Source organism: Podarcis raffonei, chromosome 2 (genome assembly GCF_027172205.1).
Source record: "Podarcis raffonei isolate rPodRaf1 chromosome 2, rPodRaf1.pri, whole genome shotgun sequence".
NCBI classification, from domain to species: domain Eukaryota; kingdom Metazoa; phylum Chordata; class Lepidosauria; order Squamata; family Lacertidae; genus Podarcis; species Podarcis raffonei.
The window spans coordinates 22917189-23195757 of record NC_070603.1 but is presented as its reverse complement, the minus strand read 5'-3'; the positions used below and the strand labels follow the sequence as shown (position 1 = coordinate 23195757).

At 43.5% G+C, this 278569-nt stretch overlaps 3 protein-coding genes, 2 long non-coding RNA genes and 2 other non-coding genes across 14 annotated transcripts; 3 read left to right on the top strand and 4 right to left on the bottom strand.

Annotated features, from left to right (window-relative positions):
• The first annotated feature begins 16680 nt into the window (after window positions 1–16680).
• Window positions 16681–62796, top strand: PECAM1 (platelet and endothelial cell adhesion molecule 1). 4 transcript variants are annotated; one of them, XM_053375309.1, is made up of 17 exons: window positions 16681–16961; window positions 17073–17099; window positions 22890–23183; window positions 28557–28856; window positions 29063–29338; window positions 31598–31849; window positions 34426–34707; window positions 35154–35435; window positions 36770–36877; window positions 37529–37556; window positions 39333–39406; window positions 42205–42264; window positions 42409–42477; window positions 44770–44826; window positions 51513–51566; window positions 54796–54818; window positions 60290–62796. In XM_053375309.1, exons 1-17 carry the CDS (start codon window positions 16928–16930, stop codon window positions 60317–60319), a joined length of 2250 nt encoding a protein of 749 aa, XP_053231284.1. In that variant the 5' UTR covers window positions 16681–16927; the 3' UTR covers window positions 60320–62796. The 4 variants fall into 4 exon arrangements, with proteins under 4 accessions (XP_053231284.1, XP_053231286.1, XP_053231287.1 ...); XM_053375311.1 differs by lacking the exon at window positions 42409–42477; XM_053375310.1 differs by lacking the exon at window positions 51513–51566 and having other exon boundaries at window positions 16682–16961.
• A 35149-nt stretch (window positions 62797–97945) lies between these two features.
• TEX2 (testis expressed 2) lies at window positions 97946–198537 on the top strand. Of its 5 annotated transcripts, none has more exons than XM_053375301.1 (12): window positions 97946–98052; window positions 158962–160571; window positions 168959–169159; window positions 171333–171672; window positions 174417–174664; window positions 176259–176405; window positions 177871–177970; window positions 184899–185031; window positions 188827–188952; window positions 194945–195154; window positions 197194–197314; window positions 198352–198537. In XM_053375301.1, exons 2-12 carry the CDS (start codon window positions 158988–158990, stop codon window positions 198472–198474), a joined length of 3333 nt encoding a protein of 1110 aa, XP_053231276.1. In that variant the 5' UTR covers window positions 97946–98052; window positions 158962–158987; the 3' UTR covers window positions 198475–198537. The 5 variants fall into 5 exon arrangements, with proteins under 5 accessions (XP_053231276.1, XP_053231277.1, XP_053231278.1 ...); XM_053375302.1 differs by lacking the exon at window positions 97946–98052 and adding an exon at window positions 98139–98232; XM_053375303.1 differs by lacking the exon at window positions 97946–98052 and adding an exon at window positions 98628–98849.
• A 5310-nt stretch (window positions 198538–203847) lies between these two features.
• Window positions 203848–206033, bottom strand: LOC128407232 (uncharacterized). Its single transcript, XR_008328742.1, has 2 exons — window positions 205341–206033; window positions 203848–204132 (listed from the first exon to the last, which is right to left on the bottom strand). It is a non-coding gene; the product is annotated as an uncharacterized LOC128407232 (long non-coding RNA).
• Window positions 203850–203987, bottom strand: LOC128409692 (small nucleolar RNA SNORA50). The gene has a single exon (XR_008329303.1). It is a non-coding gene; the product is annotated as a small nucleolar RNA SNORA50 (small nucleolar RNA).
• Window positions 204646–204710, bottom strand: LOC128409691 (small nucleolar RNA SNORD104). Its single transcript, XR_008329302.1, has one exon. It is a non-coding gene; the product is annotated as a small nucleolar RNA SNORD104 (small nucleolar RNA).
• Window positions 206034–209563: 3530 nt separating the features above from the next.
• ERN1 (endoplasmic reticulum to nucleus signaling 1) lies at window positions 209564–272388 on the top strand. Its single transcript, XM_053375294.1, has 22 exons — window positions 209564–210005; window positions 231789–231909; window positions 241015–241048; window positions 244444–244522; window positions 248395–248467; window positions 249465–249587; window positions 251455–251556; window positions 251666–251927; window positions 253354–253432; window positions 254570–254726; window positions 255673–255791; window positions 256983–257174; window positions 258941–259202; window positions 261104–261194; window positions 263261–263450; window positions 264044–264143; window positions 265063–265262; window positions 265724–265871; window positions 266098–266225; window positions 266635–266758; window positions 267392–267459; window positions 270450–272388. The coding sequence occupies exons 1-22, from the start codon at window positions 209916–209918 to the stop codon at window positions 270654–270656; spliced, it is 2949 nt and encodes a 982-aa protein (XP_053231269.1). The 5' UTR covers window positions 209564–209915; the 3' UTR covers window positions 270657–272388.
• On the bottom strand, window positions 267279–270672 carry LOC128407221 (uncharacterized). Its single transcript, XR_008328740.1, has 2 exons — window positions 270564–270672; window positions 267279–267438 (listed from the first exon to the last, which is right to left on the bottom strand). It is a non-coding gene; the product is annotated as an uncharacterized LOC128407221 (long non-coding RNA).
• Window positions 272389–278569: the final 6181 nt, after the last annotated feature.

Sequence of the window (278569 nt, the reverse complement as noted above, 5' to 3'; positions counted from 1 at the left end):
CTGTTGTGCAGGCATTGGCAAACTCTGGCCCTCCAGATGTTTGGGACTACAATTCCTACCATCCCTGACCACTGGTCCTGTTAGCTAGGGATGATGGGAATTGTAGTCCCGAACATTTGGAGGGCTGGAGTTTGCCTATGCCTGCTGTTGTGGAAGCCCCTCTCGTCCCAAGTAAGACTGGTGCCCACTTACTTGAGTTTATGACACCAGCCAAAGGTGCTAAGGACTTATGTATTTGTACAGTGGTACCTCGGGTTAAGTACTTAATTTGTTTCCGAGGGCCATTCTTAACCTGAAACTGTTCTTAACCTGAAGCACCACTTTAGCTAATGGGGCCTCCCGCTGCTGTCATGCCGCCGGAGCACGATTTCTGTTCTTATCCTGAAGCAAAGGTCTTAACCTGATGGACTATTTCTGGGTTAGCTGAGTCTGTAACCTGAAGCGTATGTAACCTGAAGCATCTGTAACCCAAAGTACCACTGTATAGGCCATTGGGTGAAAAGAATTTATTTATATCATTAGAGGAGCACAGCCACTGCTGAACCACAGCCAGCCCATTTCAGTCAGCCACACAATCAAGAGTGAAGGAGAAACTGCCTTTGCTCATTAGCAGTGAAAGGCTATGAAAGGAAAGGGTCTGACCAGCTGCACTGAACTGCCCACTAGATGGTGCCATTATGCAATGCAGTGGATTTAAAATGACCAGTTTAGCACACACAAAAGGATAAGCAGGTAATTTTGTGTTCTTTCGGCATTGCTATTTCTGGCGGATATTTTCGTCTCTTCAGAGAGGTGTGTTCTTAAAGGCACTTGGTTGGGCACAGTATGGACAGCGTGCAGAGCTATATGAACCTTTTGGTGTTATTCAGCAAGGCTCTTCTTAGTTCTTAAGGCAAGCTGATAAAACATCAGCCTCTAGTACCCTCTAGTAATACATACAATGATATATATTGACAACCAACCAGGGTGGAATCTACGCACACATAAAAAACGCTGTGAAAATGCTTTTTTAAAAAATGTTTTGAAAAATATATCGAATTTGCCAAAGCTCAGCATCGCCATCTAGTGTCACATTTGGAACAATGCACTTTACAACACACTTAAAACATTTTATTTGCAGCTGTATAGCTGAGTCCAGGGTGCGGACTTGAAACACTTCCAGCAAGCCTTTTAAGTAGAGCACTTTGCTAGTTTGCAATTTTAAAATACGTTTTTAGTATTTTATATCCTGTTGTTTACGGCCCTGAACTCCTTTGGAAGGAAGAGTGGGATATATTTTAAAAGCATCAGCAGCTATTCCAGCCCATTGGTTTCCACTGGGGAGTTAAGCGTAGACATAGTCCTCTATCTTAGAAACCAATGGGACTTTGAAGTGCTTTAACTTTGGCTGGATTCCACCTGAAATATTTCAGACAAGTTATTTAGGTAGTGAATGGCAAGTGGGGGATACTAACGTAGATAAATTAATTATATTCAAATTCAGATGCCCTGAATCTAAGCATTTTATAGCTATATTGTGGAACCTGGGGGTGGTGTATTTGGTGATTTGGAAGTGAGAAATGTGTCCTTTTGCCTTTCCTTGCTCCTGCAACATCCCTGTATACTGCAAGGTTTTTAAAAATCTTCCAAATCCTCAAAATATAAAACTTTTAGGGGCTTGAACAAGCTAGTTTCCTCTTCTCTTTCCTACCCCATCAACCCCATTCTTCTTTTTTGCCCCTCAACATTCTCCACAGACATGAATAAGCTTAGCAGGTACTTAGGTTGTTCCTCCATGTCTTGTGCATACCTCCTGAGTTCCCTAGAAACCACTATCTCGTGTTTTTTTTATGGCTCCATTTAATTTCCAATCTGACAAGCACTCCAACAGCCAAGTTCGTAATTAAAAGGAATGATGATTCATATACAATCCTAGCCATTACGTCTTGACCTTCAGCATCTTAAGTTTCCTCACATCACGAAATTGGTCTTGGTTCAGTCCAAACGAAAACAATCATCTGACAAGACAGTGAATGGATGAGCAATAGGCTTCATGATTCCCTTTCCCCTTGACCGCAGGTCATGGGATTGGTAATAGGAAGAAGTATACTGTACATTGTCATGACACCGAGTTTTGTAGTGATGCAGTTGATAACGTATTTTATATAGACCCTTTTCACCAGTAAATGTAATTAACAACCACCAGATGGCATAAAAGGTGTCTGGTTTTTTTTCCTTTCCTTTCAGCACCATTACATACTGGGTTATTTCCTCAGACCACCTCTGTACATATTTATACCATATGTCTACTTCAAAACCCTATAGATTGTGCCACATTTGGGCAATGGATAGTTTCACTGCAGCAAGCAAAAATATCAGGAGATGTATTGTCTCAACAGACTTATTAGGCCCCATTGTACTTCCTAGTCTTAACTGACTTATGGTCAAGCTTTTTAAATGCATTAACCCAATCATAGAAGCCTGTTAGAGCCATGGACAAGGTAAGCCTGTAAAGTAACAGAAAGATTAAAAATTTTTGGGAAATGATATACAATGAATTGAAGAAAATGTTCCATTTAACATTTGTTTAAAAACCCGAGGCATTTTTGTTGGGGATTGTAGGGAAGACCTGCCAAAAAAGCCAAAAAACATCTTTGTGTATGCGACAACGGCCGAGAGAGTTCTGGTAGCACAAGGATGGAAGACTGAAGAAACCCCAGCTAAAGAATCATGGCAAGAAAAATTGACGGACTATGCAGAACTGGCAAAACTGACATATAAGCTACGGGACAAGGATAACTGTGACTTTAAGGATGAATGGGAACCCTTTACAAAGTATCTGAAGATGCAACAAAGTGAACTGGACTCCTTGGCAGGTTTTGAATAAACATTCACAAACTTTTTATTGATAATAATCAACTAAATAGTTTGAGGATCTATACAACTTTGTAACATGCAGAAAACAGCAGTCTCAGAGAAACCAAAGACTGGAACTGAGGAAAGTCGGGGGGTGGGGGTGGGTGGGTTTTGTGGGGTGGGGAGGGAGGAAAAATGGGGGGGAAAACAAGGATGATATGTTTTTGGATAATATGTCTTGTTTTAATTTTGAATTAATAAACTTTAAAAAAAATTAAAGTAAAAGAAAGGAAGGAAGGAAGACTACTCCAGGAGAGAGGAATAATTATTTTATGGCCATCACTGAGACATTTGATGAGCTATTTAAAACCTAAAATAGTGGCATGTTTCTAGCCAGCATGTTTATGAAGGAAAATTTCTATTATTGTGTGCATTTCTATTTATATTATTCTGGGTGTTTTTCTTCATTGTGTGGTTTTGCCAAGCAAGTGGCAGGTTATTCACTGCCCTTCCCCAGCTATTTAAAAGCTCTTGATTTAATTTCTTGATTTGAAGATTATGACTTTGAGCCCCAAGATTCTTGTTTAAGGAACTTCACTGTTGTTGTTGTTGTTTATTGATGGAAACAAGAATACAACAAAAGCGATGATAATACAAAAGGTTTCGGATCTTTGCCAGGACAATATGGTATACCAATTAATGTCCACTGCTAAAACACACACAAAAAATAGATCTTCCCTTATGTTTCTGCACCCATGAAGGAAACTAAATAAGCAACAGCACATTGAACACCAATGTTGATTATGTTGATGTTGACTGATGTTTTATTATTTCAATTTATTAGTCACCGAATGCACCACACCTCTGGGCAATGTAAATAATACAACAGCTATCAGGTAACAATAAAATAATATTCCCCAGCCCACACAGAGAGAAGGAGCTGTAAGCATGATTATCACAATCCCTCAAAAGCCTGGGAAAAGAGATTTGTCCGAACCTATCGCTGAAAGGATGTTAATGTTGGCAGCAGTCAGGCTTCACTGGGGAGAGCATTCCATTGCTGCAGTGCTGGAGTGGTGAAGGTCAAAACTGAAAAGGTCCTCTTCATTGTTGCCACCCTCCAAACCACTCTCAGAGGGGGCACCTGGAGAATGGCCTCTGATTGATTGATTGATTGATTGATTATTGTATACCTCTTAATATATATTAATATATCTCTAAGCGGAGTACAGAAAACGGAAGTGACAACAGGCAACTTTTAAAAAAATTACAAAAATACACAGCTACATAAAACATGCTACATTGTTATATACAAATACAGTGGTACCTCAGGTTACTTACACTTCAGGTTACATATGCTTCAGGTTACAGACTCTGCTAACCCAGAAATAATACCTCGGGTTAAGAACTTTGCTTCAGGATGAGAACAGAAATCGTGCTCCAGCGGCGCGGCAGCAGCAGGAGGCCCCATTAGCTAAAGTGGTGCTTCAGGTTAAGAACAGTTTCAGGTTAAGAATGGACCTCCGGAACGAATTAAGTACTTAACCCGAGGTACCACTGTATATAAAAATCAGTATCAATTCATGTTGCTTCTTACACTCCCTTCCTCTCAGCCTCTGTGTTCTCACCCAGGGTCCAAACAAACTCTCTGTGTCAATTATTTTTATTGATTTTCCATAATTTTTAACAAATTGTCACCAAATCAATACAAATTCTATACAAATTTAAAAGCTGACTTCCCCCCCACCCCCTGGATGTCCCTTCTATTTTCCTCTCCCCTTTGCTGCTCCCAGTAAAATAACTTTTCCAAGTATCATTTCAAAATACATTCATCCCTTCTCCCTACACATCAGCTGTTCAATTACCAATTTCTGTCATGGCTTTTATACATTGTTACAACCTGTCCTGAAAACAGTCGAGCCGAGTAAATCGTCTTTTATCTATCTATAGTAGTCATTCATCAATTTTGAAACATTTCCTTCTGATACCTCTTGAGTAACACTTTGCCTGAGAAAAACAGATCTTGATTCCTCCCAGAGAACATACAGCCATACCTTGGTTCTCAAAAGCCTTGGTACGCGTACGTTTTGGCTCCTGAACACCGAAAACCTGGAAGTGAGTGTTCCGGTTTTCAAATGTTCTTTGGAAGCCGAACTTCTGACACACCTTCCATGGCTTCCGATTAAGTGCAGGACGCTCCTGCAGCCAATCAGAAGCCGCGCCTTGGTTTTTGAATGTTTTCTTTTTTTTTTTAAAATAAATTTTTATTAATTTTCCAACACATATTAAATGACAATACAAAACAATACAAAAACAAACAAACATATAAACACGTATAATTTCTTAACCTTCTTTTCCTTAAACCTTCTTTCAACGACTTCCCCATACCTCCTTTTTCTGCATCCTTGTTTTAAATCTTTCCAGCAACCCCTAATTTTATTTATTTATGACACTTCCTTTAAATCCTTTTTCCCATATCCAATTGTTTATCGCTGCAATTCTATTTTGCATTACTCAAAACATTTTAGCACTCATTAATTTTACAACAGTTCTTAAGGTAAACTTTAAATTTCTTCCAATCTTCTTCCACCGTCTCTTTCCCTTGGTCTCGGATTCTGCCGGTCATCTCAGCCAGTCCCATGTAGTCGATCACCTTCGTCTGCCATTCTTCCAGTGTGGGTAGTTCTTGTGTCTTCCAGTACTTTGCTAAAAGTACTCTTGCTGCTGTTGTCGCATACATAAAAAACATCCTATCTTTCTTTGACACCAATTGGCCTACCATACCCAAGAGAAAGGCCTCTGGTTTCTTCACAAAAGTGCATTTAAGCACTTTTTTCATTTCATTATAAATCCTTTCCCAGAAAGCCTTAATCTTTGGGCATGTCCACCAAAGGTGATAAAAAGTACCTTCAGTTTCATTACATTTCCAGCATTTGTTATTGGGCAAATGGTAAATTTTTGCAAGCTTGACTGGGGTCATGTACCACCTATAAATCATTTTCATAATATTCTCTCTTAAGGCATTACATGCCGTAAACTTTATACCGGTGGTCCATAACTGTTCCCAGTCAGCAAACATAATGTCATGTCCAAAGTCCTGTGCCCATTTAATCATAGCTGATTTAACCAACTCATCCTGTGTGTTCCATTTCAACAGCAAGTTATACATTCTTGACAGATTCTTAGTACTGGGTTCCAAAAGCTCTGTTTCTAATTTCGACCTTTCCACCTGGAAGCCAATTTTCCTGTCCTGTTTAAAAACTTCATTTATCTGGTAATAATGAAGCCAGTCTCTTACTTTGGACTTCAATTTCTCATAACTCTGCAATTTAACTATTCCCTCCTCATACTCTATAATTTCCCAATATTTCGGCCATTTAGATTCCATGTTTAATTTTTTCACTTCCTTAGCTTCCATCGGTGACAACCACCTGGGTGTTTTGTTTTCCAACAAATCTTTATATCTAATCCATACATTATATAGGGCTTTTCTAACAATATGGTTTTTGAAACCTTGATGGATCTTGACCTTGTCATACCATATATATGCATGCCAGCCAAATCTATTATTGAACCCTTCCAAGTCCAAAATATCTGTATTTTCGAGAAGCAGCCAGTTTTTCAGCCAGCAAAAAGCCGCTGATTCATAGTACAATTTTAAGTCCGGCAGGGCAAACCCCCCTCTTTCTTTTGCGTCAGTTAGTATCTTAAATTTTATTCTGGGCTTTTTGCCCTGCCAGACAAATCTAGATATATCTTTTTGCCACCTCTTGAAACAATCCATTTTGTCCACAATCTGCAATGTTTGAAACAAAAATAACATTCTCGGCAAGACATTCATCTTAATAACAGCAATTCGGCCTAACAAGGAAAGTCTCAAACTTGACCATATTTCTAAATCTTTTTTCACTTCTGCCCAACATTTCTCATAGTTATCTTTAAATAGATTCACATTCTTAGATGTCAAATTTATCCCCAGGTATTTCACCTTCTTTGCTATCAATAAACCAGTATCATTCTGGAATTTCTCTCTTTCTGCACTTGTTAAATTTTTGTCCAATACTTTCATTTTCTGTTTATTCAGCTTAAAGCCTGCTACTTGACCAAATACTTGTATTAACTCTAAAACTCTTCTCGTACTAGTGTCTGGCTCTTGTAAAGTTAAAACTAGGTCATCTGCAAATGCTCTCAGTTTGTACTGTTTAGCTCCGACCTGAATCCCTTTAACCAGCTGGTCCCCTCTAATCATGTTTAATAAAACCTCCAGGACCGATATAAAAAGCAGTGGGGATATTGGGCATCCCTGTCGTGTCCCTTTTTCAATAGCAAATTCTTCTGTAACCACATTATTTACAATCAGTTTTGCTTTTTGTTCGGAGTAAATAGCACCTATACCATTCTCAAAACCTTGGCCTACCCCCATCCCTTGGAGATTCTTTTTCATAAAACGGTTTTTGAATGTTTTCAGAAGTCGAACAGACTTCCGGAACAGATTAAGTTCGAGAACCAAGGTACGACTGTACACACATTAGGGACAAGCAAACTTTCAGCTCACCCATAAGTCACACATGAAAAGAGTTCCTGGAAATCATGGACATCACCCTAGTCTCTCATTCTTAACTTGCTTTTTATGGACACAACCAAGGTGGATGGTACTTCCTCAGGCTGCCCACATTTATGTCCCATTCAGCTGCACTCTGCACCCCCAGTTCCAGGTACAGCAGGTTTCCCATGGGGTCCAAAGGATCAGAAAAGCCTTCCCCCTCCCTCCACTCTCAGCTCTTTCTTCACCCTCTGTCCTCTCCTTCTCCTCCAGCTGCTTTGGTCTGATTCAGAGGGATAATGGCTGCAAGATCTAGGTATGGTCTGGTTCAACTTGGAAGAGGCTTATCGGGTGAGGCATTAGATTGTGGAGTCCTGAGCCAGGTAATATTTTGTAGGTTAAAATCAGTGCTTTCAACTGAATGCAGAAATGTATAGGCAGCTAGTACAACTGTGTCAAACCACTTTGCTTAGAAGTCTGGCTTCCACATTCTGTATGAGCTGCAGTTTCTGAGTCATCTTCAGAGGCAGCCCCACACATAGCACATTGCAGTAATCCAGTCTAGAGGTTACTAGAGCATAGATTACTGGAGCCAGGTCATTCCTGTCTAGATAAGAGCATAGCTGGGCTACCAGCCTCAGCTAGTAGAAGGCACCAGAGTGCCTCTGTGACCACTGTGCCTTCAGTAGCAGTAGAGAACCCTCAAGCGTGATCCAGCCAAAACCAAGCATTTTCAAAGCATTTTCAAAGACCAATGATTTAGGGATAGTACTGTATCTAAGTTTGTGTTGTCAGTTTGTGCTATTATTGTTGTTGTGGGCTTTTTTGTACAGTGGTACCTCGGGTTACATATGCTTCGGGTTACATATGCTTCAGGTTACAGACTCCGCTAACCCAGAAATAGTACCTCGGGTTAAGAACTTTGCTTCAGGATGAGAACAGAAATCGGGCTCCGGCAGCGTGGTGGCAGCAGGAGGCCCCATTAGCTAAAGTGGTGCTTCAGGTTAAGAACAGTTTCAGGTTAAGAACAGACCTCTGGAACGAATTAAGTACTTGACCCGAGGTACCACTGTATGTTTATAAGATCAGTAAATCATCTTAGCCTTGGCGCATTGCAATAGTTCTTACTTACTTAGTGCAATAATTCTACTTTATTTCAGTTACTTATATCTCATTGAAATTGTTTTAAAAACCCACAACAAACAATATCAAAATAGAAAAGGTCATCAGGATCCTTCTCACAGGGAAGTTGGTGGTAGAATAGCCCTGTGGTGGGGGAGAAGATAGTGAAGGTCTGTGTTTCTCAACTAGACACCCCCAAAGGAGTGTATGAAGCTATTTGGGGGGAGGGGTGTTTTCAAAAACACTATAAGTACAAAATTAAAAGTCACAAAATTTCAATCCACTTGGAAATTAAAAAAAAAAAAGAATTAGGAGAGCTAGGTTTGAAGGGCTGTGGGATATTTATGTTAGCTAAAAGTGGATGTGGGTTTAAAAAGGTTAAGAAACATTTGTTCTGGTGGAGGAAAATAAGGCGGACTGCCTCCCTCCCTCTCTCTCTCACCTGAAGTCCATCCCACAAGAGAGTTAATGGTATATCACTTGGGGAGAGGGGTGGAAAAGTCCAGCCTCATAAGGTCCTGAGGTCTTTCTTCACCTTTCTCTTTCCTGGAAACCTCTTTGTATCGAACACCAATCTGAGCAGAAAATATAGAATCATCTGTTCACATCTGATCTAAAGTTTTGATTAAGGATTACGGAAAAGGAGCTTGTCAAGTAGGGATTTTGTCTATGTGCTGGGTTTTACAGCTATATATTGTGACATTGCTGCTGTTAATTTGTAGCATAGGTTTCAATGTATTTTATGGTTATGTATTTCTCTCTTTTTTGCTGTAAACCACTCTCTGAGTGTGTCTGTACAAGAGCAGAATATAAGTGAATTGCTACAATTCCCTACTGCTAATACTATTCTGCCCAAGCTTTTGATAACTGGTAAAGACCTCGGGGTTGGTTGTGTGATACACACAAAGATGTACATTAAAGTTCTGACACAGCAGGGATTGTTTTACTTTGGGAAATGTTGATTTGAGAGGGGGATTTGAAGTAGGGCAGGGGTCAGCACCCGGTGGCGCAGCAGCAGCGGGAGGCCCCATTGGCTAAAGTGGTGCTTCAGGTTAAGAACAGTTTCAGGTTAAGAACGGACCTCCGGAACGAATTAAGTACTTAACCCGAGGTACCACTGTACATGTCTTTTTAGTTTGGTGTTTGTACTGATTGGAAAAAAGTGAATAATAATAAAAAAAGACCAATGATTTAAAACATGGTGATAAAGACATGCTTGAAACATTCTAGGTAAAACTGGACTTAAAAGTGCTGCATCACATCCTTTGGCTGCATCACAGTCACACAGACTGATCTAAATGACAATGTTGCTGTGCGATGAAGTCCCTGCTGCTGTTCCAGTCACAACATCCAACTAACAATGGCCCTGTAGTTGGTAGAAGGGCTGCATACAGAACCCGTATGATGCAGGCTTCCAAAGAGAAAGATTAAACTCCTGCTGTGGCACCAGGTTTTCCACACCCAAAGAACACTGGGCAGTTTGTACGCAGCATATTTGTACCAGGTCCGGAGTTAGCAAAGGAATAAGCATGCTGGAAGGCAGCCACGTAGATAAGGAAGAACGGACACTGCTACAGCAAGTTCACAGGAGATAAGCATTGTGACCTGGCCCAGTGGGAAACAGGAGCTATTGACTTCACTCTCATACTTTGGAAGATCCAAGTGTGGCCTCTGCAAGACTGAATGTATGTCGCTGATAATGAAGGAAAAGGCTATCATTATCTGCTAGCCACAGTGGCAATATTTTATCTCCAATGTCAGAGGCAGTGTGCCTCTGAATACGAGTTGCTATACAAGATCAGGAGTGCAGAGAGTCCTGTTGCATTTACGTTCTGCTTTCAGACTTCCCATAGATATCTGGTTGGTTACAGGGAGAACAAGATGCTGGACTAGATGAGCTTCCTCTTATTGTGGTCCTTAGAATGATTTTAGATGGGAAAAGTAGACACAAGAGGAGTAAAACTCGAGACTCTTACTTTACAGAACGAAACTTCAACCACAGTCAGAGGATCAGAGACAAGGGAGACCTTTGTTATTTCAAGGGATATGGGTAATGCATGCAGGGCTGGATTTAGGTTTGATGAGGCCCTAAGCTACTGAAGGTAATGGGGCCCTTCATATGTCCAGCTGTCTTTTGTTAACAACAAATTGTCACTGTTTTTTTGTGTTGAATATATGCTATGTGGTAATTTATGGACCTAATAGGTATCTAAAGCCATTTGCACACGCAGAATGTAGGCACCCTATATATAGAAATTAGCAAACCAGTGATATTTTAGGGAGCAGGCTAGCAGGCAGGTCACATTACTTACATCATAGGAGCCTACACAACACAAAATACTGTTGCTGTATGTAGGCTTTATTTTATTTTATTTTTATCTTATATTTTGGAAATGTACATCCAGTTTTTCCCCCTTTACATTTTTTGGGGACCCCCAAGAGAGTGGGGACCTAAGCTATAGCTTGTTTAGCTTATACGTAAATCCAGCACTGAATGCATGCCCCATTAGTCCACCTCACGCATAGGACCATTCTAGCTATGGTATTGCATGTGCCATGAGCCTTCCTCATGAGTAAAAGGGCAATTAGTGAACAGGGAATAGTTAGGCTAATCCATGTAAGTTAAGTAAAATATTGGACAGTGAGACAAATGTATTTGGCAGAAACAAGTGGACAGAGGCAGGAATGGAAATCATTTTCTAACATCCCTAGTGATGAACCACCTGTAGTTGTGGATCGAGGGCCCGACCCCCGCTAAGTGAAATAAATACACAAGGACACGTGATATAAGGTTAATGGGCAAGGAAAGGCCACAACTTTATTGATTACAGCAGTGAAAAGGTATTGGCTTAGGCATTGGATGACTATAGGAGGTGGGTTTATTCAACAGTAGGTGGAGCCTGTTGATGCTAATCCAACTATAGGCTCACCCCCTGATGTCACCGAGGGTCATGCCATGGCCTCCCGCCAAGCAGGCATCGGACGGAATACACGACCGCCAGATTCCTTTAACGGAATAACCCACGGTAGATAGCATAGGCGATGGCCACACCTAGCCCTTGACACACATGAATCCAATGCCTAACCTACCCACCAATACCACAAAAGTTGTGACGATTGCTACGAGGTAGGCGAAAAAACCAAAAAGCCTAATGCCAAATGGAAAAATTCCTACCAGGCCCCCCAGACAACCGGGGCGACCAACCTAAGGTCCATAGCAAGGCCAAAAACCTAGACCCTGAGCTAAATGGGAGTGGAGGGTGGGTGACTCGCTGAGGGACGACGACGAATGAGGAGGAGGCGGAGCTGGTGCCACAGCATTAAGCTGCTACACACGCCCCCCGGAGGCACCTGGTTGGCTGCCTCCGGTGGGCGTGGGCACCAGCCAGGTAAGGAGGGGAGGGGGCTAAGGCCCCCTACCAGGGGCGGAGCTCGGTCTCCCGCCCACAACCACTCCCCTCTCTTCCAGGGAGGAGAGTCTTTACTAGGCAAAGTGAGTCCTCTGTTACTCTTTATTATAAGTGCAAAACAGTTTATGAAGGAGAAAAACCTTGAGCTCAGTTACTTTACCAGCCCAGGGATAACAAAGGTAAAAAGCAAGGATGCTGAAGTTTTGTTGCTCTTCTTCACCTTTAGTCTCTTACAGCTCTGCCCCGTAGAAACAGGTTCCGGAGACAAGTGATCCTGTACAGGAGGCTAAGAAGCTGGTTTGCATTGCAGTGGGGTTGCTGAGCAGGGCAAAGTCAAAGGAAGCAAGCTTTGCCAACATCCTTTCAGCTGGTTCCACAACATCATCATTCTCCCTCCCTCCCTGGCTGGAACTCTGGGCGCTCAACTCTTCATGGGGTGCCTCTAAAGGCAGCTTATTGTGAATTTCCATTTGTGGAAGTTGTACAGGATCAACAAAATGTCATCCTTATCGAAAACACCATCCGATCTCCCTCCCACCCCTTTGATCCAATATTTACCATTTCAGTGTTGTGAGGACAATGTCAGGTGGAAGTGACCATGATCTCCAGCCATGGTCTGGAGCAGACATGTTAAAGGTGACAGATCAGGAATCCTTGTTAACAGCACAACTCTCCCTGCCGGATCTCATTCAGGCTTCCAGCTGATGATTCGTACTCGATTGTTTTCACACAGCAGGTTAGCGGCTTTGGGGAAACTGGCATTCCTCAACCTGTATTGTTTTTAAATACTTTTCATTCTTGTGCTTGTTACCAGTGGGGAAAAGTTACTGATTTTTGTTCTTCATGCTTGAAGTGAAGTGTCATTGCAAGAGGTAATTGTGTGCTCCCTGTATGTATTTCCCTTTCTTTCTGGTGTCTGCAACATTAAGATCAGTTCCAGATTTTCCCACTCTTTTTTGCCTGGACTAAAAAAAAAAGTGGGAATTTTACAGATTAAAATCTACACCTATTCTGTGTTAATCAATATTTGTTATATAGAAGGATTAGTTTAGTTTTCTTATTTGAGCAATTTTAAAATAGTTCAGAACTTCATACAGAATTGGCATTTTATTTACTACATTTATACCCCACCTCCAAAGAACTCAAAATACAGTAGTATGAAAACTACTTTATATATAAAGTAAATTAATACAGTGGTACCTCAGGTTAAGAACTTAATTTGTTCCGGAAGTCCGTTCTTAACCTGAAACTGTTCTTAACCTGAAGCACCACTTTAGCTAATGGGGCCTCCCACTGCCGCTGCACTGCCGGAGCACAATTTCTGTTCTCATCCTGAAGCAAAGTTCTTAACCCGAGGCACTATTTTTGGGTTAGCGGAGTCTGTAACCTGAAGCGTCTCTAACCCGAGGTACCACTGTATATAATACAGTAAATTAATATAGTAAATTATATATAAATTCAATAAATATAATCATAATAATAACAACAATAACATACTATTTCCCCATTTTATTGTCACAACAACCCTGTGAAGTAGACTAAGCTGAGAGATAGTGACTGGCCCCAGATCACTCAGTGAGATATATAGCTAAGTGGAAATTTGGATGGACACTAGTTAAACACTCTAAGCCAGGGGAAGCCCATCTAGTGCCCTCCATATTTTGTTGAACTATTTTAGCTATGGGCTTATCCACACTTACCTATTCCCCTGCTTTTCCAGGCACAGGCCCACACTTGTGTGTCTGAGTGCCCCCTTGTTTTGCTCTCAAGTGGATTGCCATTTGCTCTGAATGAGCTTTAAAGAGCAGGTTTTCGTGGGGAAAGCTCCGGGGTGGGGGAAGGGTGTTCAGACACAGAGCTTTAAAGCATGAACTGTGCTTGGAAAGCGTGGAGGGAAAGGTAAGTGTGCATAAGCCCTATGCCAGTTGTGGATAATGGGATTTGGAGTCCAGCAGCCTCTGGAAAGCACCATGTTGGCTACCCCTGCTCTAACCACTGTATGGCGCTGTCTCCCTCTGTCCCTGAGTGGGGGTGGTCTGTGTCTGCTCCTTTACTTCTGCCTCACTGTGTAGAGGTAGAAAGGCATGTGGCCAATGTTTCAAAGCTGTGTGATAAGTATATTTAAAGAAAATCAGGATAAGGAACAAACATCATGCTAACAAGCCTCCAAAAGTTGCTTCCTGGTCGTTTATTGCTATGGCTACTGTGTTATTTTTTTATTGTAAAATTGTGACTAGGGTACTTTGCTAGACCTTGTTACCCATAATATTTCCTTCCTGCTTCCTGTTGCAAAATGCCATAGAAATGTGTGTAACAGAAAGACTCTAGCACAGATTACACCTGAACTTATGGATTTGGGAAGAACACTTCCCACTCAGCACAAGAGAAACAAAGGACGCTTTATGTAAACACGGAAGGCTATGAGAACAAAGGCCATGCTTTGTGAGACTTCCTTGATTTATACTGCCAAGGGCTAATGTACATTACAGCTTAAAACTATATTGATTTTTAAACTCTTAATGAGGTGCCTTTTGAGTTTGTAGCCCATTCTTTTCTCTTTCTCCAAAGTTTACTTATTAACCACCTTCTCTTGAACCAAGGGGCAGGAGTATTTTTGTAGGGTGGGTCGAACGGGATTTCATGAGTTGTATGCATTTAGGCATTTGTATTTTTATCCTAACCTAACCACTGTGAATATATATATACAAAAATGAAACACACATGCCACCACCAGGTTCTTCTGCAAAAGCAATTCTATGTCTATAATTCTGACTTGCTGTGACATGGGAGCCCGGAATTCTTGGTTAGTTTCCTCCAAGTGAACCATGAGCGGTAAGTCAAGAATGTAGCTAGGCTTCCACTTGTGGTTTGTTTGGAGAGAAATGAAGTATGAGCCTGAGTTCACTTCTCAGAAAATAAGTTAGAGTCAGGCTTGGTTTTCCCCTGACCCAGCACAATCAGGAGGAGAGAGGAACCAAACACTTACATATGTTTATTTAAAGCTGGGTGCAAACTAGGTTCAAATACTGTTTTGCACTTCCCCAGGTGGTAAGATGTTCCAGGGTAGTGTTGTAAACAAAAATTGCCCTTTTCCCTTATGGGGTATCCAAGAGCCCATATAGAGTCCTTACATAGGTTCCCTATCGGTAGGAGAGAATAACAGAGGCCAACCAGAGAATATTGAGAAGCAAAGCAGCTAGTAAGCTTGATCTTTATTGATTTGTTGCAACAGGGTGCTCCCCTCACTCGCAGGAGAGGAGGAGGAACCCAGAAAAATGGCACGCAAGGCCTTATAAAGACTTTTGAAATTGTCACCCTGTAGATCAAGACCACCCCCAGAAACATCATACATACATCACAGAAGGGGTGTAACCTAAGACCACCCCTCAGATACATCATACCTACATCACAGAAAAGGCGGTCTTAAAACAGAAATTTGAATGTTGTTTTTCTCCTGTCATTGTTCATCTTCTGTCTGGCAGGTTACTTGATTGGATTGCCTAGGTAGCCTGGCCAGTCTTTTGTAATGATAAATACTTAGTTCCTGGGCCAGGTCACAGGCTCACACCCTATTCATATCTTAAATGTGCCCTTAAGACAGGATTTGTGAGGAAAGAGACAATGGGAGGTTTCCCACTTTGACCTTGCAGAGAAAACATTTGCTCAGTTTAGGAATCAAAATGCTTCCAGGTCAGTCTTCCTGTGCTGATCTATGTACGTGCTTGGTTGGTACACTTATGAACATTACCATATATCTAAGACCTCAAAATTCCTATCACAGTAGCACTATTTCGGTTTGCTTTGCTTTTGAGAGCACAGGAGACCAATGTTGCTTTTAAAAATATTGATTTCTTTCCCATCCCACCCGTTCCGTAGTTTTAAGGATTTATCCCACTGACCCATAAAATAGAACACATATCTCTTATGTGTGATCTCTTATTTTTACCTCCTCTTCCTCTTTTGTCTTTTTGTGTGTCTTAGTTTCATTCAAATAGGGTAGATTTTGGAGACATGTCATGAATTTGAAGAGGCTGTATATAAACTTTGCACGCAGACGTTGCAAATGGTTGTGAAGTAACCGGGGAGTGATAGTACACAAACTCCGATTAGCAGAGCCTGTGGAAAAATTGACTTCAGCTAAAACAAACATGTCTTGATCCAGGCCATATGCTGGGTGTGGGAGAGAGTGTGGAGGGAAACAAAAGATACTGGGGTTTCCACTTGCTAAGCTTAACATTTTTGAAATCCTATGTACTCTTCTCTTAGTCTAGGACATAGCAAATTGCTGGTGCTCCTTTCAATTTGTACGCATTCACACTAAAAAACAACAACACATTGCACATCTTCATGATTTAATTTCAAAAAGTTAGAGCAAAGACTATCCTTAGCATCACTGCTGAAAGCATTATTGGTTATTGCTCCCTATAAAGTTCCACCCCGTTTCATGTAACAACTGGCTTCAAAAACAGCATATATAGCTGAGCTATATGTAACTTCTAAGAAAACTTTATACAATACTGTATATATAACATGAGTATCCAGTGTATTATTCCTTGGGAAATGAAATGAAATAAAAAGAACATTGCTAACTTTAAACAGTTGAAGAGTGATTGTAAACTAATGAACAGAGTCACCGGAAAAATGTCACTGGTACTTCTTGTTTTCCATATACCTTAAGAAACTGAACAAAGCAAATGCGTTCACTGACTCCCTCAGGAAAAGGCCTGTCATTTCCTGAGCAGTAATCTGCCTGTTTGCAGCAGAGAGATCCTCATTGTTTGCCACTTCCAGTTTCCAGTAATGTGAATGATTACTTGACCAGTATCTAGCCAGTTGGTGTTAGGGTCCTGGAAAACATAGCTGCTCACTTCTACAGTGAAACTGCACTGCCAGACCTTTTACTTTCAGAAAATAAACTGAAAGTTCTTCATAACTGAAGGTCCTTGAAGGAGGGAGCTATCAGAACTCATGACAATTTCTTCATTTTGGAGTCTCATGTCTACTTTCCGATGACGAGATGTATTGTGTTTTGCTGCTAATCTTCTTGCACTGTAAGTTAAGGGCTAAGCATCTCAATTTTTTGTAAAAAAAAAGCAAAAAAGCAAAACAAAACCCTTACTTTTATACTTTTTTTTTTTACAATGTTCCTTTTGCTTTTCCAGGCTGCACGCTGAAAGCTCAAAGTAATGGTAAGTCTCCAACTTTTAAAATTGTATGTTTTTGCAGTCTAAAGACTTATAGGGTTATTGGGGTTAAGCAGAGAAACATTGGTTGCTCTAGATTTGTATGTATGTAACAGAATAACTTTGTTCCGGTGGAAGTTCAAATGAGTTCTATGAATTTTAAGACAGGACGCATAGAATTATATATGCTTCTTTCTAGTTTATGGGTATGTGATATCTGCTGATTGAGGTCACATGTGATAATCCAAAATGGTCGATGTAATTATCAGCCTGAATCGTAATACTTCATTGAAGGGGAACTTTAGCCATATACATAAGGCTGGCCAAAGATAGATTCCTACTTCAGCCTAAGGACAAAATGCTGTGCCCTCCACCTCACATACATAAATTGTTAGTAGCAGAAGCTGAATCTTACCTCAATGTTGGTGCTGCAACAGCATTCTCCAAACCTGCAACCACAAACTAAATAAGGGGTACCATTTTGTTATAGTTCAAAAAACTCCCTGCTGTGTTCTCTCTTTAACCTGTTCCCCATAAATCATCTCTCTCTCTGCTGTATCATATTCTTATCTTTTACCTCCTCTCTTTGAACTCTCCCCATCCTTCTCTCCCCAGTGCACATTCAAACTTTCTTTATCTAGTGCACATCAGCACAGGTCTGCACCCCATCTTTCAGCTACTCCCCTTTTCTCTTTTTCACCACCTGAAGGACTTTCCAAGCCATGTGCCAGTTCCCCTTTACTTTTTTTGTCCTCTGTACCCACCCCACCAGTACTCCTTGCTGAGTTCAGAAGGAGTAACTCAAAAACGTGAATACTCCCAACAGTTCACATACTGGTGCCGGTTGGCTGTTTGCAGCAGGTTGCAAATGATGCCACCAGTGGCCAACCACACCGTAAATCCAAAGAGAAGGTGAGCAATGCAGATGATGCAACGCAGCAATTCTTTCCTTCCTCCTCCATGTTTGATTGGCCTTGGAGAGCCCTATAGGGTAGCCATTTTCACCTCATCACAATAAAAAGAGGAAACAGGTCACCCAAAGAAGAGGCAAAAGGAGGACGCAGATTTACATAAAATATGCATAGAATCATTTGTATAAATGCAATAGATTTAGACATTTAAATAGGATTTCAGCCCTTCTCACCATAGTTGGGAAGACTGTGACCAGGTGAGCTTTGTGCCTACTCATTTTGCTGTTCAGGTGCTAAAACGTATGGTCACCTGCAAGGAAGTGAAAAGAATCGCAAGTCATTTAGAATTCCACCAGCAGGCCGCTGGAAGTCAGGAAAGATGGGCCTATGGGATGTGGGCCTGATTTAAGGCATTGCCTACAATGGCACCATCAACATTATGTCTTGTTCCAAAGGTTATCACAACGACACGCAAAATAACAGAGAACCATGCTAGTTATTAAAATACAAGCATACACAATAAAACAGCAGCTCCTAGCCTATTCAGTTTACCATCAATTCAGTGGGTCCTCTTTCAGTTTTATCACAGTACATTGAAGTTAAACCTTGTAAGTGTTTAGGCTGCTAACAATGACAATAAATATATTTCAAAGGGAGTAAGACCGACACGGACACTGCATTATTTTGGCACCAGATTAAGATGCTTTTATTTGCCCAGGCTTTAAAAATGTACCATATAGCCTTAGCTGCTTAGATCAGTTGTTGTTGTTGTTTCTATGGTTTTATTGTGGTGTTTTGATTTTTTTAAATGTTGTATTGATATTAGGGGTTTTTTTTTGTTCACCAGCTTGCAGTTGGTGTGCAAAAGGTGCAGTTTAGACATTTTTCAATTTATGAAAGAGGCAATGAGAGACATCCTTGGGGTATAATGTTCTGCACTCCCTCCAATGAGGACTTTAGGTGTAAAAATGTGTAAAATAAACCATAGTTCTTAAAGACGCTAACCTCTGCTGTGCCTCAGTTTTCCCAGAGCAAACAACCGTGAGTGAGCTCCTGGAACTCCTTGAATTTTGCTTCTACTTGGCAAATTCTACTAATTTTTTCAATTTAGATACAGTATTCAAAATAAATGACAGCAGCCGTTGATAACTTTTGCCCCCTGAAATGAAGACTGAAATGACATGTAACAGCAGCCAACCTGTTCATTTAAACTTGGCCAGGCTCAATGACATAGAAAGATGGAGGATTCGGGTTTTTAGAGAAGAGCTAAATCATCGTTGTGCCTACTGCTGATTTTGATGGAACTGTAACCCGCTTCCCCTACACACACATACCAAAGCACTTTTTTTCTCAGCTGGGTTCGCTGCCTGGATGAGAGCCTAGTTGGAAATGTAACAATTGGGAAACGCTTTGGGGAAGTAAACCAGAGTTTTATCACACATCCCACCTACCTACCCTTTTTGCTCTAAAATGTAGGTTCGCCCACCCCCGATTTATACTGTTACAAAAGTTGTGCATTGCTCAGTCAGCAGAGCATGAGACTCTTAATCTCAGGGTTGTGGTTTTGAGCCCTGTGTTGGGCCAAAAAGATCCCTGCATTGCAGGGGGTTGAACAAGGTGATCCTTGTGGTCCCTTCCAACTCTACAATTCTACACTCCCAATCTCTGCCGAGTAGTAGCAAAATTCTCAACCACCCTCTTCACTAGGTCTTCCTTTCCTCAACTATGGGCAAAACTAGGCTTTATTTCACCCGGATCAAAGACCCAGTTTGGCACCCCTACACCCATTTGCGTACACACACACACACACACACACACACACAGAGGGGCTTGGAGCCTCAATGTTACCCTTCTGGAGGCTTCATCTGGGGCAAAAATCCCAGATACGGTACCCCCTCCCCAATAACTACAGCACTGCCTCAACTACTTATCTTCTCTGCTCCTGTTTTACTCAGACTTTTGCCTTGCAATTAGCCTTCCCTAAGGTGGCTTCAGCATACAGCACTGCCTACTCCAGCACTGCCTTCCTTTATCCATTTTGTGTCCACTTCTAATCTTCCTTACATTCCTGGAGTACTTCCTCCTTAGCTTCCAAGCCCTCAGCCTATCCATATTTCCTCACCGTTCCTAGGCCCTATATGTGTTTTAAATAGCTTTTTAAATTGTTTTATCCCTTCTTGTTTGATGACAGGCCGGGCTCCTTTGGGAGGAAGGGTGGCATATAAATTTAATAGAAAAAATAAATACGAGTTTTGAGTTCCAGGCAAACTAACAACTTTCCCTTAAAGAAGTCAAAACCAAACATTATACAACTTAGTTCATAGAATAAATGACATTATAATAGCTCAGCGAATTGCTTCCAGCGGTTTCATCTCAAAAGTCAGCAGCACTTTACATTATACAGTGCTGTGAGTTTGCAAGGAGTTTGCTATGTGCATTAGTGTGAAGGCTCTGAGACAAAGGACTCTGAGGCAGAGCCTTAATTTTGTAGATAAGGGAAGCAAGCTATCATCAGGCTGATCACAACCCCAGAGAGGAAATGTATCGTTTTGTGGACCTGCTGCAGCTACTAGATAATCTGTTGATTAAGAATGAAATTTTATACCAGTTTTAGGCTGCAATCCTAAATACCCTTACTATGAAATAATTCCCACTGAACATAGTGAGACTTACGGCACAATTTATGTGCATCTACTATGGAGTATCTTAGCTCACCCAACCCTGTTTTACAAAGTTCAGTTGCTGATCACTCCTGCATGGCAGTTTATTGTGAACTCAGTGCTGCTCGTGGTTTCACATTTTGTGCAGCATCCACAAAACATCATTCTCATTAAAATGCTTTCCCATATTATTTACAATTTCCATGGAAAATCTGATAACTAAAAGGGCTTTGGAGAAATGGTGAATCTGTAATAAATAAATTTCTTTGATCAATAAATTGTGAAAAGGTAGCGAACCTGAGCAGCACCAAAGCTGGGAAAAACTCTCCCCCCCAAACCTGCTACCCATTTTTGGAAGGTGAGGCCTTTCATGTATTGGGAGAGAAAGCAAAATAGTGTCAGGAAGCACTGGGATACAGGAATCCACATGACTGTTGCGAAAATCAGATGCAGGATCAGCAGTGTTCAGGATCAGGAGTCCATTTGTTTCCATTGTGCACTGGTGTAGATTTGTGCTTTATTTGTTAAATTATCACTGATATGCCAAAATGGCTTCCAACTGCAAACTCAATGAAACATAATGAAAATGCAATAAATCAATATTTTTAATATTAAAATTAAAAAAGGAAATACACAATAACAGTTCCATTGGGTGCTAAAACGCCGTTAACTAAAATATAAAATAAAGCAAAAATTTAAAAAGCATGACAATGAAAACAAAACAGGTTTTTTTAAAAAAACAAACAGTTAAAACAATAACATCAAAAATTCAGTTACGGGAATGCTTGAACTAGGGTATTTTCAGGAGCCGGCAGACTGCCAACACTGATGGGGTGTCTTCTTGTGTTTTTAATAAGTACTGCAAAATGTGCTCTCACTGAAAGGAAAGGAAACCCTGCAGTGCTTCTCCTAAACTTTCACCATTATCTTCTTCATCATCAAGGCTACTCTATAAGTCAGTGATATTTATTATTGTCAAAAAGACTAACAATCTTATGACTTTTTGCAGACATCTGAAGGCAGCCCAGTTTTGGATTTTGAAACATGTTTTCTGTTTGGATGTGTTCCTTTATACTTTGTACTTTATACTTTATACCAGGCATAGGCAAACTTGGCCCTCCAGATGTTTTGCGACTACAATTCCCATCATCCCTGACCACTGGTCATGTTAGCTAGGGATCATGGGAGTTGTAGTCCCAAAACTTCTGGAGGGCCAAGTTTGCCTATGCCTGCTTTATACTGACTGGAGCAACCCAGTCAGATGGGTGGGGTACAATATTGTTATTGTTATTGTTATTGTTATTGTTATTACTTAACTCCTTATCCTGCTTTCTGCTCCTGCATAGAGGGTATGTGAACCAACCAATCGCATGCTGCTGCCCCAGCTAGCTGGGGAAAGTTTGTTTCTCCTTTAGTCACCATGGACTCCATAAAGATAGCGAAGTAACTTGGCACCTGGGGCAGCCTGAGGGGGGGGGGAGGGAGCTTTTGACACCTATAATTCTCCAGTTCCACCCACTGCTTCTGTTGGGATGGAAGAAGGTGTCGTACTTTTGACTGGATGAGGAAAGCACCCCCTCTAAAACATCTGTCTGGTGACTCTTTACTTGGGAGTACTGTGTCCCATGGGACGCAGGTGGCGCTGTGGGTTAAACCACAGAGCCTAGAACTTGCCGATCAGAAGGTTGGTGGTTCGAATCCCCGCGACGGGGTGAGCTCCTGTTGCTCGGTCCCTGCTCCTGCCAACCTAGCAGTTCGAAAGCATGTCAAAATGCAAGTAGATAAATAGGTACCGCTCCGGCGGGAAGGTAAACGCCGTTTCCGTGCGCGGCTCTGGTTCACCAGAAGCGGCTTAGTCATGCTGGCCACATGACCCAGAAGCTGTACACCGGCTCCCTCGGCCAATAAAGCGAGATGAGCGCCGCAACCCCAGAGTCGGTCATGACTGGACCTAATGGTCAGGGGTCCCTTTACTATGTCCCATTGTGGACGGAACCACAGTTTAGAAGGAGGAGAGTCACAAGTATGGTGAGGCGCGTGAAGGTTGCACCCAGTGCTCTTCTCACTCAGCGTGGACCCACTGAAGTTAATGGACCCAAATTTGTCACAAGACTAATTGTATTTACAAGAGCCCTACCAACAGGCACCATCTCTAAGAGGCATTCTTCCTCCTCCTCTCTGCCAGCGGATTATAAATTGTCACTAACATTTCTCCTCCTTTCCAGTGTTCACCATCAATAGTGTGACACTCCGTGCTGCTCCATCTGTGGAAGTGAATAATGGAGAGTCGGTCACCCTCAACTGCTCCGCAGACATCAGCAAGAGCGAACAATTCCAGATGAATTATACTTTTTCATTTTTCAAGTATGGACTGCCTCTGGTCAATAGTTCATCAGAGCAAGAGTGGGCAGATTATACAATCCCAACGGCTAGATTTTCTGATTCTGGAGAGTATAGCTGTGCGTTGGATGTGGAGGGGAAAAAACGGCTCAGTGGTACTGTGGCTGTTCAAGTACATGGTGAGTGCTTCGTATTCACCCCCCCTATGTTTTCTCTAATATGACTGTATGCTAAAATAGCACCATTGCTTATATCAGAAGTAGCTGATCTGTGGTCCTGGACAATCAAACCCAGCCAGAATGATCAATGGCCAGGAATGATGGGAGCTGTAGTTCTACTAGTTCTAGAGGACCACATGTTGGCCAAACCTGGTTAATGCATATGAAATATTGACCACTACATTCTCAATCTACCTTTGTGTACCGTATTTTTCGTTCTATAGGGCGCACCGGCCCATAGGACGCACCTCGTTTTTTTGGGGGGGGGAAATGAATAAAAAAAATTTAATCCGCCCCCCAGCCGCGGCTGCCGCCCCAAGCCTTGCGCACACCTGCCCAAAGCACGGGGCGCCCTCCGGAGGGCTCCGCATGCTTCGGGGTGCAGGCTGCCGCCCCAAGTCTTGCGCGCCCGGCGGGAGCTCCCGCCGGGCGCGCAAGGCTTGCAGACACTCGCCGGAAGCACGGAGAGCCCTCGGGGGGCTCCCCGTGCTTCGGGTGACAGGCTGCCGCCCCAAGCCTCGCGCGCCTGTCGGGACCTCCCGCCGGGCGCGCAAGGCTTGCAGACACTCGCCCGAAGCACGGAGAGGCCTCCGGAGGCCTCCCCGTGCTTCGGGCGACAGGCTGCCGCCCCAAGCCTCGCGCGCCCGTCGGGACCTCCCGCCGGGCGCGCAAGGCTTGCAGACACTCGCCCGAAGCACGGAGAGCCCTCGGGGGGCTCCCCGTGCTTCGGGCGACAGGCTGCCGCCCCAAGCCTCGCGCGCCTGTCGGGACCTCCCGCCCGGCGCGCAAGGCTTGCAGCCTGTCGCCCCAAGCATGGAGAGGCCTCCGGAGGCCTCCCCGTGCTTCGGGTGACAGGCTGCCGCCCCAAGCCTCGCGCGCCCGTCGGGACCTCCCACCGGGCGCGCTAGGCTTGCAGCCTGTCGCCCCAAGCACGGAGAGCCCTCGGGGGGGGCTCCCCGTGCTTCGGGCGACAGGCTGCCGCCCCAAGCCTCGCGCGCCCGTCGGGACCTCCCGCCGGGCGCGCAAGGCTTGCAGACACTCGCCCGAAGCACGGAGAGCCCTCGGGGGGCTCCCCGTGCTTCGGGTGACAGGCTGCCGCCCCAAGCCTCGCGCGCCCGTCGGGACCTCCCGCCGGGCGCGCAAGGCTTGCAGACACTCGCCCGAAGCACGGGGAGCCTTCTGGAGGGCTCCCCGTGCTTCGGGTGACAGGCTGCCGCCCCAAGCCTCGCGCGCCCGTCGGGACCTCCCGCCGGGCGCGCAAGGCTTGCAGACACTCGCCCGAAGCACGGAGAGCCCTCAGGGGGGGGTCCCTGTGCTTCGGGTGACAGGCTGCCGCCCCAAGCCTCGCGCACCCGTCGGGACCTCCCGCCGGACGCGCAAGGCTTGCAGCCTGTCGCCCCAAGCACGGAGAGCCCTCGGGGGGCTCCCCGTGCTTCGGGTGACAGGCTGCCGCCCCAAGCCTCGCGCGCCCGTCGGGACCTCCCGCCGGGCGCGCAAGGTTTGCAGCCTGTCGCCCGAAGCACGGAGAGCCCTCGGGGGGCTCCCTGTGCTTCGGGCGACAGGCTGCCGCCCCAAGCCTCACGCGCTCGGCGGGACCTCCCGCCGGCACGCAAGGCTTGCGGACACTTGCCGGGGCTGCAGGCTGCTGCCCGCAAGCCTTGTGAGCCCGCGGGAACTCCCGCCGGGCTTGCAAGGCTTGCAGATAGCTTCCTGAAGCCTGGAGAGCGAGAGGGGTCGGTGTGCACCGATGCCTCTCGCTCTCCAGGCTTCAGCGAAAGCCTGCATTCGCACCATAGGACGCACACACATTTCCCCTTCATTTTTGGAGGGGAAAAAGTGCGTCCTATGGTGCGAAAAATACGGTAATTGTTTCCTCTACCACTGATACTCTTTCCTTTGACTTCTCTGTTGGTGTCCCTCCCAATTATCTCCTTGGTCCTCTACTCTTTTTCTGTTTAGTTTCATTATATCGTCTCTTAGCATTAATATCATTTTTACTCAGCTGACCTTCAGCTCCCCCACCCCTGCTTCTTCTGTTATTTTCTCTCAGTTTCTCACCATCGTTTCTTCACGTCTTCCTGCAGTTTCTTCCTGGATGTCCTGTCACTGCTTAAAATTCAGTTTATAACTGGGTTTCACACCCCCTAACTTCTACCTTGCTCTCAATCTCTCTGCTCTCTCAACAACTTTGCTATTTCCCCCTTTCCTCCCTTCTTTGCTTTTTTGTTTTTGTTTACACATATGGCCCTCCAGATGTTGTAGGACTACAACTCCCATCCTCCTTGACCATTGGCCATGCTGGCTAGAGCTGATGGGAGTTGAAGTTCCACAGTATATGGAGGAGCACACTGGTTCCCCACTCCTAATTTAAAGTATTTATTATTTGCCTTTCAGTTTTAAGTTTTCCCCCCATCAAGGGACCTTCCAACAATAAAAGCATAATCAGTACAGTGGTACCTCAGGTTAAGAACTTAATTTGTTGTGGAGGTCTGTTCTTAACCTGAAACTGCTCTTAACCTGAGGTACCACTTTAGCTAATGGGGCCTCTCGCCGCCGCCGCATAATTTCTGTTCTCATCCTGAAGCAAAGTTCTTAACCTGAGGTACTATTTCTGGGTTAGTGAAGTCTGTAAGCTGAAGCGTATGTAACCCGAAGCGTATGTAACCCGAGGTACCACTGTAATTACAAATAAAATCACAACAAAGAAAAGTCAATACCACTGAATACAGTGGTACCTCGGGTTACATACGCTTCAGGTTACAGACTCCACTAACCCAGAAATAGTGCTTCAGGTTAAGAACTTTGCTTCAGGATGAGAGCAGAAATCGTGCTCCAGCGGCGCGGCGGCAGCAGGAGGCCCCATTAGCTAAAGTGGTGCTTTCAGGTTAAGAACAGTTTCAGGTTAAGAACAGACCTCCGGAACGAATTAAGTACTTAACCTGAGGTACCACTGTACCATCAATAAAACAATAATAGCAGCAGCTATAAATAAGTAGAGATTATGTCACTCATTAAAAGGTTGGGAAAATAAAAAATGATTCAGTGCCTAAAACCTAGTCATCCAAGGCTGGCCTACCTATGAGTCACAGTGAGGTGGCAGGATCCACAGGGGCAACATATGATGTTAATCTTTATTCTCTGTCTTGTTCCTGATGTAGATCTTTACTCACCCCTTCTTCCCTGGCAGGGAGCGGGGTGGAATTTTGTGGTTTGCCCAAGGTGCCAAAATGGTTTGAATTGGCCCTGTAGGCAGCAAATGAGCATCTCTGGCATCACCTTACCCCATATATGACCACCCGACCACTTTGATCTGTGGAACTGGCACTGTTACATGTGCCACATAATGCTCATTCCACACTTTTAATAAACCAGTATTTGGATGTGGCAGCACTTACACTTTGGAACTCCCTACCTATTTAAACCAGTCACATGCCTTCACTACTCTTTCTCTTTCCTGCTTAAAATATTTTTGTTTGGCCAAGTGGTAAACCTATCCAGACATTTCAATTTAGATGCGTCTAAATCTGTTTTTAGCTTATTAATTAGTTTGGCATGTTTTTGAATGCCTGTTTTTAACTGTCTTTAATCAACAATTTTAATGTATTACTTTTTTTGTAAACTGCTTTGAGGTTTTATTCCAATCAAGCAGTATATTAATTTTGCTAGAAAAAGTTAAAGACCTGGGACATCACAGAAAAGGCTCTGTCTCCAGTCATTATCTGCCATCCTTCTTCAATTTACAAATATGATCCAGGGAAAAAATGTTTACCTTCTGACTGTGTCTTCCCAGATGCACTAATAAGTTTCTATTTTCAGTTTATGTCTACATAAACTCACCTTTTTAGAGGCCTATTCAGATAAGGGGAAGCAACATCTGATCAGGCCCCTATATTGTATCCAGTGTTTTTGTCTCTTTGTCGATTTCACCAGATTTATAGCATAACAGTACTGCTGAGCAACCCCTTTACGAGACAGGCTTGCTTGCTCTCTCCCTTATTATATGTCATGCTTAAATTCTACTCAGTACATGCTGTGTTATCTTTACTTAGATTAATATGAAAAATGGAAAAGAAAAGAGAAACTTGTCTAGTCCTACAACTCACTGGATAGTCTTGTGTTTTCTGCTGTAAAGGGGGAAAGTAGGGCTTGAAAGGTAGAATTCATTTGCAAGTGGATCCCAAAAGGCTGAGTTACAGGAGGGTTCTGTTTCAAACTGATCAGGAGGCACTGTTTTAAACATGTAGGCAAACCCTTTGCTTGGGATTACCTGTGTGGTTTTTTTTTTATAATGATATTTATTAAAGTTTTAAAAAGTTTTTTAAAGATACAACAAAGACGAAAAAGAAAAACAACAACAAAAATATATAAAAAAACAAAGACAATCAAACAACAAATGAAAAAAAGTACACAAAAATGCAATAAACCTTATTAACTTAACTTCATTTGCTTGTTTCTTTTGACCTCCTCCCGCCTCCTTTTTTTGTATTCTGCTTCAATTAATTATTTCAGCAAATCCTTTCCATCTTTCCCCAATTTTTAACCATTAATTTGTCTTAACATACCGTAGTGTAATTTTACTTTCCCTCATTTCCTTCAACAATCTATTTGACTTAAGTCCTTTATGATATTTATACAAAAGTCACATAGTTTCTTTCCAGACTCCTTCTAGACTTCCTCAATTTTGCTATGTTTTTGTAAGTAATCTTTAAATTTCTTCCAATCTTCTTCCACCAACTCTTCTCCCTGGTCCCGGATTCTGCCCGTCATTTCAGCCATTTCCATCAGGTCCATCACCTTCATCTGCCATTCTGGATTACCTGTGTGTTTTGATTACAAAACATCCATGTTGCCCACTCCAAGATTTTTTGTAGGCTTTTCTGAAAAAAAAAAATCTCCCCCAGCTGCTCTTTGTACTGAGAGTTCTGTTTTTTGGTGAGAAACTGGGATGGGGAGAGCTCTAGATCCATGTGCCTGCACCTGCTCAGTGGCGGAGTTTCATGCTCCGGCACCGGGGGGGGGGCGAAGACCAGGTGGGGGCAGTGCTGGTGCGCATCCCGGGGGTGTGACGTGCAGTCCGTAGGGGCGGGATGTGCATCCTGGGGGTGAGGCGTGGGGGGGGCAGCCGTGATGACACCCTGCTGAGATCGTGCTGCCGGTGGCGGTGCACTCCCCCCCACGTGCCTCTTCCTCCACCAGTGCACCTGCTTTCTCTGTAAAAGATAAAGAAAAAAGGCACCAGCAATCCCATCCAAGGGGCATTTAAAGTAACAGCTAGCTTCCACCTCAGATAAGCATGTTTTAATTAACATCTCATGTTTGTTTTTGTTTCAAAAGGAATAAGGAAGCCCATTCTGACTGCCGAGAAAACAGAGGTGATGGAAGGCGAAACGGTGTCTTTAAGCTGTAAAGCACCAGAAGAAAAGGCCCCATTTTCTTTGAAATTTTATAAAAACCACCAGCGTGATCCTGAACAGCAGTGGGAGAGGCATGCATTTGCAGAAAACTTTGCCATACTGAAATATCAAATTAATGCGGGGGACACCATTTTGTTTTTTGAATGCGAGGTCCATAAGACTTTGGGGGCTCGATCTGAGAAATCAGAGCGCAGTGACAAAAGAATTGTAACTGTCATTGGTAAGTTGGTCAATTTTTAACCTTTATTGTCATCCCTAAATATTTAAATAATTACTCCTGCATGTGTAAAAGGATTTCTAGTCAAAAGCAGGTGTAGGAATGAATGGCAAACTACCAAAAGTAAATCTTATACCATCTGTGCACATGTTGTTTTATTTAGGCTTGGTTTAAATATATATATTGGTTCCGCCCCCCTTCTGTTGCAGAACCGTTTTCCGTTCCCACCTTAACCGTCCACCCACCACAGAACATTACAGAAGGAGATCACCTGCGTGTAGACTGTACAACCATCGCACGTCACCAGGATCGAATCAAAATTGAGATGATAATCCAGAAGAACAAAACCATTCTTAACAGCACGAAGTCTGGTCCGTCTGTGCAGTACTCTAAAGTAGCCACAATGGAAGACAATGGCAATTATATGTGTAAAGTGGAACTTGGGAGCGTGTCCAAAATCAGCACAGTAAATGTTGTGGTGGCAGGTAAGAGCTTTCTCTCACTTGTGCGAATTCACACATATGGAATGCTTTTATTTGTACTAGGTCTGGACTTGTATGAGTATCCAGGGTTGGAATAGCTAAAGATCTAGATTTATAACCAGAAAGATGAAAGTTCTGGTCGCAGTTGCTTTGGATTAAGGTGATTGAGAGAGGGGCAGCAGTATAGGGGAATACCGTATTGGCCTGAATATAAGCCTCACTCCCCCCCCCCAAATTCTGACTGTGAAAAGTTAAAGTGCAGCTTAAATTCATGACCTTACCAAAATTGGCTTTTATGATATCGCTGCTGAAACAGACATACAGTAAAATGGAACGGGTGTGAGTGCCTTTGGAATTTTAAGGGAGCAGCTTATATTCAGGTATTTTCTTTTTTCTTTTCCCCCCTTGAATTTTAAAGGCGCGACTTATATTCGGGTGCGGCTTATATTTGGGCCAATATCGTAGGTGCATCGCCCTCCCCCACCCCACCTCTATTTGCACACTCCAAATTGTTGTACCTTCCTTGTGGCTTCCCTCCTGTGGTATTTCGATTGCAATTGGGGGAAAGAGTAGTAGCCAATCGCACAGTTCCATGTACTTGTGTGTAATGTGTAATCTGGCCTTCAGGCAAGCTGCAGCCATGTGCAGGCAATGTGGTTTAACCCAAAGGTTATGTATAATCTCCACTAATAAATCAGTTCTGTTTATCCAGCTGAAGTCTGAAGACTTTCCCCCCCAAGGGTTTAGCAGACAACGCAACTTGTTTAGGGACTATTTCAAATAAAGCAATAGACCCAAGAGTGCTTTTTAGAAATCTCACATAAGTTGCAGGCACCTACGAGTAATTGCAATGTAGTCAGGCCTGCTTCTAATTTGATTCAGGCCTTGCCATGCTGCAAGGGGAGAATTTCATTCACGTTTAATGTCTGATGTGCTATTACTGTTCAATTATAGCTGCTGATTTATTTGTGTGCTTTAGAGCAAGGGTCAGCAAACTTTTTCAGCAGGGTCCATTGTCCCTCAGACCTTGTGGGGGGCTGGACTATATTTTTTGGGGGGGGAAATGAACAAATTCCTATGCCCCACAAATAACCCAGAGATGCATTTTAAATAAAAGCACACCTTCTACTCATGTAAAAACACCAGGCAAGCCCCACAAATAACCCAGAGATGCATTTTAAATAAAAGGGCACATTCTACTCATGTAAAAACACGCTGATTCTCGGACAGTCATTGGGCTGGATTTAGAAGGTATTTGGGCCGGATCCGGCCCCCGGGCCTTAGTTTGCCAACCCATGCTTTAGAGTTTTAGAAACGACTGTGTTTTGCAAGGATACATTATGGACTTGGTGCCTTTGTGTGGAGACAAAAAGATGTAAACGGTGAACTGAAAAACTAACAAACTAAAACCCAAACTTTTACAGTCATCTAAACAAATGAGTAGGTGAATGAACAGGTCCATTTGTAATAAAAGAGCAAAAATTAATGATCTTGACTCCACACAGCACGGCATGGCACCTCCTGAAAATTAGAAATGGAAGGGGCAGGGAAAGCTGTGAAGTGAATGTTCATACTGTGCATGATTTGTGACATTACTGAGCTGTGTGACATTAAACAGCATTTTTTGTATAACTTGTTGAAACACTTGTCAATTAGTGATGCCTTGCAATATAACATGACACTTTCATACAAGCAAGATCAGTCTGAGTTTATACCATGTGTATTCAATACTCAGAGGGTACTTTTATCTTATGGGACGTGGGTGGCGCTGTGGGTTAAACCACAGAGCCTAGGACTTGCCGATCAGAAGGTCGGCGGTTTGAATCCCCGCGACGGGGTGAGCTCCCATTGCTCAGTCCCTGCTCCTGTCGGGAAGGTAAATGGCGTTTCCGTGCGCTGCTCTGGTTCTTCAGAAGCGGCTTAGTCATGCTGGCCACATGACCCGGAAGCTGTACGCCGGCTCCCTCGGCCAATAAAGCGAGATGAGCGCCGCAACCCCAGAGTCGGTCATGACTGGACCTAATGGTCAGGGGTCCCTTTACCTTTTTACTTTTATCTTAACACATGTAAGGAATTCTAGACCTTGAACTGGAAATCTCATGGTCTGAGGCTCGGCTTGGCTTTTTTTAGGTGCCTGGGACTATATAGACCTCTGAGGTCCCCCATCAATATCGAACGATTGCCTGTTTGTTATATTATAAATGGATCACGTAGGAAGGCACTAGATAGATAACTTGTTTGTTCCCCACATATCTTTTGCAGAACTGTTTTCCAAGCCGATTCTAGTTCATAATCAAACAAGATGGGATGAAAACAGTTTGTTACAAATTGAATGTCGAGTTAACAGCTCACTGCCAATACATTTCTCAGTCATAAAAGACAACAGAGTAGTGGCAAGCAGAGATGTCTATACTGTTACCAAGGTCCGTGTAAGCGACACTGGAGTCTATGTTTGTCGAGCTGAGATAAATGGGATTGCCAAGGAGAGTGCCCCTGCGCGGCTACATGTTTATGGTAAGTTGATTGAGAAATATGAAAGTCTTTCATCTGATGAAGCGATATTGTAGAATTATTTGCAGAATGGCGGCTTTCCTGGATATGCTCACTAATGTGGATAGGTGATGGCCCCAGCAAAAGGGCGATCAGTAGCCCCACTCAGACAAGAAGGCAAGGTAAAGTAGTGTCAGCAACATGGAGAGGGGCCTAAGTATGGGTTTCAAGGAGCACAGCTAGTGATCCTGCAGCTAGGACAGGCCACACAAGTCGTCTCAGTCTCAGCAATGCCCTGGATAGATAGATAAAACTTTATTTGCATTAGCCAATGGCCATAGCAACAGTAAAACATTACAATATACGCAGAAAGGGAAATTTGATATAAGAGCACAATTTAAAGTCCTGAATCAGCAGTCAGTTTGTGGCCCTTATTCTGATTGCCCCTGCTATGAACCTAGCAACCTTTGCTGTTATCTGCTCATTTTGATCTGATAGAAGAAAGGACATCGTGGCGGTGGTTGAGCACCCTGGGACGGTTAGTACGAGTGGGGTGATGATCTCGTTCCTCAGGTCTTTGTAAAAAGTGCAAGGCAGGAGGACTTGTGCCACTGTTTCGATGCTACCATCTCCACAGGGGCAAAGACGTTTCTCAGGTGGGATCTTTCGGAATCGACCCTCAAGTACCGCAGATGGCAAAACACCCAGTCTTGCAAGTGTAAAAGCACGTCTGTATTTTGGGATAATAAGTTTGTGCAGATATGGGGCCAGAGAATCAAAATGGAAAGGTGGAAAATGAACATACCAAGGACAGAATTTCCTTATACAGTGGTACCTTGGGTTAAGTACTTAATTCGTTCCGGAGGTCCGTTCTTAACCTGGAACTGTTCCTAACCTGAAGCACCACTTTAGCTAATGGGGCCTCCTGCTGCTGCCGTGCCGCCGGAGCACGATTTCTGTTCTCATCCTGAAGTAAAGTTCTTAACCTGAGGTAATATTTCTGGGTTAGCGGAGTCTGTAACCTGAAGCGTATGTAACCAGAAGCGTATGTAACCCGAGGTACCACTGTAGTGGCCAGGTTGTTCTGATGCTCGATATCTTTTAGACGTTCACCAATTAGACTGTTTGCTTTAGTAGGGCCCATAGTGACTAGGTGTTGTGGGGATAGGCCACAAGAGTGAAGTTTTTGATAGACTGTTTTAATCCAATGCCCGGATCATTACAGCCTGGGCTAGGTGTTCAGGTACTCCAGGCGCCACCTCTTGAATACTGCATCCGGCCCCATGCAAGACTGGTGCTTTCTCTGCAGCTGTTAGCTGCTTCTAGGCCCTGGGGTTTCAAGCTGTGGGGCTCTCTCTGTGGACCAATCATCAGCATGCGGTGGCAGAGGTGCCTTCTCAGGATTTCAGAGGAGATGTGGGCTGTGGAGGCTGCGTGTCCACGTTTTTACAGTGCTCTTCAGTCAAATAGGCTCCCACAGCAACTCACAAAGATCAATAAGAATTAGGCTTACAGTCTGAAAAAGGAAAAGAGGGGTTGTTAATGGTACAGGAACACAACTCCCCTTTACTGCTCACAGGTGGGTTAAGATTAGTTTCTTTCAATGAACTGTGTATGGCTTGAGAGTGAACACCAAAACCCACTGCAACCTACATTCCTGTTGAGGGCAAGCCATGCTAGAAACAGCACAAAGACCTGAGATCCCTTGGGTTTCTTCTGACATCAGCAGCTCTTATCACAGGGGGCATTAAGCCTGCATCAGTCCTAATAATACTGTGCTGATAATCACCTCTACAAATGAGAGGTGGAAGAGTAGTGTGCTTTATCAGGGTTTAGCCTTGGGAGTTGTTTTCAAAAAAACGAGCCATATTTCCTGTATCATCAGATGTCAAGGAAATAAGCAACTATCCTATTTTTAAAAGACATCTGAAAGCAGCCCTGTTTAGGGAAGTTTTAAATATTTAATGCTGTATTGTTTTTAATACTCGATTGGGAGCCGCCTGGAGTGGCTGGGGAAACTCAGCCAGATGGGCGGGGTATAAATAATAAATTATTATTATTATTATTATTATTATTATTATTATTATTAGCATATTCATACCTTGTTTTGCGACCGGGATCTGTTCTGAAGCCCCAGCCGCTAGCTGAAAAGGACACAGGGCAAAGTGCCGTGTCTGCGCATGCGCATGGAGCGGTTTGCACTTCTGCGCATGTGCGAGCAGCAATCCCGGAAGTAACCCATTCCGGTACTTCTGGGTTTGCTGCAGACCTTTGCCTTAATGGACGCTAGACGAGGCGGACGTTCACAGAGGTATTACTGTAGATTGGCCTGTGAGGTTCTCCCTCTTGAAGGCATTTTAGAGAGGGAATGTTCCTGAAAACATGCACTGTGCATTTCCCTTGGCCTCTAAGGTGCTACTAGACATTTTTTTTTATTTATATCTGTATTTCGACTGCTCTCTGTGTGATTAGAGTTCTTCAAGTGCACAGAGCATTGTTTCCTGGCAGCTTTGTTCGTTTCTCATTGCTCACCTTATGAAATTAAACAGGATTATTCATCTAGCCGCTTATGCACCTATTTCATTTAATTCTTTTTCCAGCTCCTGTTTCCAAACCTAGACTTTCCCCACCGACTTCCCAAGTAGCAGTATTGGGGAAGTTATTCACTGTAAACTGTTATTCCAGCAATGGAACTCTGCCCATAACATATACTTTATACAGAGGAGGCATATATGTTAACAAGACAGAAGTAAAAGTAAATGAACCGGCAAAGTTTTCGGTCAAAGCAACCAATGCACATGTTCCAGAAGACTACAGTTGTGAAGCTAAAAACGGCCATTCCGTTCCACAACGAAGCACTCGGGTAAACATTACAGTGATAGGTAAGTGTCTGGTGCTTTTTTAAAAGGGGCACTTTGTTTTAGAATGTTAAATGCTTTAACTCTTCTAAGCAATACACTTTACTATACATCATTTCATATCTGTAATAATTTTGGTATATACACTTTGATACAACTTTTTAATACATTCAGAAACACTTATCTGACTGTTCATTGTTGCTTTATTTTTATTTTTAATTTTGTGTAATTGTTGGAAAGATGTAACTCAGTGCAACTATGTTAAACAATGACTTCTTTGAACTCAAAAACAAGGAAACAAAAGTACTAAATAACTAGGTTGTATTGGCAGGGGTTCCTCCCATGCTAGTTAGAAATGAATTCTATGTATAATTACTCTTAACTTAACCTACTTCCAGCATTTATAATTTGCCATCTAGCCAGCACTTCTCCACTGCTGTTCAGCCTTTTCTCTGTACTTTAATCCACAGCTCCAGTTGGTAGCATAAGTTTGGGGAGACCTTCACATGGAGATGTGGAAGATGGCAAAGAGCTCGCAATCTCCTGCTCTGTTGGTTCAGGATCTTATCCTATTGAGTTCACCTTCTTTAGAGAAAACCACCCCAAACCTTTGTATAAAGTAACAGAGAAGACAAAACGCATTGCTGTTTGGTACCGAGATAGCCTTACAAGCCAAGATGGAGGGAAGTACTTTTGCAGAGCTGACAACCAAGCAAAATCACCTGTAGAGAGCAACATGATGACTGTCAATGGTACGTTCTGTTCATGGATTGATTGATTGATTGATTTGGACATATGGTGCCATAGCATTCGAATTGATGAAATTCTTTAAATAGCACCTTGGGTATTAATGCATTTTGATACAAATGCTACCCATATTTCAGGAGGCTCCAGATAGGTGTATTCCAAGGTAGCCCAGTTTGGACAGTTACTGTTGGTCACTGGTCTCCAGAATTGTATAAGGTAAAGGTAAAGGGACCCCTGACCATTAGGTCCAGTCGTGACCGACTCTGGGGTTGCGGCACTCATCTTGCTTTATTGGCTGAGGGAGCCGGCGTAAAGCTTCCGGGTCATGTGGCCAGCATGACTAAGCTGCTTCTGGCGAACCAGAGCAGCGCACGGAAACGCCGTTTACCTTCCCGCCAGAGCAGTACCTATTGATCTACTTGCACTTTGACGTGCTTTCGAACTGCTAGGTGGGCAGGAGCAGGGACCGAGCAACGGGAGCTCACCCCGTCGCGGGGATTCGAACCGCTGACCTTCTGATCGGCAAGTCCTAGACTCTGTGGTTTAACCCACAGCGCCACCCGCATCCCCAGAATTGTGTACATGACAGTAAATATGTGTGGTGACAGAATGTCTTGGGCCCCAAATCCTCCTTCATTTGTATTTGCATTTTCTGTAAGGATATTCTTGGGATAAAGGGGAAAGAGAAGAGTGGCCAGAAGCAAGGAGGATGAGGCTCACGAACCTCTTCAAGGCACACCTGCAGTGTAAACTTTAAAGGGGTTTTAGCAGATGTTTCCTCGTTCTAGGAAACCCTGGAAATGTCGTTCGGCAAGGGTACCTTGGGGTTTCTAGTGGTGAATTGTCAGTGCCCTCGTGTCATGTCAGTGGAATATTGCTTCTTCCTGATGTTAGAATGAGGGAAGTCAAATAGGGGGGTTTGACAACATTACTACTCCCTACATCAGTGTTGCTTAAGTTCCAGGTGGCCTGTTCATTGAGTATTCATCCTGATTTGTTTTCAGGGAGGTTGGACGGATTTGTGTCAAGCAAATATTTATCCCACATTTTCCAGTGCACCTTCCTGTCCCTTTCCTTACTGAAAAAGTCTGATTGGGGGAGTGGGAAAGTGACAGGATGAATGCTCAGTAAACAGGTCACCTGGATCTTAAGCAACCTGAGAACAGGAATGATTTTGGGGGTGGCAATATTTGTACACATTTTTCATAATGATGTGGAAATCACCCCTGAGCATCAGAAGAGATTTGTTGCTTCTTGTGAAGGATTGGTGTTGTTGCGGGTGATGGGGGTGATACCGTACCATGCCTGACACATGATTTGCTTTTCCCTTAATTTTTAGTTGTTCTGGCTTCATGGAAGAAATGGCTCATTGTGGTAATCATCATTTTGATTTTCCTTGCTGTTGCCATTGCGGCTTCCTGGTGGTATGTTCGGAAGAGGGCAAAGGGTAAGATACTTTCTTTAGCATTCAGATGTGTGGTGAATAGAACAGATGCTTTTCTTTCTATACCCAGGGCGGCTATAGACTAGATGCTGCCCTCCAAATGTGTTGAACTACAACTGCTGCTGTCCCTGACTTTTTACCCTGCTTGCTGGGGCTGATGGGAGTTATAGTCCAACACTAAGTGCTATTCTGTTGAAAGTAACAATATTCTGGTCAAAACTGTGGGTTTGGTCTTTTTGATTGCTATAGTGTGACAGCGAAGTTCATGAAAGTGGTACTTAATGCTCATTACAATAACTCGATGATTCCTTTTTTTTTTTAGTTTAATCATTTTTTAGTTTAATCATTTGCGATAGCTGACAAATAAAATTCAATGTTGCCCGTCCCTGTGTACCACTGTACACATTCATACTGTACACATAACTTTGTGGGTTAGTAACCAGGGGTTGTTATTAACAACCAAATACCAATGCTCATTGTTGGACATAAGGCAGTGCTGGGTGAGCTACGAACTGTTTGTATTAAGAATTCTTCATCCATCAGTGCAGCAACAACGTATGTGCTAACATGGTTTGCTTGTTCATTTATTTATGCAATTGACTTTCTATACATGTGGTATATGTTAGTAACTTGCTGTTATTTTCCCTTATGAAGCTAAAGGCAATCCTTTGGAGTTGACTAGGTAGGTTGGCTTTCTTACCGTGCTAATAGTGAGTTATTTCTAATAAATGTGGCGATGATGTGTCCCTGATGCTGTCCTGTGCATAGGCATGTTCAGGCATTCACCTGAACATTCAAATGCTGAAAGGGTGGACAGGAGCAGGAGTTCACATGCAAACACTGCCCCAACATACTTGCGCACAACCCACCCACCCCAGCCCCCAGTCTTCCTCAGACTGCATGGGGTTCTTCTCATACCTACTTGAACGCAAGAAGACTCCTCTATGTTATCAAAAGCCCTGCTTTATCAGAGTCAGCAATAGTAGGAGGTGTTCTATTCATATGCACGAAAATGCCAGCAAAAGCCCTTTGCAGACATCCCCCATACGACAGGAGGAAGACTGGGGGCTGGCAGGGTGGGTGGAATGCAAGGAGCACACGGATGTTGGGGATAAGGTTTGTATATTCACCCCTGCCCCGTCCACAGATGTGTCATTTGCCTGTGCAAATCTTTTGTGGTGGAAATGGTAACCATAATCCAAGCAGATACAGTGGTACCTCGGGTTACATACGCTTCAGGTTACATATGCTTCAGGTTACAGACTCCGCTAACCCAGAAATAGTACCTCAGGTTAAGAACTTTGCTTCAGGATGAGAACAGAAATTGTGCTCCGGCGGCACAACAGCAGCGGGAGGTCCCATTAGCTAAAGTGGTGCTTCAGGTTAGGAACAGTTTCCAGTTAAGAACAGACCTCCGGAACGAATTAAGTACTTAACCCGAGGTACCACTGTATAGGAGTTTGTGTTGAGAATGTCAGAAGAGTAAAGAAAACAGAAGATTATGCCACCGAGGTGCTATCCTCTCCCTGCAGTCATTTTACTGTCTTTCTGCTAGTGTGGTTTTAAGTGTTAAAATACTAAAGCAAACAAATGAGATAAAATATAAAGTTGGCCTGGCGGGGTGGGGGCCGCAATCTAACTGTAGCAGGGAAGCATTATGCCTCAACAACCCAGGCAAACAAATTAGTTTGTTTCCAAATAATTATGTTGCTTTTGGATTATTCATATTGTCGTGAGCCACTTTAAAGGCAAAGCAGGACACCCCCCCAAATGGCACATAAAAATAATATAAATAGTAGTTTATAAGAATAATTCGGCTTTTTATCGTCCTTCAGATCTGAGGCTCTTCTGGTATCACATTTCCAATGAAAAATGGCCTTCCTGGGGCCAAGGCAACCTAGATTGTAATTGCCAGGGACTTGTTATAAGGGTAAAGGTAAAGGTAAAGGACCCCTGACAGTTAAGTCCGGGTCATGTGGCCAGCATGACTAAGCCGCTTCTGGCGAAACCAGAGCAGCGCATGAAAACGCTGTTTACCTTCCCACCTGAGCAGTACCTATTTATCTACTTGCACTTTTTGGCGTGCTTTCGAACTGCTAGGTTGGCAGGAGCTGGGACTGTGCAATGGGAGCTCACCCCATCACAGGGATTCAAACTGCCGACCTTCTGATCAGCAAGCCCAAGAGGCTCAGTGGTTTAGACCACAGCGCCACCTGCGTCCCACTGTGATAAGGGTGCTTACCATCAAAAGGCACATCCCATGATGCCTTTGCACATCTATGAAACAGCTTAGTGTCTTAGAAGCATTTGTGGAAATCCGTGATTCTTTAGATTGCATGTCCCCAGAATTATATCCCTGAGATCAAGGGGAAGACTGAGCTTTATTAAAAGATAACCTTCTGTTGTTAAAATACCAGTGCTTTATATTCTGTTCTTTGTTCTGTTTTTCTTTTCTCAGTTCTATAGCAGCAACCAATTCAGTGGGTGAGAAGCTGACACCACGACAGAATAATGAAGGGGAATTCTATTTCGGTAGCTTATGGCTAATGACCTTATTGATAGTGTCTGCTTCAGACTCCTTTTCCCTTTCTCTCTCCTAGTCTTAGAACCTCCACCTTGAAATCATGCCATTATTCAAACCTGGCCCAAACGAAAGATTCTTATTTATATACCCAAAAGGGTTGACTGTATTTTGCTTTTCAGATGCACTTGGCTTTGATAGATACAGTTACATAGGGACATGGGCCACATATTTTGTTATTATTAATTATATTTATATCCCATCTTTTCCTCCAAGGAGCTCATGGTGGCATACATGGTTCTTCAGTTTTTTGTGTGCTTACAACAACCCTGTGAGGTTACCTCCACATGTGGTGGGAATGCCCTAAAATCCAACCCTTCTGGACAACAGTCCTACAAGAGATATGCAAAATAACTAAACAGGTATTAGAACTCACCCCAGAACTGGCCCTACTGAACCTCTTCCATCATAATGACCACTCACATTATATACGTTTTATAACCCACTTACTCTCAGCAGCCAGAAAGAAGCCTCATAGTCAGACACTGGAGACACGAGTCAGGAGTAAACATGGACCGATGGTATCAAATTGTATGGGAAACGGCCTTAATAGAAAAGCTAACAAATAAACTGAAACTGACATGGGGACAAATAGAAGAGGACGCCTTCACCCCAGCATGGCTCCCCTTTATCACATACACAGCCCAACAAGACAACAAGAATCCACTGACAGCATGCAAATCAATCTGGGTTACCTGACTAAACAAGCCCTCTCCATCCTCACAAATGCAAACAATCCCCACTGCAGCCAAGCACAGACAACCAACCACACCCTGTCCCCCCAATACCTCTCACTACCAAGGAAATGTAATAAATGAATAGAAAGAACCTAACACATACACTATGCAAAAGAATATAATCCTCTCCCCCCTTTTCTTGCCCAACCTTATACTGCACTCAACACTAATGTCTCACAACAAATGTAACTGACTTGTAAGAAATTGTTTAAATTGTTATTAAGGAAATGATTATTTTTCTCCTTCCAATAAAGCAGAAAAGTTGTCCAAATATAAACAGTTAACTTATTAAACCTCACAATAATTTCATAATTACCTTTCTATGTATTTCCAATAGTTTAACCAAATTGGTAATTTTTGAAATAACTGTAAAAACTACTCTGAAAATTTTTTATTCCAAAAACGAAACCTTCATCTGGTTGTAAATATTAAGGTTATACCAGCAAGAATGAGTCTTTCTGTAAAAAAAAATATGATTTAAATCAAGTCTTACTGACTAGTGTTTTAAATTGTGATTTAAATCAAATCCACCCTGGCTACAAGCATCCTCTGCACCTTTCAAAGGATGTGGGTGAAGTAGGAGAGTCTTGGGAGGGGGCTTCCCTTATCCCTTTACCTGCAACTGTAGAACCTGCTATGCCACCCCGGCCCTCAAGGACGGATGGGGGAGAAAATAAATTCAGTCTGAATTAAAAGGTGGACCTACTCAATCTGCACTTTCTAAAACAATCTGCAAATACAGCTAGCCTTCATAATTTGCATTTTCTGAATTTTGTAAAGAATACAAAAATGCATTTGATTAGCAGTAACTAGGATTACACTGGTTTCAGATGTCGAAGTAAACCACATTTATTGCTAACCAGGAAAGGGAGGGATTCAGGTAGGTAGCCGTGTTGGTCTGACGCAGTCGGCGGGGGGAGCTTATAAGCTAATACCAGAACAAACCTAGTTGGTCTATAAGGTGCTACTGGACAATTTTTTATTTTTTTAAATTTTTATTCAGGAAAGGGAGGACCAAACACACCTGAGGAGGGTGTGAGCCTGCTAGACAATCTCAGGTGGACTGTGTATTGTGTGTACTGGACTGCTAAGTATGATGTTCAGACACAGGAAATTAAGCACAACACTCTTATATCAGTTGGCTTGGCTTGGCATGATCCTAAAATGGAGTCTTTACCTGTTAAAATGAGACCCAGTAATGTCAAATTGATCAAACCTTAGCTGTCATAGTCAATCTAAGCAAAGTTCATCATACAGATGTGTAGTCAAAAGCACAGAAGAGTTGTCACCAGGTAATCAGCATACCGTCCAACATTTCTCCGATGAAAATAGGGACGTCCCGTTGCATAATGATAATTTTACTATTTATACCCCACACATCTTACTGGGTTGCCTTAGCACTCTGGGCAGTTTCCAACATATATAAAAACATCATAATACATTAAACATTTTAAAAAATCTTCCCCATATAGGATTGACTTCAGACACCTCGGGCGTTGGGTAACTCCATACCCTCCAACATTTCTCCAATGAAAATAGGAACATCCTAAGGAAAAGTGGGACATTCCGGGATCAAATCAGAAACTGGGACAGCTTCTCTGAATCAGGGACGTCCCTGGAAAAGAGGGGCACTTGGAGGGTCTGAATTAGTTCAAGCTGGTCAAAGGAGCTTAAAGAGAAGCAGAAAAGAAGGGACAAACAAATAAAAAATCCACGAGAGCCTCTCAAAGAGCAGGGCATAGGAAAAAGGAATAACCATCAGTGGAGCAGGCTGCAGAGTATAGCTCAAGAATCAAGTGAGGGACCTGACTGTGAGTATTTATAGCATGCAAGGATAAGGAAGATTCAAGGATGGGGCACATTGTGGAGGGCAAAACCCCAGATTTAAGACTTTCTATACGTGATTTGTGACGATACAAATATTGTGCTTAAAAGGGAGTTGTAGCTGTTTTTAAAACTGCTGCTAATTAGTTTTTCTGCTCATCTCTTGTTTTGTTTTTTTAACATTTTAGGGTCAGGTTATAATGAAGATGGTGAAAAAAATAATTTAAAATCAAACGAGGATGGTCAAGGTAATTTCTGGGATTTTATTTTTGAGTGTATTTCTAACTTTTCAAGAGAGTATAGTTCATTGAGGCCCTCAGCAAGTTCATTGAGGCCCTCAGCAAGTTCAGAGTACAATACAAAGAAACATCTTCTTGCTATTTTTGGGGCAGGACCTGATCTTGAGAATTCCGAGGTGGAATATACTGTCGTGGAAGTGTCGGCTGCTGATGCTTACAGAGGTAACTAAATAGCTGACTTTGTGCCATTACATATAGCAGGAAGAGCAATGGGCTTACCACTGAGTGGTGTCAATTGTAATTTCCCAATTCATTTTAGAAGGAGCAGGATTATATCTTAAAACCGTTGTTCCACACTACTAGTAAACAGGAAGAAATAAAGCTTCCGCTTCAAGGATCAGCAGGTGTTTCTTCATAAACAGGACACTGCAGCCACCTGCATATAGTCAGAAATCCAGAAAGGACATCAGAACCATGCAGTTCTGCTCGCAGCCCTTGACATATCACCTGCATCCCCTATAGATGAATCCACACCATCCTAATTGCAGAGAGCAGGCGTGCATAAGGTGCATCCTTCCCCAAGGTTGACTGCAGGCAATTGGTATTTTAGAAAAAAAGAATGGGTTAGGGAAGTGAGCTAACTCACATACTATAACCAGAGTCCAAAAATTCCACAGGAAAAGGGGAAAACAAGGGAAGACATGGTAGCTTTATTATGCATTCCCAGATAATCTTAACAGTTGGGTTCCTTTTTTTCTGAATGGCTGCCCTTATTCTTCAGTGTTTGATTCCAGCACAACTCATTGTGATCCATTCTGCAGTCACAGAGATAAGATCACTGTCAATCCACTTTCACAGTAACAATAATATGTTGAGTATGTGTCCTTGTGTTGTGTATGGAAGTGTCGGCAAAAAGGAGCAGCCATTGCAATGTTGCTCTCCCCGCAAAATGGCATGCCAGCACTTTTCCTTTTTCAATAATATGAGCATGAATATGCCATTCCCAGGCTGAGTGTAGCAGGTAAATTGATTTATAGGCTTATCATCTGCATGGAGCCATATAAATAGCAGCTGACCTTACATGTATGGCATTAAGAAATAGTCTAACCGATGATAGTCTTTGTGCCACAATATAATCATTACATGGACCATTGATTAGTTTTACTTGGTAACATTAGCCTGTGTCTGGTCTGGTGTCAAACTAACTTTTTATCCCAATGGACAAAGCAGCATGCTTGGTCTGTGGGATTTGTTCCTGGGAGTGAAAGCCCCTAGATGGCCAGCTCAGTGTCAATATCTTGAACCGAAGCAGGACTTGGCAGGGGATGAATTGTCTGAATCAAGGATGTTGCTTGTTAGAAGACCTCTTTGGCAAACCACCAGGAGGAAGAAATAGGAAAAGGCAGAGGCACAGATCCTGCATTGCTTTGACCCAGACAGTCAAAAACCACTAGCATTGCTGCCAGTCTTAAACATTTTGGCAGAGATATGCTGGTAAATGTAAAAAACAACCAAACCAAATTTAGAACAACTGGACAGAAGTGTATGGTTAATAGTATGTTTTAAAAACAAACATGCACACTTCTTGAAATGGTTGGTATTAAAAGTTCAGCAATACTGTGCTACTTCATAGCATATCCTCCAACATTTCTCTGGTGAAAACAGGGATGCCCTATTCTATTATTATTATTATTATTATTATTATTATTATTATTATTATTATTATTATTACCCCACCGATCTGACTGGGTTGCCCCAACCATGCTGGGCAGCTTCCAACATATATAAAAACCATAACAAAACATTAAACATTTAAAAACTTCCCTATACAGGGCTGCCTTCAGATGTCTTCTAAAGGTTGTAGAGTTACTTATTTCCTTGGCTCAGCGGTCAAATAGGTTTGTGGCCAGCAGCTCAGCTAGGCAAGTTATTTTCCACAGAGCACAGTGATCCGATTTACGGAAGTGACACATATTTTGTCAGCTATAAGACCCGCCTCTTCACACACTTCCTCCCACTAAGGGCTGCCTTGTTGACTTCGTTGCACCTGAAGGGGCTGGAGGGGTGCTGCTGCAGCACTAGCCTCCTGACAATGAAATTGCTGCTACTTAACTGCAACTGGGGTGGGCAGGCTGCTGTGCTTTCATTGATCCAACTTTGCCTCTGCCCCTGCCCTGTCCCGGGTAAGTGGCAGTGATGCTGCTGTCAGGAGGCTGGCTCTGCAGCCTTGCTTTGTTGTTTATGGTTGCTTTTGTGTTGTACCATAAGCAGGATTGGCTAAATAATTGGAAAATTACTGAGGTACGTCTTGCTCATTTTTGTGTATCAGAATGCAAAATTGCACCTGGGTTATGGATAAACATTGCATCTATTTATAGTGCACTTTCAGGTCTGGACAGATAGTAAAGGCCATTTTCCTAATTGGTAGTCATGTGCTTCCTTCTTTTGAGATGACAGGGTAGTTTTAAAACACGCAACGCAAAGTAACTGATTCTATATTGATACCTTTCCCAGCTCCTGTTGTACAGAAGCCTGAAACGGTTTATACTGAAATCAGAAAAGCTACTAATGGTAAGTAAGCCAGGGGAAAAGATCAAACACATAAATAATACAGAACCCATGTGGCATTTTTATATGTAAATACTGTTTCTTTGAGGAAGAAAGCATTTATGACGAGTTCATTTGGAAACTTACAAAAGAGCTACTAACAGAACAATCCAAGCCCACCTTATGCTGGTCTGGGGAGCGTGTGTGCTGGAACAAGCAGAGGTATCCTTCTGTTCAACTTGGCCAACTGGGTTCTGCCAATCTTCCCCTCCTGCCAACCAAACTATTGTGGAAATGTGGAGAACTGAATTCAAGATTGGACAATGAAAAATCGATGCAATCAAAAACGGGCCGATTTTGCCTGCTCCCTAACATGGACACTACTCTTCATTTGCATAGGTCACTCTAGGATTCATTCTTGTTCATACTAGACTGCAACAAAAAGGAACCCATAGTTGCCTTTGACTGGACTTAACCGGCCAGGGGTCCTTTACCTTTACCTTTTACCTTACAGATGAATACGCCAGTTTAAACATTTAGGGTAGTGCGTGTGAAGAAATGTTACTGAGCACGGCATTCTTCCAAGGCTGCCAAGAACTACATACCCTCCAACATTTCTCCGATGAAAATAGCGATGTCCCCATTCCATAATGATAATTTCACTATGTATACACCACAGAACTTATTGGGTTGCCCTAGCGCTCTGGACAGCTTCCAAAATATATTAAAAACATATTTAAACATTAAAAAAACCGCTTCCCTATATAGGATTGCCTTCAGACGGCTTGGGGGTTGGATAACTCCATATCCTCCAACATTTCTCCAATGAAAATAAAGTGGTACCTCGGGTTAAGTACTTAATTCATTCTGGAGGTCCGTTCTTAACCTGAAACTGTTCTTAACCTGAAGCACCACTTTAGCTAATGAGGCCTCCTGCTGCTGCCACGCTGCCGGAGCACGATTTCTGTTCTTATCCTGAAGCAAAGTTCTTAACCCGAGGTACTATTTCTGGGTTAGCGGAGTCTGTAACCTGAAGTGTATGTAACCTGAAGTGTATGTAACCCGAGGTACCACTGTAGCGACATCCTAAGGAAAAGTGGGACATTCCGGGATTAAATTAGAAACCAGGACAGCTTCTCTAAATCAGGGGTGTCATTGTAAAATAGGAACATTTGGAGAGTCTGGAACTGTCCTCCAGTTTTTTAGGGGCCTAACCTTGCAAACATATCCCCCAACTTCTTGAAGTGTAATATCCAGCTCTATACTAATAAGATAATTGCAAGATTTAAATCAGCTTGCACTAGAGATCTGCCTCTCAAGAAAATGAATGCTTCTTTGCTTTGTACCCTATTAGACGGCAAAGTGAGAATTGGTATAACTTCCACAATAAATCTCCTTTGGGGAAGCTTATAGTTTTAAAACTTTATAGTAAACAAAAACTTACTATCATTATTTAGTTTATCTGCTCAAATGGGTTTGAGAAGGGCATATGTTACTTAAAATCCTTTTAATCAATACTTTGTTGTAGAGCCAGGAAGTCCAGTGAAATGAGATTTGATTAAAAGTGGGAGCTGGATTAGGCTGACGATAAGCAAGCACCCCCTTAATCTTGCATTCCACCTTCTCTCCTACATATACCCAGCTACAGCTTTAGTTATTTTTGGAAATGTAATAGCAGTGTATTGTTCTAATTGCGCCTGCTTTTCCTGACTGATACACAGGAAAAGTGTTTCAAACAGATAAGCAGGGCATCACACAACAGCAAAGCCATTTTGGAGGCTTACTGCATTACTTACTGAAACAGAACCATGTTGACTTTGTGTATGGAGATGATTATTGATAGCATTTATATAAAGAAGCACACACCCAGATGAGGCATGGCTCATAAAGAAGGCAGGGTGTTAAAAATGGGGGTGACTAAATTTCCTGGCTTTGGAGACACATTTAAAGCTCTTCCAAACTGGGAGCCTTGCAAAAGAACTCTTGTTTAACATTCTGCCACTCTTTAGAGTCTAGCCAATGAAGAATCCAAAGCAGAACTATGCAGATAGGATAAGGTGTTGATTCTTATTTATTTTATTACAGTACACCCCTACTTTCTTCTGTCATGGAACCCAAGATGGTTCCCAGAAAGCTTCTCATCTAGTATAACTTCAGCAAGGCGGTCGCCTCGTGTGCTTTTGCATCAAACTTATTGGAACAATATGAGCAAAAAGCAAGTTTATTTCCCATCTGTATGCCTCTAGAAGTATAACTCATGAATTTCCTATGGGACAAACTAAATAGCTCTGCTTTGGAGACAGTGTTGCAGTATATGCGTTGAGGGGGCCAAAATCTGAATGATCCAGCCATCAGCCGTGGGGAAGAGTATGTCTCCTTTTCCTTTCTGAAGGCACCTCCCAGAGCAGGGGTCCCGCGGAGCCCCCTCTGTGGGTCGGATAGCAAGCATGCGTGAGCAGCCCCTCACGCAATTTCCGGAGTCTGCACATGCCCAGATGCAAATTCTGGCGTCCACACATGCACAGATGCAATTTCCGGCGCTGCGGAAGCGGGTCCCTGTGCTGCGCCACAGCGGTTAGCGGTGTGGCGTGGGGACTCGCCGAATGGGCGGCTCGGTTCTGGGGCAGCTCATGGGGCGGTTAAACAGCCTCTGCGGGCTGCTTCTGGCCCATGGGCTGCAGGTTGCTGACGCCTGTCCCAGAGCATACTTCCCATCCCCTTAGCAGCAAAAGTCACTTGCCAGGTAGTGTACAGCTGATTTTCTAGCTTACTGGCAGGTAGGTCAGTGTTGCTTACAGGGAGGGAAATGGGGAGAGGTATTGTGTCAGAGAAGTCATTGTTGTTTAGTCGTTTAGTCGTGTCCGACTCTTCGTGACCCCATGGACCAGAGCATGCCAGGCACTCCTGTCTTCCACTGCCTCCCGCAGTTTGGTCAGACTCATGTTTGTAGCTTCGATAACACTGTCCAACCATCTCATCCTCTGTCGTCCCCTTCTCCTTGTGCCCTCCATCTTTCCCAACATCAGGGTCTTTTCCAGGGAGTCTTCTCTTCTCATGAGGTGGCCAAAGTATTGGAGCCTCAGCTTCAGGATCTGTCCTTCCAGTGAGCACTCAGGGCTAATTTCCTTAAGAATGGATGCATTTGATCTTCTTGCAGTCCATGGGACTCTCAAGAGTCTCCTCCAGCACCATAATTCAAAAGCATCAGAGAAGTCAGCATGGTGCAAATGCACCAGTGGAACCAATTCTATTGATGTGTTTGCACCACACCAGTTTCCTCCCCGCCTTGACCTTTTCTTCTTGGTAAGTAACAGCGACCCACTTGCCAGGAAGTTAGCTCCACTCCGCCTGGAGGGATGCTGACTCACGTTCCAATAGGAAAAAGTGATTCATACCTGTGAACTCTCCTTCTTTCCTCCTTTCCTTCCCTTCTCTCTGATGTCACCAGATTTGTCAGACGTGTGGTGGGCTCTTTTCTAAGAAGGTGTCTGGAATGTTGCCTGCCAAGAGACAATATGTTGGAGTAGGGATTCCATTGGCCATTTGTAGTTGGAGTCTCTTCCAGCAAGCATTTTCAAGGTGCAGGGATGTTCTAATGCACTTGTAGCCTAATGCTGCTTTTGGCTCTTTGTTTTATTTGGCCATTTTCACCCAGGAACCGTGTAGTAGTGTCACTTAAATAATAATAATAATAATAATAATAATAATAATAATAATAATAATAATATATTTATACCCCGCCCATCTGGCTGAGTTTCCCCAGCCACTCTGGGCGGCTCCCAATCAAGTGTTAAAAACAATACAGCATTAAATATTAAAAACTTCCCTGAACAGGGCTGCCTTCAGATGTCTTTTAAAGATAGGATAGCTGCTTATTTCCTTCACATCTGAAGGGAGGGTATTCCACAGAGCAGGCGCCACTACCAAGAGGCCCTCTGTCTGGTTAACCTTACTTCTCGCAATGAGGGAACCGCCAGAAGGCCCTCGGCGCTGGATCTCAGTGTCCGGGCTGAACGATGGCGGTGGAGACGCTCCTTCAGGTATACAGGACCGAGGCCGTTTAGCAATGTTGCAGCAATGTTACATCAGGGCCTAGGCTCCTTGGTGGTAGAGTTGAATGGTGGTTTGCTGCAGACCGCCAGAACTCCTCTAAGTGTCGCCACTGCTACTTCTTCTACTGCCTGAGTGCTGGATAGCTGCGGTGAGCATCTGTGTCCCTTGCGCCTTAAAATACTTGGGCGCAACATGTCATCACTGATCTGCAGTAACACTCCATGGCGTCTGGCCACATTGTGGGAAGTTGCAGTGGCCTGCTGAAGCCGCCTGGTACACAGAGAAGCAATTGCGGCACTTCATGTCCCTGCCTCATACTTCCAGGCGTTGCAGATGCTGCTCTATGCGCTGCCACGGGCGGAGGAAGGGGGTGCGGTGAGTGCGGTTTATCCCGGGTGTCATCCCTGAGGGGGGAGACATCGTTGCCCCACCCCCTGGGACGCTAGCCCCGCCCCCGTGGACAGCTAGCCCCTCCCCCAGGTGCACAGCATGTGCGCCGCTCCAGGTGCTGGAGCAGCTAGCTCTGGCTCTGTGTGCTGCTACTTCCTGGTCTGTTGATCCCACTGTTGCCACCTCTGTTTAGCACTGCAGGCCTGCGCAGCACCATGTAACCCCGGTGTTATGTACTGAGTTGAATAGTATCCAAAAGGCAGCAGTCTGATTGGTCCTAGAACAATAGGATTCAGAATGCAGCAGTCTGATTGGTCCACAGAAGCCACCCAATCCAGCTCCAGGTGGAAGTGAAACCGCAACCTGATTGGCCTACAGGAGAATCCCGGAATTAGCCAATCACGTGGGGCCCATAGTGTAAATAATGTATATAAAGCAGACATTCTGGGGGCACTTCCATTCCTCCTCACCACTATGAGCTGAATAAAGAGCATGAAATCCACTCTCGACTCCGAGTATATTTCACGCGCCCAAGGCCATTGGAGGAGCACTGAAAGAACTTTCCCCATAGGCTCTTCAAAACCAGCTGTGATGGGAAGAGGTCCTAAATGAGGGCCAATTCACAACTCCAGCTGCCCACTATTACACCCGGGACTAAACTTTTTACATCCATTGGTGTACATTGCTTCCCCTTGATCATGGAGCCAGCACTCCAGGATTTTCACATGGCTGCTGTGCACCAGCAGACTTATAAGATCCTGTGAATGCCGTTTTTAAGGAGGACTGTCCCCATTAAGTTCTCTCCTCCCTTGAAGCCGTTTCAAATTAATGCATCTAAAATGTGGGAATCAGACCTTGCAGAAATCCGTTCTTCTTTTTCCTTATAACCTGGGATAAGGAAAACCTGATCAACAAGCTTCTGCATGGGTACTTGCACTGGAAAAATGAGTCAGTTGCTGGGAGGCGGTTTCAGTGTCCAGACAGGAAACGCTCACAGGGTCCCATTGCCACCCACAATATGCTGCGGAAAAACAAATGTTCTCAAGCGGAGAGAGGCCTGAGAAATCCTTGCTGTCTTTCTCACTTTGGAATAAGGCCCTAGAAGTGGCTTTGTGCCTCAGGAAACCTGTTTTACCAGTTTCCTGCTTCAAGACTCCAGACATTACCCCTCCAAAGCGCCCTCTTGTTGGAACTGAGATGTTTCCCAACAGGAGGCCACAGTAAAGTATGTGCCATTGAAAGAGCCTCTAAACTTCTCATATGCTAATCGAAAGATTATCCCATCTGTGAGTATACACTTGCAAAATAGTTGGATCATTTTACCGTTCTTTTCATTGGGTGTCCTTCACCTAAGTCAGGGCTCAGCAACCTAAGGTCCATGGGCCACAAGCGGCCCCTGGGGGTCGTTTAACTGGCCCCTGAGCTGCCCTCGAACCAAGCCGCCCACTCGGTGTGTCCCCGCACGCTGCGTTAAACCAGTGTGGCACGGCGACTCCCTTCCGCAGCACCGAAAATTGTGTCTACGCAGACGCGTGAAATCGCAGGCACGTGTGTGATCTGGCCCACGAAGGGATCTCCACTGGAGTGAACCAGCCCAGGCGAGGTAAACCTTGCCGAACTCAGTGTAGAATGAATATTGGAATGAATGGCCCTAACTTAGTCATTTGCTGTTGTTGTTGTTTTGTTGTTTAGTCGTTTAGTCGTGTCCGACTCTTCGTGACTCCATGGGCCAGAGCACGCCAGGCACTTCTGTCTTCCACTGCCTCCCACAGTTTGGTCAGACTCATGTTTGTAGCTTCGAGAACACTGTCCAACCATCTCGTCCTCTGTCGTCCCCTTCTCCTTGGGGGTCTTTTCCAGGGAGTCTTCTCTTCTCATGAGGTGGCCAAAGTATTGGAGCCTCAGCTTCAGGATCTGTCCTTCCAGTGAGCACTCAGGGCTGATTTCCTTCAGAATGGAGAGGTTTGATCTTCTTGCAGTCCATGGGACTCTCAAGAGTCTCCTCCAGCACCATTAGGTTCATTAATTTCAACAAGGCTGTTCTGAGTAATGTTTAGTTAAATACCACCCATTGTAATGCTAAACTGTATAGCATGGATTTGCGGTTGTGCAATTGAATGTCATTCTCTCCCCCCCTGCATGCCCCCTAAGTCTATTCTAGGGGAGGGCAGATTTGGAGATGGGGTGGAATTCCATTGCACAAGCGTAAAGCTTTCTACTGGTGGAAAGAGGGCTCATCCACACTTACTTTTGTTCTGCATTTCTAGGCACAGGTTCGGGCTTTCAAGGTCCGTGTCCGACAGGAAAGCACGGGGCAAAAGGTAAGTGTGGATTAGCCCTTAGTGGAATACCACCCACCATTGTATTCAACACAGTTTTGTTGTCTAGGCCTTTCTCTTAAAGCGGAGGGAAAGCTGGTAATGATAACAGTGAATAAATTGTTGGAAACACAATACAGTGGTACCTCGGGTTACAGACGCTTCAGGTTACAGACGCTTTAGGTTACAGACTCCGCTAACCCAGAAATATTACCTCGGGTTAAGAACTTTACCTCAGGATGAGAACAGAAATTGTGCTCCGGCAGTGCGGTGGCAGTGGGAGGCCCTATTAGCTAAAGTGGTGCTTCAGGTTAAGAACAGTTTCAGGTTAAGAATGGACCTACAGAACGAATTAAGTTCTTAACCGGAGGTACCACTATATTCAGAATGGAACGTATGAGTGTTTTCATGCATTCCAGTTTGTTATTGGTATGAGCTTTCGTGTGCATGCTCACTTCTTCAGATATGTGCATGCACACGAAAGCTCATACCAATAACAAACTTAGTTGGTCTCTAAGGTGCTACTGGAAGGAATTTTTTAATTTTGTTTTGACTACGGCAGACCAAGATGGCTACCTACCTGTATCTGTACATAGTATGTGAGCAATGCATATCTCATTTTTCAAAGTTGGGACTCATTGACTTGTAGAGGGTGCAATGAAACCTGGCAACCATGTCCTTTGCTTTTGTTTTAGGCCAGATTTTGGGGGCTAAACAATCATTTAATTGCATCACTTTATTAAAGTCAAAGGATATCTGCACCAAAGGATTTGTTGCAGATAACGACACACTTCTAAAAACCTCTATGAGACATACTTGTAGACCTACTCGTAAAACATTGCTGGCCACCTAGACTTTTGATTTAGGGTGACAAAGACATGGGATATCCGTTGGTTTCCCCCGGTTTCCACACCCACCCAGCCACAGTATAATTAACAAACATCCCTTCATTTGAAGCTTTCGAAATACACAAAATTTATAATTTCCTCTTTCCTGGTAGTACAATGCTTAGCATGCCACATGTGACTTTAATAAATTGTTTCGGATTTGTTTATTTCAAATGGCTCTTTGATCTAACTGTTGGTTCTGAACTGCATCTACTTCAACAATCCCGAATGTTGTGCCTACGTTATCATGACCTGTCAGTATGAATTAAGGAGTTGAGTCAACTACTCCATCTCCCCCCCCCCGCCCCGCACATCTCCCCCCTTCACATTGCAAGACCAACCCTGTATTTTGGTGGGCAGAGCGTAGAATGGGAACTGGAATCAGTGCCAACTCCTGACTGTTTGGAAGCTACTTCAGCACAATATAGAGGGAGAGCATTTAATTAGCACTGAAACTGTGTGCAAGGGCAAGGCTGCCATACGTCCAAGATTACTGGGATTTCAAAGGCAGAATTTCCAAAAGGTGGCGTTTGTTTAAAGAAAACTCAACAACTTTGGGGGTGTCCTGGTTTTTACTTTTTGAAATATGGCAACCCTGTGGGTCAGCTGAGAATTTCTTATTTTATTCTACACACAGAAAGAGAAATGAGCATAATATGAATGTAGCTCTTTAGTAAAAACCTACGTTAGCTTTGTATCATTTCCCCCCATTTACAATTACAGTGGTACCTCAGGTTAAGAACTTAATTCGTTCTGGAGGTCTGTTCTTACCTGAAACTGTTCTTAACCTGAGGTACCACTTTAGCTAATGGGGTCTCCCGCTGCCGCGCGATTTCTGTTCTCATCCTGAAGCAAAGTTCTTAATCCAAGGTACTATTTCTGGGGTAGCGGACTCTGTAACCTGAAGCGTCTGTAACCCAAGGTACCACTGTATAATTTTTGAACGGAGTTTACTGACTTCCTCTTCTTGCTTAACATAATTAGTTTTCTGCTTCATTGTAAAAACCTCTAAGCAGTTTACATGGAACGGAATACACTTTCAAATTATTGATAAATGTTATCAAGGTAAGATGAACACAAAACAGGGAATCAGGATAAATGAACAAAGATATCACACCGTAACACCTCCCCTCAACGAACATTGGGAGCTGTAGTTTGATGAGAACAGTGTGGCGCCATCAGCAAACCTCACTGTTTCACTGCTCACCCCTAAGTCTAGGTCATTTATAAGGAAATACAAAAGGGCAGGTCCTAATACTGATCTTTGTTAGGACTCCACTTCCTCCATTCCTTTATTGGGAGAACTGTCATTTCATTCCTACTTTCTGCTTCCTGTTCTTTAACCATCTACAGATCCATAAAAGGACCCGCCCTCATATCCTGTGACAGCTAAGCTTACTTAGGAGTCTGATGCAGAATTTTATTGCAGATTTTTTGAGATTCCAAGTACTGTACACAGTGCTGAGTGGATCACCTCTCTATGCTTGTTGACAATCTCAAAAGAACTAAAAAGTTTAGTGAATATGGATGTATCCTTGCAGAAATCTTGCTCTTCTATAAGCTTTTATAATGCTTTCCACCCAGGAACAGGTGTGGGAGGTGTCTGGTTCTATCTAAAGATACATTTTCTGTAATAAAAACAACAACAAAATACGTTTAAAAATATAATGCTTTCCCTCAGTTTTCCTAGAAATAGACATTACACTATCTGGCCTGTGATTTTCCAGTTCCTCTTTGGATCCCTTTTAAAAAACTGGTGTCATATTGGCCACTTTCCAGTCCTTGGGTGTGGAAGCTGTACTATGGGACAAATTACATATTTTTGTTAGAGGACCAGCAGTTTGATGTTTGAACACACCATGGTTACCAACAAAGGAATGGCACGGAATTGGCAAAGCAATTAAAATGTTAGTTTTTGTTTCGACTTCAAAATTAAAATCAACCACTTTGACAGTAAAAGCTTTTTAAAAAGGAGATTCTGATTCAACAGCAGGAATAACCTGCTGGCAGTAAGAGCTGTTTGGCAGTGGAACAGATTTCCATGAGAGGTGGTAGACTTTCCTTCCTTGGAGGTTTGTAAGCAGATGTTGGAAGGCCACCTGTCATGTATGATCTAGCTGAGATTCCTGCATTGAAGCGGGTTGGACTAGATGACCCTGGAGCTCCCTTCCAACTCTATAATTCTATGATTCCATGATATGTTTATTGCAAATGTAACTGTGAAAGCTAGAAAGCACTCAGATAAAAATGGATTCTAGACCTCTTGTTTGTACCTTGATGTGTACGTTTGCACTGTTTTGTTAATTCTCTTACCAGTTCCTAAACTAGATTTTTTTAATTTTCAGATGCTGGAGGAAACAGACATTCAGTAAGTATGCATTTTATTTCAGCCATAAGAACTTGGGAAATAAGAACTTGATTGTCAAAGCAGAAGCCTAGATTTCTGTTTTAATAAATGCTTTCTGTATTTTGTTCATTCTTACAATGTATCCTTACAGTGTATACACTGAGCTGGAAAACCTAATATGAATAATAAGCAACTAGAGGGAGATTCTGTAAATTATAGTTATTTTTAATGTTCAAAAGAATTTAATAATCGCTTTTTTATTTCCTTTTTTATTTTATATCTTCACCTTTTCCCAGTGTAGCCCAGAGTATAAATTAAAACAGATACAACTAAAAACACACAAATATGTAACCCACCCATTAGCTTCATCCATTAACCCTGATTGTCTTTGGAGAAACAGGTAGAGGAGGTAGGATGAAAATAAATAAATGCAAATTGCCGGTATGGTGGGTCTGATCTGGTTTGGAATCACACTGCAGGGGGATAAAATCTTTCCTATCCTCCACATTAGTGTCTTGATACAGATTCTTCCTCAAAAACACACATACAAATCAATTCTGGCAATTGTGTAAAGAAACAAACCCTACACGTAAGGGCACTGATATGTATAGCTAGCATATTGATTAGCTTGGTACAGAAGCATTAATATTGTTATTATTATTATTTATTAAGTTTGTTCACATGCCTTCAACAAGACTGAATCAGGGAGTTCTTGCTGCTCCCTGAGAACAGCAACTTATAGATCTGGAATGGGGTTATTGGGTTGTTGTTTTTATTTTGATTATATATTTTGTGGTTTTATATTTTGATTTTGTTCTGTGAACCACCCTGAGACCTCTGGGTATAGGGCGGCATATAAATTCAATAAATAATAATAATAATAACTAGAAGAGAAAATGCCTCTGGCACATCATAACAGCTTGCATACACAACGTATATAAGATATGCTTATTTATATGATATGCTTATTTTACAACAAATACGGCTTTCTTTTCTAACAACACAGAACACAGATGAACCAGTTGCCATGTGGGTAGTCAGAACCAGATTGCATATATATTTTAAAGACTTGTTTAGTGATCTCTTACAGTGGTACTTGTGCTTTCCTTAGGTTAGAAGCATGGCAATCACAACATCAGAAGCAATATGATTGAGGGGGATCTTTTTACTTCCCCCTATCTCACCTGGTGCATGATCACTGTTTATAGAAACAAGCCAGGGGGAAATTGAGCACATGGTGCTGCCCAGACCAGGACTTCCTCATTGTGTGCCTCTGCATGTGGAATACTGCTTTTGGCTTGTGTTATGTACTGAGTTGAATAGGATCCAAAAGGCAGCAGTCTGATTGGTCCTAGAACAATAGGATTCAGAATGCAGCAGTCTGATTGGTCCACAGGAGCCACCCAATCCAGCTCCAGGTGGAAGTGAATCCGCAACCTGATTGGCCTACAGGTGAATCCCGGAATTAGCCAATCACGTGGGGCCCATTGTGTAAATAATGTACCGTATTTTTCGCTCTATAACACGCACCCGACCATAACACGCATGTAGTTTTTAGAGAAGGAAAATCCGTAGGCATGCCACCCGTAGGCATTTCCTCCATAACACGCACAGACATTTCCCCTTACTTTCTAGGAGGAAAAAAGTGAGTGTTATGGTGCAAAAAATACGGTATATAAAGCAGACATTCTGGGGGAAATTCCATTCCTCCTCACCACTATGAGCTGAATAAAGAGCATGATATCCACACTCGACTCCGAGTATATTTCAGCTTGCCTTTATGAATGCTCAAAGAGTGATATTTAGCAGTGGGATGCTGTGAGCATCTGTTTGAGTAGCAAACCAACAGCAGTAAGCTTTGGGTGTGGTCAGAAGACGGCACTGGATTCACAAGGAAGTCTCCAAACCAAACTTCACAGATGTAGGAAGTCACGTCCTTTGCCTGGTTGCACTTTCACACGTGACCATAAGCACACGTGAGTCATAGCACATTCAGGATATTCAAATGCCCCATAATGATGTGAGTAGGTCCTGACTCTGAATCACAATAGCATCAGTTGCATCACTCAGTGACACAAAATGTGTGCGTACACACACACGCAAAACATTCTTGTTAATAGGTGTTCTTAACAGGCATCCGAGTCCACGTGAGATTAGGAAGAAACTCTTTGTATTCTTTATATCTGACTGTGATAGGACTGAAGGTCACAGAGTCTGTTAGAATATAAACAGACCTATTTTAACAGAGGAACAGTAGTTACCTCATCCCTGTTAATTTCAGATTAGCATTTAATATCTCTGTTGCCTTAGACTTGCATTGTTCCTTGTTAAAGTGCTTCCAGGCGGGTATTTGTGGGGTGGGATCAGTGCTCCTCATGCGTGCAAGTTTTTTGCAGGGTCCACACAATGTTGTTAAATGCATTTTCTTCCATTTAATTCACTTTCGACTGAAGCACTCTGACTCTAAAGCAGCATATTTTTGGTCAAAATCAATAGGTGGAAGAATAAACAAGAGTGACTGATGGTTACTATCTAAATGGCTTTGTAGGAGAATATATTTAATAGTTTGCCCCGATCACTCCTTCTTTAAAATAAGAATTTGTCCAAGGCATTGACCTCTAAAACTTTTACAACATGAGCAACAAAAACTCACCAAAACAATTCTGCCTTTGTACTGGCTTCTTATAGCCTCTTAGGCATATTCAAAGATTCTGTTTTAATTATAAGACCTTAAACAGATCAGATAGATAGATAGATAGATAGAGAGTGTATGTAAGGACAACATCCTATATATCTATTGTCATCATCACCATAAGAATGTGGTGCCATTTTAGTCCAAAAGAGCTGAACTTGTTTGGTAAGGTGATTTGGGGATGAGAGGGGCACAGATTTCCCCAAAATGACAAAAGTGTCAACCAAATTTTGGAAGGCCAGTTGAATCTAGCTAGATTTACATCTGTGTCACCACGCTTTGGGCTGGGCTGAAAAATGCTTTTTGTTTCAATGGGCAAGTTAAACAGACCCTTAAGCTCTCTCATGTTGAAGACAATACACATTTAAAGCACACGACTTTCCCCAAAGAATATTAAGAGACTATAGCTTTTTAAAGGGGTGCTGGGAATTGTAGCTCTGTGAGGATGAAATTACAGTTCCTAGGATTCTTTGGAAGAAGTCATGTGCTTGAAATATATGTTGAAGGGCTGTAGTCATAAACACCACCAACATAGTTTTATAGTACACCAGTCAGAGCTGGGTTTTTGTTTGTCTGTTTTTTGCACTTTTCAAATTGTATCAAACTGCTTTGAATTTAAATTGGATCAATTCTTTCTTATGTTTTAATCTCAAAGAACCACCTCTAATTAAGCTCTAAGAATCGCTGCTTTGAACTTTTAAAGCTGCAGGGATATATGGAATTACTTTAATATATGCCCCTGCATCCCATAATAACCTCATGGATCTTCTTCTAATTGTTCTAATTCAGAATTATAGATGTCATACATTGCATGTGATGCATGGGACTTGTTTGCAGATGCTTCTACAGTGCTCCTTGCCCCTTAATGAATTCTGTCTCAAGCTAGTTTTGAAAGTATCATGGGCAAATTTTGAATTACTCAGAAAGGAACTGGGTGGGGGTTTCCTTCCTGGAATCAGAGCTGGCAATCTTTCTGTGTTATTTAATAGCTGCCACCAGTTTCTGAAAACATATGAAAAGGAAATATCTTAACAATGAGCAACCACTTCTTCAAATACTAATTTGGTATTGTGCTTGATTTGCTTCAGCAATGCAGCTTGACTTTATCAACGTTTTTCCCCTCCATTACTTTGTCTCGTTGGTTTGCTTTATTTGGTCTAAAGCAAAATACAGCCAGAACATACTTTCAGTGTTAAATTACTATAGATTTAAAGGGTGCCATGTTGGAAGATGATATCTACTATCTACCTCTTTGAACAGCTGTCCATTTGGGACACCTTCTGCTGCCATTGTGGTCAAATGAACCAAGCCGCTCTGGGAAAATTCTGAATTGCAGCAAAGATGCTTTTCAAATAACTCAGCTACTCTAAGAAGGGGGTGTGAGTGTTTTCATCAGTACCTAAGAAGAAACTATGGGACGCGGGTGGCGCTGTGGGTTAAACCACAGAGCCTAGGACTTGCCGATCAGAAGGCCGGCAGTTCGAATCCCCGCAACGGGGTGAGCTCCTGTTGCTCAGTCCCTGCTCCTGCCAACCTAGCAGTTCAAAAGCACATCAAAGCGCAAGTAGATAAATAGGTACCGCTCCAGCGGGAAGGTAAACGGCGTTTCCATGCGCTGCTCTGGTTCGCCAGAAGCGGCTTAGTCATGTTGGCCACATGACCCGGAAGCTGTAAGCCGGCTCCCTCGGCCAATAAAGCGAGATGAGCACCGCAACCCCAGAGTCGGTCACGACTGGACCTAATGGTCAGGGGTCCCTTTACCTTTAAGAAGAAATTACTTATGATGCAACAACAAATTATTGTGCTGAAGGCATCCATTTTAAATTCCAGGGAAAACATTACACTGTTGTTGTGGAGACACAAAGAGAGACATAGTTAAAAACCACATAAAGACAACAGAGTGGAAACTATAGGTACACTTTGGTTTGTCTTTTGTGTGGAAAGGAGCAGTCCATTTTGTTCAGATAACCTTACTTTCAAGTACATCTGTATTTACATGTCCATTGGTACCTGTTGGCTGGGCAGAAAAGCCACCCCAAATGCCTTGAGGGGAAATGGTCTGACCAATTCATGTTGCTCACCATTGCAGATGTGCAGTAATTATGCAGTAGGGAAGGAAAAACACATGCTTGAAAAAACTCTCTTCTTTGTCAAAAGTCTTTAGAACATATTCCAGGCTCTAATTCAGGGGTGGGGAACCTGTAACCCTCCACATATTGTTAGATTCCAACTCCCTTCAGCCCCAGCCAATAATCATCACCATCATTTTTAATTTGTATACCGCCTTTCTATCTTACAATACTCAAGGCGGTTTACAAGCAGAAGAAACAAAAAATGTACATCTTATAGCAATCTAATGCAATACAAAAATGTGATAATAAAACATAACTTTAAAATAGGCAGCCTACATCAAAATAGTAACATTTAGCAATCAATTAGAATAGTATAAAATAATAATAACACATAAAAGTTAAACAGAAATCCACTCAACAGTTATAATAATATCTAAACTATAATCAATAAAACAACGGCAAGCCACAGTACATAAAACAATACAATACACATTGAGAAGCAGAAGGTAGAGCAAGACAGGTGGAAGGTGGCCTTTCCTGATGGAGTCTCTCCCCTCCCGGATGTGCATAATGCCAATGTGCATTGCATAACTTTTCAAAATTGATTTTGCATGTTTTTAATTTTTAGCAATCTATTTATTGGATCCAGAGGAGTGTCCTATTTTGATGTGATATTTGATCAACATGTTGGATTTGTGCTTACTGTGTTTTCTTCCCATTGTTTGCAGCGAATAGAAAGTTCTCCCGATGAGACTTAGAAAAGCAGGCAACAGACACCTGCGAAAATGAGGAGGAGGACGATCTACTAGTTCCCAACATTCTGCAGCATTTAGGTGCTCTCAGAAGTCACATTTCGCTTGAGCTGTTGGTAACCCCCGTGGGGCAAACCTAGCACCATCTATACAGTGTTATTGCTGTTCTGCCACTGCTACTGCTTCGCATAGGGCTCACCCACACTTCCACTTGCCCCGCTGCTTCCTCCAAGGAAACCTGCTTTTTTTTACAAACCTCAGTAGGGCTTTCCACAGATTGACATTTGCTTCAGTTTAGTGGTAAAGAGTGGCTTTTTTCTGGGGAAGGCAGCAGGGCAAACGGAAAACCACTTGGACCTGTGCTTTGCAGCCATCGGACAAGCATGAGGATGTGGGTGAGCCCAGAGCGATATACCCTCTCCCAACGTTTGAGCTGTATTTTTGTTTAATGCCATTCTAATCAACAGATTTGTGTGTCCATATGGAGACTGTTTGCCCACCTCTCTTGTTTTCAGTCCTCCAAACCCTTATGGAGAGATGCTATGCCTGCCAAAATGTGAAGCTACATCTGGTCACTTCCCTATGATCCCCGAAGACAGTGCAAGCCACTCTGGCAATTGATTTGTGGCCATAAATGCTGCTGGTATCAAAACATCAGAGTGGGCTTCCCCCGCCCCCCCGGACAGAGGGGTGTCTTACAAACATGACACTCTTTCACACACAGGAAAAATATCCAGTGTGTTTAGTAGCATCGACATTTCATGTCCTGTTTGCATCATCCATGGAATGCCTTGGTGCTCTGTGGCTAGGGTGGGTGGGTAGAAAATGATTATTAAACACCCATTGTCTGCCCCCAGCGTTCACTTTCTGAAGGTGTACAATAAATAAGTCCTTAAAGGATTTGCCTTTTATATATATACAGAAGTGCTACTATTATAGCTGTCTGACATAGCAGGTTTTTGCTTTTGAGACTCAACCTCATCTGCAGACCTGGGCATGTCACAGTAGAACCAAATAACTATATTTTAAGTTGAATATCTGTGCAAAGTTTCTGACTTTCCTAAAGGAGTAATGCCAGTGCAACTGTAAGCTCCAGTTGTTCTTTGTCAAACAACTTCTTACATCGAGGGTTCTTTCATATGCTGCTTAATAGTTCACTGCATAAATTACTCTTCTTCCCATGAGTCAGATGACAGAAAGCAGAGATCACTGATACATTATAGGACTGTGAAGACGTCATATTACTGTGACATCATATTACTGGGCAGAGCAGGAGCACACTTGCTGTATCCACCCTCTGTGACATTCAGCACACGGTCTAAAAGAGTCTCCACATGTACAAACTGCACTTGCATATTCCTGCTTGCACAAAGGGTACACACAGACAGTTTGTACATGCTTAGCTTTTTCAGAAGTTACGTTGAACATAGCTTGGAAGCGGGGGCATGATCTCATTTCCCCCTCGCTAGCACATTACATCTACCCAAAGGGTTACATCTGCATAGTCCACTCTTTAGATCCTTGGTTGGGATTTGAAACAGACCTTGATTTTACATTTGCAGTGTTTTGCCATTCCATCCTCTCTTGAATATATCTCTAGAAATCTGGAAATTAGAAATGATTCCTGGGTATGGGAGGGGAAGCCACGATTCAATAATTCTAGTTCAAAATGTCCCTCTCCTTCATTTGTGATAAATTTTAAAAGACACTAAGCTGATGAAAATGTTGTACTTATATGTGGCACATCTTTTATAATAGGGATTTCATTTAAAACATGTAGCGTGGATTGGCTCAGGACAAGAGTAAGGATTTCATTTTAAAGTGATTGCTATAAAAAGCTGCAATGCTGCCCAATAAGTACTGTAGTCTCACTTTTTATTGGACTTACTCCCAAGGCAGTAATCCTAAGGCAGCCTTTATGCTGGTGCAAGCTTCCATTGATTTTAGCAAAGCTTCTTCTGTCTGTCTACTGTGATATTTGTGCTGCTCATAAAAGCAGGACGTAGACTCCAGCAGAAAGTGATGTGTAAATGCTCAAGCACATATAACACCAGTCAATAATTTATTAATGTATTTAGCCACAAAAACCATGAAGCTACATATAACAAAGAAGTGAAGAACACTAATATCAATGAAACATGGCTTAAGTCATGTTCCTTGTGTTAAATGATCTATAGGCAGATGTTGGGACTAATCTTGTTACCTCTGTGGATTGGTATCCGTTTTTCAAGCAAGGTTTATTACGAACCACAAAAAAAGAGTGAGCCACGCAGGTTCTTGCCAATGCGATATATTTTAATTAATCTCCTTTCAGTTGCTGCATTGCACTTTTGAAGACTTGCCTTTTTAAAAGTTTAGCAGTGACAGGCTCTTTGCAACACTTGGCAAATGCGTTTAGGAGAACCTTGGCCGTGCTTCCCCATTCAAATGTTATTACACTGAATTTGATGAGGTATTTAATTAAAGAATTGACTCAAATGTAATTTGTGGCGGAATCTTTTCTTATTACATTTGTCACACGTGTGTGAGAATATACAAGTGCGGACGTTAGATGGGCATTGAAAGCTTCAGTGATGCCGTTAGCTAATTTTAGACTCTGAACTTCATGGTTTTGGAAACAGTCTGTGTGACTTTTCTTGGATGCAGCCTCTCTGTAGCCAGGCGTGACATTCTGGCAATAATTCTGTGTCTGGCAGCCCATGTTTGTTATCAGAAGTGTTTGGCCCAACCCATCCAGCTGAGTCAAGTTATGATGGGAAAAAGCTACGGCTTATGCCATTCCCACGATTGTCCTAGTGCTAGCACTTGTGTATGTGTACCACTGAGTGAGGGCTAAAGTCTGTGCAAAACCCTGTGCAAAGGGCCAAGAAGCCCATCCCTTGTGCTAGCTGAAGGCACTTCAAAGTGGTGATAAAAACATCCATGGAAGAGGGCGACGAGGTAAGCACATGAGGTGTACACACTGAAAATGAAAACACAACATAGGGTCCACTGGCATTCTTGTTTCAGTGGATACCAGCCCTTTTGTTAGAAGCTGGAATTGGAATGCGCACCATTTTGGGTACAGCTGTCCAAGGTTTGGGAGGGTTGGAGGTTTAAAGAATATCTAACACCTTATGCCAGAAGGACTGTTTTGGTTCTCTTTGCAGCAGCTTCTTACTTTGTCTAACCATGTCTTTGCATCCACCCACCTACCCTTGCCTGCTTTGCAGGGCATGGGGAGAAGACCAGCAATCTGCTTCTCTGTGATGATGACCAGCTGTCAGTTGTGCTGTCAGGGTAGGACTTTGGGGCAAGACCCAATTCAGCAGAATGCAGCAGGGTTGGCTTCCTCCGTGTTGAAGTAAGTGAAATAGCACATATTAAGTAGCCCTCTCCACTCCAGTAAGACCATCAAGCTCCAAGTGTAGCACTGTGGAAATTGGCCTGTGTAGAATAGGACACATTCCTATACAAATGCTCCATACAAGAGTTCCTCTGAACCTTAACAGAGCCGCCTTTAGCATCGTAGGACTCAGCTATACAGCTGCAAATATAACATTTTAAGTGCATTATACAAATGTGACACTAGATGGCGCCAGTGAGCTAATGGCAAATTCCACATATATTTTAAAACATTTAAAAAATATACAGTGGTACCTCGGGTTAAGTACTTAATTCGTTCCGGAGGCCTGTTCTTAACCTGAAACTGTTCTTAACCTGAAGCACCACTTTAGCTAATGGGGCCTCCTGCTGTCGCCGTGCCGCCGGAGCACAATTTCTGTTCTCATACTGAAGCAAAGGTCTTAACCCAAGGTACTATTTCTGGGTTAACGGAGTCTGTAACCTGAAGTGTATGTAACCTGAGGTACCACTGTATATGGGTAGAGTCAGCCTTAGTTACTATTCTCTCTGTACTCTCTCTCTCTCTCTCTCTCTCTCTCTCTATATATATATATGTTCCAATAGCTTTACAGCCCATATTCTTCGGGCCATGCTAGGTCTTGATTTCTTACTACAGTATTATTCATAATAAACAAATTTTTGGAACATTTTAAAGCACAAACCTCCTCTTCTTGGAAGTCTAAGTCTCAGTGAGTTCAACGAGGACTTAATTATTCAAGGGCTACTGGAAAGCACCATACAGAATGCAAAGTCAGGGTAGGAATAGCTTATAATGCAAGCATCTCCTATTGAAATGTCCTTTTCTACATAAGTATTTAAGGTGCAGTATCCTGCATTGTTTTCACCTGTTTTCATCCTAGCTTGTAGCTACTGCAGATATATATATATATCTCAGTTTCTGTTCCCTTTTACAGATAGATAAGGAAAAAGGTGGTGGAATAAGTGTTTTCTTTTTTAAAAAAGATATTCTGATCTGAGTTGGAGCTGTCAGTACTCCTCTTCATGTGTTGCAAATGTGTACATGTAAAACATATTTGAAGCATTGGACACATTCTACCCCTCCAAAGAATCCTGTAAATTGTAGTTTCTCCTCACAGAACCAGAATTCCCAGCACCCTTAAACTACAGTTCCCAGGATTCTTGGGGGCAAAAAATGTGCTTTAAATGTATGGTGTGTACACAGCCTTAGAAACAACCTTCGCCAGCCTCCCTCATGGAACTGCAGGTCTCTGAAGAGAATCAATTGATTAAGCCAACTTAAGTCTGTGGCACAGCTAAGATCAAGCAAAGTGAATGCATTTTCATACCTACATTTGTAGGTACAAGTATACCTACAGAAGTAGTTTGCAAAGTCCACCCTTGTAGAAGGGGGCTGGAGTATTCAAGAGGTCAATGTCCTTTTATTCAGACAAAAGGTTTTGGAAGCCAAGAATGTCCATCTGGCAGCTAAGCGTAAGACTTTGGAAAGATCTTTGTGTCGACTCAGTTCAAATCTGGGCTTGGTTTCAACAAGATGCAAACAATGAGCCATTAAAACTCTGGATGTTTAGTTCTCTGTGTATCTGCTGTCTCGCCAAGGCTGGATCAACAGCCATAAAACAAAATGTGGTTGACCTTTGACGAGACCATTAGCAAGGCTTCACCACTGAAATTAATTGGGTTCATTTGAAAGATGTTTGAGGGGACAGTAGTTCTCAAGAAAAGCAATCTCATAAGGTAGGAATACTCCCTTGAGTGTAATGTACTGTTTCTGTTTGCCTGGTAATATCCTAAAGTGAGATGAAATTGGGCGACCCTTATCATTGAAGACTGTTGCCTTTTACGAAAATACGAGCTAAGGAAATCTTTCCAGATTGAAGGCAACTTCTTTTAGAGCCCCCTTTTGGAAGGGGTATAGACTCTTTTCCATCAACATTCAGTAAGAAAGGGTTTTCCAGAGGAAAAAAACTAACAGGGGCTGCCTAATTTACTTCCTGTTGTCTGCATGTAACATTGCAGAGAGAAAAAAAGCGCAGAAAGCACAGAAAAAACATTAAGTGTATGAATCCAGCATGTCACACTCATTTGCATGTTGGATAGAATTGCACTTCATGTTTTATTGTAACTGTTGGACTAAATTATTGAACGGAAGGGTGCCTGGCCTCCCTGTCAGCTACCTATCCTCAGTAAGAGCGCTGATGCTGGTTCATCTTGAACCAAAGTGACTCTGGAGAGAAGGGGTCACAGATCTGGACAGGGAGAGGGGAAGCTTTCTCTTTGTGAAGGCAAGAGGGCATTGAAAAGCTGGTCTCCCGCTGAATGCTTCAGTTACGGGATTGCTAAACTTTGCCGGCTGGATCACCACAGACTAAAACACTATTGCTGAAGTGAAATCCACCTAGGAGAGGAAGCAAGAGCTGCTCTAGACCTATCTTAGAAATTCCTATTGGCTTGAAGTTGCAGAGCCACAGAAGCCTCTGCTGGCTCATTCTGGAGTTCCCTCTTGCAATGCTCACCAGTTGCTGTTGTGCGCAACACATCATATGGGGACTTCCGGCGAGGAAAAATGGTGGGCGCCACAGCAGTGAGCAGCGAGCAGCTCCTGAAGCCAGCCAGAGCCAACTGCGCTACCAGGCTGGCTCCGGGCTGCTGACTGCCACTGCCGCCGCCACTGCCGAATGGGAACCAGGGACGTCCGGCGGTACAGATCTGCCACCTTCCCCCTTTGTTTTGACTGATCGGGGGAGGTTCAGGAGTTGCTGGTGGCCGATGCCCAGTTTTTTAAAAACTGCGCATTTATGTTTCACAGGGTGCGAAAGAAGGGCTTTGCACCTCGCCATCCCCACTACTGACTCCCTGTTGCTAAAGGTAAAGGTAAAAAAAAAGTGTCCCCGGATTCATTGAAAAAAATCTGGTAACCGTAGGCAAGCAGCCTTTCATTCTTCTCTGGTAGCTTCTCTGCTTTTGTGGCAAGGGAAAGAGCCCATTTGCAGAGAGAAATTTCTGAGGAGATGGGAAAGGCTACAGTCCATGACCGCAATTCTAATCTCACTCACCCGGGAGTAAGTCCCATTGAATTCAGCAGGGCTTACAGAGCTCCTTTAGAGGGGACATAGTTAGCACTGCACTACAAGTATTCTTTATTCACCAGTGCACATTTACAGGGTAGGCAGTAGGGGTGAAGGGAGGAGGATTCCGGCTAAGAAAGGGAGCAGGAAACAGTAACACGTCTTGGTGTGATTGCCTTGAGACACGATACTTCTGCAGCACTGCAATGGCAAATCACACCAGGTGTGATGCATCATTGATGAATGATGCACCAATGCATCATTGATGAAACTCGCTAACGAGAAGATTTGGAAAGCTCGCATGAAAAGGTTTGTGTCTGAATTCACCCTAAAAGTGTGATCCTGTGCATGTCTACTCAGATAAAAAGACCATTGAGACTCCTTGGTAAGTGGGGATAGGACTGCAGCCTGAGAAACTGGTCCAAAGTCAGTGCAGAAAACCTGGCTGACTTCCGTGAAATCATAGGTCAGGAACTTACTGAGCTCTTTGGGACACATTAAGCCATGTTCCAAGTTTTCCTGGTATATCTTGGCACAGCAGCACAGCTGGCTTGCTTCAAGTCTTTCCACTTGAAAAAGAATCAGTGATAGCCTATCACAACAGAAGTTCAGAGAACACTTCTCTTTCCTCAGTTACCAGTGGGCTTTCCCTCAATTATAACTCTGTGGAGACTCTCATAGTATTGCAATTTCATTCCTCATCTTGGTATTAAGTTTGCATATTGAACATTCTACCCCCTTAAAAAAACCCATTGCTATCAATCACCCAAAAAACCACAGGATGATCAGATACCATAGAACAGAGGACCCTTTCACCTTCAATAACTATGTAGAAGATGGGATGTTATTCCATCCCTGCAGCAACATGACATGGCAAACTATATCTGCCAAGGGTCCATCTTCAATGTAATTATTAAAGGCACAGAAACCCTGTACTGTGGTGCAGGGGTATCCAACATTATGCTCCAGGCAGCATGAACAACTGTGAAGGATGACGGGAGTTGTAGTCCAACAATATCTGGAGGGCATTGCGTTGGCTTCCCCTGCTCTGGTGAATACAGTCTCCCCCCCCCAAAAAAAAACAACCTTCAGCAACCTGCCTTGGACTCTGCAAGTAGGCACAGCTTCTTGAAATCCTGACTCGGCACAAAACGATGTGGTGGTGGGGTCGTATCTTTGTTCTCATTTCAGACAGCCAGTCATCTTTAAGGGTTACACAGATCACTGCACTGCAGTTCAAAGCATGCACATGGGCGCAAACACACCCACCAATCTGTTGGATTACTTGATCTGACCCTAATTTCTTATGCACCATCTTTACTCTATTTGGAACAAGAGGAACCTATTCATTTGACTTACCAGCACCTGATTTCCAGTTGCCAAAGAGATAAAAGATGTGCCTGGCAGTGTGCTTTCGTGCTCTAGGAACACTGATGCATGGTGTGCTATTTCTTGATGCGCTGCAGGTGCCCGGAAGGAAGAGCCGCAGGTACTGCAGCAAGAAAGTACCAGAATGACAAACTCTTTATCACTTGCAATAGCTCACATTTCCGCATCAACAAATTTCCTCTTTGTTTGCTGATTTCATTTTCTCTTGGAGCAAGCACTCTTCTGCGCTACCTCTCTGCTGTCTGTTTTATGCTGCTGCTGCAGCAGGAGGAAATAAACAGAAGGAAATGCAACTTTGCTTGTTTGCTGGAATCTTGAATTCCTGAGGCATGAAATATGTTGTTGTGATATTAATAATCTGGTTCATTTAACACAGCATTTCTTGGCACAGAAGTGGAGACAAGAGATGGCATTGTTAGGCATCACTTCTTGCGGGCGGCGCCTTGATGCATAGTGTCCTCAAGCAAGAGGAGACAGGTGGCTGGTTACTTAGCAACCCACCAATATTCTTCTCTGTTTTCCCCCCTCTTCAGCCTTCCCAGAGTGGGCCCCATGCTTGAGTAGTTTGCTATGATTCTGCAACAACTATGACAGTGAGACACTTCCTGTTTTTATTGGCTGCCTAGAATTGTAGGGTGTCTGCCTAAACTGCCTAAACACCTCTACTCATAATTGGAAGGTGATGATCTCCCCTTCCTTCTCATGTTTTGTCACATTGCAAATGGCTGTTCTTCACCTGGCAGTTCTTGTTTTGGCGTGTACTATATTTCAGAGGAAGCTAGAAGAACAAGCATTGTTCTTGGATTCTCCTAATTAGCAACTTGTGGACAGACCTGCAGGTCTCTTGGTTGTGGCAGGTGTGCAGATGCAACTCAGTCTCCCAATGCACAACCCTTTTGCTGACCATTCCGTTTCTGCAGGGGATGGGAGACCAGGTTTGCTTTCTCCATTTTTAGTTTAGGAACATAGAAAGAAAGATGCTCTGTATTGAGCCAAAGCATTGGTCCAGCCAGCTCAGGACTGTCTACACCATGGGTAGGCAAACTAAGGCCCGGGGGCCAGATCCGGCCTAATCACCTTCTAAATCCAGCCCGTGAACGGTCCTGGAATCAGCGTGTTTTTACATGAGTAGAAAGTGTCCTTTTATTTACCAGTAAAATGCATCTCTGGGTTATTTGTGGGGCCTGCCTGGTGTTTTTACATGAGTAGAATGTATGCTTTTATTTAAAATGCATATCTGGGTTATTTGTGGGGCATAGGAATTCATTCCCCCCCCCAAAAAAAGATAGTCTGGCCCCCCACAAGGTCTGAGGGATAGTGGACCGGCCCCCTGCTGACAAAGTTTGCTGACCCGTGGTCTACACTGACTAGAAGTGGCTCTCCTGGGTTTTTGATTGGCGTCTCTCACAGCCCCAACTGGATATGTTGGGAATTGAACCTGGGAACTTCTGCTGAGCTACCACCCTTCCCCGACCACTCTGTTTTTAAGGTTTCTACAGGAATGATGGATAACAGCTGACCCGTGCACCACAACAAACTTGATATGCACCATGCCAAAAATAAAAAAGGAATAACCCAACAAACTTGACATGCACTATGCAAAAAAAAAACAAAAAACTCTTTTGCTAGAGTAGCCCAAAGTTCTCTAGAGATAATCATCATCATCATTTATTATTTGTACCCCGCCCATCTGGCTGGGGTTTCCCAGCCACTCTGGGCAGCTTCCAACAAAGACCCAAAATACACTAAAATGTCACACATTAAAAACTTCCCTGAACAAGGCTGCCTTCAGAAGTCTTCTGAATGTCAGGTAGTTGTTTATCTCTTTGACATCTGATGGGAGGACGTTCCACAGGGTGGGCGCCACCACCAAGAAGGCCCTCTGCCTGGTTCCCTGTAACTTGGCTTCTTGTAGCGAGGGAACCACCAGAAGGCCCTTGGTGCTGGACCTCAGTGTCTGAGCAGAACGATGGGGGTGGAGCCGCTCCTTCAGGTATACTGAGACGAGGCCATTTAGGGCTTTAAAGGTCAACACCAACACTTGGAATTGTGCTCGGAAACGTACTGAAGAGAAGAATATTAACTTTCAGTCATTACATTAGAATTACCTCCTCTGAAAATTACCTCCTCTGGCCAAATTTCCGCAGTCTGCTTGTTCGTTCTCTGGTCTGAAAGGAAATATCATCATTTAGTTAGGAGGTGGGAAGCTCCTACCATTTGAGTGCTATGCCACTTCTGACCCCTGGTGGCAAAAATATTTTCATGGGCCATTTGTTAAACATTTCGGCACCGAACTGAAAGCTCTAATTTATCCACCCCTTGCTGAGTATAGATGACAGACTTTGACTATAATTGCGAGACCTAATCATCCTCGTCATGTCATGTTCTTTGAAACACTTCTATATTTGGTTTCAAAGAGGTAGCTATCAGAGAAACACTAATGTCTGATCTAGCAACTTCTGGTTGGATGGTCAAGAAAAATGAAAGGGACGCAGACCTCACTCTTTAATTATTTCTTGCTTCTCTTTAGATGTTGAACCGAGATTGGCAGTACTTGTTCCTATAAAAGAAAGACAAGAACAGTGTTAAGACATTCAATAACTTCTCTGGATTGCATGAGTAACATATTATTAAGGTAGCCTGTCCTGCTTACTTTTTATTTTTTGCCTCATAATTATTTGCTGATTTTGTTGTCTATGAGAAACATGAACATGAGCTATCATCAGTGTTGCTATGCATTCCTTTCTCCTGAAGCAATGAGAAATTTCTGGGTTTAGGTTTGTAAAGAGGTGTGCCAATCTGAACTTCTTCTATGGTTTATTTCTGTAGATTGTGGCATGAGTAAATGTTGACAAACATAAGGTAAAGGATCTCAGTCAAAGGCAACTATGGGGTTGCCGCGCTCATCTCGCTTTCAGGCCAAGGGAGCCAGCGTTTGTCTGCAGACAGCTTTCCTGGTCATGTGGCCAGCATGACTAAACCGATTCTGACACATAGGAACACCGTGACGAGTGCCAGAGTGCATGGAAACGCCATTTACCTTCCCAACACTGTGGTACCTTCCCAACACTGTGGTACCTTCCCAACACTGTGGTACCCATTTACCTTCCCAACACTGTGGTACTTGCGCTGGTATGCTTTCAAACTGCTAGGTTGGCAGAAGCTGGGACAAAGCAATGTTTTTAAATAATATTTATTAAGATTTTCAGAGATACAGAAAGAAAAAGAATAGAATACATTCAAAGCCTTCTTTTCAAACACCCTCTTTCCGGGACTCCCTCCTTCCCCCACCCCTACCATATTCCCCTATCATATTGTTGGCTCCACAAGTTCTCAGTTCTAATTAAAACTTAATTTATTTAAACCATTATTCAAATTTAAATTTAAAATTATTCAGTCCTCACCAGTACCCTTAATAAAAGACAAGAGTTCTCTCCCCAGGGCCCACCCCCTTTCCATTCCACAATTTCCCCCTTTTTTTTAGTGATAAAGACACCTCACACAATAAAGAAATAAGAAACAAGAAATAAAAAGTATAGTAAATGAAAAAAAGCCAATTCAAAAAATAGTTGATAAGCCTTTGGATTCTAGTTCTCCCCCCCCCCGTCCCCGGTTTAATTTCCCCCTGACCACTAATCCATATTGTCTGCCTGGAATTCTTAAAGTCCATAAATCACATTTTCCCCCCGATTCCTTGCTGGCTTTTTTCTTTTTATAATTATTTTTAAAGTTATTTTTAAACCATTTAATTTCCAATCTTTAATAAAGCTCCCCCCATTGTTCTTTCCAAGTTGTAGTCCAGTTTCCTCTTGTTCCGCTGCCAAAACGTTCTAATTCAGAAGTTTAGTAGGTCTGCAGGGATTATTGTTATTCAGGAACAAAAACATACGTTCAGTCCCTTCCTTTCTTCAATAGAAAATTCTATTGTTTAGCTAAACACCCTGTAGACACAATATTGTTTCCGTTTCGCAGCTTTCCCAGAAGATAACCAGTCCTGTAGAATTCCAATGGTATTTTTCCACTTACGACCTTCTTTGTAATGTCCCGAAACTCCTCTAGGGGGATTGTTGTAACTTTGTTTTCTCTAGTCCAAAAGTCCGATTGTTATCCATGTTTTCGCCATTTTATATCCAAGTTTTGACAAATTGTAACAAATTGTATCAAAATTAACCAGCAAAGTCCTCATAATCAAGTCCTCTTTAAATTTCGGACTTTGACAGCTACTTTGACAGCTGTCAAAATCTCCTTCGCTTTTCGCCAGGCTCTCTCCTCAATCACCCCGGTTCCCAGGGGGGGGGTTACGTTTTCCTTCTCCCTCAATTCTTCCTCCAGCACAGTTCTTGTAGTTTCCCATCGTGGAATTCTTAGTTCTTATCAGCAATTCAATTCTTTTTGGACCTTGGTTTCCCAGTCCTTGTTTTGGAAGGTTTACAGTAGGGAGGGGGACTGACTTCCTTTTTGGATCCCCCCCCCGCTCGTATCAAATCCGAAAAAAAAATTCTTTTTTTCTCCTTTTAAACCCGGTTTCCAAATTACTCACGGGTTGTTGTTACAAATCCGAATTCTCAATGGAAGAAGTCAGCGCTCTCCGCCGGATGGCATGCGGCTTCGCTCGGCAGGGATAGCAGAGGACTCAAAGCACCACGCTTCTCCCCGGCACCCGATCCGTAGCCTTTAAAAAGGCTCCTTCACGAGTCGGGAGGGCGCTAGCAGTGCCAGCCGAGTCTCCATGTCCACGGCCTCCGTGGCCGTGGTTTTTAAGGGTCCCCGCGTCGCCGATGCGGTAGGACCCAGCCCCTGCCGAGCAGGCTCCCTCCGGAGCTCGGAGGGAGTCCGCCATTCGGCGATGGCGCCAACCCGGAAGTCAGAAGCTGGGACAAAGCAATGGAAGCTCATCCCACCACGTGGATTTGAACCACCGACCTTCCGATTGGCAAGTCCAAGAGGCTCTGTGGTTTAGACCACAGCGCCACAAATCGTACAATCTTTATCTTGAACATGTTGTAGAAGGCTACCTGGGCTCCTAATACTTTATGTAAATGATCACCACAGTAATCTAGTGTTACCAGCAAAATTTAATTAACGTCTCATGTAAAGATAATGCGTTCCTCAAACATAATACTGCAATGAACCTAGGCCCCAGGACAACCAGTTGTTATTTCTCACTAGTGGGAACATTCTTTCAGTTATAACTGAGCAGAGTAAACAAAGTGGGAAATAGGAACTTTTAGGGAAAAAACAATGAAACAAAGCTATATGGGTGTTACAGCAAATCACTTATCCCAAAGACTCCCTCTCCTCTCCTTTCCATAACCTAACATTGGTTCAAAGTGGATTTCCAATGGTTGGTTAATTCTCACAACCTCCAACACAGACCTTTTTTTCACTCTATGCTCTCAAGGACCAGCCTGGCACTATGGGCTTCTCCACATTTCCACTTCTCCTGTACCTAGAAAGCACAAGTCCAGGCAGTTTTCTGCTTGTCGCATGTTTTGCTTGCAGTTTCCCCTGAGAAGCAAACTCTTTGCCACCGACTCGGAACAAACTGTGTAGTGACCTCATCAACAATGTGCCTCCCTCTTCCCCCAAAGTATCAGTTATGGGAGGGCAAGGCCTGGAAATGATGCCTTTGAGAAACACGTGATGTTTTACCTTTCTATGCGTGGTATCTGATTATGGGCTTTGTCTCCCCTGGGTTTACTAAGAGGATGCTTGAGTCCAAGATTTCTGGGTTATCCTGGGGGAAAGCAGAAGTCCGGATGAGCCCTTAAACTTTACATGCTAAGCCAATTAATGGGAATCGGGGCTATACTGTAGACCCTGTCAATAGCCCCAAACCAGAGAAAGACACTTGAACTTGAGTCCCATTAATTTCAAATGAAACAGAATGGTCTATACTTAGCCAGCCAGCCCTAGTATTTTTATTTTATTTTTTGGTAGATTTGCTTTGTTTAAATCCAATTTTCATGTGGTGCTAGAGCTTGGGGCACTTCCAGATGAAAATATGTTGCTGTAAATCAGAAGCAATTCCTTTGAAATAGAACCCCAAGCAGGCTATGTATATACCAGCTCCTGAATAGGTTTTCACCTCTCCCCGGTTTGCGGAAATGAAACCAGAAGCAAAAGCGACAACCCCAGCCTGCCACAAATCCTGATTTGTATAATTGGTGAACAAATATACGTTACAAAGCTAATGATGGGTTTTTTTGCTTTTGTTTTTTTAAAAGATCTCATTTGCCTGACAGCATTAATAAATGGATGCAATGTAGGATACTCACTATTCAAACTTGTTTAAAGTAAGAACTTTTAGATGTCTCTGGATTGTGCCTCTATTCTTCCATACTACGCTCCAAAAAACAATACTCCAACAGGCTATTGTTGGTACAATAAATAGGCAGTGATTGCATCCACTGAGAGTTGGTGCCTATGCAAAAGTGACATTCTCTTATCTGTTAATTAGTCTGCATAATCCAAGAGTGATGCAATGCTTGCAGTGTAAGCATGAATAATAGTTTAATCTCTCTCGCACAGAGCATTTACTGGCAATTTTGCATACCAAGTGATTGGGTTTTTTTCAGCAGTCCCTGTATTGTCTACATACTAATTCCCCTTTGGGGTAAAGATCCACAGCTCCACTTTCATAATTGAAATCAACGATATGATGCAAGAGAGAGGGCAATGCTATGAAACACGAAAGCATAAAGCGCTACTTATATACCATTAATGCCAACTGTTCTCATGGTGGGCAAGAAAGGAAACCTTATTTTGAGCCTTTAACCTCCCGCACCCCCAATTGTCAGGGACTGCAGGACTTAGGCCAGGAACCTTGCATACCCTCCAACATTTCTGTGATGAAAATAGGGACGTCAATAATAATAATAATAATAATAATAATAATAATAATAATAATAATATCCAACCCATCTGACTGGGTTGCCGCAGCCACTCTGGGAGTCTTCCAACATACCGTATTTTTTGCTCTATAAGACTCACTTTTTCCTTCCTAAAAAGTAAGGGGAAATATGTGTGCGCCCTATGGAACGAATGCAGGCTGCGCAGCTATCCCAGAAGCCAGAACAGCAAGAGAGATTGCTGCTTTCACTGCACAGCGATCCCTCTTGCTGTTCTGGCTTCTGAGATTCAGAATATTTTTTTTCTTGTTTTCCTCCTCCAAAAACTAGGTGCGTCTTGTGGTCTGGTGTGTCTTATAGAGCGAAAAATACGGTATATAAAAACATAATGAAACATTAAACATTTAAAAACTTCCCTATTCACAGCTGCCTTCAGATGGCTCAGGAGTCTAATGCCATAGCCTCTAACATTTCTCCAATGAAAATAGGGAGATCCTAAGGAAAAGTGGGACATTCCATGATCAAATCAGAAACCGGGACAGCTTCTGTAAATCCGGGACTGTTTCTGGAAAATAGGGACACTTGGAGGGTTTGAACTTGTTGTGCCAACTAGGCTGTGGGCTCAGGTCTCAGAGTCCACTTCAGATGTAGATGGAAATAATGGCCTCTGCAATTGGCAACTCTGTGAAGCATGTGTATGGGCCAGGCCTGATATAAATACTATGAGCAAGCAGACCTTTTGCTTTCCCCCTACTCAACAGAGCCAGAACCTCCTCCATCTAACCAGTAATGTCAGACACCCTGAGACCCCTGGAGACCCTCCTAGCCTCGTTTCAGGTATTGTCCTGACACTAGCTTCCCTTTGAATGATATTGGTTATCAGAAGGCTCTCAGTCACGTCTCTGGGAACTTTAGGGAATGCTGTTTGGCTCACAACCTGCTAAGCTGGTTGTGTGCAGGCTGGTTCTGTGAAAACACATCCTCTCTGTCTCTTTCTCTCTCTCTCTTTCCAGGATACGTACATGGTTGTGATAGCTACAGCTGGAATCCTGACATCCCAGGTGGTTGTTCAGTTTGCGTCCATGATTAGACCAGGGTTGCTTGGGAGATCATGTCTTTCGGAGCTCAGTTGGTTAGAGTGTGGTGCTGATAACGCCAACGTTCGATAGCAGGTACGATGCCTGTATAATAATAATAATAATAATAATTATAATTATAATTATAATTATACCCCACCCATCTGGCTGCCTCCCAACAGAATATTAAAAACACGATAAAACATCAAACATTAAAAACTTCCCTGAAGGGCTGCCTTCAGATGTCTTCTAAAAGTCAGATAGTTGTTTATTTCCTTGACATCTGATGGAAGGGTGTTCCACAGGGCAGGGGCCACTACGGAGAAGGCCCTCTGCCTGGTTCCCTGTAACCTCACTTCTTGCATTGAGGTAACTGCCAGAAGGCCGTTGGAGCTGGACCTGAGTGTTTGGGCTTAACGATGGGGGTGGAGGGCCTCCTTCAGGAATACTGGGACGAGGCCATTTAGGGCTTTAAAGGTCAGCACCAACACTTCAGATTGTGCTTGGAAATGTACTGGGAGCCAATGTAGGTCTTTCAGGACCTGGTTATATGGTCTCGGCGGCCACTCCCAGTCACCAGTCTAGCTACCGCTGCATATTCCTGCGTTGAAGGGACTACAGTGGTACCTCTGGTTAAGAACTTAATTCATTCTGGAGGTCCGTTCTTAACCTGAAACTGTTCTTAACCTGAGGTACCACTTTAGCTAATGGGGCCTCCCACTGCCGCTGCACTGCTGGAGCACAATTTCTGTTCTCATCCCTGAAGCAAAGTTCTTAACCTGAGGTACTATTTCTGGGTTAGCGGAGTCTGTAACCTGAAGCGTCTGTAACCCGAGGTACCACTCTATGATTCTATTATTAAGACCTTAGAAAGAATGCAAGGCTCCCTCTTTCTCACAAAATATGTTTTTTGGTGCAATCAATAGTTTCAGAAGACAATAGCTCTTTCCTGATGTGTAGCGATAATGCCCATGCAAAAAAATTGTGTGGAGCAGGATTGTATTACTGTCCCAACTCCACGTTCATTATTCATCAATGAAGAGAGGCTATTCCTGTACCAGCTGTATTCTGGAACCCTGGAGAATGCAGGGAACAGGAGACATCATACCGCTCTAGCCGTTCATTTGGTTCCCAGATGTTTGAAAAGGGCTTAGATGCATCATTGGATGCCACCTTTCCATTGTATACCAGGTTCAAGGTGACTCACATCAAAAGGTTTACACAAGTCCCCAACAGTTACGGGACTTAGCCAAGTTTAAATTGTCATAAACAACAAGTTAATGAAAGCAGCTCATATGAATGTACATACCATAGAATCAAAACAATTCACTGATAAATCATAATAAAGTCTAACAATAAAAATACAAAAATCCAGAGGACAGCAAAAATAACACTACTGCAAAACTAAATCTTGACCTAAACTACATCACAGAATGTGATGAGCTTTCTTAAATTCTTAACTGGTCTCCAGTGGGACATATCAGAGTTAGAAATTAGAAACTGAAAAATAGGAAAGATTTTTCTGCTAAAACTGTCTTTCCAGGTTGATGCTTACTCCCACTTTCATGTTATGGTCTAATTTATATAATCGTACACAGCTGTCTGTTGGGTTTAGCAAAGGAGACTTGATTAACTGTCCCCTGCAAAGGGAAGGGTATAATTTATTCTTCTTAATTATATGTTTCCTGTATTATGGTATTTTTTCAACTCTGCATCATTAACACATAATTTTGGTCTTTATGCAATTGCTGCCTTTTTATACTGTACAGTACACAGCCCACACGTTCACGTCTGATGCTTATTATGTATGACATTCTAATCGGCACCCTGGTTCTACACGACAAAGGCCTTTGGTACTTCCACCCCATCACATCCAAATATGGTTCCATTCTGCAGAGACACACTTGAAGTGCAGCCCTAGGCATGTTTACTCAGAAGTGCCATGGTTGTCGTGAGCTCCACAGTGCTGTCGGGATCAGGCTCGATTTGGCAGGCTCTAGCACACTTAGGAGGGACGCGGGCGGCGCTGTGGGTTACACCACAGAGCCTAGGGCTTGCCGATCAGAAGGTCGGCAGTTCATTTTTTTTTTATAAAATTTTTTATTGGTTTTTCCACATATAATATAAAACAGTACAAAAGACAAACACAAACAAACAAACATATAAACATGTATAATTTCATAGATTTTTTCATGTACCCAATTTCAGCGACTTCCCCATGCCCCCCTTTTCTGCATCTCTATTTTAAACTTTTTTTCCAGCAACCCCTGATCCAAATTATTATTAATTCCTTTCTTTAACCTCTTTCTTTCCTCTTATCCAATCATTTAACACTGCAAATCTGTTATGCTTTACCCATGACATTTTAACACTCAGTAATTTTGCAAATATTTTTAAGATAAAGTTTGAATTTCTTCCAATCTTCTTCCGCCGTCTCTTTCCCTTGGTCACGGATTCTGCTCGTCATCTCTGCTAGTCCCATGTAATCGATCACTTTCGTCTGCCACTCTTCCAGTGTGGGTAGTTCTTGTGTCTTCCAATACTTTGCTAGTAAAACTCTCGCTGCTGTTGTAGCATACATAAAAAACATCCTATCTTTCTTTGACACCAATTGGCCCACCATGCCCAGGAGAAAAGCCTCTGGTTTTTTGTGAAAGGTACACTTAAGCACCTTCTTAATTTCATTATAGATCATTTCCCAGAAGGCCTTAATCCTTGGGCACGTCCACCAAAGGTGATAGAAAGTACCTTCAGTTTCATTACATTTCCAACATTTATTATTGGGCAAATGGTAAATTTTTGCAAGCTTGACTGGGGTCATGTACCACCTATAAATCATTTTCATAATATTCTCTCTTAAGGCATTACATGCCGTAAATTTTATTCCGGTGGTCCATAACTGTTCCCAGTCAGCAAACATAATGTCATGACCAATGTCCTGTGCCCATTTAATCATAGCTGATTTAACCATCTCATCCTGTGTATTCCATTTCAGCAGTAAGTTGTACATTTTAGACAAATTATTCGTATTGGGTTCTAACAATTCTGTTTCTAGCTTTGACTTCTCCACCTGGAAGCCTATTTTCCTGTCCTGTTTTAAAACTTCATTTATCTGGTAATAATGTAGCCAATCTCTTACTTTAAATTTCAGTTTCTCATAACTCTGTAATTTCACATTTCCACCTTCATGTTCTACAATTTCCCAATATTTTGGCCATTTAGATTCCATATTAAGTTTTTTAACTTCCTTAGCCTCCATTGGTGACAGCCACCTAGGGGTTTTATTTTCCAGCAGATCTTTATAACGAATCCAAACATTATATAATGCTTTCCTAACAATATGATTTTTGAAACTTTTGTGGATTTTTACCTTGTCATACCAGATATATCCATGCCAACCAAATCTATTATTGAACCCTTCTAGGTCCAAAATGTCTGTGTTCTCAAGAAGTAGCCAATCTTTCAACCAGCAAAAAGCTGCTGCTTCGTAGTAAAGTTTTAGGTCCGGCAGGGCAAACCCCCCTCTTTCTTTTGCATCAGTTAATATCTTAAATTTTATTCTGGGCTTTTTGCCCTGCCAGACAAATTTCGATATATCTTTCTGCCACTTCTTGAAACAGTCCATTCTGTCCACAATCTGCAATGTTTGAAACAAAAACAGCATTCTTGGCAAAACATTCATCTTAATAACAGCAATTCAGCCTAACAAGGAAAGTCTCAAATTTGACCATATTTCCAAATCTTTCTTAATTTCTGTCCAGCATTTCTCATAATTGTCTTTAAATAGATTCACATTCTTAGTTGTTAAGTTAACCCCTAGATATTTCACCTTATTTGCTACCATTAATCCAGTTTCACTCTGAAACTTCTCTCTTTCCTCCACTGTTAGATTCTTTCCCAATACCTTTGTTTTTTGTTTATTTAACTTAAAACCTGCCACTCGACCAAAGGCTTGTATTGTCTCCAAAACTTTTTTTGTACTAGTGTCTGGCTCTTGCAAAGTTAAAACTAGGTCATCTGCGAACGCTTTCAACTTGTATTGTTTAGCTCCGACCTGAATCCCTTTAACCAGCTGGTCACCTCTAATCATATTTAGTAAAACCTCCAGAACAGTTATAAAAAGTAGTGGGGATATTGGGCACCCCTGTCGTGTCCCTTTTTCAATAGCAATTTGTTCAGTAACCACGTTATTTACAATTAGTTTTGCTTTTTGTTCAGAATAAATTGCACCTATACCATTCTCAAAACCTATACCATTCTCAAAAGGTCGGCAGTTCAAATCCCTGTGACGGGGTGAGCTCCCATTGCTCGGTCCCTGCTCCTGCCAACCTAGCAGTTTGAAAGCACGTCAAAGTGCAAGTAGATAAATAGGTACCACTCTGGCGGGAAGGTAAACGGCGTTTCCATGCGCTGCTCTGGTTCGCCAGAAGCGGCTTAGTCATGCTGGCCACATGACCCGGAAGCTGTACGCCGGCTCCCTTGGCCAATAAAGCGAGATGTACCTAATTGTCAGGGTCCCTTTACTTTACCTTTTTAACGCACTTAGGAGGAGGAAGAAACAGAGGGGGTTGAGTGGTGGTAAACTGAGTTGAAGGAGAGGGGCTCTTCCCTTTTCACGCCAACTTCCATCTCTTGGAAAGAGGAAGAAAGGGATGTCAGCACCACCACCACCCAACTTTCATGTAGTGTAGATAGACTCAGTAGAGGTTCAGGACAGCTCGAAGCAAGCAAGTGGGGAAGCAGAACCAGACATGGCAACAACAGAACAGGAGTCCAAACAAGAAGGTGCGATCTTGTTGCTTAGAATCAGGTGACACCTTTGCAGACTCACTCCACGGGAGCCACGGCAACAGACTCCCGTGTGGCTTACTCCCATTGTAAGCATGCATAGGAGTATAGCCTTGGGGCTGTCGTATTTCAAAGTAGGGAGTTCTGGCTCTCCAGATGTTGGACTACAAATCCCTTCATCTGTCACCATTGGCCATGCTGGCTGGGGGCTTATGGGAGATGGAGTCCAACAACATCTGGAGGGCCACAGCTTTCCCCTTCCTGATGTAAGGATTGCCATTGCATTTTTTTTACCTGTTCTTTTCAGGGCATCTTCTTGCGTACCTTATTAGTTTTAGTAAATCTTTTCGGCAGTCATATTCAGATCTACAGCATTAACTCTGTTAAATCTTTCTCCGAGTCTCGGGTCCAAACGAGAAATCGTGTAGGCTTTTTTCCCCCCTCCTCAAAATTTTCCAACCAGTTTTTCTACCTGCAGATAGAAAAGGTGTAGATAATGGGCTCGATTCCCCTACCTGTGGAAAATCAGTTTGTGGGGGGATTTTGAGAGGAGCAATAGTCAGAGGCAAAATGAGTACATAGTTCCTCCTTATATTATTATTATTATTATTATTATTATTATTATTATTATTACTACTACTACTACTACTGCTACAATTATTATTCCATGCTTTACCCTAAGGCCCCAGGGTGGATTACAACCACCATCCCTCAGCTCGCTTAAAATATGAATAATAAAGAGAACAGTGCTGTAGCTATTGGGAGGGTAGCTAGCATTTTTGCCCTGGGTTCAGAGGGGTGCCACTGTGTGTGTATGCATGCGTGCAAATGTGTGTGTGTGTGTGTGTGTGTGTGTGTGCGCGCGCCTGGGTGAAATAAAGCCTGGTTTCGCCCGTGCAGGATAATATCACACCCATCTGCCATGTGAAATCTAGTTTTGCATGACCATAAAACCAATAGATTTCACCTCAACTGGTGATGGGAGAGGATGGAACAAGAAGGAAATTATTGCTTTTATTACATTTCTATCCTGCCCTTCTTCCCAAAGAAAGCAAACACCAAAGCAGTAAAACAATGTGATTAAAAATGAAACAAAAAAACAACTTACCTAAAAACACGTAAAACAGTCACATACCCTCACAGCTTAATAATGCCAAAGTTGTAGCTAGCTAGCTACAAGCAGGTAAAGCGTGGCACCAGGACTCGGGTTTATTGGGCAAAGCCAAAAAGAAAATAATACACAACCACCAAATCACCCCCCTGCACTGGACTCAGTTCATAGATAAGGCTGCTCTGAAACTGATATCAAACAATCTTCCACATGGGGGCCTTGTTCTACAACGAAAACCATGCAGCTCTCCTGTACACTTGCCACTTGTGTGCATTGAGGCACCATCTCCTAAATCAGTCATGTCCAAAGTCCGTTCTGGGGGCCTAATTTGGCCCGCCGGTCAGTTTAATCCAGCCCCTGTGGCAGTTTATTTCCTGGGGGGGGGGTAAAAAAAAGCTCAACAACTGTCATTTAGGCACCCCTGTCCTAAATGCTCCACTACACATAAGATGAAATCATGTCATGTGAGGCAAATGATGCTCTGTTAGGCACCCAGGTGTATTTTCCTTGCTTTTCTAGCTATAGAAGCAGCAGCAGCAACAGCAATTCTCCCATAGTTTCCTTCAGGTGATCTATAACACAGCTGAGAAGGCTTTCAAAGAAACATAGAGGAAGCAGTGCGATGTTCATATGACTTCACAATGCAAGAGCGCAGCAGTCTCCTGCATTTGTCGTTCGTAGAAGCTCCCATTTGCTTCTGTGTATCCATTAAAGACGTGCGTCGGTTTAAAAGTCAGGGCCTACAAGGGGCTCTCAGCAAAGCCTTCTTTGTTTGTGGGCTGCACATCTTACCTGGTGGCAACAGTGGGTGGCTTCAAGCTGCCGTTCGTTGTTTCCCACAATGTCCCAGAACAACACTATGTTAAGCACTCCAGAGCACTGTGGAAAGGGGAAGGGGAGATCAATGTGCAAATCTTTCTCTTTCCTATAGTTCATGCAAAAGTTGCTGAACATATTTTATAAATACTGTATTTTTTGCTCCATAAGACAAACCCGACCATAAGAAGCACCTAGTTTTTAGAAGAGGAAAACAAGAAAAAAAAATTCTGAACGAAACAGTGGATGTATGATTTTTGTGGTTCATGCTGTGGCCACAGACATGATAAGTGATTTGACGGTGAGTTTGGGGTAGCCCAATGCGAAAATCCTGAGGATCCATGTGGAGCCGTGTTTTGTAACCACGTTTTTGTGCTATTGCGGCCCCACAAAACAGTGGATGCATGTGTTTTTTGGTCCAGGCTGTAGCCATGGACATGCTCTGTGATCTGATGGTGAATTTGGGGTGACCCAATGCAAAAAACCTGAGGATCCATGTGCTTTTACCTCCCCCCACCCAGGCAGCCTCCTTTATTGCTAGCGTCCCTTATCTCCCTCCTGATCGCTTGCCGATCAGCTGCTCAGCGGCTTCGTTTCAACACCCCCCTTCCCTCTTTCTAAAAATAAAAAGCACGATCTGCTTTTTGCCCCTGGCCAATTCAGCTCCAGGGACCACGCATTCGCTCCATAACACGCACAGACATTTCCCCTTACTTTTTAGGAGGAAAAAAGTGTGGCTTATGGAGTGAAAAATACAGCATATTAAAATAAATTATAAACAAATCTATAAATTATGAACATCGCAAAGAGCACTCCTCATAAAACACGCCCACAGAGGTATGTCTGGCTTCTTCACTATAAAGTTTTCAGTGAATGCTGAAAAGACACCTCTTTATCCTGGCCTTTGACTCCTGAGGTGTGTGTTTTCAGGGCCCCACCCTATTATTGTGACTGTACTGTTTTAATTGTTTTTAATTATGAATTTTAAATAGTTGTAACCCGCCCTGTGACTTGCTGGTGAAGGACGGGTGATGATGATCATCATCATCATCATTCTTGAAAAGAAATACTTGCAAGCTGCCACACGGCTCTGTGAAGCAGAGCTTTCAACATGCACATCAAAGGGGTGCTATTTAAATGACCTTTATGTAAGTGCTGGGAAGTCCATTTCTCTCCTCTGTAATTATCTGCAACCTTTACAAGATCAGCTTGGGTGCTGTCGTACATTTCCTAACACACGGGCACACCCACAACTAATCCCCATCAACTTAGGTAAATGTTATGGTCCAAGCCAAAGGCCATAACAAAAAAATGCATGTACACATACAGCATTAATCAGGAAAACAATAGGGGGCCCTAGATAGGCAGCTGTAACCTTTCCTTAAAAAACAGAAATGCTGCTCTCCTCAGATGCCATCTAACTTAATTGTAATTTGGTATTACACTCCAGTGAATTTGCTGGGTCAGAAGCAGGAGGAAGGTAAAGATCTACCGGGTGATGAGTAAAAATTTGGCAAGACATCTTTTAATAGCAGCCTGCCTTACTGTTGCTAAACATTGAAGAGATGTCTCACTCCACATGTGATACTGTCCTACTGGTACCAAAAGGTTTGGTGCCTAGTGAATATGTAAAAACTGACAAACTCTCAGGTTTTGCATGATATTTCAACATTTCATACGTTTATTTCAATATAGGTAAAGGTAAAGGTACCCCTGCCCATACGGGCCAGTCGTGTCCGACTCTAGGGTTGTGCGCCCATCTCACTTAAGAAGCCGGGGGCCAGCGCTGTCCAGAGACACTTCCGGGTCACGTGGCCAGCGTGACGAAGCTGCTCTGGCAAGCCGGCACCAGCACAGCACACGGAAACGCCGTTTACCTTCCCGTTATAAAGCAGTACCTATTTATCTACTTGCACTTTGACGTGCTTTTGAACTGCTAGGTAGGCAGGAGCTGGGACCGAACGATGGGAGCTCACCCCGCCGCGGGGATTCGAACCGCCGACCATGCTATCGGGAAGCCCTAGGCACCAAGGTTTTACCCACAGCACCACCCGCGTCCCTTTATTTCAATATGGTTTGCTTTTATTACCTATGTTTATGTTAAGAAAATACAGTATAAGTCCTCTAGCGCAATATGGAAGGCATAATAACCCCTAAACTCAATTTAATTAACTTCTCTTCACCCTTCTTGAATTCACTTTCTGCTACTTCTCCAGTTTCCTAATGCTTTTTATTCGAAAAGAAACCAACCGTATGCAATTATTTCCTTGCTGTCTTTGGTTCAGTCAGTATTAAAAGGATACTGTGTTGTAAAGGGAGGAAATTCTCACAGTTTCTCAGTTTGTATGGTTTTGGTTTTTTAAATCTGTGTATTTGTCAAAAATGATGTTATTTTCTTTATAATTAAAATAATAATGAATATTTTAAAAAGAATGAGGAAGGCAATATTCAAGGAATGCGTCTATCACCTGAATTTAAAAACTGAGACACTATTAATCTTTGGCTCTCTATTATCAAGGATTGCTGTTGTAAAAGGCTGCGGGAAGGATCTGAATTTATAGCGGTTAGTTGCTGTAGCCTTCAGAGCAACTATTAGTTCTCAAGGTTGTGCCAAACAGTCCTCAAGAGGCTGTTCCTTCTGTGTCTAACAGCTCTCTCCTCTCCTCTTGCAAATCAGGAGAAGGAATTGACTTCCCTATCATGTTTCAATCCAATACCAGTCATTTAGAGTTGAGCAACTGCCAAGCCATTTAGTTATCAATATACCAGTGCATGTAACCTTCCTGTGACTTTGGCAGCTGGCCTGGCACATGGCTGCACATGCATGGCGTATACAGGTTTGCACTTCCCTTCGGGGAGACAAATGGTGCAAGAAGGGAGGGGATTGTCAACTCTGTGCCTAGGTAAAAAGGTAAAGGGACCCCTGACCATTAGGTCCAGTCGTGGCTGACTCTGGGGTTGCGGCGCTCATCTCGCTTTATTGGCCGAGGGAGCCGGCGTACAGCTTCCAGGTCATGTGGCCAGCATGACTAAGCCGCTTCTGGCAAACCAGAGCAGCACACGGAAATGCCGTTTACCTTCCCGCTGGAGCGGTACCTATTTATCTACTTGCACTTTGACGTGTTTTCGAACTGCTAGGTTGGCAGGAGCAGGGACCGAGCAACAGGAGCTCACCCCGTCGCGGGTATTTGAACCACTGACCTTCTGATCGGCAAGTCCTAGGCTCTGTGGTTTAACCCACAGTGCTACCCGCGTCCCACCTTACCTGTGCCTAGGTAACATGGTCCAATTAATGGATGCTTTGCAGGGCTTCAGTTGAGACAAGGTTCAAATCGCAGAACTACTTTTTGATGTTATGGTTTAGTAGTGGAGTAGGAACAGAATGTCCCTGAGTCATTTCTTCACCACAGAGAAATCACGGCCTGCCTCCACCCATCTGAGACCTCTTCCGTCAATGCAGGTTTGAGCCCTGATGATGCCCTTTTTGGAAACGAGCCCCCAATTGCTCTTGAGGTTACTTGATTTTGGTGAAGCGCAACTTTACATAAAAGCATCGCTGAAGATACTCTCCTTGCGTAAGATGCCTCTTGGGCAAAAGGTATGTTCTTTGTGTTCCTGTCCCTGGTCTTCAAAAACTCCTGATGCAGAGGAAGCATTGAGAGGGGCGGGATACACATGATAGAGTTTGGTTGAATTTTAACCACGATTAGCTTTGCAGAAGCCCCAGAAGCTGGAAACACAATTGTTAATAAGAAAGCACACCTCAGACCTTCCCAGTGGGTTAAATTGGATGGAGACCTCTGGAATAATTTTCTGCATCTCCACATCTTGTAAACATGAGGCAGATAGCAGGATCCAGATGGATCCAGAAGTGGCCACACACTCCATGGCTTCTTTTGGGCAGGTGGGCGTAGCCACCCACCTGTCAATCATCTTAACATCACATGACATCCTTTGTCCCATGGACAACGTTCTTCCTTTGCGACTGCAGCTTGAACACTGAATTGTACACTGTAGATCCTACTTATAAGAATAGCAGATTCTCACCTGGAATCCTTATAGGCAACTTTCCTGAGGCCGGGTGCCCAAGGCAGAAAATGAGCAAAGCAACAGATATACCACTTACCTTCACACATTTGGCCACATTACACTGCATTCTAGCCATGCAAAAGTAAAAGATTTCTGCCATGTTCTTTTCCATCCTGGCAAGCATCGTCACCGTTCCAAGAAGCAGTGAGAGGTCTAGTCTGAGGAATAGGGAGAGGTGCAGTCTAGGGAGAAGGGCTGGATAGAAAGGTTACCTTTGCTTGTTTGGGCCTGAAGTTCCACACCTCAGATTTAAAGGCAAGGGCACTGTTTCTGGGCGATGACCTGGCAATTCCACCTGATTTGCTTGCAGATATGCAGGGATGGGATGCGGGTGGCGCTGTGGGTTACACCACAAAGCCTAGGACTTGCCGATCAGAAGGTCGATGGTTCGAATCCCTGCAATGGGGTGAGCTACCTTTGCTCGCTCCCTGCTCCTGCCCACCTAGCAGTTCGAAAGCATGTCAAAGTGCAAGTAGATAAATAGGTACCGCTCCGGCGGGAAGGTAAACGGCGTTTCCGTGCGCTGCTCTGGTTTGCCAGAAGCAGCTTAGTCATGCTGGCCACATGACCTGGAAGCTGTACACTGGCTCCCTCGGCCAATAAAGTGAGATGAGCGTCGCAACCCCAGAGTCGGTCATGACTGGACCTAATGGTCAGGGGTCCCTTTACCTTTTATGCAGGGATGCAGATGCTGTTCTTAAAAAAAGAAAATGTTTCTCCTGTGCAGCGTTCCCCTCACATTAATATCACATCTTACAACTATTACCATTCATGTCCAGTGGATGGTAGGAATATATATGAAAATACGCCCATCCAGATAGACGAGGGCTAGCTGTTTTTCACTTTGGTGTGCCTTACATTTTCTTGATGCTTGGCTACCAGGCTTCCTTAAACATATGCGTCTTCACTCCTTCTTCCTTGGTGTGAAATGTGTTGGTTGCTAGGCATGCAAATAATGCTAAGAGGAGTGTAAATATTGCTATAAAAGCTTCGGGTGTCACAAAGGCACTGAAGGCTCCCTTGCGTTCGGAGAAAGCAACAATATTCTGCTGTGCAGCCAGGAGGTGGAATACAGGGAAATAATCTCCCAAGCAAAAAGTTTATTTTATATTTCTTTATTCTCTGTTTACTCTTTGACACTGGCACTATTTTCAGATGGAATTCAATCATGTACCAGCAATTTCAGGTTGAACAATTAAAAGCACCTTCCCAAAAATGATAAGGAAAGTGACAGGAAATTGGGAGATGATGTCCCATGGCACCCAGTTTTTGTCTTGTTAACCTATCTGGAAGGTTCAGTGAGGCAAGAACACAGAGAACAGATTTCGCATTAGTTAGGAGCAGCCAGAATTTTATAGGAGGGAAAGTGAAGATGAGCAACGACACCATCTATCAAAGAATATGGGATTAAGTTTCAATGGCTAAACTAATTCACTTTATTAGATTCAGAGCACAAAAACAAAGGAAGGATAATTTTAGGTTAAGGTGGACTGATTTTAGTGATCATTGTGGATATGGGCTACTACCAAACATATGTCATGGGTTTACAATGTTCTGAGGGAATAAAATTTATGACAGAAGGAAATTTGTACTATGAAAGGGCATAAGAGTGATATCAACAAGAACAGTTGTATAGCTTACCTCTCGATTATACAGTAAGCCCGCAAGTTACACACATTTAACATGTGCACATTCAGCTTTATGCACATGGCAAAAAAAAAAATTAATTTTTTTTTTATTAAAGTTGGGTGGTTTTCCAGGCAAAGTGGGTGGTTTTCCAGGAAAAATGACTTTGGCAAGCCAGCCCACCATTGAACCTATATATACGTGATTTTGGCTTTAGGTATGATCTCCAGAACGTAACCCCCACATAAGTTGCAGGCTTATTGTATCTTTCTTTCAAAGCTTATGTAGCTTATAATATAGTGGAATAGAGATATACACGCATATACATACATACATACATACATACATACATACATACATACATACAATTGAGGAAATATGCTGGAAAGTGTGGGAAAACAATTGTTTGATGCGAAATCCGTGAAGTTGTGGTTGTAGATATTAGTAACATGCATTTAAGGGACTGAAGTGGACTGAATGACAGGCCGGAAAGGATAGAACTGGGCACCACAGGGCATGTGACAAATGTAACAGGGCACGTGACAAAGAGACAGCAGTGAGCGTGGCCTGGTCAGTTAAGTGGGAGGGAGGAAGCTCAGTTTCAGAGTGATAAGCAGATGACTGGCAGGAAAGGTAAGGAAAAGGAATTGGAGAGGTTCTGTCATATATGCTTATATTTCACAAAGGAAGCAATTCTCTTCCTCTGAAGCGTTTAAATGACAGGTAGACGTGAGGCTTATTCAAAGGCGGAAAGGGGAGAGGCAGAGTCATTCAACAGCCACCTAAACTCCCTCCACCATCACCACCTGCTGCTCAAACATGTCTGGGCATGTGCAGAAGCTTGCCAGCATTGTGAGGATGACCTAAGTAATGAAGCACACGGGTCTTCAAACTGTCTGGGCACTTTTAATAGCCCCTTGCACCACAGAAAATAAAATGGCGCAGTGGAAGAGAAGAGACGCACGGTTGCGGCAAAACACCCCCAGACACATCTGGGTACATATTCAACAGACATGGAGGTACCTGAGTGGAGGCACATTACAGTGGTTTCCAGGGTAACGCAAACAATCCCCAGGGCTCTTAAAATAAAATATATCAAACACCAAGCGCTTGAGCAAATAATACAATTGAGAAGCGAAGATGTGAAGGCTGCCAACACAAGCAAGCCAAACGCTCTTTGAGCCTCTCTTTGCAAATGGTTGAGCAACCTGTTCTCAAGTTACATTGATTTAGTTACACACTGCCTGCTCCCTTTCCCCTTATAAGCACAAGTGTATGTGCTGAATATATACTTCATATTGTGCTGGTCACATGACTCAGATAGCTGTCTGTGGACAAACACCGGCTCCCTCGGCCTGCAAGCGAGATGAGCGCCGCAACCCAGTACGTTTCCGAGCACAATTCAAAGTGTTGGTGCTGACCTTTAAAGCCCTAAATGGCCTCGGTCCTGTATATCTGAAGGAGCGTCTCCACCCCCATCATTCAGCCCGGACACTGAGGTCTAGCTTCGAGGGCCTTCTGGCAGTTCCCTCACTGCGAGAAGTGAGGTTACAGGGAACCAGGCAGAGGGCCTTCTCGGTAGTGGCGCCTGCCCTGTGGAACCCCCTCCCAGCAGATGTCAAGGAAATAAACAACTGTTTTACTTTTAAAAGACAACTGAAGGCGGCCCTGTTTAGGGAAGTTTTTAATGTCTGATGCTGTATTGTTTTTAATATTCGTTTGGAAGCTGCCCAGAGTAGCTGGGGTATAAATAATGTATTATTATTATTATTATTATTATTATTATTATTATTATTATTATCACCCCATAGTCGCCTTTGACTGGACTTATCTGTCCAGGGGTCCTTTACCTTTACCTCTGGCAGTTCTTCCTCTGTGGTAGCAACCAGGAAACCAGGAACCAGCAAGGCATTTGGAGTAGGGGCAGAGTGCCACAGGCTTTGCCACAAGAAATTGACCAAAATGGAAGGGCTTCGGATACAGCAGTAGGTATATATATTTCTATACATTTCTATACAGCTAATCAAACAAAGAAAAATCAGAGCAGGTCGACAACAATTATTCATAAAACCATACAGTGATAACTATATAAAAAGTTGGTTGATTCTAACATGGCATGTATAGTAGAGCGTGTTGAAATTTTCAACTTCCAAATTCCCAAAATGAGGAGTGCTAAAAAGTCGTAATGTGAGTTGGGAATTCAAAATACATTTTTGTTAAATTAATATAACTTAGTTTAGCTTGTTAAGTAAAATGCATGTAAAATTGCATAGATATAATTAAAAACCTGCAACTATATCATGCATTACTATTACCATTATTATTATTATTATTATTATTATTTAGCATTACCAGACCTTTTCAGAAGGTAAAATTAAAAATTATTTGGTTTTCTTAAAGCAGTTTATGTGCTTGGTAGACCTACCAAGCTAAATGTTATATTCAATCGCAAAATTGAATTCTTCACACCCCAAAACAAAAATATGACCCCGCACTGAAGAAATTTGCTAAAATTAAGTTTCAGCCCCTAAAACGACACACTCTGAATGCATATGGTTATGATGTGCATTCAGCTGTGGGTGTCTGAATGCTGCTTTTCCATAGCAAACCAGACCCACATAATCATCAATGTCTCCTGTCTCTGGACTAGTTAATTTATGAAGCTTAGGAAAAAATGTATTGATTTCAAAAGGAGCTTCATAATGTAGTCAAGAGGGAAATCACATGACATGGATTTAAAAATAAGCACCAATACGTTTTACCCCGTAAGGAAGAAACTGCAGCAAGGACATGGTGTCAATCCACTAATAATAATAATAATAATAATAATAATAATAATAATAATAATACTCCACCCATCTGGCTGGGTTTCCCCAGCCACTCTGGGCGGCTCCCATCAAAAGAGTAAAAACACAAAGCAGAAAAAAATTATTAAGCATTCCTTTGCGCAATACATCAGATCCTATTGCTGCTGTGTTCATGTTAATCTTGAATTAAATGAACCAAGAAGGCAAAGGGATCAGAAGCCTTCTTTGCTGCATACTTTGCTCCTCTTTGAGTAAACATCATTCCTTAACGGCTTACTAGAAAACTGCTTTGCAGTTGTACAAAATGCCTTCCAACAACAATCCAGCTACATAGTTTTCAACTGTCTTAGGCCCAGGTCAGAAATAATCCCTGCCAGGAGGAAAGCTTACAGGAAAGCCCGGGAGGAGCAGGAGCAGGAAGATGGTTTAAACATAGAAATCAGAAATGGCCGGTGGGTTCGGCATGCTTTCCCACTGGCTGTTTCTCTGTTTGGCAGAGACTATGGTCTGGCCTGCCACCACATGTAGTTAGACCCAAAGGGAGCAACATTAGCATCCCCAGTCCAACCTGCCAGGCCAACAGGGCTTTACAGAACAGCAGGCCCAGTTTCCATCTGTCAGATAAATTGCTGTGCTCAACCATGCCCCTCCACGCCACTGGGGGTTTCCCCTGGCTGTGGGCAGGGATCCTGCAGGCGGAGGGGGAAGCACCATTGCTAGCAGAGCAACACTGATGTCATTCCAGAAGCTGGTGGGAGCCAGCAGAGCTTGTTAAGTTGTGGGTGAACATATCAGACAACACAGCAATTCTTCAAACCGCTCTTGTTTATTCAGAACTGAACTGAACTGAAGGATTCAGCCAACCTGCTTATATAGAGCTCAACTACAAAGCAACAGTAACCACTTTCTGTAACTATCCAATCACTGAACGTCACTTTCAATTCCTTATTTGCATATGTGGACCTGAGTGAAAACTATCTACAGTATCCCCCTGCTGGCCCAGGTTGAGAACTTCAGTACATAACAGAGGTAGCCCAGGAAAACACCTGTCTAATCCTTACCCCCCAGCCTGACACAAAGGGGGATGGCTCTGCAAGCCCCATAGGCTTTGAAAAATTTATGTTTCCGTGCCAACAGCCATTTTGCATTTTGAGAAACACAAGTCCAGCACTAGTAAAACACTGGCTGCGTGTATCTAAGGTTGCTTCCATAAGGACCTGTTTGTTAAGCATCACCCTGATTTGCTTGCACAAAGTTTGTGAGGAGGTCGTACAATGCCCACTGTTTACTGAGCGTTCGTTCTGATCCGTTTGCGGAGCTGTTCTTGTATGATGCTGCGTCATTCAATTGTTATCCCACATTTTCCAGGGCATTTCCACCCTGTCCATTTTCCTTAACACCAAAAGTTCAATTTGTGGGGGGTTAGGGGGCCAAGCAGGTCTGCTGTGGAAGAGTGCCCAACCCCCAACCCCTTTGTTTGAGCCCCAGGTCAAAGTCCCATATGTGATTATCTTATCTTCAGACTTTGGAATTCATTTGACAGATCCACTCTACAATACAATAGCATACCTGAGAGTCCATTTGCCTTGCAAATGACATAAACGCTGGACTTTACATCTCCTCAGCACTGGTGGTTCTTCAGATAACCTTTTTCTTGTAAGAAGCAACCCGGAACTTGTGGGTTGTACATCTTGTTGTCGTTCTTCGTTCCTTTGAGGGGAAACACTGGAGATATTATATTACTGTAATAATTGCCTTACTTACAAATATACAAGTGGAGCTTAACTAGAGAATATGTGTAATTTTCCTATCTTCAATAGGCATAACCCTGAAACAGAAAGACCCCCCCCCCACACTTATAAGGGAATCTAACAGTTGGCTCCCGTTGAAAAGACATGGGCAACTGACTATGGATGGCTGGTAGCCATATGATTCTGCCAGGACCATCTGAATACATTTTGCTACCTACGGGAAAGGGCAAAACGGTGACTCTTCCCAATTCTACTGCCAGAAATCAAGTGGACTTTGAATGGATGGATGGATAATAGCTACGGGCCACTTCTGCTGCCTCCAAGTATCTGCTGCCTAAGATGGTTGCTTCATTCTGCCCAATGGTAGGTCCAGCACTGGATTCTGCTCAAGACAGTTAAGTATGTTTAAACCTCTTTGGTGGAGCTTTACCCTCTGATTGAGACCATAAAGTGCAGTAGGATAACTTGTTGTTTTTGGTTGCAATCCTTTGCAACTAAACCTGTGGGAAAACCTCATAGATTTTATTCAAACTTCCATGGGTTCTATTCAGCATTTCAGATTGTGCCTGTAACCTTGGCACCTTCCATATGTTCAACTGGACGCACATTTAAAGGGGAGTGGGGTTGTGCATGTATACAAAATGTACATGTGCGGGTTTTGACTGCACAATTGTGTACCTGTGAAGAGGCAGCACCTGTGATTGTGTGGACAAAGCCCATGCGGAAACAGGGATGAGGCCGAGGCCTGCAGCCACGAATAGGCACAGTCTTGGGGGATGTTTATGCATGTTCAGCTGAGCATGTGGAAGGTGATTTAAAGAAAGGACCACAGCTCAGTGGTAGATGGATGGACCAAATGAACTGTCTCCATATGAGGCAGCTTCCTATGTTCCTATCTGCAAATACCTCACAAAGAAAATCCTTTCTTTTCAGTGGGAACCTCTGGTTTTACACCAGCTTTTGAATTTGGTTCTGTGAGTGATTTTCCGCCTCATGCTGGCAACTCAATGACTACAAGGTTGGAAGGAATTAGATCTAAACGTGTCAATTTTATCTGCCTATTAGAACTAGCAGCTCAACAAAAATATGCAAATCCCTCACCCATATCTCTACGTGTGCGCAAAGTCCAAGACAAAAGGCGAGGGATTTGCATAATAATCTACATTTTTCTTTATTGTATTAGCTCTGTTTTTGTATTATGTGTAACTTGAATAAACCACACTGCGGACCGTCATTGGTATAAAAACCAAGGGGGATGTATCTCTTATCCATTAGATTCCACACAGTCCAATGACGCAATCATGTGGGAAGCCTAAGGTTTTATCCTTAAGTGGGGTGGTGGTATTAAACAGCATTTCTAAATTCATTAAGGCCACAATCCTATACTGAAAATCGTTAGCTGAGGGGGTTCTAGGACTGGGCAGAAGCCCCAGTACGCAGGTAGAACACCAGATACACACAAGAATGAAAGATATACTGGGGGAATTATCCCAATCGGCAGGTAGAGCACTCAGTTTGTGAAAGCTCTTCCACCCAAGAATTGCAGAGATGGAAGGGACCTTGAGGGTCATCCAGTCCAACCCTCTGCAACCAACCGTGACACTCCAGTTGGCGGAATGTGGTTCAAGGCACTGAAGATTGTATACTCCTCTAGTCTACAGCCTATCCATGGTGCAGCTTTATGACCGAGAGTAAATAATTCCTCTCCCATTAGCTTGAATGGGAAGGAGAATTAAAAAAGTATTCAGCCCTGCATCGGTTGCCATTTCACCATGACAGAGCACAGGATATGGTGTAACTCAGGGACGCGGGTGGCGCTGTGGTCTAAACCACTGAGCCCCTTGGGCTTGCCAGTTAGAAGGTTGGTGGTTTGAATCCCCACGACGGGGTGAGCTCCTGTTGCTTGGTCCCTGCTCCTGCCAACCTAGCAGTTCAAAAGCACGTCAGTGCAAGTAGATAACTAGGTACCACTGCAGCGGGAAGGTAAATGGCGTTTCCGTGTGCTCTGGCTTCTGTCACGGTGTTCTGTTGGGCCAGAAGCAGTTTAGTCATGCTGGCTACATGACCTGGAAAGCTGTCTGTGGACAAACACCAGCTCCCTCGGCCTGAAAAGCGAGATGAGCGCCACAACCCCATAGTCACATTTGATTGGACTTAACCGTCATGGGGTCCGTTACCTTTACCTTATGGTGTAACTCAGCAGCCCCGAAAGCTGCCCCTTTATTTGTCCCTTATCTATTTACATAAGCTTTTGACTCAGCATAGGTTAAATTGCCAGCAGCTGGTGGAGGTGAAGGGACTCAGAATAAGGTGGCTGCCTTAAATAAGAGGATATGGATTGCTGAGAACCTGTTATCTGGAGCCCCTAACAGTTGGACTTAGTAATGACTTCCCTTTAAATTAAAGAGTTTGGAGAAACTCATGGCAGATGAGTGGCTACCACTTATAATGGGTAAACACAGACAGTATGCTCTTGAATTTCTGAATACAAGTTCATGGGGTTTGGGAGAGAACCATTGCAGTCGTCCTACCTATGGGCTTCCTATATGCACCTGAGAAAATAATGCTGGACTAGATGGGCCTCTGGGACGCGGGTGGTGCTGTGGGTTAAACCACAGAGCCTAGGACTTGCCGATCAGAAGGTCGGCGGTTCGAATCCCCGCGACGGGGTGAGCTCCCATTGCTCGCTCCCTGCTCCTGCCAACCTAGCAGTTCGAAAGCACATCAACGTGCAAGTAGATAAATAGGTACCGCTCCGGCGGGAAGGTAAACGGTGTTTCCATGTGCTGCTCTGGTTTGCCAGAAGCAGCTTTGTCATGCTGGCCACATGACCCGGAAGCCGTACGCCGGCTCCCTCGGCCAATAAAGCGAGATGAACGCCGCAACCCCCGAGTCGGCCACAACTGGACCTAATGGTCAGGGGTCCCACCTTAGGTGGGCCTTTAGAACCAATGTCCTTATGCTCGTCTAAAAAAACTATACATTAATGCTCCCCACCTTCATAACTATTGTTTTAGTTACATGTGCATATTTAAAACCAGTTAAAGGTAGCAATTTATTTTAACTGGCTGAAAGCCCATAATAATACTACCATCATCAATGACAACATTCCTAGCCACTCAGTTTTTTCTTGGCTGGGGAGAGATTTGAACCTAAGGCCGCAATCATAAACACACTTGTTCAGGAATAAGTCCCACAGAACACAGTGAGACGTCTTTGCATAAACTTGAACAGGCCTCTGCCACAAGGTTCAAGGTCCAATCAATCCTATCTCCTTTGAATCTTGCAAGCCCATCTTTAGCAGGGACTTCTGAGTATGGATCTCTGCCGGCAATAGCCCTGCAATACGAACTTGTAACTTCAAATTATCAGTTTATGCATAATCAATCAAGAATGTAACTATCACATTTAGTTGTAAAGAAATGGTCTGCTTTTATCGCCACAGTTGGAAAGGCTGTGAAACGTAGGTCCCAAGGAAAGATGACTCAGCGGAAAAAAATGTATTCCCTTTGTCAGGATTTGTATGCATTTTAATACAGTATTTCTCTACTTTTTTCTTCTTAATCCCATGTCCCCTTTTAGCTAAAGTAAAAATCCCATGCCCTTGCCTTCAAACCTGACTCTCCTAATTGTTTAAATTTTCATAAAGACTGAAAGATGGTGAATTTTAATTATATATATTTTCACTTATATTTTTGGAAACAGTACCCCCCAGCCTTCAAAATCTTCACGTGTCCCCCTGGATGGGACACACCCCACGGGCTGAGAAACACTGATTTTATAGCTCCCTGGAAATCCAGCAGTTGAATTAAAAAATATTATAGTTCCGAAACTCTGTCAGAAAGCTACACCTGTTGAACTTCTGTGTTAAAGGCACAGGGGTGCTTATAGGGGTTTGGGGACCCAAATAGCAACCAGAATTTCCTGTGCTAAGCAGAACTTGAGTACAGAACATACAGTATAAGCAATTACCTTTCCAGTGACAAAACAGATACAGTGCAATTGGAGTGCAGGACCTGATTCCCCTTTATTTCCTTTTAACTTGGCAATCCTGGAATGCCAGTAAGGCAAGTTTATACCATTGCCTATACTGTAGATGCCACACAACTGTCAATGGTGGGCATGCAGGCTACTCTAGGGTTACCATATTTCAAACGGTATAGATCCGAACAAAAAAGTTGATGGGCTTTTTGGGGGCAAAGTTGTTGAACCCGCTTTTCCGACTGGACTTAACTGTCAGGGGTCCTTTACCTTTGCTATTTTAATTGGAGAAATGTCGGAGGGGATGGAGTTGTGCGACCCCTCAGCCAAGGAGATAAGTAACCATACCTTTAGTAGACATCTGAAGGCAGCCCTGCAGATGGAAGTTTGGGTTTTTTAATGTATAATGTTTTATTATGTTTTTATATATGCTGGAAGCTGCCCAGAGTGGTCGGGATATAAATAATAAAATGATGATGATGCAATAGGACGCCCCTGTTTTGACCAGAGAAATATTATTATTATTAGTAATAATAATAATAGTGTTGGGAGGGCACGCTATTTTGTGCCTGGAGTTTCCCAGCACTGAGGACGCCCTCTGCACCTGCTTCCAACGCCTTCTTCTTTTCTTTTTTACCCCTAATCTCAGCCTTTCCTGCTGGATCTTCGGGCGCCCGGGCGGCACCGAAGCCCTAGCCATTGACAGCACCCCCGTCGGCTGCGAGAGTGCAGCCGGTTTTGCCCCCTTCTCTTCCTGGCCTTGTGTGCCTTTAACCGGGAAGCCGGCCTCCCCGGCAGACCCAGCCCATCGCCGGGCGGGGCTGCCCCGGCCGCCCGCCCGCCCGCCTTCGCCGCTCCTCTCTTCCCATAGCGCGGCCGCCTGACTTGGGCTGGCAGCGGCGAGCCGAACCGGCGCGGGGAAGAAGGGAGGGAGCCGTAGCCGCCCGCCTGCCGGCCCGCCCGCCCGCCTGCCTCCTCCGGGCAGTGTTGTGCCATGCGATGCCACGAGCTGCCGCAGATCAGGTAAACGGGACGGAGCCGGAGCCGCCTTCCTGCTACCGTAGGGCAGCTCAAGGGGCATCTGCAGCAGCAGTAGCAGCCGAGGAGCCCGGTCAGAGAAGCGCTCCTGCAGCAGCCCGCCTGCTCGCCTCGCTCTCTCTCCGCTCTGCGGCCGATGGCAGCGCGAGGGCTCCGGCCTCCGAGGTAGCAGAGCCGGCCTGGGCCTACGGCTTGCCGCCGGGGTACGAGGGAAGCGAGGGCGCCGCGCGTCCCCGGGGATTGCACGTGGCGGCGCCGCCGCGGGTTGGCGAGCCCACCGAGGCTGCCCGGTGGGAGCAGAGGCGGGGGGCTGCTTAGGGGATGCAATGGCCGTCGGTGGGGTGGGGTGGGGTGAAAGCGACTTCGAGACGAGCCTGGGCTCCGGCACCTGTTTTGTCAGGCTGGGGGGACGGAGAGGGCGCCTCTGAGCCTAGCAAGAGTGCGGCGGTGCTCCCTCGCCGCGACGGGAGAGTTCCGGGCTGCACCTCGGAAGGAGGTGTTGAACCTTTCACTTTGGCCTGCGGGGGCGGCTTGTTTGTTGACGTTCCCGTGGCGGAGGGGTGGCCTTTAGCTTCTTCTTTTTTCCACTTTCCCCGCCCCTCCCACGCACCCCGGGGAAAGTGTGTGAGGCGCTGCTGGAATTGGGGACTGCGAGGCTTAACTGGGACCGTGGCTCACTTCTCCTGTAACTTTTCTTCCGTCGGTCCTGAGATATTTGGAGCGCCTGAGGAAGAAGCAGCCTGGTGTTTCTGAAGACCACGAGTCAGGTGTTGGGGAAGGAAGTAAGGTAGGGCCCGAGGGTATGACCTTCTCAGAAAGGTTGGAGCTGTTCTCCATTCCGCCTCCCCCCTTAGCAGTCGCTGCAAAGAGGGGGGTTTGTCAACCTCTGTTTGCGCCGTCGGTTCTGGTAGGGAGGGGTGCCTTAGAAAGATGTCTTAAAGACGCCCCTTTAAACAAAACAACTGCGAAGCGCGGAGTAGAAGGGGACTTTGGATAGCTGAGTTTCTGGAGAGTGCCCTCATGGGGTTAGTAGGGAATTTGATCCGGCAACAAGTCTCCTTCGAAACTCCCATTGTTCTAGGCGCATTTTGCAACCCAGAATTTCCTCAGCACCAGCCGCTTCTGAGTTCTGTCTGGGCAAAGTATTGTGCCTGAGATTTCAGATTCAAACTGCAGAGTGGAAGGAAAGGAGGACCTTTTTCTGCCTCCCCACTTCCAGCTACTCTCTGAAGACTGGAGAAGAGACCCTCTTAAGGAGGGTGGGCAGGGGAAGGACTAGACCATGTGGGAAATGAACATAAGATTTTAGCTGCAGTTCATTTATTTTCAGCTTTGTATTCTTGCTCTAAAACAGCACACCTAGACATTCCATTGTTGGGCCCGTAACCTCGGTTTAAGGTGCCCTTTAGCTCTTAGCTATAATATTTCCGTTTCTAACACTGCCTCACAGTGATGGGGCAGATTTTGGATGGATATAGCAAAGAAGCAAAGCTTCCTCTGATGTTCCATGTGGATAGATAGACTCCAAAAGTCACAACTTCTTGGGGGTGTCAGCAAGCTGCAACCTTGCTGTATTGACAAGTGGGTTTAATGGGAGGGCTTTGATTTATTTCTCTTTTGGGTGAAGTTTATAGGCCTGCTGTGTTCAGCTACAGGAATGGCAGAAGAACACCTGATATTCTCTCTCCCTCTCCCTCTCTCCTTTTGCTGTGTGTTGGATTGGTCTATTTTGGTGTGTCTGCTTACTACATACATCTGAGTTCAGGCAGTGAGCAATGTCTGAGCACCAGCCCAGGAAGGGAGGGGGGACTGGCCCAGGCTCATCACAAATATGGATGCTGTCGTGTTCAGTTGTTCTAGCTGAATTGGATTTTGATCTGCTTAGATTGTATAGCTTGTGGAGCCCTTTCTGATTTGCTCCGGTACAAAGATTAAGATATGGCCTTCTAAAGCTTTAAGGCCACAGAAGTAGGAGGGACGTTTTTCAGGCAGTCCTGCCCTCTGCACAGCTATCTCCGTGTTTCCTAAAACACTTCAAATTGATAACGTGAAGTAAAATAAATATATCAAATTTGCAGTCACTTTCGTAAAACTTCAGTTTTTAGTTACCAAAACTTTTAAGTCCCCCCCGCCCCCCGGTTAAAGAGTGGCTTTTAAAGTTCCATGAGATAAGCAGAATACCAATTAACTTTTAATGTCATCAACAAATATGTATACTGTACCAGATAAATCATTTCAACCCATTTCTGGTGGCACCACCTCACAAAAGTGCCACTTGTAACTTTTGATTTTAAAGATGCAGAAAGGCATTTTATGTCAAATCCTTGCTGACACATGGATACTATTACCTATTGCCTTATAATACTTCAAAGTTTTTTTAATAATAAATCAAACCAAGTCCCTCTTGCAACCATGACATCAGTAAAGCTATATATTCCATGTGTTCTTGAATGGTTCCCCAAATACTGTCACTTTGCCTTGCTTTCCACTTGTAGGGCTACTTTCCACAAGAGATGCTTTGGTCAGTTTTAGAATGTCCCATTTGTATAGTTAATCTATTTTTTCACTTGTTCTAATCTTAACATTTGTGCATACTTCTAGCTCATTATTATACGGAGTTGGATTGCTTAAGCCTTAAGGCCACTGATTTGAATGGGCCTAACCGTGTCTAACTCTGCATAGCACTGAGCTGTTAGAAATGCCACATACTATTTTCTAGGAGCCACAGACATGCCCTGTCTTGGAGGACAATCTGTTACCATTTCGTGTTTTCAGGTTGCATGTTTAACTTTTGTAGGAATAGGCTAACATTTATTCACAAGATTATTCAAACTTGGTAGCCACATTTCCGGGGGTTACCACATGAAGTAAAAATGGCTAAGTGTTTGACTCACTGAATTACAGTAACTGTGTTCACAAAACAGAGCTGTCTTGCATGCAGAAAACCCTAGGCTAAGTCCCCAGCATTTTCAGGTAGGGAGAGACTATGAGAGGCAGTGTAGATGATAGCTGAGCTAGTTGGATCAATGTCTGGCCTGTTATAAGACGGCAGCTTGTGTTCTTTTTAAAGTTTGAAATGATGATGCCATTTTGTTCATGATCTTTGTGTGTGTGTGTGTGTGTGTGTGAGAGAGAGAGAGAGAGAGAGAGAGAGAAAGTGCTTCCTGTTCTAAATGGAAGGGAGGGGGAAAATGCTGCTAAGTGGCTTCCTAAGATTATGGAAAGAGAAATAGGGAGTTTTAGTTAGAATCGTTCTGGAAGAACTAAGGAAAGGACCAGAAATGATGCAGCAAACTTGGTTGTCGATTGCTGGGCATGTGAAGCACTGAAGAGAGATATCAAGGGCTGTAGATGAATAAAAATTCACCAATAATTTGAAATGAGAATGAGCAAAAAGATAGGGTTCCTCAAGGCCACTCGCCATCCCTTTTCATTCTGTACTAGATGAGTTTGCCTTTTATCAAATTACTGTGGTTTTGCTTTCAGTCACAGGTACCTGACCTGTATTGTCCACGGCACTTGTCTACGTTGAATTCATTTTGGCCATGGCATATTAACTGTGTTATGTAATACGGAATTTGAGAATGTTCCCAAGAAAACGTTAAAGATAGCTTTCCCTTCTAACAATGAGCTATAGATTGTAAGCCGGTTATATCACCCTTGAGAGGAGGCGTTCCATCTTCATTCAGAATTCTAAAAAAAGGCTGAAGTTGCGCAAGTGAAGACTAAAACTCTTTTTTATCAATACAGCATATAAAAAGTTGACATTCCTAATAGAAATGGGCTGAAAAAGAGGAAGAGGTAAAGTTGCCTTGTCTTTGCAAAGGGTTACTGAGCGGTGAAGACATTTACTGGAAAGTCCTATACCACGTGATTTTTGTGGATTGTCGTGCTGTTTATTAGGGTAGAAATTTCCTTGCTTGGCTGTGTTAACTTGCTGTAAAATAGCACATGGTGGATAGAAATATAACAAGGTCGTCTGTGTTCCTTGATCTATGCACATTTTCAATGTAATCTCACATATATCACTGAAGACTGAGTTCTGTCTAGGCACATATCAATTGTCCCCAATTTGATCTTTGGCTCAAAACTTTAATAAGTGAGGCATCGCAACACACAGGAGACCAGCCAGCAACTCTGGATTTTATCGTACTTACTGGGCATGATCCTGATTCAAGTTGCAGTGCAATCCTAAGGATGATTTATTGGAAATGTGCTTAGTACAGTGAGGTCTTGCTCCTTGGTGGAGATGCAGCCATGGTGAAAATTGCCAGGAGAAAGCTGGCCACGGGTATAAATTTGTGTAAGACTGGGGATCTGTCACGGATAAAAGTGCTGGTGTGTTTTATTACAAAGAGCGTAGTAGAAGAAGTTCATTATTGCGACGTTGACTAATGCAGCCTTGCAAGCCCCTTTCAGAACTAGCCCACATTGTAGTCCCATATTAAGGTACAGTAGGTAATTTGTGCGCCATCAGTGACTTCAAAATAAAAACGCACTGTTCATACTTTTCAGAAGTTTTTGCTCCTGCTTGCCTTGATACATAGCTGTCAAGCGTCCCTTATTTGGCGGGAAAGTCCCTTATCCCAGCCCCGTGTCCCACTGCTGTCCCTTATTGATGATGTCCCTTAAATTTCCCGGGTTTCAAAGGAAGCAGCTTCTCTCCCTCCCTCCTCACCGGCCAGGGAGGAGGGAGGCTCCAACTGTGTTGCTTGGCTGTGTTGCTCACCCAATAAAGAGTCTAAGAACTTGGGGGGTGGAGCTTGCATGCCTTGTGCCAATCAAATTGGCCGCGTTGCCTGGGGATTCGCCTTTGCTCAGCGCTTCCCAGCGGAGAGGTGACGGTGGTTTTCCTTGCTGCATCCCCTTTGCCGGGTTGCTGCGCTGTGGGAACCACACTTGAGGATTCGTTTGGTTGCTGGTTGACTAAAATCCCTTATTGAGGCTGCTGGTCCCTTATTTTCAAATCTGTAAGTTGACAGCTATGCCTTGATACAGTTCTTCCTTGCCAAAGCAGGCAGCTGTTTTCAAGCCTGGCAACGTTTTGGATGGGAAATACAGGTTTAATGTGCTACTAATGCCTTCCATCCCACCCTTCAAAGGGCAAATCGACCTGCGGCAGCCCTTTCTGGCTGGCCCCAGGCCACGTCCCTCTCCAACTTTGCTCTCTTAGGGTGCCTTTGCCAGGCTGGAATGTGTAATTGAACTCTGATATTACCTCTTGCTTGCTTAGACGGAGGGATAGAGAGATTGTGCATGTGTTTGTATAGGGAAAAAACCTTGCTTTTATGTGGCTGGAATGTGGCCTGCTGTACAGAGGCAAGAATCATGCAGATAATTGCCATGAAAACAGCACGGTTGTGGCGTTGGAACATGACACAGGAGTGTGGAACGGAGTAAGTGCAAGTCAACCCAGCCAGATGGATGGGGTACAAATAATAAAATTATTGTTAATATTAGTTTATGTGTAAGATGTGAAGATAGATTGGGGAAAATGACGAAATTGGTCCGTCAGTATGTAAGCTAGCTTCCCCTGCTCTGGTGTCTCCAGTTTTTTCTTGGACTACAGCTCCCATAATCCCTGATTACAGCTCCCATAATCCCTGGAGATGATGGGGATTGTAGTCCAGCAACATTGGAAGGATTCTAGATTGGAGAAGGGTGATGCACACCATGATGAATAGACGATTATGAGGCGCACTGAGGAGTTCTTCCTTTAAACGAGGAATGGCCTCTGCCGCTCACTTTCAGCTAAGGTCATTGACCTTGTGTTGGCTTGTCGAAACAGCATCTAGGTCAAGCATCTAAACAGCCAATTGCCTCGTCGCTAGTGGTGGGTAATTGCCTGAGTGATCCGGCAGCATGCTTCTGTAAACCAGTTGTTCTGTTTTGCTTTTAGGCCTACAAATGACTAACATAGCACCTCCTGTGCATGTATTTGCAAGGCTGATCTAGGCATTTCAAACTTGAATTCTAAGCACCATTGTAACCCCTTCCGGTTAATCTATAAATATTGAATACTGTCCTGTTCACTCAAAAGTTTTTTCTCTTAGGGTTATGGTGGAATTCCGAGTTGTGTGATTACAATTGTTCTGCCCATACAGTGCTTCCCAAACGTAGGTGTCCAGCTGTTTTTGGACTACAGTTCCCATCATCCTTGACCACTGGTTCTGCTCGCTAGGGATGATGGGAGTTGTAGTCCAAAAACAGCTGGAGACCTAAATTGGGGAAACCCTGCACCGGTGCGAATATTTCAGTTTGTCAGCTGGAACAATCTTCCCTCTCCTCCTTGTGAAAGCTGTTATGGGAGTTCATCAAACACCCTTTTTGGGGGTGGGGCACAGGGCAGGTGAAGGGGGAAAGTTCCACTAGCACAACTGTTTAACTGAGTCCACCCCTTTGTTTCTTCACTCCCATCATTCCCCGAGAAAAAATAGTGTGTTGGAAGTCACCTTATACCGGTACTTGCTTACTCGTTGAACGAAATGAGACTTGCTTCCAAGGATTCTGTTGTGTGTTTACAATGTGTCATGTGAAAGGTACCAAGAGAATGGTAGAATAGGGATAAACCTCTGGGAGGTGGAGGAACTTGGTATACCCCTGAGCCAGGGACACCCAAGGTAGTGTTCCTCAAATGTTGCTGGACCCCAATTCCCATGCGCTCCAGCCAGCACGGCCAGTGATCAGAAACAATGGGAGTTTGAATCCCGTTGTGGAATCCTGAGAGCACCACACTGGATACCCGACCTTGTAACTTGGCAGATGTGCAGCATCTCTTAAAGGCTGGCCCTGTCTTTGCTGAGTAACACGGCTTCACAATCTGGTTTCCGTGATCTTTATTCCCCGTGGAACACGTTAAATGGAGAACATGGATCACAAGGCAAGCAACTAACTTTTAAGTGTGTGTTGCTGAAATACTGTAGAGGCCGCAAATGCCCGCCCACCGTTGATTTCCCTTAATTTGATTATAGTGCTAGTTAGCCTGCTTACATCAATACAATTGCATTTTGTCTTTGTACCTGCAAATATAGATGCCTACTCTTGCTGCCTCCCAGATTAATTGATGGAAAATCTCCCTTGCACAGTTGCTTCCCTGCAAGGGAAGAAAGAAAAAGTGCTGCAGACTTGTTTCCAAGTGAATTCATCTTACCTAAACAATCTCACTGAGCAATTATGATTATTTTGTCAACACAATTAATGTTTTACTATTAGGTATGATTCTGAAGTAATTTCTCCCATGATTTCTTTGCATATATTATATTATATATGCATATAATCTGGTTCTATATTATATGTCATTGAATCTGGTTTTGGAGGGAGGAGGAAGGAATTCCAGGTGCTTGGAGGGCTTATGAATATTCAAATTACACCTGAGCCTTAAAAATGTTCTGCTTGGCTATCCCTGTGCTAGTCAAATCCCACTGCTTTTACAATTTGTATAGCACTTCATCCCCCAAGTGTTTTTATTGACATTTTGATCGAAGTCTCTGGTATTAAGTATCCCATTTACGGCAGTGGCTGTTCTGCAATGCAATGGATTGCCACCAGCCATCTTCGTGGCTGATATTGTGAGAATGCAGTTTAAAATAAGCTAGGCCAACAAACTGGGACTCAGTCTTGGTACGTGGCTTTCGGGTCCAAGAGTTCACCAGTTCTAGGCAGGGTTGCAGTTCCCCTTGGCTGTTATCTGAAATTTCTGACATATGCAGAGCATTAAAACTATTGCAGAACTTTGACCAGCTGATGCTTCTTCACTGGGTGGAGTGAACTTAGAAACTGCACTGAGGGTTTTTTGTTTTTTTACAATCGAGTGGTATATAAAATTTATGAAATCATAAACAAATACATGTGCCAGGCGATGCTGGCCTTCTGGAGCATATTGGTATCTGGTGATTCTACTTGAATGCAGCCTCTCCCCTTTTATTGAAGTCACGAGAGACATTTAGTGAACAAATACAGGACTTCTTTGATTCTCTGGCGCTAAGGTTCTTACCGGCAAATGTGTGTTTCAGACGCACTTAGGTCTATCTAACGCATGTCAGCTGCAGAAAATACATGTTGACTTCTGTTTTCTTCTTTGCTTGTGTGAGATGGTTATGTCTATCTGTTTGCCGGCCCACAACTTGGCTTCCAGCATGATGTTGCAAACCACTTCCAGGTGATGTGCATAAGCCTCTGCAGGTGGCTGAATGCAAGCAGCTCTTTCACTGTGGGCTGCCTGAGCCTGGCGTGAACGCAGATAAAATAAATGTTTCTGTATGGCTGCCACATGCAGAACTGGCTATGGAAACAGGTGCTAAGGCTCCCCGTTAGGGAGAACGAGGTGGCCGTCTCGGGTCATGATGGCAGGTGCTGGAGACAGCAGTGGCAGGGCCCAAATATTTTCTTCAAAGCTCTCTCACCTGTTCCCCTCTGCATTTCCTAAACTCCTCTGTTCTGCATCTCCTAAGATAGCCCTTGGGTGCTGTGGAGGAGGTTGTTCCATCAGTTCATTCCGCTTCTGTATGTGGAAAAGGGTGGGGTGGGGGCCTTGTCCTTTGCCTTGGGTGGCAAAATGTCTTGGGCTTGCCCGAGCCCATTATGGCACTTTAAATCATGTTTGTCTTGTTGCAGAAAGCCGTGGAAATTGACAGCGGTTCTTGTGTCTGTTGTGCAAAGAGAAGTGTGATGTGCCTCTCCGAGAGAAGGAACTCTATTAAAATCAATGATTTCGGAATTGGGTGGCATAATCCATAGCTGTCAACTTTCAGATTTGAAAATAAGGGATCAGCAGCCTCACCTGTCCCGGGGATAGTCTACAGGATATCTAACAAAGCGGGAAGCAGCGGGAAACAGCACTGGAATAAGGGAATTTCCCACAAAAAAAAAGGGAAGGTTGACAGCTATGGCATAATCTAGTAAATGTTGATGTAGAACTGACATAGCGATATGAACATTCTTACTAGCCTCCCCCCCCCCCCGTCCAAATATCTGTGTGATCCAGACATCAATAGTTTGACTTTGTTCTGTAGTCATATAAATTTATGGCAGAAGCAAGAGGAAAATATCCCAAGGTGTTGTATCTGTTAATGTGTTCTGCTTTTAGAGCTATTATAAGGGCATTTTCCTTTTATTCTACAGGGAGCAGGCTGCCAGCCCGCCCTCACTTTCATATAAATTAATTGATAGGCCATGCTTATTGCTCAGTTGTGTTAGTACTCATTAACTTTCTTGAATATTGGATGTGGCTGTAGACAGAAATTCCCAACCCCTTGTCTTAGGCCATTGTGAAGGCACAGCAGAGAGGGAATGTGATTGAAGATGCTAAATTAAGGACTATCAGTTCCTAAAGCCCATTCCCAGCTTGACGTCTGTGCAAGTTGATCTTAGCCACATTAGCACTGAATGATAAGAGTATGTTATCATGCTTGAGGAACAATTGTACCTTTTGCGATTGTTTCAAGACTTGGTTTGGGTCAAGCACAGAATGGAACTGTAAAAAAGAAACCTGTCTCTTTCTAAAGCATCCCACTCTTGGAAGACAGCTTCTTTGCACAGAAATATTTGCCAGTGTTTATAAAGTCGTGCAGAGAAGTCATGTGGATGTTTTGGCCCTGGCACCCTGGGGTGAAGGCGAACGCTGCAATCCTTATTTTAAAGGGCAGAGGTGGGATTCCAAAGAATTACCGGTACTTTAGATATGCTTAAAGGCTTGGGCTCAACCAGCGGGATTCTGATCAGTTGGTTTCTGTATCGTAATTATGATTTTTTCCTGAAGCTCCCTTCAGTTTCAGAACACCGCTTTCAGTGGGAGGCCGAGGTGGTTGTCAGTTCCCTGCGAAATGCAGCTTCTTCGATGCCCCCTTTGGGTACCCAAGAGTGTTGATAGGTAATCCTGCTGTGCATTTAAATTGTAGTCTGGTTCGGAAGCTGTGGCCAGGATTCCTTTTGAGCTCTTGCAAATTCTGAGATGAGAACGAATCACCTGAAAATGCAAATGTCTGTTCAAAGTAGGCTGCTAGATAGAAGCGGTGTGTTTCTGGGAAAGCTGTTTATATCTTCTTGGGGTGGTGCCAGTTCAAGTAGGTGATACTTAATAGGTAATCCTGAAACCTGATAAAAGTACAAACTGCTACTCTGGAATCTTTTGCCATCTCTTCTCACACAATTGCCTTTTCTTCTGTAAGCTGAGGACAAAAAGGGTATATGAGGTATTTTTTTTTTTTTAAGAAAACAAAATCTATGACTTAACCTCCTGCTTGATCTGAAAATGAGGATTTGCCTCTGTGAGTCATTAATACTGTTGGTTTTTAAAGGCCATGTGCTTTGATCCTGTTCAAGTCAGGCCAGTTTCAATTATGCTGCACTCTGTGCTTTGTCTTACGAGGCAGGGGCTGGCAGAAGGTAGGTTTGAATCTGCCGTGATTCGTAGTAAATCAGCACAGATTCCTGATTCCTGATTGTTTTAGCCATATCAGCAGCAAAGTTAACTCCCCTCGTGCCCTACACTAAAACTGCAGAAATGAATGAAGTTTGGGGGATGATTTTTTGTATGAGCTCTGTTCATATCTGGAACTGGGATTCTGTAATTCTTAGTGTGTGCAGTTTTGCATCAGGCACTGATTGATAGATTTTAAGCAAATAATAATACTATTATTATTATTTGTATCCCTCCCATCTGACTGGGTTGCCCCAGCTGCTCTGGAGACAGCTTCCAACATATACAAAAACATAATAAAACATTAAACGTTGAAAACGTCCCTATACACGTCTGCCTTCAAATGTCTTCTAAAGGTTGTATAGTTACTTAGCTCCTTGACATTTGATGGGGAGGGTCTTTCACAGGGTGGGTGCCACTATTGAGAAGTCCCTGCTGGATCACATGTTGTAAACAAAAATTGCCCTTTTCCCCTTATGGGGTATCCAAGAGCCCATATAGAGTCCTTACATAGGTTCCCTATTGGTAGGAGAAGATAACAGAGGCCAACCAGAGAATATTGAGAAGCAAAGCAGCTAGTAAGTTTTATCTTTATTGATCTGTTGCAAGAAGGTGCTCCCTCACCTGCAGGAGAGGAGGAGGAACCCAGAACAATGGCGCGCAAGGCCTTATAAAGACTTTTGAAATTGCCACCCTGTAGATCAAGACCACCCCCAGAAACATCATACCTACATCACAGAAAAGGCGGTCTAAAACAGAAATTTGAATGTTGTTTTTCTCCTGTTGTTGTTTATCTCCTGTCTGGCAGGTTACTTGATTGGATTTCCTGGGGAGCCTGGCCAGTCTTTTGTAATGATAAATACTTAGTTCCTGGGCCAGGTCACAGACTCACACCCTATTCAAACACAGACATACCCTTAAGACAGGATTTGTGAAGGAAAAGACAATGGGGAGGTTTCCCACTTTGACCTTACAGAGAAAACATTTGCTCAGTTTAGGAATCAAAATGGTTCCAGGTCGGTCTTCCTGTGCTGATCTATGTATGTGCTTGGTTGGTACACTTATGAACATTACCATATATCTAAGACCTCAAAATTCCTATCACACACACCAAGGTTCCAGCATTCTGTTCTCAAAGTGGCCAACCAAAGAACCATGGGAAGCCTGCAAACAGGACATTAGCACAATAGCCCTTTCCCCACTTGGAATTCCCAGCAACTGGAATTCACCGCCATACCACCTCTGATGTAGTACACAGCTGTCATGACAAGTAGCTGCAGATAGCTTTATTCTCCATGAATTGATCACCATTAGGTTCTAGTAAGAAAAATGAAGTAGATCCCATAAGCCTGAAGTCTATGGTGTTATTCATCTCTGCAGTAGAATGAAAGCAGCATGCTCCGCAGCAGGAAGCAAAAGCATTATATTGATGGATGAAGAAATCAACGTTTACTCCTGTAGATATGCTAGATTTACTGAGGTCTGTTTTATGCATGCAGCAGAATGAGATGGTAGAATGGACTGTATGATTTCTGGCTGCATGTGGAGGAACTCGCCCACCAGAGGAACTCCCTGCAAGCAAAACAAAAAATAGGGCATCTGAGAAAGAGCCTGTAGCCCCAGCCCTTCCCTGGTCTCCTAGTTTTCTGCTTGCTCTGGAGTCTTTTATGTTAAGACGTCATTCAAAACTGTGAGCTCACACCTGCAAATTGAAGTGGTATCATACAGTGGTGCCTCGGGTTACATACGCTTCAGGTTACATACGCTTCAGGTTACAGACTCCGCTAACCCAGAAATAGTACCTCGGGTTAAGAACTTTGCTTCAGATTGAGAACAGAAATCGTGCAGTGGCGGCACGGCGGCAGCAGGAGGCCCCATCAGCTAAAGTGGTGCTTCAGGTTAAGAACAGTTTCAGGTTAAGAACAGACCTCCAGAACGAATTAAATTCTTAACCCGAGGTACCACTGTATATATATGCTGTGTTTGTGGCTCACTGCTTGAGGCCTTGGGGAATAGCATAGTCATCTTTCAATCTTCTATCAGCGTTCCCATTTTCACAGTTGAGCAGCAGAACCCGGTTGTGGCAATCTGCTGCATGTGAAATCCAGGCCTGACTAAATAATGGGGGCATCCACATGGAGTTTCTGAAAGGTTCCTCTGATGCATTGGTACAAGGTTTAGCACCTAAACATGTGCAGAGATGTTGGGATTCAACTACAGGTATCTCTTCAGATCCTGGGAATTCCATGTGGCCCAAGAAGCTTGATAACTCCGGTGGCTGTAGTGTGTTTATGGCTGGCTAAGAAGATATGCACAACTACCTTTTAATTATTGCGACTGCTTTATGTATATCAAACATTACTACTTTATGGGCTTAATGCTATTTAATGAATAGTGAATGCATTGAATGTTGTTCAGCTGTGTTTTGGTTTTTTTTAATTGACAAGTCCGTGTTGCTTATACACACCTACCTCAAACTTCCATTTCCCAAAAAGCTGCATCAAATGTTCTCTCCACCACCCATCCACCTTTGGATTTAAAATGTATGGAAATCTGGCGTCTGTGGTCCAAGATATCTTAAGCCAGCGATGGGGAATCTGTGGACCACAATATGGTTTTGCTCATTGGCCTCAACCAGCTGAGTTGATGGTCAGGGATGATGGGACTTGTAGTCCAGCCCTTAGTTGGCTACCGCTGACTCGAGCCAATGTCAGTTGTTTTGATGTGTCGTAGTACCATACATTTTTGGTTTTCCCAGTAGTGATATATGGAAGTGAGAGCTGGACCATAAAGAAGGCTGATCACCAAAGAATTGATGCTTTTGAATTATGGTGCTGGAGGAAACTCTTGAGAGTCCCATGGACTGCAAGAAGATCAAACCTATCCATTCTTAGGGAAATCAGCCCTGAGTACTCACTGGAAGGACAGATCCTGAAGCTGAGGCTCCAATACTTTGGCCACCTCATGAGAAGAGAAGACTCCCTGGAAAGACCCTGATGTTGGGAGACAGAGGACGAGATGGTTGGATAGTGTTCTCGAAGCTACCAGCATGAGTTTGACCAAACTGCAGGAGGCAGTGGAAGACAGGAGTGCCTGGTGTTCTCTGGTCCATGGGGTCACGAAGAGCCGGACACAACTAAGCAACTAAACAACAACAAAGTACCATACATTGCACAGGAGAACTGTGCTGCACGTTTTACATTTGAGCATAACAAAGCTGATGGCAGATGATTGTATTTGCAATGTAGCTGCTTTCCTAAAATGGCAAAAAAAAAAACCCCTCTCTTGAGATCCTAGGCTTGATTCTGCAATATGTGCTTCTTTTTAACCCAGTGGTTCAATGGACGGAAAACCTATCAGTTGTTGCAGTGTATCAAAAATGAGCCTTTCACAGGCAGTAACAGACTAGACACTCAGACATTTGTACTTCATATATGGAACAGTTTGCTTAATGCATGCAGCCAGCAGACCGAGATGGAGGCTGTTCGCTCTCTCCCTCCCCACTTATGATTGTATGACTGTGTCTTTATAATTTCTCTCCTTATTGGATTGCCTTTGCCTTTGATCAATTATTTTTCCTTATTGTAACTTTACAAAATGAAAAATAAAAAGTGTGCGTGCGTATATAATGCATATTAAAAGACATGCGTCTTTTAAAAAGGTGGCTGACTCTAAGCTCAACCTTATTGCAGTGCAGATGCCAAAAATATTCAGAGCAAACTTAACTTTTAAATATTAACACTTAATAACGTGACTTCCTTGTGGAGATCATATGGTGATGTTGATGAGGATTTTTTGCCTGGGGTGTATTTTTAAATAACTGCAGTTTGCAGCATTGGGGGAAAGAGGCTGCCAAGAGAAATACCAAACATACTGAACTCTGCTTTTATTTTTTGTTCGTGTTACGGAGTATAGTACTTCTGTTGTTGGGCACTGCTAGCTATTTCTTCTTTTCCACCTCTTGCCTGGTATCTTGTATCTCGCTTGCTCTAGAGGTGTGTAACTGTGGACAGAGAGAACTTGTCAAGAATTGGTAGCCTGTCTGCAGAACGGGTCTTGCTACGTTATAAAGTATTGTATTGTATTTTTCCTTGGTGCAAAATTTCCATGGAAATCCCCGTTTTCAAGTGTGAACTCCCAAGGGAGGGAGGGTTGATCACTTCCCTGGCTGACTTCAATGCACCTTCATAACCCACCTGGTTATGAAGCCACAGTTTTCAGGGTGTGAAGAGAATTGAAGTGATTGGATTTTGTGTGTGCGCCCATGGAAGGGCTGGTCTACAAAAACACTTAGCAGTGGGCCTATACTCTGAATTATCTTTCTAAATATGATAAAGGAGTCCTGTTACCCTTGCGCTGACGTATACAGTGGTACCTCGGGTTAAGGACTTAATTCGTTCCGGAGGTCCGTTCTTAACCTGAAACTGTTCTTAACCTGAGGTACCACTTTAGCTAATGGGGCCTCCCTCTGCTGCTGCGCAATTTCTGTTCTCATCCTGAAGCAAAGTTCTTAACCTGAGGTACTATTTCTGGGTTAGTGGAGTCTGTAACCTGAAGCGTCTGTAACCTGAAGTACCACTGTATTGAGGATTATCCTGGGATAACCAATAGTGTCTCCACCCCCATTGTTCAGCCCAGACACTGAGGTCCAGCTCCAAGGGCCTTCTGGAAAGGTGGCATCCAATGATGCATCTAAGCCTTTTTAAAACATCTGGGAACCAAATGAATGGCTAGAGTGGTATGCTGCCTCCTGTTCCCTGCATTCTACAGGGTTCCAGAATACAGCTGGTACAGGAATAGCCTCTCTTCATTGATGAATAATGAACGTGGAGTTGGGACAATAAGACAATAATCCTGCTCCACACACATTTTTTTTGCACAGTCATTATCGCTACACATCAGGAAAGAGCTATTGTCTTCTGAAACTATTGATTGCACCAAATAACATATTTTGTGAGAGAGAGGGAGCCTTGCATCCTTTCTAAGGTCTTAATAATAGAATCATAGAGTTGTAGAGTTGGAAGGGACCATGATGATCATGTAGTCTCTTCACGGCAGGAATATGCAGCTGTCCCATGTGGCAGCTAGACTTGTGACTGGGAGCGGCCGCTGAGACCATATAACACCGGTCCTGAAAGACCTACATTGGCTCCTAGTACATTTCCAAGCACAATTTGAAGTGTTGGTGCTGACCTTTAAAGCCCTAAATGGCCTCGGTCCAGTATACCTGAAGGAGTGTCTTCACCCCCATCATTCAGCCTGGACACTGAGGTCTAGCTCCGAGGGCCTTCTGGCGGCTCCCTCCCTGCAAGAAGTGAGGTTACAGGGAACCAGGCAGAGGGCCTTCTCGGTAGTGGCACCCGCCCTGTGGAACGCCCTCCCATCAGATGTCAAGGAAATAAACAACTGTCCGACTTTTAGAAGACATCTGAAGGCAGCCCTGTTTAGGGAAGTTTTTAATGTTTGATGTTTTATTCTGTTTTTCGTCCTCTGTTGGGAGCTGCCCAGAGTATAAATATTATTATTGTTATTATTAGGAAGCATAAAACCCTAATAGGGTTTCTTTTCTATGTTTCTTTTGTCCTTTACTGTAGAGATAGCTGCTGTTTCAGTACACTTTAGGCTGTACTTCTGGAAAATCTTGGTGTAGGAATTTGTCTCTGTATTAGAAGGTCATTGGATTGTTATCAAGCAGTATGAGAAAGGACGTCCTGCTTGATGTGATGAGTTTCTCTGCCGTTGAGACGTTTGAGTACCGTGTGGACCTATGACTTTTGACCATTATCACCTCCTGCTACTTAAAGGAAATTAATCCTGCAGAAGCAACAATACGAAACCTGTCTAGCTGCTTCAGATCTGGTTGGAATGCCTTTCTAGGACTAAGTGTACTTCCAAGGCAGTTGCTGCTGTCTCTTATGCACCTTCCTCGTTTTAAATAGGTTCCACTCTTTAATATTACAATAAAAATTTCCACACTTCTTGTACACAGAAATGCATGGATCGGTTTTTAGAGTGCATCTAACTGCATGCTCATAATTTTGTGCCTCAGAACCATTGGATTAAACTTTATGGCAAGTTAGACATACAAATGTGTAGTAATATAATTGTCCAGGTTGTATCTTTTAAGATATAGTGGTACCTCGGGTTAAGAACTTAATTTGTTCTGGAGATCTGTTCTTAACCTGAAACTGTTCTTAACCTGAGGTACCACTTTAGCTAATGGGGCCTCCCGCCGCCACACGATTTCTGTTCTCATCCTGAAGCAAAATTCTTAACCCGAGGTACTATTTCTGGGTTAGCGGAGTCTGTAACCTGAAGCGTCTGTAACCTGAAGCGTCTGTAACCCGAGGTACCACTGTAGTTACTTGATTCTACTCTGCTGGATTTGTAGATTTTAGTGTTCATTATTTTTATTGGATGGATTGGTATTGAACACCTATTCCCAATAGGTTCAACTTGCTGTTTCTTGTGCTGTGGCTTAATTTAACACTGCTATTCAGATAAGTCGAGTTTATTTACTAGGCAGATACTTTGATTGACATGGATATCTGCAAATGAGGTCTGTATCTGTTTGGTCTGTGACATAATTGATGGCCTAACAATGACATAACTATGAGTTGGGATCTCCTTACTTGAAGGATCACATCTCACTGTATAATCGTGCCTGGGAGTTAAGATCTGTCATTGGGGCATAGGCCGGCCCTCTCTGTTGTGACAACCCCGGTTTGGAATGCCCTACCCCTTGAAATTTGGCTGGTGTCTATAGTTAGCGTCATGTAGATGTGACCTTAAAATGTGGCTTTCTGTGCTTTGAAGATTGATGGTAGCGTTTGGGTGCGATAGGTTTTGATAGACTATATATTTATTTTCACCTGTGAATTTTATTCTGTGAGGATGCTTTTTAATGGACATTGCTGTTCCCTGTCCTGAGACTTTTGGATGAAGGATGAGATACAAACATTTTAAATATAGAACTACTGTGTTCCTTATCTAGCAGATCTCCTCGGATATTAGACATGGGAACATTCTTGGGCGGGGATTGGGGAGACAGACTTATTGTTTTGACTGCTTCTATTTATTTTGCTGATATTTTCCAAGTCTGTTTTCTACAGTATTTTTAAGATGGCCTAGAAGAACAGTCTGGAGCTTTCAAACATAAACAAAACAGAAAAGAGAGCAAAATGCTCCCTCTATATTTACACCTCCTGGGAGCAAAACATGATGAGTGGAGAAAAAATCCTTAGAAATACCATTTTCCAATATGTTTTTGAGTTAGAAACCCAGAAATCTTCATCGTTTGGGGGAAAGAGCAAGTGAAGGTTATTGAAAAGATGTGGAACACCCTTGAGGTAGAATGTTCTCCCTAAATGGATTTTCTTTCTACTTGGATTCATCTGTCTCACTTATTCACTAAGCCCAGGCCTGCAAAGCTAAACTAATGCACCAAGCACCTTCATGCTATTCTCTGAATGAAGGGGCTGGTGGTCTGTGTTCAGACAGAACAGCATCCGTTCAGTTTAGCAGGATAACTGTTGACTCTTTTACAATTGCATTGAATGCAAAACTCTACAAATTGTCAAATTCAATGTGTGCTTGTGATGGTCACACAAACAAAGGTTGTTAGGGGCCAGCAAATTTGAGAACATAATTTGAAGATGACTTGTATTAATTACTGCTTGTGCTGTGTTTCGTTATGCCTAAACTTGGCATCCTAACTCAATTTTAAGTTTGTTTAATTGCTTCAGGCTGCCCCCCAGCTGCCTGCCTGGGTCAGAGAGACAAGGGGAGAAGGACTCAAATGAAACCACTCACACTGCTTAGAGTGGATCATTGGTTCATTTTGGAGACATCTCTTCCCCCTTCCTCCGTCTTGTCGGCAACAGATCTCTTTCTCCATCCACTTCCAATTTCTCCCTCTCTAGCCTGGCTGTGCATCAGCTTTGCAGCAGATTTTATTTTAATTTACGGGACGCAAGTGCCATTTACCCATATCTAGCAATGCCTATATATTGAAAGCATAGCTTTTGCTGTTAGTGAACCATGTCAACAATTGTTGAGCAGTGGGAAGAAAGAGTTAGCAGAAAGGGTATATGAGCTTTCATGGGCTGGGGGCACCTGGGAATAGGAGAATGGGGGAATTCTGGACCAGTTCCCACCACCCTGCTACTGCCCAAGGATCTTGCAAAGAGCAGTAAAAGGTCTTCACAGATAAGATTCCCCACCCTTTTTCTGCAGCAAGCTGATAAGAGAATTCTTGCTGGTCATTGCGGCAATACACAGTGCTTCCGTATATTCACACAGCAGGTGAGGGCACAGCAAGCCAACGTTAGATGACACAAACTATTGCTTGGCCACGTTTACATGCCACAGTAAGCCATACACTCAGCAAAACAAACCACGACTGGAAGAAGTTCCAATGAAAGAAGAATGGACACAAAAACTTAGGGAATATGCAGAAATGGCAAAATTTACCGGGGAAAAATAAGAAACCAAGATAACAAACTTTTTAAACAAAAGAATGGAAATGGCTTATTGAATATTTACAAACAAACTGTAAACAGATAAGGACTTTGGTGGAACCTGCCGTTTCATAAGAGCATATATTTAAAGTAGACGAATAAGTTTAGTTAATTTAGAATATGCAGGAAATGTAAAAAATTAATTTAAGGAACCACAGGAAGAAGAGGAGGAAGGAAGTTGAGTTTTGAAATGTTAGAATGATCTTAAAACTATTGAAATGCATATAACTGAAAATCATAAATACAAAATTAAAAAATAACAACCACAAACCACGAGTTACTGGTGACAGTAACTTGTTGGAACTATTTGTGTGTTTACTTGTGAGTGCTGGAGGACATTTCCGCTCCCCGCATTGAACTTGGATGTAAACTGAGGAGTTTTCCAGTATGTATACATGGAGCATATTAATGTACCCATTGAAGTCTGCTTTTGTTGATTAGGAATGATTTCCTGGCCATAGTGCCACAACTGTAGGTGGATTTTTGTGTTTGCATCCGGCCATTTCTTACTGACTCCAAAGTCTGTAAGATATTAGGCCCAAAGTATGGTTAAGGAAACATAACTATGACTTGTCACAATGTCTAAACCACCAAATTGTGGTCACTCCACTTCTGGAGGCAGTTTTGTGGAAATGAGATTGCTTTTAAAAAAAAAAATCTGCTTAGCAGACAAGCAACTCTAAACCATGATTTGCTTATATTCTTGGAAGCTTATCTCTGTCGGTCAACGCTGGGCAACTAATCTTTAGCATAGTTTAATGTCTAGGGGAACAGAGGTTTATAAACTTAGTTTAGCGCTGTTGAATAACTCTGATGAGGCAACTGCATTGCATTGATCAAGCATCAAAGCTGGATTAAATTGAGCTCTGTTTTAATACAGCTGAGAATGTGTTTGAGGCAGATAAATTAGTCTCTTAAAACCCATTTGTCCAAGTAATCTAGCAATAAAGTCTCTCTTGAAGCAAACAAGCATTCAGATAAATGTTGAATCGTTGAGGCATCCGTCTTGTCATTCCATACTAATTTTGGCATATTGTATATTAGATTAAAGGTGAATTGGTTCTGTCCGCTTTTGTCCACAAGGGAAGATGTTTTATATTATTGCTGCACTGTTTGTACTGCCTGCCCTTTCTTTTCTCTCCTCAAGACAGTATGGGAAATTCAATTTTAGCTTTAACATTTTGTTAAGTCAAGTCAGTGTTTCCTTATCTTGATATATTCTCTCTCTCTCTCCCTCTCTCTCTCTCTCTCTCTCTCTCTCTCTCTCACACACACACACACACACACTTTCTCACACTCTGAAGCAGACACACTTTCTCTTTCCATCCTGCATACAAGCAAGCAATAGGTATTATCACAGTTCAATGATATATTCCAGCTTGGCAAAAACACACAAGGAGGATGTGGAACAGGACCTGTGAAGGCTGTGACCTGGGGAGAATCAGAGGGCTGCATTTGTTCCCCACCCCCAGCCTGAGATTGCCCACTCCTCCCCTAGACACATCCATTTCCTATCTGCCCCATATCTGTAGATAGAAAACCAAGTTCTTACCTTTTTTGACACTGCAGTGGGTCAGTGGCCATTGACTGCCTTGGTTGGTTCTCTGCACTTCTTATCTGGTATGGTCAATGCTGGCTCTTTCCATCTTAACAAGAACCCATGTGCCATGGGACAGGGTAAAGACCTCTTACAAGGACTTGACATTTGAAGGCAACTACTATAGAAGTTGTCTCATTTGCAGGTGTGTGTGTGTATAATTAGTTTTCCAATATGCCCCCAATAATAGCCAAATTATAACAATAAATCCCCAAATTGTACAATTATCAAAATGTCAGTCAACTTCTGATTGATACATATTAGTTAAAGTGGCTCCCTGCATGATGGATTGGGAGCATTTCTGATCTTATATCACTGCGTTCCATAATCTTAATTAATGTCAGTTACATTTCAGTTATAATAATAATCCCTTAGTCAACAGCTACATAAGTGATTTCCTTTCTTGATGTTACAGTACTGTATATAAATTTAAAAAGCTTCATGTGAGGAACTCGAACTATTATCTTGATTCTGCCCTGTGTGTGAAAACTGTTACGTCCATGGAGATTCCTTCTGTCCACATATGATGTTGTCTATTTCACAGTTGTTGGTTTCTCCCATCGTGGCTTGGGGCGGAACTGAATCTCGAAAGTTTCTCAGAGGTCTTATCTCTCCGTCCCTTCCTTCGATGTCTTAGAACAAGCGACAGTCTGCTAGAAACCATTCTGTCTCACTAGTGAAACATGTCGCAGATCTTCACTACTTTTTCCTTCAGCCGAGGAAAAGTGGGCAGCTTTCGAATGCGCTGAAGATTTCATACTCCTTTCCGACTCCCAGAATCTCTGCAGCGTTCTTACCACAGCCTCCAAATTCTTTTCCTTCCAGCTAGAGATTTATGGTCCAATTAAACTTTATCTTAGATTACATTCCGTCAGTAGTAGCACATACAAATCTTGGTCTCTTTTTTCTTGACTGTTGTTTTTAAACAGAGGTGAGGGGAATTACTCTATCTTTCCAACACAGTCATACTTGAGCTCACCCTCCTTCCTTCATTTCAGATCACAAGCAGTTTCCATTTTTGCTTGTTAATATCAATATCACTCCAACGCCCCTTCCTCACTTGTAAATATCTTTTTATCTTATATTCCAGAGAGGGTTGCTGAATCATAAATACAGTGGTACCTTGGTTCTCAAACTTAATCTGTTCCGGGAGTCCATTCAACTCCCGAAACCTTTCGAAAACCAAGGCACAGCTTCCGATTGGCTGCAGGAGCTTCCTGCACGCAAGTGAAAGCTGTGTTGGACATTCGGCTTCCAATAAACGTTCACACACCGGAATACTTACTTCCAGGTTTGTGGCGTTCAAGAGCCGATTTGCTTGGGAGCCAAGCCATTCAAGAACCAAGGTACCACTGTATATATAAAAAAGCTTAGAATAAACAAACTGTGGGCTCCCCCCCATAGACTCTCACGCAGAAGAAAACCTTATCTCAGTTCAAACCTTTGATCCATGTAGCTGGTATATTTGGCAGTATGTTGTTGCAACCCTTTCCCATCACGTGCAGGTACTTTAAAGCCAATTAAAAGGAGAACTTCTCCTTCTTAATGGTGGTGTAGGAGGGTTTTCACCTCCTTTGCCAGGTTTAGGCTTCAGGCTCACTGATCCAAAAGCAGGTCTGCTATGGGAAGTGTCAAGTTCATCGCAATCTGACAAGCCACTGATTTGGAACAATATATTCTTTTCCACCAAGGATGGCCAGCTTCAGCCCTCCCAGGGGGAACGGAGACGATGCTGCTTTTGTTCTTCAGACAGTGTTCTGCAGACTGTAAATTTATATTGCCACCACAGCCAGCTGAACTCCTGACGATAATATGAGCTAGGTTCTGCTGTAGTGCTAGCTAACAGTAAGGGCATGGAGCATGCATAACGCCAGGTTACTCTACAAAGTCTAAAAGGATGTTACCTTAAAGCAAAGATGGGGAATCCGTCTGGCCTCCAGAGGTTGTCATATTGTGATTTCCATCATCCCTGTTGGTGATGCAGTCTAGAGCTGACGGACCACACAGGTCCCCCACCACTGCTTTAGAGGACAATATACCTCTGCCCACAACACATTCTGGTAAAGTTGTCTTCCTTGTTCGAGAACTTTCCCGCACCTTCAAATTTGAACAGCCCACTGGGAGCCAGATTTTAAAAAATGGTTTTCTGAATCAGATGCTTTTAGGTTCTTCCCTACATGTAACTGGTGTACATGCTATTGGGAGAGAACTAATAACTATTTTTCTCTGGTGTATTTTTCTTTAATATATTTAATATATTTCTGTATATTGCCACATAGCTAAAATTTTCTAGGTGGCTTTCAACACTTAACAATGAAATTTTAAAAACGAAATCTTCAGAAATATGGATTAACAAAAACATCAAAAGAGACAATAGAATATTTTTTTAAAAAAATAAAAAATAAAATGATACAAACAGAAAAGTAGCAGATGAACGCATTTTTTTACATGAGTGGTAACCGCTAAGATTATATGCTGTGTATCTGAGAACAGTCGATGTGCACAAATGTATTTCATGATAAAAGCCCAACCTGAGTGTTCCATCAATATTTAATGTTCTTATTGTTGAGCTTTTTGGAACAGCTGTCTTGTCCGCCGCAGAAACTGATTGTTTCACACTCATTCTTTTAGTATTCATTTAATTCTCGACATATCTTAACGTTACTTGATTTACCTGTTCAGTTAGCATCAGTATGAACCTTGTCTGTGCCCCTGCTTTGTTATTCCTCCCAATGTTAATGAGAAGGAAAGATGAACCTGAAATAATGAGCACTCACCTTGATAATGCGAAGATTGCAATCTCTGCCATGTAAGCATCTGTTAAAGACACTTGATACCCGGCTCATCTAAAAGTAATGACCTGTAGTGTAACAGTTACAGAAGATGTTAACTACAGAATACAGTTCCCTAAAGGTGACAATCACCTGGATCACAGGCTCTTCTAAAATTAAGCTGTGGCTGAGATGCAGAGATTGGGGCCTTCTTTCTTTTAGCTAGCTTACAGGAGGCACCGAGAGAGGATGGAGCAATCATTCTGTCATCTCAAAGTTTTCAGCTTGCCAGACAATGATCCCCTCTCTCCTTGCCCCACCTGCTTCACATGGTTCCCCCCCCCCCGCAAGCCAAAATCAGGGTGTATATGCCAAAAAGGCTCAACAACTTTTGTGTCTGGAGGAGAAGAATGGGGGGGGGAATCCCCATTGCAGCAGCAGAAGTCCACTAAAGCGGCTAGTTGGTTGACGCCTGCACACTCGCTTCTTGAGCCATTACTAATATGTGATTAGGTTTTAAATAAGTTTCAAGCAGCCCCTGTTTCCCTGCCCCACACAACGGATAATGATGCTTTTCTCATCTGAGCAAAAGTGTGCCACCAATCCTGTTCAGTGCAGTGTGACATTGCTGATAACCGATGTCAGCCACAAAGTCAAAGAAATTCTGGGCCGCCGTAGACTTTGTCCTGGACCTGTCATTCAAGTCATGGGCTTTTGTGGTGATTACGGGTGATTTAGTATTGAACGCAACAAAGTGCTAGGCACTTGGAGCTCAAGGAGATAGTTGGAGGAATTTTGTATTTTCTACTTTACAGCTGCATATATATATGTTGTGTTTGTGGCTCACCGCTTGAGTCCTTGGGGAATAGCATAGTCAGGTTTCAATCTTCTATCAGGGTTCCCATTTTCATAGCTGAGCAGCAGAAGCTGAAAACTGGCTTAACCCCAAGATCACCAAGTCCCTTCTGTTAGAATTCCTGGCTCCATGATTGCAGTCATAGGATTGTTGTCTATCACACGATGGTATATGTTTTGACTCCACAGAGTGGGAAGTGATGGAGACAGGATGTTTGTGTTACTGTGTTTTGTGAAGTGGGACTATTGTCCTTTGTTTTTCTCTTTGCTGTCTGATGCTAGAGAGAGAGGGAGCCATGTTGCAATGCTCCGTGTGTGTTTATATGTAAATAAAGTAGATTAGCCAAAATGCTGAGTTGCTGAGGTCTGTCACACAAGTTGCGCAAACTCTGCGGATCCCTAAGTGTGCTGGTGTCTGTTGGCATCGGTCGCTGTGATGTTCGGGCTGAAGAAGGCTTATGAAGCTCCCGAACGATCGACCAGGAGGGAGGGAACATGCCAATCGGGCATGTGTCTCTGCCAGAGTCCTACTCGAGTGTAGGCTGAACTCCTGACACCTTCATGGGGACCAAACTGGACAGAGGCCTATATATTTACAGTGGCACTCTTTCTGTTTCACTTTTAGCCTACCAGCAATGCAGACTTTCCAAGTGCCCCTATTCTCCAGGGATTGTCCTGGATTTACAGAAGTCATCTTGGTTTCTGATTTGATCCCAGAATGTCCCGCTTTTCCTTAAAGGTAAAGGGACCCCTGACCATTAGGTCCAGTCGCGGATGACTCTGGGGTTGCGGCACTCACCTCGCTTTACTGGCCGAGGGAGCTGGTGTACAGCTTCCGGGCCGCTTCTGGGACATCCCTATTTTCATCGGAGAAATGTTGGAGGGTATGGAGTTATGCGGCACCCGAGCCAAGGAGAAAGTAACTATACAACCTTCAGAAGGCATCTGAAGGTAGCCCTGTATAGGGAAGTTTTTTTAATGTTTAAAGTTATATTATGTTTTTGTATATGTTGGAAGCTGCCTAGAGTGGCTGGGGCAACCCAGTCACATGAGTGGGGCATAAATACTAAAAGTATTATTATTATGGGACATCCTTGTTTTCATTGGAGAAATGTTGGAAGCTTTGGCAATGGCATGCATTGAGGAACCAATTTAGTTGAAATGGGAAATGAATAAATCATTTTGCCATACTGTGGCCAGAAAACACTGCACACCCCATAGCATCCTGTTCTATTCAAACAATTTGCCTGCCAATCGAGGAGTATGAGTTGAGGCTGGAAACCATCTGGGGGAAATTGCAAACAGTCCACTAATGTCCTTGTGTTAGCCATGAGAAAGCAGGGCTACTAACTAAAGCATTGATGTCAAGTTGACCCAATTAGATGTGCAATAATACGGCTTCTGTGGTCTGCCTATGAGGGTTTTAAAAAACGTTTGTTGTCATCTGTCTGTCTCGAGAGACAATGGTCAGTATTTTTTTAGGCCTCTTGGTGTTTAAGGGAAAGTTGGCGTTATACGGCATTGTTAAGGTTCAAGAACACCTTGACATTAATTCTCATAAGGCCGGTATATGAAACGGTTCTAAACTTAAGGAAATAAAAGCACAGCCGGTCGGCACGTTGCAGTTCTTGAGATTAGAAAGTGCAAAGTTAGATCTACAGAGCTGTGTTTTAATTGTAACTATTATATATATAAAAAGAAAAAAGACAAGCATTGTCGTTCAAAGGATTTAAGGCTGATTAATAAAATTATGTAGCTCTCCTATCTTTCCCACTGTGTTGGTGGATGCTGTACTCATTCATACACACTATTGACCTAAATGTGTTTTATCTACTGGTTGATCACATTAGCCCTTTCAGTGTTTGAGCACACCTTGAAGGACTGGAAGGTGCTTTTTAGAAGGGCAGTAACAAACAAAAGGCAGCAGCTGGTCTTAAATAATGTTGATAACTGTTTCAAATAACCTGGAGCCCCATGGAAAACAAACAGGGAATCCTTATGGGTAGTCTTTGTCCTTTGGTGATGACTTTGGATGGATCTTACAATATACAGTGGTACCTTGGGTTAAGAACTTAATTCGTTCTGGAGGTCCATTCTTAACCTGAAATTGTTCTTAACCTGAGGTACCACTTTAGCTATTGGGGCCTCCCGCTGCCGTCGCCGCACGATTTCTGTTCTCATCCTGAAACAAAGTTCTTAACCCGAGGTACTATTTCTGGGTTAGCAGAGTCTGTAACCTGAAGTGTTTGTAACCCAAGGTACCACTGTATTTGGAAAGACAGAGTCATAATCAGCTTGTGTCTATAATGTCAGTCCAGAATAATTTTGTGAATATAAACTGTTAAGAGCATGATGACTTGGTTTCAATTAAAGCAGGGGTCGGCAAGGTTTATCTTGCCTGGGTCGGATCGGTCCTGCGGAGATCCCTTTGTGGGCCAGATTTTGCTCGCGCCTGAGATTTTCAGCGTATGTGCAGATGGGATTTCCAGCACCGTGGAAGCGAGTTCCCACACTGCACTGGTTTAGCGCAGCAGGCAGGCAACTCGGTTCGGGGGCGGCTCATAAGCCGGTCAGACAACCTCTGCGGGCTGCTTCCTGCCCATGGGCCTAGGTTGTTGACCCCTGAATTAAAGTGTAGATAAACATGCACTAAAGTATGCCAGTTGGGTAGCTCTTGATGAGACAAAAGGCTTCTAATGTTTACTTAATGTGAATTGTTCCAGAACTGGGACGGTTTGAGCATCTTCACTTATTAATGGCACTTGTATGCTGCCCCTTAACCAAATCTGGCCAGCTCACAGTAAATATGTCTCAACAATTCAAACGCAAAGTCAGACCCCGAACTGTAAAATCAAAAGCAACATAAACACAGAGGAAGAGAGAGACTTGTATCACAACCCCAAAGTTAAAACATAGATATTAATTTTCCAGCTTGCTGCTGGATACTTCAAACCCATTTTCATGCTTCTAAATTCTGGCCGGATAAATATTAAGCAGTGCAGCAGTGGGAATAAGAGGACACACTGCAATTGCTGTCTTCTATCTCCCAGATTAATGTTAATCTACAGGTCTAGGATAAATGTTCAGCAAATAGTCTGGAGGCAGTTAAGTCAAAAGGGAGATGAAGACTGGGAGGAAAGGGCATTAAATAATTCTATGTTAAATACAAATTGCTGGAGACTTAGCCCTGTAATTTGTGTGGGAGGGGAAACAGAATGCTTTGTCCCTGTGGCCAATCTGTACTTCAAATGCTCTCAGGTTGAGGTTGGTTTTGACTGGGTTTTACCCGATGTTGAGAAGGCCGTGAAACAGCAGTCTTATTTCCCATTCCAAGACTAAGATGTGCCATGGGACAGTGGCATGTAGAACTCGGCAAAGGGACAACTTGTTCCCTTGTTTTGACACTGGGACCAGACTTCACCTGCTGCATAAAGGCAGCAGCTTCTGGATATACTACAAGAGGCTTTGCCATGTACCTGTGCGGAAGGAAGCATAACTAGTCAAAGGTACTGGGAATGGGAATCTCCAGCACTGGCAGGTTTCATCAGTCAAGGCACAGGGATTTTGGGGCAGCAGACAGGGCAAGTGGGTGCATACAGACATATAATCCTAAGGGTGCATACAGACATATAATTTTAGCAGTGAGCTTGTTGCTGAAGTACATTCCCAACTTTTTAGGAACATTTTTTTTCCTGGATAAAGCTCAAGAGAAACCTGTTTGTCTTGCAGGAGAAGCGAAATTGGCACAGCCGTGACTAGTTAGCTCGTGTCAAGCACAAAGCCAGCAATTCTACTCCTTTTTGCAGTATTTTTAAGGCATTTGCTTAAAAACAGTAACTAGTGAAAGAAAATGATTAGATGCTGCCCTAAAACAAAGTACAACAACAACAACAACAACAACAACAACAACAACAGAATAATAATAACAATAGTTTATACAGCAGTTTCAAAAAAATAATGCTGTTCCCCTCCTTTGGTTCAGATGTCTCCTGCCGTGCTTAACCAGCATTCGTACTTAACCAAGATTTAAAACCTGGGTGTTATGTACTGAGTTGAATAGGATCCAGAATGCAGCAGTCTGATTGGTCCTAGAAAAATAGGATCCAGAATGCAGCGTCTGATTGGTCCTAGAACAATAGGATCCAGAATGCAGCAGTCTGATTGGTCTGCAGGAGCCACCCAATCCAGAAGTGAATCCGCAACCTGATTGGCCTACTGGAGAATCCCAGAATTAGCCAATCACGTGGGGCCCATTGTGTAAATAATGTATATAAAGAAGGCATTTCGGGGAAACTTCCATTCCTCACTACTCTGAGCTGAATAAAGAGCATGAAATCCATACACGACTCTGAGTATATTCCACTGGGTTTGAGGTGGCTTCTGCAGAGATGGAACTAGAACCTTCTGAGCCATATGTTCTCTCAATGAGCTATGGCATCTCCCTTGAGAACTTAAAAACATCTGGAGGGTGTACTCTAGCATAATTTCATTACTAAAAATACTGCACAGATGTTGGGCTCTGTTTCCTAAAAACTACAGCAAGTTACCAGAGTCCTGGTTTGGGCCTTGGTTCCTAAGGATGCATGTTTGCTCTTCACACTCTACAGCCCTGTAACCAAGGGGTGGAGAGGCTGTGGCTCTGCAGATGTTGTTGATCTCTCACCCCCATCAGCCCAAGCCAACATGGTTGGTGGGATTCGGGAGTCCAACACTTGGCCAGGGGTGGGTCACAGCTTTTTTTTTAAAAAAATAATCTTTATTACTTTTAACAACGAAAAAAAGAAAAACACAACAAAAATAAAACAAACCAAAAACACAGTACAAAAAGAATAAAAAAGAAAAAACATTTCAAAACACAACCTTTCTTTCATTCACTTGTTTCCTCGACTTCCTCACACCTCCCTTCTTGTATTCCACTTCTAATATGTAATTTCAGCAAATCCTTTCCATCTTTCTCTTAAATCTCTATCAATTATACATAACATAATTTTCTTAACCTTATTTTAACCTTAAAGCTAAAACTTATAAGTACTTAACTTCTGATAACATTTCTGCTAAATCCATGAAGTGTCAATCCTCCATTTTTCTATCCCTCAAAAGAAATTTTTTGTTAGTTTCATATAAACCTTAAACTTAGTATATACTTTAGTAAAAACTTTAAATTTCCAATCTTCTTCCCTCAGCTCTCCCCCCCCCCCCCCGGTTTTCGGAAACTGCCAGTCCTTTCCGTCAATTCCCTATAGTCACACCTTCCCCTCTCATTTTCTGGAGAATCAATGAGATGCTGAAACTTGCAGGGAGAGAGAAAGAGTGCTTTTTACCTTCTCAGCATGGCACCATCAGATGTCAAGGAAATAAACAACTATCTGACTTTTAGAAGACATCTGAAGGCAGCCCTGTCCAGGGAAGTTATTTTTTCCCCTTCAATTTTTTTTATTGATTTTCCAAATTTATAACAAACATAAACAACAAAAAAGAAAAAAAACATTACAATATAACAAACATACAAACATTTATCCTACTATTATAATCTCACTTATGTTACCATTGTTAGATGACTTCCTCAAATCCCTCTAGCTGAGTTTCCATATGAGTCATTGTAGCAGTAGTCCAATACTAATTTCTAATAAAATTAACCTAATCAATTGACATCTTTCTTTCTTATCATATTCACTTATATCCATAATGTTATACAATTTAAAACATTTAACTCCTAAGCCAATTTGGTACTCACAAATAGCACTAGTAGTATTATCTTAGAATATTTTACTAAATAATCCTTAAATGTCTTTCATTCTTCTTGGTACTCCTCCTCCTGTTCACGGATTCTTCCAGTCAGGTCGGCCAGCTCCAAAAAGTCCATCATCTTCATCTGCCATTCCTCCACTATTGGTATTTCTTGTAGTTTCCATTATTTGGCTAACAAAATTCTGGCTGCAGTTGTGGCATACAAAAACAGTCTAACCTTGGGCAATTCCAAACCTGTTAGTTCAGGGAAGTTTTTAATGTTTGATGTTTTAATGTCTTTTTAATATTCTGTTGGAAGCCACCAGGTGGAAACCCAGCCAGATGAGTGGGGTAAAAATAAATTACTACTACTACTACTACTACTACTACTACTACTTGTAAAGGCAACCTGTTGACCCCAAACTCACCGTATACTCAGACCCATAGTTTTCATCCAATATAGAGAGCTTGAAGTATGGGCTCTGTCACTACTGTATCTAAAATACACTAATACCATAATAGTGTACATGGTAAATTATTTTCCATACAGAGTTGCATACTATTTATTGCAAGATTTATTTAGAATAATCATCATTGTGCAGCTAGAAAAAAACAGTGTAAGGTAAGGCCTTTGTGTGTTGTTTCTTGGTGAGAGACAAATGAACAATTACTACTTTAATCAGGAGTCTCACGTTGCCCATAAGATCTCTCCCACCCCCCACCTCCCAAATCCCATGCTTGGGTGTAAGCGTGTGATTTATTTGCCTCCTGTTTCTATGGTATTATTTCAATCCCTGCCAAGTCTTTCATAGGCTTGTGACTCTTCTGGCCCGGTTGGTTTGGGGGAAAATAGTCTGATGTAACTGATTTGCTATTACAATAATTTCACTGTTTGCTTGCCTCTTCTCCACCCACAAGTGAGTTCAGGCCCAATTCATGTATTTATAGAACATGCTGCATGTTGTTGATAGTGAGACTGCTTGCCCAGTGCTTTAAGGAAAGCTTGACCATCATCACATTAATCTGAGGTACAGACTACAAAAATCTTGGGCAAGTTCACAGAATTAAAACAGTTTAAATGTGGGTGTTGAGTTGATACAGGTAAGGGTCTCATCTTTTACCTGAAACTGAAGCAGACTAATGTGGGTTTTTTAAAAATAAAATAAAAGCACTCCACCAGCTCTCTTAGTGCTGCCAAAATGGGTACTGATTCATTCATTTTGCATATAAAGACTCATTGCATAATTGTTATCAAGTGTGGAACAGGATTAATACAGTTTTGTCACATTAATTCTGTATCTGTAAAGATGAATTCAGGGTGGCTTACAGACGAATTTTAAACTAAACAAAACAGATCATTAGTTACACAAAATAGAATAAAAGCAGTACAGAACCAAAAACAGTAGAAAAACTAAATATACCTAGCAAGATGAACCAAAACCCCCTTTTCACATCCAGAAACAGTCTCAACCAGTCCCAAGAGCCTTTAGAAAAAGCTGTGTTTTCACCAGGCACTTGAAAGCATATAGTGGCAAGGCTAGGCAGACCAGACCCCCCTGGGAAGGGCTTTCATTAAAATTTCATTTAAAATTGGGGCCACCACTGAAGAGGCCTTGGTCATTGTGGACCTTTAGTCAGTGAGGGTATCCATAGTAGAACCTCAGTATCAAAAGTGTCATAGCTGAAAGAAATTCAGCCAATCAGAAGCTGCGCTTTGGTTTCTGAATGTTTTGGAAGTTGAACGGACTTCCAGAATGGATCCTGTTTGACTTCTGAGGTACGACTATACTTGACTGCTTATTTCTCTGAGCTGCTCTGCAGACTGGATTTTGTTTATACCCTACAACCTTTCTCTTTTTGTTACTTGGTGGAATGATGGGGACATGAAGCTGTTCTATCCCTGACCGTTCTGCTTGCTAAATTGTGCTTGGCAGGGTGAATGGAGCAATTTCCTGTGTTGTATAAAGCTCCCCGTTTTTATCTGTTCCGCTTTTCAAAGCTTACATGGCCTTTTCAGAAGGCAGCTGGCATATCCAGTACAGCCTCGTGGATTTACTTTTTGACCGAGGTCCTTCTGCATGCTGGCATTAATCAGTTAAGATTGTGCACCGTGTAGCAGATTTGCTCACAAAGAGGCAGAGATTAAGGGGAAATCTTATTTTTCTCTTTGGTTTCCCACGGCAGTCTGCGGGAACGCCTATGATTTCTCCTCACTTTGAAAATAAAATGCCCTGTTGATCCACCACAGGAAGCCCATGATATGCCCTCGCTCCGGTTACCTTTAGTTAACTATAGTTGCAATACTTTGTCCATGGGGGTGACCTTTGAAGACCACCTGGAAGCCGTAGTTGGTTCCAGAGTGCAGCTGCTAGATTGATAAGGACCCAACTCGGTCACCCCAGTTCTTAAACAGCTTGGGTTGATTTCCAGGCACAAATCAAAGCGCTTCTGTTATGCCATGCAAGACTTTTAAAAGCTTAAGAGTCTGAAATATCTAAAAGGACCGCTTACTCCCATATCAATCTGCCTGAGTATTGAGATAGTGTAGAGACTTTCTTGGGAATCTCCGGTTGTCTAAGGGGAGGTGGATCGCAACTTAGGGGAAAGTGTTTTTCCCCCCAGTAGCAGAACTCCATCTTCTCAGAGAAGCACACTGAGCTCAGTCATTGTCCGGCTGCAAGAAGACAATAAAGGTCTTATCGCTCATCTCTCCCCCCCCCCCCCGCTTTAGTGTTTATTGCGGCTAACGTGTCAGAAGGCTGTTGCAGTTGCTCGAGAGTAACCAGGCAGGACTCCAACCTGAGTTTTACAGGCTTTATTTTGGTGCAAACTATTTACAGTGCAGAGCCCCAAAGCTCATGTCTGGCTCAATCACTAGCAGAATCCGGGAGTGGTCGTTTTTTTGTACCTCCCCCAACATAAAAGTTTCGTTACCCCCAACCGTCTCCGCCCCTCTCTGCGCCTCAGACTACTGCGCAGGATGGGCGATGGCAAGGGCGTGCTTCCCTCCTCTCCAGCTTGCTCAGGAGCAGTGTTAAGGCTCCCACCAGCATCCTCTGGTCCTTGCACCTCTTCCCCACTGGAGGGGGGGCTTTCCTCCTCCCCGGAAGAGGAACTGCTTCGCAAGATTTTCGGAGGCTCCCTGTAACACAACTGCCCTTCTATTTCTCGCCTCTGAGGGACTTCCGGAGGCGGCGCGAAACAGCAATGGCGGTCCTCTTCAGTTGTTGAAGAGGGGCTCCGCGGAAAAGGGTCGTGCGCTGCGGCACAGCGACGACCCGTTTAGGAAAACCACGGGTAGAGTGAGCCCGTGGCCGTGGGATTCGGCGGGCACCAGGAGCGACCTCGGATACGCAGAAGGGACCCCGTAAGGGGCTCCGGAACGTGGAGGGGGTAGCGGTGCTGTGAATCCATCGCTCTTTCCGCGGAAGCGAAGCCGCGCGGCTGCTGCTGATGAGCGCTGACCTTTCTTCTTTGAACATTTGATTGGAAACAACAAACTCGTGAGTAAGAAATTTGAGGCTTTATTTGGACATCAAATTGGTGAATTTCGGCTGAAAGCGGGAGACGCTAAAAAGGAAGTCAGTCTTCCGTCCCTGTTTAAAGTACTGAGCAAAGTTTTTTTAAAGCGGAAGCGTTGAAAGGAGTTTAAAAGAAGTTGGAACTTACCCTGCAAGTTTGGATTTGATTGTGAGACTGTGCTATACCTCTCTATATTTTGTGGATTATAAAGTTATAAGCCCCAGCTCACGGGCTGCCTGGATACAAAGTAACATCAGACTGTGGCAACTGTGTATAGAGACATAAAGTTACATTGGGCTACTTTGCAGTTACAAAAAAGGAACTGTTGTTCACACCTTCGCAAAGAACCTTTATCATCTGCAGTTTAAAGTGAATTTAGAGGGTTTCCCCCCCTTATTTTGGATTTTACCATATTTGGGAATTAAATGGTGGAAACTTTTGGGGAGCTCCCCCTGCTGGATTGTGGAAATATAAACCTCTGAGAACTGCTGGTTGTTTTGGAAATCTTTTTGCCTGGATGATTGCTTTTCCCATGGGATTTACAATTTGACCTTGAAACCTAGACAGTTGTGGAATGAGTGTGGCAGGAAAAACAAGGGCTGCCAAGAAAGCAAAACAAACTGAACTATTGCAATCAACTTTGCCTGTGCAGCCACGTAGATCATCTGTTCCAATTGTGACAGGTCTGCAAGAAGGACAATTTAAACAGCCAGTTTTGGAGGATATGGCTGCAGGAGGATTAGACCCTATTTCTAAAGAAATATTGGATCAACTGGCAGCATTAAATAAGAAAGCTGATGAACAAGCGGCTAAATTTGACCAGGTTACAGCAACGATTAATAAGTTGACAGACCAAGTTGCTCAAAACACACAGGCGATAGGAAATTTTGAAAAGACTATATCAGAGAACCGAAAATTAGCTGAGGACGCAAACACGAAAGCAGACCAAAACAAAAAAAGGATTGAGGAATTAAGAGGGGAAGTAAGACCACTGAGTAGACAGGTCACTGAACAACAGGCCTATCTGTCTATGGCGGAGCTGAAAAACCGGGAAAGTAATCTTAGGATTAGAAATATTCCAGAACTAGAAAAGGAAGATTTGGCTGGCTTTTTGACTGCAGAAATATCCAAGTTCTGGGGTTTGGCAGAAGAGAAAGACTTCAAAATCGTCACCGCTTTTAGATTGGGAAGAGTGGCCAAGAAAGATAAACCAAGGGATTGCTTGATCATATTGAGATACAAGCAAGAAAAAGACAACATACTTGGCCTACATTTTAAAAACCCATTGGTGATACAGGGAAAGACAGCAGAAATCTTCAGAGACATACCAAAACAATTGTTGGACTTAAGAACTACATACAAGGATCTGGCAAGATTATTAAGAAACAACACAATCCCTTACAGGTGGGAATTCCCCCAAGGATTATCTTTTAATTTGAAAGGGAAGAAGGTGAGAATCAGAACAGCAGAAGAGCAAGAAAAATTCCTAAACGATCACGGGGAGGACCTTCGAAAAGGGACAGCAGGTACCTGGCCACCCCCCACGCCTGGTACAAAAGATCCACCTCCAGACATAGACGAGAAGGGAGACAACCCCATCGGCTAACAAGCTGATCCAGGATGTCTCTGCAGCTTTTTAGTTGGAATATCCATGGGGCAAATTCCCCTGAAAAAAGGAAAAGGATTTTTCACATTTTGAGGAAAGAACAACTAGACGTCATTTGTCTCCAGGAAACCCATGTGACTAGGCTCCACAGAAGAGTGCTAATAAACAAGCGACTAGGCCAAGAATTTATTTCATCAGCTAAAGAAAAGAAAAGGGGAGTCGTGATATATGCAAAGGAGAGCCTAGCACCAAAATTTGTGTTCAAAGATGAACAAGGAAGAATTTTGGCGATCGAAATACAATCACAAGGAGAAAAATTTTTGATAATTGGAATTTATGCACCAAATGAGGGGAAATCTGAATTTTATGGGAAGCTGCATGAGACAATGCTGGACCATATGGACTATAATAACATCATTCTGATGGGAGATATGAATGGGGTTGTCTCCACACACATGGATAAGTCACAAAATCAAAATGTGACTAAAGATGGCAGACTACCAAAGACTTTTTTTGAACTCACAGACAATATGGACTTGATTGATATCTGGAGGACAAAGAACCCCCTAGGTAGAGAGGGAACATTCTTTTCTGAGGCCCACCTATCCTGGACAAGAATCGACCAAATCTGGATATCTAGAGGACTGGCACCCAAGACCAAAAAAGTAGAGATCTGCCCTAAAACTTGCTCCGACCATAACCCCTTGAAAATGGACTTGAGACTTACACCAGCTGGATCCTTCAGATGGAGAATGAATGATGCATTGTTTAGAGACCAGGAGATAGTGAAGAAGGCCCAAAAGACGATGAAAGACTACTTTGAACTAAATTTGAACACTTTGGTGGAAAAAAAAACAATCTGGGACGCAAGCAAAGCTGTTATGAGAGGGTTTCTGATACAGCAGAATTCTATTAAGAAAAAACTCTGGAACGGTAAAAAGGACAAGATCTTGGAAAGGATAAAAGACGGAGAGAAAAAGTTGAGACTAAATCCAAAATCAAAAGAAGTTTTGAGAGAAATAAAATTCCATCAAGCACAATATGCAAAACTGATAAATCAAGAAGTTGAATGGAAAATCAAACAGATGAAACAAAGATCATTTGAATCGGCAAATAAATGTGGGAAGCTGCTATCATGGCAGCTGAAAAAGAGACAAAAACTGAACTTTGTTACCAATCTAGAGGTTGAAGGAGAATGTATTCAGAAACCAGAGGAAATTAGAAAGTGTTTCCAGAGATATTTTAAAAAATTGTTTTCCCAAGGACCCCAAGTGGAGACTGAAATAAATAAATTTTTAAAAAGCTATGGCCTACAAAAACTAACACAAGACAAACAAACTGACCTGAATTATAAAATAACCCAACAGGAAATCGAAAATGCCATTCAGAACATGCAACTAGGCAAATCCCCGGGCCCAGATGGACTTACCTCCAAATACTATAAGATATTGAAGGAATACCTGACTCAGCCATTGATGGAGGTATGTAATCAAATTATGGAAGGGAAGGGGGCACCAGAATCGTGGAAAGAGGCATTCATCACTTTGATACCAAAATTGGAATCTGAAAAGACTCAACTTAAGAACTACCGTCCCATCTCACTCCTAAACGTGGATTACAAGATTTTTGCTGACATTTTGGCAAATAGATTGAAAAAAGTCTTAAATGGAGTTATTCATAAAGACCAAGCAGGCTTTCTCCCTGGCAGGCATTTGTCAGATAATACTAGGAACATTGTTGACGTTCTGGAACTTCTACAGACAAATTTGAATACAAAAGCAGTTTTGATATTTATAGACGCGGAGAAGGCCTTTGACAATATATCTTGGAAATTTATGAAGAAGAATTTGGAAGGGATGGGAGTGGGAAGGGCGTTCCAAAATGGCATAGATGCAATATATTCAGAACAAAAGGCTAAATTGATAGTAAACAATGTGGTGACAGAAGAGTTTAAAATTGAAAAAGGAACACGACAGGGGTGCCCCCTATCACCCTTGCTATTTATTTCTGTCCTTGAGGTTTTGCTAAATTTGATCAGGAAGGATCAGCAGGTGGAAGGAATACAGGTCGGAGGAAAACAATATAAACTGAAGGCCTTTGCAGATGACTTGGTTTTGACATTACAGGAGCCGGTGTCCAGCACAAAAAGAGTATTGGAATTAATTTCTGAGTTTGGTCGGGTGGCGGGATTCAAGTTAAACAAACAAAAAACTAAGGTTTTGGCAAAAAACTTGATACCTTTAGAAATAGATGGGTTTCAGAAGGAAACAGAACTAAACGTTGTTAATAAAGTGAAATACCTGGGGGTCAACTTGACTGGGAAAAATTTGAATCTGTTTAAAGATAATTATGAAAAATGTTGGTCTGAAATTAAAAAGGATCTAGAAATCTGGTCAAGATTGAAACTTTCCTTGTTGGGAAGAATTGTAGCAGTAAAGATGAATGTATTGCCAAAAATGCTGTTTCTGTTCCAGACCCTACAGATCGTGGACAGAGTGGAATGTTTTGGAAAGTGGCAGAGGGACATTATGAAGTTTGTCTGGCAGGGCAAAAAGCCCCGAATAAAATTTAAAATATTAACAGATGCAAAGGAAAGAGGGGGTTTTGCCCTGCCGGACTTAAGGTTGTATTATGAAGCTGCATCCCTCTGCTGGCTGAAAGATTGGTTTTTGCTAGAAAACACTGATGTCCTAGATCTGGAAGGGTTCAACAATGCTTTTGGGTGGCATGCATATTTGTGGTACGACAAGGTAAAGTCTCATAAGTTGTTTAAAAACCATATTGTAAGGAAATCTCTGTTTTCTGTCTGGACTAAATACAAGGACTTATTTGAAAACAAGACTCCGAGGTGGTTATCACCGATGGAGGCTAAAGCCACAAAAATACTTAATATGGGGGGTGGCTGGGCAAAATACTGTGAAATAATAGAAAGAGTGGGTGACACTTGGAGGTTGCAGAGCTTTGAAAAATTGAAAGGGAAGGTGCGAGACTGGTTTCACTATGCCCAAATTTTAGAGATCTTTAAAAAAGATAAAAAAATTGGTTTCCAGGTGGAAAAATCAAAATTAGAACTAGAATTACTTGAACCTAAGACGAAAGTGCTTTCAAGAATGTACAACTTGCTGCTTAAATGGAATACTCAAGATGAGACAGTTAAATCAGCCATGATAAAATGGGCACAAGATATTGGATACAACATTATGTTTGAGGACTGGGAAAGGTTATGGACCACCGGTATGAAATTTACGGCATGTAGTGCCTTAAAGGAAAATATTATGAAAATGATGTACAGGTGGTACATGACCCCAGTCAAACTTGCAAAGATATACCATTTGTCTGATAATAAATGTTGGAAATGTAAGGAGGCTGAAGGAACTTTTTACCACCTCTGGTGGACATGCCCGAGGGTGAAGGCCTTCTGGGAAATGATTTATAACGAGTTGAAAAAGGTATTTAAGTATACCTTTCAGAAGAAACCAGAGGCCTTCCTCTTGGGCATTGTGGGCCAGAGGATACCTAAGAAAGACAGAACCTTCTTTCTATATGCAACGACTGCAGCAAGAATTCTCATAGCTAAATACTGGAAGGCACAGGAGCTACCCACACTGGAAGAATGGCACACACAACTGATGGACTATATGCAACTAGCCGAAATGACTGGCAGAATCCGAGACCTGGGAGAAGAGGCTGTGGAAGAGGATTGGAAAAAATTTAAGGACTATTTACAAAAACATTATAAGATATATGAATGTTAAAAATTTGCTAAGGTTTGAGGTAAATATGCTTCAGTATTGAAATTCGGAGTTGATAGAAACAAAGTTAATGATTGAGAAAAGTTTTAATTTCAGAGTGAATAATTAGATGAAAATACTAAAACACAGGAAACAAGGTATTAATTTGCTGTTTATATTTATTATAAAGAATGCAGGGATGGAGGAGATGGGGAAGTCCAGTGGATGATGAAAAAAAAAAAAAAAGACTTCGAAAAATGAACTTTTTCTTGTTTAATTTCTTTTTCTTTCTGTAAAACCGCTTTTGTTGTGTTATTGATGATGGATTTAGATTCTGGAAAAAAGCAATAAAAAAATTTATAAAAAAAAAAAAAAAAAAAAAATATTTCTCGCCTCTGAGCCGATGGCAGTTCCCTGACATAACCGTTTCTTTTCTTGGTGTGCCACTGTTTTTGAGATTGGTTGCTTTCAGACAAAATGCTAAACCACACTGTGGCAACCAGCCTTGGCAGGTTTTGGGCTCCAGTGCTCCCCAATCTCTTCCAGTGTGACCACATGGAGACTACTGGGAGGTTCTTTCACCCAAACTGTGGTTAGTGCTATCTATGGGTTAGACCTGTGGCATTCCAGATGTTGTCAGGCAGTAACTTGCTTCACCCCTGACCAAGGCCATGCTGCCAGGGGGCTAATGGGAATTGCAGCCCAATCAGTGTTTGAAATTAGCCAGGGGCCAGGCGTGTTTTGTGATTGGTGCAGGTCCAATTGCGACCCTGTTGAGATCTCTGGATTCTAGGCTGGTTACTGGGGATAGCAGAATGTCACTTAGAGAAGGATCTGAAATATTTCCCTTGTAGCTTGAATTAGTTTTGTTCTGGATTGTTTTATTTGGTGTTTTAATGTGTCGTAAACTGCTTTGAAATTTGTTCTTTAAAATATAAAGTGGTATGGAAATGGAATGAACAACAACAACAACAACAACAAATTCTACTGGGGGTGGATGGGAAAACAACGCATAGACATTTGATTGTGGCGACCGCAGCTTAGGTTTAAGTTGCCATTTGGCAATTAGATTATATATCTGAGTTTCAAACACTGATAATGGGCCACAAATTCCTTGCACTTGTTTAGGGGGGAAAGTCCGGACAGGAACCCTAGTTGAAATGGGCTTGTTTCCCTGAACCTTTGACTTCCTAGATGTTTCTGAACTGCAATTCCTATCAGCCCTAGTAAGTCTTGCCAATTGCCATGGATGATGGGAGTTCCAGTTCATGGATGGTTCTCCACGCCTTCTCTAATGGCTGCATAGCCCTAGAGACAATCCGTCAGACGTCACATGCTGGCTTTGGGCTGGGCTGGAGCCAATAGTGGTCTAACTCACAATTAAATGTGGGGGGGGGCTATCCCCTCTTCTCTCTTTCTGCCACCACTTCCCCCCTTCTTGCCACCTGCATGAAAGTAGCATGTGGTCCTTGTGTTGCAGGTTGTCCACCCCTACCCTAAACCATAGTTTGTCGACTCCACTCCAAACCATAGTTTGGCTGGGATCCAACATAAAGAGTAACCACAGTTACTTGAAAACAGAAGGGGAATCTTCTGATCTCTTCATGGCCACATAAGAGACAAAGAGGGGAGGGCAGAACACATGAATTATTTGGCTTCTGCAGATAACACAGCTATATAGTAAATTTTGAGTGTGCATTTCCCCCCTTAAGAATTCTAACCAAACTGAAGAGTGGGTTGTTAACATTTATATACCTCTACTGTTTTGTTTTTTGAAAGAGCAGAATGAACACACTAATAACTAATTTAGCCTAGCACGTAAGGGAGAAAATCAATTTGAAATTAATGTTGCAGAAATGACTTTGAATTTCTGATACCAGCATGCTTGTAGGGAATGTGTGTGTGTGAGAGAGAGAGAGAGAGGGAGAGAGAGAGAGAGAGAGAGAGGGAGAGAGAGAAAATCAGATGTCTCAAGGCAAAGGTTGTCGGACTACCAATAGACATTTGCTTCAGTCAGCATGGCGAATGTTCACATATTATGGGAGTTGCCAGTCTAGCAACATTTGGAGGGTTTACAGCAGGCAGAACAATTGGCAAGCCTTTAAGGTGCCACAAGATTCTCTGCAAGAAAACACGACACATGTACCCCCTGGAAATGTTTGCAAACTAGCGTAGAAATTTGTGACGCTGAGAACAAATGTCAAAGATGCCCCACCCCCCAATGATTGACATGATTTGGCAATGAGAATTTCTTCCCCTTTCACTCTCCTTTTCCCCCCCTCCTTCACATAGTCAGCACCCTCTCAGTAGCACTACCTCACTCAAATACCTTCCTCGCTTCTCACTTCCTCACTCAAATATCTTCCTCACTTCTTTGCTGAGTCATGGCCAGATTCCTGTGGAAAATGTGTGCCCGTGTCTGAGCTCTGCTTCATGCAGAAAGAGTCACAACTGCATGAAGTGAGGGCTTGATTCGCAGAAGTTGCTGCTATTTTGAAAGCTGGCCTGCAGGGAAAAGTAATGGAACATTCTGCTTCAAGTAGTTGTGCAAAGGCCCTTTTTCCTTTTTGCTTGTGAGGTCATTTGCCTCAGGCTTCTGTCCTGGGCCCGTTGTTGTTTAACGTCTTTATAAATGACTTGGATGAAGGAATTGAGGGGATGCTCATCAAATTTGCAGATGACACCAAACTGGGAAGGTTGGCTAATGCTGCAAAAGACAGAATTCAAAATGACCTTAACAGATTGGAGATCTGGGCACAAGCTAACACAATGAATTTCAGTAGGGACAAACATAAGGTTCTGCACTTAGGCAGGAAGAACCAGATGCACAAATATAGGATGGGGGACACCTGGCTTACTGGCAGTACATGTGAAAAGATACAGGGGTCTTGGTGGACCACAAGCTTTAACATGTCAACAGTGTGATGCAGCAGCAAAAAAAGCTAATGCTATTCTAGGCTGCATCAACAGAAGTATAGTGTCCAGATCAAGGGAAGTAATAGTGCCACTCTTTTCTGCCTTGGTCAGACCACATTTGGAATACTGTGTCCAATTCTGGGCACCTTAATTTAAGAAGGATGTTGACAAGCTGGAATGTGTGCAGAGGAGGGCGACCAAGATAATCAAAGGTCTGGAAACTAAGCCTTATGAGGAACGCTTGAAGGAGCTGGAAAAGAGAAGACTGAGAGGAGATATGATAGCCAAAAGCTGCCACATAGAGGAGGGAGCAGGCTTGTTTTCTCCTGCTCTGGAGGGTAGGACTTGAACCAATGGCTTCAAGTTGCAAGAAAGGAGAACATTTGGAAAAACTTTCTGAAGGTAAGAGCTGGTTAGTGGTAGAACAGACTCTCACGAGAGGTGGTGGACTCTCTTTCCTTGGAGGTCTTTAAACTGAGGTTGGATGGTTATCTGTCATGGATGCTTTAGCTGAGATTCCTGCATTGCAGGGGGTTGGACTAGATGACTCTTGGGTCCCTTACAACTCTGAGATTCTATGATTCTATTACAGTGGTACTTCAGGTTACATACGCTTCAGGTTACAGACTCTGCTAACCCAGAAATATTGCTTCAGGTTAAGAACTTTGCTTCAGGATGAGAACAGAAATTGTGCTCCGGCGGCAGCGGGAGGCCCCATTAGCTAAAGTGGTGCTTCAGGTTAAGAACAGTTTCAGGTTAAGAACGGACCTCCGGAATGAATTAAGTACTTAACCTGAGGTACCACTGTACCTTTGGTGGGGGTGCTTTACTACATCTTGTCTGTAAACTTTGGGGGGGGGGACACCCTCTTTGAGTGGTGGTTGACTGTGTATGGCAAGTTCATAGGAGGCCAATCTTCTGGTACGGGTAGATAACACAGCAGGTTCTTTTTGCTGTACACCGTTGTTGTTGCTGGAATATTTTTTATTTTTCAAAATTTACAAATTATTTCCACTTTGGTAACTCGGTTTAACATGTAAAGGGAAAAAAGAACAAAGTGTTTGCTTGGAGAAGCAATGGTAAAGGGAAGAAGTGAAAGGGGTTGGGGTGAGATTTAAGGCTTGCCCAGGGCAGAACGCCACAGCATATTACTTTGTTGTTGTTGTTGTTTAGTCGTTTAGTCGTGTCCGACTCTTCGTGACCCCATGGACCAGAGAACGCCAGGCACCTCTGTCCTCCACTGCCTCCTGCAGTTTGGTCAAACTCATGCTGGTAACCTCGAAAACACTATCCAACCATCTCGTTCTCTGTCGCCCCCTTCTCCTTGTGCCCTCCATCTTTCCCAACATCAGGGTCTTCTCCAGGGAGTCTTCTCTTCTCATGAGGTGGCCAAAGTACTGGAGCCTCAGCTTCACAATCTGTCCTCCCAGTGAGCACTCAGGGCTGATTTCCTTCAGAATGGAGAGGTTTGATCTTCTTGCAGTCCATAGGACTCTCAAGAGTCTCCTCCAGCACCATAATTCAAAAACAGCATATTACTAAACTAAGCAAATCTGAATGTTGTGCTTCCCACCTATTTCCTTTTCCTTCTCCCAGTCCTCTCTCTCTTCCCTCAAATAACGAAGAATATAACTGATCTGTAAAGAGGACTCGATGAGCTGAAAAGAGAGGCAATGTATGTACTTTTGCAACCCGAGAAAATATTTAATAAAAACAATTGAAATAAACAAACAAAGGGAAAACTGTTGGTACCTAGCCATCCTTTCAGGGCCTTAAAGCAAGAGATTTGTTCTTCTCCTCCTAGAATTTGAGAATGTGTTTGTTCTCTTGGTGAAGTGGGGGCATTGATGAGGATGACGACAATAACAGCAGACTAACATGTAGGCATCAATTTGTTGCCTACATCATTTTTTAAAAAAAACAACTACAGCTTGTGAGGAATAAGCAAACATAATATTTCCCTGACATACATGGTAATAAAGCCAACCAACTCCTGGCATTGGGTCTGTCTCGAGGTCACGGCTGCAGCTGCCGCCTTTGTCTTTGAGCAAGGCCCGTGTTGTTCTCGTAGGCCCTTTGTCCCGATCCCTTAGAAGAGAAAGTACCATAAATGTATTTTCAAAGCAAGTCATCAACAGATCCTTGTGAAGCAAACAGTACAGAGCTGTTGGTTCATCTGGCTCTGGAAGGGACTGCCTGTTGGTACTGTAGCCTATCTCAGCGGCCCTTCATACCCTGTTTTGTGGCCCCCTGGATAAAGGGGGTATGAGGGGGGGAAATAGGTGTGATCATTTGAGGAAGTGATGAAGGTGTCTATTATCATTGCAGAGGAAACCTGCAGAGAAAATCAGTGCTTAGCATATTGTTGTGGTTGGTTGTGCACCAGTTCGGCCTACTTTACAGAGTGATTGTGACATGACACTTGCAAAATCACTTGTGGTTGGATTCATTGGCCCTGGGAATTTCCCCCACTTCTGTGCTGATCTGTACTTTGCTTGGGTGGGGTAGAGTGTTCATCGGGTAGAAGTGTTCTTGTTGAAGCCTTGCCAGCTTCCAGCAGCTGACTTTTAATTAAAAAAACCAAACATACGGGCTTGCAAAACACAGCGCACCAAGAGTGGTGCTTATGCTTGTGACTGATTTAACACAAATGAATCATAAGAAGGCTTAAGTATTAAAAGCTTGCAAACCTGCTGAAGCTGAGTCATTCTGCTGGTGACTGGTCTTCCTCCACCCTCTTGAGTAGCATTCAACTTCACACTATGTCTGTGTTGCAATAGGGTGACTTGTAGGTCATAAGTCTATGTCACATGGAGGAGACGGTAGCTCATTCGTTTTAAAAACTGAAATATACTTGGAGTCCTTCAGTGATTTCATGCTCTTTATTGCAGCTTGTAAAACAGTGATTGAATTGCCCCCCAAACATCAGGCTTTTATATACATTATTTACACACTGAGTCCCGTCTGATTGGCTGATTCTGCTTCCTTCCTGGAGCCTGATTGGTCTTTTCCTGCAGGCCAATCAGTAGAATGCCAATCAGTTGTTGCATTCTACGATCCTACCAGCCTAATAGGCTGATTAACTTCCTCCTGGAGCCTGATTGGTCTTCTCCTGCAAGCCAATCAGTTGTTGCATTCTAGGATCCTACTTGCCTGTTGTTCTAGGATCCAAGCTTACAAGGGTAAAGAGACCCCTGACCATTAGGTCCAGTTGTGGCCGACTCTGGGATTGCGGTCCTCATCTCGCTTTATTGGCCGAGGGAGCCGGCATACAGCTTCCGGGTCATGTGGCCAACATGACTAAGCTGCTTCTGGCGAACCAGAGCAGTGCACGGAAACGCCGTTTACCTTCCCACCGGAGCGGTACCTATTTTTCTACTTGCACTTTGACGTACTTTTGAACTGCTAGGTTGGCAGGGGCAGGGATCCAAGCTTAGTACATAACAAAAATGCATTTATCCAAGGATGGCTTCAGGGTTTAGGTGTGTCCCTGACCCAAGAGTAGTCAGATATTATTAGGACTTCTGCTTTCAGTGGCTTATTGCTTTTTGGTTTTTTTAAATTAAAAATGCAGTGAAATGGTGACATACAAATTCAATAAAACAGAGAATACAGCACAAAGCAATATGTAGTGTAACAATGGCAGCAGTGTTAGAAATGGAGATAGGAAAGCTAGGAGCTAAATGGCCCTTAAACCAAGGTTAAGGGCGCAACAACAGAATGTCTAGGTGTGCTTTTTTAATAACAAGAATACAAAGCTGACAATGAACAAACTGTACCTAAAATCTTATGTTCATTATTCACATGGTCTAGTCCTTCACCTCCCCCCTCCCCCAATATTCTGAAGAGGGTCTCTTCTCCAGTCTTTAGAGTATCTGGAAGTGGGGAGGCAGAAAAAGGTCCTTCTTTCTTTCCATTCTGCAGTTTTAATCTGAAATCTTAGGCACAGTACATTGGTACCTTGGGTTAAGTACTTAATTCGTTCCGGAGGTCCGTACTTAACCTGAAACTGTTCGTAACCTGAAGCACCACTTTAGCTAATGAGGCCTCCTGCTGCCGCTGCACCGCCGGAGCACAATTTCTCTTCTCATCCTGAAGCAAAGTTCTTAACCCGAGGTACTATTTCTGGGTTAGTGGAGTCTGTAGCCTGAAGCATATGTAACCTGAAGCATATGTAACCAGAGGTACCACTGTACTGCGCCCAGAGCTAAAAAACGGCTTGCGCTAATGAAATTCCCTGTTGCAAAATGCGCCTAGAACAATGGGAGTTTCGAACACTGAATAGCTGTTTCAGCGCAGTTCCTGGCCATTTTGGTCCATGCAGATTTGTAAAGGATGGATTTTTAGGGCGCTATCGACTACACACACACACACACACACACACACACACCTCTCTACATGGGTTTTGAGAATGAGAACCTGAAGTAACTTACGCTGAATTTCAACCACTTGCCTGTCCCTGTGGAGGGACTGTATTGATTTTTAAGGTGATATTTCTTTAAAAGGAAAGGTGGGGAAGAGAATGTCGGTACTGTGAAAGTTCCTTTTAAAGCTTGAGAGTGGCAGTTTGTTTTCTTTCTCTTGTTAGCTGGGCACAGAGGAGTGGAGAAACAGGGAGCTAATATACGAGGAAAGATCATCTGGAAATAGTGGGGGGCAAGAGATCTCAGTAACTTTGCAGGGCGGCCTCTGGAAGGACACAGAAGCCTTCGCACACAAAGCCTTGCTGCTAAAGTTGTATTTTTGCCCAGGCAGTGAATTGCTTTGCTTTGTTTTTTAAGGAGTTATGAAGGAAAGCAGATCAAACGGACAGATTAGTGGTCCAAGTTGTGGACTCAGTGGAATTTGTGCCAGGCATTGAACAAACAACTTACCAAGGTGCTTGAAGGAGTTTTGCAGCTGAAGGATATGAAGAGCTGTGGATATATAGCGAGGGATGAATGTAAGTAAGGGAAGCCGACATCTGGGTCGGTGGGGACACTACTTCCATCGAAAGGCTTGTGATAAGGTTCTGAGCCAGATGGCTTGCAGAGAACCTTTCTCTAAACAGGATTGTGTGCTCCTCGAATCATTAACACATTTGCCATCAACTTCAGAAGTTGAGTGATTAATTCTGGCATAATTAGTAAGAGTACAGACGAGAGTGGAGATCCCAGTGTGGTGTTGTGGTTAGACTGTTGGATTGGGACCTAGGAGACTAGGGTTTGAATCCGCCCTCGGCCATGAAGTTCACTGGGTGACCTTGGATCCATTACTACCTCCCAGCCGAACCTCCCTCGTAGGGTTTTTGTAGAGATTAAATGAGGAGGGGAAGAACGATCCAAACTACCTTGAGCTCCTATGGAGGAACAAGGTGGGATGTTAAACAAACAAACCACCAACAAGGAAAGAAATGGTCATATGGTAAATTGTTAACCTATGGCGCAAGTATGATATTCTGTTTCGTGCAGCTTAAATTCAGTTTTCCCCATTTCTGCAGCAGTTCGTGTTTCTTTAAAAAAATAATGCTTATGAAAATTCTCCATAAGAAGACTTGGTGTTTTAGTTGTGTCTCCCCCACCCCAGCTAAATAAAGATGGTGAAGTCTTCATTTGACTAGCAGAATCACAAGCTGAATATTTAGGCCATAAAACTCTGAAACCGGCAATTATTTCCCAGTAGCACAATGTGTTCTCTAAAATGTTTTCTTTTGAATTAGGAATGCTTCCACATTTCTTTGTGTAAGCCCAAAGATGGTCCACTAAGTGTTCTTTTGGCAAGGAATTCTTTTGTGTACAGAATTGATGCCACAATCTCAATTATTTGTATTGCAGTAGTGATGTTTTACAGAGGTGCTACTGTAATGCACATTTGTAGATTTTATCTTGTGAACTTCCTTGAGATCTTTTGAAGAAGGGTGATATATAATACTAACAACAACAACTTATTTGCTAAATTTCACTAATTTAGTATGCATCAATATTTTTTCCATTTAGTATATTAATGGGAAATTCATTTATTATCAGGTAACTAACACTATATTTGCAAGTAATAAATGAAACCATGTTAAACTGTTAACAAAACAACAACTACAGTATACTTTTGGAAAGATGTGGTGCAAAGGATGTGCCTAGACAGTAGACTTTGTGCTAGTTAAAATATTGTATGAATTTAAAAAACGACGGGGCAGAAATCCAAGGACTGAAATAGTTTGAATTCTCAAAGTCTTAAGACTATCTAAATGGTTGTTGGGGAACTAAAGTGCTGAAGAATAGTACAAAATGTGTTATTGTTGCAGCGCTCATTTTGCTTCCACAAGTGGATCAAAATTGGTCACATTTGAAAGAGGCTTTGTAATGCTCAGTATAGTATTTATAGTGCTTGGTTGTGTGTGTTCAATTGTGTTTTGTAAATACCCTTTTACTAACAGCCTTGAATTCAGCATTGCTTGGGAATTCTAAGGAATGAAAAACTAAGTGCAGTTTTGAAAGGTTTAGTTCGCCATCTTGATTCAAAATGGTGTCCTCTTATAATCAGCCATAGATGAAAACCTGCTCCTTGATCTCAGGAATGTGGCTACAATGTCTTAAGACATCTCCAAACTCACAGAGAACTGACAACTTTTCAAAATATATAGTCTATCTATCTAGATAGATAGTTGCCACTTTTCTTTATCTAACAAAGTCTTCAGCAGTGATTCTCTGGTCAGACTTCCAAGTCCTGATTTACTTGCCTAGCCTGTCCTTCCATTTTTTAATAGGCACTATAAATAACAATGGCTGTTTGGACAATTAAATATTTCAACATAGTCATTTGTGGTGGTGGAGTCAGCTGGGCTGATTTGCAAGTCTGCTGGGCTTGTGGAAGTTGCTTTTTTCATTAGGCAGGAGTGCCATTTTGGACTTACAGTGGTACCTTGGGTTACATACGCTTCAGGTTACTGATGCTTCAGGTTACAGACTCCACTAACCCAGAAATAGTGCTTCAGGTTAAGAACTTTGCTTCAGGATGAGAACAGAAATTGTGCTCTGGCGGTGCAGCAGCAGTGGGAGGCCCCATTAGCTAAAGTGGTGCTTCAGGTTAAGAACAGTTTCAGGTTAAGAACGGACCTCCGGAACGAATTAAGTACTTAACCCGAGGTACCACTGTACTTTTTTGGGGGGGGAGGAGGGAAACATTCCTCCATTCAGTGAGTGCCCTGAAAAGTGATAGTGAGACAACTCATCTTCAGTCTGGGGCGCCCTCCATGCATAGACAGAGTTTTTGAAGTGGTGTGCAAAACTAGGAGCTTCTATTTGTGATTAGAAAATGTCTGAAATTCCCAGGTGTCAGAAAAGGTTATTTATGTATGCAGCAACTGTGGCCCGTGTTTCGATAGCCCCCAAATGGAAAGTGAGCGAGGTCCCAACTAGAGAGTAATGGCAAATTAAGTTGACGGAATATGCACGACTTGCAGATTTAACATATAGAATAAGAGAGCGAGAAGAACATACCTTTAAAGAAGATTGGAAAACATTTATTGGAATAGATGGAAAATAACTGTATACAGCTGAAAACGCCGGCATCATTAAGAGAAATTCAACAGAGTGAATAATTTTTGATGGATATAGAAGTGGAAAAATTTATTTGAATGGTTATAGTAAAATATGCAGGGATGTATGATATGTAAAATGAACCATGGAAAGAGAAGGGAAGTCACTGGTTTGTAAAATGTTTATTTGAAATTGTAAAACAGGAAAACTTAATAAAAAATACTGTTTTTTAAAAAGAAAATGTCTGAGCATGCACAGAGAATTGCAACAGACTTTAAGCAGGAAAAACCACATAAAGCCCAGTTAATGCGTGAATACGCCCATAGTTTTAAGTTGGTTGTGATGCTCTTTCCTCCTGTCGTACACAATCTGGGATTGTGCCACGCAATGTGGAGACAGGCAGTGCCATGCAGGTGCTACTGAAATCAAATTTTTAATGCAATTTTCCAGTTACTTAGAACAAGAGCTGGGTCTCAAACTAAACTCTGTATAATTTTGGAAACTTAATTTTTTTTAAAAAAAATTAAACTTTGTGAAAATGTAAGAGTACTTTCATGTTGTTGTTGTTTAAAAAAGGAAAAGCTCTCACCCCAGGGTTAGCCAGTGTGGTGCCCTCCATATCTTTTGGGACTCCCAGGACCCATCAGCCCCTAGCCAGCATAGCAAAAGGTTAAGGATGATGGGAGCTGTAGTCTCAATATCACCTAGAGGGCACCACTTTGGCTGCCTCCCCCCGGCTCTTCCAAAGGTGTACCATCTCCATGAGGATGCCTGTGACACAATTCTTTATTTATTTCACAAAATCTATGCACTTCTTGATGTTTTTTTTTTTCCAAAAAAGCATCAGAGCAATTTACAAAATAAAATCGAGAAGAAATTTGCAACTGTGCTTTAAAACATAACTAAAGTTGAAATGCTAAAACGGATTAAAATTACCTTGGATTTCTAAGCATCTGGGTAAGCTTGCTTTAACGAGAATGTGTTTAGCAGACGTCGAAATAAAAACAGGGTAGGTGCCTGCTCCGTCTCAATCAGGGGTTCAAAGTTCCACACGTGAACGATCAAGTTCTTACAAATGCGAAACGGGAATTCTGTGGCACCCTTAGCAGTGCCAAGTCCACTGATCAAAGCGGCCGAGTGGGCACATTTGGGGTAAGGCGATCTCACAGGGTAAACTGGTCCCAAGTTGTTACGGTGAGTAACAGGTTCCGCTTGTGTGAACGTACACTGGTAGTTGCAATCAAGGCAGAACAAATCAGAGCCTTACAGTTCCTCTCCTTTCTGTCAAAAGAGGGCTGTAAAGCTGGGTGGTGGGTTTTTTCTCTCCCCAAATTCTGTCAGTCTAGAACAGGGGTCAGCAAACTTTTTCAGCAGGGGGCTGGTCCACCGTCCCTCAGACCTTGTGGGGGGCCGGACTATATTTTTGTGGGGGAAAGAATGAATTCCTATGCCCCACAAATAACCCAGAGATGCATTTTAAATAAAAGCACACATTCTACTCATGTAAAAACACGCTGATTCCCGGACCCTCCGTGGGCCAGATTTAGAAGGCGATTGGGCCGGATCCAGCCCCCAGGCCTTAGTTTGCCTACCCTTGGTCCAGAACAGGGGTCAGCAACCTTTTTCAGCCATGGGCCGGTCCACCGTCCCTCAGACCATGTGGTGGGCCGGACTATATTTTGAAAAAAACATATGAACGAATTCCTATGCCCCACAAATAACCCAGAGATGCATTTTAAATAAAAGCACACATTCTACTCATGTAAAAACACGCTGATTCCCAGACCGCCCGTGGGCCAGATTTAGAAGGCGATTGAGCCAGATCCGGCCCCCGGGCCTTAGTTTGCCTACCCATGGTCTAGAAGCTGGCATGGATCAAGTGATCTGTGTGAGTCTTCCTTTGTTAAGGAGCAGGATCAAATCTTCCTCTCCTCCTCAAGCAAGCTCCATTGTGAAACTGCCTGGCCCAGGTTGCAAAGCTGTGCACTTTGGGTCTGGTTTTTCTGCTTGGGCTGCAAACTGCATTATATGGCTGTTGGATTGAGTGGAACTGCTTTGCAGGCAGCTTGTGTGTCTCCCCGAGCCACATGCTCTCCCCATGCACCCAGGCTTCAATTGTTCTAAACTCAATTGTTGGTAAAATGATTGGGATGACAGATTTAAGGTACTGTGTGCTGAAATTGAGGGACGGACTGAGAAAAAGGAAGCAGCTGGCACAGCAAGCGTTCTAACCCCCTTCCCCTCCCCTTCCCGCTCCTGTAAACTTTCCGGGGTGAAATACATTGCTGTCACCTCTGCTAGCACAGCATATGCTGTTGAGATCGTGCAATCAGATCATGCATGGGCACTCTCAATGCACTCAGAAATTGGGCAAAGTAATATACAGTATTTAGCAGAAGAGGGGCAGAATCTTCTGTTGCTTGTCATTCTGGAAGGTGGGAGGAAGGATGAAAAGAGTTGCTGGCTGCTAGACCGGAGTTATATTGATGAACGAATGTGAAATCTCAGCCAATTGGTGTGTGAATGGATGAATGAATGAATGAATGAATGAATGAATGAATTTATTTATTTATTAATACGGTCACAGACCAACGTCAACACACACAATATCACAGATCATAAAAAATATCAGAAATACAAGGGACAATATGAATATAACAAGGATTTAAATATAAAAATTAAAATTAATTGTTAGCGTGCCCCCTGTAATTAACATTTAGGGGTTTGGTCATTATGGGATACCACTTGCTTCCTGCGATTGATTGCAGACGCACAGAATTTAGCTACATTTAATGTAGTCTTGGGATTCTTGTCCTCTAGCAGTAGTTTTAAACTATGGTATTCTGATTCTTTCCTGGACTTATGCAAAACAGGTGTAATAAAAGTCAAACGTATATCCTCATAAAGACGACAACGTAATAATACATGTGAAGCAGTTTCAACTTCCAACGAGCCACAAGGACAGACCCGTGCTGTGTATGGTTTACCCTCAAATCTGCCCTGAAGTAAGGCAGAAGGGAGAACGTTAAATCTGGCGAGGGTAAAAGACCGTCTGTATTTGGGTACCTAAAGACCTGACAGATAGTTAGCTGGAGAGAAACCTCTCCCATGGTCCCTTATTGCTGGATGTTTGATCATTTCGCTCATGTGGCATTGTAATTCTACGTCCCAGATACGCTGGCGAATTGTAGTCCTAGCTTTCTCGAAGCCTGTCGCTATCAGGGTCTGCTGTGGGATCCCCAGGCCTTTAAGTTTTTCCAGCAGTGTAGCTTTCCATCTGGATTGGTAGGTATCTAATAAGGTTAAAGGTGCCAGCCCAACTGGGAAGAAAATAAGCTTTAGCCAATAATGGATCTTCAATATCCATATCCGAGTACTGATAGGAATTTGCCCAACCTCCAAACGAACCGCTATGTTGGATACGCAAGAGGGAATCCCCAGCAGGCAGCAGAAAAACTTAGTTTGGAATGCCTGTAAGAGAGTAAGGTTTTTAAAGCTGCAGATCTGGGATCCATATAACAATTGTGATAGTATTTTGGCAGCAAAGACCTGGGAGGCTGCCGGTATGTGTTGGCCCCCTTTCCCATAAAAGAATCTTATTAACGCTTTGGTAGATCTTTCTGCATTTGCAATAGTATTATTAATCTGAAAGCGCCAGGAGCCCCTTTCCTGGAAGGTTACACCCAGGTATTTAAAGGTTGCTACCTGTTCTATTGAGCGATTGTCTATTCTCCATTTGTGCCTCCTCCTTTTTTTAGAGAACACCATGACTTTGGATTTGTTGTAGTTAATTGTTAGTTGTTCGATGCTGCAGTATTTGGTAAAAGATCTCAAAAGTTTTCTTAATCCAACACAAGAAAAAGAAATTAAAACTGTGTCATCTGCATATAAAAGGACCGGGAGGGGCGTACCAGCCAATTTGGGGGGATGGGCATTTTCTTTCTCCATATTTCCTACTAGCGAGTTTATATAGAATTTAAATAAAGTAGGCGCAAGGACACACCCTTGCCTAACCCCCTGATAGATTTGGATTTCCTTGGATAGGTGGCCCTGTCGGTCACACCTTACCCGGATCCGTGTATTTTCATATAGACTGTGGATGAGATACAGTAGGCTTTTGTTTATATTTGCGGCGCTTAGCTTTCCCCAAAGCCTGTCCCTCGGTATTAAATCAAAAGCAGATTTGAAATCTATAAAGGCCACGTATAGGGAACCTCCTTTTCTTGATGTATATTTCTCCGCAAGATGTTGGAGAACAAGGCCCTGGTCTAAGGTTGACCGATTTGCCCTAAAACCCGCCTGTGCTTCTGAAAGAATGTGGTTTTGTTCCAGCCAGTCCACTAATTTATCGCATAGGTGGGCAGCGTACAATTTGCTAATGATACTTAGGAGGCTGATTGGCCTGTAATTAGCCAGATCTGATCGGCTCCCTTTCTTGAATAAAGGGATGATGATTGCTAATCCCCAGTCCTCAGGGATAGTGGCCGATTGATCTATGCTGGTAAATAGGGCAGCTAGCACAGGGGCCCACCATTCAACATTAGCCTTAAGGAGTTCCGGTGTAATGTTGTCTATGCCGGGTGCTTTTCCAGGTTTAAGGGATTGGATGAGCCTATAGATCTCTTCAGTTGCTACTGGGGGCCATTCGACGCCAATATCACTCGAAGCTGGGGGCATGGCCTGCAGATGTTGATTTGATGTATATAAAGATGAAAAGTAAGCCTCCCAAATCCCAACTGGTATAGTATAATCAATTTCAATTGGGGAGTCTTGCCAACTTTTCGCAACTATTTTCCAAAAAGTGGCTGAGTCTTTCCTTCGAGAGGCCTCTAATAAGTGTTGCCACTCCCCCCTTTGGGCCTGAAGCTTTTTCTTTTTAATCAGATCTTTATATTTACGTTTGGCTTCGAACCATTCCGCAGGAAGCAAGGGTAAGTTCGCTGATTTGTAATTCCTGTACTTATCCAACAAAAAACGCTTCGTAGCAATACATTCCTGATCAAACCAAGGTTTGGATTTGTTGAGGAATAAAGATTGGCACGATGTCTTTTTTTTTGGGTCAGGTGGGGTTGCAAAAGTGAGATCAGATCCTGGAACAAGATTATTCTAGATTCAGAACATGGTGAGTTTAAGAGATTATCTCTTCTCATGAGGAATATGTCCGAGTATAGCCTTTCAGATGTTTCGGCATTCAGCTTTTCGGACCATCTAATACGTGAGTATCTCAACTCCATGTTGGAGGACCTGGGGGCTTCAAGTTTATCTTTGCAAAATAAGTCTTTTCTTGCATCCAGGAGGAGGCAGAGCGGTAAGTGATCACTATCAACCCTCTCCTCCACTTTGCACTCAAGGGCTCTATTTAGGAGATTAAATGATACCATAACATAGTCGATAGTGGAAGCTCCTGCATTTGATATAAAAGTAAATTCCCCACAAGTCTCCCCATTCTTGCGCCCATTTAGTATGACCAGGTCCAGCTTGTTAGAAAGACGCAATAGGCACAGACCTGCATAATTACATCCCTTGTCTTTTGAGAGTCTGGTGGGTATAAGATGGTTTTCTTCCACGATGGGTGGCGAGTTGTGGAAGTGTGCATATAGTGCTTCGTCAGACTGGCCAATTCTGGCATTAAGATCACCAGCCACTAGCACTGAAGCTGCAGGGGTTTGAGTCATCAAACCATCAATGTATGTTTCCAGCCCATGCCAGGTGTTTTTAATCAGCTGCTTGCCTCTTTGGGGGGGAAGATATACATTAATCAATAGCAGGGTGAAGAATCTGCTTTTCACTAGTACGGCCATAGCCAGATGTTTCAGTGTCTCTAACTTTACTATGGACGCCCTCAACCTTGTAGATATTAAAATGCCTAGGCCACCCTTGACTCTCCCCCCTTTAGTGCTTGGAGATCCTGTGAGGGACATTGAGGAAAAGCTATTAACTTCTAGGTCCCCTGTGAGCCATGTCTCCTGTAAAAATACTATGTCGTAGCCTTGGATAAATTTAGCAAAGGATGGATCAGCTGCCTTTTTTTGCCATCCTGCGATATTCCATGATAAAAAGCTAAGGTTGGCTTTACCAAGATCCACTCCTTGTCAATTATCTTCCAAGGTACTGTTGGAGTTTACCATTCCACGTGGCAGCCGACTATCATCCTTACATGGAGAGCTGCCCAGGTATTCTATGGTGTCAGATGGTAAATGTAGAGTACTCACATTGGTAGAGACTGGGCCTTTGCTATGCAAGGCCTCCTCCTGGGGGTACTCTACCTGGTTGTAGCCTAATTCCGCTTCATCTAAATATCTCATTTTGGACCAGAAGCCTGGTGAAGTTTCCTTAGGCATGTTTTTCCTTATAGGGAGTGATGCATTATTCTCCTCTGTGAGTTGTACTTTCTTGATTGCAAGTAGATTAATCTCTGCTTTTATCTGAAGGTTACGTGGTCGATGAGCCGCTGAATCGAGTTCTTGTGAGATGATCGTTTTGGAAGGGCTCTTGCTCTTTCTTTGGACATCCCCCTTGGTTTCCTTATATAACTCTTTGTGAATGGAGAATATCTTGATTTAAAGTTGAATAGATGTAGATTAGAGTTTTGAGTTCATTGGGGCAGCACGCCGTGTCGTAACATGTTATCTTACTAGCATGAACTTCCATCAAAGGTGACATTAATTTAACATTAATTGGGGGAAATGACTCCCACAATTCTTAGTTGTGTATTCCAGAGTGAGCACCGTACCTGATGGTTTGACTTCCCCAGCCACTCAGTTGCATTGGGTTCCTTAAATTCTAATTGATCGTGGGATGTGCGGTGATGTTTTCTACTTTGCAGTGGAATCCTACGCATGCCTACACAGAAGTAAGCGCTGCGGAGGTCCATGGGACTTCCTCCCAGCCAACTCTTTCTAGGATTGCAGTCAAGAGGCAATGGATCCAAGTTCTAACTTGGTTCCTATCATTGCTTTGAGCAGATTAGTCATTGCGTAAGTGCTAATGTCCCGGCATATACTTATATTCTTTATTCATAGTGAATAATGGGTCTGTTGCATTACAAATAAACAATTTTAAGAATCAGCATGCGATCTTGGAGCTGGTTGGAACTTCTTATAACTGTTTTCAGCCTAGCACTTGACCCTGTGTGTGCCTGCAGCCTATTCAATTAAACATGTCGGATGCATTCGTACTGCGTTCCAGGATATCCTCTTTGTTTTAGTTAATGTTCACTTGCTATAATTACATCCTGTGTTTAACTTGAGGGGAAGGCAGAGTACAGTGACATGCTTACTCTGATTTCTGAAGGCCTTTTGGAAGAAACAGATTTTCTGGATCCATTTCAGTCGGGGTTTAGGCCTGGTTTTGGCACGGAAACTGCTTTGGTCACCCTGTATGATGGCCTCTGTTTGGAGAGAGAGAGAGAGAGAAGGGAAACATGTCCCTGTTAACTCTTCTTGACTTCTCAGCGATCTTTCAATACTGTTGACCATGGTATCCTTCTGGAGTGACTGTCCGAACCAGGGGTGGGTGGCACCGCTTTGCAGTGGTTCACGGGGGGTGATTTTCAGCCCCGTGGAACGTCCAGTGTGGGGTTCCACGGGGCTCAATCCTATCCCCTACGCTGCTTAACATCTACATGAAACCGCTGGGTGGGGTTATCCGGAGGGTTGGAGTACATTGTCAGCAGTACGCTGATGACATTCAGCTCTATTTCTTCTATACATCTGCAGGTGAGGCGGTGGAAGTACTGGACTAGTGTCTGGCCTCGGTAATGGACTGGATGAGAGCCAACAAACTGAAACTCAATCCAAATAAGACTGAGGCACTGTTAGTGGTTGGGGGAATGTTCAGGGATGCAGGAGAGGATATATTGTTTAATTATATCCTTTTCCAACTTGTGTTAACAAGTTCCACAATTTAGCAGAGTAACATTCCCCTTTTTAAACTTGCAGTGGATGCGTTTGCTCAGGTTCGCTAAAGCCTCTATAATAACTGTTCTAGCATTTCCCCCTTATTCCTTCATAAAAGATAAGACACGACACAGTCTTCTACAAAAGTATAAAAAGAGTTTGCTCACATATCATTCTGTTCACAATAGGATCCCAGAAGGCAGACTTAGCTTAGAAAAGTAACATATACAGTGGTACCTCAGATTACATATGCTTCAGGTTACAGACTCCCCTAACCTAGAAATAGTGCTTCAGGTTAAGAACTTTGCTTCAGGATGAGAACAGAAATCGTGCTCCGGCGGCGTGGCGGCAGCAGGAGGCCCCATTAGCTAAAGTGGTGCTTCAGGTTAAGAACAGTTTCAGGTTAAGTACGGACCTCCAGAACGAATTAAGTACTTAACCTGAGGTACCACTGTACCTGGAAACTATCTCATAAGAAGACAGTCCCTTTGTCCTCTCTTGGCTGAAAGCCAAGAGGGCATCTTTGGCTAAGCAAATGTTGCTTCTTCGATGCATGTAGTCAAAAGAGAGAGATGGCTGCCCTGCCCTGTGTTTTTGTCATTACCTGCACAGGTGAGGTCATACCCACCTCTAGTCACATGCAGGGAAAGTCTGTCCCAGCCCAAAAGGAAACAGGAAGTTTATGGGCTGGCTGGACAAACATTCCTCCCTATGTGTAAACATGTTCATTCTAGGAATGTTGTACTTGAGTGCTCTTGTGTTTCACATCCCACAGTGGTTAGACCGGATGGGTGGGAGATTGCCTGCTCTTGATGGGGTTACACTTCCTCTGAAAGAGCAGGTTCATAGCTTGGGGGATACTCCTGGATGGATCCTTTGCTGTCGCTCAAGGCTCAGGTGGCCTCAGTGGCCAGGAGTGCCTTCTATCAGCTTCGGCTGGTGGCCCAGCCATGCCCCTATCTGAACAAGGATAGCCTAACTACTGCTGCCTATGCTCTGGTACCCTCAAGGTTAGACTACTGCAATGCATTATACATAGGGCTGCCTCTGAAGACAGTTTGAAACTTCAGCTGGTGCAGAATTCAGCGGCCAGGTTGCTCGCTAGAGCAAGGCGATTTGAGCATATCACACCGATTCTGGTCCGATTGCACTGGCTACCGATTAGTTTCCGGGCCCAATTCAAAGTGCTGGTATTGATCTATAAAGCCTTAAATGGCTCAGGACCACAATTCCTCAAGGACCGCCTCTTTCCATATGAACCTACCTAGACCCTGAGATCATCTTCTGAGGCCCTTCTTTGTGTGCCTCACCCATGTGATTTCCAGAGGGTGGCAACACGAGAACGGGCCTTCTCTGCAGTGGCCCCCCGTCTGTGGAATGCTCTCCCCAGGGAAGTTCGCCTGGCGCCTTCATTACACACCTTTAGGCGCCAGGCAAAAACATTCCTTTTTAACCAGGGCTTGATTGACCTGATTGACATCCTATGCCCTTTTGAAATGTGGGCTTTTTGGGGAGGGTTACTGGGTTGATGTTTTGATTTTGATAATGTATTTTGTGGGGTTTTGTTTTGATTTTGTTCTGTGAACCGCCCTGAGACCTCTGGGTATACAGCGGCCTATAAATTTTAATAATAATAATAACAATAATATTATTTTTTTAAAAGTTGATACTCTCTTTTAAGAAAGCACTAGCATTTCAAATAATAAAATCTCTTTGGCTTCAAGAGATAAATGTATGTGTAAAATACTGATAATTTAAAGAAAATAGGCATTAGTCCCATAATAGCTCTCCCAGTGCCGATGTGCCTCTTTTAGATTACCTAATTTGTACAGATTTGTTAATTATATGAAGTTGTGGAGTATGCAAAATTGCTATGCAGTATTCCAGACTGATAAAGGTTTGGTTCTTTTGCCATTATGTTGTAAAAAAGGAGAGAATAGAAATGATGTTCCAGTTCCTTGTGGAACTTCTCTCTCTCTCTCTCTCTCTCTCTCTCTCTCTCTCTTTTGTAAAGGTGCTTTTCAGATTAATGTTACACTTAAAGAGTTCTGATGAGTTCTGCTTGACAGTTTGATTATGGCACCTTTCACAGCTCCCGTCGGCAAAAAAAAATTAGTTACTAAGGTGACAAACCTGTTGTCTTGACAATTGAGGCAGTCTCTACTTTGCTCATCTCCCCACCAACCACCCATTTCCCCAAATTAAGAATTTGTTATGTTTTCGGCTGCTTCTGAAAATGGCTTATGGATTCTCAAAAGAAACCTGAATTCTCAGCCAGCCTGTGAAAATATAATTCTGCATCCACTAATTGCACAACACTGAAGACAAAGAGTCTCCCTGTTTTACAATACAGGCTGTGGCGAGTCTGTGCTGGGCCTCTGGTGCCAGTTCCAGTTTGGGCTCTTGGGGCTCTGTCATACCCATGGCCTCTAAAGCATAGTTAGATTTAAGTTCAACACGCAACGGTCCATGGTTAATGCACGACTTATTCACTGCAATTTAGTGCCCATGGAGCGGGCTTTTAACACACCTCCTCGTTAAAAGTCGATCATTCTAAATAAGCACAATTTTTGTTCTCTGAGCTAAAGCATGTTCTAGCGCAATCATTTCAGCAATACAAGCCTCTTCCCGTGCCTTGCTCTATTAGTGGGCTGTTTTGAACTGGAAATTAGAATTTCTGGGACTAGTGCTGTGTGGGTGGTACAGAAACACTTATGGACTGAAAAGTGTTCAGTTCTGCAATGCGATTTTGAGGTTCACTTTACTAAAGGTGATAAACATCCTAAGATGATCAATTATCTTGGAATGCACAGCACTCTCTTCTGCTATGTACTGGGGCTCTGACAAGTAATGTGTGTGTGTGTGTGTGTGTGTGTGTGTGTGTGTGTGTAGATACATATATCATTTTCTTGCATTATGGTCTTAGCTATGTGTGTCTACCAATACAGCGTGTGTGTGTATATGATTAGTTCTTTAAGAGATTAATGTGCAATCAAAGGGACTGAGCGTCTTTGATTTATGAAATCCTATCCTGTCCATCAATAATCTTAATTGCTTGCCATTATAATCACTGGAGTGTACTTTACCATCACAGTAATTATCTTGACTGGCTGTAATTTGACAAATCAGTTGAAGAGGCAAATAACAATGCTATATCCATCATCTCGCACAATTCTGTCATTGCTTACAATGTGCTGACTGGAAGCGGGTGGAATTTTTTTTTGCTTCTGTTGAAGTGACACCAAGTGACTGTTTTAGTGTCCCTGTAAAAGTACAGACCAGAAGTGAGTTCTTAAAACGTGGCCTAATTCCGCCCCCCTTCCATCCCTTTGCATTGCGTGTTCACAGGTAACTATCTAAACATTAAGATCAACACATGGAATTTTACTTTGAGCCAACTTTGAAGGGGGTATTTCTCCCAGTCAGACAAGCTCCTTGGGACTGTGCATTTTAGCATCCTGCTTCTGTGTCATGGTTACCAATGTGCATGTTTGGTGTGATCTTTTTCTCTCTCCTGCCCTCTCCCCATTCCCATCCCATTCCCCACAGTAGCAATAAAACATTCACACTGGTCCCCAAAGGCTAAGAGAATCAGCCTCAGTTCTTGGTAGTAAACAATTTACCGCTTTTTCTCCACTTAACCATATTTTGGTTTTATGGTATGATTCTCCCCTCCAAAATATATATATGCTGAAGTGTGAGCGATGATGACTTGCACCCTCTCCATGGCCAATAAACTGATTTTCATGTGTGGTATTCAAAAGCTTGTTAATTGCAACTGTGATCTTCCTCCACCTGATTTGCATTTGGCTTCCTCTTCACAGACCCTGTTGCATCCCTGGGACCTGCAATGACAAGTCTGAACAGTAGCCATGCAGAGAAAACCCGTGAGATGTCTTCAAAGCAGCCCGCGCCCAAAGTGCAGGTTCAGCGATCTGTTTCCCGAGAAACCATCACCATTCATTTCTCGGCGTTTGGGAAGGAGGAAGAAGAGGAGGAAGAAGAGTTCATGGAGTCCCCCTCCGAGGCACTGGACAACCAAAGCATTGTAACTGCACTTGAAGCTAAGGAAGACCTGTGCTTTGATCACGGTGACCATGACTCTTCGGGTCCCACTACCTCGCTTAATGTGGCTGCATCTCCACTCGTCTCGCCAACTGCAAAGCCCTTAGAAACCCAAGTATTTAGTGTGGTGCCATCAGCTCTTTCGTCCTCCTCGCATTTGACTCACACCGCCATCTCATCAGGGGTGGCGTTGCCTTCAGAACTGAAAACCAGCCTGTCGCCATCTCCATTGCCCTCCCCTTCCAAGACCAACACGCCATCCGCTGTTGCCGGCTCAAAGCCTTTCATGAGTTTAGTTAAGTCCCTCTCGACAGACATCGAACCAAAAGAGTCCACTCCGCCCACGAGACACAGGCAGTTGATGAAAACCCTGGTAAAGTCTCTCTCCACAGACACTTCTAAGCAGGAGCCCGAAGCGGTTTCCTACAAACCGCCGGACTCCAAACTCAACTTGCACCTGTTCAAGCAGTTCACCCAGCCTCGGAGTACAGGTGGCGACTCCAAAACTGCTCCCTCGTCCCCCTTGACATCTCCGTCGGATACTCGTTCTTTTTTTAAAGTGCCCGAAATGGAGGCCAAAATCGAGGACACGAAGAGACGCTTCTCGGAGGTGATCTACGAGCCTTTTCAGCTCCTCAGCAAAATAATGGGTGACGAGAGTAGTAGCCACAGGCCCAAAGCCTTATCTTCAAGTGCTTCAGAGCTGTCCAATCTCTCCAGCATGAATGGCCATCTGGAAAGCAATAACAACTATAGCATTAAGGAGGAGGAATGCGATTCCGAAGGGGACTTCTACGGCAGCGACTCCAGTATATGTAAGAGTGCTAAGCAGTCCCAGAATGCGGAGGAGCCTGCAAAAGAGGCCGACAGAAGAAGCTCCCCGTTGTTAAGCACAAAGGACCCCAGTTTGAAGGCTTCACTGGTACTTGAAAGATGTTCTCTGTCTGCTCTGGCGAGCAAAGAGGACGAGGAGTTCTGTGAACTGTATTCCGAAGACTTCTGTTTGATAGAGGATGACGGTAAACCTGACAAACCTTTCGAAAAAAGCTACCTGAAGGCAGAGGGGAGGCCTGAGGAAAGCTCTGCCTCACCTTTCAGCGGTGAAGGTGGCACCGAACTACATCTGCAACAGCCTAAACTTCCAATGAAAACGTTGTACTTTCTCACAATGTTGATCTATGCCTACCTTATTCTCCCTCTTCCCAGTTACTTCAGCGGACTCTTTTTGGGAGTTGCCGTGGGATTTATGATTGCTATCTGTGTCATTTGGCTTTTTACACCAAGTTCTCGAGGTAACAGGCTACATAGGAATTGGAGCAAGCAATTGAATATGCACCCTCTGGACATCCAGGAACCTGAGATATTGAAGGTGAGCAACTGCTTCTAACTTTTGGAGATGCACATGATCCTGTATCATAACAAATTTACTTCAGGCCATACTGAAGGGTATGGGAATTAATGTGGTTCTTGGAAGTGGTGCAGGATGTAACAATAACAAATTAATAGCAAGTTGATACCCACTTCTGTTGTAGTAGATGTGCACTAAAGATCTGGTTGGATTTGCTTTGTGATTTGGTTCTATTCTATTAATTTTATTTTAAATTTGTAGGCCACCCTTCCCCACAAAGTCGGGCTTTGATGGCTTCAGTTATAGTGGTAACTCGGTTTTCGAATGTAATCCATTTTGGAAGACCGTTCAACTTCTGAAACGTTTGAAAGCTGAAGCATTTACTTATGAAAAACTCAATACGGAGGTCGCATAGCATGTTTGACTTCTGAAAAGTGTTCAAAAACTGAAGCAGTTATTTCCAGGTTTTCGGCGTTTGAAAACAGAAATATTTGACTTCCGAGACATTTCAAAACCAAGATACCACTGTAATAGTTCTTTTCTAGTGCAATTTGTATATGTTTACCATGGGATGGCTGCGTAACTGGAAGATTAATATGGTGGTCTAATGACTGCTGCCCCATGTCTCTGGCCACACAGATCAGGCCATGGGAGCCTGAACTGGGAGCCTAAATTGTTGTAGAGTTATATAACTCAGTTGGAGCACAACAGGAACATGCCTCTGAGAGCCAATTGTTCTGGCAATGTAAAATTGGCTTTGCCGCTCGCTTGGGCAATTGTGGCTTCTGTTGCTATTATGGAACTCACACTTTCATATATGCTCTGCAGCTTATGAGGCTCCCAATATGCATGATGACAGTGAAACCCACTTGTTAGAATGTGATTCATGTTGAATTCCTATAGAATCCAGAGCAGGAAAGGGAGCTGAAGCCTTCTTGTGCTCCCTGTTTTTCATGGGGCAGGATAGGGCTAAACTGGAGTGGAGTGCATTTTCAGCATCTTGCCTCGAGGGCACAGTTTACTGTATCCAGTGTCCTCTTCAAGAGCACTTGGGATGTGGGAAAGTGGTTGGAAGAATCAGCAGGAGCACAGGCTTTGTTTACAAAAGGCTATAGGAAGGGCCCAAGTGGAAAAGACAGGAAACAGTCTTAAGAGGCTGAAAGAAAAGATGGTGCCTATTTAAAGTGAAGTACAGTTGTACCTTGGAAGTCGAATGGAATCTGTTCTGGAAATCCGTTCGACTTCCAAAACATTCGGAAACCAAAGTGCGGTTTCCGATTGGCTGCAGGAAGCTCCCGCAGCCAATCGGAAGCTGTGGAAGCCCCATTGGACGTTCAGGTTCCAAAGAACGTTCGCAAATCGGAACACTCACTTCCGGGTTTGCAGTGTTCAGGAGCCAAAACGTCCGAGTACAGTGGTACCTCTGGATGCGAACGGATGTAACTTTCTGTTGTGCTTTATTAGAAGGAGAAAAATTATCGTTTCCTTAATAACAATTTAAACAATTTATTTAACCAAAGCAATAACATTACTGTATAGCATATGTATCCATGTTTGTTAATTGATGTGGTTAAATGGTTTTTTTAAAAAAAAACAACAACAAAAACCTTAGACTGAGTTGTAGCACACATGGAAAACTTAAAACAAATCCTTATTTCCTGATGAATAGCCTTTGGACTATAATGTAACTTAAATAGAAAAGTATCTTCAGAAAGATTTTTCCTCCAAAAGCATTTTATTTTAAAAATCAGATTTAAATTGATTTTTATCCACCCTGCTGCAGATTGTACTTTTCCAGCTTGTGCTTGATGGTTTTGGCTAGTTTGCAAAAAGAGACGTGCAGGGACGTTTATGTTGTTGTTGTTTCTGCGCTTCACAGTTAAGCTGTGCCCTTTTGTATGTGCTGAGCCCAGGATGTTGTTGTTTTTAATGGCATGGATTGCAGAAGACGTCTGTTTTGGGAAACTCTATGTGTCATGGACCTTGGAATGGGCCTTTAAATTATCTCTGCTTTGGAAAGAGGATTGTGCCCATAGGGGAAGTGGACTTCCTATTCGTTCCATTGAGCTACCGCCACGACAGGTACAGATTAAAGGCAAATTTGCGGAGCCAGGAAGGTTGTGACCACACCTTCACAGTGCTAGACTGAATTTCTTGTGGCAAAAGATTGTTGAAGCTTTCTTTGGCATTGCTGTTCGTTGAAGGATCTTGCAAGCAAAGGAACGAGCTTAAGTCTCTTTACTGAAGTGATAAGTCAGTGTTCTTAATTTCTGAAGAGGCTTCGCGGCAGCTTCTTTTTTTTCTTTCAGAAGAATTTTCCAGTGCTCCCAAGGATTTGATTTTTAAGAGGGTTGCCGCAATAGCTCATGTGGCAATCACACAATGTAGCTCATTGTTCAGTTTTCCATATGTTTATGCGATAAGGGCTGTGGATTAATTTTCCTGCTGTTGCCTGGCAAGTTGTTCTGGCAGTAGAGTGTTTGAGGAAGCTTAGGGCAATATTCAACCCGTTTTGCTCAGACCCCATGAAATTAGTGGACCTAACTGAGTCATGTTTATTTTTAGTATGCCTACTTTGAGAAAGGGACGCTGGTGGCGCTGTGGGTTAAACCACAGAGCCTAGGACTTGCTGATCGAAAGGTTGGCGGTTCGAATCCCTGCGGTGGGGTGAGCTCCCGTCGTTCGGTCCCAGCTCCTGCCCACCTAGCAGTTCGAAAGCACCCCTAAGTGCAAGTAGATAAATAGGGACCGCTTTCTAGTGGGAAGGTAAACGGCGTTTCCGTGTGCGGCACTGGTGCTGGCTCGCCAGATGCAGCTTCGTCACGCTGGCCACGTGACCCGGAAGTGCCTTCAGACAGCGCCGGCTCCCAGCCTCTTGAGCGAGATGAGCGCGCAACCCTAGAGTCGGTCACGACTGGCCCTGACGGGCAGGGGTACCTTCACCTTTTACTTTGAGAAAACTTTAGTTGGAGGCCACCCTAAGGTTCCATGTCCTACTGAGGCATCCAAAATGTTATTGCTATCAGGGTATGAAAATGTTCGGGCAGATGACCTCATTTTTGTGCTTGGTCCACATTTGACCAAGATCTCACTGTTCCAAAAAGGGAACGTTGGGTCCAGTTTAATGTACAAAAACTCTCTTAACAGTATGAAGGTGGCTGTGTTGCCACTATACCTCTTGTTCCAGCTCACGCTTCTCCACAGATCAGTAGGGCGGAAAGGTTACAAAGTGGGGCTTTCTAGCTTCCGAGATGATTATGCTCAACAACTCCCCCCCCCCCCCAGAAAAAAAACTCAACAACTTTGGTGTCCAGATTTTCACTGATTGAAATATGGCAACCCTAATTTTTAGTCGACTCTGGCTCCTCCCCGAGTTCGCCTGTTATTTCTTATGGTATTTTCCCCTTTTTCTTCTGTTGATATACACTGTGGCATTTCGAACCACTCTACCAGACATTGTCTAGTGTTCTTTGTTCTGTTAATTTTGTTTCGTATTTGCTTCATATAAAATCTCAATAAAGATCATTTATAAAAGCGAGAAAAAAAGGCAGTTAAGGGTAGCTATATACAGGTGCATAAAATCACTATATTTTGTATATTGAGCTTCCTAGAGCACAGTATATATATCAGGAAGCTTCATTTGGTCAGAATTGAGTACAGTTGTACTTCAGGTTACAGACGCTTCAGGTTGCATGTTTTCGGGTTGTGCACCACGCCGAACCTGGAAGTACCGGAACAGGTTACTTCCGGGTTTCGGCGCATGCGCAGAAGCGCCGAATCGCGACCCTTGCGTGCGCAGATGTGGCACTGCAGGTTGCGAACGTGCCTCCCGCACGGATCATGTTCGCCACCCGAGCATCCACTGTATACACTTCCAGAGTTAACGCTAAATACATGACTTCTGGTAAATGAGCCACCTTAGCTGCTAGAGGGCCATGAAAATTTGTGTCCCGGGCTTTCCATCTCCCCATGTGTACTATCTGAAACCAAAGGGGCACATTGGTTGCCAGATGTGACCCCCCCCCGCAGCTCCCCTACCCCACTAAACAAAGCTGAAAGGTGAGAGGATAAAGAACAGACAAAATCAAGTTACTTCTTCACACAAGGCACAGCTAACTGTGGCATTTGCCACACTGTGGCTTGGGTGGCTTTGAAGGCAAATTAGACAAATTCAGGGAGGATAAGCCTCTCAATGGCTACTTAGTCATGATAGCTGTATATTGCCTCTAGAATCGGGGGCGCCTGCCTCTGAATACCAGTTGCTGGAAAGCAGGAGAAGAGTTCTGTTCCGCTCCTGCCCTGCTTGCGGCAGCTTAGGTTGCACTTCCTGCTAGGCATCCTTTGTCCTATCTGTGTCGCGTATTATCCTGCTCGGATTTGCATGATACGTTTTTGCTCGGCGTCTCCGTGAGCAGGTTTATTGGAGATATATGCGTCACCCAGTATGATTCATATGTTCAAATATCCATAGGGAGTAATCCACCCACACTGGGAAAGTGTACTTACCCACTGCCAGGCATTACACAATTGTTACCTTGACACTTTTAGTGTAAGTAAGGGTTAGAGAATTCTGTGCCTTTCTAGTCCAGAGTGAAATGCAGAAATTTTCTGAGATTGAACCACCCCAAGACCTGCGGTACATAGGCCGGAATATAAGTGTAATTAATAAATAATAATTCAAAATATAATTTGGTGGGTATTCATGAATTGTGTTGATTTTAATTCCAGAGGGTTAACTGCGTTACAGCTAGGGTTGCCGTACATCTGGAATTTCCTGGACACGGCTGGTATTCGGGCAGAAGTAGCTGAAAGTATGGCAGCCCGTGTTGGAAGCTCAACAACTTTTGTGTCCGGGTTTTCACATTTTGAAATAGGCCGATCCTATTACAGCAAACACAGAAAAGGGCTCTGTGGCACTAGAAAGGCTAATAGATTTGGCTCTGGCTCATGAAACTTTCTGCCAGAAATTATTTACCGTATGTTGGATTACTAAATAGGTAAGGGACACGGGTGGCGCTGTGGGTTAAACCACAGAGCCTAGGACTTGCCGATCAGAAGCTCGGCGGTTCGAATCCTCCAACGGGGTGAGCTCCCGTCACTCAGTCCCTGCTCCTGCCAACCTAGCAGTTCGAAAGCACGTCAAAGTGCAAGTAGATAAATAGGTACCGCTCCGGCGGGAAGGTAAACGGGATTTCCGTGCTCTGCTCTGGTTCGCCAGAAGCGGCTTAGTCATGCTGGCCACATGACCCGGAAGCTGTATGCAGGCTCCCTCAGCCAGTAAAGCGATATGAGCGACGCAACTCCAGAGTCATCCGTGACTGGACCTAATGGTCAGGGGTCCCTTTACCTTTTTACTGAATAGGTACAGTAGACACCGGCCTATGAGCCCCATGCATTTTGTGGGCCCTGTGACAAAGGGTCAAAATAATATTGATTTGATCTTGTTTGTTGTCGCTCTTGCAAGGGGCCCCCCGAGATTTCAACTGCCAAGGGGCCTCCATAGGGTTTAATCCGGCACTGCAGTTATGCACAAAATACCACTTTTAATGTTCCATTGAATTTAACTAAAGCAGAAATTTGATGGATGCCAAGTACCTAGAACTAAAGCAACTATGTAAACCTGCACTCGCCATTCTAATGCAGAAAGCAGCTGCTGCAGAAATGCTGCGTTAAAAAGCAGTTAGTTTCAAAAGCACCATTGAAGGGGCATTAGCTGGCTTAGTCGACATGTACTCATCCTATCTTTCTCCTAGGAAAGACTGGAAAGGGGATTCCTTGGCAGGGAAAGGGGAGGAACAGAAGTTGGCAACCAACAAGGTTTAGCTTAGCTAGCAAGGGCAGCCCAAAATCATATCTTGGATCTGTACCTGGTAAACAGTTTGCCTGGAGTGTATGGCTGCAGAAAACTGGACAGGACCTTTGAATGCTTTCCCAGATGATAAGTCCTTTGCCGTGGAAATCTAGAACACCAGAAAGAGTGGTTCTACGATAGCTTTCTCCCTGACATGCTCGTTCCTGTGTTCAGAGAGCATTTTGGGTAGGCCCGAGGGAGAAGAAGCATTCAGGGATGTGAAGCAGCAAGACATTCTTCTGAAGATGATAAAGATGCTAAAAGTAAGAAATGTTTTGAGTACGTGAGTTATGAAAAGGTTTGCTTCTGATCTGCAACTCCAGGGACCCTACTTGCTCTTATTGAGTAAGAGATTGATTTGTTTTACTCGCTCTGCCTTTCAAATGCCGTTTTTCCGTATTTTGTGTGTGGTATTTTTGTATGCCTTTATACAATTTCTTCTGAAAACAATTTATGCAATTACTTCTGAGAACGTTAAGTACCGTTCTCGTATTGACAGTCCGAGCACTGCTTATTTGATACAGACCAGCGGTGGTGACAGCTTTTGGCATGAATAATGTAGGTAAACCTGCTGCTTTATAAATACTGTTCACCCGTAGTTTGAGAAAAGTGGTTGCAAGATGACTCAAGAACTGAGCATGGATATGGGAGACCTGGAAAAGGTTGCGTTTTCATTGTCCCCCCACCCCAGGTCTAACCAATAACATTCAGAGTGTCGAAGAAATGAAGGTGTGCTATTTTTCTGTTCACAAACTGATTAAAGGAGTGGGATGGATTTCTAATGTGGTTAGACTGGCAGAGCTTAATCCACTTATTCTAACTATAAAACCTGAGCCAACAGGTGTAATAAATCAGTTGAGCAGCATGTGGTTAATCTAATTCCATTACCCAGTTAAATTGAAATGAAGACAGGGACTACCGGGTTGTTGGGGGAAGCAATGGGGAAACTGGTCTGACTTACGTTTTTGTAAGCATGTGTTCCTGTCTCAAAGGTAATCTGTTCTAGGGAAGCATGGCTCTTTGGTAAGACTTTCATTTCCTGCTATAGAGTGGTATTCTGTTGGGGGATCTTTTCTGTTGCTCTCAGTGAGCATATTTTGCCTTAATGTTGCATCTGTCTTGTGCAATGGATTAATGATGCCCTTACGTGACACCAACCATGTACCCAAGAGCTTGAGGCATACAGAGGCTGTTTTGTTCTCTTCTGTAGCTAGGGAAATGGTGCCAAGTGTTTGTGTGTGGAGGGGAATCCCCCTTCTTTGGAGATTATGGGCTATGCCTAAACTTCAGTTTGCATAGCAGAGGCCGCCTGAGCTCCATGCCGTTGCCAAGAGCTTTTGGACATGTCAGAATTGCAGACCCCTTTGTTCCGATAGCATACAGATCACATGTTTTTGTAGCGCTTGTGAGAGGAGACAAGAGGAAGCAGGTCCATAAAGTATCCTGGGTGCTTTGTTCCTGGGTGTTTTGCTTGCCAGGGGTCCCAGGATTTGGGGGAGATGAGTGAGTGGGGATGGTGAAGGCCTTGGCTTTTTTTTTTAGTCAGAACTTGTCAGAACTCAGGTGGGTTCTGGCACCTCTCAGGTGGATGCCATTGCCATTCTAAGATATCACTGATGGAGGCCTTGCTTCTGAGCAACATTCAGCCGCACACTCTGACTTACATGCAGGGCTAGCAAGCAAGAGTCTCAGTGAGGCCTTTTGTACCGTTTCCGAACACAATTTAAAGTGTTGGTGCTCGCCTTTAAAGCCCTAAATGGCTTCGGTCCAGTATATCTGAAGGAGCATCTCCACCCCCATCGTTCACTGTGGTCCAGCACTGAGGACCTTCTGGCAGTTCCCTCGCTGCGAGAAGGCAAGTTACAGGGAACCAGGCAGATGGTCTTCTCAGTAGTGGCGCCTGCCCTGTAGAACGCCCTCCCACCAGATGTCAAAGAGAACAACAACAACCAGACTTTTAGAAGACATCTGAAGGCAGCCCTGTTTAGGGAAGCTTTTAATGTTTGATGTATTACGGTATTTTAATATTTTGTTGGAAGCCACCCAGAGTGGCTGGGGAAGCCCAGCCAGATGGGAGGGGGAATAATAATAATAATAATAATAATAATAATAATAATAATAATAATAATAATATTTTACCACATCCTCCATTCACTTTTAAGCATGAGCAGCTTAACCGCCTTAGTCCTTTCTACACTGCTGCAAATCGTTTAATTCTACACTTAGACAGTTCTAGGGATAAGGAGCTTTCAAGGTTTTTTTTCTAGGTCCTAGGGCCTGCCTTGCCACTAACCTGCTCCAACCTGCTCTGGCTCTGTGTCAAAATGCATTTACTCTTCAAGGATTATGGAATGGATGAGGTTGACACACGATGGAAAGGCAGGAATCGGTTCCTCCCTGCAGCGCTCAAGGTGGCTGCCGTACAGAACCTTAATTTTGTCTCGTTTGTCGTTTGACCTTGTTCTGTTGGATTTAGGCTTTCAGCGGCTGATATTTTAAATTAGCCGTGGGATCTATTCTGAATCGCCTTTCAGTAAAATTCCTGTGTCTTCTCCAGGGCTGGATGAATGAGATCCATAACTACGATCCAGAGACATACCATGCTACATTGACTCACTCTGTCTACGTGAGACTTGAAGGAAGCACCTTGAGACTTTCGAACCCCAACAAAAATATCTCCAGAAGGGCTATTTACAATGAAGCCAAGCCAGAAGTCACTTACATTAGCCAGAAAATTTATGATCTTACAGAAAGCAAGGTGAGTTCCAATGACATTCTATGGGTAGCTCCCACATGAGGACTTAAGTGGGTTTTAAAATTATCATCATCATCATCATCATCATCATCATCATCATCATCATCATCCAGGGGTGGCTAACTCAATCCAGATGTTGTTGGATTTCATGGTGAAGGATGATGGAATTGCAGTCCAGCAACATCTGGAAAGTCACAGGTGAGCCACCCCCACTTTAAGTCTCTTGCAATGTTTTTTCTTTGGATAATGGGACTAGCCATTATGGTTTGCTGCCAAACATAATAAAATATTTTATTTGCATCATCTCTTTGTCCTACTGCATCCAAGGAAACTCAAAATGTGACATCACTATGGTGTATGTTTTCCTGCCCCTCAGATAACAGCCATGGAACTAGAGCGGGGTAGGAAAACTTGTAGCATGATGTCATATGTTTAATATTTATGTGTGTTGGTGTGAGAGCTATGTATATTGGTGAAGGGGTGTGTGTTGAGAACATAGGGATTCTGTTTTCAGTGTCTGCCTAAATATCTAATTTTCCCCTTTCTAAATACCAATGCTGAATTTTCACAATGTTGCTGCCTCCATCTTCAAAGACAGCAAGGGGAACTGGGGTTGAACTGAGTTCCTTGCTATCAGTGCTTTCTTCTACCACAAAGCCACCATTGGCTACATACCTTTGGAACTGGCTGTGGAGTTTTCTTGAGAATTATTACACAATAATGGGATCAATAGACCAATGTAATCAGCTAAAAATGGGTTATTTGGTGACGGTGCCTAAGTATACTGCCATAATGTAACTGATATTTTTAGGGGTCCATGCAGACATGCCATTGCCTATGTCATTCAGTTGAAGTCACCATATAGGGCCTTGACTATGTTGAGGCTTGCATTGTCTACTTGTGTTAAAGTTCACTACCGCCTGTTCAATGTTGTGGATGCTCAAGTTCATCTTCTTCTACAAGTCAATAATAATAATAATAATAATAATTTATTATTTATACCACTCTGGGCGGCTTCCAACAGAACATCAAAATACAACAGTCTATCAAACATTAAAATCTTCCCTAAACTAACTTGTAGAAGTTAGTTTTCTTCTACAAGTAAATAATGAGAACTGAAAGAGTTTATTATATTGGGACTCTTGTTTGCTCCCATTTGCAACTGGAGATGGTGCTAAATTTTAGAATGTAGGGGGGAGCTATCTGCTCCAGCTTGGAAGATCCTCAGCATGGCAGGATGAAGCAGGCCCTGTCCTCTGAAATTAAGCACTCCTCATATACCTGAAGGAGCATCTCCACCCCCATCATTCAGCTCAGACACTTGAGGTCCAGTGCCAAGGGCCTTCTGGTGGTTCCCTCACGGCGAGAAGTGAGGTTAGAGGGAACCAGGCAGAGGTCCTTCTCGGTAGTGGCACCCACCCTGTGGAAACCTTCCCATCAGATGTCAAGGAAGTAAACAGCTACCTGACTTTTAGAAAATATCTGAAGGCAGCCTTGTTTAGGGAAGCTTTTAATGTTTGATGTTTTATTGTGTTTTTAATATTCTCTTGGGCACTGCCCAGAGTGGCTGGGGAAACCCAGCCAGATGGGTGGGGTATAAATAATAAATTATTATTAGTAGTAGTAGTAACAGTCATACCTTGGGTTGAATATGCTTCATGTTGAGCGTGTTTGAGTTGCGCTCCACAGCAACCCGGAAGTAACAGAGCACGCTCAAAATGACGTCACGCATGTGCAGAAGCGGCGAAAAATGACGTGCACGTGCACAGATGTGGCGTTGCTAGTTATGTTTGCTTCTGGATGCAAACGGGGCTCCGGAACGGATCCCGTTCGCATCCCAAGGTACCACTGTAATTGACTCCTCTTGATATTAGCTAAACTGGCCTCCTCTCCCACTGATTTCCCAAACTTATATTGTTATTTGGGGGGGGGGCTGACAGGAGGAAAAATAGGGGGTAGCAGAGGGACTGATGGGGAACTCCTCTGAACCAAGCCTTCCCAGGCTTTCTGTGAACTCTAGGAAAGAATCCTAGAGCTCAGGAAGACCAAATGGTAAAGGAGGGTCCCCGTCCACCATCGTTTGCAGTTGATGACGTATTCAACCAATGCCTACCGTTCCGTATTTCCCTGCCCGGTGTGGTGGGCCAGTGAAATGAATTCGCAACTTGTTTTCCAGATTCACCTGGTACCCAAAAGTTTGGCCCGGAAAAGAATCTGGAACAAAAAATATCCTATTTGCATTGAGCTTGGGAGACAAGATGACTTCATGGCTAAAGTCCAGGTTGACAAAGAGACATCGGAAGAGAAGCCCACCGTAGAAAAAGTGGAAGCGAGCAGTGAAGAACCCAAGAGGCAACCTCAGGATGGAGCGAAGTCCATCACTCAGAAGGACCAAGTGCTTTATCTCTTTGGGAGGACTGGTAGGGAGAAGGAGGAATGGTTTCAGAGGTTCCTCCTGGCTTCCAAACTGAAATCTGAAGGGAAAAAGCCAATTGCTGTGTGTGGACAAAAGCCTGGTAGGACCCTGTTCTCTCATATTATTAAGATTCTTCTTGTAGCGAGCTCAAAGTACCAGCTTATAAAAGATTCATTGGAAGTGGCATATATTCCAGAAGGAACATTTGGGCATTCAGTGTGTTAAACAGAACATGTCTAGACTGCAGTCTGGGGGCAATTTAACTCCTCCCAGAGTCGTCGTGCATTTATTAATCCATTTTTAACTATCTGCATTTTAATATCCTGCCATATGTACTTTGCTGCACGGAGTCAAAATGAGTGGAAAAAGAGCTTAGGGTATCTGCTAGCACGTTCACTGCTGTTAAAAAAATATTTCCCTAAAGGAAAAATATAAAGTAGTGTCTGACCGTCAGCAAATGTTGTGTGAACTTTGTAGTTTGCCCTTCTATTGGCTTGACAATTTCTCTTTAAAAGGGCCTTTTAAAATGTTTGGACGTTCTGTTTTCAAGTGTCTTAGGGGGGTGTAGGTATACTCTTCTAGAGTGCTTCTGACCTTATTTTATTTAATTGGTGTCATTTTGTAAAACACGCTGCTGTTTCTTTAGAATGATCAGATGTGCGTCAGTCTCTCTTCAGAGAAAAATATTTAGGAAAAATGTGGAGGCCATACCACTGACTGAACTTGCATGAATCTAAATGTTCTAAAGTTACATTAGCAAGAAACATCAGACACACTGCTTAAGATGTGTAATTTTAAAATCGAATGTGGCAAGCAGACATTAATTTTTAATCAGGCCTTTTTTTATTTCACCCTTCCTCACAAATCTTTTCCCCCTCTTTTAAAATATTTGCAGAACAAAATGTTTGCAGCTTGCAACGTGCCTAAGTTAGCTCTGACGTCGTTTAGCAATATAGATATAGAATCTAGAAATTTGGCCATAATTTGAACCTTGGAGTGCATAGTGCATCAATAAAATAAAATAGGAACCAAGGGAAGTTTAGGCAGTTCTGTTAAGCATTTAGTGATGTCAGGCTTTTTAAAAACACAGAGTTTTATCTCACCAACTTCAGGACACAGTCCTCCCCCTAGGTTTGCACATTCCCTGCCATTGTTCAAAATCAACATTTCTATTACCTTTGGTGGGTCGCCCTTGCCTGTTTTATGAAATAAATACAAATATACGAATTCAATTCATGCAGACTTGTCGGGTTTGCATAACCTGCTGAATTTACAGAATTTTTATTTTGAGGCACTTAATCTGCTCTTTCTGTTGATTTGAAATTAACAGGGCAATCCTATACCCTCTCCCTTCCAACACGAATGATGGAGCAGGTTAGGACTGGGTATAGTTGCCTTTCCACCACCCTCTGCCAGCATAGAAGAATCCTGCCAGCTGGGATGGGCTTTGCTGTGGCAGAAGTCCAAGCTTCAGCCATGCGAGCAGAGAGAGAGAGAGAGCTACTGCTAGGGGTTTTCTTGCCATTGTTAGCAACCTGAAAGTCCTGAAATGGGGCCTTTCAGGGAGGGGTGTGTTGCCAGCAGTTTTGCATCCACTGGCAAAGCAGAAAATTAGACATAGCTGTCCTGTCCTCCCCTTCTGCCCTGACCAGCGTGAGATGACAGGGCTTTGGATGTGGTGCTAGATCTGTTTCTCTGCTCTACCTGGCCCAAATCAGGATTCCTCTGTCAATTATTCTGTTTGCAATGTCATTCAGAGATTTTTCTTTTTCTCATAGCCTGTGAAGGTGTATCCATACTGGTGCCTCTATCAAGGGGCTTTCCCTTTCTTATAGCTTCACTCACCCAGGTATATTAAACAGAGGAGGAGGATTTTTGCTAAAAGTTCACGGGGATAGGTATAGCTTTCTGCTCATTATATAAACCTGATGGGAATCTTGTTCCCATTGTATGGTTAAGTTCCTTAGCATCAGTACTATTTTTCTAGAAAAAGGGGTGCCGGAACTCACCATGAACACCTCCCTTGTTCTCTTATAATGGCAGTGGCGCCCACCTGAGTTCCGGAAAGTTCCACCTGGAAAAAAAGCTCTGCTTACACATCATACACTGAAAAGTATGTTATTTCCCCCTGCCAAGAATCATGGGAACTGTAGTTTATCCTGCACAGAACTATAGTTCCTAGTATGTTTAATAAACTACAGTTCCCAGGGTTCTTTGGGGGAAGAGACATACTTTAAATGTTTGGTGTGTATGCAGCCAAAATTGGGTAGACTGTAAGCAGCCATGTTGCAGCTGTGGCTTGGCTACCTTTCCCCTGGAAATTCCTGTATTTATGTCTTCCTTCCTTGTGGTTCACTTCCACATGGCAGTTGCTTCCTGCAATTGCTGTAATCCACCTTGCTGATTTTAAGATAATATGCGTGAAAGCTTCTGGGAAAGACTTGCAAATAACCCCTTTGCTTGACGTTTGCCTTGGAGCACTGTCTGGCACAGCAGTGTAAAAATTCAAAAAATGTTTCACTGACGACTTAATAAAAACACATATGAGGAGATGAAGTGAGAGGGGGATGTCTCCAAACTGCGCCCGTGGTTAAATGAAAGCCCATTTCTAATGTACAGAAATTTGGCAGATATTTTTATTGCATCCACTTTCATGGCTGCTAGTGTAAAAAAAACAACAGAAAAAAACCACATTCTTTTCATCCTGCTCTTCTAAGACTTGCCTTGTAGCCCATCGCCTCTCGCTAGAATCTTAGCATCTTAAACTCCTGACTTTCATGGTCGTTGAGTTTCCTATTTGATTACTTATTAATGATGGAGGCCTTTTCCCTTCCCGGCTTTTAGGATTCTTGCCAGCACACAGTCGATCCGACAGCCAGTCTGGAGCTCTGACCCACAGCCGTAGCAGCAGCAAAGGGAGCATCGATGAAATGGTCTCCCAGCCGAAGCAGAAGGAACTGGCGGCCAGTGTGAGACAAAAAATGCTTCTGGATTACAACGTGTATATGGCCAGGTGCATTCCACAAGAACAGGCGAGCCCTGTGGCCAGCCCAGTCCACAGTGCAGACAGCAGCCCTACAGCTGTGAAGAAGGTGAGGTGTACAAGGGTTAACTGATCTGCACTGAAATATTATGGTCACCCTTCAACTTCTGTTGTTTCCAAGAGGTTTCTCTGCATGCGGGTGTTGGGCAGGGTGAGCTTGGCAAGGGCTCAACCCACGTTTAGTGCCATCAGTTTCTGTCTACTTTGAATCATGCTGTGGCCTTTTCCTAGTGTCTCCGTAGTGTTAGGCAGTGCTGCACCTTGCCCATGGTTTCTACACCAGTTCTGTCCTTCCAGAAAAAGAGGTGCCGGAACTGACCATGAACACCTCCCTTGTTCTCTTATACAGTGGTACCTCAGGTTAAGAACTTAATTTGTTCTGGAGGTACAGTGGTACCTCAGGTTACAAACGCTTCAGGTTACAGACTCGGCTAACCCGGAAGTAGTACCTCGGGTTATGAACTTTACCTCAGGATGAGAACAGAAATCGTGCAGCGGCGGCAGCGGGAGGCCTCATTAGCTAAAGTGGTACCTCAGGTTAACAACGGTTTCAGGTTAAGAATGGACCTCCAGAACAAATTAAGTTCGTAACCAGAGGTACCACTGTAATGGCAGTGGTGTCTACCTGAGAGGTGCTGGAACTGAGTTCCAGCTGGGGGAAAAAAGCCATACAGCTTCAGAGGCTAAATGTGGCCAGCCGTAGCTTTAAATGTCAAGGAGATAAAGAACTACACAACTTTTGGAAGACACCTGAAGGCAGCCCTGTTTCGGGAAGTTTTTAATGTTAGACATCCTATGTTTTTATATGTGCAGGAAGCTGCCCAGAATGGCTGGAGAAACCCAGCCATACGGGTGGGGCATAAAATTATTATTATTATTATTATTATTATTATTATTATTATTATTATTATTATTATAATACGTCCCCCCCCCCGCTAACTATCTACTATTATCTGTGTGACTTTGGCCATTCCTCAGGAAGTGTGAGTTGCTCGTGTTTCCTTTCTTTCCCCAGGTATGTGCAACATCCAACATTTTCTTCACCGTTAGATGTGTGCTCCCTGCGGTTACCAAAGAAGCATGAGAAAGAAGTGCAGTTAGTACTAAAATGGGAGAAAAGGGATTCTGCTCCCCACACCATGCCTAAGACTTCTTAGGACGGTCTTATACAGACAGGGTTACTTGTATTGTATAGTTCTATTAGCCTCTTGGGTTATTGTGCAATTCCGCTGTGTTTGACCAGAGGGGACAGGGGAGCGAAATTATATTTTGCATAATATAAGAGGCAAAGCTTCTCTCCACCCCATTATTTTCTGTCTCCAGCCTGGTTTCAGGCTACCTTCTTAGTGTTGGCTTTCTTCAAAAAGAAAATAAACTCTGTTGGCATCAGCTCTTCAGCATTGCTAAAATGACCCCTTGTTTTCAAAGGATTGTCCGCGTTGGTCAATGCCTTTGAATTATGTTTGTGGAATAAGCTTAACTCGTCGTTGGGCAGATAAAACAATACCCCTTTCTATGGAGAGGTTCTTGTTAGCCCGTAAAGCCTGCTGTGTGGCTAGCAGCCCAGGGTCGGTGTTGTACATTTTCGATAGCCACGCCAGAGTTTCTAAAAGTAGGGAAACTCTCTCTCTCTCTCTTACCAGTTGCCATCCGATGCCCATTGTGAAGAAGAGACACAGGAAGCATGGGTGAACGCCTTGCTGGGAAGAATATTTTGGGATTTCTTGGGAGAAAAGTACTGGTCTGACATGGTGTCCAAGAAGATACAAATGAAGCTCAGCAAAATAAAGGTATGGGCTGTTTTTCCAAGACTCAGCTCTCTTTATTCTAGAATAGGGAATGTACTGTGTAGCTCCAGGCTAGCTCAGTAACAAGGGCTACATCCACAGCCTTGATGCATTTAGCTGACTCTGCCTCACCCCAACTTGGAAAGTTCCATGTGTGTGTGGGGGTGTGTGTTTCTGCTGGTGAATCCATTGGGGATCCTGTCATTGTCATGTCCGCCTGCTATCATTTCTTGGGCACTAGGCAGTGGGAAGCTGAAGTAGACCTGCAGGGCCAGGAAGAGGAACATCTCTCCCCAATCCGGCCCCATCCCTACTCTAGTCTGGATCAAAGCGGGGCTTGGATTGTTCAGTCCGTATATTGATTCCCCTCCCACAAATTGAATTTTTTTCTCAGCCCCTGCACTTACTTGCTCCTGTCACTTCTTTTTCCTGGCATTGCACACCTGAGATGCATGTTTTCAGTACCCACCCAATTCCTGTGACTGTAATCTGTTTTTAATTGTGAACTGTTAAATGGTATTAATCTGCCCTGGGACTGGCCGGTGAGGGGCGACTTAACAGTGTCGCTCTTTACAACAATGGATAAAGCAGGGCTTGCCAGCTTTTCTGACCCTTTTGGGTCAGTGTAAAACCCTCAGAAATCTGTCTCCAGAAGGGCTTTGCTTCAGTCTTCCTGTCTGTTCCCGAGGGCAAACAAGAGACCAAAGTATTCAGTTCTTTTAACTGATAGTGCAAATAACATTGTAATAACATTTTATCCCTCTCCGTTATCTTGCAAAGAGCAATAACCTATGTTGGTTATAATGCCTTTCTGGAACCTAAACACAAATGACTATTAAGCCTAGATTCAGCCCAAGGTCTTTGAAACGTTACCTTTTGAATATCATATATATATAGAGAGAGAGAGGTAGATAGATATAGATATAGATAGATAGATAGATAGATAGATGATAGATAGATAGATAGATAGATAGATAGATAGATAGATAGATGATAGATAGATAGATAGATAGATATAGATATAGTGGGATTTCAGTATTGTATAGGTTACTACTTAAAAAACAACAACAACAGAATCTCCAGGGTGAGTATCCTGAGTTTGCATTCCTAAGAATGTAAGCAAGAAGTGAATTCCTACTGTATATGCGATAAAAGTCTACCTAGTGAAGCGTTCTATACAGGCAATGTGTGGCTACCAGAAATAATATGATTATATTAAAATTTATATTCTTTTGGTGCACAATGTGGCCCCCGGCACTAGTCTTCAGCACAATGTGGCCCCCGGCACTAGTCTTCAGCCCACCCCTGCTTTTAAGAAACCTTCTCCGTATCTTCCCAATACTTCAGCTCCAGTTACACTTAACTAGGAAGTCAGATTAGTAAACCCTATTGAACACAATAGGACTTAATTTCTGGATATTGCATGTACTTTAATGCTTGAAAAAGACTCTCTTTTTCATTCATTCAGTTGCCGTATTTCATGAATGAACTAACACTAACTGAACTGGACATGGGAATTGCCATGCCGAAAATCCTTCAAGCCTGCAAACCTGCCATTGATTATAAAGGTAACCTATCAGATTTTTAACTTTGTAGATAGCACAACTATCCTATGACTGTTCCCAGCAAACAATTGACGGGGTGCAGTCGTGTTTCCAATTCTAACGATTGCAGAGGGATAGCCATGCTTGTAAATGCTACTTTAATGTCTGTTTTTTATGTAATAACATTTGTATGGTAATTCATTTTTCTTGTTTTTATAGCCTTTCTATCATTTATCATTGAATGGCAAGATTTGTGTTTTTGAATCTTAAAGTTTATACACACATGCATTCAGAATGGGGATTTCTTCCCAGAAAAGCATGGGAGCAGAAATGCTAGTAGTATTTGGTGTGGGGTTGCCGTATTTCAAAAAGTTAAATTCCTGACACCTGCAGTTGTTGAGCTAAATTCCCCCTGACGCCATTTTTACACCTGAAAACCAGGACATGCCAGGAATTTTCCTGATGTATGGCAAGCCTAATTTGGTGGTACTTCTTAAAAAACATTTGAGGGAGGGTTTATGAACAGATATCCCATTAGGGGGTTTCCCCAGCCCACTGGAACAGATTGGGGGGAGGTTGGGGGGGTGCAAGGGGGGGGGAAGTCCTGTTGCACAAGTGAAAATCCTTGAGCTGGCAGGACTCGCTAGCAAAATATCGTCCTAAGACAGCAGGTTTTATGACTGAGCCTGAGGAAATGTCTGAACTGTGGGGAGCTGACTGGGAATATATTTCTGCAGGGGTGTGTGTGTGTGTTTGTGTCAACACACAAAGTCAGAATCACGATCCAAAAGATGTAAGGGGTTGTCTTCAGTGTCTCTGATTGTTTCCTAATGAGTTTCTTGAGGCTTCTTCAAGTTTTGCTCGCTCCAGAAGTGAGGTAGCCTCAAGTAGCTTCTTAGGAAGTATTGGAGCAAGAATGGGGAAGGCGTAGTCATCCCAGCTGTTCCTTGACTACAACTTCCATCCTCCCTGGTTGTTGCTGATGGTATTTGGAGTCCAATGATGTTAGAGGGCCAAAGGTTAGCCACCCCGGCATTTAGGAGGAGCATTGGAAGTAAGTGAATAAGTTTCCTTGATAAAGGGACTTTCCTCAAAATGCAGTGTTGCATATATTGCAACCTGTATGGTTACAACTGTTTTCGCTTGTTTGGGTTTTACAGCTGTGTTTTGATGCTCCAAGTCATTGCTTCATGGTCTGTGAGCAGGTCTAAGGTTGGTCAGTGTTTGTCTGGGAGATTGCCTGGGAACATGCTTGACACCTTGAGTTTCATAATGGAAGGAAGGAAGCCTATAAAAAAATAGGTTTTGATATGGCTGGCTAGCTGGCTGATTGAAGGGTAAATGTTCTCCCTCTTTTTTAACAAACACATTATTGGTTTGTACTGAATTGTTATATGGGAAGAAAAATACCCCAGAACTGATCTAACAACATTAAAAATATTTTACTATTTGAGAAGCAATGGGTTTTCTAAAATTTTCAATTTATTATGAAATGTGTTGTTTTTTGTTTAGTTTTGAGGAGTGGTTAGAGCTTACGACATTGGAATGAAGGGTGACTTCAAGGAATGTGCATTGTCCTGAAACAGATATTTAAACTTCATATTTACCACAATCAGGGCAGAGAAAAGCACATGTGTGGTCATAGTTATGTGGAAGATGATTCTTAATGGTTCTGGAGAAATAAGTTCCAAGATCACAGAAATGTAGAGTTGGAAGGGACCACGAGGATCAGCTAGTCCAATCCTCTACAGTGCAGGAATCTTTCAAGGAAATACAGTGGTACCCCTAGTTATGAACTTAATTCGTTCCGGAGGTCCGTTCTTAAACTGAAACTGTTCTTAACCTGAGTCGCGCTTTCCTTAATGGGGCCTCTTGCTGCTGCTGCGCCGCCGGCACACAATTTCTGTTCTCATCCTGGGACAAAGTTCTCAACTCGAGTTAACTCTTCCAGGTTAGCGGAGTTTGTAACCTGAGGCGTTTGTAACTCGAGGTACCACTGTAAACAACTATCCGACTTTTCGAAGACATTTATTGGGAAATTTTTAATGTCTGATGTTTTACCATATTTTTTTATGTGCTGTAAGCCGCCCAGATGGGACGCGGGTAGCGCTGTGGTCTAAACCGCTGAGCCTCTTGGGCTTGCCGATCAGAAGGTTGGCGGTTCAAATCCCCACGATGGAGTGAGCTCCCGTTGCTCTGCCAACCTAGCAGTTTGAGAGCACGCCAAAAGTGCAAGTAGATAAATAGGTATCGCTCCGGCGGGAAGGTAAACAGTGTTTCTGTAAGCTGCTCTGGTTTCATCAGGAACGGCTTAGTCATGCTGGCCACATGATCTGGAAAAACTGTCTGTGGACAAACATCAGCTCCCTCGGCCAATAAAGCAAGATGAGCACCGCAAGCCCAGAGTCGTTCGCGACTGGACTTAACTGTCAGGGGTCCTTTACCTTTAAGCCACCCAGAGTGGCTGGGGAAACCCAGCAAGATGGGCAGGGTATAAATAATAAAGTTATTATTACTATTATTATTTCACCCAACATAAAGCCATGACCCTGAGATTAAGAATCTTCCAGCTGAGTATGGCCTTGCAGGGGAGGCCTGTAGATGAAGATGATATCATACGAGTCTGTTTGGAATTATTTGAATCTCTTTTTGTAGCAATGAAATAGAAAGCTAACAATAATATTTAACTTCTAGATATTATGTCTTTGCCCGAATTCTAGTGCTTAAAGAAATGGTTTGTTTTAGAAAAAGGCTAAACTAAAGAAAATGTAATCGGACCCAACAGTATAGGGCAAAACAAACAAAAAACATGACTGAAGTATGGAAAGCAATGGCACTGTTATGCTTCAACTCTCAGACTATTGTCTGTCACCAGCCAGTGATTTGTAAGGTTGCGTTTTTGTAAAAGAACATAAACATGCTGGGGCTATGTTGCACAGCACACCTGCTTTTTTAAATCCCCTCTGGTGTTCCTGATGCTTGAAAACTTTGGATTTGTGCTTTGCAGAGGGAAATATCCTCTGAATTGTTTCCTCTGGTTGATTCATTATATTGTAGTTGTTTTTAAAAAGAATTGTTGGTATTTGGAACATGCTGACTCACTGATTACATAAGTGGGAGCTTAAGGCTACAGATTCATGTGGAATCTGACTCTGGTGCCCTTTCATTTCACCAGTTGAAACCAAAGGGGAAAGTTCTGTCCATTTGTGGGAAGATAAATGGGAATTATTCATACTCTCCTATTTCAAATTCCAACAGGACTCTGCTTTTTATAAGTAATTAGTAAGACTGGCTGTTCGGAAAGCCACTTCCTCTTCCCATGCTGCTCTTTTCAGACTGCTAAGTTTCTACATCTGAAATAACAGGCATGAACACACAATGACAAAGAAAACGTAACTTATAGTTTTCATGGGCTCTTAACTGTTCCCACACTGTTTTGCAAGATGCTGTTTGCTGTGGCTTATTGGAAGAAATTGGATTGTTCAAAGACAAATCTCATTTTTCCATGCAGGGGAAATATTGTATTGTGCTTATGATTCGGTGTGTTCATTGATAAGATTAAACTGCTTTTTGCATTGGGAATAAACTGTTCCATATCTTGCAGAGGAATTCCCTGACTCCTCTTGAACTGGTTAGGTTATTACCTAGAGTTGGCATTGAAGAATATGCCTGTCACTGCCTATCAAGTCCTTAGAAGAAATGAAATGTTGAAAAATCTTTAAGAAACTACAGTGGTACCTCAGGTTAAGAACTTAATTCGTTCCGGAGGTCCGTTCTTAATCTGAAACTGTTCTTAACCTGAAGCACCACTTTAGCTAATGGGGCCTCCCACTGCTGCTGCGCCGCTGCCGCACAATTTCTGTTCTCATCCTGAAGCAAAGTTCTTAACCCGAAGTACTATTTCTGGGTTAGCGGAGTCTGTAACCTGACGCATATGTAACCCGTGGTACCACTGTAATTTCAAATGCAATGAGCTGAAGGGAAATACTTTGATTCTTAGAAATTCTGAGTGGATGCTAAATCTCTTTCAGCCCGTTCATCCTTGCCCCCTTAAATGTTTGTTCTCAAAAATTTCGTGTTTATTGATGATTTAGAAAGCTTGTTTCAGCAAATGAAAGAGATGCCTCCTTCTCCTGAATTGCATGTGACTGGACCAGAGATAGAAAGGCTTCTATTGCTTGATAGGCCGCTACTTGTTATAGAGCCTATTGTCTCTTATTAGGTATTCAATTTTGATGGAAAAGGAGAAGACACCTGCCCAGCTTGCAGAAGTCTCTGCAGGATAATGTTAAACTGTAAAATTGCAGCATACTGAAGATTAAAGATGCTATGGTGATCTGGCAAGTTTGATTTCTAGCCCTTGTTTTGTAGTTCTTCTGATGTTGCTGACAATCTGAACTCGTCTGCCATCTTTGTCCAGAGACAGTGTGATGTAGTGGTTAGAACAGCTTGGTGCCTTCCATATGTGGCTGAACCAACAACTCCAACAATCCCTGGACCATCAGCAATGCTGGCTGGGACTGGTGGGAGCAATATATATGGAGGGCATCACTTTGCCTGTTGCTGGGTTAGAGTGCAGGGCATAGACTGGAAAGACACGGGTTCAGATCCCACACCTATCCCTTGTTCCAGCCTACCACAAGGGGTTTTTGTGGCAATAAAATGGACACGGGATGATGTTCACCAGCCTGAGCTACTTGGAGCAGGATTAGGTTTGAAACAAATTGAGTGGGAAAATAATTACTTTTGGCTGGATGTGCAAAGTGTTGTGCCAGCTAGCACAACCTACTGAAATTGGAACATTCTCTGCATTTGGATGTGGATGCCTTTGTGCAGCCTGAAGTTCATGGAAAGCAAGGATATTGAAGATACTCCATTGAGCATCTGTGGTTATCTGAGATCATGGTTATTGTTGTTTAGTTGTGTCCGACTCTTCGTGACCCCATGGACCAGAGCACGCCAGGCACTCCTGTCTTCCACTGCCTCCCGCAGTTCGGTCAAACTCATGCTGGTAGCTTCGAGAACACTATCCAACCATATCGTCCTCTGTCGTCCCCTTCTCCTTGTGCCCTCCATCTTTCCCAGCATCAGGGTCTTTTCCAGGGAGTCTTCTCTTCTAATGAGGTGGCCAAAGTATTGGAGCCTCAGCTTCACGATGTGGTAGATCATCGTAGAGGACTACATTAAAACAACAGGAAAGATTTTGGCACACACCCCACTAAATGTATCCTATAATGTCAAGAACACGTTCTAAAAGCTATCCTCTTGCAGTCAGAGATCTGGCTGGATGCTTTTTGACCTTTGGTCTTCATCATCAGCTTGTATACTCTTCCAGGCCAAGAACACACTTCCTCCCAGTTCCTCGTAAACATTAGGGTTGCATAAGCTCTGAGATGCTCCTTCTTTTCATTTCCTTCATTAGCAAGGCAGGAACAAAGTTCCAAGCCTGTTAAACGGCCGTTTATCTCTCTGCCTCGCAGATGTTCTCTCCAACTTCCTCCTTTCATAATTGTGGGATGTTGCGCGGAGGAACAGAGAGCGCTTCACGTGCAAGCCGTTCTGCAGATCATTTCCCGTCACTCATATGTCGCAAACAAACAAATGCCCATGTGAAGTGAATGGCAATTAAGACAATTGCCGATGCTTCCATGTTTTATGACCGGGATCCAAAGGTCGGTCAGGGTAGCTCTGCACGTGCAGCTGGTCTTCAGAGTTTTCTGCTTCTGTTGCTGCCTCCTTCCCCAATGCACTGCCTGGCAAGCTGCTCCAAGCCCAGGGGGCCTTCATCAGAGCCGTTTCTCCAGTGGAGTACAAGCAGCTGAAGCCAAGGGCATAAGTGGTAGCCAAGGGCTGCATGCCTTTTGATTCTTAGCCAGTACAGTTGAACCTCTACTTAACCATCACCTGTTCTTACGGTCGTTCCAAGTCGCGACCGTGGCAAATCCGGAAGTAAGCAGCGGGCTTGCTGCCATTTGTGCATGCGCAGGGGTGTCGATCACTGTTTTCACATGTGCAGAAGTGGGCAATCGCTGTCCACACCTGTGCACAACGGTGCCTCTCCCAGCAACCCGTTTCAACTTCCAGAATGACCTCCGGAACAGATTATGGTCGCAAATAGAGGTTCCACTGTATCTATAGAACTACTTACAGCGGCAGTATTCTTAATTGTTTATTTCTGCAACGGCAGTCCATATAAAGTCCAGTGGAATGTAGGTTGTCATTTCAGTAAACAGTACAATACAGCTGCAGATTGCATGCCTTTGTAGGGTGTTCCTTCTTAATCTGCAGAGATTCAGCTGCACAGGTACACATATGAAGGCCTCACAGGAGCTTTTGTTAATCTTTAGAACAGGGACGGTGAACCCTTTTTCGGACTATGGCCTCCCCATCATCCTATGCCATTGGTCATGCTGGCTGGGGCTGGCAGAATTTAAGAGTGCAGCAATATCCGGAGGGCTGCTGGTTCCCCACCCCTGTTTTAGGAGTCTCCACCCCTAAATTATGCCTGTGCAACTTGCAGCACCTATGATAGTGAAAGTGGCCTTTAGACTTTCCTAAGATGCCGAGGAAAGCTGGTTCCTCTTTACTGGGCCACCTTCTGTGTTGCAAGAGGGGAACTGCCTTCTCTTTCCGACCAAAGTTAGTCCAATTAAAAACACAGTTGCGGCTTGCTGAGACCAGCATGATGAATACTGTTTAAGCCCTTAACATTTCTAGATTCTGTGACTTGCCAAGTACTGCCCCTGGATCATGTTTGTAAGTTGCTTTTTGTCTAGTTGCTTGAACTTAAGTTGCTATTTGACTAGTCGTGATAGTGTTGGCCTACCGTAAAGCAAGAGGTTTGAAAAAAGAGGTAGGGATCAATCTCGCTGTGTGTGTTTCAGCATTTTCCTGGATATTGTGTGGTAGTTTCAGTCATACCTAAAATGTTTTCTTTCCCCAACAATTCTAGGGCTTTGGATTGACTTGGAAATATCTTACAGTGGATCTTTTCTAATGACCCTGGAGACCAAAATGAATTTGACCAAACTTGGAAAGGAACCTCTAGGTGAAGCACTGAAAGTTGGAGAAATTGGCAAAGAAGGGTAAGGAATTTCCACCCACCCCCTACTATTTTGGTGTTTTTTTAAGTACAGAAAGCTCTTCATAAAACTCTGTAATAGAAACTAGATAGTGTTTGAAAGAGCTGATAAGTCTGGAGTTATTTCTTTATAATGAATAACTGATTACAGTTTTGGGGAAGCTGTCGCACTATGCTAAAACTGATCTCAGAAGTGAGAGGCGGGGATTGATCAGTAAGTCTTGGGACCACCTGTGTACTGATGAATAACAACTTCAAAGTTAGCTTAACTGTACCCTAATAAACTAATGGTAATAGCAAAGCACTGGACAGAGATCATTCTGGAAAGAGAATGATTTCTAGCTTCTCTATCCCAAGCAGTGCTGGATTTAGGTTTGATGAGGCCCAAAGCTACTGAAGGTACTGGGGCCCTTTATATGCCCAGCTGTCCTTTGTCAACAACAAATTGTCACTGTTTTTTGTGTTGAATATATGCTATATGGTAATTTATGGACCCAATAGGTATCTAAAGCCATTTGCGCAAAACAAAATAGGTACTTTATCACATTGGTTTTATTTTATTTTATTTTTTATCTTAAATTTTGGAAATGTACATCCAGGTTTTTTTCCTTTAGTTTTTTGAGGGGCCCCAAGAGAGTGGGGCCCTAAGCTATAGCTTGTTTAGCTTATACGTAAATCCGGCACTGATCCCAAGTAGGAATGGAGGGGGCAGAAGGGGAAAAATAAAAATTTTATGTATCAGTGCTAAATAAAAAGCTGGTTGCAAGCAATAAATGAACTGAGAGAAAAATCATAATTTTGTAAACCTTTTAAACCAAGGGTTTAAAATGTAATGTAATGGCTAATGTAATGCGCTCCAGAGACCACAACTGCTGCCAGCATTATCCAGCATAGTCGGTGGCCCAACATCCGAAGGGCACCACGTTGGCTACTGCTGTTTTAAACAGCTGTGTCTTCGTGTGCAGCACTAGAGTACATGTTCAGTCCAATTTAAATTCTGAAGAAGCTGCAACAAGGGAGCATTGCTTCTTCCTAACATTCGTTCCACCGCCATCATCCTGCCCATATTCTGTGTACATCTTAGGTTTGGGGTGGGTGTTGGGTCGTCGTCGTCCCCCCCCCCCCCCCCCGTTTTAGAAGCTTTGCACTTTTCCTTGCTGAGGCTGGATGTTTGTTTGTTGTCCACACTGCAGGAGAATAGACAAACAGCAGTCATTATATGCCAAGAGCACAGAAACACAGGGCACCTATTATATATGTAAAAAAAATTATAATCGGTGGGCATATGTATGTTTTTAGTAAGAGCGAAGGAAGAGAGGTCATATCTATGCTAGAACTGGGTCTAAAGTCCCAGCTTTTCAGCTTGCATTATTCTTCCCCATTGATTTCACATCTTTATATTGTGGCTGGCTGACATCTCCTGCACAGATACAATACCTCAATAGTTCTCTCCCATGTATTAGTTAAATCCCCTTATACCTATTACCAAGAATCGGTATCAATATTTTGTCTAATATTAATAGTTTTACTGGCATACATTTATGCAGTTTTGGAAACCCAAGTATCCGATACTGTGTCAAATGTTCAAGTGTTGCTGCGTGGTCTAACCTGCATTAAAAAGAGCTTTGCTTAAATGTCAGCTGGCTAGTACTGTTTGCTTTATTTTGGCCAAATAGAGCCCCTCCTAGGTAAAGGTAGCTTGCAATTTCTCCATACTGTATCTTCTCTAACTTGTATTTGTTTTTTTGGTTTTCTTCCCGCTTTCATTTCCTTTCCTTTTTTTGGTAATATTTGGATTCGTCAATCTGTGGATTTGTTTTGATCTGGTGAGTGGTATTTGTCGCATCATCTCATCCCTTGTGGAGTGTTCATTCTGTTTGTGCTGAGACCATTCAAAGGGCTTTTTTTGGCTGGAAATAAGGGGCAATGCTATTGCAAGTTGTTAGCCCCCTTCGGTAACTGAAGCCACCTGGCTCTCTAAGGTTTTTGCTTTTATCTTAACAAAACCTTGGCATGGAGTTTCATTGAAGTTAATATCTGTCTTTAACCCCCTACCCTAGCTACCTATCAAGGCTGAATTCTTTCTACTCTTTAAATTTGCTTGAAGGTGCTCTCTAACTTTTCTTCTTTCTCCTTAAGTGATTCTTTTCTTCTTTCTCCTTAAGTGATTCTAGCCGGAATCACTGAAATGACTTCTGGGCTAGTTGAGTGAGAGGAAGCACTCTCTTGTACTTCCCCAGTTGCCTTGGAATGTTTAAAGCTGGGCTTAGGGAATGACGTGTGTGCTCTCTTTGTATTGGGAGGCAAGCATCTCTCTAACGTGAGTAGCACAACTTCCCTGCTGTGCTCCTCTTCTTTCATTTTTTTAAATACAGCTGTTTGCCAATTTCCATTTGGTCTTTACTGCTCCATAGAATCAATAAACTGCAACATTCCTCCATTGTGGAGTTGTCGCACCTAATTCTGCCCATCCTGCAGTCAGGGAAAAGCTAACAGTAAAAACTGTTTTCAAAGTCTCCCTCTTGAAGCTTGATAGGCCTTCATCCTCTCATGTATATTCAGCCATTATTGCACTATAGCCAGCACATGTTGCAGTGAAAGGGTTATTACTCAAGAACCTCTTCTTGAACTATCTGGCTTACTCCAGGGTTGCTTTATATAGCAGTGGATATTCTATAGAAGATGGCATCTAGCCATCCTGGTTGGGTGAAGTGGGTGTGGGAGAAAAAAATCATGGCTATCTAGAAAAATTGGCAGGATGGTACTGATGGCCAGCTTTTCTGTTTTACTACCTGAACACTATGATAAGTTGCTGCATGCAGATAGCCCTTTTGTATTCTGTTTTTGTCTGGTTGTTGGTGACCAAGAAAAATCTGAGCTTACTGTTAGGACAGGGCTTTGGAAAGGAATGTCCACTTGAGAACATGCAACTTGCATGTGAAATGTCCATAGCAGATTATTACACCAATTATGGAGAAATTGCCAGTTAGGGCTCTTTGAATTACCATCGAGGTTTTGTTCCATATACGTATTGTTTTTAGTAATTCTGGGTTAGGTGGCAGTTCTGCAATCATAACATTAGAGCCTGGGCTTCTCCCTTGCTGGGAACCCCTCAATACATACTGCATTCGAATACTTAGAGACTCAACAAGATGCATTCCCTAGACTTGCCCTATATTGTCTCAGGCCTTCTTAATATGCCAGCTATACTTTGCCTCTAAGACCATCACTGCCTTTACTGCTACTTACCAAATGTCTTGTCTAAAACACTTCTGACTCTGTTGCTGCCGGCAACTATTATGATAGGTAGATGCAGCTTAGCTATGTGTGCAGGGGGCAATAAGAGGGAAATTATATGATATAGTGGCAAGAAAATAACTCCTGGAAGCGCATGGTGCTCACAAAAGCAACCCTCAAGTTTCATTCAGAAACCCATTTGACTTCCCAAGCATGTCTCATCCGGTCAAAAAATTGTGCTTAGTCAAAGTGCTCATCCTAGTTTGGTATTATAATTGTTTGCATTGCATTTAATTGTCATGAAAGACACTTGTGCAGAAATGTGTCTTCACCTTCCATTTGACTGCATGGAAGTAACTCACACATGCTTCCGTTCATTTTAAGCTAGGCTCGACACAGCTGTGTTGGAGTAAGTAATTATTGTATAAATAAAGCATGGTGCGGTGCACATTTTTAACTGGGGAAACAGGAAGATGTCTAGTCATGCAGGGAGCAAAAACCCTGTTTCCAACCTATGTTAATAAGGTGTCACTTCAAAACTGAAATGTGTCCTTCTTTTCAGTTTCAGGCCAAGGGCATATTGCCTTGCAGACAGCGATGAGGAATCTTCTAGTGCTGGCTCCTCAGACGAAGATGATGCTCCAGAAGCAACAGGGAGCGAGAAACCTCTAGTGCCAGGAGGAGAAGGGTGAGTTAGTCTGTGTCTTGGAGCACAAGGAGATTGTTCGTTCTGTTTTTGTGTTAAGCATATTACTAGTATTCTCTAGGTAAAGAGGGTGCATCAACAAGTGTTACAGCCAGACTTGGTTGTGTTCATTGGATTTGGACAAATACCAAATCACGAACTGAAGTGGGTCACTTTGAAATGATATGGGGCTTGTCTGAAACAAAAGCGGCTCTCTCTGAAGCACCCAGAACCAAAACAGGGACCTCTGAAGTAATTGGGATTCGGCCTGTTCCCTCACTGGGAGAAGTAAGGTTACAGGGAACCAGGCAGAGGGCCTTCTCGGTAGTGGCGCCCGCCCGGTGGAACGCCCTCCCATCAGATGTCAAGGAGATGAGTAACTATATAACCTTTAGAAGACATCTGAAGGTAGGCCTGTATAGGGAAGTTTTTAATGTTTGGTGTCTTATTATGTTTTAATGTGTTGGAAGCCGCCCAAAGTGGCAAGGAAAACCCAGACAAGTGGGCAGGATATACATAATAAATTATTATTGTTATCGTTATTGTTATCATCATCAGGGGACTGAAACAACTCCCCTGTGAGAAAACATTATAATGTCTGGGAACTTACAGTACATAGATTAGATAAAGGGAAGCAAAAGGGGGACATGAGAGAGGTCCTTTTTAAAATAAGAGTCATCCACTGAGGCTGAATGGTTGGAGAATGAAGGAGATTGCTGTTGCTTTCATGTTCAGCTTGTGGGCTTTGCATGGGCATCTGGTAGGCCACTGCAAAAAGATAAAAGTTAAAGGTAAAGGACCCCTGGACGGTTACATCCAGTCAAAGGTGACTATGGGCTTGGAGCGCTCATCTGGCTTTCAGGCCGAGGGAGCCAGCGTTTGTCCACAGACAGCTTTCCAGGTCATGTGGCCAGCATGACTAAACCACTTCTGGCACAACAGAACACCGTGACAGAAGCCAGAGCGCACGGAAACACTGTTTACCTTCCCGCTGCAGCTGTACCTATTTATCTACTTGCACTGGCGTGCTTTCAAACTGCTAGGTTGGCAGAAGCTGGGACAGAGCAACGGGAGCTCACCCCGTCGCGGGGATTCGAACCGCCAACCTTCTGATCAGCAAGTCCAAGAGGCTCAGTGGTTTTAGACCACAGCACCACCCGTATCCTCCCACTGTGCAAAACAGGATGCTGGGGTACTTAGGCTTTGGGTCTGATCCAGCGAGGCTGCTTTTTTATGTTCAGCCAATATCTGTTGCCGTTGAAAAGCTTACAAACTACTCAGCTGGTTTGTATACACAAGAAGTCGCTTGAAAGGTCATTGCTGTCTAGGCAATAGTGATGCAACTGGATGTAATGATACTCTTGAGCAAGTGAAGGTGACCTTGGGCATTCACAGTAATGGCAGTGGAATGTAGAAGTGACTCCCACGTTTCCTGTTCCCTCATTTCTTGTGTAACGCACCCAATGATTGCTCACGGTGTGAATTGAGACGGCCTACAGTGACTCCAGGACATCTAAATTCCTCTGCTGATGGAGGGAATGGCTGATCTTGGGTGGGATTCAAATGCCTCCTGTCAGTGGAAGCTTTGAAAAGTACCGTACTTTTCGCTCTATAAGACGCACCAGGCCACAAGGCGCAGCTAGTTTTTGGAGGAGGAAAACAAGAAGAAAAAAAATCTGAATCTCAGAAGCCAGAACAGCAAGAGGGATCGCTGCGCAGTGAAAGCAGCAATCCCTCTTGCTGTTCTGGCTTCTGGGATAGCTGCGCAGCCTGCATTTGTTCCATAAGGCGCACACACATTTCCCCTTACTTTTTAGGAGGGAAAAAGTGAGTCTTATAGAGCAAAAAATATGGTAATTTGTGGTGGAGGGAGGGAGGTTAAGAACGACCTCTGGCACAACTTGTGTGGGGAGGAGAGCAGGGATTGTTCCAGCTGGTAAGCTGAAATGCTTGCCCTGAGGGGGCGATTGCTTTAGTAGGACATTGAATTCCTCCCCTGGACTATGAGTTGTTCATGTAAAAGGAAAGCTGCTGCATTTCCCCACAACCTAAAGTTGCCATCAGAACGCCAGAGGTTGTGTTTTAACACAGAGGCTGAATTTGGGATTAGCCCCACAAGGAGTGTGATGTTAGATCTAGCGCACCTAAAAGAAACCTGTTCTCAAAGCCGCAGAGACCCTGAAGGCAACTGGTGTGTGCTTCTTCCCACCAAACTGTATTGGTCTTCTCATGTGGAATAAGATCCTTGGCTGGTGCAAATAAATTATGTACATCACACATACTAAATCTGGTCCATACTCATATCCATAGAAGATGAAGTGAATGGGTAGCATCAACAGGCTGTTAATGGGTTGTGTGATGCATCAGTTAAAAAAGCCAATGCAATTCTGGGCTGCATCAATAGGAGTATAGCATCTAGATCAAGGGAAGTAATAGTGCCACTGTATTCTGCTCTGGTCAGACCTCACCTGGAGTACTGTGTCCAGTTCTGGGCGCCACAGTTCAAGAAGGACACTGACAAACTGGAACGTGTCCAGAGGAGGGCAACCAAAATGGTCAAAGGCCTGGAAACGATGCCTTATGAGGAACGGCTAAGGGAGCTGGGCATGTTTAGCCTGGAGAAGAGGAGGTTAAGGGGTGATATGATAGCCATGTTCAAATATATAAAAGGATGTCACATAGAGGAGGGAGAAAGGTTGTTTTCTGCTGCTCCAGAGAAGCGGACACGGAGCAATGGTTCCAAACTACAAGAAAGAAGATTCCACCTAAACATTAGGAAGAACTTCCTGACAGTAATAGCTGTTCGACAGTGGAATTTGCTGCCAAGGAGTGTGGTGGAGTCTTTGGGTTCTGAGAGCCACCTTTGCTGCGAACCACCATTCTGTACATCTGGGGAAATAAGCGCAATTTGCCTGATATGCCAATAATTCTGCGCAGCAGTAAGATTCTCATTGTCCCTTTTTGCACATAAAAGTGCTATTTTACAATCATAGGAAGGCAGGCCATTGGTCTTGTCAGTTGAGTGCTGTCGCTGGGAGAGGCAGGGGAAGAGACAATAATATCTGCAGGCTTGGGAAGGAACTCCATATGTTTTGAGTGTTTCTCCAGACACTTCTGTCTGTGTCACTCTGTGTGTGTGTGTGTGTGTGTGTGTGTGTGTGTGTGTGCATGTTAAGAAGGTGACGAATAAATTGCCATTCATTATGCTAGTTCATGTTACAATGAACACATTTAGCGGTTAAAAATAGCTGACTGTCATGCATCCAGCGCCATCTGGAAAGGAGAAACATTTGGGGTGAATGAAGGATAATTGCTAAAAATTTGTGACTAGGAAGGTGTTTTTGCAGGCTTTGTGGTGATGACTCTGGGTACGTACTGAATAAATCTTGTTGTTGTTGTTGATGACGACTAGCATGTAGATTTACGCAGCATCTCAAGTCAATCATGAATAATGTAGTAAATTTTCCAGATGATGGAAATTCCAGAAATTGCTGCCCACATTGCTGTAGCACATGCAGGTCTTCATTAGCTATGCAGGCATGGCCAAACTTGGCCCTCCAGATGTTTTGGGACTACAACTCCCACCATCCCTAGCTAACAGGGCCAGTGGTCAGGGATGATGGGAATTGTAGTCCCAAAACATCTTGAGGGCCAGATTTGGCCATGCCTGAGCTATAGGAACAGTAAATTTGTGTTGCTCCTCGCCCAGTCTAATGAATGAGCGCTCTGCCTCTGCCATCTTCGCTGCATGTTCTTGGGTAGAAAAAACTTTCTGAATGACACCTATATTTTCATGCAACTTGGGAACAATCTCATACATGTAGGTCATTTATTAGCACTGTTTTCACACCACAGAGGCATGGGCCTTCCATCTTCTTAAAAAAAATACCAGGACCTCCTTTTAATCCCATTTGCACCCATGTTTTTATTTAATTTTTATTTCATTTCTAAAATGTGTATCCCATTTTTTTTTAACTCTCTGCAATCTCAAAGCAGCTAACACTCAAACATAACAACAAAACACTAAAGAATCAATATCCAGTTAGGAACAGTAGCACAACAAGCAGAAATCCATAACATTGACAAAGATGGACCAGAAAGCAGCTGCCGTAAAGCTCTCTTAAAGCAAAGCCATTTAGCAGTCCTTAAACAGCTGCCTCCCTAATCCTTAAAATGTCCCTCTTAGACTCCTGAGGTTTGAAAGTAGTTGTGACAGTAGGGACAGGGAGCAGTTTTTTTCTTATAACATTGCATTAAAAACTGTTGTAAAGGGGGAATTGGGGGAAAGGGGAGGAAATAGTATGCAGGATTTTAAAAAGATGTTCTTTTGCAAAATCCACCAAAATACTGCTTGAGATTGAAAGGACTAACGTGAACAGCCCTTCAGGCCAAAACTCTTTGGGTGGAGGGTGGTATATAAATTTAATAAATAATGATAATAACAAACACTTGGTGAGAATGTAAGCACCCAGAATCTTTGGATAGCATCGTGGGGCATTGTCCTTTCTCTCTGTTTTTTGTACTTACTTACTTACTAAATAAATAAATAAATAAATAAATTTAAATAAGTAAGTAAGTAAATAAATAAATAAATTACCTACCTACCTACCTACTTGGGTCACTTTGTCTGTAAGTTCTCTGTCATGTCAATTTGCCCAAAGGCATCTCTGTATATAAATTAAAGGGTGATCCTCTTAGGAACCTAGCAGCAACCTCTGAGCCTGTAGCAATTCAACTTTAACGCTATGATGAAAGTCTGCATTTGTGCATTAAAGGGCATACATACCCTATAAGCAGCCCTGTGATCTTCGGATGAAGGGCAGTATATAAATTTAATAAATAATAATAATAATCTATCCAAGCTTCGTCATGCATTTTGCCTCCATTCTACTAATAGGGGATGCAAGAAAGGCATGCATACAACTCTCCTTCTCTTCGCCCATAGCAAAGCCAGTATCACGAGTTTTTCAATTGCTGTGGAGGAGTTCCAGCAGCCTGTGTTGTTTGGGCCGCTTACGGCCCTGCAGCAACAAATTAGTCATCCCCAGCACTAATGCATAGAAAGCCAACATGGTGACTTCCAGATGTTGTTGGATTCCCAACGCTCATAATTCTGGGCACCACAATTTTAAGAAGGATGTTGACAAGCTGGAACATGCGACCAAGATGATCAAGGGTCTGGAAGCTAAGCCTTATGAGGAACGCTTGAAGGAGCTGGAAAAGAGGAAACTGAGAGGAGATAGGATAGCCATCTTCAAATATAAGAAGGGCTGCTACATGGAGGAGGGAGCAGGCTTGTTTTCTCAAGCTCTGGAGGGTAGGACTCGAACCAATGGCTTCAAGTTGCAAGAAAGGAGATTCCGACTAAACCTTTGGAAAAACTTTCTGACGGTAAAAGCTATTCGGTGGTGGAACAGACTCCCGTGAGAGGTGGTGAACTCCCCTTCCTTGGAGGTTTTTAAGCAGAGGTTGGATGGTCATCCACCATGGATGCTTTAGCAGAGATTCCTGCATTGCAGGGGGTTGGACTAGATGACCCTTGCGCCCCTTCCAACTCTTAAGATTCTGTAATAAGCCACAGCTAGCTTGGCTAATGGCCAGGGATGATGGGAGTTGATGTATGGAAACCTGCAGTGGGAATATTCTATCTACAGTGGTACCTCTGGTTACAAACTTAATTCGTTCCAGAGGTCCGTTCTTAACCTGAAACCATTCTTAACCTGAGGTACCACTTTAGCTAATGGGGCCTCCCGCTGCCGCTGCGCGATTTCTGTTCTCATCCTGAGGTAAAGTTCTTAACCCAAGGTACTACTTCCGGGTTAGCGCAGTCTGTAACCCGAAGTGTTTGTAACCCGAGGTGTTTGTAATATGAGGTATCATTGTACAGCTGCAGAATAAGATAAACGTCGTTTTGTTTTTTAAATTTTTTAAAACCCCTCTTTTCCAGGAACAGCTGTAAACCTACTTTGATGCTTTCTTCTTCTCTCTCTCAAAGATATGTTGGGGGGCACCGAACCAGTAAAATAATGAGGTTTGTGGATAAAATCACCAAGTCAAAATACTTCCAGAAAGCAACGGAAACGGAGTTCATCAAAAAAAAGATTGAAGAGGTCTCGAACACTCCACTTTTGCTAACCGTTGAGGTACAAGAATGTAAAGGAACATTAGCAGTTAACATTCCTCCACCTCCCAGTGATCGAATATGGTAAGCGGGAGTTGAGACATGACTTGAAGCCTTTTCAAGACCTGTGCAATTTATCATTTGTTCCTATGAAGCTACCAGGACAGTGGTTTGATTCTTTCTGCTGTGGAAAGAGCTCCTATTTTGCCATTTGGGTTGCTCCCCACCCTGCTGCTCCCTTTTTGTTTCTCTCATATGAAAGCAAAGAGGGCTGCATATGTGTGCAGCTGAAGGGTTGGTATGCCATAGGATGTCCCATCTTAAGAACCGGCAAGCATTTTTAAGAAGCATTTTGCAAATCCCAAATGTGCATTGTGCCTGGTACCTGAGTCCTACTCAGAGCAGACCCACCTAAGTGACCATGGCTAAGGTCTACTCTACACCTTAGAGGTCCCGGGCCCTAAGGAAGTTAGATTAGCCTCAACCAGAGCCAGGGCCTTTTCAACACTGGCTCCGGCCTGGTGGAACGCTCTGTCTCATGAGACCAGGGCTCTGCGGGATTTGATTTCTTTCCACAGGGCCTGTAAGACAGAGTTGTTCCACCTGGCCTTTGGCTTAGAATCAGTTTGATTCCCTCCCCCTCTTTCTTTTTCCTTTCTCCTCCTGTGATGAGGCTGCATTTTAATGTTTTAATTGTTTTAATGTTGTATTTTAATCTTGTTTTTAAGTTGTATTTCAATCAACTTGTTTTTATTATTGGTTGTTAGCCGCCCTGAGCCCGGTCTTGGCTGGGGAGGGCGGGGTATAAATAAAATTTATTATTATTATTATTATTATTATTATTATTATTATTATTATTATTATTTACTATTAATTATTATTATTATTATTCTACCTTAGTTGGATGCAACCCTTTGGTTGTATCCAACTTACTCAGGACCGAGTTTAATTGCACACAATGGTGCTTGCTTCAGAGGGGATATGTATGGCATTTGCTATTCCTACAAACTGGGAACAACTAACCTGCAGCCTTCCACATATTGTAGGACCCTAGTTCCCATTGGCCCCAGACAGCAGAACCAGGATTTGGGGATGATGGGAGCTGTAGTCTAGCAACATTTGGAGAGCCATAGGGTACCCCTTTCCAACTCTACAATTCTGTGATTCTATGAAACAGTTTGTTACGATATACAGTCAAACCTTGGTTGTCTAACGTAATCTGTTCTGGAAGCCTGTTTGGCTTCCGAAACATTCGACAACCAAGGCGCAGCTTATGACTGGTTGCAAGAACTTCCGGCACTCAAGCGGAAGCTGCGTCAGACGTTCAGCTTTCGAAAACCGGAGCATTTACTTCCAGGTTTTCAGCGATCAGCAGCCAAAACGTTCGAAAACGGAGCCGTTCAGGAGCCGAGGTTTGACTCCACATTCCGCTTCAGACTGCCGATGGGAGGAGTGCTGTTATAAAAATAAATAAATGTCTAAATCCATTTTTTTAAAGCTTTTCATAGATTTCTAATATTTGAAAAGCTGGCAAAAGCTAGCAGTTCTATTAGGGCAGAGAAGCACCAGTGTGGGATTGCGGGGGGGTTGAGCTACTGTAATCTAGAAATCGAGGAGAATTAGCTTTTCCCAGTTTACGATGAGGCCCATTGCTGGGAAGAACAAAGTATTGCACAAGGTGAGGATCAAGACAGGTGTGTCCCTGAACCTTTGTCCCTGAATTAGAGCAAGTTTTGGTATTAACACCTCTATTGTCACGTCTGTAAATTACTGTTACTACTAGCAGCAAAGACTGTTTTACTTGGAATTCTGGAATTCAGAAGCAATACAAATTGTTAATGAGTCATACCAAGGAAGATTCACATCTTTGTCGCGTTGTAACATAAAGCGAATACACAAGGTAACTAGTGTGCTAGCTATATTGTTGGACTTGGACCAAGGAGACATGCGTTTAGATCCCAGCTCAACTGTGGATGTCTCAAGGTGTCCTTTAGCAAGTATCTGTTTTGGACTTACCTCCCAGGTTGGTAGTTTATGATAAGAGTGGAAGGAGGAAGGAAGAAGGAGAAGATGAATCCGATAAACAAGTAAATGCCACCATACATTCTTTGTGTTCTGTTCAGGTACGGCTTCCGAAGACCACCCTACCTGGAGCTCAAAGCTAGGCCAAAGCTTGGTGAGAGAGAGGTGACTTTGGTTCATGTGACTGAATGGATAGAGAAAAAATTGGAACAAGAATTCCAGGTATATTTCTTCAAAGCTCTTTTAATTGTGACTAGTGTTCAAACATGAAACAAACACAAACATGAGCCTGACCAAACTGCGGGAGGCAGTGGAAGACAGGAGTGCCTGGCATGCTCTGGTCCATGGGGTCACGAAGAGTCGGACACGACTAAACGACTAAACAACAACAAGTGTTTAAGTGTGTCCTTAGATAATTTTGTCCAGTTCACAAGGCTTGGTGAGGAAGCATGGGGTTGTTGTTGTTTTTGATTTTTTAAAGACTATAAAAATCCAACTGAAATTATAATGCAGAAAACCTGCTTGAAATTATTGCACATTGACTTGGTGCCAGCCACTCAAAACCAGCTCCTGGAGTAAATCTGCAGGAAAAAAATTCCACCTGTAATATTTTTGGTGAAGCAGAAATTATGGGGCCTACATTAGTCCTACTCAGAGTAGGCCCACTGAAATGGATGATATAACTCACTTAGGTCCCTTAATTTAAATTGATCAGCTCAGAGTATTAAACTTAGTTGGATGCAATCCTCTGTCCAAACTTCAGATCAGTGCTGCCTTCAGAAATCTGGGTGGTGGGGCATAAGGGGCTTCTGCAGGCAGCAGAGGGAACACTTAAACACACACACACACACACACACACACACACACAAAACAAAAGGTAAGTTGCTTCATCAAAATTGTATGGTTAGAATGATATCTTGTCATCTGAAAACTGAAGTAGCTTTGTCATAAATGACTGATGTTTCAACTCTGTTTCATAGATTAAAATAAAAAGTTACTGGGGATTATGTTTGGTTGCTGTATACCTGTTTAGTATCATACTTGTTAGACCCACCAATAGGATGGTCTGAAATATTCACAAATTCTAGGTTAAAAAAGCAGCAAGCTTAGATTGTGGTTGCTTAAACCCCCTTCGTGCATTAATGCAATTACTGGGAAACAGGAGACGGACCAAAATGAAGGGAAATTAAGCTTATTTTTGAAGCATATCATTTGCCTGTGTCGTTTGAATTTTCTGATTGGTTTTTTACACTTTGCAGAAAATTTTTGTCATGCCAAACATGGACGATGTTTATATCCCTCTAATGCACTCAGCCATGGATCCCCGTTCATCTGTGTGTCCTCCGAAAGAATCCGTCACAGAAGCTACTGATCAGCCATGAAATGTGAAGACTGCAGTTTACAGTATTAACAGATTATGTTTTCATGTGGTTTTGGGGTTTGTTTTTTTTAAAAACGAACTGTTTAGTAGATTTTGTCCTTGTGCCACATTTTATTTTGCTTTCCGAAGAGGATGGCTTTATGCCCATCGTTGCTCCAGTTTGCCCAAGTGTTGCTCCTATCTCCTTTTCTGAACATAAATTCCATTTCCTAAACCAGTCTTTGTCTTTGCAGCAGCTGCTGTTGGGCTTCCGACGTTAGCAGTTAACGCGCAGCACCGTTCTGCTGTAAAGGATTAGGAAAATCTCCACCAACTGCAATTGAACCAGGAGGTTTGACGCAAACAGTTGTTGTTCTTGAGCGTGCAATATTGGCAATGCAGACCGAGCATCGATGGCTCGTCTTATGCAGCCGCACGAACCTGTCCTCTATAAGGAACAAATTTGCATAACTGGAATACCTCCCTCTCCCTCCCTCTTTCTCTTTCTCTCTCAGGCAGTTGGAGGTGTAAAATGAACAGGTATGTTCTTTCACTTCTGCAGTCCAATAGCTTGTGTCAAGCAAATTTTGAACTGTTTTCTGGAGTTAAGAATGTAAATTGGATATATAGGTGATAATTGTGAAATCACTTCATGTGGATTATACATAGTAGCTTATTTTTTCATACAAAATTGTGCTTCTTTTGGAAACAAGTAGCCATATAACACATGCAGACATACAGAAGTGATTAGCAAGGGGGGTCTAGCGATCCAGAAACGAATTAAAAATAAGGCAAAGCCATGAGACCAAACCATAGTAAGCCTTTTATTTAAGTGAGGTACAATCGCCATGGCTTGTGATTCAATACCTGTTGTTGGACATGAACACACGTCGAAATGTCTAATGCTGTCAGTACATGCATGTGTGTACTGAAAATGATTGCAGCTAGTCTGTATGAAGTCATTCAAGTTGATTAAATTTGTCTCACATTCCTGTTGCTGTGTTTCCTTGTGCATACGATGTTCATGGATACAGTATGGTGGATCCACTTTTTTAAAGAGAGGTCAAATCCTGATTGTAACTCATTTGCCATCATTAACTGTGGGCACCTTTTTAGGCCATCTCGTGAAAATGGAAGCTCAATAGGACTCCAGAGCGTTACAACTGATAATGGCCAACACTTAACAACAAATTGCCTTGCTTTTCTTTATTGTCTTTAGACCATAGATGCACATTAAATTGGTAACTATTAACACTACATCATAAATGATCGACACCAGTAACGGAGTGTTTCTTGATACTCAATATTGCCAACTACTTATGTCAAGAGAATGTTAAATTTAGTTTACAAAGCAGGTGAGTTATTCAGCTCACCTCTTAATAGTGTGCTATGCTTTAAGTGGTTTTTAAACTTTTTGTATGTTGTGTTCAGTTACTGTGTATAAAACATTTCATGATTTGTCATCTCGAAATGAAAACTAATTGAGTGGAGTTGTTTTTTTTTAAGCACCTTGCCTGAAACATATTTAAAGAAAAAAAAGCATTTAATATATTTAAGTATTCATATTATTTGGACACCTTTATTTTTCTTATGTAAACACCTGTGACCATTCCATTTTGTGTACAGACCCAGCTCTTGTTCTCCGTATGGAATCATTTCCCTTTATGAAGTCTGCATGTCTTCTTCACAGTTATTCCCCCTACCCCGCCCATGTGCAATAACAAAAGTCTAAAGACTAGATGCACTAATTAATATGTAAACAAGATACCGAGATTTGACACAAGTGACTTCATTGCACTTCATTAATTGGACTATGTGGGTTATTACAATGGGTTTGCTTTGTTCTCTGAAATAAATTTATCCCATGTCAAAGAACTGATTGGGTGTCATTTCTGAAGTCGTGAAAGGGGGAGGGGGACATGGGAGGTCCTGTCCAAAAACTGCTGGCTCTCCAGATTTTGTGGCACCTCCGACTCCCATCAGCCCCACCCAGTATGGTTAGAGATGATGGGAGTTGTGGTATAGCAACAAATGGAAGACTGGTTTCCCACCCCTGGTGGAAACAGCAGCCAGCTAGTTCAGTTATGGATTGAAACTGCCCACTAGCCACTCCAGTCTGCAGCTTCTCTCCCCTGTTCATGGGTCCAAAGAGCATGGCATCCGTGCAGCCTCAACCAGTTATAAACTTGTCAGCAGCAGGCAACAATGCCAGATTGTAGACCATTTCCACCGCTATTTTTCCCAAGCAAAGTAATACACACTGTTCTATTTATGAATTCTAAATTATTTACCATTTTGAGAACAGCAGCTGTGAACACTGCATGCAGGGCACACATGAATCAAGTTCTCATTTTTTTTGAGAGACAAGGCCATGAAAGACATTCTTCTTAAGTCTTGGGCCTGTACAGATAAGTGTATTTCTCCCATGTCCTTTGCTTTATCATTGTGCAGCACTTAGTTTCGCAAGAACTTTGGCAAAACAGTAAAGCCCAAGTGGGACTTGCAAGACAGTGTTGAATGCTTCTGTTTGGGATTCCAGCCACTTAGTTAAGATACATGTGCCACTTTTTGTTTCCCTCAATTTGTCAGCAGTCCTTGGGCATTTATCTCCTGTGTTCAATCTCTGGAGACATTTAAAAATAAGTCATTTACTTAGACACACATATGTGTAAATATGCTATTTTTTAAAATCTATGTAATTCCTTAATTCATACTGAGAAGCTATGTGCCCTTGTTCTTATCCTTTTCTAGGATACCATCCTGTTAAGTCCTGCTTTCTAGTCTACAGGTGTGGCCTGCTCATTCCTAGCATATTATGGAAGAGCTGCATCCAGGGATTTTTCCACAGATTTTTTGTACGTATATGCCACACTCCCCTACGTACAGAGCACTCTCCAACCTGCAGTGTGTAGAGGTATGTGTACTTTGGAAGTAAAAACCAAAAAACTTCATGCAAAGCGGTTGGTTGTCCCTAGAATCTACTGATCAGTGCTGCTATTGTTGGCAGCAGTGCAGGCACTTAACAGCCTTCAAATGTAATATATTTGCAGTGGTCTCTTCCTCAGGAAGCAACACTTAATTTGGCAGTACTAGCAAGATGTGTCTGGCATTGCACTATAGCAATAGGTGCCCCCTGAGCAACTCAGGCCAGAGGCCTGGGAATCTAAGATGCTTGCTGAAGGATCCCTTCGAATAGCGCTGCCAACCCTTGTCATAGCATTAATTTACAGCCTGCTAGGGCAGTGAGGAATCCTCATAGAAATTTGTTCAGTAGCAGCACTGTCACCTGTGACTTGACAGTTGACATACTATACCAGTGGTGGCAAACCTATGGTACACATGCCAGAGGGCACTCAGAGCCCTCTGTGGGCATGCATGCCGTTGTCCCAGCAGGGCCGTAGCTTCCGTGGAGGGTTTGTGTGCAAGCGAGGATCTCTCAGAAGTGGAGTGTTCGTGCTGAGAGACCCCCGCCTCCACTCCTGCTTGCATGCAAGTAGGAGCAGGATTAGGCAGCTCAGCTGAGGAGTGCCTGGCTGCCTTCATGTGGTGCAGGGGCTCTCAGATGCAGCTTCTGAGCTGCCTCCACCTTCCCCAACCTCAGCAACTATTCAGCCTGGCTGCCTTCACAGGGTTGCAGGGGATCTGAGGTGGGGGCTCCTTTAAACCTCTCCCTTGAGGGGAGCACAGCCGCGAACCCCTCAATGGAAAGTGTGACGGATCCTGCTGGGCAGCCCCAATCCAGCTCCTGTTCCTGTGCAAGCAGCAATGCTGCCTAGCGGAGCAGCCTGATCCCACTCCTACTTGCCTGCAAGCAGCAGGCTGGGGAGTTGGGGGCGGGTGGCGACATCCCTTGCCTGCTCACTTGCCGGCCCAGCCTTCCCTCACTCAGTGCTGGAGGAGGGGGTAGTTGCTGTTGTGGGGGAGGCGGAGGGACCCAGCACTGGAGCTTGGCAGGTGCCTGTTCTTTTGCCACCCAGTCCGCCTTTCCTCACTAGGAAAATGGAAGTGTGACACTCAGAAATGAAGTTATACTTGGAAGAACAGAGCACGTTCGGCTTCCAAAAAAAGTTCCAAAACCAGAACACTCATTTCCGGGTTTGAAGTGTTCGGGTTCCAAGTAATTCAAGAACTAAGCTGTTCAAAAAGGTACGACTGTATTTATTTTTCCAAATTTAACTGTATTTATGGCATTTATCCCCCCCCCCGTGATTTTCTGAAGTCAAAATGAGAGTGCTCCCAAACATATATTTTTTTAGAAAAAACACACCGAGTTATACCATAAAATTATATATCAAAGGAAAGGTAATTTAATGAAGATTTTAATCTTTCATGGATTATTTATTACAACAGCAGTCACAAAGAAGAAACGCGCACACAGAAAAAATGAGATATACAGGTTAAATTCCCGTGTTGGCACTTTTGGGTTGCAGTTTGGGCCCTTTGGTCCCTAAAAGGTTTGCCATCACTGCACTATACAAAGTACAGCCTCCATTAGTGTGGTTGGCAGATCTAGTAAAAATCCAGTTTGCAAACTGGCTTTTGGGTACTTTGAGCTAGATTTAGGCACAGGGGGCCCTTATAGGATGTATCTCTTAAGGGATATTTAGACAATGCCAGATTTCATAGCTCAATTATGATTCATATAGCACGCACTTTCAATAACCAAAACCAAACTAAGAGTGACGCCACTACATTCGTAACTTGGATCCCAAAAGCCCTGGATCTCGGACGTTTTGGCTCCCAACCACAAACCTGGAGACAATTGTTCCGGTTTGTGAATGTTCTTTTGGAACCCAAATGTCCGACGGGGCTTCAATCAGAAGCAGTGATTTGGCGTTCAATCATTTTGCAAGTCAAACGGACTCCCAGAACAGTTTTGGAAGTCAAACAGACTCCGAAAACGGATTCTGTTCGACTTCCAAGGTACGACTGTATATCACGACTGCCTGTGCCCCGATTTAAAAAAAGTATTATTCATGCCAAACAAATTGCATCTTTCAGGAAATGTAATTTTTAAACCTTTGCTGTAGGCTCCTAAAAGGGATGGTATGAGAACCATTATGTTTTGTCATGAATGCCTTAGTTTATTACACTTTCCAGGCATGGGGAGGATTCAAAGTTCTAGAATTTATTACGCAAATTATGTGTTGTTAGTCTGGCATGTATTGTCCTAAGCCTCTGACCTTCCCAGAAACATTTTTTGTTGAGGTGTGTATCACATAAAACAAAAACGACACTATTCAAAAGAGGTAGCAGTGGACTCCAGGGGTATAATATTCAAGTCAAATAAACCAAAGGCAAGCTGAAACCCAATAAGTTCTGGTGTACAATGCCAACCATCTACGGTATTTGCAACCCTTGATGCAGTTCCGGATTGTAGTATTTAATCATCAGATGAAATGTAACTTGCCCTTAAAAGAATCACTCAGATTTCAGCTGAGCAGCACCAGTTATAAGCAAGTCCTTTACTTTTGCACTGTAGCGTAGCCAGTGAGGCCATGGTATGGGCCATGCACCAGTTCAAAGGCAGTGCTTCAAAGACAACAGAGAAAAGAGCCACACAATAGTTTTTTATTTTATTATTTTATTTTAAAATAGTGCATCCCCACAGCAGCTTTAGTCGAAGAGCAACGGCTCCTTCATGTAGTTTTCTTTCCATGAGGAAAAGGAAGACATTAGCCTGCAAAAAAAGAAAAGGCATAGAGTTTAGACTGAGGAATGACAACATGGAGCAATTTTGTTCCTGTGCAGCAAACACAGCTTGCATGCCTGCTCTCCTTTTGCAACAGCACACAGGTGTGCAGCAAATAGTGCCAGCCAGATTGCTGCAAGATAATTATCACAGCCAAGCCAGTCATTCCATAAGCAATGTAATTCTCTTAATTATGGCTGAAAGGAGATTTAATCTTTGATCATAACTTCTTTTAAAACAAGATTGGTTCTTCATAATACTGCAAGCATAAACAAACAAGAGCAAAGATAAAAGGTCCAGTCACTGCCATTGCCATTCTCTTGCCAGCCACAACTGGTAAGCAGTAATGAATATATTTGCTTGTGGAAACATAGCCACTAAAGCTGAGGAGCATTCTTCTGTCTCCCACTTGTGAATGCATCTTAATGGGGCCACGTACGACAGCATAAAGATGCTACCTGCAGGGTAGCACAACCTGCCTTCTGCAATTTTACGCTGGAGGCTCAGATTCTACGTCTCGTCATCTGCATCAGCAGTCTAACACGCCAAAAAAGAATCATCACAGCAGCCAGCATTAGGCAGGAGTGTTCCCTTTCTCAATGGCTTTCTCCAGTTAAAGAGACGAAGAAAAAACCCAGCCACATTTCAGAGGATTTAGGACTGCCTGGAGTCATCAAAAGCACCAAAGCACATTTGTTCTGGAGAGTCCACTACGAGTTCCTCCCTTGGCAGTAGATGCTCTGCTATGAGCATAACTCCCTCCAGCTATATTCAGCCAGTCTGAGCAGAGCATTGACTATATAAAGGAAACTGAGAGCATGGGGTGGGGGGAGATATACTTTTAAGCCACCATGTTAAGCACTAGCGAGCAATTAAAAGTGGGGGATCATTTTGCAAAATGTACACTAACGTGGCCTGTACATCAGCCTAACGGGGGCGCAGTTGTATAACTCGGTATCCCCTGCACGTTGGACGTCCTTCCCACTTTCAGCCACTAGGCCCTGCTCAAAAGCACGCGAAACATTTCCCTGCCCTTTTTCGCCGTGATGGCACGTGCTTTTTTGGGAACAAAGTTCCAAAACCCACGGGCGCCTGCGAGCAGAAGAAAATCCACGGCAATCGTTATTCCCAATTATTTAGCGTATTATTACGGACTTTTTGCGTGCGCTAAGACCCCCCCCCAATCCGCACTATACCGGACATTATTCCGTTCTGCTTTCCTGGTCCTGCGGGTGACGCGTGGTGCTGATGCTGCAAATTTTTTATTTCAATTTTACCGGGGAGTAAAGCCCCGCGGATCTCCATAGGGCAGCAACCGGCCCAGAGGAAATGTCCTGAATTTGTCCTCGCCTGCACAGGACGGCTTCCCGAGACCGGTCTTTGCTTCCTCCAACCACGCAGGGTTCCCGTTTCTTTCCCCTCCCCAGGTAAATCCCTTCTCAAAATAAGGATACGCGGCACTCACCTTCCCCATCTCCCCGTCCTTGCAGCGAAAAGGCCGGAGCCGCTTTCTCCAGCTCTATTTATGCCCATTGTGACGCGTCAAGACCCGCCCCTTTCCGTCAGAAGCCGCGTGGGATGCGGAGGATGTGGCGAGGTGAAAGTACATCGCTAATGCGCAAAGCGTTTTGTTTCTGCCTCTTGGGGGCGCCGGGATTGGGGCCGCTTATTCTTTACGGCCGCTTGAAACCTTGCAGCCTAAAAGATCGGCTGCAGGCGGTGTTCTGCACGCTTACCTGTAAACCTTGTTTAATTTACTCTTGAGTAATGGATTGGGCTGTAAATCAGGACGCTGCCGAGTTAGGGTTGCCATGTGGCGCACGACCCAATATGAAATAAGCAGTATATCTTTCCGTTTTCCCACGTCCGTCATTTCCTGCTTGGTTGTTGTCGTTGTTTTAATTGCTTTTTATTTATTTGCACCGTTGTTGTTTTTAACAGAGAAACTACGTTGCTGTGGTTCTCCGAAGCCGTTAACTAAATATGGAGTGAGTCGGGGTAATTTGCGCAAGTTTTGAAAGGCGTAGTTGCCTTGGCTGCTTTTTGATCGCGGCTCCGGATTTATTTTATTTCACTTGCCTCCAGCAAATGCTTCTACCCGCTAGAGGACACTAATTGCTCATTTTAAAAACGGGTAGGTGGAGTTAGGAAGAGAGTACAGTATTCCTCGTTTCCCCCTGGAAAACATCCCTTGCGGGAGTTGAGCTAAGGGAAATAAATATGTTTTAAGTCCACTAGCAGAAAATAATCAAATGAGGAGGAGATGCTTAATTCCTTTTATCTTTATTGCCGATCCTTTTGGGAAGACAACACCAAAGCAGTATTCCAGCAAGGAACTTGCTAAATCAAGAGTTCCATTAACATTTAAAATATATATAAAAAAGAGGAAATTATTTTTAAAAATTATTAAAAAAATAAATATTATAAAAAATAATAAGGAAAGGAGAGGCAGAAATTGCTTCAGGAAGGAACTCTGTTTGACAGAGCCCCTGCTTGTTCAGTTTTTTATTTTTTACTTGCCCTTGGACACAACCCTCAACATGCATTTGTCCTGATCACATTTTAGGCAGTTTTGCTAAATTCCAGTGAAACCAAAGGAATTGCTTCCACTTGCTGTAATGACTTGGAGTGGTTCCACAGCAAATGGTTAGCTAATGTCACATTCAGACCATTGCTTTCCTTTTAATACCTGGTTTGTGGTTACTGCAATTGTGATTTCCATCGCAATTGCAGTGCTAGTCTCCCAACTGCGGATTGTTAAAAAGTTTCATTATCATGTGGCCCCAAAATTCCGGATCCCCCCAAAACTGTTGCCAAAGTTTTAGTGCTGTTTTGTGCTGTGAACTCTGCGTTTCGTGCTGCCCCCCCCCAACCAATTGACACAACAAATGCCCCAAAAATCCAACCTTGTCCAATTGACTCCAAACAGGTGCCAAAGTTTTGTGCTGGTTTTGTACTAAAACCTGGGCTAAAGTGGGCTAAGGAGACCGAAGTGGGACAAAGTGGGTTAAGGAGACTTGAGGGGACTTGTAGGGCCTGAAGTGAGCCGAGGAGACTTGGGGGCCCCAAAATGAGCAAAGAGACTTGAGGGGCCCAAAGTTGGCCGATGGGAGTTGAGGGGACTTGAGGGGCTCCTCCTCCACCCTTTAGTCTTCTAGAAATTTTTGGTACTTCTGCAAACCTGAGGGTTATCGCAAGACTCCCTCATCCGCATCTGTTGATGCCTCTCTTCTGGCTATATAAGCGATGGCATGTGTTATGTACCGAGTTGAATAGGATCCAAAATGCAGCAGTCTGATTGGTCCTAGAACAATAGGATTCAGAATGCAGCAGTCTGATTGGTCCGCAGGAGCCACCCAATCCAGCTCCAAGTGGAAGTGAATCCGCAACCTGATTGGCCTACAGGAGAATCCCAGAATTAGCGAATCACTTGGGGCCCATTGTGTAAATAATGTATATAAAGCAGACACTTTGGAGGAATTGGCATTTCTCACTACTATGAGCTGAATAAAGAGCATAAAATCCACACACGGTACTCAGCATGGTACTCAGAAAATTGAATAAGAATTAGAAGACCGGCTTTGATTTTGAACAGAGCACCATTTGCCTTGCAACTCCTATTAATTATAACATCAGCAAATGATATCTAACAAGGGCTAATGAGTACAGCATAAAAATATAGATACAAGTTAGGTGCGCTCAGGAAAATCATTTGTTAAGCAGCATTCATTCATTCACAGAGGTCAAATCTCTCCTTTAATCTCCATTATGTTTGTTCAAGAACCTTTAGAACTGATGAACAGTTAATGGAAATGCATGGTTTCTCTTATTATTACAACTGAAGTTCACCTAGGGACTGGAGGGGTCATGGTGACTTTCTCTCTCTAAACCCGCCTGCCAAGATGCAAAACAAACACATCTCTCATTGGACTAACTTGTCTGCAGGTTAAAATTGCCATGGAACTCAGACAAGCTTTTGTTCCGCTCTCACTGACCTTTAGACATTTTAGCAGCATGGATTGGGCCCTCCATTTTGTCAAGCATGGTTCTTTCTGGAACTTGCAGGATTGCTGCCCTGTTGAGTTTTAATGCTACACACTTCTGCTTCCATTGCTGTTAATTTACCTTTCTGTAAAGTCATATAAAGTCTGAAAGATCCATATGGGAAGTGATTAACAGTTCCAACATAAATATTCCAAGCAGGAAAGTTGGTGGTCTTTTTAGCCTACTCTGTCCCTGCATATTCACAACAGCATGTGCTAGAGTACCCTTATTTCCCATTAGGCATCATTATCAAATCATCAAATGCTATGAGGTCTTTGGCACCGTACTCAAGATTTTTGGCAGCCTTGAGACATCAATAACGTCAAATATCCCCCCCCCCCCACATATCCCACAATACTGTAGAGATTTTGTTGTGCACAATACCCTTCCAACCTGTGGCCTCTTTCTCGCTGAGATGGTTAACATGTCTTGACCCAACTATTTTTGACAGGTCTATCTCCTGTCTCCAGAAAATGAGGTTGTCAGGAAAAAGCCTAGGCTGCAGAACACTTAAACCAAAACCTAGTTTTGTAGGAACTTAGGGAGCTCAAGTAGAACAGCTCTGACACAGGCTTATTTATTTGTTCAGTTTAAATCCGTCACCACTTCTTTTGATTCCAGTAAGGCCTAAAAATCTTGTGACTCCAAACCTGCCCAGGTATCTAAGAAATGTGCGCAATGAGGACCTGACTGGTGCTCCATCCAGTATGTGGGAGTAGAGGGGTGCCACTTTGTGGCTTGGATTTCTTGCACACATCCATAGGAGCCAACTCCTATGGGCCAAGGTCCCATTTGGCACCCCAATAAAATATTTGAGGGGAGCAGACTCCCCCAAGTTGATAGACACTGCCATTTGAATGGTGTGCGTGTGCCGCATCATGTGATTGATGATGCAGGGCAGGGCTTACCTGGGGGGTCCCCAATATTTGATTCAAGTTGGCACCCCTGCGACACATCTAAATGGCAGGGCTGCCTGTGGGGCGAGACCTTGAAAATCATTTGCTTCTAGAGTGGGGAAACCATATTAAAATAGGTGTAAATGTCTACATCTACACGCATTCAAACATAGAGCCTCCAAGTGTCCCTATTGTCCAGGGACGTCCCTGATTTAGAGAAGCCGTCGGAGAAATGTCGGAGGGTATGGAGTTATTCGACCCCCGGAGCCGTCTGAAGGCAATCATGTATAGGGACGGGAATGTTTCATTATGTTTTTTATGTGTGTCGGAAGCCGCCCGAAGTGGCTGGAGCCACCCAGTCCGATGGGCGGGGTATAAAGAGCCAAATTACCATTATGGAATGGGACGTCCTTACTTCCCTCGGGGAAACAAGTCGGAGGGCATGATCTATATGCGACACACACGCGCGCACTGTGTATCTCCCTCCCTGCCAGGCATGTTGCCAGCAGGGAAAAGGCGGGGAAGCCGCTGAAGGCCGGCCCTCCTCTTTCTGGCCTCTCCGTTTCATAAAGCCGAGGGTTTCCTCGCGCAGGGCTTTGGAGGCGCCTCCTGAGTGCCAGCCGGTGCCAGTCCCCCGGCAACCCCCGACGGCCTCGGCCCGACCCTCCGCGCGCCTCTCCATCCCTTCCTCCTTTGACGCGGAAGGCAGAGCGAGGCGAGGCTCCGCCTCCGGAGGAGGAAGGCCGGACACGCCGCAGTCAGGGGCGGCCCGAGAGGCTGCCGAGCCGGGCGGGCGCTGCGCCGGGGCCCGGGAGCGGCGTCGAGAGAGCCATGGCGCGTCGGGAGCGTGTGGCGGCGGCGTCCAGTGGGCTTCTCCTCCGCCTGGCCGCTCTGTGGCTGCTGCTCTGGCTGGGACCCCGGGTAAGGGCGCGTGGCTGGGGCTCTCCGCTTTCCCGGGGGCGAGGGGGCGAAGCTGCGCGGTGGTGGGTTGGGGTTGAGGGGAGAGGCGGAGAGGGGCGTTCCGAAAACGCTTCCTAGCTTCTTCTCGCCCTTTCACGGGCATGGGGGGCCCCAAACATAACCCAGGGGGGCGCAAAGCGGGGTTCGGGTACTTTCTCCGCCGGGGAGAGAGGCGGGGAAACTCGGGCGCTAAACCCCCTGCCGCTGCTGGCGCCCCCTAGAGCGCAGAAGGGAGGGCAAATGATGGGGATATTTGCCCCACCTGCGCTCCCAGAGTTCGCCCTCGTTGCAGGTGAGGTGGGCAGAGGATGTGGGAACTGCCTTTCGGGGTTATTGTTTGGAAACCGATTCTGTATTATTATGACGATTGAATATTTTCCTCGTTTAACGAAAGCACAGGCATTGCCTCATTCTCCGGGTGGCGTTTTTGCCGATTAGTTTCATTTGCCGTGAGACGTTGGTGTTATGGGGTTGGGAAGAAAACAGTGGGGGGAGACGGGGTGTGTGGCAAAGCTGATGTTCTCTTACTTAGTATATGTGTGGGGTTTTTGTGTTGGTGTCACTTGGATAGGTCCTCTTTCTACCCGCTTGTTATGTTTCCTTGGAAGTGAAGAGGCTGTGGGGAGGGGTGTGGTCGATTTCTTCGGAACCAATTCTTTAAGGATGGGCACTTGATGGAAGCAGAGCAGCACCTGGGCGTTCGGCTTTGAAGTATGGTGGCATCCTGTGGCCTGTTCCTCTGCCTTTTCTAGTGGGCACCTGTATGCCACATTGAACTCCCTTTCTCCAGAGCCTCCTCAGGGGGGCATGAGGGACCCCTTATATCGGGAGGCCGGCTCGGGAGGCCAAACGCCTCTACCTGCCGTGCCACACAGAGGATTTGGGGTCACGGGTGAGTAAGAGATGCCCCAGACATCTCGCCATCTTTGGCATTGGAGGCAATGTTGCTGGAAGACGGTGATCTCTTGGGAGTGTTGCCCTGCTCATCATCTTCCATTGGAGGCTGATATGCTTTTTGTAGGGGTTCCTTTCAAGCCTAGGGGGTCTGTTGCCATTTAGTAGGGATAAGTCGGATAATTTTCATCACATCAGTGCTCTCTGCAAGTGCAGTAGTGACTGAGCTCCATGGAAAGTCGCATGTCGGATTATTCGACATGGGGAACTGGATTTTGCCACGCTTCTGAAGCCCCGTGGATCTCTCCATGGGCCCAACTTCTCAAATTAACATAGGAAACTGAAAACTTATGAGTGACTTATGCTGCTGTTTTTCTCAATTCTAGAAACATGGGCAAAACTCCTTTTGGTGAATTCAGATGAAGGTGCACATTTGCATCAAAACAGAAAACACTACCAGTGTTTTTATTGTTGTAGAAGACTTCTCAGTTGAATGCACTCGAGTAATTGCTGGTTTCAGTATTTGTCACACCTGACTATAGAGACATCATCTTTTTTTTCTGCATCTTGTTTTCTACGGTTACGAACTATTTTTGGTTGACCAATAGCTGAACCGAAGTATAATATTTTTTGCAGCATAAGTTGCTTTTCAGTCTTAACTGGAGTACCGGCTGTGTGAACAATACCTCCAGCACTATATTAATATTTAGGGATAGAAGTACTATAATAAGGACACATCTTTTTCGTCTGTAGTGACAGAAATGACTGGTTCTCATCAAAGAACTGTCAAAAATGGTGACAAGTTACGAAGTGGCTATTTTTGCATTGTCATTTTTTTAAATACAGCTGTTTGCTAATTTCCATTTGGTCTTTACTGCGCCATAGAATCAATAAGCTGCTGCATTCCTTCCTTGTGGGGTTGTCCCACCTAACTCTGCCCATCCTGCAGTCAGGGGGAAACTAACACTAAAACTGTTTTCAAAGTGTCTCTCTTGAAGCTAGTTAGGCCCTCATCCTCACATGTATATTCAGCCATTATTGCACTGTAGCCAGCACATGTTGCAGTGAAAGGGTTATTACTCAAGAACCTCTTCTTGAACTATCTGGCTTACTCCAGGGTTGTTTTATATAGCTGCAGAGATAATATGGGATGTGGGAAAGAGCATCTGGTTTCCAGCCGAGCTTGGTTTTGTTGACTAGTAATGTAGACTAAGGCTGTGTGTTCAAAGTACCGGTTTTTTATTTATTTACTGCATTTATGTTCCACCTTTTTTCCTCCAAGGAGCTCAAGGTAGTGTAAATGGTTCTCCTCCTCACTTAATCCCAACAACTCTGAGCTGCATGGCCAGGTGGGAATTTAAACCCGGGTCTCCCAGGTTCTAGTCTGACACTTTAACCACTATGCTAACTCTTAATCCAGCTCCAGCGTGCTCCCACCGCTGGCTTTTGAATCCGTTTATACGTGACGCAACATTCCCCACAAGAATGCCGAACTATTGTGTGGTTTCTTGAGAAATATTGCCGTTTGATGCGTTTCCCCTTAAACCGGGCTTCAATCCGAAAGGTGAATTTAAGCCACGATCACTTCACAATGAAGCTGGAACTGGAAGTGTGTACCTTGGAGACAGCCATTGCACATATGTGGGTGGCAGCTTAATTAGGAGTTTTGGGGGGGAGTTACAGTGGTGGGGAATCCGAACAGGTAACATGCATTGAGTGAAGACCTCGCTGCCCCCCTCTCTAGTGTATATAACAGCATGGGGATGCAGGGGGTGCTGTGGTCTAAACCACTGAGCCTCTTGGGCTTGCTGATCGGAAGGTCGGTGGTTCGAATCCCCGCAATGGGGTGAGCTCCCGTTCCTCTGTCCCAGCTCCTGCCAACCTGGCAGTTCGAAAGCACGCCAGTGCAAGTAGATAAATAGCTATAGCGGTTTAGTCAAGCTGGCCACATGACCCGGAAAACTGTCTGTGGACAAACGCCGGCTCCCTCGGCCTGAAAGCAAGTTGAGTGCGGCAACCCCATAGTCGCATTTCACTGGACTTAACCGTCCAGGGGTCCTTTACCTTTACCTTATAACAGCATGTAAATGCGACTTGCAAGGGAGTGGTCTGCAGGGAAATGACCTTGCTGCCTTTTAAGCCGCTAATATATACCTAGTGTAAGATTATTTCAAATTATTATAGGGGTTCCCCCGCATTACTGCTCTGCACATGTCTAGAGATAGCACGTTCATATGTTTAAAATCTGTTGATAAAATGACACTGTTTTATGAGATTCAAACTAAGAAGCATAGTGGTGTATTTCATTAGACCATTTTTGATATAGAAGTGTACTAAAAAGAAGTTATGTGCATCTTTTTTCAGGTTGGTATGGTAGCAACTAGTTGTATTAGATTCTCGTTTTCAGTCTTCCTGCTTATAATGACAACATAATTAGGAAACCCAGTCTTGGAATATGGGTTATATTCACATTCAGGAGAGGAACTTTTAAGGTCAGGGGTTTTTTTTATAAAAAAATGCAGCATTCTTTTGTACTGGTATACATGTATGATATTATGAGTGAGGTAAGAGAGGCTAAATTATTATATTTCTTATTCACCCCCTTCCTTTTTCAAAATAATCATGCTTAACAGAGTGTTGCCATAATATTTGTAATACCAAGGATTTTCAAAACAAGGACTTCAAATTGGGGAAAAATATCTAAAATCATACTTGGGTTTCACCTTTTCTCCTTTTTAAATCCTTGCATTGAATTGTTGTTGTTAATAATTCACCTGAAGACCTACAACATTAAAAACGCAGTATTAAAACCAACTGACAGTCACAAATATAAGGTGGGTCCTAAAAATATTATGCTAATTTTCTTGCTTTTTTTATTTGTGTTGTGGACAATGAATTAAATAAACATTGATCAAACTTGATGCATTTCTAGCATTACAGAGGGGAAAAATAAGAGCTAGTTATGCTTTCTTGAAGTAAAAAAAAAAAAAGTAGTGGAATTAAATTGTCCTGTCTTGTCATAAAAATCATACTGTTGTCTCTTGAGACAGGAATTATTGAGAGTTAGCTCTGAACCCTTTTAATGGGCATTGTTGAGAAAGCCTGGAAGCAGTAGGGTATGTTAGAGTGCTATTTTTTGCAGTCAAAGCCACAGCATCCGGCAAGGGATTGTACCAAAGGGTGCTATTTATCTTGTATATTTTCACTGAATTTGTGCAAATAGTGCCAGAATGTGCAGTGTGCACCCTCCGAAAGGGCCAAACTTGGGATATTCTAAAACTCGTCTGGTTCACCTTTGTAGTATGCATAATAAAAAAAATATTAATTTGGGGGGGAAAGCTTAAGGTTAAAAAAAAGTATACATTATTAAAGGATGGAATTCACACACAGCCAGCCAGCATTGTTATAGCAGATGGGTTGGAATGGGCGTACTACCAGGTCATGGCCTGATCTAAGGCCTGATCTCAGCAGCAGTATTACCACTTTACAAATATATGGTATTTATTTGACCCCATATGGATGTTTGGTTTAAAAAATGGTTCCTAGTGTAGTGGGCCTGAACAGGAGAGACCTGACTTCAAATCCTTGTCCAACCAGGAATGTCACTGGGTGCGAACCGTCTCTAAGCACAAGGATAAATGGGGCAAACCCCATGTAGGCCTTGTAGGCCTTCATGAACTCCATGTAAAATAGCAGAATACAAATGGAATAAATAAGTGCAACTAATATTCAGTGGGGCTGAAAATACAGGTAATGTATTAGAATTGTTTGATTTATTGTAGACCAAAAGTAACTTCAGCTATATTTTTGCTTTAACTTGAAAAGTGTGGTTTCCCCCCCTGCTTCCTTTTAAATAGAAATAATAATGCAGAAATAACAGCTCCCTCTACTCCATTAAACATGCTTTAGTGACTTGTTTTCTAAAACCTATGCATGCTATCAGGCTGTAACCTAGCAATGTAATTAGAGCACTTGCTGACAAAATAAGCTCAATGAATCATAGGGCATATATGATGATCATGCTAGTTGCTTTGTTATTGTGCGGAAGCGCTCTCAAATGTTTTGCCTTCCCATATGTCCAGCGATAAGTTGCCAGGAACACGATACAGTATATGTTTCATCTGCCCGCTGAAACATGTATTGCTCTGGTCTCGTCAAAGTTAAATGAGGCAGGATTCAGTAAAATATTTGCAAGTGTGACTTGTACAGTCTGACCCTACATTCTGTTCCAGATAATAAGATATTGGGGCACACAAAGAAAGCCAGATGAAGGTTTAGATTAGGAGTTAATACATTTAGCATTTTACTTTCTTCATTGCATTTAATTACAGGACTGATTCAGGCAATATTTCCTCCTCAAAACAGCACCCTGCGAGAGGGTCTTTTGCTGTTATGCCACCCTCGTCTGCCCCTCCTTTTTTCCTTCACTTGTTCACTGGAGAAATGAATTACTACGCTTAGGATGTCCAAAGTGGATACGAATATAGGCTCTCACCGATTTTGTTAAATTAATATGTTGTAGGCCTCTGTCTGTCTCAAGAGACAATGGAGTGAGCCTCCCGGGATGTGGCCAAACTGCTGTGTTAGCAGCGGTGCAGGGATCTCCCTGGGGTGCAAGCCTGGGCAGTGTGTATGGAGGTTCTGGGTTTCCCAGATGACAAGATCCCCACCCCACGCCTGGCCTTGCTGATGTGGTCCAAAGGAAATTGGAGCAATACATTTGGCACCAGCTTGACTGCAGGAGTTACTGGAAGAAGGCACTAAGAAAACAAATTTCATCACTCAGGGTCAGGGAGGTCCCATGTTAAAATAAATTCTGGATCTCTCGGTTTGGTCATTCAGTTCTCTCTGGGAAGTGGGGAGACTTGATTCTGCATATAATTAACAACATTTTCATCTCATTAATAGGAGGTCACATTAAGTAGACAAGCTGGTAGAATATCTCTAACTCTGATATTGAAATTGTAGTCTGAAATATTTCTTTATCTTTTTTATATTGCCTTCTGGTTTGTAAGCATTGAATTCTGAAGGATAAGAGGTAGGAAATATTTCAAAAAAAATTTAGACATGCCAGATTCTGAGATGGTTGTTGTGTAGTAAACAGTGCATTGTTGAATAGTTCATTACAACTGCCAGTGTATTCTAAATTGCAGAACAGGCACCAAAGCTGCCTCAAATTTGTTATAGCATTTAAAAATAACCTTTAAAGCTTCTGCTTTCACTTGCACTGGTAGACCAGTGACCAACAGCAAGCTAGTTACACCTGTTGAAACCACTATGGTACATTAGTCGTGATTTGTCATTGATTTTAAGAGGATTTAGGTAAGACTTAGGTCTTTTCTAAACAGTCAGCAAAGTAAGATGGTAGAGTTCTGAATAGCTAGAATGGACTGTACCACTTTAGTCTCCAAGTGGGGAAAATAACATTTGTGAATGCACCCTTACATAAACGGTCTGTAGTGGTACAGGCCACTCTATCACCTAGGAGTTCTTTCACCTCCTACTGCATGTGTAGATCATAGGCCTCTTGATTAGGGACCATCAAGTACAGAATGGATGGCTGCTATAACAAGATCCCATACACACAGAAATTTGATATTTGTGGTCAACCTCACGTGGAAGACCACTTGTTATCTGTTAGCCTGCCCCTTATATAGGGACCCAAGAGATCACTTTCTGAACCCTTTGTTTGCACAAAAAAGCAGGTTTCACCCTGGCAGAAATGGTTCAGTTTCTTCTGCGATACAATAATAGCTTTGTAACACACACAGGGGCTCCCTCTATGCAGTGGCTGCCAAATCAATCAATCAGGAAAAAGGAATTGGATGAAATTGCAGTAAATTATTTTGGTGAATCTGAAATCAAGCTGGATTTGAGCTCATTTGTGTCTCTGGTGTCTTCTCTTTCTTGAATCGTGGATGTTGGCTTGTATTATGGTTGCATGTTCCGTGTTATTTTGTTGATACTTTTCCTGCTGGTTTGTCATGGCCTTTGGCTAGAACAATAAGCTTAGGAGCAAACAAGTACACTACGATCACATCTGAGGTGTCGTTAACTTGCGTGATTTCGACCTTGCGCAGTTGAAAGCTGGCTGGTTAAAATCGTGCAGATGAATTGCGCACAAGTTGGAGAGCTTAACAGCTCCTTTTTGCACTGTGTTTTTCCAGCGCGGAAAGCGCTTTTAAGCTCTCCCCCTTGCTTACTAGGCAAGGCCCACTCAGTGCACAAGCTCCAGAAGCTAAGGATATTTGCACTGGGGTGGTTCCAAGGGGGCGATTCAAGTGTGCACATTTTTGCATATACGCGCCACCCCCAAAACGTAACTACCATGCAAGATGAGATTGTACTGTACCATTTATCCTTGAAAGATATGCCACATCAATCTTCAAAGAATACTAAGTTACTAAAACTTATGAGAACACTGTCTTCTTCAAATTATTCTATACAGTGGTACCCCGGGTTACATACACTTCGGGTTACAGACTCCGCTAACCTGGAAGTAGTACCTCGGGTTAAGAACTTTACCTCAGGATGAGAACAGAAATCATGCGTTGATGGCACGGCGGCGGCAGGAGGCCCCATTAGCTAAAGTGGTACCTCAGGTTAAGAACGGTTTCAGGTTAAGAACGGACCTCCGGAATGAATTAAGTACGTAACCAGAGGTACCAGTGTACTGTGATGCGGAACCTTTGTTTCTCCAGATGCTGCTGAACTACAACTCCCGCCCAGGCATGTTGGGAGTAGTAGTTCAGCAACATCTGGAGGGATAAAGGTTCCTCAAACGTGTTCTGCACCACAATAACTGCACATTGTGACGAATGTGACCCGCCAACCAGCCCATGGTTCTTTGATTTTTTAAATTGCTTTTAATGTAGCTTTAGTTCTTTTTGTATTGTATGAGTGTAAATTGCCTTCTCTATGAAGGCCATGCCACACCTTAATAAAAGAAATAGGCAGGCAGATATCAAAAACAGGAGGTGTATTGATCCCTTGATAAGCCACCATGTAGGATTAATCAGATGCATTTTACATTCGTATCTTGGTTCTCGAATGTACAGTCATACCTCAGGTTGAATGTGCTTCGGGATGAGCGCGTTCGAGTTGCGCTCCGCAGCAACCCGGAAGTAACGGAGCGTGTTACTTCCGGGTTTTGCCACTTGCGCATGCGCAGACGCTCAAAATGACGTCATGCGCAGAAGCGGTGAAAAGCGACGCGTGCATGCGCAGACGTGCCATTGCTAGTTACGTTTGCTTCTAGATGCGAACACGGCTCCGGAATTGATCCCGTTTGTATCTAGAGGTACCACTGTAATCCTTTCTGGAAGTCCATTCTACTTCCGAAAACGTTTGAAAACCAAGGTGCGGCTTCCAATCGGCTGCAGGAGCTTACTGCACTCAATCGGAAGTTGCGTTGGATATTTGGTTTCCACATTTTTTTGCAAACCAGAACACTTACTTATGGGTTTATGGCGTTTGGGAGCCAAAACGTACGAGTACCAAGGCGTTCAAGAACTGAGGTACGACATTAACTTCCCTATACAGGATTGCCTTCACTCATTTATGCTGCTTTACACTTATTTCTCATATCATAGACGTGTTGGAAGTAGAACTATGGCATGTAATCTTGTAACCAACACAGGGAAGTAAAAAACTGTGCCAACGAATGCCTGACATGCTTTACACAGTTTGCTTTATTTCAATCCCAGGAAATTGGTTAGGGTTTGGTTTTCTGTGCCTCTTGCTATGTTTGTGGCTAGCGTAAGAGGAAGCATGGTATGCTAAGCTTCATTTCTGCATTTTGACATCGTGATTAAAACTGATGAGAATGGTTTAGAAGTCCTCATAAAATGTTAGCATCCTATCATTTTCATGCTTTAACGAAATGTAAACTTTGAAATGTTCAAAATCTAAGCATTACAATTTAGTGAAATGATAAAATAGACATACAGTGGTACCTTGGTTCCCGAACGGCTTAATTGTCGTACAAATCAGCTCCCAAACACCGCAAATAAAGTGAGTGTTCCAGTTTGCAAACGTTTTTCGGAAGTTGAACGTCCGACGCGGCTTACAATTGAGTGCAGGAAGCTCCTGCAGCCAATCAGAAGCCGCACCTTGGTTTGCAAAAGGTTTCAGGAGTTGAACAGACTCCTGGAACGGATTAAGTTTGAGAACCAAGGTACCACTGTATAGACACGGACCAGATGGTTTTTTACTGTGTGAATGAGCCATGGTAAGTCTTGGGTTTGTAGGCTCCTCCACTCCCCAAACTTCTTTCGCACCCTATAGGATGCTTTTGAAGTAGAACTAACCACAGTTCTTCATAATGTCAGAATTCAGGAGACTCTGGTTAGTGAGATGAAGCCAAGATCAAAGCATGGGTTCAGATCCTGTCTTGTTCTCAAACCAGTGTTTTAATAAACCACAGTTTCCTGAATTCAGGCATGACAGGGACCCATTGGTACTTTCGAATCACAAGCAGATGCTTCCAGTCTTCTCTTCTGGTCCTCAAAAGAGGAGAGAGTAGCTGTAGCTCAATGATTGGAGCACTTGCTATGCATGTAAAAGATTCCAGGTATGATCCCCAGCAATGCCAGTTAGAATGGGAAATAAGAATAATAAGCCCCATAGGAATTTCCTAGCCAAAACTTTAACTGTAGACATCTATGGATACTCTATGGTCCAGTCTTGTTGCACTTGTATTTTTTTAAAAAATCTAATAAAAGTCAACAGTAAGCTAAATGCAGATTAAAACACCTGCAATTTCTGCATGTCTAGGCTTGCCTAAACAACCAGGTTTTAATCCCATTGAGGTCAATGGGCAGGGAGTTCCAATGTGTAGATGCTGCAGCAGCACTAAAAGATGGATTTCTTAAAACAACTAAGGAAGTACAGCCCTACCTTGGTCGTCGAACAGCTTAGTTCTCGAACGTTTTGGCTCCTGAGCGCCACAAACCCAGAAGTGACAGTTCCAGTCTGCGAACTATTTTTGGAAGCCGAACGTCTGATGGGGCCTTCGCGGCTTCTGATTGGTTGCAGGAGCTTCCTGCAGCCAATCAGAAGCCGTGCTTTGGTTTCTGAACGTTTTGGAAGTCGAACGGACTTCTGGAACAGATTCCATTCGACTTCCAAGGTACGACTGTTTTATGTAATACCTGTAAAAGTGAAAGTTTGGTCACTGGATGGAGGCTTCTAGGTTTCTAAAATCTGAGTTTTAGGCTTTCATCACCAGTGCATTGTCTCACTAAAAGCCCATGATTTGAAGACTGAGCTCATGATATTAGTTGAAAAATATGTATATAGAAGAAGCTATGGATGTTCACAGACTTGTAGCTTATTTGCAGATGGAAGGAATAAGGAAATGCAAAGTTTTACATTTTAAACAAAAATAATAATTGTTCCAAGGAACATGATGAAACTTGGTAAAGTTCTGAAAAACCACCCACCTTTGGGTTTCAGTTAAAGGTTATGAATGCCCCTTTGATAAATAACTTCCTCAACGTGCTACTATAAAAATTAGACCCTACTTTATCTAAATGTCAAATAGGACTGTTTATTCCCAGTGGAGCAGTGGCTGTGGTGTGGCCAAGTTGCAGAACAGACGGAACATTTGCTTCCAGGGTCTTTAGTAATGTTGTAGAAAAGGAGCATTACGAACTCTCATTAGGCAAAGGTTAGCCCATTACATCCTTACTTAAGTGCCAGCATTTGGCAAGCCGCTTTGATTATTTCTTATATTCATTTCAGTGTTTATCCTACTCAATCCCAGGTGCTCTGGTTGTGTTTTTCGAAAATACATGACATTGTTCAGAATACTTAAGTATGCTTACAGTACAATCCTATGCATTCTTACTCAGAAGGAGTTCAATGGGGCTTCTGGTCACGTAAGTGTCCATGGAATTGCGTGTCGAGACCCCGCAGCCACCCCCTCGTTGGAAAATAACTCACACAAGGACACAGATATTAGGTTTAGGTTATTGGGCAAATTTGGCCACAACTTTATTGAATTACAGAATGTGAGCGGTATTAGCTTAGGCATTGTTTGGACCCGACTATATCTGACTCCTGCCCACTGCACAGGAAGTCCGGTAAGGGTAAACCACCGGTAGGGGGAGTCCTGTCAATGCAAACCAACTCAAGCTCCCGCTGGTGTTCCTGTCAATTCGTAGCTGACAATTGCTACGAAGTAGGCGAAAACCAAGTGGCCATTGCCAATTTGCCAAATGGAAAAATTCCTACCAGGCCCCTTGGACAACCAAGGCGACCAACTGATGTCCATAGCAAGGCCAGTGCCTAACCTGCAAATAGGGAGGGAGGGCAGGTGATTGAGGAAGCGAGCCAAGAGGAAGTCCTCCGGCTTACTCCTTGGTTTAAACTGCCCTGGCCACGCCCCCCAGCCAGTGGATTGGCTGGCTGGGCTCTGACACGGCCGGGATCCCCCAGGCAACGGGGGACAAAGTCCCCCGCCCCCTGTGGGGAGTGGGTGACCATGCGGTCCACCGCAACTCCTCCCCACTGGGAAGTGGAGTGGATTTGCAGCCTAAATGACTGGTGCTTACCCTTGGGTAAGCAGGGATAGGATTGCATTGTGAATGAGATGTTTGTAATAAGTCTCATTGAATTCAGTGACACTTCAGAATGCGTGTGTGTGTACTTTAAAATTGCAATCTGTGATCTACACTTGTTTGTTCGCAGCTTTGAACCCCATGTCTGTTTACTCAGAAGTAAGGTCCACTACATTCAGTGGCACTGGCCGCTAAGTAAGCGAGCATAAGATTTCGGGCTTATAAAACGTTAAAACTGTAGTTCTCACCAGCATTAACCCTTATCACCAAATGTCAGCCCACCAAAAAGGTCTCAGAACGCTTCTGAAATACATTTGGGGATTAGTAAGTCTAAGGGTTTTGGTGCTGTCCCCAAGAACAGGTCTCCATGTGTGTGTGATGTTATAACCTAGGCCACCGACGATAATTGAGGGCATCCTATTGTTAACTGAGACATCAAGAATGGATGTAAAGAAAACAGGTGCAAGTTTTAAAGCCCAGAACCGGCAAGGATGTCCACAAAACAGCATTGCTAAAGTGGAACTTGCAAACAGTTGTCAAAGGCAGCCTCATGTGAATGTGTAATAATACATTAGTCTCAGCGTAGTGTTTCAACACATGAAGATGTGCTGCTAGGTAGGTTTCTTTCTGATGTTAAAGGTTGGAATTTTATTATATTTTTTAATGAGATGGAATTGGTGAATGTCACTTCTGGTCCCTGCAGCAACCTGGATTCCTTGTAGTGAAATAAAATACAATATAAGAAAATACTATTCTCTCCTCCCCATCCTGCCATCAGGCCTCCATTGACTCTGAAGCCACTTTGCTTCATAAGGATGATTTGGGGGTTTACACATATAACATAGTTCCTGCCTGTCCCTCAATCCCAAAGCCACATTAGCAGATCAGGGGTTCTGTGCTCTGGGACAAGGGCTTTTTGGTTTTCCTTCTGCCAGCAGCCCCCTTTCCCAATGTCCCTTCAATAAACTCTCAATGCCTTCTCTGAGGCACCAGAAGACCCTGTGAGATAGGAGAAGTAAAAACCGACTGCCTCTGTTGCTTTGTGCCTCTGCTGGTCTTGGCCAAGGCTGAAAGCACCTTCATATCAGCCTGGATAAGCTCATTTGGTTAGAGTGTGGTGCTGATAATGCCAAGGTTGCAAGTTCGATTCCCGTATGGGATAGCTGCGTATTCCTTCATTGCAGGGGGGTTGGACTAGATCAGGCACCCCCAACCTTTGGCCCTCCAGGTGTTTTGGCCTACAATTCCCATCATCCCTGACCACTGGTCCTGTTAGCTAGGGATCATGGGAATTGTAGGCCAAAACATCTGGAGGGCCACAGGTTTGGGATGCCTGGACTAGATTCCCCTCAGGATCCCTTCCAAATCTGCAATTCTATGATTTCTATTTCCCTCTCAAGACATGTGCCAAAAGGACAAACCTTTCATATTCTTTCTCTTGATAACAGAAGTTGTGCTTCCTGTTATGGATTGAATTATGTGGAAAACCTTTCAGGTTCTCCTTTCTGCCCGTCTTTGAAAAATGTTGCAACTCTAAAATCAGTTATGTAGTAGGAAGGGAGAAGTTTGAGCAATACAGGGTCTTCGCTCTTGCGCATGAAGGGTTTGCCCTCTCCCTTCCCTCCTACGCAAAGCTTTTTCATCCTGAAGTCTCTTCTTCAAAGAATTCAGGTTGCCAATATGATACTGGGTGATAGTGCTTATGGAGACTTGAAGGAGTGGTTTAAAAGACGAACGTTCACTTCTGAGTATAATTAGAAGGCTAGGGATTCACTTTGAAGCATTCCTGGGCAAAATCGGATTGCTTCAAAATACCTGCAATGCACTGTGCAGTTCAAGAAAATATATATATTGAGCTGTTTAAGACTTTATAATTGGTAAATATACAGAACCATGGAAGTGGGGGGGAACCGACAACTGATTGTATAAGTAAATTGAACGGAATGCAAAAATTTGTACGTAATGGAAAAAAGCATTTTATTTTTTAAAAAGAGGAAGTTGTCTTGTTCATAGTTGGGATAAGCTGTTGTCAGCCCGGAACATGGAAGACCATTTTTTTTCTTCGGCTCTGTGGAGACAGTTCTCTGCTGGCCAGATCTTGTTGCTCATTTAGTTTTTAGAGAAGAAAAAACGAGGAACACGAAACACTCACATCCTTTCGGTGTTTTAAAAATTGAAGATAATCACAATTGCACTTCGTTTCTTGAGCAAGGGGTATATGGCTTGCTTACAACCCCCCTTCCCTTTTAAAACACAAAAGATTTAACTTCAAAAAGAGCAAAAGGCATATGTTGGAGTTATATTTAAAATATCACCCAGGATAATCTTATTAAAACTCAGAAGGGAATCCAGCCATGCAAAGTCCTGTTTTGGTTGCTGAACATATACTAGTGAGAGAATATTTCACAACAGAATATTGAGGAACCCTATCAATTCCTTTCTGCTTGCTTCCTTTTTTAATCCCTCCAAAGTGGGATTACATTTATGCAATAGTTAACACCTATTCTAAATATTGTGTTTAAATTTTCCGAACTCAGTTTAATAGACTTCCCTTGTCAAATGGAAACTCTTGTTAAAAGAAACGAAACCCTATTTTCTTAGCGATGCAACAGGTGCACAACATGTGTGAGATTTCATGTGTTATTAACCAGCATTGGAACAGTTAAGGGGGCCGCTAGATTTCAAGGCTATTTCTTGGAAAATAATCCACTTCTGTTCTTGCGTTCTGGCAGCAAATATTGTCGGCTAGATCTCAGGCATAGGCACCTATCCAAAACAAACACCGTTGGATAAGCGAAGTTTTAATTTCTTGGGTGAAGGGGTGACATTTATTTCACAGGAGTGCGAACTACCCATATGCTTTATTGTTTGTTTATTTGCTGATAGTCCGTACAGAGGAGAACGTTTTGTGTCTAAAGTTACTAGTTAGCTTCAAAGTTACTATAGATCAAGAGAGGGCTTCCATTTAGGTTTTAATGCTCCAAGAATATGTTTGAAACTCAAAATGAAAGCGGTCAATGCAGAATAGCATTCAGTATTGAGAAGCAAATGAAGAAAATATTTGCTATAGCTATTATGAAGACCTGCTAGCATTTAATAATGCCTTTTAGATGTTACCTTGGAATTGGCAGATGTAACCTATACAAACAAACGTTAGTCTGTTCTAGTAGATGAACAGTTAAAACCAGGATCTTTGCATCCTGTTCCTGACTTGGTTTCACTCTTTCAAACTCAGGCGCAAGTCTTGGTTTGCTCATTTCATTTACCAGCATGTAAAAATCCTGCTCACATCTCCCAACAGAGGAGAGAGTAGAGTGTGGCAGAACTTTGTTAGCAAAAGTGGACTGGATCCTTTAGCATATAGTCTTGAGAATGAATGAGAATTCAAACTGAACAACAACAACAACAAAAGAGTTGTGCTTTAGAGAGCTGCAAATGGCAAATTTATTGAAAGCAATGTCCTGTTTATGTGGTGTGTTTTTCATTTGAAACAGGAAACATTGCAAGGAGGATGAAAAACTGTGCCATCACTTTATATCTCTGAACAACAAGATCAGACATGTGGATAAATCGATTCTGTGACTGATAGTTGTCTTTGTGGTGATACCTGGTGGTGTTGTTGTATGAGATCTTCAACGTGACTAATTTAAAGCATGTTGTGTGGTTGATTAAATGTTTAGATATTTTCTGCAAACTTTCAAACTCATGCACTATTTAATTTCATGGTGTAGGGTGGGTGGGTGTTTGTGTTTGTTTTATGTCAACATCACAAATGTTTTGATCTGTAAACCGCATTCCGCCAAGAAAATGCTGACCCAGTAAAATGTACAATCTGAGCAAACTGTTCTCAAAGATCAATATAAAGGGTTTGGTTTTAACTACATTTTACTGATAGTTAATGCATTGATACTACCAGACTGAAGTTAGTTGTGTGCATGATTTTAAATGGGTCTACTCTGAATATGGCTAACATTGGATAGAACTCAAGGATTGTACCCTAAACAAACCTACAACGTTCATCTTTTGGAAGTGTCATGTGGAGTTCAGTTCTTATTGCACCACTGCTACTCCCCTATATTTGGTGTGCATTTCCTAACTTTTAGTTGGAGAAGGATGTGTGAGAGAATTGCATAACTCTGCAAGCAGTTAAATATTTATTGCTGTTTCATTTTCTCTCTCTTGTCATCCCTACTTTCAGATGTAGCTCATAAGCTTCTTGGGAAGGCAAGGTTCTGGTGTGTGTGTGTGTGTGTGTGTGTGTGTATAACACATTACCATGGAAAGCATGGCGTGGTGTTATAAAAGTAGAGAAACAAATTTTGACTCTTCCCTTTGGAGTTTATATGATGTGGTGCAAGTGTCCCACAACCCCATTCCTCTGGTCGATTATTTTATTTATCTATTTTATCAGCCGGAGGTTCAGAAGTGTGAAATCCCCTGTCCTGCGTATTACTGAACTTTCTTTTTTTATAGTTATTATAATAATATATTTATTTATACCATGCCCTTTCTCCTGACTAGACTAAAGGTGGCTTTTGGATTAAAAACAAGAATAGCTAAAAACATGGGGGGGGAAACAATCGTTAAAACAATTAAATCTTCATAGAATTAAAACTATATACATATATAAAATCTATTTAAAACAAACAAATAAGTACAATAAAAACTGCGCCAGTCCTTTCACTAAAAGCAGTCAATTCCCAAAAGCCTGTTGGAACAGAAGAACAACAAGGAGGGAGCCATTATTCAAAACATATATACAACAAACGGAGAGGCAAAAACTCTAGAAGCTGCAGAGCAGGGAAGCCCTCCTTTCTATCTAATCCTATTATTAATCCCATTATTACTGAATTTTCAGCTGAACATTCACACGCATTGTTGATCCCAAAGTGTAGTAGCCACAAAGAGCTTGTGTTTGAAGGAAGTCACATGTACTGATACCATTGATGCTGCCATCAGCCCCCTCCCCCAAAAATATCTTGAATCTTGTTCTGAATGCTTCCTCCAGATATATGCCATTTAAAGCATGTTAAACTAAAAGCCAGTGTTTTTCACCTTGAGAATAGTTGGGCTTACGTTTAATGCTGCAGTCTTGGTCACACTTACTAAGGGGAAGCGCCATTCAACTCAGTGGGATTTGCACCCACTTTCATAGGATCAGGGAGGGACTCGGGTGGCGCTGTGGGTTAAATCACAGAGCCTAGGACTTGCCGATCAGAAGGTCAGCGGTTCGAATCCCTGCAATGGGGTGAGCTCCCGTTGCTCGGTCCCTGCTCCTGCCAACCTAGCAGTTTGAAAGCATGTCAAAGTTCAAGTAGATAAATAGGTACTGCTCCGGCGGGAAGGTAAATGGCGTTTCTGTGCGCTACTCTGGTTCACCAGAAGCGGCTTTGTCATGCTGGCCACATGACCCGGAAGCTGTACGCCGGCTCCCTCGGCCAATAAAGCGAGATGAGCACCACAACCCCCGAGTCGGCCACGACTGGACCTAATGGTCAGGGGTCCCTTTACCTTTTAAGCTAAAAGCCAGTGATTTTCACCTTGAGAATAGTTGGGCTTACGTTTAAGGCTGCAGTCTTGGTCACACTAAGGGGAAGCGCCATTCAACTCAGTGGGATTTGCATTTTCATAGGATCAGGCTCCCCATCGTTTTAAATCATTTAGCCTTACAGGTGCATTGTATTGATAACAGAGCCTTAATAGTTTTTGACTCCTCCATTGGATTGGCCAAGGCTACCAAATACTTCTTTCCCATGTGGTTAAATGTACCTGTCATCCCATCAGACATTACGGGAAAGATAAGGTTTAACACACTTAGTCCCATCCTTGCTTTTGGGACACCTGCCTATACATGTCCGAAAACTATTTCTCCATGTTCTAGGAATAACTCTCCCAGAACGTGAATGACCTGGGGGAAATTTAGCTTAAGTGCCTGGGGAGAACCTCTCTCTCTCTCTCTCTCTTTCTGCTGTGGCCTTGGCTGAATTCTGCCAGAGTACAGACTGTTGTGGAACTGGCTTGCAAAGGTGCACGAAAGCACAATATGCATAGCTTGGGATATCATCCAGGTTGCAGAGTGTCCTTGTAAGGCACTCGGAAGGGATCAACAGAGATGGTATCGGAGCTTTTGCGCAAAAAGGGGTCTTGTTGGGGAAGCAAAACAAAAGGCAATTTACAGATTACCTACTGAAGGTTGTTCCAGAGAAGGGAAGCTGGAGGAGGAGTGAGAGATACAAAAGGAGGCTGTGCGCTGATGCTTCAGTGTCCGGGGAAAGAGAAGAGAGATTGAAGCGGTGAAAGTTGGAAAGCAGGCAGGAGAAAGACCTTCTTTTTCCATACTTAAGTGGGAAGCTAATTTTCAGCACAGATTTCTTACTGGTGTACTTTTTTTTTATTAGATTCTGCCAAATTTTCTTATTGTACCGGAGTAAATTGATCCTCCTCCTGCAGCGTTTTGTTGCTGATGTCATTCGCAGCAATCTGTATACACATTGTAGGATTCTGATATAATTTACTCATTCTAGTTCTGTTTCCTTGCAGCAGGGGTAGCTTTCAAACCCTATTTTTACCATTTAGGGTGTCAAGACAGGGATGTAATTTAGCCCCTTTTCTTTTTAATTTATTTCATGATGGCCACTGGTCCCAGATCTTTATGCTGTCCTGTTCTCTGCAGGAATACACTTATTGCTGTGTGCTGCTGCTGCTTTCATTGTCCAGAATAGGCCTACATAATTTGAGGGTGGCGGCGGCATTGTACTAAAAATAGCTTGATTACAAATGATAGTAAGTCTAAGGCCCTAATGCCATAAAAAGTATACAGTGGTATCTTGGTTCTCAAACTTAATCCGTTCCAGGAGTCCGTTCGACTCCTGAAACCATTTGAAAACCAAGGCGCAGCTTCCGATTGGCTGCAGGAGCTTCCTTCACTCAATCAGAAGCCGTGTCAGACGTTCAGCTTCCAAAAAGTGTTCACAAACCGGAACACTTACTTCCGGGTTTGCAGCGTTCGGGAACCAATTTGTTTGACAACTAAGCCATTCGAGAACCAAGGTACCATTGTACATGGGTTTTTAATGGTAGTCAACAAGCCACAGATTCATATAAAATGCTTAGGTGTTCAGATGTGAACTGTGGCTTTCTGACCTGAGCAATGAAATCAGCCAATTGATTCTGCTAATTGTAGTCAGTAAGCCATCATAAGGCTTTTTTATGGTCAGTTTCCTAAACATTTTTAAACTGGACTTTATTTATACAGTGGTACCTCGGGTTACAGACGCTTCAGATTACAGATGCTTCAGGTTAGACTCCTCTAACCCAGAAATAGTACCTCGGGTTAAGAACTTTACCTCAGGATGAGAACAGAAATCACGCGGCGGCAGCGGGAGGTCCCATTAGCTAAAGTGGTACCTCAGGTTAAGAACAGTTTCAGGTTAAGAACTGACCTCCAGAACGAATTAAGTTCTTAACCCGAGGTACCACTGTATAAATGATAATTATTTTATTTATTTATACATACATACCCTGCCCATCTGGCTGGGCTTCCCCAGCCACTCTGGGCGGCTTCCAAAAAAATATTAAAATACTGTAATACATCAAAATTAAAAGCTTCCCTAAACAGGGCTGACTTCAGATGTCTTCTAAAAGTCTGGTAGTTGTTGTTCTCTTTGACATCTGGTGGGAGGGCGTTCCACAGGGCGGGTGCCACTACCGAGAAGGCCCTCTGCCTGGTTCCCTGTAACTTGGCTTCTTGCAGTGAGGGAACCGCCAGAAGGCCCTTGGTGCTGGACCACAGTGTCCGGGTAGAACGATGGGGGTGGAGACGCTCCTTCAGATATACTGGGCCGAGGCCGTTTAGGCATAATACAAAATCGGATTGCTTTATTCCAAAATAATGGAATGTGTACAGTGTACGTTGTTTGGTTAGAATGTTCTAACATTTGCTGCTTGATTTTGTTTTAGAGCATTGTGCTGCGATACTAACAGAGTTGAAAATACGAAGCTTTTCAATAACAGAATGCAGTGAGGAGGTGCTTGTTGAGTTGACTTTCTAGGTTGTCCTGAAACAAATTCTGTTGTGGTGGCACAGAAGATACAGCCAGAATTTCGGTCTTCGTGGGTGCTGCAGTCCTTAGAGATTCTGAGAGAGGCAACTAGTTTCACGTTGCCTGCAATAGTAACTTCAGTTTTAAATAGACTTCTGAAAGTTCCCAGACATGGCAGGTGGCTAAGCAGCAAAGCACAGTTATTAAGCAGTTGTTTTAAAGGTAGCATTGCAATATGTTTTTGCTTTACACTTCTGTTTTTCTGGTAGATTTGGGGTTTGTGTGGAAAATTGGTATACTTAGAGTAAAAAGAAACTCCAAAGTTACAGCTGCCACTGAAAACATAATTTACATGGTGTTCCATTTGATTGGCATTGCCACTTGGAGCAGTGAATAGTCCAAAACCATTTCAATGCCTGAGAAAACCTTGCCCTCTCCAGGGATTTACAGAAGATTGGAAGAAGTATATGAATTATTTGAAGAGCAACTGTAACCAACAAATTACGCTAGTAGGACTACAAGAAGTTTTGTAAGGAGAAATATACGAAGTAGAAAAAGATAGAGATATTGGTTATGAGTTTGAAATGTAATCGGGAAAATAAGAAATGCATACTAAGAGATTAGATTGGAAAATTTTCAGACAGGACTGATGGAAGTCAAAAAAAATTGAATAAGATGTAAAAGAACGTTTAATTACTGTTGAAAATGATACATTAAAAAACTAATAAACATTTATTTAAAAAGAGAGAGAGAAAAAACCTTGCCCTCTCCCTCCCACTAATTGGGTACATTGCTCCACTCTTTTTCAACTCCTGTGCAAGAGAACTCGCCTTTAGATTGTGCTCCAATTCACCAGATCTGCCTATGTCTTCCACCTTTCATGGTACCTCCAAACCAGCCTGATTCACCTGCCTCTCATTGCTAATTTCCCTCTGTTTCTGTAGTTGGTGCTCGGCGTGACATGAGGGCAAGGAGCCCATGGTTTTCAAACTACTTGACAGACTTGAGTTGCAGGAAGTTGAAATGCCAGTGGGGCTTTTAACTTTTGTTCTGAGTTGAGTTGTTCCAGATTTGGTTATTCCCTTCAACAAAGGCATCACCGGTTCATTGAGTTTCCTTTCTGGCTGTGTCCATTCACCTTGTCATTTGAAATAAATTAAAACAATTCTTTAAAAAGATAGTTAAAAAGACTCTTCTTCTTTTTAAGAAGAGTCCTTTTAACTATCTTTTTAAAGAATTGTTTTAATTTATTTTGACTACGGCAGACCAGCACGGCTACCTTCTTGAATCTCGTCATCTTGTTTGCATGATGTCCCTGAATAATATTAATCCTCACTTATATGTGACTCCCTAAGGATTTAACCTGTCTTATTCTGCATTTTTGTATGTGTGTGGTTATAGATGGTAGACATGTAATGGCACCTCTCCCATCTTGGGCTAGGGGACCTGTACTAGCAGGAGGATCAGGGCTGGGATTGTTATCCAAACATATGCACCTTGACTATTGAACCTTGTGATTCATTTGCTCTCCTCGCCTCACTGCTGTGCTGGGTGCCTGCATTTTCATGGTTCCCATCCCTAAACAAACCTCTTTTCTACCTGTAATGTATTGTATTGTAGGGTTGCCGATGAGGTACCATGATTCTTCCACTTCTCCCCAATAAAGGAGGAATCATGGTACCTCATCGGCAACCCTACAATACATTACACAATTGCCACAGTTGTCTTTAAAAAAAAACAAACTGAGAGCCTTTGGGGAAAACCAGAATATGGTTGTAGCATTTAGAGCAGGGGGCAGCAAACCTTTTCAGCAGGGGGCCGGTACACTGTCCCTCAGACCTTGGGGGGTGGACTATTTTTTTGGGGGGGGATGAACGAATTCCTACGCCCCACAAATAACCCAGAGATGCATTTTAAATAAAAGGACACATTCTACTCATGTAAAAACATGTTGATTCCCGGACCGTCCACGGGCTGGATTGAGAAGGCCATTGGGCCAGATCCAGCCCCCGGGCCTTAGTTTACCTACCCATGATTTAGAGAGATAGTTCAAATCAGGGCTGGTGGCTTGCAGGACAAAGGTCCCAGTCAATGTGTCCAAGTGGTTTTGTGTTAGCCAAAACATATAGGGGGGAATGCAGACCAGTAACTGCATGGGGGGTGCATATCAATAATTGTTTTTCCTACAATTCTTAAATTTCCCTGAGTAAATAATGTTTATGTTTTCTTATTTTTCCCTCCCCCAGAACTGTAGTAACGCCAATTCAGTGACCCTGCCAGAAACACTGCTGTTTGTTTCAACTCTGGATGGGAGTTTGCATGCCGTTAGCAAAAGGACGGGGTCAATCAAGTGGACTTTAAAAGAAGGTGAGTATGAAAGATGTCATCTTGCCTTCATTTCACTAACTTTGATAACGGCAAAGTCAACATAATGTTGGAAATGGTTCCAGACATTGGAGAAGCCCGGCCACATTCTGAACAGCCTGACCCCTTATGCATGTTTACCTGGAGGAAAGTCCTGGCTTCAGATGGCTGACCTCCAAGTGAGTTTGGAGGGGATTGCAGTCTTCTGCAAGTCCCAATAAGTTCAATGGGATTTATTACCAAGCAAGTGTGCTTTAAGGATGGCAGCTCAAGACTATCTGCTTATCGTGGCGGCTCATCTGCAAGAATCATAGGAAGGCTCTGTGGTTTTTAACGTCTGCCTTTAACTCCTTGAAACATTAAGCAAAGTATTGTCATTTTGGGTGTAGCTTCTAAGGTTTTATATCTATGTGGCGGGTGGGTTAATTGCAGCACAAAGTTGAATCACTGTGTTACAAAATGTACATCCATGTTTGGCCTCTTTAGGACCAGCAGTCATGATTTGCGAAGACTTCGTCACCAGAAACCTACAATAAAGGCTCTGCATCTAGGTGCCTGTTCCAGGGCTTCTGGGGTGCTAAGCTTAGACTTTGCTATTAGGGCTGCCTGATGAAGTATAGCCATCTAGTTGCTGCTGTTCTCCATCTAAGAGTGGGAGAAGCTGCCATCTGGATGTGCCATCATTTTGCTTCTCTGGTATGAATATTTGTATCTGTAGTGGGGAATATATTGATGCTTGCAAGGGCCATTTCTTAACTGCTGCCACCAGTCTTCTATATTGATAATCCAAGACAGACACATGTTAGGATGAGCATTCCTGACTAACTTCGAGACCAATTACCTAACTCTTATTGGAGCTCTTCTCTTTGGAAGGCCCATATTAATAATTGTGTAATCTGATTTTGTTTTGGAAATAGCCTAATTGGCTTGAGAGTACTATATCAGGATGTTTACTTGCTTGTTTAAATACTATAAAATACATGGAAGGATATAGCTTGCATAGCAAAGCCTGCTTTTCTTTTCTTTTTACACTGATGGCTTTGACTTATGCACTGACCAACAATAAGGGACAAGAGATTCCAAGGAGCTGGGATAGGGAAAACACTCCATTTACTTTTGTTGCTGTCCTTAGTTTTAAAGCAAATGTATTGTGAAATACCACTGCTACATTAGAACAGTCAGACTGGATAATCCAGTTCTATAGAAAGTTTTACTGCATTTGTTCTGTTCATTTGGATCCTTATCTCTTGATACATTGTAAGGTGCTTAATACTCATTGGTTTGGTTCCATATACAAATTAAAAAGTGTTTTGTATGCTAAAAGGAACATTAAGAGTCAGTAACATCAAGGACTTCTTTTGAAAGCTTTCCTGTGTTCCCTGTTATGAAATATCTTGGATTGGGACACTATGGGAATTGAGTTTGCCAGTTACACTCTTCAATGCAGAGCTGTGACATTTGAGACATCTTTGACGGTGACTATTCTGGTATAAGCCTTATCAAATGATGTCCCACCTGTAGTTGAGTTTTCATCCTACTTCTCAGTTTTAAATACTGATTTCCCAGAGGTTGGCATTCCACATGTTGGAAAAAAACACATGCTGGTCTAAGATGAATAATTTTTCTCATATCATAGGTTTCTCCTTACATTGTTTTGTTTTTAATATACTTTTGTTTGTTTTAACAATGCATATAGCTAGGCATTGTATTAATCTGCAATGCCTAGCTATATGCTGAGTAAAGGGAAGACAACACAGGATAGCGGTTTGGGGTTTTGATTTAGTTGGGTGCCTTTGTCACAAAATGTTTATCATGACTGTTGACATGTAAAACATTGATATTATCCACGATTTTTACAGAGCCAAGAAGGATGTGGGAGAGAGAAATGGCCTTGGTAGTAGTCTTTACTTCACAGAGATTTAAAATAACAAGTTGGTCTTAGTAGCTGACAATTGATAAACTCAAATCAGATAGAAGAAAAATATGCTCTGGCCTTTTGACATTACCTGCAGCAGTGCAAAGCAGTTAAGGTTTTCCCCCTCAGGTATCCTTTGAAAAACCTGAAATGCAGCAATCACTTGAGAAAACACACTTATCCCTGCTTTAGAGAATATGAAACTGCGAAACAGCATTCCTGCAAAGCTTTTGGGGCACAACATGATAGTTATTTGCCTATAAAAGTAACTGTTGAACAAGTTTTGCAGTGTATATATGTGAATTGGACAACTCGGTTTCCCCCCTACTCAATGAGATACTTGTGTATGCTTTTTTAGGCCAATGATGCGAATCCTGTGGCCCTCCAATTGTGGCTAGGCTGCATATCCCTCACATTCCCTGACCATTGGTCATGCTGGCCAGGGCTGATTGGAGCTGTAGTCTAGCAACACCTGAAGACCACAGATTCCTCACCTCTGCTTTAGGCCGGTCACAAACACCAGTAGTTTGACAAGAACATGGGATATGCAGTCTTCGCTGTGTGTTGATTGATCCCCTTTTTAAATGATGTAGTTCAACAGGGATCCATCTACCTAGCAACTTAAAAAGCAATTGCTTCATGCAAACATTGTGCTATATAAGTCTACCCTAAATAATGCTAATAAATAGAGAAAGAGGTCGGCTTTGCTCACAGCAGTATTATGCTATTATGCTTTTAGGCTATGTGTCCTGTTAACTGAAAATTAGCAGTTTTTGTATATCCTCTTAGAGGCTATAGTTTCCTGAAAACGCTTAATTAAAAGTTTCTGACAGGCACATATGTTAGTCTAGACAAGGCCAACAAGATGTTGGGAATTGTAGAGCAGGTATGTAATAAACAGGTTGGTAGAGGGCCTAGTACAGGAATATGTTCATAACCTTGCAGGCAGAGTCCTATTTTAAATACAGACTGCTAGGGAGCCCAGGGATCTGTGCTGCTAAAACAACAGCCTTTTCCTGTTAAAAATGGGTTACATAGACTATGAACAAGGCAAAAGGAAATTTATTTGCCACTTTGTCTGTAATGGGGAGCAGACATGTAATAGGGGCGTGTATAATAAGGTTCCTGGTTCAGTACCTGATATCTCTGCTGAAAAGCATCTTTGGTAACAGGCTTGTGTAAAGTCTTTGGCCACAACCTTAGGCAGACAGTATTGTGCTGGCAGACAAACAAGGTTATAAGACGTTTTCATAGAGAGTATTAAAGGCTTCAACTCTATGCACACTTAGCTAGAAATAAATCCCAATGGGCATTGCGGGACTTGCTTCCTCATCAACATACTATGTGCTCAGTCCCTCCTGCCTGACTTCTGCCTCATCTCCAACTTGCATTTGACAAACAAAATCCAGCACTTGCAAACGAGAGTTTCTGCATTTGAAGCCGTCCATCATGCATGAATATATGAACCATACTTATCAACAATAACTTAACAAACAAAACAGTTAAAATATTTACTGGCCAAAGGTTTGGATGTGCTCTGGAAAGGAAATCAACTTTGCTTCAATCAGTTGGCCCGGTTCGCATGTCACAGCAAACCATAGTTTATGGTTCCTGTGTGTGTACTGACCTGGGCTGTTTCGCTGCCCCCCCCATTAGCATATGGAGACTACAAACTACTATAGCAAGCTTAGCATTATATTTGAACCAGATAACATTATTTGCTTTGCTTCAGACAAACCTTGATGATAAGGCAAGGTTTGTTCTTGGCTTAGCAGTTGTGGTTGTTTGAGTGAAACAGTGATCCCTGGTTTGGACGTAACAGCTATGCCAGGGTTTGGAGTTTGTTTTCTGTGCATGCTAGCAGGGAGGAGCAAAGTAGGTGCCATTGGTTGGTACATGGTTAGCTATGGTGACATGTGAATGCTGCCATTGAGTGAACAAAAACTGTTTTGAAATGTTGCAGCCATAAAAACTAACCTGCCACATTCAAGCAGGCCTTAGCCATGAGGCTTCAAAAGGAGATGTTTAAAGTCAACCTTGGGTATTTTTTTTTAAAATCAAGACAAAGCAGTTTTTGTGACCCTTTCAGGAAAAGAAACTGGGAAAAACTGCCCTGGTCATTGTTCAAGTTCAGTTTTGAGCTGTCTTTCTAACCTGAACAGCTTATTTCTTCCCAGATGAGATGTTTCTGTCCCTAATCTGTTCACCAAGGCAACTTGCAAAGTCAGTTGGTTACTTCCCTTGAGCAATGCCTTGAGTATTATTTGAACTCTTGAATTCCACAGAGCCACTACCTATTTTCTTCTTTTAAACACTTGAGAAATAGCCACCATGTTCTCTTTCCTTTCTTATTTTTTTATTTAAACCAGTTGGTTTCAAACAAATACTTTAGGCCATGGTTCTTCTTTCTCTTGCTCCATTCAGTTGCTGTGTTTGAACATCCAGATTAATCTTAATTATACCATATGCCAGGATGGGCAATGTATGGCCTGTGTGCAGAACATCCAGCTGAGTTTTGCTTGGCTCTTCTAGCTACTAGTAAGGTCAATAATCTCAATTCTTTGGATTTTGTTCCTTATGTAGCCAAAATGCTACTAGAGGGAAGGTATCAACAGGCTTGGGAATACCCACAGTTTCAGAAGTTTTTTTGGGTTTTTTTAAAGCTTGGGAGATGAGAAACCTCCTGGTAAGTTTCCTCTGGAGGTGGGGTGTGGAATGGAGTACCCTGGAAAGGGCATGGCTGGCTGGTTCGGACCTGAATTCAAAACAGCAACATGTTGTTGCAGATCCCCTTTGTTCCTTTCCTAAAACATCTCTCTCACCCTTATTGTTTCTGACAGCAACTCAAAAACATGGGATACTTATGTATCCTAAAGATTCAGAATTAAAAAGGCTGATTGTAAACTGCTGTGGGGCTTGTTTGTTTGTTTGTTACAATTAAGCGTTATATAACTTATGAAATAAATAAAAAGAACCCCTCAATTTGTAGGAGGGGAGATATCTTCAGAATTTTAAAGTTCATGGTTTTACGAGTAAAATGGTACCTCGGGTTACTTTACTTTACGAGTAAAGTGGTACCTCGGGTTACAGACGCTTCAGCTTACTTACGCTTCAGGTTACAGACTCCGCTAACCCAGAAATAGTACCTCGGGTTAAGAACTTTACTTCAGGATTAGAACAGAAATCATGCGGCGACAGGGGGAGGCCCCATTAGCTAAAGTGGTACCTCAGGTTAAGAACAGTTTCAGGTTAAGAACGGACCTCCAGAACGAATTATGTTCTTAACCTGAGGTACCACTGTACTTTGGACGTTGGCCAAGGTCAGATCTATTGAGGGTGTTCAGGGTCTGTTCAGAAAGATTGTTGTCTAGACTGAGCCTTTCGGATCCTACCAGTTGAAAACAAGTCCCAATACTTGCATCTTCAGTTCCACTATTAAGGAACTGTGGAGACGTAACATAATACAAGCAAAAAATATTTGGTAATCCTTCATCATTGTCATGCATCAGTGAAATTTGTACTGCCATGGACGTGCTTGAGATTTGAAGAGCCTAAAAGGCAGCAACAAAAAACAAAGTACTGTTCCTCTGTCACACTATTTTGGAACGACCGTCAGGAAGCGCACAGGCAGCATGCTTCTGTCCCCTTCTCCCCAAATTGTAGGCTTTTGCGGGAGGTGGGGGAATTCCCTCACCTCTCGCAAAAGCAGGAAGAAGGTCTGGGAGAAGCTGCTCCCAGAGCTGGGGGGGGAATCATTTTTCCCCCTTGATTTCCCCCTCTGAGAACTAGGTGCGCCCTATGGTCAGGTGCGCCCTATGGACTGGGCTGGGTTGTCCTCTGGTTTAGGATGGGTTGAGGCACCATTTGAGATGTGTGTTTAAGAAAAGAAAAGGAAAAAGAGGAAAGGTGGGGGCAAAGAAAAAGACCTGCAGAAAGAGGCGGGCATATGACTAGCTAAAAATTGCCGTATTTTTTGCTCTATAGGATGCACTTTTTCCCTCCTAAAAAGCAAGGGAAAATTTGCGTGCGTCCTATGGAGCGAATGTGGGGGGAGGCAGGCGGGAAAAGCCCCCCACCTCCCAGAAAAGCCAGGAGAAGCCGTGCAGCCCTTTTAAAGAGCGCGCGGCTTCTGCCGGTTTTGCGGGAGGTTGGGGCTTTTGCGAGAGGTGAGGGAATTTCCCCACCTCCTAGAAAAGCCAGCAGAAGCCGCGCAGCCCCTTTAAAGCGCGCATGGCTTCTCCCGCAAAAGCAGGGAGAAGGTCTGGAAGAAGCGCACAGGCAGCATGCTTCTGTCCCCTTCTCCCCAAATTGTAGGCTTTTGCGGGAGGTGGGGGGAAGCAGGAAGAAGGTCTGGGAGAAGCTGCTCCCAGAGCTGGGGGGGGGATCATATTTTTTCCCCTTGATTTCCCCCTCTGAGAACTAGGTGCGCCCTATGGTCAGATGCGCCCTATGGAGCGAAAAATACGGTAAATGGATCCTCAGATTGGGGTTCCAGATGGGTGCTTGGTCTGAAAGTGATAAAAAAATACCCACTAATGCATAAAGCTATATCCTACACTTCCATGTACGTATGTGAAAACAGTGCCTGTACAATAATGCATGTCAAAGACCTGGCTGCCTGTTCTGCCTTGTGTACACATGATGGAAAAACAAACAAACACAGTAGGCGATAGGTTGCTGCTGTTTGGGCACATGGCAAAACAGACGTTTGTGGTATCCTACCGAGATTAAATGCGCCTTTATAAAAGTTGTTTGGCAAGCAGGAATTGAACAGGGGTGGCATTAGCTACTGGTGTGGAGATCTAGTAATGGGAGGAAACATGAACAGCTAAGCTTTGCCAGCAAAAGGTGGCAGCCCTGATTATGCAGAAGAGATTGCCTGGCACAAAGCAGTCCGGAGCCTGCCTGTAAGAGGCCTGCCTGTTCTTATTTCTTTGTTCTTGCATCATTTTGTTTGCTTGAGGAGGAAGCTGATCTAAAACCGTTTGTAGCAGTAGATATTGTTTGCTTGTAGACCTGTTTTGGTTTTTTTAAAAATTCACTGTACTTACTGCTTTAATCTGCTGAGGCCAGGGTTTTCATTTAAAAATCTCTTATTTCTAAATTTTTCCAAACACTTAAAATTATTCCAGGCATGTGTGCCTGTCTTCTGTGTGTTTTCCACTTAACAGGCAATAGAAGAGAGAGAAAACACTTGTACAGCTATTGAATGAAAGCACTAGTGGAAACGTATGCCTGTTTACTTGGAAGTAAGTCCTAACCTTTCAGTGGGACTTACTCCAAGTAAGTGTGCATGAGATGTAATCCTTAAACAATTTGCGTGTGTGTGTGTGTGTGTGTGTGCGCGCACACACACACACACATTTTTATTTCCCTTACCCCTCAAACTTACGTGACAAAAACATTTTTAGCGCCCAAAGCTTTTTCAGAAGCACAGGTCAGAGGCGATAATGTTTCTGAGGAGTAGTTGCTGGGAACCACAGGAGGGGACAGTGCTCAGATCCTGCTTTGTGGGGCTTCCTGTAGGCATCTGGTTGGCCATTGTGAGATCCAGATGGTGGTTTAGATGGGCCTCTGGCCCGATCCTGCACTGTTTTTCTTGCGTTCTTAAATTCGCTTCGATGCACTGGGGTCTTTTCGTGATCCTGTGGCGTTGCTCTTCTGCGAGCAGCTGATAGCGGAATTAAAATAACACCATATTCCCCATTACATTCCCCAGGCGCAAGATCCTAATACAGTGGTACCTCGGGTTACATACGCTTCAGGTTACATACGCTTCAGGTTACAGACTTCGCTAACCCAGAAATAGTGCTTCAGGTTAAGAACTTTGCTTCAGGATGAGAACAGAAATTGTGCTTTGGCGGTGGCAGCAGCGGGAGGCCCCATTAGCTAAAGTGGTGCTTCAGGTTAAGAACAGTTTCAGGTTAAGTACGGACCTCCGGAATGAATTAAGCACTTAACCCGAGGTACCACTGTATATGTGTAGCAAGTTCATTTTCAGCTTCTCTCCGCTCTTGGCTCTTTAATTAGTGGTTTCCTTCCTGCAACTTTCTTTTAAAGTGGCTTATGTCCCTTAGCTGAGGAGAAACATGGGAAAACACTAAAAAGAAAAAAGTAGACTGGCAATGATGAGGTAAACGATTGCCCATTCTGGAGGAAACTGCTACAGTCAGAGAGAGGAACTGAGCGCTATTCACAAAGCATCCCTCTCTCCAAGTCTTATCTCTTGAAATGATCTTCAATGCAGGTGATATTCTGCCCCTCACACTTATCAGGTTTCCATCAGCTCTCTGTCATCTTGAACATTACAGTGCATCTATTACTCCGTGACAAGGGAACAGATCCTTAAGTTTCTGGGAAGTTTAGTGGAGTCAAGGGCCATACAGTGATACCTTGGGTTACATATGCTTCAGGTTACATATGCTTCAGGTTACAGACTGTGCTAACCCAGAAATAGTACCTCGGGTTAAGAACTTTGCTTCAGGATGAGAACAGAAATCGCGCAGCGGCGGCAGCAGGAGGCCCCATTAGCTAAAGTGGTGCTTCAGGTTAAGAACAGTTTCAGGTTAAGAACAGACCTCCGGAATGAATTAAGTTCTTAACCTGAGGTACCACTGTACAGTGCAATCGGCATAATGGGGCCTTCTGCTGCCGCTGCACCACCGGAGCACAATTTCTGTTCTCATCCTGAAGCAAAGTTCTTAACCCGAGGTACTATTTCTGGGTTAGCGGAGTCTGTAACCTGAAGCGTATGTAACCTGAAGTGTCTGTAACCCGAGGTACCACTGTAATTTGCAATAATAAGATAAGCAAAGACAGGTTCCTGCTCCAAAGAACTTTCAACTGTTTTTTAATGGTACATAATAGGGGAAGGGGCAAAAGTGATAAAATAGTTGAGTGGGTGGGATGAAATGAGACAAGTTAACAAATGATAAGTGTGAACTGGATGGGGGGAAAACTTTCCAAACTCAGAAACGTTCAAGTGGTATATCAAGGCCCACATTATACCCAGGCCTCTGCCCAGCCTTTCCTTCTTGGGTCTTGTTATTATTGGGACTTGGTTCCTGCAATCCTGTAATCTCCTCGACAGGTGAAGCAGGTGACGGCAGCTTTATCATAGACTACAGGCTTGATGTGAGGTCAGGATGTTGAATTGCTTTCACCTCGACTTTTTTCTGTTTTTGTTTCTGCAGATCCTGTACTTCAGGTGCCTCTACATGTGGAAGAGTAAGTCTGCTCTCTGTCTTTCTCCCCCCTCCGCCCCTGATTCCTGCAGATACAAACCTGGTAAAAGTCGTCCAGGCAAGCGCTTTAAAGTTACAGGGTGGTCAGTGAATTAGCCCAGGTAGCTGATGCAAAGATGCCTATTCAGTAAGATGAATAATATGCTTGCAAACGATAGTATATGAATGCATGAGGGGAAGGTGTTTCCAGTCCTCAGAATCTCTCTATGCCGAACTCCGCAGAGGAAGTGGGGAGACTCCAGAACTCTAGAAGGGATCAGAAGGCTGCTTCTGCCATAATCTGGTATTTTTGGATTACCAGCCGAATATTTACACTAGGAAAGGGAGAGAAATTCAGTCCTTGTTCCATTCTGCGGCTCACTTAGCCCACAAACAAGCAAACAAACTTACTTTGTCTTCCCAATAGACTGTGAGTTAGGTAGAAAAGGTTTCTTCTTGCAAAGTGATTTTCAGTTGCGCAAGGGGGTCACAGTTGTCTCTGATTTCCATTTATCTCCTCTTTGCCAATGCAGTCCTAATACTTCCCACACTGTTTCTGAGGTTCCACTGACCCCCAGGACAGGCTTGTGGGAAAAGGGGCAAAAGACCAAAGTAGAAGGGAGATGTGGGAAAGCCTCATTCTGCAAGCACTTTCATAGTTTTCATAGTTCTTAGCCCTAGGCTTCTAAAAATCCTTGGCCATATTTCCATTTTAAGTAGGTTGCCTGGGCCTGTTTAGCAGCTTGTTCCGAGCAAATTAATTTGGAAGCAAGTTTCATTGTCTTCTAAGTGAGCACACTTAGTTATTGCGCTGTAAAAGTGATTTTTGACTGCATTTCATTACAAAGATGCCGGGAAGCCTTATGCTGACATTGTGCTTTCCAGAATATTATTTTATTTAAGCGAATGCCCTATAGCTAGCTGATCTCGCCAGCTTTTTACTTGGCCTGTGGCCATACTTTTAACTAAATCAGAAATTAACACACTGGGAGTTTTTTTAGTGACTTAACTCTGTGCTAGAAGAAAATTCACCAGTTAAATTTCTGCACGTCAGGCTGCTGTTAAAGCCAGCAGCGCAAGACAAGTAAAACATGTTAACTTACAGTAAGTGTGGGTTGTTTTGATGTCATTTAGGAGAAGCATTATTGCAAACATTCCCTAGAACTAAAATATAACCTGGCTTGTCCAAAATGTAGTCACCCTTATAAGAATATTGTGGTGGAGAACAATATGGTCTCTCAAGACCAGGGCTCTGTATTGCCATGGAAAGTATTCTAAGATTTAATTTTCAAAATGGCACAACCTACTGCCAACTAGTTTCCAAACATACTTAACATTTTAAAAATCTGGTTTTTGCAAACAGAAACCTGTGTGTACCAATTCCAAATTGTGACTGTAACTAAGCTGTCGTCATCAAGTTATTTCACGTAACATGACTTGGTAATTGAAGTCGATGGTGCTATTCAGATACAACAAATGTCAGAATGATAAACCATGGCTTTACCTAGTTGGAAACCAGTGTTCACATGCTTCCTTCTCCCTTCTGCTGTGCACCTTATTTCCAGACTTAAACCAGTTTCCTATGATGTCCAAACAGGGAAATAGCGGCCACTTGCTTTCTCTTCCCTTCTCTTTTGATCTGAAATCTGATATTTCCATACTTTCCTGTGACATTTGGGCAATCCCTACAAGCCAGGATATCAAACCAAAATTTGATCCTGGTTTGATATACAAGTTTATGGAGAAATCTTAAACCATAATCTCTCCATTCAAGATTTCCCCGTAAACTTGGATATCAAACCAGGATCAAATTCTGGTTTGATATCCTGGCTTGTAGGGACTGCCCAAACCACAATTTAAGAAGGGTGGCTTACAGCATCATCAAATTGATTGTATTAATCATCGCAGCAATAACTAAAACCATTTACATAGCACAGCAGACAAAACAAACTCGGTTAAACACCAGATTACCTTCTCCCCAAAGCCTGAATGAACAAATGCACCTTTAACATTTTCACAGTGGGCAAGGCATATACAATTCCCCCCTCCCTTTTGGTTACCCTCTCCTATATGGTGGTACCTCAGAAGTCAAACGGAATCCGTTCTGGAAATCCGTTCAACTTCCAAAACATTTGGAAACCAAGGCGCGGCTTTTGATTGGCTGCAGGAACTTCCTGCAGCCAATCGGAAGCCGTGTCGGATGTTCTGGTTCCAAAGAACGCTCGCAATCTGGAACACTCACTTCCGGGTTTGCACCGTTTGGGAGCCAAAACGTTTGACTCGCAAGATCCAAGGTACGACTGCAGTCTTTTACAGAATGTCCAAGAAATTTATCTTTGAAGCACAAAGTTGAGTCCTGTCTGGTATAGGTAGCTGGTAGAATGGACTGTGCTTCGTCAGGCACAAGGCGAGGGGTGCCATTTTTCATGTCTGCCTGCATTAACAAAATGAGCACAATAGCATGTGGGCTGCACTCGGAGCTGGCCCGCCCATTAGGTGGGATCGGGCGGCCCCTGCAAGGGGCAGCACCCCTGTTCTGCCACCCAGCGTTGTCGCTGGTTTCCCCTGGCCTCTAATGGTAGAGAGGGACTGGTGGCAAAGCTCTGTGGGAATACCAGCCATTCTGCCAGGTCACATACATGGGGGGCACTCTGCTTCTCAGCTTTGCTGCCAGGGTGGTTGTGGAGCTCCCCCCACCACACCCTGGCAGTGTGGCAGGTGCTGAAACACCTTGGGCTGCCCCCAGCTGGGCTAAACCCTTTCCTTCTGAAGTTCTAGCATTTTTGCTTTTTGTTCTACTTGGGTGATGTTTTTCATACAGGAGAGCATTCAAAATGGCATCCTTCGATCTGAAGTTGTGCAGCCTTGCTCTGCACCCCAGAACTCTTATCGTTTTCTCTAGTTGCATGTGGAGATTAGGGCTTTTCTCGCCCCCTTTTTTTAAATCAGTAGTTAGAATTCTACTTTATTCTAATTATTCGGATGAGTATAAAGACCCTTAGCCATAAAGTGCATTTAGATTTGTACTTTTCTATCAGCTAACAAATTACAGCCGTTTGTGGTACTAGATCTGAAGATTTATGGAAACAGCAATGTACTTAAAATAAAGGAATGTTTTCAGGAAGGAGCACTGAAGACTGGAACAGAGTCATTAAACTAACATCAATGGAAAGGTGGCACGTTACTTGCAAAATGATTGTGTTTATCCCGTCCCACATGGGACTGGATCTCTGGTGATTTCATGTGCTGTGCCAAGTTAAAAAAAAACACACCACATTTTACTTTCCCCCCCTAAAGAGAGAGAGAGAAGTAGCTGCCTTCACCAGGAAGCAAAAACTGAATATTGTTGTGCTCGCCCCCGATGCACAATATTAATTGCTGTTTTAATAACTTCTTAAGTCCTAGACCAGCCTTCCTTCCCGATCCAAATGATGGAAGTCTGTACACGCTTGGTGGCAAGAATAATGAAGGCTTGACCGTACGTATAACCTAATCGGACAATAGCTGCATTGTTTCAATAGAATAAGACACGGCGACACAAGCCATGCTTTCTTTTAGCACACTCAAAGGCTATCCCTGCTGCTCAGAGCATGTCTTTTCTACCAGCTTTGATTTTTTTAAAAAGTAACTCTGCAGAAAGAAGCATGTCTATCCTTCAAAGAACATCCTATACCTATCTATATCCCAGTGCATGTGAACAAATCTAGTCTTGTGGTTGAAAGTTTTCCCATTCTGGTTCAGGGGCCAAGGATGTCATAGTTCACCAATTCATACATAACTGCAAACTTGAGGTTTGCCTGAGCTCGGAAGTTGGACGGGAAAATTGGAACAGGCAGGGATGGGGGTAAGAAAGGGCAGGAAGAATTGTGAGCCTAGTTGTCCTTTGATGTTACGTGAGAATCAGCCTTGTGCAGCAAAAGGGAAAAGATGCATCGTATGCAAACATAACCAGGGAGTGTGGCGTTCTTTGTTCAAATAAGGAAAAGACCCACAGACAAATCTACTTACTATTCCTCTAGGCAGCATACGTATCCATCGATAGTCACGTCGTGCAGAAATTTAGGCAGTTCTTGCACTTACCAGAATCATGTCCTACTTTGGCAATTAGCTAATGAGATTGTCAAGTTTTGGCGCCAACTTTGGGAACCTGTTTCCAAGAATTGATACACCCATATCATAGTGCCAGCTTTTCTGGATTCCCAGACACTTGCTGCAAGAACAGGAAGGAACCGAACCCTTTACAGAGTTCATTGTGAGCTTCATGAACATGTTTCTGACTTTATAATATGTCTAGTTTACGGGAGTCTTATCAGACACTTTGGATAATTTTTCAGTTGTATTACACATGCAGCAATTTGCAAGAGATTAACCAGTTCTTGGGCACTTAATTATAGCCTTAAGGAATCACACTATTCAAGCAACCTTGTCAAGAACTACAACTTATTCCAGGAATACCTGGGTCCCTTATTTTGTATTGCTTCCAGTATTAATTTCAGTACATGCTGCCTCTTTAGTTCTTTCCAAATAGATGGACTGTTAAACAGCCATGATCAGACACCCTTACAGGCACTCGTTGCATAGTTGCTTCAGAACTGCAGTTTTTTGTGATGAAATAAAAGAGATAAATAATGGCTCCGGGTGAGTTTCTTTTCCTCAATCTGTTACAACTTCCTCAATATAGCTGCAGCAAATAAATATTTTCTGTCACATGCACCAAAAAACACAGAGAGGGAGCAAAATGTCCTGCATGCACAAGGCAATCCCTGGTATTGCCAGGGCTGCTTGTTGTTAAGAACCAGGTAGAAAGACCTCTCTCTGTCCAAGAGTCTCTGCAAGGGCTACATGGCAGTGGCTTGTGTTCCCGATGTGCCCGTTGTTTTTTGTGTAGATGGCAGACTTTTCCTGAATATTCTTTCTTTTGATCTCTTCTGCCCTTTTGAACGTTGATAAAAGTTACATAGTGGAAGGGGCACCCTTCTGGACTTTGGAAAGTACATTAAGGTCCTGGGGGTAGCTGCTACGCTACATTTTTTTTACATCTTCCCACAAAGAAAGGAAAATTGCACAGTGCTTACAAGCTGCTGTAAAATGCACCTGTGATCTTAGCGCTTTCCCCAGTTTCTTCAGGAAGATATGCAATCTGCTGTTGAGGATGGGAGTTGACTGAAGTGGCTATGCACCTTTAATGCTTTGAGGATGCATTTTTTAAAAAAGCGTGTGTGCATGCACACGCACACAGAGATGTTGGAGTTGCAAATTCTTGAGTTTTTGTAGGGTTACCCTACGTCCGAAATTTCCCAGAAATAGCCGGCAATCAGCCGTCGGAAACAAGTGTGGATGGAAATCGCTGAAACGTCAACCTGTGTTGGCACTGTCGTTCATTTTCTCTCTCTTGAGATTTTGCAAAAACAAAACAAAACACACAACTCAACAACTTTGGGCAAAACTCTAACAACTTTTCTTTCTGGATTTTTCACTTTTTGAAATAATGGCAACCCTAGTCGTCCCCCCCCCCATTATAATTAGAAATAAAATCTCTTGAGTAAAAATTGGGGAGAGGTGAGGCTGGTGTGAGAATAAGAATGCCGCAAGCCTACAAAACACCTCATTTTCACGTATGAAATGTTGGAGGGTATGCTTTAGCTCAGTGCAGGCGTTCAGATCCTACATTGATCAGGATTGTGCTACTCTGCCCTTACTGCCTGTGGCAGAGGTGCCAGTCTGTCTGGCACCCCTTTGTTGGGCTTCATGTTGCCATAGTGGCTTACATGCATGGAGCCCAACACATGTCATTCTGCTGCACAGACATAATAATAATAATAATAATAATAATAATAATAATAATAATATTTATTTATACCCTGCCCTCCCTGGCCAAAGCCAGGCTCAGGGCGGCTAACACCAATAAAATCACAGTAATAACATAATAAGAGAAAAAGAGAGAGAGAGAAAGAAAAGAAGGGGAAAAAAACCCAATTTAAAATACAGTTTAAAATGCAGCCTCATTTTAAAATAGCCGATAAATCAAGACCATAAGGGGAGGGAAACATAAGGGTCAGACTGAGTCCAAACCAAAGGCCAGGCGGAACAGCTCTGTCTTGCAGGCCCCGCAGAAAGATGTCAAGTCCCGCAGGGCCCTAGTCTCTTGTGACAAAGCGTTTCACCAAGTCAGGGCCAGTACTGAAAAGGCCCTGGCCCTAATTGAGACTACTTGAATGATGGCCATGTGCCCTAGGCACCTAGATACATGAACCCTATCCTAAGAGTATCTGCTGGAGCCTTGGCAGGGGGTTGGTCGAAATGACCTTCAGGACGCCTTCCAGATGTGCCGTTCTGTGATTCTGTGAGTGTAGCATCAGTGCTCTCAAGATCTCCTTGCTGCACGTCGGACATGAACTTCTGCAATAAAATAAGTATATCAAAATCAACGCAGAAGGGGGTGAGCCCTGGCTCCCATCTCTCTCTCAGGACCAGAGAGATGTCAGATTTGGTTGGTCGGTGTGGTAGAGGAAACATCAGACATGGACTGAGGAGATCAAGGTTCTTTGAGCCGGTCTGCCTCTTAGTCTAACGTACACTGTGAGGATAAAATGGTGAGGAGGGAAAACGTGATCGTTTTTAAAAAACACACACAAATACTTAAAAGTCAGTCTGTGTTTCTGTGGTACTAAAATGCATTTATATCCGGCTGTTTTCTGCTCATTGTTCCATATTAGTATACTATGTGTTGGGGCTTCGTGGGAGCAAGTGGCGCCTAAATTGTCACCGTTACCCCGTCCCCCTTCTTGTGAGAAATGCACATTTGAACGTTTAGGAGGGAGAGAAAGGGGGGGAAGATAACATCTGTTTCTCTTTCCTGTGGTATTTCTCAAAATGGAGATCCAGATTCTATCTAGGACATGTGAGCAGTGTTGCAATATGTAATAACGTTGGGTGTGGGGAGAGAATAGCAGACCTTCCATTTTCAATAACGGAGTGGAAGAGCAAAAGGGGACTAAGGAACATCATTGGGCTCTTCCTTCAGAAGCAATTGCCATCTCTGAATTTTTATGTTTGAACTTGAAGCGATGATATGTTGTTGTAGCAATGGAAAGGTATCCAGGTCACAGCTTCACCGATGCAAGCCTTTTGTCGTCTCATATGACGCAGGGTACATGCAGATCGCAGATAAGCCCAAATAGCCCTGACGTACATTAATCTGCCAGAGCAGGCAAACCCCTAAACTCCTTCAACCCTAGAACGACAGCACGCTTAGAAATGGCGTTTGCTGCTGATTTCTTGTTATCTCGCAAATCTCGGTCAATGCTGAATATGAAATTGAGATGGCTAAAGTGAATAATTCTATTCCAGAAACTGCCATTCACCATTCCCGAGCTAGTTCAAGCATCACCTTGCCGCAGTTCAGATGGAATTCTGTACATGGGTAAGACTCCATTTGATTCCTCAAAGTTAGCTTGAGTGCATTTTAGGACACTGTCACAGAAGTTGTTGCATGGAAAAACTTCCCCTCTTCCAGCTCTTCTATCCCCATCGGTATTTTCTGGTATTTACGCCTAGCTTTTGATTCCTTAGGGATGCGGGTGGCTCTGTGAGTTAAACCACAGAGCCTAGGACTTGCCGATCAGAAGGTTGGCGGTTCTAATCCCCGCAACGGGGCCAGCTCCCATTGCTTGGTCCCTGCTCCTGCTAACCTAGCAGTTCGAAAGCATGTCAAAGTGCAAGTAGATAAATAGGTACCACTCCAGCGGGAAGGTAAACAGCGTTTCCATGCGCTGCTCTGGTTTGCCAGAAGCGGCTTAGTCATGCTCGCCACATGACCCGAAAGCTGAAGATGAGCGTCACAACCCCAGAGTCGGCCACAACTGCACCTAATGGTCAGGGGTCCCTTTACCTTTTACCTTTGATTCCTTACGACCACACAAAACCACCTGTGACACACTGTTTCATCCCCAATCTTTTTAAACGTGTTTGTGTGTATATAATCTCTTTCATGCTCAAAATATACCTCTGTCTTAGCCAGACCACCCAGAGCTATCTCCATGTAGGTTTCGGATAGCTGGGTTTAATTTTACGTTCTGCACATTGACTGGAGTCACAGACAACACCCCTTGCCAGTTCCTTCATTGGTTTTGCACGGCTAGCATGCATCATTGAGCTCCGATAGGGCTCCTTGCTTGCCCAGGTGGAATTACAGTGATATGTGCTCCGCCTACTTTTGCTTCTGGCCCCGCCCACCACCAGGGATGTTTCCCCTAGAAGGTTGCCTAGAAAGGAACATGACCTCCAGCTCTACCATAAAGCACACTGTGCTGTAAAAGCAAGGTTCTGAGAGGCCAGTTGCTGGTTGGCAGGAAACAGAGGAACAGGGCGTTTTCAGAATTGATTTTAGCAGTACTAAAATGCTGATATTTCCCATTTAGGAAAGAAGCAAGACAGCTGGTATGTGGTGGACCTCATGACAGGGGAAAAACAGCAGACCTTAACTTCTTCATTTGCCGAAAGCCTGTGTCCGTCTACATCTCTCCTGTATCTTGGACGAACAGGTAACACACACACACACACACACACACACACACACACACACACACAAAAACCCCTCTCCCCTGCTTCAAAGGTAACTTTTGAAAGCCAAGCCAGCCAGACCTGAAAGGAATAAGCTCATAGTAATGAAGTTTATTTAACATATCTAGATGAAGGCTTCATGCTAAAAAATCATTAACTTTCACCTAACAATGGGACTGTGCCGTTTGCATGTATTCAATGGAGTTTACAATGGCTGCTCGCCTTTTGGTGGATTGTTCGTCGTTTTATTTCATTCAAGCAGAAACAAGTTATCCCACGTCATCCACAAACTATTTGGGTCTTGTTGGAATGGCTGTTGAACAAGGCCAGGGAGGATCCATTTGGCCCAGTATCCTCTTGGCCACAGTGGCCCACCCCGTGCTGCTGGGAACCTGTGAAGGCAGTGATAGCCCCCTGCCCACTTGTATCTGGTGTTATTCATGGGCAGGGACGCGGGTGGTGCTGTGGTCTAAACCACTGAGCACCTTGGGCTTGCCGATCAGAAGGTCAGCGGTTCGAATCTCTGCAACGGACTGAGCTCCCATTGCTCTGTCCCAGCGCCTGCCAACCTAGCAGTTCGAAAGCACACCAGTGCAAGTAGATAAATAGGTACCGCTGCAGCAGGAAGGTAAACAGCATTTCTGCACTCTCTGATTTCCGTCACGGTGTCCCGTTGCACCAGAAGTAGTTTAGTCATGCTGGCCACATGACCCGGAAAGCTGTCTGCGGACAAACGCCGGCTCCCTCAGCCTGAAATGCAAGATGAGTGCCGCAACCCCATAGTCGCGTTTGACTGGACTTAACCATCCAGGGGTCCTTTACCTTTACCTTTTTTGCCTTGTTAATGGGCTGCCTCTGAGCCTGGAGGTCCCATGTAGCTTGTCATCACTTCAGCCCATTTCTAGAAAGTAAAGAGGCAAGTCTGGCTGGCCACGAGGGGTGTGGAGTGGGAGGGAGCAGCAATCATTTTTCTTGAGCGCCTGAATGTTGGTGGCTTCTACTTACCGGGAAATCTGCTAAGAATGGAGTGAGCTAGGAAGATGGGCTCATAGCTCAGTCTTAGCGGCACGTATTTTGCATGCTGGTTGCAGGTTCAATCCCTACAGGCATCACCTGTTCTTTAAAAAAAGAAAGAACAGGTAACAGGTGATAGCAAAGACTTCTCTGTTCCTGCCTGAGATCTCAGGGGAGCTGTTGCCAGTCAGAGGAGACAATAGAAGGACTGATAGTCTGACTTGATATAAAGCCAACTTCCTGTCTTCCAAGGACCCTTAGCAGGCCCAAGACCATTTTGCAGAGAGGGCACCTCAAGTACGTTATTTTGCTGGGCGTGGGAACCCAAACGCCTGCATGTTCCTGCCTGAACGTGGCCTTTGGTCTTTGAACTCGATAGCATTTTTCAGTAGTGCAAGATCCTGTCTTGTAACCATATCATTAGTCATAGCGCAGAAGCCAGGGGCTTCTCAACCCGCAGTCTCAGAAACTGGAAAATACGCTTTGAAGGTTGCAGGAGGTGCCGCTCAGCCATGATCTGTGAGATTCTAGCTTTTAAGACCGATGCTAGTCCACATTCAGAGGCAGACGTGTAGTTTCATGAACTGGGAAAAAAAGTCTATAATCAGAAATTGAGCAGCAAATTATAAGAGGAGTCAGATTTTCTTTTCAAAACACTGCAGGATGGGTGTTTAAATCTGCTAATCATGGGGAGGAAATTTGCAAAAAAATACAATGATGTTAAGATACCCGCATACTTTGTTTTGAGGAATTTCTGGCAAGAGAGGTGGGTGCTTGGTTTTGTTTGACACAGTATGAATTGAAATTTTGGGATTATTTTATTTTTTTTAACAGAGTACACCATCACCATGTACGATACCAAGAGTAAGGAGCTACGATGGAACGCCACTTACTTTGACTACGCTGCCACCTTGCCTGATGAAGACGTACAATATAGTAAGACCTGGGGTTCTAATTTCAGGCTGAAATGCTAATACTGTACATTTCACATAACTATGAGTTCGCAAGGGCTTCGTGCGATTGCTTGCATCTCTTTCCCTTGCAGAAATGTCCCACTTTGCATCTAACGGAGACGGACTGGTGGTCACTGTGGACAGTGAGTCAGGCGATGTCTTGTGGATCCAGAATTACGGCTCCCCTGTTGTGGCCTTTTATATCTGGCAGCGGGAAGGGTTGTGGAAAGTGATGCATACAAATGTGGGCATCGAAACCCTGCGCTATCTCACCTTCATGTCTGGCGAAGTTGGACGCATCACTAAGTGGAAGTATCCCTTTCCCAAAGAAACAGAGGCCAAAAGCAAATTGATGTGAGTACAATTTCTGCCCCTCCTAAATGGTATTATTTAAAAAAAACGTGTTTATTGTGTCAGGTCAACTTGGTTATTATCTAGCATGGAATTAAAACGTGCTTTCACTGTGGTCTCCCATTGCCTGCAAGTAACCTATGATTTTTTTTTAAAAAAAAAAAATTGTACACTTCGCTTCTGCAGATTATGTAACAAAATCACCCTATATTAAATAATTTGCATGTTCACAGAGGGCTTTTCCAAATGATTGTTTTACTGTCAATCTTTTTTTTTTTTTTTAGTGCCAGACTGCCTCAGTACCCAACCACCCCAAAAATACAACCCAAACAGAAATCCAAGATTTGATGGGCGTAATGGGATATTCCTGAAACCGAAATCATTCATTTGATTTCTGTTTGAGGAATATCTCATGTATCAATAGCCTCTTGAGAGGTTAAAATCTTCTAGCAAAATCCCTGCTCCATAACCCTGCCCTGCTTTTTGTGAATGTTCCCCTCCCCTGCCCTTTAAATACATTGGTAGACTCTTGCTTCTCCTTTGCCATAGTGTATTTCTTCCCTGTTCTTACAATAATGACTGTGATCCAAAGACTTGCTTCAGGGACCCCAATTTCCACCACATTGATCCATGTGCAACATCTCATAGTGACTGGGAGGTGTTGGGGGTGCTGAAATGAGATAGGCAGATCCACAGGAATCCAGGTCAATTTTTTTAAATCAGCCAATGACCTTACTTAGCGATAGCATAGCTGTTTTTTTCCCCCTGTAGCAAGGAATATATTTCACTATTATTCCTGTACTGGAACTAGCACCTCTATAGGTTTGTTTGGCTTCTTGTCATCTGGGAAGGCCTGGAGTGACAGGAGATCAGGACATACGAATGTTTAAGTAAAGAAAATAAGAGTTGTATGTTTGTTTTTACAATACGCCGTAAAAAACCAACACTTACACAATTCAGTTTACTATCCTGCAGTCATGCTCAAAGATTTTATTTGATATTTCAAGATCTTTCTGTGAAAGTATAGTCATACCCTTGAAAGTTGAACACCTTGGAGCTCAGATGTTTTTGCTCCCGAATGCCGCAAACCCGGAAGTGATTGTTTCAGTTTGCGAATGTTCTTTGGAATCCGAACGTCCGTCGCGGCTTCCAGTTGGCTACAGGAGCTTCCTGCAGCCAATCGGAAGCCGTACCTTGGTTTCTGAACTGTTTTGGAAGTCGAACGGCCAATCAGAAGCCGCAGAAGCTCCATCAGATGTTTGACTTCCCAGAGAATGTTTGAGAACCAGAACACTCACTTACGGGTTTTGATCGTTTGTGAGCCAATTTTTTCGGGAGCCAAGACGTTTGAGATCCAAGGTACGACTGTATCTTAAATAAAGAAGTAAACGGCAGGCTTTGTAATATTTTCTTCCTGACTCCCTTCTAGGCCAACCCTCTACGTAGGGAAATACTCTACGGGCTTGTATGCATCGCCATCGATGGTTCACGAAGGAGTGGCTATTATGGTAAGCTGGGCAAGAGGCCTCATCTTTAGGAAGGACAATTTCCAGAATCTTGAATCCAGAAGCAAAAAACAGAGAAAGGAACCTGAGCTCTTTTCCTGCATTTCTTCGCAATAGGAATTCATAATCCAGTTTCTACAGTGTGCCTGTCGGTATCTGTCTTGGGTGTGAAATGGTTTTTAATTGATCAGTCCCATTGGGATGTATCACTGGAAGTGATTACAAAAATGAAACGAATGAATAGATGCCTTTCGGGTGAATTTTATTTATTTATTTATTCATTTGTCCCAATTGTGGGAAAATATTTTATTCGTGTAAATGACAAGAATCAAAGGTTTATTTTGTTCAAAGAAAAAAAGAATAAGCAAGCTACATGAGTTCAGCAAGCAGATAAGAGTAATTCTGGCCATTTTAAATAGGGGGGGGAGCAGAAAAAGACTCTGGTAAATTGTTTATTTATTTTAAGGCATTTATAAACTGTTTAATCATTAGCAATTCTAAGCAGTGTACGTGAAATTGAACCATACAGAGAATTAAAACAATACAAAGTCATCCTCAAACTGAAGATTGACTTAAAATGCCTGCTGGAATAAGGAAGTCTTTTGTCATGTTCAGATCTCATTCGGGAGCAAGTTCCACAAGTTTGGTCTAGATGCAATATCTGTGGCAACCATGGTTTCACTTTAATGACAAAAAGTAAATGGATTTGCATTATTTTCCTTTGATAATTGCTCTCCAAACCTTAATCTATTAAAAGTATTTTAGCAGTTTCATCAGTGAAGCCCTTCCTGTACAAGACTCAGAAACTGTCTTTGTCTTATCCCATAATTAGCATGGCTAAAGTACTTCTTTGCAATGCCCAGCCTTGAATTAATGACCCAAATAAAATACATGAAATTACCTTCTGAGCAGCTTACCGTATGTCAACAACAGAGGTGCCTTTATGGCCCGTGTTCTTTGAGCTCAGTGTTTGCCTGAAACATCTGTTAATATGTTAAAAATCAGCTTGAACACCCGTGGTATAAAATGAACACCCAATAAAATTTAAAAATTTCTTGTTATCTTTTTAAGTGTGACATTGCTGCATTCAAAGAACAGGAAGTCATTGCACAATTTCCCTCCCTCTCTCTTTCTCTCTAGCCCCGGGGAAGTCCCATACCGCTGATTGAGGGTCCCAAAACACATGGCGTAACAATTGAAGAGTGTGTTATCACCCCCAGTACAGATCTGAAGTTTTCATCCGGATTTAAACAGAAGAACAGTTTGCGCTATTTGAGGAATCACTGGCTTTTAATAGGTATCAGGAAGTAAACATCAGGATTTTTTTCTGTGTTGCACTGCCCTCTGGTGGACAGAATTCAAATTTTAAGTTGCAGATTATATCCTCAGATTTATTTAAGGGTTTGATTTAAGAATTTACCAGGGGATATGCAAAATGCAAATTCTTGATTTTAAATATTCAGTCGTGCCTTGCTCATACCATAAGATATCATGAGCAAGAACTTAAGAACTAAAAAATTAATGAGCAGGCATTTTGCAAATCCATTAATTTACAAGTTAACACACCATTTTACAGGAAGAGTTTTGGGATGTATGAAGCTTGCAGGTGTTTAGTTATCGGCCCATCGCTACAAGACTTGATAGTGGATTAGGTAAAGGTAAAATACATGCCAAAGTTTAATACGTACTGGTACATAGTTAACTGTAGGAAATTCTCAACTACATCACGAATTACTCACTATATGCAGCTTAGTCGGCAGAGCATCTTAATCTCAGGGTTGTGGGTTCAATACATGTGTTGGGGAAAAGATTCCTTCTTTGCAGGGGTTTGGACCAGGTGACGCTTCCAGCCCTACGATTCTATGGCCATTAGCTTTAGAAAGCTATTAAATTCATAGAGGATGTGTTTATCCAACTAGCAGGCTAGTGATAGCTAAATGGGCCCCTATATCAGAGCTGGGAAGCCTTTTGCAACCTAAGGGCCACCTTCCCTTCAGGGAAACCTCCCAAGGGCCACGTACCAATAGTGGGCAGGGCCAAAGGCAAAATTTCAAAGAACTAGTTTCTGCATTTGACTGGGGATAAGTTTCCATACTTATGCCTGCCTGTGCCCTCCACCCAGATTGGCAAGAGGCAGTATCAGACTTGACGGGTGCATTCAAGCCAAGCTTGGGGAGCGTAGCAGGGCCAGTGAGGCCATCTTTTCCTCCTGAGAATAACAGAAAGCACGTTCTTGTTTCCAGGGCACCACGAAACACCGTTATCGGCCCCAACAAAGATCCTGGAGAAATTCCCCAGCAATTTGCCAAAGCGGCATGAAAATGTGATCCCGGCGGATTCAGACAAAGCTGCTTTTGAAGAGGTTGGTGAATAAACGAGGTCTCGTTTAACGGCGTCATTAGGAAAGTGTCATCACAGAATACATTCCACGTTGTGTAAAATGTATGTGCGTGAATGAGGTAGGGGAGACAGGATTTGCATGGGATTCCTCAGTCATGTGCGTGCAAATTGCAGGATGTGCTTTTTTGTTGAGCGTGCTTTTAAACAGATTGGGTGGGGAGAATCATCCATTAATTTTTCCAGTCAGATGTGTTTCTTGCTTAGATGTTCGCCATGCCTCAAAGGAACAAGGTGCACACATCGGCCTCTGTTTCTGTTGCTCTGCAACAATATCTCATTCAAAATGCGACCTTTACGTTCTCCCCAAACCAGGAAGTTTGTGGGTCTCCCAGCTGGGAGCAGTGTGAAGCCTGTATTTTAGATGCGATGTTCTTTCAGAGGCAGCGGGGGAACTTGTACACCCTGTTCCTGCCTAGGTGGGTAACGTCCAAAGCCGCTCGGTACGAACTCATTAGTGTGAGTTCGTGGGCTTTGTGAACAGCACAGGAACACCTGATGCAGCAGTATAGCTAAAGCTAAGCAGGCGTGGAAGATCTCGGCCCCTTAGATGGGAGAACACAGGGAGCCCCATTTAAGAAAGGAGTATTAATATATATATAATGTTTTATATTTAAATAAATGCAACAGTGAGTTTATTAAGAAACATGGCCAAACTGCTTCAAAAGCAGCTTCGCAAGACCAGGGAAGTTCATAGGAAATAAGCTCTAAAGGATGGCAGGCTTGTTTCCTTGTTTTATTTTTAATCTGCTTAATAGCCATGCAAATACGATTTTCACTATCTTGGGTCGGAATCACGTCTTTGAAAAGCATGAATCAGTTCTTGATATATTTGCTTAGAAACACTGAGCACTGTGCAATTTCTAGCCACTTTTTATTCGTGCCGCCCCCCCCCAATCTTTTAAGGGTTGAAAATTTATTTTGTATTCATTTTCATGTTCCATTTTGGTATGTAAGCTGCCTTGGGGGAGGGTTTTGCCCTGAAAGGTGGCATAGAAACATTAAAAATAGACCTTTGCCTAAGGTCTATTTGTTAACTTTGCAAGCCATTATCCTTGTTGACAAGTGCCCTTTTCATACGCAGCTGGGCAGCCCTAATCGAGGTCGTTCCTTCCATGGAAGCCCCTTGAACTAATGCCATCTTTGGTTCTCTCAGGCAATCAATATGGGTGGCAGTTCCAGCAAGGACTTGCCTCCTCCAATTTCGGAGAATGCTGGAGAGACCCCCGGCCAGACGCCACCTCGACCAGAGGCTCCCGTCGACTCCATACTCAAGGACACAGCTACCGTCATCCTGAGCACTTTCCTGCTTGTTGGCTGGATAGCCTTTGTCATCACGTATCCAATGGTAATTGGCCAGTTTGCAGCATGATAGTCTAGTTTGCAGCACGGTAGTCTTGTGAATCGATAAGAAGGGCCGGCGTTGTTGGTGCAGACTAACACCAAGAGCATGGACATTTTGGGCTTGTTTTTATTAAACAGAGATTTATGCCTTCCCAAACGTGACCTCAATAAGTCCTGATAGCAGCTAGCAACGTAATCTTTAAAATAACCCATGGGGTACAAGAGAGTAAAGCACATTTATATATTCATTTTATAAACAGCTTTCTTAAAAGTCTGCACTCCAAGAACTGGTCCTTAGTTAAGTCAGGGATATCTTTGTTCTGTATCAAATACAGTGGTACTTCGGTTTTTGAACGTAATCCGTTCCAGAAGACCATTCGACTTCCGAAATGTTCGGAAACCGAGGAGCAAAGGGCGGTCTGCAAATTCAATAGAGAAAATTGGGGGGAAGGGACCTCAGCAGAAGCTGTTCGTCTTCCGAGGCGTGTTCAAAAATGGAAGCATTTACTTACGGGTTTTCGAGATTCAAAAACTGAAACGTTAGAAAACCGAGGTACCTCTGTAGTTGACTGTTTGGGAGTGCCCCACACTATTTGGAAGGACAAAGATAAGTAGCTACATCTAAGTGTGGGGTTGGGAAATTGCTTGAAGCTCCAGGTCAGCTACTTCCCACAAAAGTGCATGTTTTTATCTCATAGTAAAACAGTCATAATGTGCATTTTTATCATTATTGGGAAATGCATTTTAAATTAATTGCACTATGAATTTCCTGTTTGTTGACACTGTATGAAACCAGCGTTCCATGGTTGGAAGCTGTGAAAATTAAAGCTGCTAACCGTGAGTTGTATCCAGAGTGCCCCTCTGCTCATGGGGAGCTCCTTGCCCTGTAAGAGGGGATGGGGTGATTTTTGCAAATTCTCCTTTCTCCTGCAGCCTTCCACACTGTTCCAAAGGGCGCACCCAATTCTCTGGAGATTAGGGGAAGTGTGGGGGGGGGGTGCACAGAGATGGAGGAATCAGCAGAAATTCTGTTCACGGAAACCTCTGCTTGATTAAAAACCCTACCATGAATGGAGGGATACAATTGGATACAACCTAAAGCCACAAAACAAGTACCGTATTTTTCACTCCGTAAGACGCATCTGATCATAAGACGCACCTAGTTTTTAGAGGAGGAAAACAGGGGGGGAAATATTCTGAATCAAATGTTGTACTAAATTATTTAATAAACTACCGGTGTATCAGAGGGAGAGGGAGAGGAGCTGTATGTTTCTTTAGTGTGCGCGCTCAAGGAGCGACAAGCGGGGAGGCAGCACGGCCCCGAACGGACCCGACACAGGAACCCCAGCAGCCTCCTCTTGTGTAGGCAGTTCATCTCCTGCTTTGCTGCTTTAAAGCGAGCTGAGCTGGGAAGGAGGGAGGGAAGGAGAGTCCGTCCGTCCATCCCTCCTCCGTGGCTCGCTTTGAAGCAGCAAAGCTGGACAGGAGCCGCTTACACCAGTGTAAGCGACTCCTCTCCTGCTTTGCTGCTTCAAAGCAAGCCACGGAGGAGGGAAGGAAGGGGAGCCATGGATCCACTGCTTGCGACTGCAGCGGGATCCCGCCGCCATCCGTAGGCATTCACTCCATAAGGCACACAGAGGAGGAAAAAAGTGCGTCTTATGGAGCGAAAAATACAGTAAACATTAAATGCAAGAAAAGCAGCAGTTGGAGATTCACAAAATAAAGTTTAATTCCCATCCATCTTCCTCCCCCCCACCCCACCTTAAGAGTGTGCATAATCAGCAACAGCGACAACATCAGCAATTCCAGAAACAGCTGGAGGAGAAGATACAGCTGTTGCAGCAGCAGCCTTTCAACCCTCCCACTGACTTGCCCCCCGAGGCAGAATTCCTGGATGGCTCCTGCGTCAGGCCAGAGAGCTCGGCCACCAGCTCACCAAACATGTCTCCAAAAGCATCCAACCACTCTGCCTATTCCAACGTCTCTGCTTCTGATGTCGGGAGCTGCCTTTCCACGGAGCAAGAAGAAGGTGATAAAAACCAAACTTAACCTTTTCTTGTAGATTCACGCTGTGTACACATTGCCAGCTTAAAATGCAGCTAGGTTGTTCTCCACCCCCGCCCCCATTCAGATAGGAAAAATGGATCAAGACTCAGTATTTCATAATCAACCATAGGATAGATATTGATTGTGGCTAATGTTGCAAGTACACCAATGCCCGAACCAGCAGTTTGGATCCAGACTAAATGGGGAGGGTATACACAGCCTAAGAATGTAAGACCACACTTCTACCAAGGTTTAAGCAAGCCTGGATGGAGAGATGTCAGCAGCCCTCTGTCCCCAGCCTATTTCAGGATCAGGCATAGAGATTATTATTTTTAATGAATCTTTTGAAAGTTTGGACATACATGAATTAGCATACATCTATTCCTTCAATGGGACACGGGTGGCGCTGTAGGTTAAACCACAGAGCCTAGGACTTGCCACTCAGAAGGTCAGCAGTTCGAATCCCCGTGATGGGGTGAGCTCCCATTGCTTGGTCCCAGCTCCTGCCAACCTAGCAGTTCAAAAGCACGTCAAAGTGCAAGTAGATAAATAGGTACCACTCCAGCGGGAAGGTAAACGGCGTTTCCGTGTGCTGCTCTGGTTCGCCAGAAGCGGCTTAGTCATGCTGGCCACATGATCCGGAAGCTGTACGCCGGCTCCCTGCGACAATAAAGCGAGATGAGCGCCACAGCCCCAGAGTCGGTCACAAGTGGACCCTTTACCTTTTTATTCCTTCAATGAAGTTGGTTCAGTTCACCTTGTATGACACCGAGGACTACCTAATCACAGTGTCAGTCTTGGGAACTTTTCTAGACAATCCTTGTATTGTATCCCAATGCCCAAAAGCTAGGACAGACAGCACGTTCCCGGTTTAGTTTTTGGCAAGCAACCAGCTGGAAGAGAGCTCCGCAGTTATGGGACAGACACTGAGCACCTTTCTCCATGTGCCTCCATTGCGGAGACTGGTACACAGGTGGTACCGTCAGTTGGCATTAGAGATTTCAGCAGAATGTCAAGGAGAAAGATGCAAGAATTGCTCATCCTCCCGTCAACATATGCAGTAACAACTCCTGTCAGGTGAAGGTTGGGTGAAGGACAAGAACACTGTTATGGCAATGCAATTGTTGGTCTTTGCTGTTACCCCTACAGACTGATTACACAGCTTAGTGTACAACATAAATGAGGCCAGATAGCTCAGTTGGTAGACTGTGAGGTTCTTAATCCCAGGGTTGTAGGTTTGAGCCCCACATTGAATGCAAGATTCCTGCATTAACAGGGGGCTGGACTAGATTGGGGTCACTTCTACGATTCTATTATTGCAACTGGTGTTGCTAAATCTGAATACTTCTTTGTTTTAAAAGAAACCAGTTAAGTCCTTAAAGGTAAAGGTAAAGGGATCCCTGACCATTAGGTCCAGTCATGGCTGACTCTGGAGTTGCATCGCTCATGTCGCTTTATTGGCCGAGGGAGCCAGCATACAGCTTCCGGGTCATGTGGCCAGCATGACTAAGCCGCTTAGTCTGGTGAACCAGAGCAGCGCATGGAAACGCCGTTTACCTTCCCACCAGAGTGGTACCTATTTATCTACTTGCACTCTGACGTGCTTTCCAACTGCTAAGTTGGCAGGAGCAGGGACTGAGCAACGGGAGCTCACCCCATTGCGGGGATTCGAACCGCCGACCTTCTGATCGGCAAGTCCTAGGCTCAGTGGTTTAACTCACAGCGCCACCTGTGTCCCTCCTTAAGGACCCGTTAAGTCCTTCAAGTACCCTAAATGTCTTCCCTTCCTTTCATGGTGAGCCTTTAAGTGCCACGTGAGAATATGTGCCTAAAAGGTGCCATGGGTATGTTCATTCCCCCCCTTTCCTCTCCGCCCTTCTCCAGATGAAAACATGGCCACTATAGCAGTTGGAAAGATTTCATTCAACCCGAAGGATGTGCTTGGACATGGAGCTGAGGGAACCATTGTTTACAGGTAAAGCACCAGACATGAATGCTGTACACCAGAGGCAAAGGCTTCTTCCAGACTATTGCTATATTGTGGGAGAGGTTTGATTGCATACCGACAAATTCAGGTTGTTGCACCATTAGAGTAGACTTGGTGTTCTTGCAAAGCTAGCTTTTTTAAAAAAGAAAGAAAAAAAGACGACTCTTTGCAATAAGGCAAATGCACTGGCAAGTGTAGTATAACAATTACTTCTTGACGCAAAGTCGCATTACCTCCCAACAAGCCAATTGAAATGAATGCCCGGTAAACTGTTGATGTTGCATAACCTTCCCACCAGCTTTGTGCAAACAAATTGGGATGTGGATGCTCAATAAACAGGTTGCCTGGAAGCACCCGACGGGTGCTTATTAAGCCAGTGTCTGTGGTTCTTTTCCTGAGTGTGTTGGAAGAAACAGCTCTTATTATCTAGAGAGCCAGTGTGGTATAGTGATTAAGAGCAGTGGACTGGTAATCTGGTGAACCGGGTTTGCGTCCCTGCTCCTCCACATGCAGCTGCTGGGTGACCTTGGGCTAGTCACACTTCTGTGAAGTCTCTCAGCCTCACTCGCCTCACAGAGTGTTTGTTGAGGAAGGGAAAAAAAGATTGTTAGCTGCCTTGAGACTTCTTAGGGTAGTGATAAAGCAGGATATCAAATCCAAACTCTTCTTCTTATTGCATTTTCTTTAAACATGCATGCCTATATTACTTGTACACTTGCTGATGTCTGTGTCAAATGCTCACATTGGGCAGGATTGAACTAACAAGCCCTGCTAGCGGAAGCTCACACATGGACTCTTGCTAGCATGATGGGCTCATGCTAGCACCCCAATTGGCCCAGGGGGTATGTGGGGAGGTCAGATCATTCGATTAAACAGAGCTGCAAACAGAGCTGCTTAGTGCTACTTTGAATGGCTCTGTTTCTTTCCATCTGTTTCCAGCACCGAAAACTAATTTCATGGCCTTCAGAGTTAAAGGTTTGCATGGTCTCTGTCACCATATTTATTCCATACTACATTAACACTTTCCAGGTTATCCTTCGACGTACGGAGTGGGATTGACTGTAGTGTGAGAGGCCCGTCCACTTGCACAACAGGGCTTCTCCTTCCCTCTGCAGGCATCCAAAAACTTCCTCTGGTTGGTGGATTCCACTGAAGCAGATAATGAAAGTGCGCAGAAAGGCTGGAGGAGCAGAGAAACTAGAAATTTTATTGCACAGGCATTGGATGCCACCCATGGCACTTTTTTCTCTGCCACTCTTTTTCCCCCCCAATTTTTTTTATTGGTTTCCACATTTATCACATAGAAAGGAAAAAAGGAAAACATTACAAAACACACAACAAGAAAAAAAGAAAAGGAAAAGAAAAACACAAAAAAAATTCTTACTGCGAATCTTTAATTCTCGTTACATTGATAACTGACTTCCTCAAATCCCCTCTAACTGAATTTCATTATAACCCCTGTAGAGCAGTTCTCCAAATTCATGTTTCTAATAATATTCACTCCTTTCATTTACTATCTTCATCTCTTTTATTAATATTCTTAATATTTACTACCACTTACTCTGCCCCTAAGCCTATTTGTTACTTCCAAGAATTTTCTAATTATCTTATATCACAATATTTAGCTAAATTTCTTCCAATCCTCTTGTGTCTCCTCTTCCTTCTGGTCGCAGATTCTTCCAGTCAGGTTGGCCAACTCCAAAAAATCCAACATCTTCATCTGCCAATCTTCTATTGTTGGTATTTCTTGCGATTTCCAATTTTTGGCTAATTTTCTCTGCCACTCTTTGAGTAGTTGCTTTTCTTGCTTATTTGTGTCTCTTGTGTAGGAAAAAGTATGGCACCCCTTGCAGCATAACTGCCATCTTTGTGATGGCCACACAAGTGAGGAAGGCATCTCGTGCAGCAACTTACTCACATGTTTATCCATACAGACTTTCTCTTTCCAACCCAGAATAAAATTCCTTCAATACAATTGGAAGCATGGTAGCAAGGCAAGATCCTAGCTGAGTAACACAGTTAAATGCTAAGGAGTTTCTCTGCTGTATCTACAGGGGGACATTTGACAATCGAGATGTTGCCGTGAAGAGAATTCTCCCCGAATGCTTCAGCTTCGCTGACCGGGAGGTGCAGCTGTTACGGGAATCTGATGAACATCCAAACGTGATCCGCTATTTCTGCACGGAAAAGGACCGTCAGTTCCAATACATAGCCCTTGAGCTCTGTGCCGCGACTTTACAAGAGGTAAACTATTGATTATGCATGCATCTGCAGCTAAAACTGGGAGGGCTTGGCAGTTCGAAAGACGAGAAGTTTCCATTTTAAGTTACAGTAAGGCCACAACTTACTTGGGGGGTACAGTCCAGGGATCCAGCCTAAAGCCAAAATTGTATATAGTCAAAACATGTTGAGTTCAATGGTGGTGGGATTTTCAGTCTTCTCCTGGATGCCCAGGCGTATTGCCAAGTGCACGTTAAATGTGCATAAGTTGCAAGCTTACTGTATCTTTTTCAAGCTTGATTGTGTGATGGGGTGAGAGCTTTGCATCTGAATAGATTTTTTTCTATCCTACATTTTCAGTGCATAATATGGCAGTGAATCACACCCAGGAAATTTTCTAGAGGCGAATAGACTGCTTCTATTCTAATTCTCTCCCATTAGCACTAATTTAAGCATACAAGATCATACACAGAGGGAATACCAAGCTGTGCAGCTAAATCTTCTGCATGTTCACTCAGAAGCAAGTTCCACTGTGCTGAATGAGGCTTACTCCCAAGGAAGTATGCATAGGACTGGAACCTTAAACTCATTTTGACTTTGTTTATATGCAATTCTAGTATGTGGAACAGAAGGACTTCAGTCAGCATGGTTTGCAGCCGATCACCCTCTTGCAACAGACGATGTCTGGTCTTGCGTATCTCCACTCTCTCAATATTGGTAAGAAACCGTTTTATTTTAATATCCAACCACTGCAGTGGCTCAATTTTTTCTCCCTCAGAGAAAATTAGGATACTTAGAGCTGGGAAGGAGCAATGGTATTATTATTGCCAGATATAAGGCCGTCAGTGCACATTGCCCCTTTGTAGCGTAGGCTTTAGTTAGGGGCTCAGTTATAATAGGGTTTGGAAATGCGACAACTCACCCCAGTGCAGAGTGTGTGTGGTCCCCAGTGAAGCCTTAAAAGTTTTGGAAGGCAAGAACAGATTTGATAGGGAGCGCGGGTGGCACTGTGGTCTTGGGCTTGCCAATCAGGTCAGCAGTTCAAATCCCCGCGACAGGGTGAGCTCCCGTTTCTCTGTCCCAACTTTTGCCAACCTAGCAGTTCGAAAGTGAGTAGATAAATAGGTACCGCTGCGGTGGGAAGGTAAACGGTGTTTCCATGCACTCTGGTTTTCGTCATGGTGTTCTGTTGCGCCAGAAGCGGTTTAGTCGTGTTGGCCACATGACCTGGAAAGCTGTCTGTGGACGAACACCGGCTCCCTCGGCCTGAAAGCGAGATAAGCGCCTCAACCCCATAGTTGCCTTTGACTGGACTAAACCGTCCAGAGGTCCTTTACCTTTTTACCTGTCCTTACTATGTCCTATTGTGATATCACATACTTAGCTAGAAGCACATGAGAAGGTCTGGGGTCAGCATCTGAAAGTGCAGGTAAGGAACCTGAGTTTCCCTCTGGTGCACAGTAAAGTAGTAATGCCCTCCAGCCCACCCAAATTTAAAGGAAAACTGGGAAAGATCTGTACTAATGGAGTAAGCATGTAACATAAGCCTGTTGAATTGAGAAAAATGTATTTTAGCAATACAATGGCTCTTTTTACTATTTAGAATCTCTCTCTGCTTCCACTTTCTTTACATTAGTGCACAGAGACCTGAAGCCGCACAATATCCTCATCTCCATGCCAAATGCCCATGGAAAGGTCAAAGCCATGATTTCCGACTTTGGCCTCTGCAAGAAGCTTGCAGTCGGGAGGCACAGTTTCAGCCGTCGGTCCGGAGTCCCAGGCACTGAAGGCTGGATTGCTCCAGAGATACTGAGTGAGGACTGCAAAGAGAACCCGGTAAGTCGGCTGCACTTCTTCTTAGGACTTGAGCCTGGGCCATATCTGGTTTTCAACATGGTGATATATCAGCAGCTAAATACTGCGATATGTTGATCACTATCACGATGTCTGGAATGTATCTCAGCTGCTGCTTCCTCCTGGGGAAGCCACATGGCCTGTCATGTCTCCCCTGCATCTTTTAAACCAAGCTTGAGGTTTAGAGACTTCAGTACTGGCATGAATTATTTTTTATTAAAAAAAACAACCCACAGCAGATTTGGCAGAGTTATCTGACTAGTATACAATGAGTGAGACATGGGTGTTAGGTCCTTGAGCTCTGAGTTATTATAATTAAAAGTTGTATACCTGTAGGTCTCATCCAAAGGTGCAAGAAAGTTCCTTATGTTGCTGCCAATAACTTGCATACTTTCATTTGCTGTTACATTTCAATCTCTCTTTTAAAATGCTTCTCTTTCCAGACACACACAGTGGATATTTTTTCAGCTGGATGTGTCTTCTACTACGTGATCTCTGAAGGCAACCATCCATTTGGCAAATCCCTGCAGCGGCAAGCCAACATTTTGCTGGGTGCCTACAGCCTAGACTTCCTCAATCTAGAGAAGCATGGTAAGCAAACAGAAGTTTTCCATTATTCTGAAGCTGTGCACTTCTGTTGTTTCCAAAATAAATGTATATTTATACCTAGAGAAAATACAACCGTGGCATTCAAGAGTTGTTAGATAGATAGAGAAGGAGACTCAGAGTTCAAATAGAAACTGAACTTTGCTCGTGGAACTTCACAAAGTTGCACAGACTCTTCTGTATACATATTTCTTTCTCTTTTTTTCAACAGAGGACATAGTTGCTCGTGACTTGATAGAGCAAATGATAAGTACAGATGCTCAGAAGCGTCCTTCGGCTAACTGTGTACTAAAGCATCCATTTTTCTGGAGTTTGGAAAAGCAACTCCAGTTTTTCCAGGTGAGTCGCAACCCTTTGGTCTGCTATTTAATTTTGCAAGCTTAAATCTGCACTGGTTTATATATACTGAAATACTACATTTCAGAACCCTATACTGTACTGCATTTGGGCCTGAGGCTGCTTTGGAGTGATCATTGTGCTGAGGGAGCTGCAGTCACTAATCTTGGGGCTGCTGGAGAACTAGACTTCTACCATTTACTGGAACCTTTTACTCAACATAGGAATCTGCCTTATACCAAGTCAGGCCATTTGCCCATCTAGGCCACACGGGCAGCAGCTCTCTAGGGTTTCAGATAGAGGGAGTCTCTTCCAGAAAATGTCGAAATGGGAACCTCTGCCGGGGGGGAGGGGGGCACATAATTCTGGAACCGAATCTCAACAGGCCATAAATGTGTGTTGTCGATTTTAGGATGTGAGTGATCGGATAGAAAAAGAATCCCTGGATGGTCCAATAGTAAAGGAGCTAGAGAAAGGAGGCAGAGCAGTGGTGAACATGGACTGGCGGGAGCACATCACAGTCCCTCTGCAGACAGGTGAGACTTCATTTTGTGACCTTCATATAGAACTTGTTGGGGCTACTTAAGACTTAAAATTTATTATTATTAATAATACCCTGCCCTCCCCTGCCAGAGCTGGGCTCAGGGCGGCTAACACCAGTAAAATTACAGCAAAATCATAATAGAAAAAAAACACCCAGGTTAAAATGCAGCCTCATTTTAAAAGTAGCCCATAGATCACAACCATAAGCGGAGGGAAACATGAGGGTCAGACTGAGTCTAAACCAAAGGCCAGGCGGAACAGCTCTGTCTTGCAGGCCCTGCGGAAAGATGTCAAGTCCTGCAGGGCCCTAGTCTCTTGTGACAGAGCGTTCCACCAAGTCGGGGCCAGTACTGAAAAGGCCCTGGCCCTAGTTGAGACCGAACTAAGCACCTTGCGGCTTAGAACCTCCAAAGTGTTGTCATTTGTGGACCTTAAGGTCCTCCGCAGGGCATACCGGGAGAGGCAGTCCCGTAGGTACGTCACTCTTACTGATCATTCTTCCACTATAGAGTAAAAAGCAAAACCACTTGTTTCTTTATTTTTCTTTTGTGGTACCTGGCTACCAAGAGGAAAGAAATGGGCAGCTTGGCTTGAGTTTTTAATTATTCCAGTTTTACTTCTTGCAGATCTTCGGAGATTCCGATCCTATAAAGGCGGCTCAGTAAGAGATCTCCTGCGGGCAATGAGAAACAAGGTACGTGAATTCTGAGAAGCCAACTGCATAAATACCATTGAAAGCATGTTTTTAGGGTTGGAGGAGCTGGGTCACGGCGTCATGGGGCTTGGCCTCCGCATGCACCAAGGAGATTTGGTGCCTGAGGTGAAGCTGGTGTGACCACCTCCCACTGGACCGCCTGCCCACCCAACACCCTGCAAGGCCAGCTCTGCAGGGCTCACCGGGGGCTGTCAGCTCTTGCGTCCTTCTCATGGTGCCTCCAGCTGAAGGGTGGCTGAGAGGCTCGCAGAGCGTCGTGAGGAATGCACTCTACCCCCCAGCAGGGTAGAGCGTGTTAACCACACTTGCCAGGTTCTGCCCACCACACGGCCCCTTCCTTGAAAATGTTGGGGAGGCTGAATTCCCCCCCCCCCAGATGTAGGCCTGGGCGATTGCCCAGGATGAGGATGAGGGGCCGACTACAATGATGGCTTCACTCAGCTGTGTATCGCAAGTGAAACTGCCACCTCTTGAGTCCCTACGCTTCTTTAAACTGCTTGGCTGAGGAGCATGCCCTGGCCTCAGCTAAACAGTTTTACGGAACCCCCAACAATGCGGGCTCCGTTCGACTTCCCCTCCTGAGGCAGGCCAGCGCATGCTTGTCTTGGCACAGGGATTGGCGGTGGGCTCTGCAAGGCACGGACAGGGTAACTTTGCACCCTGCGCCTTGCGGTCTTCGCCTGGGAAGGTGGGCTGCATCTTTTTCCTCCAGGTGTATTTATTCCCCCTGGGAAGAAAGAGACAGCACGGGCAAAGGTGAAGGCAGTCAAACACACGGAGCCCTAATATCCCAGCTGCTCAAGCAGCAGGGACATTGGGGCTCACTCAGCTAGCGGGCAGGAGCCTTTTCTCCACCCAGCTGAGCAGCAGGCCGGGGCAAAAGCGCTCCAGCTCCTGCGGTGAGAGCCAGCACAGTTCCCCCCCGCGGATTATTGCCAAACTGTGATCTTGAAAGCCTAACATTGCCCAGCCCTCATCATCAACACCACAGCTGCAGGGCACATTCACACTGCCCTGGCAGCTCTGCGAGGCCAGGGTTGGACTGAACGATCGCAGCCTTGCATAGCAGCATGGTGGGCACACTCATGTGGAGGAGAGGCTGCAGCTAGCTGAAGGCATTGGGCTGGAGCTCAGAGAAGGAAAGGGGCTGCCACAGTGTCTCCACTGCTTCTGTCCCCAGGTCACTCCCTCCTTGGTGGCTTCACCTGGCAGCATACCGCAGGTGAAACCAATGCCACTTCCAAGTCCCTCTGCTACCAGGGCTGCTAGGAGCAGCATCGGTTTCACCTGCGATACGTTACTCCCTGGGCTTCTTCAAACTCCTCTGCTGAGGCACCCACATACAGTGGTGCCTCACAAGACGAAATTAATTCGTTCCGCAAGTTTTTTCTTCTTGCGAGTTTTTCGTCTTGCGAAGCACGGTTTCCCATAGGAATGCATTGAAAATCAATCAATGCGTTCCTATGGAAACCGCCTTCAGACCAGGTCCGGGGACAGTCTGTCCCCCGACCTCTTCTGAAGGCTGGGGGGGGGGGGGACAAGGGCTTTTCTTCCCACCGCCAGCCTTCAGAAGGCTGTTCTGAAGGCTGGCGGTGGGAAGAAAAGCCCTTCTCCCCACCTCCCACCCCGCAAGCTCCGGGGACAGGAGGGCTTTCCTCCCGACTGCCAGCATTTTAAAAGCCCCCGGGACAGCGGAGACTTCTCCGCTGTCCCAGGGGCTTTTAAAATGCTGGCGGGCGGCAGCGCAGCGTTCGCTGCTGCCCGCCAGCATTTTCAGATCGCCCCGGGACAGCGGAGAAGTCTCCGCTGTCCCGGGAAGGCAGGCGGGGGGAGCAAAGACTTTTGCCCCCCGCCGGCCTTCAGAAGAGGTCCTGGACCTCTTCTGAAGGCCGGCGGTGGGCAAAAGTCTTTGCTCCCCCCCCTGCCTTCAAAAGTCGTCGGGATAGTGGAGAAACGCGATGCGCTTCTCCGCTATCCCGGGAAGGCAGGCGGGGGGAGCAAAGACTTTTGCCCCCCGCCGGCCTTCAGAAGAGGTCCTGGACCTCTTCTGAAGGCCGGCGGTGGGCAAAAGTCTTTGCTCCCCCCCCTGCCTTCAAAAGTCGTCGGGATAGTGGAGAAACGCGATGCGCTTCTCCGCTATCCCGGGAAGGCAGGCGGGGGGGAGCAAAGACTTTTGCCCCCCGCCACCTTCAGAAGAGGTCCAGGACCTCTTCTGAAGGCCGGCGGAGATTTCCCTATGGGCTTTCTTCTTGCGAAGCAAGCCCATAGGGAAATTCGTTTTGCGAAGCACCTCCAAAACGGAAAACTCTTTCGTCTTGCGACTTTTTCGTTTTGCGAGGTGTTCGTCTTGCGAGGCACCACTGTATTCCTCAGCGGAGCAGTTTAAAGAAGCCCAGGGGGCTGAGAGCTAGTGTGGTGTAGTGGTTAAGAGCGGTAGACTTGTAATCTGGTGAACCGGTCTCCTCCACATGCAGCTGCTGGGTTCTTTGAAGTCTCTCAGCCCCACTCACCTCATAGAGTGTTTGTTGTGGGGGAGGAAGGGAAAGGAGAATGTTAGCCGCTTTGAGACTCCTTCGGGTGGTGATAAAGCGGGATATCAAATCCAAACTCCTCCTCTTCTAAAAGCCCAGGGTAGGGACTTCATTAACCTGATCTCGTGAGCCCCGATGCCTCAAGCCAGAAGGACATCAGGGCTCACTCAGCTGGGAACAAGCTGCACCGTCCCTGCGAGGAGCCTGGTTTGAGGCAGCCTATTCCATCCACCTCATCGGTCTGGGGCCAGTGCAGCTTGTTCCCAACATCAGGGTGTATCGCCAGATTGCAGTGTTTGGCTGGTGATACATTGTGATGTTGAAAACCTGACACAGGCCTGGCCCTGTGGCTCCAGCCTTGAGGGTGCCTGGGGCCATGCCTCTCCAACCCCTCTGAAGAAATGAATACCTTGTGATTCTGCCTTCTTTTCCTTCCAGAAACACCACTATAGAGAACTTCCGCCCGAGGTGCAGGAAACCCTTGGTTCCGTCCCAGATGACTTTGTACGTTACTTCACCTTGCGGTTCCCTCACCTCCTCCTGCACACCTACCATGCTATGCAAATCTGCCGCCAGGAAAGACTGTTCCAGCCTTATTATATGCAGGACTCAAGCAGCCACGTTCTTTCTGCAGGTGGTGTTTGAGAGCTGGAGACTCTTTGTTCTTTGCACAAACAGGGCTGTGAAACAGGCCTGTCCTTAGCAGGGTGACTCAAGGGATCGTCAGAGAGTTGAAAATCCTCTTTGAGAGTCCCGGACTTATCCAACGTGCCTTGAACTCTCTGCCTGCTTTGACTCAGGAAAAAGGGGCTCCGGGTAGGAATCCAAAGAAGATGCAGTAACTTGCAGAAAGCTTCATCCTACAGAAGTCAGGAGCAGTCGAAAGGAAATTCCCAAGAGGAAAAGTGAAAGGGAGGATCTAAAACAGCTCAGCTTGGCACAAGCAACATTATTCTCAATGCCTACACTGTTTGCTCTTTACATACCGGCATTCAAGCCACTTTACTGCACAGAACAGCAAAAAGACAGACTGAAACCGTAACATTGCCAAGCCCCTTATGGATCTCAGGAAGGAGCCTTTTAAGTGTAGCACACCATTTCCAGCCACTTTTGTTCCACTGCCATGTTGTGCACTTGAAGCAACCAGGGACCCTGATTTTTAATGGGAAGTAGCAGATTCAGGAAAATGAATGCAGTGGTTCAGCGAAGAGGCTAGCCCTCCAAATACTAGTTTTAAAATAGTTTTGTGTAGACATAAAATTATCCTTGAACTCGCCAACTGGAAGCATCAGTCCAAATACTAATAGCTGACAAATACAGAAGGATTGGCATGCTACGGTGTTACAAATCCAGAAACCTTCTGGACCAAGGTTTGGCTTTGGCTATAGTGCTGGAAATCCCTAATTCCTTTAGAGAAATCCGTTCAGATGTCATTTCTGGTTTCTTTCCAAGAATGTGACTAGCTTAATAGTGTGATTTAGATGCAACAGTTGACACAGCTAGAAACGCTCCTTAATTTTATTTGTAAATCTTAAGTTGTTTAGCTAGAGAAAACAGAGCTGGCGGTTTAAAAAGGTACAGGAAAACCTGTATTTTTAATTTTTTTAGAAACTCAGTCTCTTGGGAAGCTATAAAGAGAGAGAGGCATCTGCTTCCCATCTCGAAGGATGCAGTTTCCCTTTTCAGTGTCCCTAAAACAGTGATGCACACGGCATGTGCAGAAAGCATTAAGAATTCCCACTGATGTGCTCTCCAATGTCATATTTGTAGTATTCTTTTACCAAAAATATTTATTTTACATATTTATATTTATTTAATTTTTACTTACAAAGTGGTACCACTTTGAAATGGTACAAGTGTAAAGCATGCCAAATCTTTTTTAAAATAATAAAAAAGTAAAATCCGCTCTGGTGCAGTAATCTTTTTTTAAAAAAAATTAGGTTGACAAGGAAAAGGTATACTGCATCTTTTCAACCAAGCATATTCATTAGATCAGGATAAAATGTTCTCTCACATAAGGAAGTGTGGCTGTAATCTCTCTGTGTCTTAAAATGAATAAGTTATTAATGGTTAATTATATGATTGGGCATTGGTATGGGTATTTGGTTTTTTTGCTTTGTCTTTTGTCCTCATCATTTTTGGGCCTTACATTACAGGGAAATGGGGGTTTTTTTCTAGTTTTATAATGCAACAGCAGATATCAAGGTAAGATATGCAAATATGGACGTTACAGGATGTGAACGCTTGAAAATGATGGTAGTCTTAACCTAACTTAATTGAAAAATCATATTGCCTATTTTTGTAGCTCTACTGTACAGTACTTTTATATTTCTTCAAAATAAGAAATTTACACAAAAATTAAAAGTAGATTTTGAAACAGTTGTATGGTGTCCTTTCATTTTAAAATGGCGTGCATATGATCGGGCAAATTCATGGAGAATAAGACTATCAATGACTATGACTAGAGGCAGTACTGCTTCTAAATACCAGAGTGCTTGGATTCTGGCTCGCTTGTTTGGCCACTGCAAGAACCAGGATACTGGTCTTGACAAGTCACAGGCCTGAACCGGCAGACTTTCCTTATATCATTTTTTTAAAAAAAAATATTTTTTTAATTAATTTTAACATATAAATTATAATACATACCACAAAACTTTACATCTTATACAATCTATTTTTGGACTTCCATCAGCACCTCTGATGATCCACCATTATATCACTTCTTCTGCATTTCTTTAATTCATATTGCCTTTAATTATCATAACTAACCATCCTCCCCTTTATCCATTTTTGCAATAATTCAAATAATTCACCTCACAAAACTTCTTGCAAACCTACAAATGTAATCTGATCATCACAATTACTTTTCAAATAGTCCGTAAATTTACGCCAGTCTTCTGTGAATCTCTGGTCCCTCAGATTTCGAATTCTTCCGGTTAATTTATCTAATTCTGCATAGGACTTTCCTTATATCATATTCATATCTGTGTGTATTGTGTGGCTCTTCAATCCAAGAGCCCTGACTACAAGATTCAGGGCTGGAAGAGTAAAAGCTAGAAAACTGGAAGTGTGCCAGCTTACTGTTCCACACAACAGTTCTATGGCAAGAACACACCAGGAAGGCGAAAGTGCCAATTGACTACCCTTCTGTGGAGAGTTACAATTATATAACTCTGCAATTATGGCTTTTAATTCCCCACCCCCAAACAATAAGCAGAACTAAATGAAAAATAAATGCTGGCGTGTGCATACATACAACCCCCCCCCCATGCAAGTCACATAACGCAACTGCTTGCCGCATGAAGATGGCCAACACAGGGAATGTAGCAGGCCTTACCTTTGCTTGATTTATGTCCAAGTAGAATAGCTGCAGATGGTTTTCTGATGCACCTGCTGGGACTTCTGAGAGTTGAGATGAAGCAATAGTGCTGCCGGAATCATCTGTGACCCATGAGATCAGGACGTTATAAAAAGACGCTGCAAGAAGAATAGATATGATAGTGGATCCGTTCCCCATGGTGCAGATGGACAGAGAAACCTTAGCCTGCATCAGACCCTACCCCAGTGCTTCTCAAACTGTGGGTCCCCAGATGTTGTTGGACTACAACTCCCATCATTCCTAGCCAGCATGACCAATGGTCAGGGATGATGGGAGTTGTAGTCCAACAGCATCTGGGGACCCACAAGTTGAGAACCGCTGCCCTACAACCTGGTCTGTAGCAGCTGATATACCATAATATGTCTGTGCAGGGCAGTTTTAGAGTGGTAGCGCAGGTTCAGGGAAGGACCGAAATAAAAGTTTCACTGTACAGTGGTACCTCGGATTACATATGCTTCAGGTTACATACGCTTCAGGTTACAGACTCCACTAACCCAGAAACAGTACCTCTGGTTAAGAACTTTGCTTCAGGGTAAGAACAGAAATCGTGCTCTGGCGGCGTGGCAGCAGCAGGAGGCCCCATTAGCTAAAGTGGTGCTTCAGGTTAAGAACAGTTTCAGGTTAAGAACAGACCTCCAGAACAAATTAAGTACTTAACCCGAGGTACCACTGTACTGTATTCTCCGACTTTGGCTGTGTACACAACCAGACTTTCAAAGCATATCCGCTCCCTCAATAATTCTAGGAACTTAGTTCACAGACCTACAAGTCCTAGCACCCTTCGTAAGCTACAATCCCCAGGTTTCTTGAAGGTGTATGTGCTTCAAAAGTCCCCTATAATAATAATTATTATTATTATGTATGCAACCAGTAAATATATACAATTAATAATAATAATGTATGCAACCAGTATGGGAAACGAGCTATACATGAGGCAGAATGCCCTACCACCCACAAGGAGGCAGTTATAAGGACAGCCTGTCAAAATACAGAAGTACAGTTCTTTTCTACTTCAAATTAGAACTATAAATGGTTTCAGTAGAAATAAAGGCAATGGATAGGGCAGGAAGAAGAGGGAAGTGCTTCTGGCAGAACTGTTACTCCACTTCAACTCAGAGTATTCAAACTGCAAAGGCTAGTGGCTGATGCAAATGAATATTGTTATGAGTTTGGAGTGTTAAGCTGGGTGCCAGACCCCTCTAAATCCTGGATGCAGCGAGTGTTAAAAGCTAATCGGGACAGGCTAGCTTCCTGAACCCCTGGATCCAGCAAGTGTTACAACTATTAAGTCAGGCTAGCTTCCTGATGAGGTAAGGGGGGCTCATGGCAGATGATACAAGCCAGAGTAGAGAGTAGACAGGAAATGCTGGGGGGGACGGACAGAGAGCAAAATGTTTGATTTCTGTTTGCATCCAAGGCTGCAGCTATGGGAGAAAGAAGACCCTTTTGGGGTGTTCATGCTGCAAACAGTTCCATCATAGCTTCAGGTGGTAAAGGTAAAGGGACCCCTGACCATTAGGTCCAGTACTGGCCGACTCTGGGGTTGCGGCGCTCATCTCGCTTTATTGGCCGAGGGAGCCGGCGTACAGCTTCCGGGTCATGTGGCCAGCATGACTAAGCCGCTTCTGGCGAACCAGAGCAGCGCACGGAAACGCCATTTACCTTCCCGCCAGAACGGTACCTATTTATCTACAGTTGAACCTCGGGTTACATACGCTTCAGGTTACATACGTTTCAGGTTACAGACTCTGCTAACCCAGAAATAGTACCTCAGATTAAGAACTTTACTTCAGGATGAGAACAGAAATCGTGCTCCAGCGGCGCGGCAGCAGCAGGAGGCCCCATTAGCTAAAGTGGTGCTTCAGGTTAAGAACAGTTTCAGGTTAAGAACGGACCTCCGGAACGAATTAAGTACTTAACCCAAGGTACCACGCTCCGTCGTTCGGTCCCAGCGCCTGCCAACCTAGCAGTTCGAAAGCACCCCCGGGTGCAAGTAGATAAGAAGAAGAAGAAGAAGAAGAGGAGTTTGGATTTGATATCCCGCCTTTCACTCCCTTTAAGGAGTCTCAAAGCGGCTAACAATCTCCTTTCCCTTCCTCCCCCACAACAAACACTCTGTGAGGTGAGCGGGGCTGAGAGACTTCAGAGAAGTGTGACTGGCCCAAGGTCACCCAGCAGCTGCATGTAGAGGAGCGGAGACGCGAACCCGGTTCCCCAGATTAGGAGTCTACCGCTCTTAACCACTACACCACACTGGGACCGCTTACTAGCGGGAAGGTAAACGGCGTTTCCTTGTGCTGCGCTGGCTCGCCAGATGCAGCTTGTCACGCTGGCCACGTGACCCAGAAGTGTCTTCGGACAGTGCTGGCCCCCGGCCTCTTAAGTGAGATGGGCGCACAACCCCAGAGTCAGACACGACTGGCCCGTACAGGCAGGGGTACCTTTACCTTTACCACTGTACTTGCACTTTGACATGCTTTCGAACTGCTAGGTTGGCAGGAGCAGGGACCGAGCAATGGGAGCTCACCCCGTCGCGGGGATTCAAACCGCCGACCTTCTGATCAGCAAGCCGTAGCCTCAGTGGTTTAGACCACAGCACCACCCACATCCTTCGGCTCAGGTATGTGTAAATAAACCATATATCATGACACCACAGTCTCTGCAGTGCCTCATTTCCAAAGGGAAACGAGAACCCTGGGTAAGCGTCTGGAATCCCTGAAATCTTGCACCGCTCAGGAATTGGGTGGCATGCGACAATATCTATCCCCACAAATGAGTCAGAATGAATGCTCAATAAAGAGTGGACTTAGTCCACTGTGTAAACTTTGCGAAAGCAAAACAGGATGCTCATTAAACAGGTTGCCTAGAGGAGCCCAGTAACCAAAGTTGGCTTTTTAGAAGACACGCACGCACATGCAATTGGCAGTGGGCAGGCAGCTTTAGCTAAGGCCCCATCTCACTAAATCATGGGGGAGACTAGTAAGTGAAGGATGAGGGGTTGCCTGCACAGGCAGTTGCAGAAGATAATGTTTGCTGGCCTTTTTCATCCTCTGCTACTCCCTACTCTGCTCTCTGGGGAGCAGTTTCTGTTGCTATGTAACTGCATATGAAACTACAATGAGTCATAACTGAGAAGGATATTGGGTCAGGGTGGAGCTAGTGGAAGCACAGCTGTTTTATCAAGTCAGGTGTTATGAAACACTGTTATGACAGCCATGACTGTGCTTTTATTTTGCTCTCTGCTAAACAAAGAGATAAATATATAAAACTACACAACATGGGACATATTAATGGTCTATCTAGCCTAGTACTGTGTCTCCAACAATGGCCAGTTCTAAGCAATGGATGCTGCACATTCCATTTCCTGTTGAAAACATGCACTCAGTGGCGCAAGGTCCATTATTATGTATTAAATTCGTATACAGCCCTATACCAACAGGTCTCAGGGTGGTTTGCAGTGAATCCTCTGGGCAATGAGAGAAAGAGAGAGGATTGTTCCATCTGGCAAACCAAAATGCCTGCTCCGACTGAACAATCAGTGAGATTCCATACATTGAATTCCTCCCAAAAACTGCAACAGCAACAACAAATAAACAAAAATAAGCAAACTGTTGTTTAAAACATTATCATCAATAACAACCACCATAAAACCATATGGACAATTGAAGGAGGTGAGGACAATAGCAAAAAACAGCAATAACGCAACTGTTAAGACCGTGTTTATGGAAGACAATCTTACTTGGCTACAAGCAATCGCCAAAGGAGGAGGTGGTGGTATGCTTTTCAATATGTGCTCCAACCTCTCCCCCAAAGAAATAATCTCAGAATTTGCAGAATTCTACTCCAACCTATACACCTCCCATAACCCACCAGAGAGGGAAATCAAAAAATTTCTAGCAGGACTGACCATGCCTACCCTAACTGATGAGGAACAGGAATTCATGGACAGCCCTATCACCCCAGAGGAAATAGATGTGGTCCTCAAAAATCTGAAACCACACAAAGCCCCAGGCCCAGACGGCTTCACAGCAGAATTCTATAGGAAATTCAAAGAACCCTTGATGCCCTACATGACCCGCCTATTCAACGACATCATAAAAGGGGGTCCCATCCCCAAAACCTGGACCCACTCCAAAATAGTCTCCATCCCAAAACCACTAAAAGATAGCCTCAAAGTAGAATCATACCGCCCAATCTCATTAATAAACCAAGACTACAAGATATTCACATCAATCTTGGCCAACCGCCTAAAAATCTTCCTACACAAGTTAATAGCCCCAGACCAGACTGGCTTTGTCCCTGGCCGCAATATAACAGACCCCATCAGGAAACTACTGAACCTGATCGAACACAGCAAGGCAACCAAACTCCCATTGACAATTATGTCCTTAGACATCCTCAAAGCCTTTGATTGCTTAGAGTGGAAATACATATTAGCAGTACTAACTAACATGAAATTTGGCCCCAACTTCCTACAAATCCTCAAACAAATATACTCCCAAGCCTCAGCAAGATGCAGAACTAATAATATGGATTCTAATACTATAGCTATCCAAAGAGGCACGAAACAAGGATGCCCACTGTCTCCCTTCTTATTTATCCTGGCTCTGGAACCCTTAGCAATCCGCATCCGAGCAGCCACAGACATCAAGGGAGTGGAAATAAAAGGCAGAACCTATAAATTAGGGCTCTTTGCAGATGACCTAATGGTCACAACACCAGACCCCATAAGCACAGCAACCTCCCTAATCAGAGAACTCAACACATTTGCAATAGTGTCGGGCCTACAGGTAAATTTCACAAAGTCAGAAGCTATGTGCTTCAACACCCCTCCTCACACCCAAAAAGAACTCACGAAGGTCACCAAAATAAAACTTTGCCACACCAAGTTCAGATACCTAGGGGTACAAATAACCAGAAACCTCAATAAACTGCACCTCCACAACTACAAGCCCCTGTGGCGACAAATTAACAAAGACCTAAAGAGATGGAATAACATGAATTTCACTCTCTCAGACAAAATAGCCATGATCAAAATGATCACACTCCCAAAACTAACCTACCTATTCCAAACCCTCCCAATCTGGATCCCCCCAACCCAACTCCGCAGTTGGCAGAGAAAACTACACTCTTTTATCTTCTCACATAAAAAACCAAGAATAAGCCCCAAATGCCTGCA

Excerpts from the sequence above, each read along its gene's own strand:
- PECAM1 (XM_053375309.1), top strand. The coding sequence starts at position 16,928 with ATGTATTGTGTTTTGCTGCTAATCTTCTTGCACT. Across the intron at positions 28,857-29,062 it reads AAGAATTGTAACTGTCATTG|AACCGTTTTCCGTTCCCACC; the intron begins GTAAGTTGGTCA and ends CTTCTGTTGCAG. Across the intron at positions 42,265-42,408 it reads ATCAAACGAGGATGGTCAAG|GACCTGATCTTGAGAATTCC; the intron begins GTAATTTCTGGG and ends TTTTTGGGGCAG.
- TEX2 (XM_053375299.1), top strand. The coding sequence starts at position 144,637 with ATGAAGAGCTGTGGATATATAGCGAGGGATGAAT. Across the intron at positions 176,406-177,870 it reads TGAAGCTCAGCAAAATAAAG|TTGCCGTATTTCATGAATGA; the intron begins GTATGGGCTGTT and ends TCATTCATTCAG. Across the intron at positions 195,155-197,193 it reads CCTCCCAGTGATCGAATATG|GTACGGCTTCCGAAGACCAC; the intron begins GTAAGCGGGAGT and ends TGTTCTGTTCAG.
- ERN1 (XM_053375294.1), top strand. The coding sequence starts at position 209,916 with ATGGCGCGTCGGGAGCGTGTGGCGGCGGCGTCCAGTGGGCTTCTCCTC. Across the intron at positions 210,006-231,788 it reads TGCTCTGGCTGGGACCCCGG|AACTGTAGTAACGCCAATTC; the intron begins GTAAGGGCGCGT and ends TCCCTCCCCCAG. Across the intron at positions 259,203-261,103 it reads TTCCACGGAGCAAGAAGAAG|ATGAAAACATGGCCACTATA; the intron begins GTGATAAAAACC and ends GCCCTTCTCCAG.